At 41.0% G+C, this 243,793-nt stretch overlaps 11 protein-coding genes across 21 annotated transcripts; 6 read left to right on the plus strand and 5 right to left on the minus strand.

The window, feature by feature from the left end:
• The first annotated feature begins 43,109 nt into the window (after positions 1-43,109).
• rag2 (recombination activating gene 2) lies at positions 43,110-44,705 on the plus strand. Its single transcript, XM_054776924.1, has one exon. The coding sequence runs from the start codon at positions 43,110-43,112 to the stop codon at positions 44,703-44,705; it is 1,596 nt and encodes a 531-aa protein (XP_054632899.1).
• Positions 44,706-47,664: 2,959 nt separating this feature from the next.
• rag1 (recombination activating 1) lies at positions 47,665-53,498 on the minus strand. Its single transcript, XM_054776843.1, has 4 exons — positions 53,364-53,498; positions 52,069-52,426; positions 50,876-52,002; positions 47,665-50,127 (listed from the first exon to the last, which is right to left on the minus strand). Exons 2-4 carry the CDS (start codon positions 52,410-52,412, stop codon positions 48,380-48,382), a joined length of 3,219 nt encoding a protein of 1,072 aa, XP_054632818.1. The 5' UTR covers positions 52,413-52,426; positions 53,364-53,498; the 3' UTR covers positions 47,665-48,379.
• A 17,651-nt stretch (positions 53,499-71,149) lies between these two features.
• Positions 71,150-90,545, minus strand: accs (1-aminocyclopropane-1-carboxylate synthase homolog (Arabidopsis)(non-functional)). Of its 3 annotated transcripts, none has more exons than XM_054775360.1 (19): positions 90,482-90,545; positions 85,261-85,929; positions 84,228-84,967; positions 84,079-84,138; positions 83,917-83,987; positions 83,759-83,828; positions 83,282-83,348; positions 82,781-82,878; positions 82,349-82,420; positions 82,099-82,199; positions 80,662-80,751; positions 80,509-80,554; positions 80,224-80,365; positions 79,733-79,875; positions 79,423-79,576; positions 75,718-78,120; positions 75,447-75,644; positions 73,983-74,174; positions 71,150-72,340 (listed from the first exon to the last, which is right to left on the minus strand). In XM_054775360.1, exons 2-16 carry the CDS (start codon positions 85,901-85,903, stop codon positions 77,702-77,704), a joined length of 2,916 nt encoding a protein of 971 aa, XP_054631335.1. In that variant the 5' UTR covers positions 85,904-85,929; positions 90,482-90,545; the 3' UTR covers positions 71,150-72,340; positions 73,983-74,174; positions 75,447-75,644; positions 75,718-77,701. The 3 variants fall into 3 exon arrangements, with proteins under 3 accessions (XP_054631335.1, XP_054631336.1, XP_054631337.1); XM_054775361.1 differs by lacking the exon at positions 90,482-90,545 and adding an exon at positions 86,048-86,238; XM_054775362.1 differs by having other exon boundaries at positions 71,151-72,340; positions 75,798-78,120.
• On the plus strand, positions 88,537-181,406 carry furinb (furin (paired basic amino acid cleaving enzyme) b). Of its 3 annotated transcripts, none has more exons than XM_054775363.1 (16): positions 88,537-89,283; positions 103,044-103,315; positions 127,033-127,131; positions 134,412-134,507; positions 138,616-138,744; positions 138,867-138,943; positions 153,484-153,572; positions 157,347-157,519; positions 162,157-162,369; positions 163,903-164,003; positions 166,731-166,834; positions 168,787-168,904; positions 169,009-169,188; positions 169,865-169,992; positions 172,708-172,836; positions 173,392-181,406. In XM_054775363.1, the coding sequence occupies exons 2-16, from the start codon at positions 103,142-103,144 to the stop codon at positions 174,084-174,086; spliced, it is 2,505 nt and encodes an 834-aa protein (XP_054631338.1). In that variant the 5' UTR covers positions 88,537-89,283; positions 103,044-103,141; the 3' UTR covers positions 174,087-181,406. The 3 variants fall into 3 exon arrangements, with proteins under 3 accessions (XP_054631338.1, XP_054631340.1, XP_054631339.1); XM_054775364.1 differs by lacking the exon at positions 88,537-89,283 and adding an exon at positions 134,130-134,231 and having other exon boundaries at positions 103,267-103,315; XM_054775365.1 differs by lacking the exon at positions 103,044-103,315.
• An 804-nt stretch (positions 181,407-182,210) lies between these two features.
• On the minus strand, positions 182,211-202,837 carry man2a2 (mannosidase, alpha, class 2A, member 2). 7 transcript variants are annotated; one of them, XM_054775354.1, is made up of 24 exons: positions 202,696-202,837; positions 200,405-201,153; positions 199,965-200,222; positions 199,706-199,850; positions 198,923-199,094; positions 198,560-198,687; positions 198,151-198,324; positions 195,380-195,566; positions 193,427-193,604; positions 192,911-193,113; positions 192,294-192,476; positions 192,003-192,117; positions 191,656-191,726; positions 191,407-191,572; positions 188,457-188,693; positions 188,257-188,379; positions 188,042-188,156; positions 187,724-187,857; positions 187,482-187,623; positions 187,221-187,354; positions 185,161-185,238; positions 184,566-184,760; positions 183,036-183,149; positions 182,211-182,962 (listed from the first exon to the last, which is right to left on the minus strand). In XM_054775354.1, the coding sequence occupies exons 2-24, from the start codon at positions 200,534-200,536 to the stop codon at positions 182,810-182,812; spliced, it is 3,537 nt and encodes a 1,178-aa protein (XP_054631329.1). In that variant the 5' UTR covers positions 200,537-201,153; positions 202,696-202,837; the 3' UTR covers positions 182,211-182,809. The 7 variants fall into 7 exon arrangements, with proteins under 7 accessions (XP_054631329.1, XP_054631331.1, XP_054631330.1 ...); XM_054775356.1 differs by lacking the exon at positions 202,696-202,837 and adding an exon at positions 202,083-202,250 and having other exon boundaries at positions 199,965-200,201; XM_054775355.1 differs by lacking the exon at positions 202,696-202,837 and adding an exon at positions 202,083-202,250 and having other exon boundaries at positions 183,036-183,146.
• A 5,330-nt stretch (positions 202,838-208,167) lies between these two features.
• On the plus strand, positions 208,168-216,817 carry unc45a (unc-45 myosin chaperone A). Its single transcript, XM_054777150.1, has 19 exons — positions 208,168-208,316; positions 208,391-208,583; positions 209,223-209,398; positions 209,480-209,569; positions 209,642-209,809; positions 210,160-210,328; positions 210,703-210,873; positions 211,810-211,981; positions 212,094-212,394; positions 212,482-212,576; positions 212,687-212,828; positions 214,293-214,433; positions 214,695-214,822; positions 214,896-214,962; positions 215,027-215,140; positions 215,217-215,332; positions 215,645-215,762; positions 215,841-215,996; positions 216,083-216,817. Exons 1-19 carry the CDS (start codon positions 208,293-208,295, stop codon positions 216,347-216,349), a joined length of 2,808 nt encoding a protein of 935 aa, XP_054633125.1. The 5' UTR covers positions 208,168-208,292; the 3' UTR covers positions 216,350-216,817.
• Positions 216,818-216,877: 60 nt separating this feature from the next.
• On the plus strand, positions 216,878-220,920 carry LOC129181664 (RCC1 domain-containing protein 1-like). The gene is made up of 8 exons (XM_054777151.1): positions 216,878-217,119; positions 217,204-217,404; positions 217,841-218,006; positions 218,078-218,199; positions 218,269-218,376; positions 219,096-219,242; positions 220,335-220,364; positions 220,438-220,920. The coding sequence occupies exons 1-8, from the start codon at positions 216,924-216,926 to the stop codon at positions 220,596-220,598; spliced, it is 1,131 nt and encodes a 376-aa protein (XP_054633126.1). The 5' UTR covers positions 216,878-216,923; the 3' UTR covers positions 220,599-220,920.
• On the minus strand, positions 220,709-222,210 carry LOC129181665 (calcium and integrin-binding protein 1-like). The gene is made up of 7 exons (XM_054777152.1): positions 222,063-222,210; positions 221,822-221,856; positions 221,626-221,725; positions 221,358-221,511; positions 221,159-221,277; positions 220,991-221,079; positions 220,709-220,917 (listed from the first exon to the last, which is right to left on the minus strand). Exons 1-7 carry the CDS (start codon positions 222,111-222,113, stop codon positions 220,896-220,898), a joined length of 570 nt encoding a protein of 189 aa, XP_054633127.1. The 5' UTR covers positions 222,114-222,210; the 3' UTR covers positions 220,709-220,895.
• A 1,543-nt stretch (positions 222,211-223,753) lies between these two features.
• LOC129181662 (titin-like) lies at positions 223,754-229,782 on the minus strand. The gene is made up of 4 exons (XM_054777149.1): positions 229,671-229,782; positions 229,194-229,308; positions 225,557-229,020; positions 223,754-223,914 (listed from the first exon to the last, which is right to left on the minus strand). Exons 1-4 carry the CDS (start codon positions 229,689-229,691, stop codon positions 223,894-223,896), a joined length of 3,621 nt encoding a protein of 1,206 aa, XP_054633124.1. The 5' UTR covers positions 229,692-229,782; the 3' UTR covers positions 223,754-223,893.
• A 1,340-nt stretch (positions 229,783-231,122) lies between these two features.
• Positions 231,123-233,687, plus strand: gdpgp1 (GDP-D-glucose phosphorylase 1). The gene has a single exon (XM_054776726.1). The coding sequence runs from the start codon at positions 231,408-231,410 to the stop codon at positions 232,488-232,490; it is 1,083 nt and encodes a 360-aa protein (XP_054632701.1). The 5' UTR covers positions 231,123-231,407; the 3' UTR covers positions 232,491-233,687.
• A 103-nt stretch (positions 233,688-233,790) lies between these two features.
• rhcgb (Rh family, C glycoprotein b) lies at positions 233,791-243,486 on the plus strand. Its single transcript, XM_054777326.1, has 11 exons — positions 233,791-234,206; positions 237,352-237,544; positions 237,921-238,071; positions 238,183-238,330; positions 238,410-238,576; positions 238,680-238,817; positions 239,817-239,953; positions 240,035-240,159; positions 240,253-240,326; positions 240,727-240,794; positions 242,941-243,486. Exons 1-11 carry the CDS (start codon positions 233,984-233,986, stop codon positions 242,972-242,974), a joined length of 1,458 nt encoding a protein of 485 aa, XP_054633301.1. The 5' UTR covers positions 233,791-233,983; the 3' UTR covers positions 242,975-243,486.
• Positions 243,487-243,793: the final 307 nt, after the last annotated feature.

Consider the following 243,793-nt stretch of genomic DNA (forward strand, 5'->3'; position numbering starts at 1 on the left):
TGTACCATTTTGCAATGCAACTCAGTGAAGGAAAATGAAGTGGCAACAACACAATGATGAACACTGTTGAGCCGATGATGAGATCCTTTTTGCACGTATTTCTGCAGCCAATCAATTAACTGACAGCACGTTACTTAGCAGGCCTGCATGCCACTGTTTTGCAGGTTAGCGTATAGCTAGTGCTGCAGCAGAGTTGAGAGCTAAGTGCTGCTTGCTAACCCCGTATTATGGCGAAACATTCAGTGCAACATCCACTCACCAAGCCAAAGTAAAAAATTAAAAAAAACAGGTCTTTTAAGTTGGATTTGCTGTTAGAATATGTGCAAACAGGAGAACAAGAGGTGAAACTGGGTGAGATTTTGTCATTTTCAAATGAGAAAGGGCTGCTTTATAAAACATGCTGCAAAACCAAAGTAGCAAGCGAGTTTTCTGAGTAAAAAGTGTGGCGTGAATGTGTGTAACTGTGCATGTTTTACGGCCGTGCTTTTATTTTAAAAGCCAAACGTACTGGATACCTTAAGTGTCACGCCGAGTTTGTAAAAGTAAACATATACAACAAATATGGCATCAATTTCATGTAAATTTCATGTACATTTCATGTAAATCATTCAGCTTTAAAACAGAAAATGAAAGTCAAATCAGGAAATTAAAGTATACCTAACAATATAAATGGTAAACAAGAAAAGAAATGGGAAATAAAATTATAAACTAGGCGTTTTCTACAAGATAAAGATGGTTAATTGTATGAGACCATGGCTTGATTTGTCTGAGGTTGAGAATAAACATTCCTTACCGTCTGTTTGAAACAAGTTGTACACAAAATATGAAAGAATGGAAGTCCTCAGTTATCAGGTTTTGGACAGATGCGATCCTACAGTGTGCACATCTGATGCCGCTCTCCGAGGTAGAAGGAATGCTCAGGTTGTTTTTGTGTATGCTCAGATGCATGAAAAATGAGGGGGAACGTTGTTGATAAGTGAATTTCCATAAAGTAGGATTCCCTATTTATAAATTGAATGTTTTCGTAGTTAGTGCATAGGAACCCCGTTTACAACCTTCCCGATGCAGTTTTTAACATTAGTAACATAAGTAACACCCGCATAGTCATCTTTATGCTCGCATTGCTCAATACAGTCGACGTAATAAGAGTAAATAAACCATTTAAAACATGTAAATGTGACTCGTGCTTGTGTGTGTTGCTATAAACGTGTTCCCTAAGGGAGCTAAGTGAGGGGCAGACAGGAAGTGATGTCAGGGTTCAGAGCTGAGTTTCATCTTGGTGTGGGTTACGGTCGCAACAGTGGCTCGTGTTTTCAGTCAGGATTTTTATTAGGGATTATGGTGCCTGTTGCGAGATAATTCAAAGCCTGTTGTTCCTGCAGTCAAGTCCGGTGATTTTGCATTTCATCAAACATTACAGTAACATTACTGACACATAGTGACCAGTGTAGAATACTACATGGCATTGTCTTTGAATGCATCTTTTGAATGCCTTACAGTATATTTGTATTTTAGTCCATGTAGCCATTTTTATGCTTGAAAACGTGTAATTTAGGCAAAAAAAAATTACATTTGTTTAAATATCCATATGATTTGACAAATAGGTCATATTCAACCACAAAACAGCATGATTCATTTTGTAATACAGGATTGCGTAAATGTACCCTTTTAATGTCAACTTCCATCCATCCGTCTTCTATGCCGCTTATCCTCACTAGGGTCGCGGCTATGCTGGAGCCTATCCCAGCTGACTTCGGGCGAGAGGCAGGGTACACCCTGGACTGGCTGCCAGCCAATCACAAGGCACATATAGACAAACAACCATTCACTCTCCCATTCATCACATGGGTCATTTAGAGTCGGCAATTAACATAATCAAAGTCAACTTGATTTTCATTTTAAATTGTACCAGCTTTCAGTGTCTCTATTTTTTAAATTGGAGCTAGTTGGTTTGAGATTTGATACTTTGATCTGAATTGGCACCTTTCTCAAAACTGCTGACCGAGTTTGAATGTTTGGAATGGTTGGCATTAAACTTGGTTTATTGATGGATAACAGCAGATTCCAAAACTGGGCGTACCTGCTTTACCTCCACAAATAAACATACAGGAGAGTAAACTTATAAATCAAAAGGGAAAGGTATAATGAGAAGTCCAACCTTTCCATTGACGTCTTAAAGGTTAACAAGCAGCCAATAAAGCCTGGGACTAACTTGGTCTCATTAAGAGAGGAACAAACGAATGCAGTATGGATGGAGTCGACCTGCTTGTATTCGGTGAATCAGAGCAATCACTGGTCTGTCAGAAGTTTTCCATTGATTTCCTGGCGAAATCTACTATAACATCTGGTCCAAGCTAGCAAACCGAACCTTTTTCTATTTTTGGATTGTTCAACCCAAAAGAAGAAGTGCAGTTACTTTGTAATTGCCATGTGGTGTTGAGGCAGGTTATTGGTCAGTAGTTTGATTCTAAGGGTTATTTATGATGAGGGCTGTCCGACCTTGGGTTAAATATTTTGGGTGGTTCCCCAATGTTACCAGCAGCCTGGAGAGCAGTTAGCTTCTTAAGCCAGTAGGTGTGAATCATGTTGGGCCCTGGTGCTGTCCAGCTCTTCACTCTTGCTTGGATATCTGCAGTTGTGATGATTACCGAGTCCTGTTCTGGGTGGTTGCTGTGCTCTGCTTGTACTGTAAGTCTGACAGCGGTTGGGTGTTGGTGTTGTGTGACGCCTCCTTCTCCCAGATACTCTTTCAGTATTTCTCGGTCTCAGCTTTGGGTGGGTCTGTGGTGGTCTTGTTACCCTGCCAATGAGAGTATACCCTGGGTTGTTGGAGAACATCATGTTTATTCTCCTGGTCTCTACTTCGCTCTTGACCGTGGGGCAAAAGTGACATCCAAGTGGTCCTTTGGCAAGACCCTTCCCTCTACATGCTGCTACCTCAAATGAGAAATACAAATAATAATAGAGTCATAACGGCTTGGACGTCGCCCGGGTCAACAAGGTCTGTGTCAGGTGTTGGGGAACCAGGAGACTCTGGTGAGAAGTTGGCTACTGGAACATGAAAAAGACCAGCAGCATGGAGCAGAAAGGGTTTAAACCTTGAAATAATGGTTGATAAGGTTTATACAGCACATTTTGTGATGTTCATAAAGTTTGTTATATTGTTATTTTTATTTCATATGTATATTTGATACATTTTCTGCTTTTATAAAGGTTGTTACAGTGCTGGTTGTAAGCTGTTATTTATTGGAGTTGTTTATTGTTTGGCAATAAATGTCACTGTTTGTGAAAATGCCTTCCTTTTTTTCTGAGGTAGGCTAGATAATATTTAAATAATGTAGAAATGTATGCACCTTACTTTATGGTAGGAAACATTTATTTTCAACCTATTTGTCTCATCTGCCTACGTCACAGCCAGATAGTGGTGAAGGGTGATGACGTAATGGGAATCAAGCGGCGTCCCATTTCTTAGCGGGTTCTTCTCCTTGGCCCTCGGTTTTTAGTGGTAGGGGTAAGACAAGGGGTAGGGCTAAGGGGTGGAATTGGGATTCAGCCTTATTGTCTGAAGGCAACAAAATTAAATAGAAGGCCATGTCTGGAGTGTCTCACTTGACAAGATTTGTAAAGATTAGGAGCAAATAGAAGAGTAAATTCAACTAAATTTCATGTTACTCTGATAAGCTCTTGTCAACATAAAGAGATACATACATTGCTTGAAAATAGACACGTGATACTAATCGTTTAAGATGCCTGAGAACATACATTAGAGAATATATAATATAACGTCTAATGTAATCTAATACACAATATACTGTATACACTCTGTTGAAAAAAAGTCCAGAAGGTAAAAGGATAGAAAGTTGTGCAATTACTTTCATGTAATTTGACCCTTTGCCAGTTGTGAAAAATATAATAAAGTGATGAAATTAGACTGATTTTGCTTTTCCTCTCATAATAATAGAATGCATTTTCATAGCTCACAGTATGGTGTCAACCATTCCACCTATCTCGCATTCCACTGGTAATAAGACTGTCCAGAAAGTGAAATCAATTATCAAACCAATCCTGTTTTCCCCCATAGCTCTTGACCTTGTTGCTTTAGAGTATTTACCATGAATATGAAATTCATGATGCAGATTACTTTCCTGATTACAGAACTGCTGTCTTCCTCTAGCAATGTGAATAGCAGGTAGATGTAATCGGGGCCCTGTGGCAAAGGGGTCCTTATTTAGTTTGTGAGTGAAGATAGCAGCAGGGAAATGAAAAACCCAGTCTCATTTCCTGTCAGCTGCAGCCTCTATGAGCTATCAAAGCACAAAATGTTCTTCTAGTGATACAAATCGCTCAACCGCTGGAGTCCAACCATAAACCAAAGACAAAATTGCTTTTTTTTCCCACTTGCTGTGTGGACCACCATGAAAGTCTGTGTTGGTGGCGGCAAGCTATGCAAGGAGCCATGCATGGTACAATTTCCTTTTGTCAGCCCACTCAAAAGGCTAGGAAGACTTTTCACCACGGTCACACTGGTTGCCATGGTTGCAGGCGTAATTAGTCATCCCATGGTAGTAAAAATAACAGCATTGCTTACTGATTTACAGTAACGGTAATCTACTTGATTACCATTACAAACGTTACAAGGCCGTTACCTTTATAGTGAAATGTGGCGCATTATTATTCACCGATAGTTTACAGCTGTTATCTGCTCGCCCGTCGGCTCAGCCAGTGCACAGGACAGGAGCTGCAAATAAAAGTTGTTTTTTTTTCTGATTGTCCTTCTGTGAGGGGAGAGGGCTGACTGACACATAAGTCATGATGACTGGCTTAAGGTAGAGTACAATTTCGGTGTAAGCCAATCAGCGCCAGAGTTGAGGTGGGTGTCACTGTTACAAACCTCCACATTCTCCACAAGAGAACTTCAATGCAACAATGGCAAGTGTGAAGCGGTCTGCCATACAGGTGGTCCTCGGGTTACGTACGAGTTCTGTTCCTAGACTGTGATGTAAGTTTGTTTTTTGTTAGGGATGCTCCGATCAGGGTTTTATGCTGCCGATTCCAATCATCCAGGACTGAAATCGGACGATACTGATCACATGGATTAATTACACATTTTTCAATTTATTTATGATGAGTGCTATCGGCCAGGGGTGCCGTATAAAAGGCAAAAGTGAAGACAATTCCAAGGTCCCTTGACTGCCACTGGCCCAAAAAATACTAATTAACATTAGTTTTTTATGAGGGATAGAATTCCTAGCTTAAAAAATTACCTTCATTTAGACAAAAAAATATTTTACTTACTTTTTGAAGACAACTCATGAAACTTACAGAGGATGCGACACCTTCTTTAAGGAGACTTTGGCAAGCTTCCACCGCTGAGAAAGGCTGCCCTTGTCCGATGAAATCAATTATTAGCTTAGCCATCTGACCGCCAAACACAGACTGGTGAGTGTTACGCACATGACTTAGCTGTCGTTTGATGTGAGATGCCGTGAGCCTCCAAATCTCACCATACTCCGTTAAGTGTTGTTCCTCAAATGCGGTATTAAAGCTTTTTAACCTTCCCAAGATAGTTTTCGTGGCATGTGGAAGCAGCTAGGTACCACACGGAAGACATGATTGATTATTTTTTGAGGGAAGTAGGAGGACGACGCTGCCCAAGACGTTAGTTAGGGCAAGACACTACACTGCACGAAAGGGTCGCACCGGGATCGAATGGTGATCCGATCTTCATGATCGGGATTGGCTGCCGATCCGCTGTATTTGTGAAGGTTGGATAATATCGGCCTCCGTCACGAGATCGGCCCGATCCGGTTGCAGTATCACGATTGTAACTCTAAGCCACCCTCCGACATGGCAGGTGCTGTAATGCTTCTCAAAGCTGGTTGCCACTCGACTCGCGCCAGCCGCAAGAAGCAGAAAACACAACACCGCCATGCAGCTCCTGCCCTTCCAAAGTCACTCTTTGTCCACACTGTCTAAGGCAGGGGTCTCACACTCAATTTCACTGGGGGCCAATGGAGGTAGACTCTGGGTGAGGCTGGGCTGCATCAAGTATTGGGAGTAGGGCTGGGAATCTCAGGGTACATCACGATACGATTTGCGATACATGGCTCACGATAACGATAAAACCTTGATACGGTGATAATGTGACACAAAAAAAATAATTTAATAGTTTGTAGTTTGCTGCATTCAGCTGGGATAGGCTCCAGCTTACCCGTGACCCTAATGAGGACATGCTGCAAAAAGAATGAGACTGTTTTAGTGCAACATTATTCCCCATAGTAGTAGTTGCCCTGTGTGTGTTTACTGACCTGTTGCATGTTGTGCTGTCATTTTGTGTTAGCACTGCGATTGTAGGCAGTGTTCTGTCTAGTGACCTCCCCCCCCCCCCCCCCCCCCCCCCCCCCCAGCTGTGAGTTCAGTGCTGGTGTTTACGTGCCCCTGCAAGTAACACTGAACTTGCTGGGCTGCAATTACACTACCCGCCGCAAAGGTCCCGCGGGCCACAAGTTTGAGACCCCTGACGTAGACCTTGCAGGCCACATTTACAGTAGTCTTTCCTGTCAAGTCACGGGCCGCAAAATGTGACATGGCAGGTCGCAAATGGCCCGCGGGCATCGAGTTTGAGACCCCTGGTTGTAAGGCCTTCTCATAGTCTATGAAGCTGATGTAGAGGAGGAAGGTTCCACTCCAGTGACAGCTCCACTATGATCCATCGACTGGCAATCTGGTCAGTGCAGGATCTGTTCCTGCGGAAGCCGGCCTGCTGGTCATGGAGCTTGGGGTCATTTGCCTCGCTCATCCTCTCCACATCCGTTGTAACTCTTCTCTCATGAAACATTTGTCAGCTACTAAACTAAATCCAAATAATTTGACATATTTGAAGCTTTTTCAACAAAGTAATGCAACAATTACTTTCCCCGATAATTAATCATATTTATGATGGAATCATTCTGTTACTAATTTAGTTTTGGGGGAAAGTAAATAGTAAACATCAGTAATTACTTTTTTAAAGTCATTTGCCCAAAACTGGTCATCAGGAATTGCAATCCCATTTATTGAACAGATTTTATAGCCGGCACACAACTCAGACTTGAAATATTTAGACCACAGACAGTAAGTCAAAAATGAAAGGAATGGTTGACCTCAAAACACAGCATACTTATGTCTTGCATAATTCTTGAAGCTTCAGAAGCCTCGGCATCATGCCAAAGATACCTTGCTCCGTATTTTGCCTCAAAAAGTGTTGATTGATAAAAGCCTGCTAACCTCAACTCTTTTACAACATGTCAGGCATTACTTTGTATATACCTATACAAATAAGAAGGTGAATGTTGTCCCAATATTTTTGGATACTTGAATTACAGTGTTCCCTCGCTACAACGCGGTTCACTTTACATGGCCTCACTGTTACATAGGGGTTTTTTTGTGTGCAAGTTTTTGCAGTGTAGCATGTTTTGTTTTTTTTTACAGGGTATGAACGTGCATTGTGTTCTGCGTCCTGATTCGTCCTGATAATTGTTCTATCGCTTGCACTGTGGCTCTTGAGTGCTCTGTTTGCAAGTTTTCTCCCCGACAAAACTCCCAATGTCGACAATATGACTTTAATGCTTTAATGATGTGACTCCTGATGACATTAATGCCCTGACTGATGCCCACTCACAACCGCCGACTGATGAAGACTTGGCACAGATGACAAAGCCATCAAGCGAGGATGAGGGAGAAGAGGGAGAAGAGGACACAAGTGTTGATGAAGACGAGGAGGATGGACTAACACTTGATCGCTTGGCAACCATGGTGAGAAAGGCCAATTAACTTCAACGAGCTGCACAAGAATGGGAAGCTCGGATGTTTCGTTCATTACAGTTCTCAAATATAATCAAAGGGGGCATGTTTCTTCTGGCCCAGAAGAAAAAAAAGCGCCAACAACTATCTGTAACTATGTTCTTCAGGACGAAGCCAAAGACGCACGGTCAGAGGAACTGTAAAATACGCGTGAGTCACTATTAATAATTTCTTGTGTCCAACCTCGTAGATTGATCAAAATTTGTTGTTTCTAAAAGCTATCATATTTTTCTTTTTGTAGGAAAACGTGGATTAAGCAGAACGTGGAGGGACGTTTATATATTTATTTCTCAAATAAATGTTTTAGTCTAAAACAGGTTTTGATCTTTGGTATCATTCTATAACACAGCAGTGTACTTATTTATATGTGCATGTGCTTTTTTCAAATCTATGAAGGTTCGAACGTTGAGAGTGTTTAAACGAGAGAAATGTGAGAAATGTTAATGCCTGAGAAAAGTGTATAGAGAGTGTGTGTGAGGGGTTTTACAGCCTTAAAACAGATATAATAAAAGAAAACACATATCCTGTAAATGAAAAAAACATATATAATAAACAAAAAACATATCCTGTAGACGAAAAAACATATCCTGTAAATGAAATGTATAAAAAGGGGGAAAAAAATGTACTTCTACTGCACAGATTTCACTTAGCACAGGTATTTTTTGGAACCTAACCCCCGCGTTAAACGACGGAACACTGTACATGTAATAGTTTAGGGGTAACTTTGGTTTCAGGCTGTCCACAGCAGGTTTTTCATTGTCCTCACCCCATTTCCTCAGGTATTTCTCTTAGTCAAGCTGTGACACTTTGCAGCAGCGTCAAAATAAACGATGTCAGGCTCAGTGAAGTCATAGTCATATATAGACTGGTGTGTCACAGTCTACAGCATTTCATGGACTCTTGACAACACAAATCATTTTTTTTTTAAATACCATTGCTCAAAGTCAGTGAATAGCCAGGTCTTGTACCAAGGTCATTAGAAAACAAAGTCTACTGAATTTACTTTGAAAGAGCTGAGAGTAAGTTTGCACTTTTCTGGTCCTGATAAAAAAATAAAGTATGAGCAAACAACGTTCATTAGTTAGTCTCCTGCAGGATGGGAGACAGCAAGATAAACTTCCGATTTATTATATTTCTTTTTATTTATTTGTTCTTCTTTAAATAGAACTCTACAACAGCAATACAAATAGGTAGTGACTATTGATTTCCATTTTCTTTTTAAAAAGCAGTGCTGACTGTTCACCAAAGCCAATGGTCTAACCGACCGTATCTATTTCTATGCTTGAAGTTTATCATATATTTAGAAATTTGTGTTTATACAGTATAATTTTTTTTTTACAGTACCTGCCCCCAATGTAACGTGTCCTTGGAGTTCATGAAAAGGCATATTTCATTTTAAAAGGTAATTTTAAAAACAGGGTAATTGGCATTGGTCTTCTTCTTGATTACTAAGTTTCCAAATTTGTTTTCATCATTTCCACATCTTGAACTGATTCTTTGTTTCACATGATTTGATGTCATGCTCGCCTGGCTCAGCCGCCCAGCTCCCTCCTTTTCCTTACGTTTGAACCAGCTGTCTCTTGTTTTGTAATCAGTCTGTGTGTATGAAGACGCGTCTCACAGGCTGGATTTACATCACATTGTTTAAATGACGCAATTCAGATATTTTTCTTCCTGTGTGGCCCAGTTTGAATATGCGTCATAAAGACAAAAATAATAGAATCAGATATCCTCAGATCTAAATTAGGCCTCTTTTATATGTGCCTTGATGAATCCGATATTTGCCAGTGCAACTGCAGTGCAAATGTACAAATCATACAGTATATACCATGTCAGAACGAGCTTGATAGTGGTTCATGGCATATACACACCTCTACCCAAACAACAGGCCCAAGTAAACAGAAAAAAACAGTGGTAAGGACAGAACATAGACCATTAAATGAGGTATTTAATAAGTAGACAATACTGGAGTTGCACAGACCATTAAATAAGGAAAAGTGATTGCTGACAGCATCCAGTGTAACATTGCCTGCATTTATCCTCCTTAACCTCTGGTCTTTCCAGGCCAACTAAACAATATGTCATATCTGCTATTTTTATTTGGTAATGATGGCAGAGGTGAAAGTTCAACCTAGTAAACACTCCTTGTCAAAACTTTAGGAATAATAGTGTTACCAAAACTAACTTTGAATATCGTGTCCAAGACGCTGATGTCCAAGGTCATATGGGTGCCTATTGTGTGTTTCACACTATTACACGATGCCCCTCATTTACATGTGTCTGATGTTAATGTGTGTCTGACTCACAGAGCACATAATCAGTGCAAAAATATAAATATTGAAGAGGTCATGAACTGTTGTTGCCAAAATGCTGGATTGCAAACATGTCCCAATATGAATTTAACATTAAAAAAAAACATTTTAAAGTTTTCTAATAAGGCATTGAGTCTGAGCAACGCATTCATTGGGGAGCTGCAATGACGTCAGCTTCCCTTATTTTGCTTTGGGCTCTGGGTGCTATGGCTCCCTCTGGTCAACAGAAGCAGCATTGCAGCGTCAGTTTCGATTCTTCCTATGCTCTCCTCCAATGAAATGGTTTTCACAACTGAAATGCATTATGGGAACACTTTAAAATATTGTATTTTTTCATATAAAACTCATATTGAAACATGTATTTAAGGCCTAGGCTACCAGCACTTGTTAGTTCGCTGACGAAGCTCTTCGGATGAGGAGCGAAACATCCGACACCTTCTTCACAGAAGTACAGATGACGTCTCAAGAAGCCTTTCCCTCATGAGTCACACTGTTATATCGAGTAATGACCTCCTGCAATTTCCAATGCTGGTCCTGAGTTTAGCTCATGATTGGCTTCTGTATAAAGAGCTGACTGGTCCTCACAGACTTGTGTGCATCACAAAATATACCACTTCATGACAGTGGACATATAAGAACATATGTGGTTATTAATATAATATAAAGTATATATATAAAGTATATAAAGTATGTATATATATATATATATATATATATATATATATATATATATATATATACATACTTTATATTATTTTTTTTAAATGTATTTTAAAAGCAGCCCCCGTATCTTTTGATTTTTTTGTATGCGGCCCTTAGTGGAAATAGTTTGGACACCCCTGATTTAGTATAACCAGTTAACCCGGGATGTGGGAGAAAGCCGAAGTACCCAGAAAAAAACGACATCGGCACAAGAAAAACAGACAAACTCCACACACAGACGTTCGAACGGAGATTTAAACCTTCACATTTCCATGATGAATAAACAGCCAGGAGAGGAAACACTCCCATTAGCCTGTTGTTGTTTTTTTTAACATTGCACCTACACTACTGGTGAATGTAAATTAGCTGTGCACTTCTGCAGGGTGTCAGTTGTACCTTTATTAATGCTTGAGAGGTAATAGGAGGGAAGCGATTACAACAAGCCCAAACTTGTGTTGAGGGTCTGATTCAATTTAGTGTTGGGGGATGTCTACTATATTACCTTAGTGAATTACTGCTCTCACTCGTTTCCTCTAACATTCAATCTGGGTTTCTATAAATGTGTTATCTCGCCACGGCACAACAGCACAGAGCAGCGTTAGGCCTACTGGATACCGTAGGGATGTAACAACATGAACAAATTAGATTATGTTTGCCAAGTAGATGCAGATGTCATTCAAATTGAAAGGAGCAATGTTGTTTATTTTTTTCAGTATTCTTTACAATACTTTGCAAAAGTTGGAAAACTGTCCCTGTGAGCGGACAAAAGTTTCATCATACACTGTGACTTCTCGTGGTGTATAATATGAATGCAGCGATTATTTTCTCGTTAGGTTGTCTGAGCTCATACCCCGTTCTGGTATGGTGTAGCATGATTACTTCTGCTGCCTCTTCCTGCTAGCCTCACTGTTTCGTCCCAGCAGCCGCTTACTGTTTTCTGAGCTGAATTTCCTAATTTATGTTTTTTTTTTTTTTATGGGGCTCTGTTTACTCAATGTCGCTCTTTGTTTCTGATTTTTGTCCACTACATTTTTTCCTTCCTGTACACCTGAGATATTGATTCTCTGCATGTAACCACAATTAAAGACTCTTTCTTTGTTTATTGTCTTTATCTCTGCAGCTCGGGCAAAACCGATCACTCAACATCACACAAAACCTTTGGAAAGCCCATGTCCTTTAATAATTGGCCTGCAGTTTTTTGCATGACGTATGGCAAATGTGTGACAATTGCCAATTGCCAAATGGGTTCGATTCTCCCTTGGGCATTTCTGTGTGGATTTTACATGTTTTCTCCGGGTACGCCGGTTTCCTCCCACATTCCAAAAACATGCATGTTAGGTTAATTGGCGACTCTAAATTGTCCATAGGTATGAATGTGAGCGTGAATGGTTGTTTGTCTATATATGTGCCCTGCGATTGGCTGGCGACCAGTCCAGGGTGTACCCCGCCTGTTGCCCGAAGTCAGCTGCGGTAGGCTCCAGCATACCCCCGTGACCATAATGAGGAGAATAATGAGCATAGAAAATGGATGGATGGATGTTGAGGGGGTTCATATTTGTGCTCAGTGCCTGGTGCCCACCCCACACACTGCTCACTAGTGGATAAAACCAAAGCACAAGTTACAAGGTGACATCTGTGTCAATGTAAACAAGGAAGTGAGGACGTGGGTGCACGATGCAGGGACACATTTGAATTTATCACAAAATCCTGGAGGCAGTGGCGGTGGCTGGCATATGCATTATGTACAAGCACACACGGCGGCATTGATGAAGGGGCAGATTTAAGTGGTTTAGACTGGCAAAATATAATTGTGTGTGTGCGTGTGTGTGTGTGTGTGTGTGTGTCTTCAAGTTAAACATCATGGCAGTTTGTCTTCTACTTGGTGGGTTTATTAAGCTCTGGTCTTTCAGCATTCACACATAGCATCAGCATTTCAGAACAAGGATGAGATGAAAGAAGATAGGTAAAAATATACGGAAGTTAGACATAAGATTCACTCATAAGCACTTAACGACGAGTTGTTCAACAACAGTCAAATCAAGTGCGAAATCTTAACCCTTGACAGCAGTCACAGCAAATGATACTGCTGGAAGTTTGTCTTCATCCACAGCAATACTTGTTAAATAGTGGGGCGGGACCACCTCGGGGGCGCAGTGTTGTGTTCTGGGGGACGTGAGAGGCAGGGATTACTTTAAATGTTAGTGAAGACCTGCCAACGTGTACAAATTTATCTTACTCAAGATGCAATTTGACTCTTGAATACGCTTGTATTCTTCACAGGTCTCCATTTTGTGGCATTTTTCCTGGTTTCAGTTTCGAGTTCAGTCTGTACAGTACAGATAAGTAAATAGATATTTAGTTTCTCATTAGTATTTCAAATCGGGGAGGCGTGAAAACATTTCTGTCCCGTGATGGGGCATGACAGAAAATAATTTAGAACCACTGATCTACAGTGACACAGGCACTCGAGTTAGCATTCCATAGACTGAAGGAAGAAAACGTGGCAATCGTATTTTGGCTTTCAAAATGAAATTAGGCAGAATGATTTCAGTTGACTTTTGAAGATTTTTTCTGATAGTAGTGAGATTGGTAATGATTTTGGTCGCAATAATTGTGATAGCAAATTTTCAGATAAATTCATCTCTACTGTGTGGTGTGACGAAGAGATCACATTTTGTTTGTGGCATTACGCATCACTCCACTATTTGCAAACACACATGCAAATGCTGAGAAAAGAAAAAATATGATGTGGATGTTAGTCATCGCTGACTAACGTGGCCTTTTCAGAAATGTAAAGTAGGAGTGTGTTTGTCAAAGAAACCAAGACCAGTATGTGCTTTCCAATTTGTTTCTTTGGAAACAGTTTTTTAAAAAATCACAAAATGTATACAAAGACATAAACATGATTGTCCCTGCAGTTTTGTCTTTGACCGGCCTTAATAAATATTCCAGAGTCCCTGTTGTGTAAAACTGAGACAGAGCCAAGAGGGGAACAAGTCCACATTACAACATGAAAATAATAAGATATGTGGTTTTCATTTGTCTACTAATGTGAATGAATAACTGTGCTAACATATTAGGTCAGTGCTACATCAGGTGTTAAAATAAACAGTGTCTTATGATGTTAGTGTGTGGCAAAGTTTGTACAAACACTGCACACAACTCATTAACATGACTCCAGTGCTATCACAGCATGAGGTGTCTGGGCTGGTCTATTAATACTCGATATTGGGGGTGCCGAGTGTTCAAATCCAAATGTTGAAGGTCAAATTTCTCGATATTGCATGTTTAAATCTATACAATTATGAAGTTTATTCATATATCATGTATGTACCCCTATCCGTCTCGTGCGCAGTATACGGATGACACAGTTGACCAGACAAAGTGTAGACCAGCGGTCACCAACGTTTTTCCTTGTGAGAGCTACTTTTAGAGAGCTACTCATTTTTGTAACATTTATTTTCAGAGCTTATTTTAAACCCAAACAAAGCGAATATGCTTGTTTTACCAGAACATTAACAAAATGATGGTGTCTACAACTCACATTTTCTATTTCAGAATACATTTCTTTCTAGTGTTTTTTCATTATTAACTGAAAACCTGAATGAAAAGCAGGCTTGCGGGCGCCTCATGTGGTCGTGGGGGGCTACCTGGTGCCCGCGGGCACCACGTTGGTGACCCCACGTGTAGACTTTCATAAAGGACTCTGCAAGGGACTTTTATAGCGCCTGACTTTATCAGGTTTGAGCCAGGGGGATGTTTTCTGAAGAGTCAACTCAACGAACGACCACAACTCTCATTGACCATTAGATTGTTAGCTTTCTTTGTCGCGAGTGAACAATGGCTATTAAAGAGAAATGTGTGTGTTACAGCAGTCACATTTATTGCAAATATTCATCCGAAATCACATAAGGACTTTGCAAGCATGGGTTTAACGCCTTCTTAACGAGTCATATACACACAGGAAATAATATACTATGAGCTTTCATTTTTGCTATATTTTTTTGTGTTTATCACGATTAATTGGTTCCAGACCTGACCATGATAAGTGAATTTCCACAAAGTAGGATTCTTTGTTTATAAATGGAATATTTTCATAGTTAGAGCATAGAAGAAGGCCTGTTCACGACCTTGGACCTCATTCACGAACATCTTCTTAAAAGTCTTCTTAAGAACTGTACTTAAGAAGGTGCGGGTTGGAAACTACGCCACATTCACGACACGTTCTTAAGTAGGGATAATCGTTCGGACCGGTGTTCTTAGGTTGATGAATGCCAACTGCACATGCATGCCCATGCCCATGCATGTGAACCCTAATTTGCATAGGTCACCGCCTATTATTTCCTATATAAGGTAAAAAATGTGCCGTGCGCAACAGGCAGCTGGAGGCGGAGATGGCAACGCGCAAGGGCAAGACTGAGAAGCAGCTGGACAACAAACGAAAGAAAACTTCAATTCTACTGAAATAGAGGTGCTTTTACAAGGAGTGACCGAACACAAGACCACCTTATTTTCACGTGTATCCACCGGTCATCAGGCCATCCAAAAAGAGTCGGCATGGAGCACCATTGCAGGAAACATAAATGCCGTTTCCACAGAAAAACGCGCCACCGCAGAGGTTAAAAAGAACTGTTTTGACTTAGAATAGACTCAAAAAAAAGATTGGACTGCACCGGAGGGATCTGGAGGAAACGGGAGGTGGGCCATCAATCAGAAACCAAACCATTTCGGAAACTCTAGAAAATATTTACACAATCATGATGGAAAAATAAAGTCAAAATACATAGTTTGTGTGTGACAATTTATTTAGGTTAATTACATTTCATTGCGATGTTATTCTGATGATCCTGCACACCTGCAAAAACAGAGAGGGAAGCCTGAAGCCTGAAGCGGGACATCAAATATTCGTCGCTTTCAGCAAATAAATCTACATGCTCCCTAAACATTCTCTCTCTGCGCAGCGCACGTCCAGCCAGCTACTTTTTTTTTTTTGATGAATTGGGATTTGAATATATATTTATCGATGGAGTATATTTGAGTTGTTTTGATGATAAATAATTGTTGGGATATTTTATTTGCACTCCATTTTTTTGGGATCAGGTTGCAAAATCCATCATGAGGGCGATTGCACATTGAAAGTGCAAGCTTTGCTTGTGCGTAAGAGTCCTCCTGAGCGTTCGTAGAATTTGTTCTTAGATCTAAGAACTGTGAGTTAAGAACACGTTTCGTGAATGCCAAAAATCTTCGTAAGAAGGCTTTAAGAACACATTTGTATGAGGCCCCTTGTTTTTAAAATCATTAGAGCCCTCTAGACACAAACACCCCATAGTCACCTTTACACTTGTATTACCCAATACAGTCGACGTAATAAGAGTAAATAAGCCATTTAAGGCATAAATAGGACTCACGCTGACATGGGTGTATGTATATATATATGTATATATGTTCCCGAGGGCAGTGGTTCTCAACTGGTTTGTATTTATTTAATATATTACATGTATTTATTTAATATATTACATGTATTTATTTAAACTGTAAATGTAAAAAGACTGTTAGTTATGGGGTTCCCTAGAGGGCGCTAACTTTTGAATGTGTTGCAAGCATTAGATCTCGCCCTCTTCCTTCCTTTCCAAGCGTTGGCAGTGAAATTTTGAGCCAGTTGCAAACAGTCCCTTTAACGAAAAGACAAAGTGCAGTTTGAAGTTGACGTAGTGTAGAATATCGGTGTACCAGCACAAAACAGGTTGTTTTTATTCACATATTCAAAAATTATTTGAACAAAAACTGTCTGTAAAGGTTTTTAGTACATGTTATATTTGGGGAGTTGAATCAGAGCATTTGAATATGGACCTGGATAAGAAGTGAAACAAAAAGTTAAAACTCAAGCGAGTCCAGTTGCTCTTATTCGACACTCAGTAGGTAAGTTTAATAATAATAGGAGAACGATTTCTTCTTTGGACCACCCCTCCTATCTAGTCTAAGCGAATTTCCACAAAGTAGGATCCAATATTAATAAATTGAATATTTTCGTACTTATAGCATAGGAAACCTGTTTACGGCCTTCTAAAAACGGGTTTTAACATTATTTAAGCCCAGTAGACATTGAATAACTCCAATTTAATATTTCTAAGCTTAAGAATGGGTTTTAAAGTGAGTGTGGAAAAAAGACAAAGAAGCCAAAAACATACCATTTCCACACAGAATGGGAGGAGAACTTTTTTTTTCCACTCCGTCATGTCGGACTCTGCATCTATGGCTGCAAGTTAAGGTAATTAAGACATATCTCATCAATGTAACATTACTGATGCCTAGTGACCAGAATACCACATATGACTTCCAATAATTTTTGATTAATAATAAGTCATATTCAACCACAAAACAGCGATAATTTATGAGTGTGCAGAGTTTGCATGTTCTCCCCTTGCGTACGTAGGTTTTCTCCGGGTGTTCCAGTTTCCTCCCACATTCCAAAAACATGCATGTTAGGTTAATTGGAGACTCTAACTTGTCCATAGGTATGAATGTGAGTGTGAATGGTTGTTTGTCAAGATGTGCCCGGCCATTGGCTGGCGACCAGGCCAGGGTGTACCCCGCCTCTTGCCCAAAGTCGGCGGGGATAGGCGCCAGCGTACCCCGCGACCCTAATGAGGATTAAGTGCCATAGAAAATGAATTAATAAATATTTGAAAAACTGCAATGTCGCAACTATACCTGTAAACTTGCACCCCCAAAAAAATCATACTCATCAAAAACACTGATAATATGCTGAAAAGAATAAATATATTTAGTTTTCACCATCATACATGCAAGTATTTGTCCTACAAATTCCCACTGATCCACCACAAAATCCAGTCTGGTCCACAGGGGGATGATCTGAGGCCTGAGGCAAGCCCTCTGGTGCCATCCGAGATATAAGCAAGGTGACTTTCTCCCTTTTAAGGGAGCAGGGTAACTCCTACAAATAGTATCTAAAGTGCTGATCTCTATTTTTTCTGAGTAATTCTGCCTATCTTTCTGTACTCACGCTGCTTTGTAATCATGCATTATTAGCATTGTGTCATTACATTTCAGTATAAATCACATCCAACTGCTTCAACAATGAAATGTGCTGTGGGAATGAAATTATACAAAACCTGCTCATATGCAGATCAACAACAGCGAGGAGTGGTATCACCGCAGACTATTTATCTCCAGCTCTCACTAACATGGCAGACAAGAAAGGTCTTTTATGAGTAATGCAAATCTCACAACACAAGCAGGGCTTGGCTTCTATCTCCAGAGCTTTGAAATGTGCTTACTACCGAGGCTATTTTAGACCAATTGCTTGGTTGTCTTCCTCTATTTATCTAACAACGATAAGCAATAGTGAAGTTCTACCTTAACCCACTCCCATGTAACATATTTAGAGCTTTCGGCTTTCTGCCTCATTCCTCACTGCCAGGATGTGTGCTCACGCAGTGTGTGTGTGGCCTTGCCATGTGTCTTGTTGTGTGCATGAATGGTGTTTGAGAAATGTGGTGGTCTGTGTTCATCAGCCAGTGTGAGCCATTAGTGCAGTGGATGTCCTGAATGAGATTGTGTGAAGTAACAGTGACACCCACAGGAGAAGAAAAACACTCCCAACGTTCTCCCTGATCATCCCCTCCATGCATGATTGGGCAGAGAAAAAAGACTGAAAAATTAATGTCACATTATTTTTTTCCAATTTGAAATACTTTATGCCTGCACGAGAAATATTCTTTTACGATTTGACCGGTAGCTTCTTGGTACATAACAAAATGTGACAAAATGTATCTCACAGCCCGACGGAGCACAAAGTGAGTCAATTTATGTCTCTGAATCTGAATCTCAAAACCACAAGGTGGTGATTTATCGTCAATTAAAGTATTATTATTTATTATTAACACCTGATGAGATCCAGTAGCACGGGCAAGACCATGTCGTTGTCAGTAAACAGATGAAGGAAGGTACAGCTGTCTGTTTTTAACACAGGAGTCACCAACCTTTTTGAGCCCAAGATCCCTCAGGGCCTGTACTGCGAAAGCGGCTCAACAAGCGCAGGCTTTGTGCTCATGCAGCTCAACGAAACCTAAATTCCCCAAACAGAGTTAAATGGTACCGCGACAGTGGTTATCAACGTACTTTGTCACGTCCCATTCTTGGCTTCGTACTCAGTGTGCGTTCACATAAAAGTGGCCGTTTGACGTCATATTATTCTACTTTTGTGCAAAATTGGTTCGATCCCGGCCATTGTATTTTATTTTACACAAAATGAGCTGGTCACTATTACGGAGCGTAATAGCGTAATGGTGTCGCCGCCAGTAGAGTGAGGGTGGACAACAACTGTCTTTTTTCATTTTTGAATGATGTTTATATTGTTTACATATTTTACTGATCTTAATTATAGAATAATGTGTGTGTGTTTCTTGTTATTGAATGTGAGGCTGAGTGTGCGTCGGCTATAAATATGAGGGTTTAAATTTACTGTGTTGGGATGAACAAGCATATCTCTGTACAATGACAGTATGGCAATAAAGACTTTTTTTGACAGTGAAAAAAGCTCCAGCAGGTAGGTTTTGTGTTTGGGTCTACACTGCCCTTTAGGTAAAACACTTCCCAGTTTATTTATTCAAGTGAAATAATTACTTTTACGCATTATCTGTACCACGTGGTGACCACTAGGTGACAGTGTTGACATGTTTTGTGGCTAGTTTTTTCTTTTAGTTGGGCTAAAGTGTTCTGTTCCAGTTGATTGATGCCTCAGAGTGCTTATTCCTCCAGAAAATATAAGATGTAAGTAATATAAGAAAACCAGCGGGCTGAGTACTCACACAAGGACTGCTGCGACATTTATATCTGCCAACATTAGCCAAATTAATATTTCATATTGCATTCTATTCCTGACGCTCGGTTCAAAAAGTGAGCAAATGTAGCGTATTCCCTTGTCTGAAAATCTCTATGGCTTATAGATCATTTCAACAGGGAATGTTAGCGGATCAGTGTGATTTTGAATAATCCACTCTCGTGGTAGTCCTGCTCAAATTATTCTTGTTCCCAGGTTCACCGGCGTCCCAACAAATGGTGACACCATCTCAGAATGGGTTACACATTGAAACAGCAGTGCTTTCATAGTCAATTTTAAGCTGAAAGCCTGGACATAACCAGGCCGGGACCAGGTTAGCCAAGTTACCATGGTGATATAGCTGCTTTAGAAGAAAGCCACCTTCGTAGTACAGGCAAGCTTGGCTTTAGACTCAACAGACCTGGCTAACCCACTAAACTCGCTTTGCAGTACACCCCTCTGGTCTCTGCTTGAACCTAGGCAAGATCTACACCCCCACCCTCTGATTATATTACATTTTTTCAAATGTTTAACATATGTATAACATTGTTTTTATTATAAATATCACAAGACAGCTGGACGGCTCTGACGTGAAAGACTAGGAAGATTAGACAAAAACATGAGCTGGCATTGTTCAACTACAAGCTGGAACCATTAATGCCAGCATTTGACACAGTACGAATTTGCCTGTGAGAAAATACAAGTCACAAATGGCAATTCCGCAACTTTACACAGTGAAAGACAACATATACGGTTCATTTGGTCTCCAAAAATGTTGACAATAACATTGTTCAGCATCAATTTGTGAGACAATAAACATTTCGAAATGCAGTTGCATTGTTTTGTGACATGGTTAAATAAACAACCGTGTCCAGTCATATTTTTCCGTTGTACTTTTGTTAAAATTTATGTTAAATTTTGTCTCACCTCGTTCTCGTGGACCCAATCTCGTGCATTGTCTCGTCTCATGAGTTGGGTGCCTCGTGGCTCCCCTAGAAAATTTAAGACAAAATGAGCTGAATGCGCTGTCTGTGCTCCATCGGGATATTTGGGTGGATCACTGGCACTGGTGCACATGCACTGGAGGTTTGTGCAAGGCCATCGTTCTTTAAATCAATTGTAGAAGCTTTGACACCTGAGATGCTTAAATAGCACAATATAAAAATAACTATTCAATCCGGCAAGTTTGACATCATGTCACAAAAGTTGCCAATCATGTCTTTTTACTTTATGCATATGTTCTTCAGCCTTTCATCTGATGACAAATACCAGAGGACTGGACTACTACGTGTGAATGCATGTTGCCACCTTTTGTGAGGTTGGAGAGGTTGTTTTAAACAGGGGACGTTTATTTGGATATTATTTTGTGTTCGAATTACCCAGGTCAGCGTCAGCTGTTGCTTGTTGGCCCAACTCTGTTTCTCATTCAAGATATCTTTTAATGTTGGAAAATGATTGTTATTCTTCTGTATCATTGAACACAATAAAACAACCATAATGCAGAACATAAAGACACAAACAGAAGATTGAAAAAAACCCGTTAACTATGAAAATCTCATTTTATAAAATATAGCGGGAGTATTTGCCTTTGATGGTATGTTATAAAATCAGGCTTCCTTTGAAATACTTACATTAAATAACGGATTTTGTCATATAAAAATTTGCATATCTTTGAAACGCAAAAGGAATGTTTTATTTATGGTTAAAATGATGATACTGAGTGCAGTAAAGGACTTGATTTATGTTTGCCATCAACATGTCTTTGCAGCTACCGTGTACAACATGGAAGATATGGAAGAGAGACAAATAATAGCAAAGGGAAGCTGGAGTAAAGTGAATCATCTGTCACTCTGGTTTCCATCTGCCCGTGCTATGGACAAATGACTGCCCTCCACCAAGGCCTCAAATAACCTCAGTTAAGTAACAAACAGTCAACCCTCTTGTTGGAGGGTACACATTTAGGTTCTGCTTGTAAAAAAACAGTTCTTAATTATTACTGTGCTTGTCATCAATTACCCATCTGGCAAGTGTGAACGATATTTTGTTCCTCATGTCATCTGAATGCCAAATGTTGATTTTACAATTTTCAAGTGTTTGTACTCCAGCTGCTGTCTACTTGGCGGACTAAGTGGCCACGTTGTTTGTTGAATCAGGGTGATAAATATAGGATTGTGACAAGCCATGGCCCAGTGTTTCTCAGTGGTACACACTGTAGATGCTTTGCTTTCCATAATGGAAATGGAGCTGATTACATCCAAAGCTGTTTACATAGAAGAGGAAATGACACGTGTACAGCGTTGTTTATGCTTTAACACTGCAACTGTAGACTTTTCCGTTTTCTCCTTTCACGGACTTTTTTTTTTTTTTACAGCGTATCAACGTGCTTTGTATTTTGCGTCGTAATTTGCTAAGGGAGAACCCACGCATTGTGTTCTGGGTCATGATTGGCTGAGGGACTGTAGACCATTGTCAATCAATCTCCTCCGCACCTTCCTGAGCAGTACAGAATGGCTTTGGCTTGCCAAATTTACATAAATGTTCGCTCGCGAGCAGTGTGACTCTGAAGTGCTGTATGTTTGCAACTTTTATCCCCGACAACACTCACAATGTCAACGAAACGTTCTGCACCGTCAAAGGCACTTGCGGTCGCACCCAAAAGGCAGAGGGGGATGCTAACCATCGCACAAAAAGTTGAACTTCTGGACATGCTGAACGAAGGTAGAAGTTGCACCACAGTACAGTGGAACAGCGCCAGGACGAAAAGGCACGGTCGGAGGAGTAAAATACGCATGAGTCACTGAATAATTTCTTGTGTCCAACCAGTAGGTCGATCATTAAAATTCAAATTAAGGTTTGAACTTTTTTGAGTGTTTAAACAAGACAGAAATGTGAGAAAATGTTAATGCCTGTCCGAGAAAAGTGTTTAAAGTGTATGGTTTTGCAGCCATAAAACATTTATAATAATTGTGTAAAAAAAAAAAAAAAAAAAAAAAAAAGTTGGTTACGTCGCGGATTTCACTTATTGCGGGCTATTTTGGGAACTTATCCCGCTCGAGGGAACACCGTATTTAAAATTTGGCCTTTAAACATTTAAATCGTGTATGTGTGGTAACTAGCATAGGAACAGCATGTTTGAAATGGGCCCCTCGGGCATTAGGCCATAGTACCACAGGAATACTCCCACCCAATCGGTACACACGATGTAAACACGTTGAATATTGATGATACACTGTATAACATTTAAATCCATGCAAGGTATAGACTAAGCAAAAACCCATTCAACAATGACAGATTAATTCAAGTGAGAGTATGGCTCTCAGTCTTGTAATTCCATATACCCTGTAAACACAATAAGCATGTACTGTTTCTTAAAGTGGCTCGTATTGGTCCACTGTTTGTCTTCTTCAGTCAAGCCAGTACATACTGATATGCTTAAGGTTTTTCATCTTGCACAAGCTTACAGATGTTTTAAATGTACTTTCTCTGTGAGATCGCACTTTATCAGGGTGCTCCCTGGTTGATGTTTGCTTTGTGCATAATATTAGCTGTTTGAAATGTACCAGATTGGTCAATATCAATATTTGGGATTTTACGAATGGAGGTTTTGTGTGTTCTCTATAACCAGCATTATGTATTGTTCTAAATGCTTTTTTAAGTGAATGAATTGCACTTTTGTAGTTATTTACACCAAAAGAAGCACTCAGGATGAAGAAACCGGCTCATATGATGCCTAATCAGCCAAATATGATCGTTTCTCTGCAATGTGACACCATTTTGATATGGAGTCTAAGCATGAAGTCCATGCCAAGTAAACGTGTGCTCATGTTTATTTTGATGTCATGATGAGCCTAGAAAACTCATGTCACGTTTTTCTCAGACTTTTGACTAATTAAGTATGAAGTGGGATAGTGTGGACTGGGGCAAAATGTAAAAAGTAGGAAAATGGCAACTCGTACGGCCCTGTGTACAGTGGAATGTCAGCTAGCATACGCTTCGGTGAGTGTGTTCTTCTGTGTTCTGTGTTGTGTTTGCATACGTTTCCTGGTTCAGCTGTGTTTGTTTTATAAAACTTGCCTGTTAGCATGCTCACAACTCCCACCAGCTCTGTCTTTGTTCACTACGCTAACACCGGAAACCTACGTCACTTCCTCCTTTGGAAATGTTTACGACAGCGCTGTGGTAGTTGTTATTTTTGAAATATATGAACTTAAATGGTCAATAACCATACTTCATCCATCTAATATATTGGGGGGGGGGGGGGGGGGGTTATTTTATTAGTGACTCTTATTAAAAGACTTTGTTAGCATGCAGATGTTTCTATCATCTTTATTCACCAAGAGTAAAAACTTTCGTCATATCCGGTCACGTGTAATATACACGAACAATACAAATACAATAAACTATACAAAACAAAACAAAATACTGTGATATTTGAATGTAAACAACCATAAGCAAAGTACAAGGGGTTCGGCTAGAGAATTCAGCTAATTTTTTTTCGAAACATATCTTGCTAGCAAATGCTTTCATTTGAAAACATTAAAATAATTTATGGAACCAAGAAAAGAGGTCTTATAATTTATCCGCCTGGACCATGGATATAAGAAAAAAAAAGATCAATTATTCTGTAACTTCTCCAGTCTTAAATGGGACCTATTATACAAATTTTCGGGCCTTTGTATTGAGTTGTGGACTCCTATAGAGCAGCTACACACGATAACCCGCACAGAAAGCTTTCTAGATCTCTGAACCTCTTCCTGCAGTGTGTCCTGTCTCCCGCCCAAATGGTCTGTGTAATTTACTCCACCCCTGGACCTCCTCCAGGTACACCTCCCGCCGAGAACCACTCCACTGGGAATAGTCACACTCCCAAGTGCCCCCGAGGACTTCCGGACAGCTGCCGAACCCCTTTTGTCCGATAACTCACACAAAATCAACACAGTTCGGACACTGATAAATTGTTGCTTACAGCTCGCTCTTCTGACTCTTGAACGTGACCAAGTAACGTTGCAAAGGCGTCGGACTTCAGCAACAGTTTGTTGCACATGCACAGTAGAAATCTTGTTACGTGATGTTTACGCTGTGTGACTGGCGTGTCTGCAAAATAACCCACCATGGGGCCAAATGAAGTTGCAAGTGCCAGCAAGGTGAGAAACACAACTGAATTCAAGAAATAACACACGACAAAGTACGACGGTGCCGTCCGTGTGACGATCTCCTTCCTCTCTGGTCCTTGCCAACAAGAGTCTTCAATCAATGTATGAGTGATATGAAATGTTTATTTATGCATTTCATTTGTCATTTATATGTATTTTGTGTTGTTTTCTGCATGTAAAACTATAATTGTTCTATATTAGAAATGTTTTATGTTAACATTCTTGGATGTCTGGAATGGATTAATTGGAATTACATTATTTTTTATGGGAAAAATTGTTTAGATGTTTGTACGATTCAGTTTTTGGACGGACACCTTGGAAAGGATTGATAACGAAAACAGAGGTACCACTGTATTAAAAAACAAAACTGATTACTTTGATTGATTGCTGATCAATCTGAGTAAATGGTGTTAGTACCAGAAAGGCCAGGGGCAAAGCAGAGGCTCACCTGTCATGATAAAAAATACAGAAACAAATAACAAAACAATGTGTATTTGTCCTATGAACTGTATTGTAAATGTATTTTCTGTAGGTTTTTAACATTTTCTCAAGTAAAAATTGCTGAATTTGAACGTTTCCTGATCAAATACAGGGGAGAAACCTAAGGGGAGGCCACCGTGAGTGTGGCTTCTCGGCTTTATGCGCAAGCCCCACCTATCGTCTGAGTGCACACTGAGTTGACTAATGGCGCCTGCCAGTTTCTCTTTGTCAGCATGTCGCCAATAATATAATGTTGCAGGGACATTTATTATACACCATGGCTTTCTACAGCTGTGTAATGTCTTTAATGTAAGTGTGACGTCATTATTCTTGCTAATCAGACAATTAAATACATACATACATGCACTTATCACTGCATCCTGGGCAATCCTGAAGCGTGAATTTGACTGGATTATATACCCAAACGCACCAGGTGCGGGAAACGCAAACATTCAAAAATAGCATTTCATTTTCACTTTTGTAAAATCATAGTCATTCATATAGCTTGGTCACTTGGGGGTTAACCAGACAACGGAGCTAATTTTTCTAAATGTTCTTTGTAATGTATGTGATGAGTTGCCTCTCAAGGCTTATGAATGCACATGCCCCTCTGGATTTTTTATTACCCACATGTCAAAAACGTTTGAAATATTGATGGAATTTAAACTGTGAGGACGAAACGGTGCTGTGAACAGCCGAGCCAGATGGAGGTCTTACATCTTCTCCTTTGTATCACCTGGTTGCTACTGTTGGTGCCCCACTGACAGCACACCTGCAGACAACACAGGAGGCAAGCTGAGGCTTATGGTGGCGCTTTTATCTCAAAGCCCATCTCTCCCTTTAGGGTTGATCTAACTGAAATGCGTGGTTATGGCCCCTGCGTCTTTGCCACAACAGGCAGAGGCACCACCTGGGGGGCGGGGGGATGAGTCTGCGCTTTAGTGCTGCAGGACCCCCACTATGCTCGGTGGACTCACTTTTCACCCACAAACACAAGGAACAGCACAAAAAACACTGGACTGATTAAATGGATACATTTTTTAAAAATATTTCTCTACAAAATTAGCTTTTTCTCTTTAAGTGTTTGCTTCCATATCAGTTTAAACAAAAACTACATGGCCATGATATTTTGTGGTGAAGATTAGGGATGGCCCTACTACTTGTAATAACATCTTAAACTATACATTGATGATGGATTCTGTCTATTGTGTGGAAGTGATTAATTTCAGCGCACAACTAGATTGCAACCTTTAGAGACGCTGTTAATTTAGCTTCTAATAGTTTGCAGTCTTGAGGAGTGTGATGTGCAATAGGAAGGTTAACCAAAGCCAACAGCTGCATTATTCTGCTCCATTCTGAGACTAGCATAGAAGCAGGAGTGCAGAACAGTCAGTAACTACACCCCCTTTTCCTTTAAAAATAGTATTTTAGAAATAACTACAAAAGTACGGAGAGCGCAGACCTCCGCCAAGCGACACAGTTCCCCCCATATTGTGATTTACACCATAAATATATCTATATATTAGTCCGACATTTATTTTATCTACATATTTAGATTCCTTGAGCGTGAAAACATACAATTAGCAATTGGACTGATAATGATATCAATATTCAGTTCAGTAGTTATTCTGTAGAACCTGTTGGAAAATTGTCCTATATTTTTTTCCCAAGTGCGCTGACCATTTTTTGTGGATTTATATGCACAAATGCCAAAAATGGTCCTATCTCAAAATGTTGAAGAATCTTTTAAAACCAATTCCTGGATCCAGACGATGATCCGGATCACCCCCAAAATGTACTCAGTTCTTCCATATCCCATTTCCGATAAGTCCTGAAAATTTCATCCAAAATCATTCAGAACTTTTCACGTTACTTTGAACACAAACAGACAAACATCGACAACAACATAACCTCCTTGGCGGAGGTAACAACACCCACGGCTAGGGTAGCGCCACCGGATTTCACTTTTCTTGTAATTTTGAGAACACTTTCATTAATTTTTCAGTGAAATATAAAATTAAGTGTATAAAATGTAGGTACATGAACGGGTGGGTTTCTATGGGAGTGTACAGTGCATGACTGTATGTTCTGCAGAGTGTTGTGATAGTTCACAGATGAGTCGTACGCTGACAATATTTTCACATTTTGCATTTTGCCAAGAAAATCTGTGTCACATAGCTGTAAGATGTTTTTACTTTGAGCAACTACAAGAAAAAGCTTGGCACATTTCTGAAAAGGTCTTGTCCTTTTGGACTTGCTCTGCTTTGCCACCTACCAATTAAATGAACGGTGACTGAGGGCAAGCATTAAATATGCACCAGTGTGCACATGTTAACATATTCCTCTTAATGTTTTAAAAGGAAATGAACCATTATGCATGCTGGCAAATGTAATTAGATTTTCGTGCAGTTTGTCTTTTCAGTATAAAGATTGCTACTTCCAACACGTACACCAAAAACAATACAACAAAAGTACATTATTGAAGAATTTCCAACTTCATTTGCTGGGTCCCTGTGTTACACTTTGTTTATGAACCTTGTTTATGAGTTGATGTTTGGGTAGATTACTGCCACAACAGTAGCCTGGGTTGTTGTTGTTGTTATTATTATTATTATTGTGCCTGGAGATCAAGTCTGGTGCTTGTCTCACCAAACAATTACTGACACTTAGTGACCAATGTAGAATACTACATTCACAATCGGAATGCGTCTTCTTAATTATAGTTCGGACTTTACGGTACACATTTATTATGCATGGCATGTGTGGAATAGCATCAATCGGCATGAGTTGGATACATACGCCACCTCGGCTGCATTCAGACTGAAAGCTGTTTAAGGCGAATTCACAACAATCGCCAATCAAGGACAAGAAAAAACTGCATTTTACACCATCTTGTCGTTCCATGTTGCTATGAGTGTCTCGTGGCGGTGAGGGTCCTTTGCAGCAGTGAGAGGTGACGCAGTTGAATCGGATCGTCATTCTTCTTTTCTCAAAGGCCAGAGAGGACAAGGTTTCCTGTTTTGTTGCTTCACATTGCACTGGCATGCATTAGAAAGTATACACTCTCACCCCAGGTCACTTAGAGCACATCAACATATTAATGAACGCTGCCACCAGCAGACACTTAATTCAGACAGGCACATGATTAAATGCAATAGACCAAACCATTAAGTCCTTTTCAAGGTTTTCCCATCTTCTCGTTGGCCGCTTCGCTGGTTCTGCCTGATTTGGAATGACTGCTTCTCTTACTTGCATGGTAACTCTGCGCAAACTCTTTAGATCGCAATATGTGGAGAAACACACTCCAAATGATTGTCTCATTGACTGCGTTATGTGTGATCATCAAACACAATTCTGGGGTGTGACAATCACATCAGTGGAAATGAAAGCTGACTTACTATTCAATTAGAATCAGGCTTCAGTTGTTTCTGAGTGGGTTGCTTGTAATATAGTGTTATTGAATTGCGTCGCCAGGAAATCATGCACCAATACACTCAACGGACACTTCATTAGCTGCACAATTTAATGAGAGCCAATACGAGAGCGGCATCAAAAATGTTGCCTTTATAAAGTTACATAAAAAGAAGAGTCAACGGGAACCCAAATTATGAACCTACTCGTGTATGTCATATGTATGCTGGGCATGCTTCTGGTGCGACAAGGATTTCCTCCCAGACCTGGGTCACGGCATCAGTCAGCTATTATATTGTCTGTGGTATGATGTGGCGGAGGTGGATGTAACAACATATGATGTCGCAAAAGGTGCTTGAGTGGATTCAGCTCTGTCGAACTGGCGGGTCAATCAACAGCATCAATATTTTTGTCATTCAGAGGATGCTGAGACAGTCGTTGTCATGCGTGGCATGCTTCAGATGTAACCAGTGTAGCCGACTGCACCGGGATACAAGGATCTCATCCTGGTACCAAACAGCAGTAATCTGTGTACATGACTTGTGGCTAGCACATGTTGGTATGCTGGAGCTTATCCCAGCTGACTTACGTGCCAGAGGCAGGGTACACCCTGGACTGGTTGCCTGTCAATGCCAGGGCACACAAACAACCATTCACACTCACATTCATACCTATGGACAATATAGAGTCTCCAATTTACATAATATGCGTATTTTTGGAATTTGGGAGAAAACTGGAGCACCTGGAGAAAACCCATGGGGAGAACATACAAACTCCACACAGAGATGCCCAAACGGAGATTCTGACGCAGATCTTCCCGATCTCCAACATGCTAACCACTCAGCCACCGTGATGCGCATATATATATATCTATATACAGCATATATATATATATTTATATATATATAATTGTAATTGTTAGACAAGCCAGCTACTGTTTGACGCCCCTGCACAACCTAAGTTGTTCCACTGAAAGAAAAAGCAACCCATATCATAATGGAGCCCCCTCCACTGTGCTGTGTGGAAAACATCTCAGGTGGGATCTCCTTGTCATGCTAGTAACGTTGGGAGCCATCAGGACCGTCAAGGTTACATTTTTTTATCATCAAAGAATAAAACTTTGTTCCACCTTTCATTTTTTCCATGTTTGGTGCTCTCATGCAAATTCCAAACGGGCAGTTTTGGCGTTGAAGGAGACAAGGGCTTTGAAGACTTTTTTTGGTTATTGGACTGCACTCAGCACCTGTAACAATCTTCATTTGGGCCGAGAATCATCCCGCGCCATGACCGGACTCGCGTCCGGTGACATTTTTGTTCCATAAGCCTCAAGATCTTTGAAGAAGTTGAAAATAACTGTTACTGCATCCAACCTCAGCAGCAATGGCGTGGTGCAAGAGGTCTTGCTTATGTAGCTCAACAATTCGACCACGTTCAAAAAGCTTTTTTGCCTTAGCTATCAAGACATCGTGATAGTGTGAATGCCTGACAAAAAATGACATTGAGTCCACATTTTTGGCTTTTAAAACTGTGGTCTTAAACTTTTGATCAGACGATGAACATTCTATTTCACTTGAATGATGTTTGCAATGAATTGCTTACTCAAATTGCTTTTCGTCTCATTCCCATTTCTTCTCATTTTGAAGCTCTACTTAGTACCTCCTTAAGATTCAACAGTGCAAAATGTACATTTTATCAACTGATTTATCAACTGGTCTTCAAATTTTGATCATGAGTATATGTCCTAATACACAATTCAGCAAATATGTGCTGATGCATAATATGGATGCTAAGCTAGAGTTACCCAAAGCATGACCCCGCAACAGTTTTCAGCCCAATTTTACCGTTCTTTGTGCAACTTTAGGTGCTGAACAAAGTTTGAAGTAATTGGTGCTTCTCCATCTGTTATTCTCGTGCTGCAAGGTTTGCACACAGCAATTCTTTTTTGTTTATGAGCTCGTAATTTGCAAAGGCAAATGAATTATCCTCGGCAGCATGTCGACACGTCCCGCTGTTAATCACTGTCACTCTCCGGCAGACTGGCGCTCCCAGAAATGGAGGCCACACCCTTATTGTTTGTTCTGAAACCTGATTGGACGTTAAAAGATGCATTCAATGAGGCAGAATATTTTTTTGTCTTGCTGGAAATTACATAATGGTCATGTTCGATGAATACTTTGAATGGGGACATACTTTACTCAACACACTCACTGAAAATGTCAAGTATTTTCAAGTCATCAGACTAAAGTTCAAGTCACGTCCCAAGGCAATGATGTCAAAGTCCAAGTCGAGTTACAAGTCTTTGATGAAATTGTCCCGTCCAGAGTCATTGAAATTGTGACTTGAGCCTCACCCCAGTCCAAGTCGCGTGACTTGAGTCCACACCTCTGTTATCAAGTACGAGAAAACCTCTGAGGAGAGTTCTAAAATTCGGTTAAGAACTTGTACGTTGCCAAACGTACAATAATGATCATATTTGTAGGATAATTTCATCCTCTTTACGATCAGTAATTAAAAAAAAAACATAATGTACGATAATACCCCTTAAATACATGGCTATTGGTAAATACATACAGGATACATCTTGCACCGTGGCTGGTGTTGTGTGCATTGTCTCATGTGCCTCTTTACAGTCATGTGGGGGCGCTGTTCTACCCATGGCAGCTTTTTTTCCAACAGTGCTTTTAGTTTATTGAAAGGTAAAAAAAAAGATATACTATACATGGCCTGCGGTAATGCTTTACTGTCGCAGATGGTCCTGAGCAATGTCAAATTAGGTATGTACAATATTTTTCCTCAGAATACGATTATTTTAAATAGTGCTGCCAAGAGATTAAAAAAAAGAATTATGATCTGTAATTAAGATAATTATAATATTTTATATAAATTATATAATTATAGGGCCGCACGGTGGTCTAGTGGTTAGCACGTTAGCCAATACAGGAACAGCCTGGAGATCGGGAAGACCTGGGTTCGATTCTGTGGAGTTTGCATGTTCTCCCTGTGTGCGCGTGGGTTTTCTCCGGGTACTCCGGCTTCCTCCCACATTCCCAAAAACATGCAGGTGAGGTTAATTGGCGACTCTAAATTGTCCATAGGTATGAATGTGAGTGTGAATGGTTGTTTGTCTATATGTGCCCTGCGATTGGCTGGCGACCAGTCCAGGGTGACCCCGCCTGTCGCCCGAAGTCAGCTGGGATAGGCTCCAGCATGCCCCCGCGACCCTAATGAGGATGAAGCGGTATAGAAAATGGATGGATGGATGGATATAATTATAATATAACAAAGAAAATGGCTTTATAGTCTTTTTTTTTTTAAAGACTTGAACAGATGCAGTCCTAGCCATTTACATTCCGCTGTTTTTGGTCATCCTTTAGATGCGACCCCCAGGAGGGATATTGTTGTGTTCTTTAGTCAATTTCCAAATAATGAGGTCCATATTAAGCGCTGAAGTTGACACATGAAAACAGTAAGGACAGTTTTCTGAGCCATACTGTACTGAACACTGAAGCAGCTGAGGTCCAGTGATCTCCGCTTGTAGCAACACAGTCGGGTGAATCCTCCACCAAAATCTTACATTAGTTTTTCTTTTCCACCTGTATGGCTTGCTGATTTTGGTCGTCACTTTAGTCCTGCACAGTGGCTTGTATGATGGATCATTGAACGCAGTTTGCGACACCTCGTCTTCCACCATGCGTATCAGCCTGTAGTTCATCGCTATCCACTTAGAAAGGACATTTGTCAGCCTGACGGTCTCATACACGAGGTGTTTTCTTGGAGTTTAGTTTGACGAAGAGCTTTGCTGTGGCTGGCTAAAGTGCTAACATCTTTGCTGCTAACGTTAGCTGTGGCTGCACTCGCGACTGAGTGCTTTGCGTTTATGTGGTAGGCTTAATTCGGACTGCTTTGGTGGTAAGCAAACTCCTCCTAACAAAGAAGGCATATCACTCTACCTATACCTACCTGTATATCAATGGTGCCGCCAGGGCATTTTTGAAATGTAAATGTCCCATTAATTGGACCAACAACTCTGACATGTTCCTCCTTTTTCACATCTCCTCTCCGCTGCCGAATGTTTCTCACCTTGCCCTCCCAATACAATGGGAGCCTATCAGCTATGTTAAACACGCCTGAACACAATGACAGCCAATCACCGTCCACTTCAGGGTGTGACTGACCAGTTTCCCAACCCCAACAACTCAAGCACACTAGCCCAAGTACTACTTTTAGTGCAAGAAAACTCTGGTTTTGGCCCACAAGAATGAAGTGAAAGAGTATGAAAATGAAAGATCGGAGTAAAATGCCAATCCGCACTGTGGGAGAGCACAGACAATAGATATGGCAATGCAGGAACATAGAACAATCACATCAACAAGTCTGGGGAAAAAGGCCCCAGACAATTACCAGAGGGACTGTTGTTGTGCAGGCTGGCAGATGAAAGGCGTCACAGATGATGGCTAATCTGTATTAAAAGACCTGTGCTGACTGTAATCACCTCTCTGTCACTGTACTAATGGAATCCAAAGGCCAATAACAGTCACAAGAGACAAGCAGGGTCAAAAAAGCAGAATAATAGCAGGCAGACAAAAACATCGCAACAATTGGTCCAGACGGGGTAGACTGAAAGGGGGAGAATAAAAGCTGACCATCAAAGACAGGGTGTATACAATTATATACTCTCCTGTGTGCATAAAAGGGAATTTCAAGCCAATTGAAGGAGCCAAAGCTATTAAATATTGAGTCCCCACGCCACCCTGCTAATCTTTCCTCCTCCCTGGATTGGCAATCGCAAGCATGATATTGCTTAGAACTAAACACCGAGCGCCTCGTTCTTGTTTGTGTCATAAGGTCACATTGTCGTTACGCATGTGCTTGCTTGCTGACAATGCGACAGCATGTTTGTAATTACCGGTAGTCAATTCAGTAGGTTAGAGAAATAGCAATTCCTCATGATGCAACGTTTCCATCAGCAAAGGGCACCCATAAAAACAAAAGTGTGAGAACGTTTCCTTTTTACTGTTGGAGAGAGGTTGTTTTCTCATTTTTACAGGTACTTGAGTTGTAAAATGGCTCACCGTAGTCAGCACAGGATATTAAACTAGTTCCACTTGTGAAGTCATTAAATAATTGGCAAGTTCGCTGAGTCAAGGAAAGAAAGTACAGCAGTGACCAATTAACACCAGCACACAGACGCCGATATGAACTCATCTTTCACTGATAAACACCACAACTAACCACTGACAGGACCATTTAAAAGCTCCTCTGCATCTTCCACTTTATTTACTGTACTCGCCGTGCCATCTATACTACACTTCAGTGATTAGAAGCTGTATGATTTAGCTTTATATAGAAATAATTCGAGTAGAACAGATTACAAAATGTTCAGCCAAGTTCAAATTTGGCCTGATTCTCCAAATCCACACAGATTAATTCATGCTCACTCCAAATGTTCAGCCATCATTTGTTTTGTGAAATAGTTTGCTACAGAATGGTTGGTTGCCACTCAAAGCCAGAAAGACACTTTCCAAGACACCTTCTTTCACTCTCATTTTATCCGTGCAGCAGTATATTCATAATTAACCCTGTTCGTTATAATGGGAGCTCACAGCGGACTCTTCTATTACAGTATGTCAGCATCACTGAGTGGCAATAGAGGCTACTGCCAAGTACGTTCTGTGCAAAACTGGCAGATATGGCCTCAACCATGCCGCGTTTCTTCTCAACATCAAATCACACACGTGCATTTGATGGAACACATCTACACGTCACACAACATGCATGAGCCTAACGTTTATGCTGCTTTGTTTTTAAGTGAGCTGTCAATGTTGAACGTTATTCATCAAAGATATGCGGTGCGGAGTAATCTTTCTGTATCTTTAAACAGAATCACTGTTAAGCATGGCACTTTGATTATCCAGAAAAATGGCAATGGGGCAGACTTAAAGGAAATTACTTCCTTAATCACACACACAATGTGCATTTAATATTATTTAAAACCCACCAAATTAAAACAGGACATTAAATTGTCACAAGGTTACAGAAAAAGGCACTGCTCAAATAAATCAACATTTCCTGTTTGATTTAGCAAAAATTATTTCTCAAACGCAGTGAATCCAATTTGCATTTGATTAGAAAATAGATTATCTTTGGCCAACAAGGAATTCCCACTGTTTTGTGGAAATAAGCCTTTCCTGCAGAAAGTCACACCAAAACAAGCACAGATTAAAGACAACTACAGACTAAAGAACGCAGACGGAGGCACCTTATGCTATCTAAGAATAATTCTGAGAGGTGAGCTTCAACGCCGTTTAGTACACCAGTGGGGGCTGCTGGTCTTTGAAACAGGGGAAGCTCACTGGGGTCTGACATACATTTCATATGATTTTAGAAATGCTGTCAGCTGCCATCGTGGCTGGGCTAACTAGCAAGCTACTTCTCCCACAACGGTGATAAGACCGAATGAACCAACAAAGCTCAATAACACTGGGATTATGTAGTTTACTTACAGTACAATGTAGTATGCACAAAGTGAGAAAACAGCTGTAGAACTACATCGCTGTGAAAGAATTCATTCCGGAAAGGAGCTCTGACCGCTCCCCTTGAATCTGCGTGACTACTTCATGGGTATAGGGAGGAAAAAAAACTCTCAGTCAAAATCAAGGACCACGCTTCTCCATAGACCCCCAGTGAAGCTCAGCTTCTTATCCAATCAGGGTCTTACTTTCTCGCTGTGAGCTTCCATGAGCTGAAGCGAGAGCTTCGGTGAAGATTTACCATACCACCGTGCTGCCGCCAAGGGAAGAGAGCTCGCGTCAGAGAGAAAACTCCGTCACCAGCAGATGAATGCTCAACATACTCACGAAATTAGGCACATTCAAGAGCACCTTTAAGGCAGTTTTAAGTTAAATCTAAACGGGAAGTTCAGCTTCGCTCCTAGTCAATGAACAATCGCCACTGTTGCATACTGTACATACCAACAACATGGTTACCTGTACCCCAGCCAAGCTTGCTTCCACATGTTAAAATGAAAGTAATAACTATCATGAATCCTTTCTAATGTTCAGCGTTTAAGTACCTTTAAGTGCATTTTTGCGGGGGCTGGCCATACCTCAAGTAGTAAATATTTTATGAAGACTTTATGGAGCACAGGGATTAAGGCATTAATGGCATAATGAGGTGTCATTGAAAGTGATATATCAATAATTGCATGCATCATGCATTCACTGTACCCCTGCACTGTAGTCCATGCAGAGGCAATTTGTTTCATTCAGGTTTGTGCCACTGCAAGACATAAAGTGTACACTTTTGCCATGTTCTTGGCTGTGTCGTGGGGGTGTGCTGGAGCCTATCCCAGCGGATTTCGGGCGAGAGACGGGGTACACCCTGCACTGGTCACCAGTCAATGGCAGGGCACGTATAGACAAACAGCCATTCACACTCACATTCATACCTATGGACAATTTAGAGTATCCAATTGACCTAACATGCATGTTTTTGGAATGTGGGAGGAAACCGGAGTAACCTGTGGCCATTATAATTAACTTTAATAGATTTCATTAAAACAATGGAGGTATATGCATATATGTGTTTTCCCAGCATTTATTGAGTGAGTTGTCGCGGTTTTTCAAAAGTTAATCAATTAATAAATGATTGGTGTTTCATGATTGACTATGGCCTATTATTAGTCAAAAATATGGAAAGACAAGTCATATGTAGTATTCTGGTCACTATAGGCATCAGTAACGTTACATTGATAAGATGTTACATGGAGTCAGCTATGGCATGTCTGACATGATAGAGCGAAAAAAAAATCTCCTATTGCGTGTGGAAGTGGTATGTATGTGTTTTTCCTTCAGTGATGCTGTAGCCTGTGCATTAGTGACTGTAGGGGTTTCCTTTCATGTCTACAGGGCTCTAATAATGGTCAAAAACCTATCTATGCTCTAACTATGAAAATATTCAGCTTATTAATATCGAATCCCACTTTGCGGACATTCACTGATCGTGGTCGGGTCACAAATCAATCAACCGTGATAAAGATAAGAGGGACGACTGTACTTTACATTAGAAAAATCTCACAACACACAACAAAACAAAAATGTCACAGAAAGTATGGGCTTATACCTGAATACAGAAATAATGACCCTGATAATGTACCCTATGCCATCTAATGGAAATGCATTTATTTGTTCTGCCCGTCACATTGCATTGCTGGCATAGCTAGATAACGAATATACACTATTCATCGTAAATAAATAATACTTTTCAGACTATTTAAGTGAAATTCCCACAGCCCACCTGGTGAGCCCTCATAGCACACCAATGTGCGGCACGGTGGTTAGCGTCTTAGTTCATGTGCTGTGACTGTGTTATATTGACCGGTTGTTCTGAAGGCGTGTTTTGATGGGATGTGTTCAGATCTGCTTCCCGTTTCACCCAACAGGGAACGCCATGAGAAGGCATATGAATGTGTCCCTGCAACTTAACTTGGTCCCATTGAAGATGGGGTTGGGGAGTGATCAAACGAGGGAAGAAGAACTGAGCAGTCAGCGTGGATGGGGAGGGAGATGTGACAACACCATGGTAGATTTATCTTGCCTGTAAAGCAGTGAGAACACTTTTATTCTTCAGCGTAGAAGAAACATCCGACAAAGGGAAACATTCTTATGTTCTCTCCTCTTCACCTACAATATCTCTACATGGTTCTGGTTCATACTGTGTTTCTCCTCGAGTGTCTTCGAAGAGGTACATATTCCGGAGACTCTTGGTTTGTTAAGGCAACTGTTTGAACACGGGAGAGTGAACTTCAGATATGTACACTCAGGCATGAACAGGACTTGAGCCTATGCCAGCTATTGATTTTGCCATGATTCTGATTAGAAGGCTCCTTGTTGCAATCAATACAAGAGATCAGCAGACTGCACAATAAGACTGATGATCCCCAAAAAGATCCAATATTTGGCTTCCAATTAATAGCATTCTTGATTACATTTAAAATGAGAAGAGTCTCTTAGCATAGGTACAGTTCAGCATGAATAGATCTCAAGTGTCCAGCCACATCAGACACTGGATATAAAAATGACAATCAATAAATAACTCTTGATCATTGGAATTACTTTCCACAGGGTAAGAGGCACTATAACTGACCCAGTAACATTATGAGGTAAGACACTGGTCAGCTTATTAGTGTGTTTTATCGACCGATTACATGTTAGAGCGACAGCATGTGAGATCAGCATGTGAGCTTTTGTGAGATCATTACCTTTACTATACAGTAGTAATTCGTAATTTACTTGTACTTTTCACCTGCTTACAGGACTACGTAAACATATCCAAGTTTAGAACTGATAAACTACATTTTGTGTATGAAAAAGAGGTAACACAATACATTCCAGTACCTGAAGGTTGTTCCATAAAAGCAAGAAGCCTGGAGAATGCGTTAAATTATGCAGTGGATCCCAGCAATTTGTCTTTTCAGCTTTTCCAGCCCTCCAAATTTGTGGATTTTTGTTTAAAAAAAAAAATCTAATTCACCCAAAGTAATACATTACAAATACAGGATAATAAAACATTAAATGTAATGAATAAAATGTTTTGGGGGGGGGTTCTTCCGGCATACATACAGTAACGACGTGACACAAGATGGTGGCGCCCTGTGTGAAACTTATGTGTGTGTGAGCACAGACACACACACGTTTCGAGGTTCCTGCCTCTACAAGGTTAATGCAACAGGTGTTCCCCAGGTTAAAAAAAGAGTTCCATTCCTCCGACTGCGATATAAGTCAAGTTTTAGTTTAAGTCGGAACTTATACCGAAATTACTACCGTAGTCACTCACACTGTATACAGAACACACGGAGGACATATAAAATACAGCAATAAGTCAGTGAAATCAGTGAAAACAGTGATAAAAAAAGAAAACTCCAGATTACTTTCACCCCTCTTGCACACTGGAAGCTGAAGGTTTTGACCGTCTTGGTGATGGTCGTGACATCTGAGCAGCCAATGTTGATGTCTCTACTTTTTGAGCATTTTAGTACCGTATATCTAATTCACCTCATGCTTCACTTTCACTTTCCTTCTTTTAAACGCTGCCACCAGAAGACACCGCCTCACACGAGGGAGGCATTGTGGAGGTTAAATTAGGATGTTAACTAAAAAGAAAAAAAGCGATGTTGTCTTCCTCAGTGTAGCAAAGCACGAGTACGTGTTACTCTGCAGACACATTCTCCCTCAGCATGCACATAACTAGACTTCTACTGTTTTGTGTACAGTATTAATAATTCAGGAGTGCGTTCGTAAACCACGAAACGTAAGACAATGAATGAACTTTATGGCCTTCATTTTGTCACATTTACAGACTTACGTGCACATACTGTGAAGACAACAGTTTTTACATTCTTCCTTGGCCGCACGGTGGCACGGTGGTTACCACATCACGTACTGCAGCTTCCTCCCACATCTCAGAAACATGCATGTTCAGTTATTGGAGACTCTAAATTGTCTATAGATGGGAATGTGAGTGTGAATGGTTGTTTGTCTCTATGTGCACAGTCCAGGGTGTACCCAACCTCTCCCCCAAAGTCAGCTAATGAGAACAAGCAAAACAGAACATGGATGAATGAATGAACATTCTTCCTTTGTTTCTGATTCGCAATATATAGAAGAATGGATGTTTCATCTGTCAAGGGTAACAACAGCAAAGTAGTGATGCATTACAAGGGACAGGAACAGGTGCCAGTGTAGCTTCTAATGACTTTCTTCCATTAATTATGTACAAATCCACGCACTGCCTAAGGTATGCCCCGCATTGCTCACTCTGCACACTCCACAAAAACCCATCTGTGGCTACACAGCAGGCTTCCACGGCGCTTTGAGTGGATGCCTTTAGGTGGCCTGAAAGGTTGATTTTTCTTTCCAACGCTACAGATGGAACAATTCTTAGAGAAAAAAAAAAAACAGTCACCACAGCTCTCTGACATCACGTAACTCCTGTAGTAACAAGTGGGAAGTCTTCTCCCCCATACTTGCCCCTGTAAACATGAGCTTTGGCACACAGGTGCTGCATACTTTTCAAGCCCTAACGTTTTTCCAGGCACTTGTGGTTTCTGCCTTTTGTTTTTCACACTCCTCGAGTGTGCTCCTAGCCGCTCAGTGCACAAAAACATTATGTTAATGAATGGGTAGACATCTGCTTCCAGTTCAGTTTTTCTCTGCATGTTTAAACACGGGTTACTTGTTTTCTATCCTCTGCTGGTTGAATAGATGAGAGGAGAGACATCTCTTTCATCTCGTGAGCGTCACATTAGGATAATGGGTTGGTGCGATGCTCCTTGCGATTCCATGACCCACACAAAGCTTGCAATGAGCAGGTATAAGAAAATATGTCTTAATTAGGGCTGTTATATGTCAGTTTATCAGATTAATCACAAGGACAATGTGGATGAATTTAGTTTAATCGCAGTTCATTCCCATTCATTAGTAATCGTGTTTTCAAAACTCATGACACGGTGACATAGCGGAACCTTGGTTGGCGTACGTCAGCATGTTTTTTGGTTAACGTCGGAAAGTTTGCGTATGTTCTCCGGTTAGCGTACAATGTGGCACGCGTCTTGTCATGTTGCTAATCCAGTGCATGTGTCCAACTGTGTTCATAATGACTTTTTAATCACAAAATGTCCTTGTTAGCACCCTATTAGCTTGCTACTGTATCGAACAGGAAACGCAAGTCAGCTATGTAGCTTGTCTATGATGTCATCAGTGGGTGACTCTTAAAAGGTTAAAGCTTCACTTTGGGTTCTTGAGGTGAGAAACACTATTGACTTCAACTTTAAATGTTCCTTTATCCCTTTCAGTCGTCCTTTATATGTATTTATATGTACAGTATTTCAAATTGTTTTTGCATATAAATCTATAAAAACATGTTTTGCATTTTTTTGGCTTTCTGGACCAGATTCATTGGATTTACAAAAATGTATTCGGTTAGCATCTGTTTCAGTTAGAGTCAGACCTTCTGAAACTGATTGATGACGCTAAAAAAGGTAAAGTAAGCATCCGGGACTTGACTTTGCTTTGGTGAAATAAACACTCCTTTCTGTAAACTACTTTATGTGGGTCCATTGCTCCATCTTGGGTTTTTTGTACTCAAACTTCCAATTGAGAGGGCCTTGATGTTGTTTGGAGTCGTCCATCTTGATCGAGTTGGTTCTCTTTTTCCGCAGCTGCGAGATAATATAGACCTGACTTTCTTTTCTGCAATGAGAGCTTTTTCTCTGGAGTTCAACATCTTGTAGATCCCTTGAAAAAAAAGGACTCAAAAATGTTTCACGGATGTGGGAAGTGGTGGTGACAATGCACACCCATGCGGGAACAATGCGCGTAAACAGTACTTGACTTAGGTGTAAAAAAGTCATTTTGTGTCAATGGGCACCATTTTTGCTCACGAATTGTGTGCCAAGTGCGCGTCAACGAGTCTTCAACCTTTTCAGACGTGCCATCTAAATGACACGCATTGCCACAGCGAATTGCGGGACAATGCAGAGGCAAAATGCGTGCAAGTGCGAACACTACATAAGTGTGCAAAGAAAGGTAGGACTGCAAGTGCTAACTTTGTTAGGATGCATATACAGTAGGTCTGTCTGGCAGTCTGACAATTAATTTTGATGAGTAATAAGCTGAACCTTGAGGTACAGGCAGAAGGAGAACAAAGGGGCTTTGAGTGAGGGTAAACACAAGTAAATACGTGCAAATGGGGAACGTGCTTAAAGCCAACAGAATGTAGGCTGTAAAACAATATATACTGCATACTCAAAAATAAGCTTGGGAAATCCATCAGCTGAATTGTCTCAAAATAGCTGGAGATCGCTGTTTACCATTAAGGTAACAAAAATAATGAAGATGACATTGTGGTACAAAATAAAAAATGCTTCTAGTAAAATAAAGTCAGAGGCTTAACATTGTTTTTTTTTTAATTTTATTTGTGTGTTCTTCTGGTCTCCCAGACAAAAACAAACGAACAAAACGTACACTCATATCAAAACTGTTTCGTTATGGTGTTGAGAACAAGCAGTCCTAAATATGTCTGCCCTCTTGAAAGAGGAGTGGACTAATTCAAATAACTGTCAACATCCATTGGCTGCGTAATGTAGGTCATTTTTTTTCACTGTATTGTGTTTTCATGCTGGTTGTGATTTGGACCTCTGTTGTGATAATCAGCGTATATTAATTATGAATCTGTTTCCTAATTTGAGAATTCTTTATATGACACACTTAATTTGTGTATCCCCTTGTGGAAACCAAGCAAAAGAATAATAAGCTGACCCCTTTTTCTTTTAGATATGTCATTAAAGACTTCATCACAAACATATTTCAACAGACTGAAACATCTGAAGGAAATAATCGGGCCCCACAAAGTCTTCCACTGCTTTCCTTGCCTTTTTAGGTGTGTTTGATGTGTGGCTATACCACAGAAGTGACTCGCTAAATGCAGTCAAGGAGCGCTGCCAATGAGCAGCAGTCACAGACAGTTAACCTCAAGATCTGGAAGTGTTTGTGAGTCAACGAAGCTTCACAAACTCCCTGCCAGTGTCTGCTTTTGTCAAAGTTAGGCTGTATAAAGAGTGATTAGGTTTAGCTTAGTGATCTTAAAATTCACAGTCAAGTGAGCTCAAGCACTAAATCCCGGCTGCTGGCTGCAAGGTAAGCACATTAAATTGATGTGAAGTAAATGGGAGAAGCTGGATTTATGCATTGTTATTTTTTGCTTAACTTTTTGCATATCGCTTTAAACCTTCTGTTACAGATAATTGAAACGGCATCATAGTTTGCAAAAAGTAACTGACTAAATGAAGTGTAATTTCTTGACATTGTGCATGACGTTGCTTATATTATAGGATGTTATTTGGTCCAATAGCTGTATTTCTGTATTGATCCTTCCTATAAGCAAAAAAGAGCAGCAGAATATGTTGAAAAAAACATAAATAATCAGCCTGAACGTGTGACACAAGATAAGAATGATGTGATAAATTCACTCAACTGATGTCCAGTTATGGATTATGGTCACCATCATTTCCATTTTAGTTTGTCAGCAGCATCGGTAAAAACAATTAATTCCACTTTATTCGGTCCATTTTATTTTTTATACGATTTTACTGTGAAGTCTTTCACTTGGGACACAAAAATCAGAATGACTTGCGTGTAAGTTTTAAAAGTAATTACATGCATTCTCGTCTTTATTATGTTGTTGAAGTACAGCAGGGCGTCAACAGCAACATCATTTGTTGATGATGATGATAAACAGGAAGTGATTTTAAAAAATTCTCACAAATAACATCTGTTCCTGTGTTGTTTTGTAGCAGCACCTGCACGCAAAATGAGTCTGCAACCATTAAATCCAGTGAACTGTGAAGGCCTTCTGCAACCTGGTTGTTCACTGCTGCAGCTGGATGGCGAAGTTCTCCTGTTCGGCCAGAAAGGCTGGCCCAAGCGCTCTTGTCCAACAGGAGTATTTGCTGTCCGCTTTAAACATGGAGAGCTCAGGTTGAGAGCCATCTCTTTCTCCAATGATTCCAATTATCTTCCTCCTCTGCGTTGCCCAGCTGTTTGCCGCCTCGATCCTCATGACGGGCTTCCAGAGAGTTATCTCATCCACGGTGGCCGCACCCCTAATAATGAAATGTCACCAAGCCTTTATGTTCTTAGCGTGGATAGCCGTGGTTGCAATCGCAAACTGACCCTACGGTGTAAAGAGGAAGAACTGGTAGGAGAAGTACCCAATGCTAGATACGGCCACACAATCAGTGTCGTTCAAAGCAGAGGGAAGACGGCCTATGTGGTATTCGGTGGACGGTCTTACATGCCCGCAAAAGAGCGGACCTCGGAGAACTGGAATAGTGTCACTGATTGTCCTCCTCAGGTGTTCTTGTTCGACCTCGAGTTTAGTTGCTGTTCTGCTCACACTTTTCCAGAGCTCAGTGAGGGACAGTCTTTCCATGTGGCCCTCGCTAGGGAGGACCGTGTCTACTTCCTTGGCGGTCACTCTTTGAAATCTGACAGCCGCCCTCCTCAGCTCTTTTGCTTGCATGTCGAGCTCCTGCAAGGTAGTCCATTATTGTCCTGTGACAACCTTGACTTGGGTCTATCCATCTCAAGTGCCATAATTGCCCGCACAGGACCTTCTCACAAATACATTATATTGGGAGGGTATCAGTCAAACTCTCAGAAAAGAATGGAATGCAACACCGTCATTCTGGATGAGAAAGGAATTAACATTGAACCTCTCGACGCACCAAAATGGACCCCGGATATTGTTCATAGTCGAACTTGGTATGGTGGCGCTGCAGGGGAACGAAGCATGTTGCTAGCTGTACCGACTGAGGGGAGGTCATGCCAAACAGACATGCATTACTTCTATCTAGTGAACTTTCAGAAAGAGGTAGAAGGTGAAGATGAACAGCAGGCCTGCAGTCAAGAGCTGACAGATTATGACAACTCCACTCCTCTTGAAGATTCAGAAGAGCTCTACTTTGGCCGTGAGCCTCATGAGCTGGAGGACGATAGTGAGGGAGAAGGTGATAAATACAATGAGAAAGATGAGGAGGATGAGTCACAATCAGGCTACTGGATCAAATGCTGCCGTGGTTGTCAGCTGGACCCCAATACATGGGAGCCATATTATTCCACTGAGCTCCACCGGCCAGCCATGATCTTCTGCTCTAAGGGAAAGGCAGGACATTGGGTCCACGCCCAGTGCATGGAGCTGTCTGAGACGCTGCTGCTCAAGCTCTCTCAGGGCAATAAAAAATACTTCTGCCTTGAACATGGTGGTCTTCCTCACCAGGAGATGACCCCACCTCGAAAGGTCATGCCCCTGCAGCGCACCCCACTTAAAGTTAAACACAGGAAATCTCATACAGGACGCAAGATTCCGCATCTCAAAAAAAGTGTTTTCAGAACACTTTTTGACTAACCGGTTTTAGTTTGTGAAGTGACGATCAAAGACGACCTGTGTTGTTTTCATGTAGAGAATGAATGATGAAGTAAATAATAAATAGCAAGGAAACCAAAATCGATGCCAAAACACAACAACACCGGGCCTTAAGCTGATAAATTGTACATTTCCCTGTGATGTTCACTTTTATTAGTTTTACTTCATGGAAGTCAGTTTGCTTTCTTTCAGTTGTTTGTTTTCTCATCAATATGAGAGAAAAATGTATAGTTTCTTTTTACAAATGAACTATTTTCTGAGCATAGATTTTTTTTTTTGTTGTTGTGTGTTTGTGATCAAATAAAACACAAATATTAAAACGACTCTGTCTGACTCTTGATGTCCCCCAGATATTAAAAAAAAAAGAATCACAATACATTAAATAACCCTACATGAGAATTACTAATGAACAGGGCCACAATTAAAAAAAAGGCCCCAAGGGGCGGACATTGTTCTGTCCCGTTATGCTTTGAGTCATACATGAGTAACCACATTTTGAATGTTTTTATTTTATATGATTGTGGTGTTCAAGTAAGTTTAACTTGCATCACAGTAGTATTTCAAGTCAAAATAAAAGTGTATGAAATAAATGACCTAGTTTTTAAATTGGTCATTACATCCCACCTTGTTTACAGCGGCCAGCATGCAGCCCTCATTCTAGTCCCATCCTGGTCCTATCATCTCTGTTCCGGCTTTGCTCGTAGTTGTCTTTCAGAGTGTTTAATTTCTGTGTGTGTGTGTGTGTGTGTGTGTGTGTGTGTGTGTGTGTGTGTGTGTGTGTGTGTGTGTGTATCCAAACTGAGCGGGTCGATTGCGTCAACGTTTTGATGTTTCGCCTAGAAAGTGAAAGGTTATATTATTTCAAACTAGCATTTACTTCCTTACAAAGTAGACACATCGGCTCCCCACTGCATTTTCGGTGAAGAAGTCTAATATTCAGTGTCTACTTTTCTTTAAGAGCCATATTTGTTGAAATGGAAGCCAAGTCGTCTTCTTCTCGTCAATCTACTGCTGCTTCATCGTGATGCCTATGCCTCGCTGTTGCCTCCTGCAGAGCAGAGAAAGCAATGCATGAACGAGCATCTCTAGCTCGACTGAATGGTTTACATCCTAGGTTCCCCAAGTGGGGTACGCCAATTGTAATCGGGGGTACAAGAATAACAATTAAAAACAATTAGCACCTAACACTCTCAATTACGAGTGCGCCTGATTGCCACACGGTGCAATGGAGAACGGAGCAGAAAGCAGGAAGGAGACAGCACACGATGTTGTTCATTGCTCTGTGTGCATCATATGAACAAATAAGTACGCCTGATGATTATTTTGTGCATTAATAGTGTTTAATCTCAAAGATTTGATTTATATTGGTTTTCCAACACCCACACAGTGCAGCGGTGAAAACCTGTCACTGTGAGTGGGGCTTTATCGTTGGTTGTATGTGTTTTTGTACTTCAGATACTGCTTTATCGTGATTGTTAAACTTTCCCCTTCGATTTGGTCATAAATTATTCTGCAGATTTAAACCATAGCCATCGTCAGTGGACAAAAAAAGTGATGCTCAAATTCAAGCCACTCAAACGGAAGAATGCCAACATCAGGCTGGAGTAAAAGATATGTAGGATGATTACTTATCTATTTATCAGTGCTTATGTGAAACGTTATATCAAAATGTGACCATGTAAAATACACAGTTTGACCCAGAATTATTTTTAAATGAATTAACCAACTAACTATGTTCAATATTTGTAAAAGATATGTTGCATGGTTACTTATGTATTTATTTGTGCTCATGTGAAATGTTATCCAAAATGTGACCATGCAAAATACAGAATTTTTACGAGGAAATTTTACTATAAATTATACTATAGACTATACATTTTACTATAAATTACTATAAAATTAATGACAATTAACTATGTTCAATATTTCATGTTAATTACTATCAAAATGTGTGTTTTTAAAGTGTGCAGGAGTAGGGGGTACATGGCTTCAGGTCAAATGCCTGAAGGGGTACGCCACACCACACGTGTGGGAACCACTGGTTTACATTATTTGGTTGATGTTTGGCGTGCAAAATGCCAAGCTTTGGTGGGTCGGATGTGGCCCATGGGCCGCCTATTGTGGTCCTTGGACCGGCGTACCTTTTATAAAAGGCAAAAATTGTCTTCAGATACAGACCGCTGTATAGTTTTGGCACAGCTGTTCTTCTTTGTCTGTTTTACTTAATGAAAACGAACATACTAGAATATGATGTCAAATGTCCTGCATGTTTTGATTTAGTAAAACAAAGCTACACAATATTGCACTGTGACAGTTTTCAGTTTTAGTTGAAAAATAATGCAGAAGAATACAAAATGGTGTAACTGTGACTGTTTAAAGTGGGTTTTTTTTAAAGACATTCTGTGAAACCTGGTGTGCAAAATAATATCTGTAATTTAGTGTTGATGGAAAATACAAAATGAGAAGGCTGAGATGGAAATGTTTGTGAATCATCCATCACCCATTGCTTTGGGAATGCAATTTATTTTGACAAAACACAAATATGAGACTAGCTGCGACATGATGCATTCTAAAACATGATGTCTGTAGAGGCCTGTGACAACCATACGATGAATTGGTAATATTTCACTGCTGGTGTATGGTTGCACTTATGACAGTAAAATAGAATCAGACATTCAATCAAATAAGAAAACCAAATTGCTTGTCACATCTTCAAATGTTGAGGGCAGGGAAAGACAATGCAATCAGTCAAACAAATAAAGTTGCGAAGAAACTTGGTTTCAATGACATCCTTCTTTCCCTCCTCCATCTTCAACCACTGCGAAGAAGAGATGCCAGCAGAGGAAAACTGCTCAGTTTATACCAAGCTAAAGAAACGTCCTCACTCGGGAATCTGTCGAATGCTTGGCTTCATGTGGGACAAACAGCATTTTCACGACATATGAAAAAGGCCAGTATATGCTTTGTTTTATGTGAAAATGTCTAATAAGTATGATCTATCATCTAATGTCCACAAAATAAAATTAAAAAAACAGTTCAAAGTGACCTGGCATATATTCTGTCCCGTGGGTGCCGGAATAAAGCAATAAATTCATCTTTCTCAAAGGGCACCTGTGAAGCAAAGAACATTAAAGTCTCTGTGATTGCATTTTTCTCCAGTAAAAATGATATCAAAATGTAGTGGCCACAAATATGGTCATCTTAACACATTTTCCCAACTATGATTCATCTGCTTCCATAAATACCCGCTCGATAAATTCACAAGTATGTCACATCCTCACAATACAATAAAATGAGCCATATATCATGGCATAGAAAGTAAAATAAGAACTTTTTTTTGCCCTCAGCAAATGAAAGTCTGTGTGTGGCACTGTCCATAGGTTATGGGTCAGACACACAATTAATAAAGCATAGCGGTCTTAAAACACTGGTCAGTCAGGCTCAACATATTAAGTTAAAACTTAATGACGATGCAGTTTTGAATTGGCAAAGTCTATATGTGTTTTGAATTACAGTATAATATAAAAGTTTTAGAAGAACAGCACTACATAAAATAAATGAATTATTAAATCACGAGTGCACAATGTGTGGACATCAGTCTTGCCGGTGTAAAATCAATAAAATCTTCAAGCTTAATTTCACATAGAAAAAAAAAATCAACTCTCAATGACCTCCTGGTGCAATATTTCACTGTCCTGGATCTCTGCCGGGTCAATGGTTGCTAGCAGGGATTTTGCAGAGTCCTTATGGGCCTCCATAAACTTCTGCAAGTACTTTGAGGTGTAGAGCCAGTGATGTTTCAAGACGTCCTCAAGTTCGAAGGCCTTTGACTGACGTGCATTCATCTTACGGAAACGCCTGAACAGTTTATTTGCTGACTCGTTCCCCTCACTTGCCCAGGCACCAATAGATCCGTCTCTTTCTATTATCTCTGGAACATGGGCCAGTGTCTTGTGCAAGTAATTGGTTATCTTGCCATTGTACCTGTATTTGAAGGTAGAGGAGATGAGGTTAGCAAAGCTCTGGGAGTTAAAGGTGTAGCGGCAGAGCTGGTCAGGGCACTCTTTGGCTGGGCAGGTGGAGCGCCACACAGGCTTCATCTCGAGGTACAGCCTCATCAGCTCCCTCAGGGCTTCCCTTCTATCCTCTGAGGGCACCAGCTGACACACCACTTCCACAGCCTCGAGGGTCATTAGCTTGCGGGCATAGTTGCCATTCATCCTCATCACTGGTTTGAGCTTCAGCTTCTGCCTCAGTTCTTTATCTACAGCTGCCCGCCAGCTGCGCCTTTCTTCCTTGCTGGGGTTTTCCTTTCGGTACAGCTCTCCTACTTCATCCTGGAAAATTTTGTAGAACTCAGTGGCGTTGCCAATGTCACAGTGTAACGCATCCAGTGTGGACTGCGTCTCCATGAAGGGCTTGGCAGAGACCCCTTTGACTCTGCCCCGCAATTCCTCCACAGACTCAGAAAAAGGGTTGGTTCTCCAGATTTCATAACGTGCCAGGTTCTCATCATGGCTGCGCGTGATGGAGTGCAGTAGCATATTTTTAGAAGCCTCCGCTCGATTGGAGTCACACAGCGTGCAAATATAGGTGGATCCTGAGGCTTCCAGGCCCTCAAATTCACGTACAATCTTTTCATCATACCCCGTGCCTCTGAAGTGGAAGCGGAAAGATCGAGGCAGGCCAGCTATGGACAGGATAAGCCTGCTGTCCTTCATTGCATTACGCTCTGCAACAATAGGCCCCAAGAGAGCTGTGAGTGTCTCGTGGTCTGATTCATCCACAAACATCAGACCGAGGGGCTTACAGGACAGTTCGGAGTTTGGCTTTGGCTCAGTGAAGATGGTAACCTCTTCACTGTCTTCACCTAGCATAACTGAAATAGACATAATGGTGAAAGAGAAACGCACAGCTTTCTCGGGAACAACTGGTCCCCCTCCATGCTTTTCACTGACATCTCCCATGCCGTCACAAGATTCTTTGATCATAACACTGAAGCCAAGGGTACAGGCACTGTCTTCCATACCTGTCATTCTCAGCCCTTCCACAATGTCCTCCTCAAGATCCTTTATCGCTGACACCAAAGCCACATCATAGCGAAATCTTCGAGTGATGGTGTCAGCTGGTGAGTCATCCAAAGAGGAAGTCCATCCAGAGAGCCCATTAATGATGCCAACATTGCAAGATGTAGACACATTCTTAAGAGCTGGCTGCCATTCAAACTGGTGAAAGCCAGGGAGAAGCTCTTTCTCTGCAGCTCGGAGAGTGTGCAAGGGCTGAAAGATCTGGCGGCCACTTGTGGCTTTAACAGTCCGGTACATTTTGTGATATTGGCTGCAGCTCAGGAAAGTGTTGACCCGGATGGCCAAGCACACAGCGGGATGCAACGCAAAGCCTCTGCCTGCAGAACAAGACAAATTAAAGAATTTCGGTCAAACACTGATGGAGGCAAAATAAAACAGAAAAGCATAAGGACGTTAAGAGAATCATTCACCATGAAACTGTGGAAGCACAAACTTTAACAACAGCTGCAGAGACATTTGTTTGTTTGCTAAATATCGTTTCAGACTTTAAATGTACCACTGTCCAGAGCACACAACCCCATAAGTACACAATATATGATTTCCTAATTTTAAAATGTTATAATGGGCTAGAGGGTGAATCAGTGAAGCTGGCAAAAATGATGTATTGGCTGCAGATGAAAACAGACACCAGCTGGCGTCAATTCCCAAACGGGGAAGCTGGTGCTGTCTGTGTCACTTGCAGATACAAGAGCTGCTGATGTTGTTCGGATTCTAACAGCCCCTTCACAAAAGTTGTTGTTCTATATCAAAGGGAGTGTGAAAATGAAAGACTGACAGTCGGGCAGAAAGAGTGTCAGGGCTGGAGAAAATCAGGAAGAGCCAACAATGGTGGTGTAATAGACAGGGATGGAAAAGCATGAAACGCTTTTCAATCAAAAGCACAGAAAAAGTCATCTCTTCTGAACAGTGATCTTTTAAACTCTTTGTTAATTAAGAGATGAGTGCAGCCCTCAGATTATGCCACAAATTAATGTGAACTAATTCATTTATTTGTGTACTGTATGTTTTTTGGAGCTACGGGGCATACACAGCGATTGAACAAAGGCCTCATTAATAGCCTCTTACCTTGCATCATGACCTCCAGCTCATCTGCCTTCCGGTGTTCATTCTCAGATCTCAGCGCCAGCAGATATAGCGTCAGACACACAGACTTCAGGTCGCCACCTTCCTCTTTATCTGCAAACGCCCTCACCTGATTCTTCAGTTCCCTCAGCCGATGCTTCTGGGCACGACGTGTGAGCGATAGCAAGTGCTGCCGGGGTCTTCCTCCTTTATTGGTTATCAGGTAGTTGTCAAGCTCTGGTGATTGCTGTCTTGCTGCATCCCGCTCTTGCAAATCATGGTCCATACAATGAGCTTTAAATGAGTCTAGCCTTACTTTGCGGCCACAGCCATCTCTTGGGCAGAGCAAAAGAAGAGAATGCAGGGCTAACAAAAAAGTTTTGGCAGGGAGAATGAGGTCATTGCTGGCACAGGGCAAGTTGCAGGCAGGGCATTGAGGTCCTATAATGTGGTTGTATTTTATAATACAGTTGCTGCAGAAGAGGTGCCCGCAGGGGGCTTGAACTGGGTCAGACAGCAGATGGTCACACACCATGCAAGTGAAAGAACAGAGGAAGTCGACAGGGAGATTCTCAGACATAAGCTTGTTACTCAGGTGCTCTTTCTGACAATGTGTGATGGTCCTCACCCAGTGCTCCCTTTGGACACTGGGACTTCTCCATGTTTCAAGCATAGGATCATGAAGATGGCCTCCAAATGGTGGACTCTCACTACTGACCGTGCTGTGGCTATGGTCCAGCCTTATTCTTTTCACTAAGCCGTGGGTTTTGGAAGTGGCTTTGCTCCTTTTTCTTCCGGTCCTCAGGTATAAATGTTTCTTGGTTGAGCAAAGGCGGCAGATGGCACAATGAGGTTTCCACTCTGGGACTTTTGTTCCGGAGAAATTGCAAACACCCCCTCCCCGCATGGCAGTCGTCCAGCAGCGATGGCAGAAAGAAAGAGGATGGACTGATTCTGTATCCTCTGTCACATTCACTTTGAACACTTTGAGGATGACCTCTGGCCAGTTTTTTGACCGGCAGCCCATTTTACGAAGGGAATTCTTGCTTTCGTCATCCAGAGCTGCATGAACGTTATGGACTGGACCTTTGACTTTTGTTAAAGTGGTTCCACAAAGACGGCACAAACACCTAAAAAGAAAACAATTTGTCATTTTTTAAAAAAGATCAAGAAAAAGGTTTGTGTCAGTTAATCACCTGAGACGGTTGATGTGGTTGTCTATTTCTTCTAGCTTCAAATCCATTCTTTGGCAAGGTCCTTTAACGTGTTCCTTGCTTTTTGCACTGAGGGAAACTGTCATAACAGTACCTGGGCTCACACCATTACCTAACTCTGTATTTGGAATTCCACATGGGGTAGGGTTAGAGATGCCTGACATGTCTTGCTTCTCCGTCTGCGTCTCACTGGACACAGGGGCCTTCTCAATGGACTTCACTCTAAACAGTTTAAACTTCCACTGAGAGTACTTAGAATGAGGATGGTGGAGCTCAGCCGGCATGGATGATCTGGGGCCATCTGTCTCCAAGCTTTCCTCTGCCATGATTGGACTTAGGCCTAGGAGAGGCGAAAGAAAGGAGAAAGAGAGTGGTATGTGAATGGCTGACTAATATTCACAGACAAAAACAGCATGGAAAAAGTCCCCATGAGTGGCACATTTGAGGATGCAGAAAAAATACAATTTTTTATGATAAATTCCTTATCTCATCCCCAGATCTAGTTATCTTAGAGCCTGAAAAGCTTCACTTACATCCCTGGATACAAACATACTACCCCAAACTCCAATGAAGAAAGTCATGAGCCCTGAACTGCAGCGTCACGTTACACATGAAGATGTAATAAATCCATCAGTACAGCACCAAAATCTTATTTTCTCTCATCTCCAATCACCTGTTTTTCAGGGAGCCATTGAGATTTTATCTCTCTGACATAAAGAACTTGCTAAATGGCAGTGTGGTCCCTGCAAGACTGTCAATCATTTATATTTGTCATTCTCTAAGCTGGGGAGAGGACCAGGGTCCCCGGAGCAATAAACTATATCTGTGAAGGCAGAGGAAAATTGAAGACACTAAAGTTATTCCACAATACATTTATATTGACTGGACAGGGAAAGAGAAAGGGAAAACAAGAAGCCATCACTGAACAGAGAGCATAACGAATTATTTCAAATACAACATTGTTCAGTGTAACAATCCATAATTCAATAGACATGGGTACAAACAAGCTCAGTGATACTACCAACCTAACAGAAAGTCTAATTCCAGCAAGTTACCATTACCTAAAATAAGCAGGTCAAATATTCTAATTAAGTATTTCTATATATTATATCTCGTTAAATCTTACCATTGCATACTTATGGCAGACTTGCTGTAGTAGCTCTTGTCTATGAACCTAAGCCCCTTCATCTCTGAGGCCTTTATTTACTTCTCATGCTGAACTTTCTTGTGAGACCCACAGCTGAGCCTGAGTGCATGAGTGTCAGCTGGGCTCCTACCTTGTTTTTCAGTCTCAGCTGGCGTCAGTCCCCTGGGGGTCTTCTCTGCATGGGGGCGCAAGGGAAACCCTGGAGCTACAGGCCCAAACACACTGCTGTATGTGTTTGTCTTTCACAGCTTCAGGCATCTGTTGCCAGAAGGCTAACCTCCATATTCTGGAACTGATGTTGTCTTGACTTTTGTGGCTTGTATTTATACCCTTTCTATGCCAGGATCCCAACAGTCAACTCTCGACACCTGATGCAGGCAGCTGATTCTGACCCCAAAAAATGAGGTCACACATGTTCAAAGTTTGGGTTCTACACAAACAACTTTCTACCTCTTATGTATACACAGTTGTCCCTCACTACTCGGCAATTCAAATTGTGTGGCTGGCTTTATGGTCTTTCTTTTCTGTCATGGTTTTTCAAAAATATATGAATTAATATCATGCTCTTTCGTCGTTTAATACCGCCTATTATTAAGCATTTTTAAGCAAATTTTACGTGTTTTTTGCTTAATTAAGCATTTCCATACATAAAAACGGCTAAATGAACTGAAATAAGGCATTCAGAAGACAAGTGAGTGAGTGAGGATTGGTAGACACCAACATAAAGTGCATTGCAATGGCTTCACTTTTGAAAGTTGCCTTCTTCTATACTTTGGTGTGTCACGTGGTTCCGTCTGTGTGTCTGTTTTAGGTGTGCTTTGTGTATTATATCGTTTTCACCCAGTGATCCGTTCCTGTCTGGAATGCATTATTTACTAATCCGGCAAGCTAATTATTTTCCACCAAAATTCCACCAGGGTCATTATGCACTCAGACAGTAGGCAGGGTTTCAGACCTGTATTTCATCTGTAAATATGCAAATTCATTGAGTTTTACTTCAGAAAATTTAAAAAACGATTGGTATCATACAGAAAATACATTTAAGATTCTGTTCAATGAACAAATATTAATATTTAATTTATGTTCTAATTCTTTTTCTTATTTTTCATGAAACACCCCTGACTGCACTTCACTGATATTTAGGGAGGTTTATTAGAACTTTTATAGTGGAACACCACTGAAGTGTAAAATTCAGAGGAAAAATATGCAGCACTGGGTTGAGGAGGAGGTTGAATCAGCGTGCAATAGACAAGTCAAGCTTTCCAACAAAGAGCATGTTTTTACTGTGTGTAAAATTATATTCCATTTTTTTCTGCTTATCCGGGTCTGGGTCTTGGGGGCAGCAGTCTCAGTTGGGAAGTTCAGACTTCACGGTCCCTGGCCTTCTCCCAGCTGGGCATGCCCAGAACACCTCACCAGGGAGGCATTCGGGAGACATCCGGACTAGATGGCCGAACCACCTCAACTAGGTTCTCTCGATGTGAAGGAGCAGCGGCTCTACTCTGAGCTCTTCCGGGATGACCGAGCTCCTCACCCTATCTCTTAGGTTGAGTCCAGCCACCCTATGAAGGAAACTCATTTCAGCCGCTTGTATCCACGACCTTGTTCTTTCGGTCACGACCCAGAGCTCATGACCATGACCAGGAACATAGATCAACAGGTAAATCGAGAGCTTTGCCTTCCGGCTCGGCTCTCTCTTCACCACAACGGTCCGGTACAGCGACCGCTTTACTGCAGACGCTGTGCCGATCCGCCTGTCGACCTCACGGCCCAACCTTCCCTCACTCATGAACAATACCCCGAGATACTTGAACTCCTCCATATGGGGCAAACCACCCCAGTAAACGCTGAAGGTCACAGCCTGATGAGGCCATCAGAACCATATCATCTGCGAATAGCAGAGAAGAGATCCTAATGTCCCCCGAACTGGACCCTGCGGCTAGAAATTCTGTCCATGAAAGTTATGAACAGAATCGGTGTCAAAGGGCAACCTTGGCGGAGGCCAACATTCGCCGGAAACTGGCTTGACTTACTTCTGGTAATGCAAACCAGGCTCCTGTGTGTAAAATGTGATTTGCTTTGTTTTTTTCACCACTATGTTGAATATACAATTTTTTAATCAGGACATACTGACGAATTATGTTCTTATGCTGCGTGCCAATAGACAGACACATGATGATTAATTTGTGGTTTGTATTTAACACCAATCGGAGACAGGATCACTGTGCCAACACCTTCATATTCCCTCTTCATCATCAAAGAGTGTTTAGTTTAATTTCATTGGAGTTTTGTTTTGTATGAAGGTGATCAGCTTTTTGTTAGACTTTCAATACCTGCCTACAGCGTTAAAGACAATTTTATGAGGGACTCATTAATTATGTGTTATAGTTAACAGAATGGATTGTGCTTGACTTGAAGGTTCCATTGTAGTGGGAACGGTGATTATGTGCATTTTCTGTTTTTGTTTGAGAAATTGTAATGTCTATATGTGTATTGAACAGGCTGAAAAGAGAATGGTGTAAGAGATGACATAGAGGGAGGATATAGCAGTGATCTTGCATAAAAAGAGTTGCAAAGGATAACAGGCTTAGCTCAGTGTGAAGAACACGTAAGGGCTTTAGGTTGATTGCACGCTGTGACAAGGAAAGGGGTGAGGAGATCAAGTCTTCCAAGCACAACTGTTAGAGCTAGAGGTTTAAAAAGACCCCTTGACAGCTTAAGTCACAGTGCAGCTTACAGAAAAATGTCAATAAACAGATATTGACAATGAATGAATATCAATGATGCGCCCAAATCTTTCTCATAGTGAATCAAATGTCAAAATTGGGTATCTATATTTGAATAGAGGATTCAAAATTGATGCATGATTTTTCTAAATGTCATGAAGTATGTACAAATCTCTATGGTTATAGAAGAAGGGCATTTCACTCTTGTATTCCCACTGAGTGTTATGCAATATATTGATGCAAATTTTTAATTGCACTTTCATGCCGGGTTCAACAGCTTTAGCCTCTCTCTGCCAATTCTCAGTGGGCTGCCTTCAGGATCCACCTCATCTATTCTATTCATGATGCATGATTAGGTAGATTAGTACTTTGAGGAGGTGGACTTGAATGCAAAGAAATTCTTCAAAGCTACCTGTCAGAACAAACCCTTCACGTCACTGTTCAAATCCAACTCATATATCATCTCCTATTGTCATTCCCGCTCGGAGTTGTTTCCCTCATCTTGCCTCTTCTTCTCGCCCTCACCTCAGGTTTTGTTTGTGGTCAATTGTGTGGTTATTCCAGTAAGGTGATTAATTACTGTCCACCCCTTCCATCCTTTTCCGCATGTTAGTGGGTCTATAATCACACCAGGGGACATCTGAGTTGAGTGATGTTGTCTCGGGGCCTTGCGTGACTTTGTTGTTGTGCTCATCATGACTGATGGAGCTTTAAAGGAGTGCTGAGATGCAAAACAATGTCACAGCCTCAAGGAAAAAAACACCCACTCACAAGCCTAACCTCCATGACATCACAATATCATCCACGTCCAGCTTTCCAAATATAGATTATATTGGCGAGTCTTTGGCCAATTCCTTTTTTTTTTTTTTTTTTTTTTTTTTTTTTTTTTTTTTTTTCCCCTGTCCTGTCCAGCCTTTAAAGCAGATAGAATTGTATACCTAAATGCCGTCAAGTGCTCAACAGATTTACTCTGCCAGAGAGAAGTGTGATATACACTTCCCCTGTCATACAAAATTTATTCGACCTTGATGCTTGTTATAAAGCAAATTTGGAGCGCCCGGACCGGAGCAGGAGGGGACAGAGAAGAAGAGAAAAGGAAACGGGGGGGGGGGGGGGGGGACAAAAACAAAAAAAAGAGAGACAAGAGACAAGGACAACAGCAGCAACAACAACAATTGTGACAGAACAACAGAAACATACCGAACGACATCAGCAAATAAATGTCCGTGACAACTATAAAGACGAACAAGGATAAAGGACAAATCAATATCAACAACCACAATGACAAAGCTGTCAATGACAATCAGACATAATAGCAGTCATGAAATGATGACCTATGACAGTGATCACAATGACAATACTGCATTGAAACAGTCGCACACAATAGCAGTCATGAAATGATGAATTATGATAGTGATCACCATGATAATACCGCATTGAAACAGGCACACATAACTGTAGTAATGAAATGATTATCCATGATAGTGAATAGAATCAAAGTTACTGTAATGCACATCATTGTAAAAAAAAAAAAAAATACATATACACACATATATACATACATACACATACATAAATACATATATACATATATATATATATATATATATATATATATATATATACACATATATACCGCACATACACACATATATATATATAGTCATACTGCTGAAATCACCGTCGCTGTAATAAAACCAACAACATAATAACACCCTGGATAACTCAGTGAGTAATGTGGGGAAGTACGTATGTACTGTGAGTGTGCATATGTACAGGTATCTCTGTATGTAAGGAAGACTTCATATATATATAAAGGTGCAGGAATGTGTGGGCGTGTGATTGTCACTGAGAGTGCATGAAAGGAAAGGGGCCGCCTTCCACCTCCCAGAGAGCCCCGCCCCAAATAGCAAGGCCGGGCCCCGGCCGCCAGAAGGCCACCAGGCCCATAGGGGCAGGCAGCACAAAGAACAGTGCCCCAAGAGCCAGCCCAGAGAGCCCCCCCCCCCCGGGAAGACCAGTAAGGGGCCGAAGAGAGGTAATCCCAGCCAAGGACAGGGCGCCAGCGGGCCGGAGGACCGCCAACCCCCGAGACCAGCGAGAGATCACACCCCACAAAGGCAGACGGGTACCGGGGGCCACAAACCGGCAGGCCCAGAGACGCCTCCACAGCCGGAAAGAAGCCCGCCCGCGCCGGAAGCGCCAATTCTCCCCCACCGCCACCCCCACCCCCAGGGAGCGGAGCCCGGCCCGCCCCGGGCCAACCCCCGCCCGACCCCCGACACAGGGCCGCCCCGCCAAGGGATGCAGGAGGCACACCCTCCACCCACCCGGCGGAGGCACGGGCGGCAGAGATGTATCGCCCAGCACCTGACCCCACGGAGCAAACCCCTGTATGCCCCCCCCAAATAAATAACTAAAATAAATAAATAAATAAAAATACACACACGCACGCACATACACACTCCTACGCACCCACACACACGCACATAAACGCTCCTACGCACAAACACACCCCTATGCGCACGCTCATACACACTCTTACTTACTCAAGCGCGCACACACACACACACACACACACACACACACACACACACACACACACACACACACACAGTGGTCGACTGCCCGACACCCGGAAGCCCCACCCTATCCCCCGTTGGTAACCCAAGGAGCAGCGGAGCCGGGGACCCCGGGGTCCCAGACATACGATTCAGAACCCAGGGGCGGAGAGCGCAGACTGCCGGGGAGCAGGAAGACACCCGGCCACACCCCCCCAGCGGTAGGACGCCGCCAGCGAGGCAGACAGGGGAGTCAGCGAGGAGGAGAGCGGGAAACCGAGCAGGCAGGCGGGAAAACGGGCGAGCAGCCAGGCGAACCACCACACAGCGCCAACCGAGACCCGCGGGCCAGCAAACCCCGAAGAGAGAGCGGGAGCACCACACCCCAAGCCGCAGGGAGGCCAAGCACCAGCGCCGAGAAGGCGAGACCAGCAGCCGACCAGCCGACGGCCCCCACATACCACCAGAAGCCAGACCAGCCACATGCCACCAGAGCCGACAGCGCACCACCCGCGCACCGGAGCCCCACCCCCGACAAGCCCACAGACAGACCGGGGGAGGCGAGGACACAGACAGCGGCCCGGCAGCGCACAAAGCGCAACGGCGACAGACGCCCAAGCGCCCGGCAGAGCACGACCCCCCCCAGCGAGCCCGGCCCCAGGGCACCCGCCCCCCCACCCCCACCCCGCCACCCAGGCCCACAGTACCCGCAAGCATGACCAAGCCCCAACCCACCAGCTGGCCCGGCGCCCCAGCAGCCGCCACAGCGCAGCAACCACCGGCCGCCGCGACAGCACACGGGCCACCCGAAGCACCAGCACCGCCCCCCGGAGACCGCCGAACCCGCCCCAAGAGCGCAGAGGCGCCCGCGGCACGTGTCAGTCCAGGGGGGGCACCGCAAGCCGCCCCCCCCGGCGCAAGCCCCGGCATCAACAGGCCCCAGAGGGCCACCCCAGGGAAGGGCAGGCGAACCAGACAAGGGCACCCCACAGGCCAGGCCGCCCCGGGCGAGCCACCGCGACGGCCAGGCCCCCGGCCACACCGCCGACCCTGGCGGGCAGACGCCGAGGTGCACGAGGCACCCCAATCCAGCCCGCCCCACCCGTGTATGTGATAAGGTGTGATAGTGTCTATGATGCAATTAAAAAAAATAAATAAATAAATAAAATAAAATAAAAGAGGATGGTGTATCTGTGTGCATGTATATGGAGTGTATGTGGATGATAGCTAATGATGCAATTAAAATCGGGGGACAGCTGCCGCTCGGAGGGCCCCTCACCTGGCCAGCCCCCCCAAACCCTAAGTGTCTACTCTGCGATTAAAATTGGGGGGCAACAGGTCAGTGGCACAGCAGGAGCAAAGGAGCCCCGCAAGGCAGCTCCCCTCCCCAATCACGCCCGACCGTAGGCCACCCCCCAATGTCCTATATATATGTGAGGTGGTGCAGTGGCACAGGAAGGACGGGGGCCCCACAAGGACTTTGGCCAATTCCAATTCTTCTCAATGTATTTTAACCCTTAGACTGGTTCCATTCATCTCCTCTGCTCTGGGGTGTTAGACCAAACTCTCAAACCTTTTGGGACCATAGACCACTGAGAGGAGAGAATGCTTATTTTTTTTAAAAATGCCATTTGTGCTTTATGCCATAGGAATAATTTTGCTACCCTATTAAAATAATGGCCTAAGTCGTTTTTTGTCAAAAATTAGTTTTTGGCCTAAATTATCTCTTGATAATCAAAATAATAAATAATAAAATTGCCTAAATCCTTAGTTGAAAGGATCATGTTCTTTATGCCCGAAAGAAGTCCAGTACAAGCTATCCTTCTCTGAGAACTCTGAGTCGTTTTTTGTGTTTTCCAAAAACTTGAAAATATGACTTGGGCCATTATTTTGATAGGGTGACAAGATTTTAAACCTTTCGTAATGGTAATGGTTTCATTTTATTTTGAGCATGCATACAGATACATCACATACGGTATTACAATTCACAGTTCCATCTATCCAAAAAGGAGTAGGAAGAAGCAAAGCTTATTTAACTTTACCCCCTTTCTGTTTCACATCAATTGTTAATACTTTTCTTTGTGCACTTCCTGTATTCAAGATAGATGGATAGACTTTATTCATCTCCAAGAGAAATTCACATCCAGCAGCTCTGCAAAAATGTCATAATAAACTTAAACACTTAAAAAAATCAAACAAAGCAAGATAGGAGACAAATAAAGAACAGATCACTTCAAATTCAAGTGCAAAATAATACATAATAAGGTAATAAGTCCAGTCTTGTGTGTGTTTTCCTCTGTTGTGTTGAAAGCCGCGAGGCGTGGGTGAGGAATGATCTGCTCAGTGCAGGACAGTGATAGTAATCTGCCATTGAAACTGCTCTTCTGTCGGGAGATGATGCTATGCATTGGATGATGCTGGTTGTCCATGGTGGAAAGGAGCCTCTTCGGTGTCCTTGGCTCTGCCACAGATCTCAGGCTCTCCAGCTCAGTGCCAATGACAGCGCCTGCATTCCTTTACCAGTTTGTCCAGGTGGGTGGCGTCCTTCTTCTTGAGGCTGCTCCCCCAGGACACTACTGCATACAGGAGGGTACTATCCACCACAGTCTGGTAGAAGATCTGTAGCAGCTTCTTAGTGCCATCAAAGTTGAAATGTTAGCTCTGTATCCATATTGGCTGTCCATTCATTCACTTCATTCTTATTTATAAATTTGTCTTGGCTGTTATTGAAGAGATTTTCAATGAATTTGGAAAACTATGGCAATAAAGAAACTGGTCGGTAATTAATAAATTGATGTTTTTCTCCAGTTTTGAAGATTGGTATGACTTTAGCTTTATCGTTTCCATCTCATTTGCATAACCATCAGTTGATGTTTTGGCTTACATTCGTTGACAGTATCAATCATTGTCTTTTGTCACGTCAGTGAGGAACATGGAGTTGGGATTCCTGTCTATACTTTCATTCCCTTCCTCCACTGACAAGGAATATGGGATCTTCTCTTTCAGACTTAGTCCAATATTTACAAAGTAGTTAATTAACCTTTCAGCTACCTCGTTCATATGATCATTTTTAACATTTCCATCTACTGTATAAAATATTGACAGTAATCTGCTTTCTTAGATTTCAACCTACATAGTCGATTCCTGCTATTTGCATGTTACGTTGCCAAACCACAAGTAATTGAGACGCCTATAAAAATCTATTTTTACACTCAGATAAATTTTTACTCTGATACAAACCAACAAGGGGTTATCAAACCAAACACCTCCCACACCACAAAAATAAAACAAGTAATATGCGGGAATTGAAATAACGTGATATATATGCAAAACAATACTATATTACATCAATTTATAACCCACAAGGCATGCTGGGTAACTTCCTGTTGGGGAAGTGTGTGTGTGTGTGTGTGTGTGTTTGTGGCCGTTTTAAATTCACTAAACCTAATGTACCACAAGTGAGTTATGTGCTCAGAATGTTGTTGTTGTTGTTGTTTTTATTAGTCGAGTGTTTCATACTCATAGTGATGCACTTTTGAACAATATGCCATAACTAAATAATTTTTTTGCAAAGACAAATTGCAAATCCCCAAACTATGACTTGTGCACCCTCGTTTGAGGACCCCTGCACATTAATTTACTGGAATTTAAAAATGATCTTACCATAGCAATATAGCGCATGCAGATGTAAATAACTTTACATAAATATAAGCTAATGTACTGTGTGATTGTGTTTAGACCTCCCAAAAGCAAGGTCTGCATCTGGGGAGGCAATCCAGATGGACCGTGATCCACTTTTAGTCAACCAAATGAAATTAAACTCTAAGCCAGATTCAAGATCACTAGAGAAGTGTGGGGAATCAAGACCAGTGTCTTTAATCAAAATAGCAATGCGCTTTAATTCTATGTTAATTAAATGGAGATGCCCCTGATTGGAGAACAGTCCTCATGTTGCCAGGGGACTTCCAGCCGAGAAAGAAGCCACTATACCGGATTTGGCTTGTGTTTACCTAAGAATTCCTCCTCTACTGCAAACAGTCTGGTGCAGGTTTACATAGCAGGTCTGTCAGATGAGGAATACCAGCTTGGAAACAACCACTTACTATTTCAAATGTTCAATATCCTTGATGGGAGGATGAGCTTCCACTTAAATATGTGGCTTTCAGCTGTACAATTCTTACACGAAATTGAATGCTAAACAGTTTGTGTGTCTCAATTGGTCAGTCTTGCCTTCTCAGGCATCCCCACTTCCTCTGCGTACTGAGTAAATCATGCCCACAAGGAGCAAATATAGGAAAAAAAAGTGTTATGTGTCAAAGAGTGTGAAATTCCCCTGGATTTAAAGTCCCACCTCACACAATGAGTTAATCTTTGCATGTAGATCTGATTATTATTTCCTTGTCTTTGAACTAAAAACTCATTATAAGAAATGCCAAGACAGCTGTGCCCTTTTCTGCGCTGGTGCTGCCAGAGCTCAGACAAAGTAACAATGCACACAGTAGCTCACTCCGATGCCTTGCTGATTGAGAGTGACTGCTCTAAAACCCAACTTACAGGCTAAGGTAATTATTGCAGGTGAAGGCAGAGGCAGTGAAGGACCCTTTGGTTAATTAGAGGATGAAGGGTTGGAAGGTTGTTTTTATTTGGCAGGCAGTACAGCTTGAGAAAGATATGAGAACTGGAGCCAAAGCTTAGGTGATAGAGTATTTATCCGCGTCATTCCAATGACAATATAAGGCAATATTGCCATAGACCAGCCTCTCGGAGCAACCTGCCGATGGCAAAGATGATGGTAAAGGTGGCGTTTACAAGCACATACAGTGGATACCCACATATTCACGAGTCAGCATTTGCATTCCAATGTTCGTACCCCAAAAATACCATACCAACTTCATTTATAGAGCCGTTTAAGCACAACCACAGTTGGAAACAAAGGGCTATACATCAAAATAAGTCAAATACACCAAAAACATAAGAGAGAAACAGAAAAACAAACAGTAAAATATACAGTAATTAAGAAGTAAAGGCACATGGCATTGCACACTTGTAAGATATATAAAATATAATAAAACAAGAGTCATCGAATAAAAATAAAAATGAGTTTAAGTCTCATGCTGGGTTAAAAGCCAAAGAATAAAAGTAGTTTTTAAGATGGGCCTGAAGGGGCCTGTGTCAGGTGACAGGGGAGATAGTTCCACATTTTTGAAGCAGCAGTGGAAAAGGCTCTCTCCGCTCTGAGTTTGCGCAGCAAACAATTTTAAAGTGGAATCAGCCAGTGGAGTGGGGTTAAAACAGAAGTGATATGTTCTCTCTTTTTTGGTACCAGTTAAAAGTCGTGCAGCTGCAATAAATTAATTACATTAGCATAAATGTACGACATAAAAAAGAGACGTCAGGGCAAGATGGCCGCACACTAGCTTCAACAATCAACAAACTTGCAGTGAGGTGAGCACAAGTGATCACAATTCGTTACTGGAATTAGGCGGCGCCACAGCAGACGCTAACTTGACGATCAGGCTAAAGGCTAGACCGTGGATCCGATTCCATTTGTTCTATCGATCATCTGTCATTATCATTCATAAGTGGTGAGTACCTGTACATTTTATGATTTTAAAATGTGTTTAATAAGCGTGTGAGGCATATTTAGGCCTCAAACCTGGATTCTGCTCCTATGTATTGAGGTCAGGGATGCTCCTATCAGGGTTTTACGCTGCAATATCAATCATCCAGGGCTGAAATTGGCCAATACCGATACCGATCACATGGATGAATTATACATTTTTAAATTTATTTATGACAAGTGCTATTGGCCAGGGGTGCCGTATAAAAAGAAAAAGCCAGGACAATTCCAAGGACTGCCAGGGGGACCAAAAATAGGTAATTACTAATAAAATTAGTAATTAATTAATGGGGGGGGGGCTGTCGTGATTTTTTTCATAGGACCCAGAATTCATGGCTGTACATCGCTACTGGCTATATGATATAAAAAAAGACACCATAAAATCACCTTGATTTACACAAAAACATATTTTACCTACTTTTTGAAGACAACATATATCAGTCTGAAGCTCCCAGAGGATGAGTGGCCTTGTTTAAGGAGACTTTGGCCATGTCTTCCACCGCTGAGAAAGACTGCTCATCTCGTCTGATGAATTCAATTCTTTTTCGGGTTATTAGCTTAGCGGTCTGACTGTCACACACGTACGGGTGAGTATTAGCCACATGGCTGTGTTAGCGGTCGTAACCGTGAGCCTCCAAAACTCACCATACTCCGTCAAGTGTTGTTCTTCAAATGCCGTATTAAAGCTTTTTACCATGCTACCCCCACCAGGTATTTTTCGTGACATGTGTTAGTTAGCTTCCACACGGCAGACATGATTGTTTTTTAAAGAAATGGGAGGACTACACTGCCAAAGATGCTAGTTAGGTCACTGCACGAAAGGGTCGCTGCAAGCTGCCATAGTGCTAGCCACAGGTGATTGGCTTTTATGATCTGCATTGTCTACGGTTTATCGGCTTATACGTGATTTTTTTTACAGAAATCGTCCGATACTGATCTGTGGCCGATCAATCGGAGGATCCCTAATTTAGGTTATTAACGTTAGAACAATAAGAACTGAAGAGCAATATAGTGAGGGTTCTGGAGCTGAGTCTAATCTAATAATTACAACAGACCCTTTTAATGCTTTTGTTGATCTAAAATCGGAGGAGAGCATTCACGTCACGCTAGCAGGAAGGTTTAGAGGGGGAGGAGCGAGCCGGCAGCATCATGATCCAGGCTTCACTAGAATGCATAAAACAGACATTTATATGGGTGTCTCAAGCTCTCACGAGTGGTCTCGGAAAGTAAGAGCGAGGATGATTGTACAGTGATTGTTTGGTCTCTTTGTTTCCTAAAACCCTGAAATTGACTGGTGCTAGTTTTAGCTCCGACTACCCCATCAGCCTGAGCAGGATGAGGAAAAGAAAATGGACGTATGGATGTGTGAGAGGGGTAATTGAACAAAGATTGCAATTAAACTGAAAAGGGCCATGTGATGTTTGCACACATGCTGTATGCAGACATTTTATCACGAAGCGTTTGCACTGGTGTTTTTTTATTTTTATTTCCAATCTTGAAGTGACAATTATTTACTGACCAATCAACAGATAGCGGTGTGTTTAGCTCCACCCCACAATGCTTCCCCAAGAAAAAAGTTGTCATGTTTTGGAAACCTTTTATAATGGAAAAACACATAAAGGTACAGTATATGTTGCGGAGGTCTTGGATTTGTGTCTGTTGGGCTGACCTTGACACCAGCCAACACAGTAGCCGGGTCACACAACCATGTGCCCCTAACGTATCAAACTGAACAGAACCGTACTGTTTGGTGGAAACAAACATGTGCAAACATGAGGCACCGGAAGTTTGACGGACTAAGTTGCTCAGAATTCCTAATGATGACAAATAAACACACTGTGCACTAGTCTACTTTGGGGCCTTACCTTCAGAGGTAGATCTGTTTATGCAGGCAAGTGTAACAGGGTCTGCATAGGTAAATACAGTCTTAGCTGAATAGGAAATAAGGCAAGGAGGCAGTCGGGGTGTGTCATAATAACCACTATTCTTCCATTCGCACTCACTCTAGCTTTACCAGCTTGCTCCCGCATGATTCTGATATGCACCGATTCTCATCCTTTCCCTTTTAGCAAAAGACCTGCAGGAGCAATAGAGCATGGAAAGGGATGAGAGACGGGGATTGTTTATTCAGTCAGATGGTCTATCGTGTGCAGAATTGATTTGAGCTGAAGAGAAAACCATCTACAAAGAGCACTTGGCATGGAGAGGAAGTGAAGGATGCTTTGTCCAAATTCACTCCCTATCTGTCTTATGCAAAATGAATGGGAATTATGAAAGTACCTGGATTTTTTTGTCGGGAGGATTCATTTAGAAAGCACTCATGTATTCCCTTTAAAATAGATGATTAACATGCCGCTCTTGGTGTGGTGTGTCTCGATGGTTTTTGGCATCAAGTTTTGGCCGGGGACGCACTGTGCTTGAAAATCACCAGTTAAAATACGCTGTAAAGTCTTCTTAATTCCCCAAGATGGCTGCAGCGTGTTTCCCCGGCTTTCTTCTATTCATCCCACCTCCTCATGCCATTTGCTGTCATTATGAAAAGTTACGTGTGACTATATTCTTGCAGAGCCAAGCCTATTATTGTAAATAAGCCAATAAGTAACCTCACAGCACGTGTCTCCAAAGCAAGCACACTCTATATGCAAAGCAGAGGCACGTTGTTAAAGAAACTGGAGGCAAGTGATTATATTTGTAATTTAATTTCCTTGGTCACACAGAGATAAGAAAATGGAATGGCTACATTTAGCCAAGGATGAATAGAGCGAGGCCAGAATGGGACTACGGCTTCATTGTCTGTGCTGAGATTCCAGAGACGACACCACTTATACAAGCAACGGATCCAGTGGGAAATGATGCTATATGTGATGATTCTATATTAAGTCAAGGACACAAAAACAACGTTAACACTCAAAGCAGCATAAAGAGTTGAGCAATGCAAAAACATGTGCTGTTAACTCAAATCCTGGTGCAGAATAATAAAGAATTCCCTTCCCTTCTGTCTGTCTCCTTTCAAAGTCGGTTCAAGTGAGCAAATGTAATCAGCAGGGTGGTCTGGGTGGCGTGTCCATCACGAAGAGCAATAGCTCATTGAGGATTCTATACAGGCGAGATGAAGTGAAGTCCCTACAAGAAGCATGACTGAAGGACACAGTATACTCTGCTGCTGCCTCTCTCCCTCCGTCTGCTTTTTCAAAGATTGCAGATCCGCTCACATCAAAATTCCATACTTCCCCGAGAGTGTCCACTTCATGCAGCGAAGGACACAATATTGCTACGGCCATGTTCTTATTTTCACTTCATCTGATGTTTCGGGGCTAAAGAGCGACAGTGACAAGGGAGACGGAGAGAGAGCGAGGTAGAAGGTTCATCAAAATGTGACACCTTACAATGCTGGTAGAGATATCAGGGACAGTACGAAACTCTTCTATGATGTCTAAAATGCTCTCTCCATCCCTTTGTTCTCTGCTCTCTCCTCCCCTCATCTTTTGTCTCCTACTCCCCTGCTGTCTTGTCATTCTGCAGTTTTCCACTGTGTTTTCACTTTGAACCCAACAGTATTAGAAAAAAAAAAGTCAGAAAAAAAGTTGCAAATGTTCAAACTGAATTATATCAACTACAAAGACATAAAACCGAGCTAAAAACATGGAATTCTTGCTTTATTTTATAATTTACTATGCTTTCAAAATGTGCATCTCACCTCTCCTTTCCAGAAAAAAAAAGGGAAGCCACCTGCCAATTTACAATATATACTTTGCTTCTATATATTTATCACATTTTGTCCACCTCACAAACCAAAAACATAAATGCATGTTTACCTGCAGTGATTTTTTTAGGCTGTGTTTCTCATCAGCTAAGAGCTCATCTGCTTAACCAGATGGCTGCGTGAGATACCAATGGATGCTACACTAGCACCACCAACAGGTAAAAAGGGAAAGTGTTCTTTCTCTGTGTCCCTTCGTTTTCCTTTCCTGCAAAACACAAACATGCCGTACCTGTATGTCTGAAATCTGAATACTGTTTTCTAGGTGTATTTATTCGACTCACTGATTGCTGCTGCAGACTGGCGAGCACACACTTTAGCCTTGATACTATGGGGGATGGCAAAGGGGTGGCGGAACATAATTAGTAGGACATGGCTGTATAATGGGTCTCTAATTGATATGAAGAGCAGTGGAAGAGCCCAGGTTGTGTTCTACACATGCTGCCAGCTGCTTATAGCACGTGCCAGTGGCCTTTAAGCTCGGAGTCGTCCTCTGATTGATGTCTCTGTAGCAAATGCCCTTCAACAATCAGCATCCACAATCTCATATCTTTGTGTAACATCTCCCAGCATTCAACTGTCATTGCTTCCTTTGTGCTTAAACGTCTGACTGTCTTTCTTTTTCATTCTAGGTTGATTCAGACTTTTTAAAAGGCATTTTAAACAATGGCCACAACAGTGCCCCGAAAGTTAAAAGGTTTATCATTGGATGCTGAGATTTTTTTTTCAAGGCAGCGTACTCTCAAGAGGTCATACGGCACATCCCGAAGAGAACAGGAGCTCAAACGAAAAGGAATCAATTTGAAAAGTGCTGCTATGTATGAAGGAAAGTCGTTTTCCAGTCATCTAATTAGATTTGAAGAGGTTTCTTTTAGAGATAAGTGGGCGGTCCTGAAACAACAGCAAGTGCTGGGAGGCACAGCTGGACACAAGAGTTCTCGCCACAGTGAATTGGATAGTTTCAAGACGTACTGTGCTGGAGTTGGCCGTGATTTCCCCATCCTTCTCCTGGTTGCCACTGGCCTGTCCTGACTGCGCATTCGTGCCGTGGCCTTGTTTGCTTTTACCAACACTTCTATTCTGCTGTTTTACAGCATTTTCTCTGATATGTGGACAATTTCCAGTCTTATTTGGAGTCTTTCTGATTATTTATTTCAAGCTTTCCGTCATTAACTACTTGCAGGAGGCAAAACAGCATCACTTAGATGGCACGTTCCATTCTGCTGTATTACTGCAATTTCTAAGACTTCAGGGAAAAATCCAGTCTTACTAGGAGTTATTGTAATTAGATATTTTGTGCAAGGTCGCAAATGTCATTCATTTTTAGAAGAGTATCACTTGCTTTAATTACATTTTATAATTTTATTATTTTATTACTTTATTACGCACATGAATGTAGTTGCGGGTGAGACCTTTTAAATCATTTTGAGCCTTTGTACTTATGTTTTCTAAATATTGATTCTTATTATTTTATCCATCCATCCATCAATCAGTCGTATAGGGAGCGAACCGCCTGAATTAGGTGGTCCGGTACGGCATACTCCCAAAGTACTCCCTACAGGATTCCTCAAGGAACACGGTTGAATGCCTTCTCCAAGTCCACAAAGCACATGTGGACTGGTTGCGCAAATTCCCATGCACCCTCGAGGACGCTGCCAAGAGTTTAGAGTTGGTCCACCGTTCCACAACCAGGACGAAAACCACACTGCTCCTCCTAAATCCGAGATACTATTCGGTGGAAGTATTCCTCCCACCGGTCCACAACATCTCGAGTCGAGGTCAGCAGCACACCATCCCCACCATACACGGTGTTGACAGTGTACTTCTTTTCCCCTCCTGAAGTGGCAGATGGTGGTCCAGAATCTTCTCAAAGCCGTTCAGAAGTCGTGGCTTCCATGGCTCCACCGCACCTCTCCCACGAGTTTTTGCCTCGGCGACCGCCAGAGCTACAAACCACTCGGTGCAGGTACCTGCCATCCCCACCAGAGATGTGACATTCCACGTACCGAGAGCTAGCTTCTGCAACCGAGGGTCAGACCGCCAAGGTCCCCGCTTTCGGCTGCCACCCAGCTCGCTCTGCACCCGACTCCTTTGGCCCCTCCTATGAGTGGTGACAAAGGGCAGTGGTGAGCTCAGTGGAGGCGGGGACCCATGTTGCCTCTTCGGGCTGCACCTGGCCGGGCCCCATGGTGGCAGGCCCAGCCGCCAGACGCTCGCCATCGTGCCTCACCTCAAGCCCTGACTCCAGAGGGGGACCCCAGTGACCCACGTCTGGGCCAGGGAACTCAAGGTCCAATGTTCTTGCTCTTCACAGGGGCCTGTTGAGCCACTCTTTTATTATTCTATTCTTGTTCTTTTATTTATTTTTATTATTACTTGTGTTGATTATCATCAAGAATCTGGAAGTGGAAGTCTGAGTCTTGTCTTCAATGACTGCGTGCATTTGAAAATAAGGGACATTTCCCGGAAAAGGGAAAATGAGAAAATATAAGGGAATTCTGGAATTCCAGAATTTTCAACAGCAACACCCCACCCCACCCCACCCCGACGCCAGAAACATTTTTCAGCCTCAGGGGTGCTGGTGGAAAGACCTGATTGTGGTGCAACCGTGTTAGTTTACTAGTGTACTTTTATTATGAAAGTCTGACTTTACCGGCTACAGGGTGTGTTATGATGATGTTGTCCGAGTGTTGCAGAGCGGACCAGAGGCTGTGCTGCTCTGGCAGTAACCTGCAGTAAGCTATTTTTAAAAAAAAAGTTAAAAGACAAGAAACTATTATAACTCCAAGGCGGTAAAGTACAGCAAAATAGGGTACTTTCCCGAGGATTACGGGAGAGTTGACAAGAATGCTGGGCCCGATCATGCCAAAAAAGTGGAAGCGTGCAGCACCCGGGCACGATTCAGTGCGCTCCTAATTGCTAAACCTATCGTGCTTTAGGTGGTAAGCGAGCCCAGGCAGCGGGCCTGGTGTGAGTACACCCTAAGTTCAGGTGAGATTCCATTTGTGGTTTGAGTGCTGATGCAGGTCAATCCTCAAGGACGTTCGTGTCATTTACACAGCAATTAAGCACTACCCTGTTGCTAAATTTGAAAGAGCCAAAATTCCTCTGTGGATTTAATAACAAACTCATTAGCAGGGTCCAACAGGGCGAAACTGCCTTTTAATCAGAGCATCACCTGATTAACGCACAATTAGCAAAGCTCGAGCCACTTATTTTCCCCCACTTTGGCACAATGAGAACGCGAGCATAAGCAGCTGAGAACCCCTGCTTGGTCTCCTTGTGGGAATGTGCGAGACGACGTTAAATAATATCTTTGGAGTCAGTCTGTCGTCTGGTGGTCCTAATGCTTGGCAGCTGCAACTTTATGCTGGCAACACATTTACAACTCATGATGGGATGATGTAACGAGATATTGTTATGCCAGATACAACAAGCAGATGGATGAAAACCTGAAAAACAACATGCTGCTTATTTAGCTGAGAAGAATGGGTTTTTGTTTTTGTTTTTTATTTGTAATAGTTGATGTGCTTCAGGTCAAAACACAGTACACTACATGCATTTGTGCAGCTGAGGTTATGTTTTGGATTTGTGTTTGTTTATATGCCTTTGTATACTCCAATACTGAAAAAAATAGACTGAGGTTGGTGCAGAATTGCTAAACATGGGGGATACAAGTCTGCTCCAAGTTCTGTGACGAAACCTCCAGCATTTATAATAAATCTTTATTTTTACCATGTAAAAAAAAATATATTGCTATATAAATCTGAAAAGAGTCGGCAAGAAAAATCAAAAGTCTAAGGCCACTTTTAGTTGTCTTATTTTAGCAGTGCTATAATGACCATACCCGGAGGCCATTTTTGGTTTTGATCTAAATTGAGTGTAATTGTGTGATGTATTGCTCGGTTGACTGTTTTTACAAACTGAGGATACTTATTGTTGAACAGTATCTGAATCAATATATGATACAGCTGCACAAACCTCTCACAACAAAATGTGTTTTCTTTCGTTTGTACAATCACAGTCATTCACGGCATTTGTCCATTCCACAGAAATCCAATAGTAAACAGTGCTTTCCCTTCGAGTCTGCGTGTGTTCATGTGACGTTTTCATATTCCCATTGTCTGTCGTATTCGGGTGCGGACATGTAGCGCTTTGAAGGGAGTTTACTGTTACTGTAAGCAGGCTGACAACAGCCATCACTGAAGCTGCGGCTCGGCTGAGAGGTGACCCGCCATGACTCCACTGCTTTCTCCAGGTCTTCGAGAATGTCAGGTACAATAGCTTGCTCGGCTAGAAAGACTATCGTTTCCACAACTAACAGCAGGGTCCAGCCCAAAGCCCCGAGCCAATAGGAGGAACCCAAGCAGTAGAAGTCCTGGCTGATTTCTTCCCAATGCTCATAGTTGAAAAGTGACCAGCTGAGAAGGAAAAAGAAACCTGTGGATGGAGGAGAAAAGGTGTTAAAAAACAAGCGTCACAAAAAGAAAAAGGTCTTGAAGGCCTATTATTGGATGCTTAGAGCGTTACAAAAGGGTTTTTATGATAATGAACAAGGAAAGTAAAAAAGTCTATTTAAAAACATGCTGCCCTTGAGGGTATGTAAATGAGCAACACATTAAAGACTACTTGTATTTGTAAAAGTTGTTTGAATTTAACCAAAGCCAACACAACAAAGACCGTCTGGAGGTTAACAGAAAACTCTGCTATTTTTAGGACTCGCGTGCTATATTTGAAAGTAACAAAACAAGACAACAACACTGTGGGACTGATCCAGCAGCAGATGGATCAGCCTTTCTTTCAGTCTCTCCTTACATTACAATAGATCCCCACATATTTACTAATTTATTTTTTGTATGGTAACTTAAATAGGAAGTGATTTGATGGCTCTATCTGCGGGGTGAATTCAGCAGGGGCGCTGTCTCACAAATCAGTTCACTCAAACTTTTCCAGCATGGGAACATACTGATGTTGTGTACTGCACATTTTGTAAGTACGCACAATATCACTGTTTCCCATACGTTCATTTATTTGTGAACTTGGCGCTATTTGTTCACCCTGTTCGCCCTTGCAAACACATTATAATGGGACTGTCAGTGAATGTAGCTTGTTGTTCCAACTCCGCACAGTAGATGGCATCGTAAGTCTGCCTCTTAACACACCTCATATGTACCTGGTCTGCCAGAGAATAAGATGACGTTGCCAAATTAGCAACTCGCTATATTTAGAGAGTATCCAGACCCCTCTAGATTCTGTTTTTCAAAAAAGCGACTTTTAGAACACTTTGGAGACATGCGTCAGCATCCATTAAATTTTGTAATAATTTAGCGGACGGCAGCACGGTGGCAGTGCGGTTTGCACATGTGCCAGCCAGGAGGTTCTGAGTTTGAATCTGGCTCGAACCTCTCTTGGTGGAGTTTGCATGTTCCCCCCGTGTTTGTGTGGGTTCCCTCCGGTTACGCTGACTTCCTCCCACATCCCAAAGACTTGCATGTTAGGTTAATTGGACAAGCAACTGGGAAGAGGAACCACATTCAAAGTAAGAAAAAAGTTTAAAAAAAAAAAAAAAAACCTTTAAGACTGTGGCAGCTGTGCACTTATTTGTGGGAGATAAAAAGAAACCGTAGGTATTGTGTGCTGGCAACGGACCATTATGTGTCAAAGCCCCCCCTCTACTGTTAACAGTTGATGATGCCTTTAACATCACGCTCCTGTGTTGTCACCCAGCTGCCGCCCCCTTTGCTTTCCCTTTCCGCAGTGCAACTGTAGCTACAGCCCACACTAACAAAATGACTTAAATGTAATGTGTATTGTATCCAAGCAATTGAAGAAAGTGTTGAAAAATTGCCTATTTTTATTGTCTGTTTTGAGGATTGCACTGTTGCTAGAGTTTTGAAGGCTGAGTAAAAACTTCTGAGGTTAGCGTCAAAGCGATAATAAATATGACACGTGACATTTGTAGTTCAGTCATTACTATAAGGTGCATAAGGGTGTAGAGTGTAGACTGTATTTTAAGGGATAAAAACTGAACACTACTGTATCCTACAACTACAGTGTCTTATGAGGTGTGTGGTGCTGTTACCTGTCGAGAACATGGTGAGGAGGAGCAAGGTGGTGGGGTAGAGTGCCTGGCCTGCCATGAGGAGGGAGCGAGTGTTGGAGTACGAGTGCACCGTCTTAGATGTCCAACAGAGGGCGAAAACCAGCGAGAGAGCGCCCGTGCTCAAGGCCAACAGGAAGGACAGAACCCCAAATACTCTTTCTGCTTCCAGGGCTGCGTCACAATGATGGTGTCCCCACAGACACCAAAATAAAGACTGGTAAATATGAAGGAGCTCAGAAAGGAAATTAGCTGTTTGGGCTTGTAGATGGTGTTATGTTTAGTGCATTTTTTTCACCCCACCTCGTTTTTTGTTTTTTTTTTATGAACTAGAGGACATTGTGTGTATAAACCTACCTAGTGACATTATAAAACATACAGTGTTTGTCAATCAACATCATTTTGAATTGTCTTAAAACATGCATTTAGACCAGGGGTGTCCAAACCTCTTCAACTGAGGGCTACATAATGAAAAATGAAAAGATGCAATGGCCTCTTTGATTTTGTAAACCAACACGTTTGACATGCCAAGAGCAACTGTATCTCAGCTTTCATATTGGTGAAAAAGCGTGTTATTAGTATGAACTTTGGTCTGTGCTCTTTCCCCCCCCGGCCCCCATTTTTGCTGTTTTTTTCCCCCCAAATATTTCAGCTTTCCTCTTAAATAGTCTTTGTATACGTTCTTGTCATAATATAACTTTATTCCCATAATATTTACACTTTATTCCCATGATATGATAACTTTTTCCCTAACCAGATTTTCCAAACATGACAACTTTGTTTTGTTTGTTTGTTTTCATAGTATTACAACTTTTTAAAAATTTGTTTTTTTCTATATTTCAATTTCGCAATTAACATTTTTTTCTCATAATATTATGACGTTATTCTCATAAAATTACAGCTTTTTCTCCTTTGATTTCTCATAATATTTTTACTTTATTATTTTAAAATTACAGATTTTCCCATTTTTGCTGTGGTTTTCTTGTTAAAGCATGTTTTTAAAATGTGCCGTGGGCCGCAAATGGCCCCCAGGCTACACTTTAGACACGTCTCAGTTTGCAACATGAATCATGATGGGACAATAGAGAACGATTAGTAAATACTGTATATCCTATAAATCTCAGTGACAGGAAAATCAAGAATAACAGTACTTCTTTTGGTCAGGGTCAATTCAGGTAAACATAAACCTGAATTATTCTGTTGTGAATGTGTGCTACATAAAATAACAGCTGGCTAAGTCTGTGTCTCATTTCCACCAATGTGAGCTATTCAGCGGGTGAAAGAATGCATCTCACAGCACAGCAGCAAGCTCAAACTTGTTTACCAAAACACAGTTCTTCAAACATGCAGTAAAACTCCCTCAGTCTTACTTGTGGCAGAATTGGTATTTTACAGACTGTTACACGAGTGAAAGCCATCAAACGATATTTGTGACTTGATACTCACCACTGAAGGTCCCAGCATCACTGCCCTGGTCATCCTTTGTGTTATTCCACTCAGCCCAGAGTCCCCTTTCATTTAACCAGAATGGTGTCCAGACGGCATAGGAGACGCACAGGCAACCACAGAGACCCACACAGGACTGTGTAAATCTGAAGCGACTTATTTTGTCTTTTAACTCTGGCAGCTTCATGTTTGCAAACCCTGAGATGGAAGACACAGAGGTGAAAATGACAGGTGAAGCATACATTGTTCACACAATCCTATAATGTCTTACCTTGGTTCAAGCTATTAGAAATTTAATTAAATCAGAGCCAAAGCCAAAGGAAAGCGTCAAACATTTCTTGGTTCACTCACACTCTTTCACACTATTCCCCCAGACCACCCCGCCTCCTGTGTTACTCCTCCTCCACTGCAATGGAAACTCCCCCAGCTGTTGGATAGTCCCGTGACATCTCTGTGGCCCACCATCTCATGTTCTGTGAAAGTGAAAGTTCCAGCAACAGCCATGTAGCGTTTGAGGAAGCAGTTGTGTGTTACTTTATTAACTGGGAAGCGTAACCACTTTCAAAGTAAGTTAAAAAAAAAAACAACAACTTTAAGACTGTGGCAGCTGTGAACTTATTTGTGGGAGATAAAAGAAACTGTAGGTATTGGGTGGCGGCAATGGAACATTTCGTGTGGAAAGCCCACCCTCGACTGGTAACTATGACAATGCCTTTCAACATCACACTCCTGCCTTTGCTTTCCCTTTCCGCAGTGCAACTGTAGCTACGGCCCACACTAAGTTTAAAAGTTAAAGAGAAAAGGCACAGAGGCATCACTTCATGAAAACATACACTTAGTTTATTAAAATTCTTGTCCATAATCATGTTTAAACTGAATTTTGAAATGAAATGGATGAGAAAATGTGTTGAGAGTCACCACTTGATTAATCAATCTAGGGATGGCTTATTAGAGCCCCCTAGAACAGGTTTTCATTCTACCAAGTCCTTTTGGACAATTCTATGCTTCCAAATTGGTGGGAAGGCCCTTTTCAACTGCAGCATTACTCTGCCTCAGTGCACAAAGCATGGTCTATGAAGGAATGGCTGGATGAGTTTGGTACAAGAACTTGAGAGCCTTGATTTCAACCCCATCAAGGTCTAACTAGAACAGAGTGTGTTGCAAGGCCCTTCCAACATGAAGAAAAAATCTTACACAAACACTCTCAAACATCTTGAGAACAACTCACTATTTCCAGGGGTCATCAATGTGGTGCCCGCAGGCACCAGGTAGCCCCCCACGACCACATGAGGTGGTCTCTCAACTCTCAAACATCTTGAGAACAACTCACTATTCCAGGGGTCACCAACGTGGTGCCCGCAGGCACCAGGTAGCCCCCCACGACCACATGAGGTGTCCGCAAGCCTGCTTTTCTTTCAGGTTTTCAGTTAATAATGAAAGAACAGCAGAAAGAAATGCATTCTGAAATACAAAATGTGAGTTGTGGACACCAGCGTTTTGTTAATGTTCTGGTAAAACAAGCATATTTGCTTTGTTTGGGTTTAAAATAAGCTCTGAAAATAAATGTTACAAAAATGAGTAGCTCTTTGCCATTTTCATTTTGTAAAAGTAGCTCTCAAAAGGAAAAACGTTGGTGACCCCTGCTCTATTCCCTCCTGTTAAAATGCTACGTCTCAGTACAGAACAGAATACATGTTAAAATCAATTCATTTTAAAATAATGTAAAACACATTTGATATGATAAAGTGCTTATAAGTTGTTGTTTTTTTTTGTCTTTCAGCTTTTCCCCATTAGGGGTCACCACAGCGAGTCAATCACATGATTTGATTAGGCTTAGTTTTTACGCCAGACGCCCTTCCTGTCGCAACCCTTCCATTAATCCAGGCTTGGGACAGGCAATGGACATCCCTAAAGGCTGGGTGTTGGGACCCTGCCCAGGAATCAAACCTGCATTGTCTGCAGCATGTAGCGTCACACCACTGTGGCAGAATATAAAGATTAAAATAAAGAATATATATTTATGCAGATACATTTGGCATTTAATTATGCATGTAAAGATCACTTGATTATCTCCATTCAACACTAAACTTTAAGGCATATAAAGCAATCTCAAAGTTGCCTTGTGTTTCCTCTGTCCTTCTCTGAGCTATGATTTTGCCAAAAAAAACAAAACAAAACAAAATAAAGTTGGGAGAAATTCTTCAGTGCGGACCAGTGTAATATGGCAGCCACAACTCCACTTGTTAGTCCAAACCTTATTTTCGGGCACGTTCCAGCAGTGCCTTAAACACATCAAAAATCTCTGGGTCTTCTCCTGCAGACTGCTGTGGAGTATTTTTTTCCAGCCAATCAGAGGAGCGGATTTGCTGCTTCAGAGCACCAATCAGAAGGTCCAGGCTCTCTGCAGGCTTAGAGGCTTGGCAGTCCTGCAACACAAACTCATCAGGGCCAAGGAAGCCTGTGACAGGAACAGGGCTCGCGTTCTCCTTCAGCTGGTCTGATGACTTGCTCTCGGGGGATGATGTTGAATTTTCAATCACGGCATTGTCTGAATGTGCACTGTCCTCTTTCACTGATCTCTTGCTCTCCTCTCTTGCTTCTTTGGTAACGAATGACTCCCTGTTGGCATTTCTTTCTTGCATTTCGTTTAAGACTTCTCTAATTCTCTTCAGGCCTAACACAAAATGAACACAAAACAAGTCTGTAAGTGTTAATCATCCAGTAAGAGCGTAACTGTTCACCCATTCTTCTTGCAGTTGACAAATGATAGAGTGCAAGTTTTGGAGCAACGTCCTGACAAAAAATACAGTATTTTGCCATACTGAAGCTGTAGACCTGATGCTATAAACTTGACTTACCGGGGAAAAAAATTGAATATTTACCTTCTCTCTCTTTTTTTTTTTATAGGCATGTACACTGTAATGCGCCCTAATGGCAGACAGAATATTCAGACAGTATTCAGATAGAGTACTTGGATTGTCCCCCAAAAAAGTCTGTAGCACATTGTGCATCAGCATTTGGAGTGAAATTGATACATTTGTATTAAGATACATAAGTGTTACTTTGTAACTAGTACTGGTTACATTTGTGGACAAAAAAACACTGTCATACACATTATAGCTTGTACAGTAATCCCACATTTATTGCGGTCAATTGGTTCCAGACCCGACTGTAATAAGTGAGTTTCCGCGAAGTAGGATTCCTTAGTTATAAATTGAATACTTTCATAGTTAGAGCATAAAAAACCTGTTTAGAACATTCTAAATACGGTTTTTAACATGATTAGAGCTCTCTAGGCATGAAATAACACCCTGATAGTCAACTTTACACTTGTATTACCTAATACGGTAGACACCATATGAGAAAATAAGCCATTTAAGTCATAAATGAGAGCATAGAAAACCTCTTTACGACATTCTAAATATGTTTTTTTTTGATAGGCATGAAATGAGACTTGTGCTCATGTGTGCTATAAATGTGTTCCGGCACTAGAGGAGCAGAGTGACTCGCGGATAGGAAGTGACGCAACAGCAGCCCATGTTAGGGATTATTGTGCCTGTTGGGAGATCATTAAAATCTGTAATAAAAGCCTGTTGTTTTGGCGATCAAGTCTGGTGCTTGTGTGTCTCACCGAACATTACAGTAACATTAATGATGCGTCATGACCAGTGTAGAGTACTACTGTACATACAGTTTAATCACAGCGTCTTGTGATGTGTCTTCTGAATGCCTTATATTTGTATTTTAGTTCAATAAGCCATTTTTTCTGGCTGGAAAACACTTAATTTAGGCAAAACATACATAGTAAACATATTTCTTAAATACGCATATTTGTTGACTAATAATAGGCCGTATTCAAACATGACAGAGCATGATTTATTCATTCATATATTTCTGAAAAACCCGTGATAGAGTGAAATTCAAAGCGCAAAGCGGCGAAGGATGACTGTATATTACTGTATAGATAATGACTGACCAAGTTGAAGGTGCTGCTGCTTGTCGGCAAAGACGATGCGAAACCACCCGGGCGTAGAGCAATGGAAGGCCTGGCCGCAGCTCAATACCACTTTGTGTTTGAGGAAGCAGCGCCACATAAACAACTCTTCCTCAAATGACGGGGCTCTGAGGAACTGACAAACCAGACAAGGAAGCAACATCAAGCCTCCACAATACAAGGGTTTTAATGACAATGACTTTCCACCCTCAACTCAATTACCTCTGCACAAATTAGCATTTGATTATCAACTCCAGCATCCAGCATCACAATGTGACCTTGGTAAGGTTACCTTTCTGAAGTCAGCCCAGATATACAAAGCAGTGGGCCTGTCCAGGTAGCGGATGTCCATTGTCTGCAACTCATCTGTCACGTAGCGGTGAGCAGCTTTCAATCTGGATCTGTTCTCGGGCAGAAACTCCTTGTTGATCCATTCTACAGCATGACAGTGTCAAGTGTCAATTAGTCACATGCTGCACAGGTAAAGAAGATAAAGCTAAAGCTACAAGCTAGAGTATATAACCTTAAGCCTCAAGCCAGGCACCACCAGAAAAAAAATACATAAGGTTATTCTCGTTTGCATAATTAAGTGCATTTCAAAATGAAAACAATGCTTTGTAAAAGAGGATTTACAGTCCAATACACTTTTTTGTCTTGGTCAACAACACAAAAATGTAAATTGGCAGGTCTGACAAAATAACCATGTGTGCCGTGCAATAAAGGATCATTTTGTTGTATGCTGCAAGTAAAATGTGTGTATAAAAGACATAAATATCATGGTACCTCTGTCTTGAAGAAGTTGTGTGACCTGGTGCTGTGTGGTCCCAGAGACACCATGGAAAGAGCCCAGCTTGGCCAAAGCCCTAACAAGGTCTTCGTTCTCAGTATACAGTGTGCCTACTCTGGTTCCAGCCATTGCAAAGTCCTGGAAAGGACAAGGTGAAGTCAACAAGTAAAATAGCAGTGACAGCGTGCCTTCAGTGAGGAAAAGCAGAGAATTAACAGTATTGTCAGCAGTGATAAAAAAAAAAAAGTCCTCTACATAGTGCAGTGCAGCACGACACGTACCTTGCTCAGCCCCCACATTATATGTGTCCTCTGTGGGTCGGGCAAACTGAAATAAGGGCACATCATTAGCAGTTAAGAGGCGATCGTCAGCCATAATTGTCATGATGAAGGGTCTACAAGAGTAATCATGCAGAGGATAGGTTAACGCTGTACCTTTCCAGACCGAGGACACTGTGAAATGTAACTGATTCATCAAACACCGTCAGCATGTACACCTCATCTATGATGGCGTGGAGCTCATTTCTAAAGCAGGAGACAATTATATTTATTGCAACGTACAATATATAGTAAATCATCTATGGGAATTGTTCAAGTCAAAGAAAATATGAGATAAATGCATAATAGCTACTTCAGTGAAGTACAGTGCGTCTATGAAAAAGAAATTTGGTTTATCTTTATGGCAGCTCTGTGCCTGTGAAGGTCTACAATGGCTATAAAGATGGCAAGATCATTTAGAAAACAACTGATAATGCATGGCACGCCTGAATACGTGGCTGCACTGGGGAATATGTTGATGCTTAAGGAGAGTGATAAAGAGAGTGAGACAGTGGCTTTGCGCAAAATGACAAAGTTGTAAGCGGTGTCCCAGCAAGATGTTCAAATCAGCCGCAGAACTGCAGGCCAGGAGGATTCCATGTTATGGTAGACCACAGCATGCGTTAACAGTAGGGCTGGGCATCGTTTGAATTCCGTTCCGATTCCTCGTTTAACTTCCGGTTCCTAACAATTCTTGATTTGCGTGCTTTAAATGAGGGTGCTAACCAGAGCTCTTTTTGGATGAAATTTCGAACTTCCCCATGATTTTTAATAATATGAACTTTTTAAAATCAACTTTACTATGCGTTTCTCAGTGCTATTTTCAACCAGTACATGCTGTAAATATAAAACCATTCAACTTGAATATAAATGTTAGGAAGTTTCTTTTTACAGGAGTACACTTTCACAAAAGATGTTTACTTCTGAAAAGTATTATACTTGGTTTGCTGCCTCAATGTTGGTGTAAGCTATTTTTTATGGCACCCTTATTTTGTTACCACAAGTAAACAAGGTGTACCCCAAAGTGCTCTTATTTTGAAGGCCAGAAGTGTGTTGTGGGGGTTGAAAAGGTCCCTTGACTGTTGCCAATAGAAACGTACTGTGCACATGAAGAAACTTGCCTAGCCGTAGCCGTAGCTCCCGTCCTTTATTTACACCAAACTTCCATGACATCAGCGAGTATCCTGGAACCCTCGGTTACGTTGGCATGAGACAGACGTTATTTATTGCTGGACTTCCCTGATTGTGACTACCTGGAAGTCCGACGTAGCGCATGAAAAAGTGGGGCACTCATGTTATTTCTGCACTATGAATCCAGTCGTGTTTAATCATGTTGGGCGTACCCCCTCCTTTGCAAAGTACCATTGTGTTGCAAATGCTGACTGAGCTGACTGCTCTTTCTTATGTACTGTAGTTAAGCCAAACGTTTGCCCGCTATTTCTTCCGGTCGGCGAAATGGGCATCGAAACTAGGAATCGAAAAATTTGAACAATCACGGGAGGTAATGCTCGAGACTCGTTGCCCAACCCTAGTTAACAGATAAGCAAAACACACCTTTTGGCAAACTCTAAGAAGGCCAGCATTTCCTTTGGGGTGTAGATCTCAGCAAGAGGGTTATGGGGGTTCATCAGTATTAGAGCCCGGATATTTACCCCCTATATGGATAGCAACAGTCGTTCTTTAGTAACTTTGGAACACAGTGTGACAATAAAACATCATTTGGTGTACTTTTCTAAAATGCTTCCAGTATTTAGAAGGGTTTTTCTTTAAATATAATCTGAGAACAAATGCATGAATGGATTACCTCTTGCTTAGCTCTTTGTAGACCTTCTTCCAGTTTGCTGACTGTGAGGTGGAAAATTCGACCACCTTCATTCTACCAATGTTTTTAGGAGAAAAAAAAAGAAGGTTGGCATCATGAACAGAAACCAGCAGTGTAACATCACCTGGTGCTGCTTAAACTGAAGTGCAACATGACAGATCAGCAATCAGCAGTTTACATCCAGACCAGTAATAGGCACAAATGCCAAACTGCACCCAAATCTTCTAGTGTGTTTTTTTTTTAATCATTAAAAACACAGAAAAGCAATGCTTAAAATAATTAAAAGGCCAAAATTAAGATGACATTGATGCCAATTTTGAGTGTAATGTATATAAACTTCTGATTGCAAATGTAATCAAGGAAGCACAATATTAAGCCATATAATCACAATGCATACAAGATGTCTGTTCCTACCTCACAGGCCAGAGGAACATGGAACAACTTGACATCACTATATAACTGCAGGTCCTCAGTAATTACACCATAAAAGGGACTAGGAATGAGAATGGCATCTACAAAAATGATAAAAACACACAATGATTGGATAGATAATGCAACATAAACTCAATAATAACCAGACAACCAACTTTCACAGATAATTTCAAAATAAATGATCTAACACAAAATGTGAAATGTGATTACTGTTTAAATTAGAAATAATGTACTTTTTATTTATTCTAAATGTAAGCCACTGTAGTATACAGTATATATCAGTGTTATTTCTATGGCAAAGTGACTGCAAGTATTATTTTAAAAAGGGACAAACAATGAATTACAAAACCATACGGTATGACTAATCATGTCATAAATTACCCAAATTAACTTGTTACTCACGCTTTTCCCACTCTCTCTTATAGAACATGGACTGTAACATAAAAAACAAACAATGTATATTATGTATATTTGTGTACTCACCTTTTGGGTCACAAATAACTGCTGCAATGCAGGAGTAAATGGAACTACATCCATTTATCACCACAACCTGAATAAATACACACATGTACAGTATATTTCAGAGCCTGAAATAGTCTCATTGGTGGAGGTAATAAAGGGACACAGGGAGGCCTGATGATGCATAAATCCATCAAGTTACTAAAATTTAATTGGCTGCTCAAACAACATAGTACTACATACAGTAGTTAATAAGCTGATTGAAGACCAGCTGCTTACTAAATGCTTAAGACCCAAAAATAAATCAATTGAATGGAGACTGGCTGCAGAGGGGGTGCACATTTAGCCATAATGATGATACAGTTATTTAAACAGTGCATACTGACAAAGTATGAATACAACATGTCCACAAAAGCACAAGATGTGTGATTACGTTGCACGCCAACAGCCATACACCTCTTTTTAATTCAAGCAATACCGATAAAACGCCACTTGACTCACATTGTCAGCTTTCAGTGGGTTTGGAGAACGGCAGTAGTCAGTCAGGAACTTTGCAACCTCTTCTCTCATGCTGAAAGAACAAGATGGAAAAATAAGCGGCATTAAAAGTGGCAAAAGTGTTGTTGTTTTTTAATTCTAAATGAAGGCAAATCTCTCACAATGCATGTCCCCTCCAGTCGCCATACTGCAAGAGCGCTGGGTCAACATGTAGCATATCAGGTTGGGTCAACTGTAATTGAAATTATTTTGACAATGAAGATATTCAAAATATATGCCATTACTGGTGATACTTCAGATGGAACGCATTTAACATATCTCACCCTTTTATGAAGAAGATCATAGCACAGCTTGTTTTCACTTGTGCCCATGTTGATGACACCCTAGAGGGTAGAGATGTCACACAAGAAAGAAGGACTTTATGAACAAAGTATGTCATTACCTCTATATACTAGTTTAAAAAAAGACTCACATTAGGGTTGTCGGTGTCATGATATTGGTTCACTCCGTACTGAGCAAAGCCCTCCTGGAGAATGCCTTGATGTTGTTGGATACTGTTACCACGATTGGACAGGTACACACTAAGCTCAGGAGACTTCACTCCTCTCTCAGTTCCCAATCCACCCACAGACTTTGTGCAGAACTTGACAGAGGGGGGCTGACCTGACTTTATTGACCCCTTAGTGCAAACAGTGTGCGAAGTGGGAGCCTGAGGATGTTTTGGAGATGAGGATGGTGCAGTGGAGGCCGTTGGTGCGATCAATAAAGCTGACTGATGATCTAGCAGGGAGACAGAAGTGTTGGTGGATGCTGTTGCTGTCGTCGCAGCGCCCTGTCTGACCGCAACCAAAGCCCCAGTGAGCATGCTGAACAGGCGCAGCTCATGCTGGCGCTCTTGCTCCGCTCTCTTCTCTTCCTGTTGTCGTCTCCGCTCATCAGCCTGCAGCTCCTTCTCCAGCCGCGCCTCCTCCAGAGTGAGGAGGCGATCTTCAGCGCACCTCTGCCAGATGAGGAAGCTGGCCAGAGCTTTGTCGAGGGGCCCCTGGCTGCTACATTTACCACTCCCGTGGCGACATGTGGTTTTGCCTGCACGCCGACGCCTCCTCTGCCTTACAGCCGCCAAGGGACGGACCCCTTCTTTAAATGTGTCATGTGGCACAGGAACACTGCCAGACTGGGAGGCAGACCCAGCAAGGTTCAGGTCAGTTAAACCTGTTATGGACATGAGAAAAAACATGAATTGACAATTTTCACACAATTACCGTCACGTTATAAAAATGGCAAGCATTTTGCTATTGCACAGTCTAAGTATGACATGGTACTACTGTATTATTATTACATCTTCTGAGTGGGGAGCTAATTAATGGCATCTTGCTCCTAGCCACAGCCATGGGGAAACAAGAGGTGAGATATTTTGGTCAATTTATTTTCTGTTTGTTTTTTTTTTTTGGTTTGTTTTTGTTTGCAAATTAAATTTACAAACTTTGCAATTTACAATGAGTTACCTGGAGGTGAAATCCTTGCATGAGCAGAATGTTCTCCTTGACCCAATGTGTCCTCCGTTCCTAGTAAAGATTGTTCATCTGTTTCCTGTTCATCTCCTGATCGGTAGTACATTTCCGGGGGTGCAACATCTGTGTTCAACAGGCTTTCCTCAACATCCTCACATTTTACATCCAGGGGGTCTCCAACTTTAGGGGGCTGGCCAAACAGAAACCCTCCTGAAGAAGCTGGACCGAAAGAGCCTGCTGAAGAGTTCCCTTGCAAGTACGAGTCACCTCCACATGGGCTCTGAAACACCTGCTGAGCTACCACTGTTCCACCCAGAGTAGAGTATGTGATAGCCGGTCGATTAGCTAAAACCCGGTCCATCACATCGTAAAATTTCCAGGATCTCAGCTTGTGGTTGTCTTTAATGCGACGGTACTCCAGTTTCATCTTTTTGATCTTCTCCCTGCACTGGTCACCCGTGCGGTAGATGCCCTTTTCGCGCAGGACGAGTGCTATGCGGTCAAACACGCGCTGGTTGCGCAACGAGCTCTCCAGTTCTATCTGGACGGATTCGTCGGACCACAGCTGGAGCAGCTCCACGATCTCCGGGTCGGTCCAGTTGCTGCCTCGCTCATGCCTCCGGCCGCGAGGGTCCATCCTCTGGCGCCGCTACGAGTTGGTATCTGTAACGACGTGAACACACAAGCTAGGCGTTGTAATGGCAACTTGGACACTTGGTTGTGTTGCATTAAAAAGCAGTCAGGGGATGGTGATTTATGTGCGGTTTGTGCTTCTTCCCACCGTAAACCAAAAGTGCAGCTCTACGAAATAGATGCACTTCCTCTTCTCCTTGAGGTGACCAACATGACGCGGCGTGTAACTGAAATGGCCTTTGGAACAGCTTGAATCTCGTATTCCGTGTTTACTGTCTGGATTTGGTAAAACACTCAGAAAAAAACTGCATCCGGGTTGGCTGCACATGCGTGCTGCCTTATTCCGGGATAACTTTGGCCCGTGTTAAGGGAACAGGGTTGACGCGCGCGCATGCGAGCCAAAGTAAGGTTGCATTATAGCGCCCTCTATGGGGTGTCAGTGATTTAATTCAAATGCAATTACACTAAGAATCCAGATGATGGCACTCTCACACTGCAGTAGACACAAGCGTCTATCCACATGACGTTTTACGTGAATTTGTCATTTATTTTTAATAGGAACGCCCTATTGGATGCAATAACTCTCTTGCCATGAACCATAAATATTTTTAAATAGAATTACGGACACACACATGAACATAAAAACAACCCATCTTGCCATTTTTTTTATACCACTTGTCCTCATTAGGGTCACTGGGGAGCTAGGGCAGATCACAGCCGGCGACACTCTCGACTCGTCACCAGTCAATCAGAAGGCAAATATAGACAAACAACCATTCACACGTATGGACAATTTAGTCCCCAATATGCAAATTCTACCCAGAGATGCTCTTAAAAGAGACTTTAACCACAATGCGGCAGGAAGACAATTATTATTCGAATTATTATTATTTTGTTTGCACACATCTTATCACTTTGAATGTTATATTATGCCAGCCTCTATTATGTTTGTGTTACATTTCAATGAGCGAATATAATACAACATACAACAATAACAAAAATAATATAGATATAGATATAGAATATGACAGTAGCCCCCCCCCCCCCCCCCCCCCCCCCCCCCTCCTATTTGTGGGGTTAGGCTCCTAGACTGCCAGGTGAATCGCAAAAAAACGTGAATAGTTGACGCTACAGAAGTTTTAGAGAAACACGCAGTGGCTGCTTTCAAACTTGACATTATTCCTCAAATGCAGACAACAGGATGAAACAGCAAGCACTGCCTGCTAATCGCGCCTACTCGGTGAGATGCATGCCCCTTAGCGTTCGCCAAAACGTGGCAGCAATAATGCAGGCATTCCTCCAGTGCCGCATCTACAAAATCCATACTGCCTGCCAGCTGTAATTCCAGTAACGACTTAAGATCATATATTAATTTGTGTTCATTTCCCTGCAAGTTTTGAGGCCGGATTGCAACAACGTTAATCCTTTCATTCATTTATTTTCTATGCCGCTTATCCTCACTAGTGTCGCGGGGGTATGCTGGAGCCTATCCCAGCTGACTTTGGGCGAGAGGCGGGGTACACCCTGAACTGAGTGTTGACATTCACACTAACATTCATAGCTATGGATAATTTAGAGTCGCCAGCTGACCGAACATGCCTGTTTTTAAACATGTGGGAGGAAACTGTAAGAAACATGCATGTACGGGGAGAGAACATGCAAATGCCACACAGAGATGCCCAACGGAGATTTGATCTTCCAGAGCTCTTGACTGTGTGGCCAACATGTTAACCACTTGGCGGCCCTGCAACAAAGCTGACTGTCAAAAGCTAGTGCTGCTAGAGCCCCAAATAGTTCCACCATCTTACATTACATACATCAATGGCGTATGCTGTACATTTTATGCTTTATTATCACGTATTTATAAATTACTACTGACTTAGAGTGGATGAGATGGGGGTTTTTTGGAAAAAAAACAGTTTATTTTCAGAGAGAAAAAGCACGAGTAGGGGGTTTTCTCACAAATTAATAAGAAATCTGAGGATATGCAGGCTGCGATTGCTGAATCGTGAATAGCTCTTGTGATTGTCTATAGCAGGGGTCACCAACGTTTTTTTCTTGCGAGAGCTACTTTTAGAAAATGAAAATGGCCAGGAGCTACTCATTTTTGTAGAAATGATTTTCATACCTTATTTCAACCCAAACAAATCAGATATGCTTGTTTTACCAAAACATTCACAAAATGTTGGTATCCACAAGTCACATTTTATGTTTCAGAATACTTTTCTTTCTAGTGTTCTCGCATTATTAACTGAAAACCTGAATGAAAAGCAGGCCTGCGGGCGCCTCATGTGGTCGTGGGGGGGCTACCTGGTGCCCGCGGGCACTGTGTTGGTGACCCCTGGTCTATCGTGTAGTCCACCTGTCTCCAGTGTTAGTTAGCTGGGATAGGCTGTAGCTCCCCGTTGCCATGAACAGGATAAGCATTGGAAAATGGATGGATGTAATACTTATATTAATAATAACAATAACATTATGATTTGCATTGATTTTGTGTATTTTTTACTCGACAAATTTTAATCCCTGGATGATAAATGTGGTTATACTTTAGCCAAAGTTAAAATTCCAACAATGAAAATGTATACAAATTTTGAATTTCAAAGGCTAAGAGCTGTTCATAGTAGCATGGAAGGGTGAGTAATTACGGCGACATCAATCAAGCATGCACTATCGTCTAGTACGCTCCAAGTGTGACGTATTTCCTGGACAAAGGAGCTGTTTTGTTGTCATTCATCCAGTCGTCAACCGCCACACTGCATGCACGGGCATCCTTCTCTCATACAGCTTCTTCTTCCCCTTATTGTCGCTCTTTATCTACGCTGTGCACGCACGAAGAGTATACTCGTTAGCAAGCAGTCGTGACTCTTACATGAGAAGAACGTCGTTTAATCCTAAAAAAGAATTGGTTTGGAAGGGTGAAGTTAACCGGCAAATAGAATCATAGAATCATCCACGGAAGTTGGCCGTGGATGACAAGCTAGCATCTAGATGTCGTGTTTTTGAACCGTTAAGATAGATGTAAAGTTAAATGGCAAGTGCCTAGAAAAAGAGAGAAGGGGACATGGAGGCATGAGGTCTCGTTTTTTCCTCCTTTCTACAAACTACTAGTAAACATTGTGCCCAGCAGGGATGGCAGCTATGGAGAAGTGGGTGGTAGCAGCCGAAGCGTTAGCAGAAACCTCAATTCTATTTTAGCCTCAAGTCCCAGTCAACGCTGCCGACAAGCCTCTCACTAGTCTATCCAGTCAGGTGAAACCGTTCCCAGTGTGCCTCCGAGGCGATGTGATCCACTGCAGGTAGAGCTCTTTCTTCCAGGGGACTTGACTGAGCCCCATAATGAAGCGGCTCCGATCCGCCTTGCCTCCTCTCTGAACTTTGTCGAAGGTAAGACTCATTTGCTTGTTTTTATGATGGTAATTTTATGATTTATGATTTGCTTTGCGATTCCTTCTCCTTAGCTGCGCTCACACAATGCGTGCATGCATTGTTCATAGTTATCCACGCCGTAATCACGCTACCACGCTCATCAAATACATGTGTCAGTGTAAAGTAGTAAATTCAGGGTGGGTCTGATTTATGGAAAAGCAGGCTTGTGTCTATAAATAAGCAGGTTGGTAAGTCTCTTATAAAAAAAAAAAAGTGACGTCCGGGTAAACCAACAAACAAAGGCTAGTGATCAAACTTAAGATCTAATTTCATTTGGCTGTCACTGCAATTTTACAGCTCTTCTGTAACAACCACTATGATTTATCTGTGAGTGGGGATGTTATCGTGGGCTCAAGGTCACCAAACAGAGAAAAATAGAAAAGATCCAACCTAGTGCCATTTGTGTCATTTTTTAGTTTCATTGCACCTTACTATTAACTCTTTAAAATCACAGTGATGGTGCTGTTATTATACATTGTTATTTATTTATACATTGCATACATACAGTGGGTGAAATAGTTTTTGAGCTTCTGCTGATTTTGTAAGATTAGACATCTTTGAGTAGGTTTATTTTAACAGAGAGAGAAAGAATAAAAAATGTAACAGGCCTCTGCCCCATAGTCAGATTTTGTGGTCCTGTAAAAGGACACAGATTTGATAAGGCGAGCAGCACGATGTGTTGTCTTCTCTCGCTTCTGTCTGATTTTATTGTCACAATTTATTTTCATTCACTTTACATGCATGGTATTCATATGCAGTAAAGGAACAGTTATCACTTCAAAGGGCCAATGTAGTGCAAGGGAATAACAATTCCAAAGAAAATGATAGTTGGCGAGTGTTTTCCACATATTCAAAAGTCCTAAACACTGCAAACATATTGCAAACATATTATACATAAGTCGTTCATAATGTGCAGGGAGCCAAAAATACATCTTAAGTTTGTGCCTTGCAAACAAAACACATTACCTTTTACCAAGTTCACGAGATAAAGTATAGCAGTTAGGCTAGCTCTTGTCATGTGAATCACGGCACATTTAAGGACCTTTAAAGTGCACCAGACAAACGTCGTCCAATAAACATTTCACTAAAACTCACTTAAATATTATACAACCACATTATCAGTATCAATTATGTGTATATTGGACACAATACTGACCTGTAAAAGGACACAGAAATGATAAGGCGAGCAGCACGATGTGTTGTCTTCTCTTGCTTCTGTCTGATAGAAGCCGGAAGGAGAATGCCTGCCGTACCATAGGCTCACTGAGGCGGAAATGCCTCCTAGTGATTAAACGAATGGAGATAGAACTTCCAACATGAATGCTCATACAATGACACAAAGCTCTTGAATCCTCAAATATACACATAAGAATAATAAATACATCACTTAATGTGACCACATTACTGTATGTCACATAATCCCCTGCAAAAGGAATGGCCACTGACATTTACAACATCATAACGTTTTTGTTGTCTAACAACACAAAACCAAAAATTCACAAACCTTTAATACAATAATGGCACATTATATGAGTGTAAGGTGTGTATGGTGGAAGATGAAAAGGAGCCCATGAAGGTATCAAGGTGGCGTAAGTGTGGCAACTGTATTAACAGTGGAATGAGGTTGCAATGAGGGTTCCCGTAGTGTCTTGTATGTAAACATTTGCTAAGGCTTCCTTTCCCTGCCTGAACTCCTGACCCTGTCAGTGGTGTCCCCCGTTTGCGCGGGACTCTCTCTTCTCTCTGGATTAAAGGGTCCCCCAGTTCACTACCTGTCTCAGATGGTACATTCAGGTACTCTGACATGTCTGTGTACTTCTACAGGCGCTGTTCGTGTTTGGGGAGCAGCAGGTAGGTGCAGGTTAATGGTTTCTTTGCCTCGTTCTTTTTCTTTCACAGGAGCTTTCAGCTATTATCTTACAGTTCTGTCCTCAGAATCTGATCCACTTGTGTCACTTTTGAGTTGTCTGACATATTTGTCACTTGTTCGGCGCAGACTTGGCTTGACTTGTTTTGGTACCCATGTGTTTGCCTGGGATGGCACTTCTATGGGAAGGTTGCTAACTAGTAAGAGCAGGTAACGGTGCTGAACTCTGGTCTTCTGTCTCCTGTCTCCAGGTGGACAACATAAACAGGGCTCTCTGCTACCTGTTCCTTCACAGCTTAAATGTCCATCCATCCATCTTCTTCTGCTTATCCAAGGTCAGGTCGCCGGAGCAGCAGCCTAAAGTGTTGGACGAGAGTTGTACGTGTCCAATCCTTGCTCTTTCACGGAGGGTCCTGAAGAGCTCATTCTCAAGCTCACGTCCCTGGTCATGGTGCAATCTACCTGGGTAACCAAAGCGTGGGATGAAATCTTCAAAATGCGCTCAGCTGCTGTTCGTTCAGATTTATTTTTAGTCCGGCACACTTGAGCAAACATTGTGAAATGATCCACTGGGACCTGGATGTAGTCATATCCACTCCATTTGTTTCAAGGTGTAGAAAGTCGATGCACACAAAGTCTAATGGTTAGCTTGAAGTGATGGAAGGGCATGTGCAACAGGTTTCTTCTGCTTCACACATGGGCAATTTCTCATGACATATTCCTCCAGTTCCTTTCTCATAAAATGGCTCCCTTGACACTTCCCCCATGTCGTCGTGGAGGTGTTTCAGCCCTATGGGCCAGTATTTAGTGGGTAGGACTCGTTGTTGTCTTTCTTTGGATTGTCTGTACAAAAGTCCATCACTGATGTACAGTTTGTTCCATTCAGTGTATTTTTTTGCTGAAAGTTTGTTGCATGTCACATACTGCGTTTGTGTCTTTCAATCTTGAGTCTCACCTACTGCTTGATCTTCCCTTTGAGCTCTGGCCAACTCTGCGTTGCTAATGTTTGTTAAGAACGTCAGGGTATCTTGATTGGCATTTGTGGCGAGAGTGAGGGAAGCCACTTTGTGTTCTTGCTCTGTTTTTGGTTCCTGACCAGGAGCCCTGAACGACTTCCTGCGACAATGCCTGTTTTCATTCCTCCACACACGTTTCAATGTTTAGAGGCATGCAAGACAATGTGTAGGTGACTATGTTCGCCTTCCTGGGACTGTACTTTATGTCAAACCTGAAATCAGACAACGCTCCCACCCACCGTACTCATCATGTGGGTTAAAGGGTTATTGTTGGTGTAAATGGTGAAATTTATGCATAATAAAAGAAGTCTTGAAATTTTTCATACACTGCCAATTTGAGTGCGAAGAATTAAAATTTTCCACTGTGGAGTCGATAGTTCCTCTCAGTTGGGGTCAGTTTTCTAGAGCCATAGCCAATTACTCTCAACTTGCCATTCTGAAGCTGATATAGTACAGCGCTAAGGCTCAGAAGCATCTGTATGTAGCTGGAATGAGAGGCTGACGTCAGGATAATCAAGGACAGGTGGGTTACTGAGCCAGTTGATCAGCTGGTCTAGTGCTCCCTGAGGCTCACCAGTCCATTCCACAGGAGTTCTAGAGGACAGCTGGAGACCTTTGGCATTCACATTTTGGGACTGCACATTTGATGTGCTTGGTTTGACTTTTAAGAGGCCATACTGTGGCTTTGCAATGCGTGAAAAGTCCTAAACGTAGCTGTGGTAGTAGCTGAGAAATCCTAGAAGTAATTTCACACCACAGTGTCCTATAGGTCAATGTTCCCACCTTCAGAAGAGCCCAGGCTTGTTATTTTCTGTTATGGGTTGGAGCCCAGGTGCAACGTCGGGAAGCTGGTGTTAGTTTAAGTCTTTCAATAAAACAAAGTAGCAACACAGGAAATGAGAATAAACAAACCAAGGATGATGGTGCAGGGAAAAAAACACAGTACAAATTAAGACAGCACAAAGCAGAGGGCTTGGCTGGAAAGCAGGAGGATCAACTGGGAAAATAAGTAAGGGAGACCGTTACCATAAACAGTCCATAGTTTAAAGAAGCAAATTTGCAAAAGCACAAAAAGACTAAGCTAGCAACAAGCAATCCACAAACCATGAGGAATAGTCTATGCATGAATGTCAAGCAGGAGTCTCCTAGGTGCATGCTGTCAGCCAAAGTAGAGCAGCAGGTGCGCCCAGTTGTCCCACCTCCGGTCAGCCAGGCTTAAAAAAAACAGGTGAGGAGAAGGCAGGGACAACAACATAGGAGAGACACGTGGACCTTGTCGTCCAGACAATGGATGCAGCATTTGTCTCTTGAGTGAGGCCAGCATCTCTTCCATGCTGCTCTGAAAGGCTGCATTGGAGAGGCCAAAGGGTCTCAACCCGCTCATACAACCCCCAAGGAGTATCGAATGCTGTGAAGCGCCTTGAGCCTTCTACTATGAAGCCTTGATGGTATGCTGACCAAGAAGGCTGAACCATGAGTGTCCCCCAAGTGTGTCAGTCAGGTCTTGGATCCGACGTAGTGGATGTCTGTCAGGGGTGGTTTTCTTGTTCAGTAATTGCTACACAAGCGTAGTGAACCATTTTCTTTTCTGACACTATAGGAGCTGCATACGTAGATTTTGATTTGATGATCCAGCTCCTTAGCAATGAGATCTTGAACACACCCTTTAACTAGCCACTAATGGTTTTGGGATGGAGGAATAAGCTTTTTGCACTCAGATGTCATCTTTGGTGTATGTCCACATTTGCAAACTTGCAATACAGCCAATATCGTTGTCACTTCTTGCAAAAGCAGATGACTCCTCTACAACATCCAGTGATATGGTGTGTGGTTGGATGCTGCTGATAGCTGGATACATTGTACCATCACATTCCATTTGTCAACTTAACCAGTCTCAACAATTGTTTCTGATTTGTTGAATGCTACCAGTGAGGGATTTTTTCGGCAAAATAATGTCATGTTTATTGTGATTTCCTTAATGGTACATCTACGCAAGGGTGTTTTTTGTTGTGAATATATAACAAGCCGTCACCAACGTCTAACTGCTGTAGCTACTGTACACTCAGCTGTCATTTGGTTCAAACAACACCAGTGTGTCAGATACGGCAAGCTCTTGCGGGACTACATTTCACCCAGACCACGCCACCAGGAGGGATTACTCTGTATTTCTGTCCTACTCTTAACACATTCCTGCAGTGCAAAAGTTGGCTTAGTTTGGACAACATGGGCGATCGTCTCAGCCGTGTCGTTAGATATAGACATGGCTCCACTAAGCAGCTGTGTGAGTGGGTGAATCAACCTTTCATGCTTTTCCAGCTACTTTTCCTGGATCACCACTACATTAAACCATCTTCTGGGGTAAAGGGCTTACAAGAAAGGGTCTTCATTTCCCATAACTTAACAGTAATGATAGCCCCATTCACAACATCCATCAATTTTCTGTGCCGCTTATCCTCACTAGGGTCGCGGGTATGCTGGAGCCTATCTCAGCTGACTTCAGGCGAGAGGTGGGGTACACCCTGGACTGGTCCCCAGCCAATCGCAGGGCACATATAGACACCATTCACACTCAAGTCGCCAATTAACCTAACATGCATGTTGGGAGGAAACCGGAGTACGCGGAGAACACCCACACATGCACTCCACACAGAGATGCCCAACGGAGATTCAAACCCGGACCTTCCAGATCTCCTGACTGTGTGGCCAACATGCTAACCACTTGTCCACCGTGCGGCCGATTCACAACATACACATCTAATTATGCGTGTGGGAGTTCTATGAGTTCAGTAAGTGGGCGAATGTCAAGTTTGAGTAAGTATTTATCTTTCCAGTCCCTATAAATTATGCTAACCTGAGCTCCAGTGTCTAGCTGTAACAGCTAGGCCATTAAGGATGCATTTTGGAAGGCCTTTTCAGTTTATCAATCTGATATTGTTGGAGGTTGGAACCATTTTGTGCAGCCATGGCAGCTGTAAATGGAGTTCTTCTGGACGGTTGCTGTAAGGGAGTTGACAAGTTTAGTGCTGTATATAGTCTGTTTTGTTTTTTCGTTGATCAATCTCTTTCTTTGCTTTTGGCCTCTTTATCTTTCCTGTTTCAACCTGTGCACTGTGGGCCGTGGTTGGTCTTGAGCACTGTGATGAGCCCAGCCTCCTGAGTTGTTCCCTTTCATCACTTGTTATTTTCATTACGTTTTTCAGAATGGTCTCATCTGTGACGTTGTGGTCTGCAAGCAAGGGTTTCTGTTCCGTACAGATGTTTTTACGTTTTTGTCCTATCTCTTGATACACAGTGTGCAAAAAGACGCCTTGGACAGTGGTTGGGTTGTGGTCGGTGTGTGAGTCGGTTATGCATCATCATCATTATCATTTGTGCTTCAGCTTGTTTGAATGAGAGCAGAATTCTTTGTCTGAGCACAATGACTGGGATTGCTGACGGGTCCATGGCAATATCTTCTCCAGCCAGTCACAGTAGGTTACTCTGCTCCAGTCCCAACAGCCAATCACTAGCTTTGCTTCTCAGTGGCAGGTAAGTAGAAGTTGGGTTCAGCTCTGTACCATTTGGAGTGGATCCCAGACAAGCCCCCAAGAATCTGTAACAGGCCTATGGCCCATCATCAGATTAAAGGGGGCCGTGAGAGGCAGGGAGTACTTTCAATGTTAGTGCAGATGTGCCAACACGTACAAATTTATCTCAACATGCAATTTCACTCTTGAATGTGCTTGTATGCTTCACAGCTCTCCATTTTGTTGCATTTTCCTGGTTTCAGGACATTTCTGTCCCCTGGGGGACATGACAGAAAATAATTGAGAACCACTGCAATAAAGCAACAGTTATCACTTCAAAGGGCTATGTTAAAACATCAACGCTTCAAACAGCAAAGCTTCAAGTAAATGCAGTTCTGTGTCTTAGTTTTAGCAATATTGTTAATAAAATGTAGTGAAAGGGACTGACAATTCCAAACAAAGTGACAGTTGGCAAATGTTTTATTACACATATTGAAAAGTTCTAAACACATGAAGGTATGCACAGTATAGCAATTAGGCTAGCTCCTGTGGCCGCATGTGAATCATTTAAGGGCCTTTAAAGTACACCAAACAGATGTCCGGCACCATAAACATTGCACTAATACTTAAATATTATACACAGCGTATCTATTAGACACCCTACTGTCCTGTAAAAAGACACAAAATGATAAGGCGAGCCTCTAGCTTCTGTCTAATGGAAGCCGAACGGAGAATGCCTGCCTTACCATTGGCTCACTGAGGCGGAAATGCTCCCTGGTGATTAAACAAGAGCTACCACTTCCAAAATGAATGCTTATATAATGACATAAACACTCTTGAATCCTCAAATATACACATTAGAAAAATATACATCACTTAAAGTGACCACACGGTGTGTCACAAAAATATCCAGACCAAAAAAATAAAGTTATAAATGTATTTGTATTTGATTGAGTGAAATACATCATTTTTTAATCAAAGTTTATTTGTATAGTACCTTACAACATCCCAATGGTGCCCAAGGTGCTTCACAAGAATAAAAACAATTTACAACAAATAAGAACAGTGTAAGGTCAAATAAGCTATAGTAAGTATTAACCAAGACTTCTGACCCCCACTGTGCACATGAAGATCTGTCCTGTCCCTGCAGCAAGAAGGTTAGTGAGAAAACACTCCTGTTTGTTTGTTAATTGAATAAATATATGATAAAAGTCAATCATCCTCGCTCTGGAGCTCTGGAGAAGAGCTCACCTTGTGGGGTTAGGATTATTCTGAGAAAGGTGAGGGAACAACCCAGAATTACACGAGAAAAGCTTTCTTAATGATCTCAAGGGAGCTGGGATTAGTGATGCACTGATTTCCTTTCTAATCCTATACTGAGTAAAATTCAGACAGTTAACGGCAATATCAATCCGATACTGATACTTTGTGCAACTACACTTGAGTGTATCTGGTACATTGTGAAAAGTAGTGTTTTTCAAATCATCGCATATTTCATAGCAAAAATAATACAAGACATCACAGTAATATATTTATAAATTTTAAACTTAAGTATATTAAGGAAGCAGCATGATTTACATTGTAGATAAGCTAATACACAACAACAGAAAAAACAAAAAGATAAAATGTGTGAAAATGGTGTGAAAAATCGGAGTTACTGATATTTCAGTATTGATCTTCACTGCATCACTAGCTGGGACCACAGTCGCTAAGAGAGACATTGCTTAAGAAGGCACATGTACAGTACAAGCCCGCTAAGGTTTGCCAGTGAACACCTGAACGATCCAGAAGGCTTGGGAGAATGTGATGTGGTCAAATGAGACTAAAATTTTGCTATTTGGTATCAACTTGACCTGTTTGAAAGCATAGAAATGCTAAATATAACCCAGAGAACACCATCCCTACTGTCAAACATGGAGGTGGAAACATTTCGAAATCTGGGACTGTTTCAGAAAGACTTCACCCCAGTGATTGGCCGATGAACGTTGCCATGTACAGTACGATTGGAGGCTCACACTCATGCATGAATCATAGAGTGACTGTAATGCTCCTCGCAAGTTCTTAATGATAACCATCACGTTTTATAACAGAAATAAAACGCAAAGACTCAAATATTTAAAACCACAGCATGCTCACTCACCCACAACTACATTTTTTTGCGTAATGAAAACGGGTAATTTAAATAATGATGATCACTCCTCTTGCAAGTAATTAATGACAGCCAAAATCTTGCTTGCACTAAGTAAATAATCAGAAAGAGTCAAAATAAGATCCGCAAAGTGTGGGAAATTGCAGTAATGCACCAGTATAAAAATGATGGCACAAGCCAACGGGCCGAAGTATGACTGCGAAGTGTGATCACACATCAGCGTGGTCCAGGGGAGAGAGGCGGAATCGTGCCCAAGTCTAGCACGATACAAATGGCCTAGTGTATGCCCTAAGCCACGTTTTGCTTGGGGATCAAATGCTTGCAGTATTTCACTCAATCAAAGGCAAATTAATTTAGAACCTTTAGCTAATGTTCTTTTTCTTGATTTCTTTTTTAATAAGGCGTTTTGTTTCTCTCTGTTAAAACAAACCTACCAAACAAATTCTGGACTGTTCATGTCTTTGTAGTTTATATGCATGTGATTGATGTATTTATAGAGGAAGTGGACACTTCTTCTGTTTACATGTATATGGTTTATTCACTCTTGACCTAACCTCTCATATCCTATGTGTTGAGTCATTCATGACTAACGTTTACCACTCCAGATCATTTTTAATCAATAATTTATTTGGGAATGTATATTATAGCAAACACAAACCAGAACGGTTTTGCCGAGAACAATGTAGGAAGATAAAGATGTTGTCAGGGTAAGTCGTAAATCACTAAGGGCAAGAGTGTGGATTTTGTTTGACACAGAATACAAGGCAAACGTTTAAAGCAGTTTTTAACATTTGGGTGAATCTTGCTGTGGGCTATTATGTGTTCATGGAACCATTGCTCCTTACCTAGACAGTCTTTTTTTTATCAGAGTTTCTTCAAAGCTCATAGACAGTAAGAGCAAAGATTAAACTTACTGTAGAGGTATTCATTTGCAGTTTTCTTGTACAATTTCCAGTGTATCTCAGGTAAAAAGTCTTTTTCTGCGGTGTGCCAGTGTCCCGACTGAGCACAAATGCAAGACCTGTTTTTTGTGTCACACTGAAAGCTCCATTCTCCCTCATGAGAGGATGCTCACCTGTCAGGGGTACTGCACAATAGCTGCAATACACTGCTGTGCCTGCTTTTAGAGGGCAGCCCAAAGCACATGGTGGGTGTTGATTTGACTCTGGGGCAGACTGAAATAGAACTAGAGTGCTGGTAATGTTGCGTTTGACTCTGCCTCAGCCAGGAAGTTATATTTTCCTAGCTATTTCTTTGCAAGTCTGATGGCAGGATTTTGAAAAAGTAATCATAAGGCATATACCTGTACATTAATATCATTGAGCATAGTGGATGAATATACCATGGCATAAAATTAGGTATGCACAATATTTTTTCTCTACCAATATCTACCAATAACTTCTTGCTTCTCAAGACCCATACAGATAACTTATTTAGATATATTATTTTTTAAATTGAGATTTAACTGTAGGTTGTGAATACCTGGAGGTAAATACGACTCAGACAAAGTTGAAATTGACAAAATTTCTGTGTAAATTTGTCCTAACCAAATATGATCAGTGCTATTAACAAAACATGATATAAATAGCAGGGGCTCAGAAGTATAAACCATGTCTTTGAGGGGTTTACAAGCTGACAAATGCCGGTATCTTCAGCGATGGTAAAGGGCGAGTCATTCAGTTACGCCATTTGCGGCATGTCACAGAAAAGGAGCGCTTGATTTGCTCAGCCTAACCCACCTACAGGACAGTAAGGGTAATCTCACCTCATTAGTTTTTGTTTTCTCAGTTATCGGAGCTATTTTTTAGTGTTATCAGATGTGTCTGTATGACTTTCTTCCTAATAAATAATTATCCTGCACCTGCTAGGATGGGAATATTTTTCCACTTTGTTCTGGATATTCTACTATTCTACACAGAGAGATAAAACAATTAAAGACTTTTCACTTCTCTTTTTTTTAATAAATCTCACACACATACTGTACATAGTTTTATTATGAATTATCCTTTCTGTTCCTGGCTGAGGTGCTCAGCCCCCTAGCCAAGGATTGGTTGCTCTCTGTGTGCAGCAGCAGCTGACGGTGCACTGACAGCTTGTTACTGCTTTGGTGTGGGGCTTTCCCCAAACACCAGAAAACTCTCCAAAGACGCCAGAAAAAGTCGCTAGATTTGTAGATAGTTGCTTTTGAGAAAATACGCCAAGATGTCGCCAAGGGGGTTTGGAATGTCGCCAGATTTAGCAACAAAGTTGCCAAATTGGCAACACCAGTATCAAATGCCAGCTCAAGATCAGGTGGATTTTATGTTTTGCATTTGTCCACCATTGATGGAAATACAGAAAACAGTGGATACTGTATATGGTTATAGTTTCCAAATACATTTAAAATTCACATTTTTGTTAAAAGATATGCCGATAAAAGCAGTGGCACAGGAGCAGTGGTGGATCAAGTGGTTTTCAGGTCATTTACATTTTACAGATGGGGAGTGTGGGAGTCAACTATCAGCTCTTAAATTCTCCATCTTTATCACCATTGGCGTTAGGTTCGTGTGGTGTCCTATATACTGGGTGTGATACAGTACATACTTATGACAATACAACAATCATACCCCAAGTCTCTGAAATGGTCAGTCAAAAATTGTAGAAGACAACAAACTTGTTTATATTGATTGACATTTGACTCAAAACCATTCAAAAGTCAACCAAATTCCTCAAGTTGCTTTTAAGTGCACTGACAGTAAAGTATGTGGGCCCAGAGGCGAATCCTTGTTGTGTTCAGTTCTGGAGATGAAAATTGGATATTCACTCATGCTTAAAATTGTTTTCTTTTTAACTGTTACATTAGTGATGGAGCCAGGTTTTATTGATAACATGAATCAGCATAATGTGTTTGATTCTGATTGTCTTAAATACGTTTGGTAATATCACTACAGTCTATTTTCATCATTTAGCTGAACTTCAGCAGACCTGTTACTGTAAGGTCAGGTATCAGAAAGGATTTAAATGCTCATCTTGTGTCATGCAGATTTTATTTGAACACTTGTATTTGCAGAGTGATGTTTTTTTTTAAATGATGTATACTTATCAGGTAAAGTCCTTTATGATAAGTTTGTAACACTGTTATTGTTCAGTATTTTATAGGCTGTCTTCACCAACCTATGTAGTTTCATGGAAATATCAGTACTTGGTCCATATTATTTCTGCGTTAACAGAATCACAGAATCGGCCAATAAAGATTTACTCTACTGTTAAACACAGAATCTCGCGGTTATTGACATACAGTACATAATGCAAATGAAATGCTGTCATTGTGACGAAAATTAATTTTTGTGGGGGTCATTTGTGGCGGCATATCCTCTCAAACAGTAACCTGCCACCCTCCCAAACTAAACAACATGTCAACGGCCACCCGAAAGACCGGCTAAGTCGGCAAAAAATGAGTGTGGCCAGGTTAGCTTAGTTTAGGAGAGCATGCTAGTGCGGCTGTTTGTGTGAGACTCAGGCTGTATAAGTGAGTTTTTTGTGTTTGTTAATAAAGTGATTGGAATTGCATCGGCAAGTACATTACATTATTACAGTTTATTGATGATTTTGTGGTATCGTGCAGAGACTGACATCCCATTCGAAAAGTTAGCGAAGCTTCATCCGTTTGGGAAATACGGTAATCCCTTGCTTATCACGGTTAGTTGGTTCCAGAGCCGACTGGAAATAAGCCATATAAGGCATAAATAAAACTTGTGCTAATGTGTGTCGCAGTAAATGTGTTTTGCCTGGAGGACAGGAAGTGATATCGGGGGTACAGAGTTGACTTTTAGCTTTTCATGGGTTATGGACGCAGCAGTAGCCCATGTTATTATTATGATTATTACTATATTACGATATTGTGAGACTATTTAAACCTTCAATACGAGCCTGTTGTTACGGCAATCAAATCTGGTGCTTGTCTCACTGAACAATTACTGACACCTCGTGAACAATGTACAAAAATACCAAATGCTTAATTTACGCAAAAAATGTGTACAATTTGCATAAATATGCATTTTTTAGAACGAATTATAGGCCGTATTCAAACATAAACAGCATGATTTTTTAAATTAATATCTATGTTATGAAAAACTGTGACAGAGTGAAGCCGCAAAATTCGAACCATGATGTGGCGGGGGACGACTGTACTGGGAAAAAGTTTCAGTTTCAGTATATTCTGTTTTTCAACCACCAGGCAGATTTAGGCAAGATGTTGGGCATGAATTACGGCCCTCAACTGTGATAATGACAGTGATTTTTGGAAAAATGTGACTCACTGGTCTTTATTGGCTTTGTTTTTATCTTGACACATTCAACCGCATTCAGTGTCTTCCTGTAGCCTGATGTAGTCAGTCCTACGTTTAAATATGTTCTTATCATACTGTAGTCACAGTACATTGTTTATTAATCACTGCATTTTCATAGGCTCTTTGGCCAAACTCAAAAACTCAGGCCCCTCACTGCATTAATCTTGAACACTCAATTTTCACTTTTCTGTTTATGGCTGTCTTTCATGCATTACTCTCTCAATTCTGCCATTGACCTACTTCTGGTTTTGTTTGTTGTAAGGCTCGGAATGACTGGTACAAAGACCTCAGAATCGTTCATCTGTCTATCTATTTGGCTGCCTACCATATATTAATTTTAATAATTTGTAATATTTTAATAATTGTGCTACTGTCACTGTCTGTCTGTGTGTGTGCAAATGTTGTGTTTGTGTGCAGTCTTTTTTATGTAAAAAACTGCCAAAAAAAAAACTATAATCAAACAGTGGTGAAGGTAATGTTGCCACAATAATAATTGAATTGTTTTGCACATAAATGTGAGGTAGTACAGATTCAGGAGAAATGAAGGTGACACTGTTATTGCAAGGCTTTAGGCATGGAAACTGTTAATAAACAGTAACTAATTGCTGTTTCTTTATAAGACATTGTGATCATCTGTGCAGGCAGAAGTTCCCTTCAGTTGACCATTTAAATCTCCCTATTTCTAACCTGCTGTTTTGGAGACATTTTTCTAGGAACTAGGAACCATGGCCTCATAAATATTGTGGTTATGCTGTCTAGTTGGGGTTTGTGCATTTGTGCACAACTCAGACCTAGAAGGGACACAAGACTGTGTTTGTCTTCATAGCTTGCTCTGTGTTCTGTCAACTTTAGGCTACTGTTCCACTTTTCCGCCACAAGGGAGTGAAGCTCCAATTTGCCCGGGACACTGTGATAGACGGACGGACGCACTGCCCCGTGTTCTACTTTTCATGGATGCCCAGGTGGCTCTGCTGCACTTATGGACAGTCCTTGTCCTGACAGCAGAACTGAATTGGATTGGTACCGCAGAGGTCTACACAAACGATTGGGCTGTCCATATTAATGGGGGCCCTGAGGAGGCTGACCGCATTGCAAAGGAACACGGGTTCATCAACCATGGCAATGTAAGTTGATCTTACAATGTATCTGAGTGTGCTTGAATTTGATTCCGTATGAACAGTGTTTAAGGACACATGCACAACATAACTTTGAACCCTGCGGCTTCTACAGTGACGTGGCTAATTTATGGCAAAAAATTATGCTTTCCAAAGATGCTTAAAGTGCAGCTTCAGGAAGTAGTGACGTGGATGAGTAAAGTGGAAGCTAATATCATATTTTGAAATCTTATGCGGCGATCTCTGACACATCTTAAGTACTGTAAGTTTGATCGAGAGTAAAATTACTGCAGCTTCTGTTTGGACTGTTCGGACCGACAACCGTCTCTATACGAAGTGGCTAATTCGTATAGAGACAAAAGTGACTACAAGATCAACAACGAAAGAGAGAGAAACTGACAAAGTGTGTGAGACAAAGGAATTAAGAGGCTGTTCAATTGTGTTGCTGGAGAAGATGACTTAAGTGGTTTTAGTTCCCTGAAGGAAGATGAGGACCGCGATTAATGACTTTTCTGGTAGGCTACTGTTTAACTAGCCATGTTAAACGCACTTTACAGCACTGTTTGCAAAAAAGTATTTATTTAATCAAAAGTTAAAAAATCTTTCGTTGTAACAGCTTTCTGTGTACTAACTAGCCTATATTACGACGTGGACACCTGCAGCTTATAAACCCGTGTGGCCTACAGTATATATGTACAAATCTTTTTTTCTCTTTAAATTTAATGGATACAGCTGACATACCAGTGCGCTCTATAGTCTGTAAAGTACGGTAACCAGTTTTGCTCGGTCATGAAAACTTTTCCAATAACACAATGTGCTACTGAATGCACTGTACATGTTTTGCCAACATATGAATGGGTCATGAACTACAATGAGCATAACAGACAGAAACATTGTCATGACTAGATATTAGGGCTGTCAATCGATTAAAATATTTTGTCCACAGTTAACTCATATTTAATCACAATTAATCGCACATAGACGTTTTTATCTATCTTTAGCTACAATAAGTAGGAATGTAAATCTCTTTGTGGTAAAGTATTCGATACGCATCTAGATACACAGGTTAAGATACGACTCTAAATGATATATTTTATAAACAGAAGGATTTGTTACAGCGTACAAACGATACGAATTGATTCAATCTGATTCAACGGTTACATTTGTTGATGTAGACATTAATCTTATATTATAAAATAAAGAAGCCAATTCAATAAAAGTGGCATTCTGACAGTATTTGCAAATGTGTAAAAGACCACATCATATCCACAAGTAAGGCATGCGTCCCCAACCACCGGGCCGCGGGAAACATACAGCCGTAATGATAAAAAGAAAAACACTTAAAAAAAAAAAATTGTAAACAACTACAGAAAATGTTATGTAAAGGGATATCAATTTTATGAACGTGCCATCCAACTTTTTCCCATGCTGCACAGATAGACTACTATACTGTATTTTTCCCCGTTTTCTTTCATCTCATATTTGGTCCCGAATGCTGATACTATGTGGGAATGCATAAAGGTAAGCTTTGATGACCTTATTGAATGCTAATGTGCACATTTGTACTGTGCACCTCTCTGAAAAACAAACACGTACTTGTTGGATGGTGGGTCTGTATTCATTGGGTCCTTTTAATGTGATGTTCTGTATTCATTTAGTCCTTTTAATTTGATGTTGTTCCTGTCATAGTTTTGCACCGTACATAATAAATAAGATAAATTACATCGCTACAGTGTACGTATGTTTTGCTGATGTGTTAAAAAAGTGACTCAGTCATATTGACACAAGCCCACAAATAGCTGTCCTCGACTATGCCTGCCAGTAACTAGCAGCTCGTAACCCAAATTTTAGCTCGCAGTTCAAAGCAAAGAAAATCAGCTGAGAGATGGCTCGCATTTTAAAAACACTCGTTATTTGGAACACTCGTATGCCAAAATACTACTGTATAAATGACAATTAAAAAATACCTGCAGTGCACCAGTAACTTCTCTCTTCTCCCTGGCATTTGAGAGGTGACGTACTTGGTGGCAACTCAACTGTCAGTGACAGTAGATGCGCTTAACTTTGGTCTTGTCGAGAGAGCCATCTGCCAGGGCTTTGGAGCTAAACTTACTATTCAAAATATCGTTTTTCCACTTCTGCTCAATATTTGGTCCCGCTTGTGTCAAACAGGACGTGCGCATGTTAACCGTGCGTCAAAAAATATAGTGCCCTTAAAAGAAATTTTCATTAACGTGCTTTGACAGCCCTAAAATTAATACAATTTCATGGAACAATATAAGAATTGAAGTTGTAAATGTTGGCCAGTGGTTCTCATAGTGTTTAGGCCTGCAGAGAAGGTCTTGCTGGCCCTGACTGCACACCACTAGCATAACTAATGTTCTGGATTGATGTATTGGAACACCTACACTTAATTATTCTGTTACTAGACAAATGATACCTCATTGTATGATCAGCTTGTTATCATACAATGACCTACAACATTGAGCCCTCCGGGACATGTTGTATATTCTGTATGTCTACAAAAACAAATGTATATAATCCTAAGGGGGAGGAAATGTGAGAAGCAGAAATTCCTATTGAGGTGATCAGTGAATATAACAAATACTGTATAGCAAAAGAACAGATGTGAGTGCAGAGACAACAAGCTAATTGGCATTTTCCCAAAAATTAGAATAGAGTTGTAATAAGATATGTGGTAGTAGTTAAATTGTCGTTATGTTGTGTAGAGTTCTTGGATAAAAAAAGGAATGAAGGTTAATGATGGTGCATTATATTACTGGGCAAAAGGCATATGTCTTTGATGGCTGATCACAGTATTATTTCCAATGTCGAGAATGAGATTTTTGGAGAGTGCCTCTTCAGTCATTGTTTCTGGGAGGCACACAAATAAGGATTATTATCTTAGTCTCTGGCCTCTGAGTCGGCGCTCGTGAGGATGATGTACAGGATATCTGATGCAGTGCAGTCATGGTACAGTGGGGGGTTATGCGAGGGAATGCAAGGCTTTGTAAAGCTGGAGGATTAGACTGCAAAGGTCTTAGTCATTTTTCTGTCATCCTTGGTGGTAGTTCTAGAGGGAAGCTGGAGGGAGCTGATGTATAATGGAAGGTAATGGGATTTTTATCACTAATGTGATTACGAGATCATCACAGAGCTGATTATTTGTTCACTGCCTTGCCCAGAAATGCCCAAATGGGTCTTTGTGTATTTGCAGATTTGCTTATTATAGTTCAGTTTAATTTTGTTTGGCTGGTCCGGAGGGAGAGAAAGTGTATGGGTCTTATGCTATATTGTGAATATTTTCAGCACCAGGAGTTTTAGTTACTTTTTGTTGTTGTGTATTTGTTTGTTGTACATTTTGATTACATTCAGAATTTTGTCAAAAGTCCCCTAATGTGTACTACCAGTTGATAATGATTACATGAGCACTAAGTTGACATCCAGAATAAATCCTAACTGGCGTCCTCCAGTTGTTTATAATACAGTTACTGCAAAGTTACCTTAAACATTGTTCAACAAAAGAATCAGTTTCCAACAAGGTCCACTCAAATGAACCCGTGTATTGAATGATTTTGACTCCGGGAAAGAAACATAAGAAAGATAATTCATTCATTTATTTATTTTTTATTATGCTTTTTCTGGGCATTCAAGGACACTGTACAAACAAGAAACAAGGTCCTATTAAACCAGTACAAAATAGATTAAAAGTGAAAGTAAGGTGAAAGTAAGGATAATTATTTTAAACAGAATGTGGTATTGGGTGGGTAGCCAGTGGAGGTGCTGCAAGACTGGGGTGATATACTGGAGGGAAGGGGTTCTGGTGATTATTCGGGCAGCAATGTTCAGTAGAAGTTGAAGTTTGTGGAGTGACTTATGGGGGAGAGCAAACAGGAGAGAGTTGCAGTAATCGGAGACGGGAAGGTGACAAGGCTATGTACCAGGATGTCAGCAGTCTAGGGGTGAGGGATGGATGAACGTGATTATCACATAGATGGAAGTAGGCAGACCGGTTAATGTTGGTTATGTGGACTCAAACAGAGAGTGTGTAGTTGAGAATGACACTCAAAAAATTCCAGTGGTGAGAGCTGAGTGAATTACTGTATATTAGTGATGAGGGGTGCCAGGGAGAATGGGAGATAGGCTTTAACCAAACCAAAGGGGAGGGGATCTAAATGGCAGGTAGATGGCTTGGAGTGACAGATGAGTTCAGTAATGTCCATGCGAGAAGGCAGTGAAAAACATAAAAATGAATGGGCTAAGGGGCGGGAGGGTATGTACTGTGGCTGGAGGAAGGAGGAAGTTGCTGGTGAATGTGTTTGATTTTTGAAGTGAAAAATGACCCCAGGTAGCAACAAAAAGCAGATGAGTCCATATAAGTGGGTGTGGTGGGCTTGTAATATTGTCAAGAAGAGAAACTAGTGCTTTTGAATTGCTACAGAATTACAACAGATCAGAGTTGTACGGCAGGAGGAATTTGCGGTATTTGTCATGTTACAGATGGTGACTGTACATGTAGTTTACGGATGAGGAATTTGCGGTCTTTGTAATGTTACTGTATTAGGCCCATCAGATTAACTCTACCGTTGATATTTATTCTGCTCACCTGCATCTATCATTACACCACAACCACAGCAACGTGGCTGCTGTATTCTTCTTTTCCCACCTGATTTATAGTACGTAGTTTGTTTCTCCACACTGTAGCTACAACACATGTGGATGAGGATGTGCATCAAATAGCTGAGCCTCCTCTTCCTCTCTACAGAAAACTAATCTTTAAAGGACTAGCTATACAGTAGTAAATACCTTACATCTGTGCTTTCATACAGCCACTGCAATAAAACTGCAACTGTACCAGCTGCCATGATTGCATTATACTGACAGAAACACAGTTATCGTGCTCTAAAATTTGCTGTCTCAGAATCAAACTATTCAGTCTTAAATTCATCAGTCAACTTTAAAATCTAGCAAACACGTTCTTATTCTATGCTGGGTAGCTGTTTTGGCAAGGTTACAAGACCATTGACTACTTCTCTCGATGTGGTCCTCTGCCAACAGTTTGATCCACTGCCCTGCTGGTCAATCTCTCATCTTCTTTCCAATTCACTTCAAATGAACTACATTGGCTTGTAAAAAAAAAAAACGCAAACACAAATCACACTGTGTGGTCTTCAGATGTGTCAGATAATCAGTCTCTGCCTATGTGGGTTGAGTTCATATGTTATTGCTCAGAAATAATGCTGACCGCTGCGATGCTAACTCCCTCGCGTTGCAGTGGTTTTCATCCACACATGTAAAAACTGGAACACATACACAACAACGGACAAGCGGCAGTGCGTAGTGATACGAACAGAGAGAAAATAACGCCAAGCGATTGAGAGGTCTGACTTTTTTGTGGGCAACTGTTTTGTGATGCAAATACTCTTTTGAACACATATTGTTTTGAGAAGCAAAACGCTTCACCTGAGAAACCCCAGCAACTAGCCGGAACTACTTTCCTCCACAACGAAACCCGGCTCATGTGACAAAGTTGGGGAGAAGTCACTGTAGATGCACTACACTGCTCATGGGGATGTCATACAACTGCATGTCAAACAATCCAAACTATTCCTTAAGTCCCTGATGTAGGGCCCCTTTAGGTATGCCATAAGGGCAACTGGAAAGCTTTTTGTGTGCTTGTAAATTGTTGTTTATTTGCTCAGCTACCTCATGATTTATTAAAAAGAACATCAAAGTATCTCTCCCTCTCTCTTCCTCCTCTGATACCCCATACAGTATGTGTCCCTGAATCTTGTTTTGTCTCTTGTGTGTTCCTATTCAGACATGTTCATATCCTAGTTTTACCTATAAACTAATACTCGGTGGTATTATGCAGCTGAAAAATGTGTGCCTTCTATTCCCACAATACTTTGAGAGGAAAATGAGTTCTGAAGTCTTGTATTTAGCACACAAATCTCCATAGAGGTCGTGACAAAATAGTTAATGTCCACCACAGAGTCCATTGTCCTACCAATACAACTGGAGATTGGTGTAATATCAGCTCCTGTGATCAACTGATGGAAAGTGTTTCGCAGGTTCGTCCAATAGTAAAAGAAATTGTCACACAAGCTTTCTCATTTGCTCTCAGTCGGCATCAAATAAGGAACAGTAAGTAAAAGAAATTGTCACAAAAGATTTCCCATTTGCTCTCAGTTGGCGACAAATAAGGAACAGTAAGTGGAACTTTTTGCAATTTTTTTGCTCTTTTGCTACCAGCTTCCTTTCCTCACCAACTTCACCAAGCTGCAAGAAATGCTTGAAAACCTGTTTTATCTATCTTGTCTCTAGTACTTTGCTTTATAATTTTTAAGAAAGTACGCTTGCTTATCCCACAGGTGCATCTTGTTGAAATGTATTATTGTTTTAAACAGAGTGTCTCCTAGAAAGGGTACAGGCTATGCAAGAGGTCCACAAAAATGATTTAGACATCACTCTATGTTTTATAGGAATAAAAATTAGAGATCCAATTTCAAATAATATTGCAGTCAAAATGTGCTTGTAAAGAAAGAAACAAGAGTGTTTGCTTGAGGTGAAAGGCCGACTGAATGAGTCAGACAGCAGACCGAATAGAGTGTGTGTAGAAAGAATAGAAGTTAATCAAACTGATCTGTGTTCCTCTGAGACTGTATGTCGTCATTCTTGCCTTCACATTGTCTGCTTTTGTTCATGTGCCTCCTCTTCAAGGGCATTTTTAAAGTCTTGTCACGAGGTACTTCTGCCTCTACGTTATTTCGCTCACACTATATGAAGAAACTAATGTAAATTGTCGTTCATTGCCTTGAAATTGGTGCTTATTTGTAATTACATTTTTATATCATATCCTTGATAATGTATTTGAATAAATATCACTTACAAAGACACCAATATCAAGTACAAACTTTAATTAAAGCTTATGGCCTATTACCATGAGTTCTGAGATCAAACAAATAGGTTGGCATTGAAGATATCCTGAATCGGTAGAACCAAAACCCTTTGAATGATTGAATGTGCTGAACACTGGAAACTTTTCACCAGGGGCGGTGCTGCTGCCACTTATTCCGGCTTTGGATTTTCATAATAAAATGACCCAGCCGCAATAGATTTAGTGCCCCCTGTCCCAGTACCTGTGATTTTACAAAAGCCTTTATTGTCATGATATAGGTCATAAAACTGATGACAAATAATAAATAAATAATAAAAATGATACTTATGTAGCTTAGAACTCTATCCTGAATTCAGTCATTTTATATCCGGGGCGAGGATGAAAAGTTCTGGCAGTTCAGATGTGGCCCACGGGCCACCAGTTGACCTACCCAGGTATATGTGATCTGTCATCTAGTGTACCCTACCCTACCCTGCGTCTCGCTAGTCATCTGGGTTAGGCTTTTCTTCTGCCATGGTTTATAAATTTCTATTACGTTACGCTGTCTGCAAGTATGTTTGCAGGATTGAGAAATATATTACTTTTGGTTTGCTCTCTTTTAAATTATTAACACCTCTTCTATGCCTCCATTATAAATCGCTGCAATTTACTCCATTGATCTGCATATGTAAATACTCAAATTGAATTGATGTAGCGTCAACAACAATCAAGCAATACATATATTCAAATTAAATTAGTTGCCCCTTTTGCAAGAAATAGAGCCTTTGTTTTATTGTTACACAAAAGGCTACAACAATGAGCCAATAGCGACTTTTAAACTGGCTCTTGCTGGAGGCACAGTCTGCTTGAATCAATAAGACAGCCGGTGATAATATGAAGTATGTTAAGTTGAATTTAGGAATTTCTGGATCTGTTTAACTTTTGACCATAAAATATTCCTAAGTGTGTTCTTTGAGTAAAAAAATAATGCAAAATGGAGTTTTTAATATTTTACCTCTGGCAATGTTCACGACATGTACTGTAGACATTCTGGTACAGAGCACTGTTCTAGTAGTAGAAAAGCAATATACTGTACTGTACATTTTGTTCCCCTCTTCTGTGCTTCCTGCCTGCTTTGATTTAAACCTATGAGCAATTTAGTGTCTTAAGTTAACCTAACTTGCATCTGCTGGAATGTTATTGACTATGGAGCTCCAGGAGCCCCTGACGTCCAGTCGGTTTCAACAGTCCTTCTCTCTGTGAAGTGGCAAGAATGAAAATGTTACTGGAACTGTAATGTGCAGTTATCTCCAAGGACCAAGGAAAATAGGACAGTAAGAATAATACAAATCTAAATAGCACAGACACACAGTATTCTGGTTAAAGCTAGGCTAAAGAACATATCCTTTTCACTACAATATGAAGCCGCAAAATGTAGAGTCAGTATAATGTGTAAGCAATGCAAGTTGTTACCAGGGTATTCATATTTTCTGTTGTCTATCATAGTATATTTAATATTCTAAAGCTCGGTGTTATTTTTAATCTGATATTTTCATATTTAATATTTCGATGTCCATTTACGTACTTGATTTTCCCTTGCCCGAAGGTGGGTCAACGGGGCCCCCTCTGGAGCCAGGCCTGGAGGTGTGGTACGATGGCAAGCATCTGGTGGTGGCCTGTATGTATGGGGCCCGGCTGGGCACAGCCCCATCGGCTCAAAGGGTTTGGATGCAGAGTCAGCTGCGTGGCAGCTAAAAACGGAGACCTTGGCGTTCCCATGCTCAGCTGCAGAAGCCAGCTCTCTGTAGGTGGAATGTCACCTCTCTGGTGTGGAAGGAGCCTGAACTGGTGTGCGAGGTGGAGAAGTTCCGGCTAGATATAGTCGGACTCACCTGGACATATGGCAAGGGCTCTGGAAACAATGCTTTTGAGAGGGGCTAGACTCTTCCACTCTGGCCTTGCCACCAGTGAGATGAGACAGGCAGGGGTGGAAATTCTTGATGCCCCCCAGCTCAGGGCCAGTAGGTTGGGAGATTAACCCGGTGAACGAGGGTAGTTTCCCTCCAAACAGCAGTTCACAATACCCCCTCCTCTTGCAGTCACTAGTGGGAGTACTGGGACTTTCCAGTACTCCAAGGAAATCCCAACCTAGAGGGATTCCCTAGGAACGGAAAACGGTCCCCCTGATCTGAACCCGAGTGGTGCTTTGCTATCGGACTTCTGTGCTCGTCACAGATTGTCCATTTTCGATGATCGACTTTGTGGTCGTGTAGTTGGACTTGCGGACAAATCTTGTGGACACTCTGTTGAAGAGGAGGTTGGAGCTGTCAACAAATTAGCACCCGGTGGTGAGTTCGGTGTGTTCCAACTATTTTCACACTCCTCAGCCTTTCTGGTAAGGTCTATTCAGGGGTTATGGAGAGGAGGATGTGCCGGATAGTTGAATCTCGGATGCAGGAGTAGCAGTGTGGTTTTCGTCCTAGTCGTGCAACTGTGGACCAACTCTACACTCTTTGCAGGGTCCTTGAGGGGGCATGGGAGTTTGCTCAACCAGTCCACATGTGTTTTGTGGACTTGGAGAAGGCATCCGACCGTGTTCCTCAAGGAATCCGGTGGGGAGTAGTACAGGAGTATGGAGTACCGGACCACCTAATTCAGGCAGTTCACCCTCTGTATGACCAGTATCAGAGTTTGGTCCGCATTGTCAGCAATATGTCAGACAGTGAGGGTTGGACTCCGCCAGGGCTGCAGGATTGGGTCTCTGCTTTTTGCAGATGATGTGGTCCTGCAAGCCGTGATCTTCAAGTCTCGCTGAATTGATTTGCAGCCGAGTGTAAAGCAGCTGGGATGAGAATCAGCACCTCCAAGTCCAAGTCCATGGTTCTCGCCAGGAAAAGGTTGGAGTGTTTCTCATTAAGAGAACAGCTGTCTCGCAGGAACAGAGCAGCCAGAAGGCTAGAGGCTACACTCTCATGCATAATGTGTATATGCTAGCGGCCCCGCCTTCACGCAAAGAGACAACGAGACTGTATGACTGACAAGAGGGCTGACTCCGTTCATGATGTTGTTTTATGGGCCGCTCCATGGTGCTGAAACCAATGCACAAAGTGAACCCTCTTCCTGCCTGTTTGGAGATGAGAGACGAGGAAAACGGACACGCATGCACGTGGCAGTTTGAGGCCGGCAAAATTACTGACTTCATTTTCATTTATGATGTCACATATTTTTTAACCTCCCAGGCTTAGTGTCCACGAGGCAAAGTCTTTTTCTGAACAAGAAATCCTGTTCCGTTTTAATCTTGCGAGATCTCGTAACACGAGATCTTGTGACTGCCCCACTAGGTGACATATAGTCAAAAACCGCTCAAAAAAAATGATTAATGATAAATTTGCTGCGTTTATATATGGTAGGTCCATCTATAGTACCTTCACTGGGTTTGGCTCATTCACTTATGTTGTTGGTGTATGTTGCCATTGAAGGAAAGCAACTGTGTTACCAATACTCCTTTTCATAGTTTTCAGAAAGACGCCAGCCTCGTGGAAAGAATGTTGCTCAGGGTCGGAGATGAATGGAGGATACTTTTATTTGTTCCAGTTTCAATCCCCGTCGGAATGTTTTGTGCACAGGTGCTGCATGAGCTGCTTTTTCTAAAATGTAAATGAATGAGGATATCTTTGAATTGCGTTCTTTGAAACTACATGGTGGAACAAAAAGACTGAAGAGAACAGTACCAAGGTCTACTGCTCTGAAGTCTTCACATTCAAGAAAACTGAGTAGATTCTTGATGAACACTGACTGATTGAATGAAAAGTATGTAAAGTAAAATATGGCACTTTGTTTTTTGTTGTTTATCTTACAGGTACCTATGAAAATGTTTTACTAACATAAAGCTGCATCACTGATATTGTGGTACTGTGTTTTTTGGCGTATATTGTGTCTATTGTTTATTACTGTATTGTTTGTGACTTCCATGTGCTGGCGGACACATGAATTTCCCCTGCTGGGGATTAATAAAGTATCCATCTACCTAGCTATTTAGCTACCTTGATAGAAGGTGTAGGATGATTTATATTTTTTGTCTATGAGGAGACGAAACAGTTAAATATATGTAATGAATTCATTATGTTAATATTGTTATGTTTTGCAGAAAATACTTAACAGTATGCTCCCATTCGGATTATGATGGAGGTCCTTGGGGCCCTTCTCATATAATGCGGTGTTCAGCAATTTATCATTGTTATGAAGGCTATCATGGGATGTTGCAAATAGGTCCTTCATAAGTGCTGTGGTCTGTCTTGTTTTCAGTTTGGTCACAGAGAAATATATACCAAGGATAGCAAATGGCACAAGAGTCTACACCAGGGGTATCAAACTCAAGGCCATTTGCGGCCCGCCGGGTCATATTTTGCAGTCCGCGACTTGACATGGAAGAATAGTGTAAATGCGGCCCGCGACGTCTCAGCATTGTCATCTTCCTCATCAAAACGGTTGGTTCTGCAGAATTAGCTAGCTGACTATTTGAGCAAAGGAGGGAAGTTTACTTCTTGACCTCTCAATAACTCAGGTAGGGTACCGCATTATTCAGTAATAATCTGGTTTTGAAAATATTGGAAGGAGAGCTGACATTGGCTTTGCCCACCTGCTTTGCGGTTGAAAATGGATGATGGATTAAAATGCATAAGAGAGTTTTATGTTTTGAAGGTTATTTTTCACACTGTTGTTTTCCTTTAAAATGTCAGCGAAAAAAATTTCAATACATTTTATTGTGTTAAGAAATGTCTGAGAGCCTGATGCAGTCATCAAAAGAGCCACACCTGGCTCTTGAGCCATGGGTTCCCTACCGCTGGTGTACTGTATTATGCAAATCTCTTTACTTTGTAAGTTCAGAAGCTCTGATTTAAAGATGACAATTTATTCCTGGTAAAGATGTTTTTTATTTTTATTTTATTTATGCATCTGACGTTCTAGAACAGGCCTTCTTATCATCAGAACTCAATATTGTTATTCCCTCTTGCTATTTGGGGCGGGCATACACTAAGCCCTAAGCCCTCTGTGCAGCCAAGGCTCTGGTGGTTTCTGTGTGAGTCCATTGTCAGTATTTGAAAAGCATTTTTTTCATTGCTGGATTCCTCGGCCAGACAAGCAACAATAGCTGATCTTTAACCAACGTAGCACCCCTTGTTCTAGTAAGAACCCCTTACTCTAATTTTGTATACTTACTGTATAAAATACTAACAATTGACATCTTGATGAATACAGCTCCTAAGTTTGGGTTGTGGGCTTCAATGCAGAAGATTCTTGTGTCCTAATTAGTTTTCTTGAGCCCAGTTTACACTCAAGCTTTTTATTTTGAAGAGTAGTATGTGGTGGTTCATAAAGTATGTACAGTATGTGGTTGAAATACAATACTTTGTAACAGATAGCGATTTAATATTAAGAAGTGTGCAAATGAATTCCACTTTTGATAATCCTCCACATCTATCGCTACATTTTTTGATGGACATTCTGTTTGGCGGTGCAAAAAATGTTTGGATATTTGCATAATTGGAAGGTGAAAATTCAGCATGTGCAGACTAACGTTAAGTCTGCTCTGACTCTTATTTGCGACAAAGAACAAGTCATGTTGAAATAGACGTAACAGGCAGGTATTTTCTTAACACTTCCACCACATCATTATGCGGTTCAGGTTCAGCATGCAGCCCATACTGTTTTTAGAGCCAGGGTTGAACCGAAAAAGCTCAGCTCCATTTCAGCACCCCTGTGGTGCTTTTGACAATCGAAAAAAAAGCTCTGAAAATCTACTCCAAACCAGCCTTGAAACAGCGACACTGGAAAAGAGGTAAATGATATATACCCAATACCCAACCCCTCATTTAGATACAGTGTTGACCCAAATGTATGATGGTATTTTTTTTTCCATTTAAAAAAATGTTGAAAAACACTGTTCATCTTCAATTCGAGGTCTAGGGATGTATACATGCAAACCAGCAGGTCATTCCCAACAACTTCTCACCACGCAAAAGCTTTTCTTACTGACACACACACAAATAAATTGATTGAAAAGCTGTGCTCCTCTGGAAAAAAACTTTAAAGGTGGGCAAGTTAGTAAATGACAGGACTTTTGATATACTGTACAATACTTTTTACTGTTACAATTACTGAAACAGTAGACACTGACAAAGCAAGCGCAAAGCTGAAGATACTGTATGTTCCTACTGGCAGACAGCTATTATTTCAGATATAATTTCTTATGATATACATTATATATTACATCACTAGGTGAGTAATGTTTGCCCTTATAGTTGATATTGTTTTTAAGACGGTTAAGGAAAACCATAGTTTTTAAAAGAGAACAATTTGGAAGTCATCCAGTTAGACAGAACACACTGTTTGTGGAATGAATCGCTTAACGGTTATTAGAAAGTCTTGGGCATACGTTGTATTCTTGTTATAAAATAAAGTGGGGCTACAAACAGCACCCATAATCAGATAAATACCAACACAGGGGTATATGGAATCCAGACAGTAAAGATAAGTGAATAAGTGCTCACTGAAGATGTGAATGCAGTGCAGTTCTTCAGTTTTCAAATTGGTCAGCTTGACCAACCTTCACAGAGGCCTCCGTGGCATACTTAATTTAGCACAGGTGATTTGGAAAGAGCAGTATAATTAGTTGCACTAATAATATACTGGTGTCAAAAGATCCACACATTGTTCAAAAGGCCACCATCTGAGGAAAGAGCAGAAGAGTATGGCATTGTCATTGTATTGCATTTATTCCATCATATAAAAGGATTTGTATGTGTGGTCCAAATGCTGCTTTTCTCTCCTAGCGGGCTTTCTTTTTTTGTCATGTGTTTGAAAGTGCTGACAACTTCAATATTTCTGAGCTGAGCCCTTGAAGTGAAGGTCAGAATACAGAGATGAGCATGTTTCACATATTTCCTTTGTCTTTTTTTTTTTTACACCCACAGCTACTTTTTTTAGCTTTCCTGCCTCGTTTAAAATTTTTATGACTTGACAATCAAGGCTACATCAACACCCAGGCTGCATTTGTACAGCAGACGTTTCAACACTGCAAATGATCATTCTTTCAGAAAACTGTCATCAGGTTCTTTTAACCGTCAATTCTTAATATTAATTTTTTATGTTTTGTGGTCTTAATTTACATAATTCTATGCTTCATTGCGTATTCTCTTTGTCAGATGGACTCAGTGCAATGGCATGTTTGTTTCCATAGTTTATGTAGATCCAAACATCAGTTCATCTCAGTTTTATCTACTGTGTTCCACAAACTTCTAAATAAACTCTTTTCAGTTGTATCCTTTGATTTTCTGTTAATTTGCCTTGAGGTCCCTGAAATGTTTGTTTTTGTTTTGAAGAATAGTTAGACTAAGTTTTACCTTTGTTTCTTTTCATCTTTGGTTTCTCCTGTTACACTCTGTTGCCTTCAGACGATAGGTTTATTCAATTTCATGCTGTTTAATTTCATTCCATTAACTCCACTGTAGATTAACTGTACCGATTCTGTGTTGTACTAAAGCATGCATAGATCAGGTGTGCCGATGGACTCCAAACAGCTAATTCAACTCTTTGGCTAAATTAATAATAAAGAGTGTTGGAGTATAGTGAGTGTTAACTAATTAGAGAAGCATATTTCTCCAAACAAGAAAAGTATCAGGTCCAGTGGGATAGATCTCAAATTAAAAAAGCATGAAGTGATCTGAAATATTTACTATTTCTCTCTCCCACTTATCCTTACACACTATGCCTTTTATTCTGTCTCTGTCTCCTTAGCTCAAAATCTGTGCTTACTCGGGTGTACCAAGATTTGGAGTGATGATGTTACTTTTCTCTATGTGAATTTAGTTTTTGATAAGCTATTTCTCCCTCTTCTCTCCCTTTCTGTTTCTCTGAAAAGTGAAAGCAAACAGATAAGCTACATTGGGAGGAACGCCACATTTTTCTGCAGAAAATTCATAACTGAAGCATAGACATTCACTGCTACTTATTGGTTGACTAAGCAATGCAATAGGACACACCTGGGAAAGAAAACATACCTGTCAGTCACATGTTCGAGCACTTTTGCTCACCTGCAAAATGGGTGGGTTCAAACAGAAGGTACTATCTTCCAAGTTGTGCACCCGAGCCAGATGTAAATGCCTGGAAATAAAAGCTGAATTGTAGCTCTGCAGTCTTGTATTCGTCTTTTGATGTCAAATCCAAATGCTTTCAGTCTACAGCAGAAATAATAATATTGACCTCACTATTCTAATCCTTTTGGAGGGCACTGTATACAATATCTCACCTAAGTGCAGTCAAGTACACCTCTCACATTTCATTATTATATCTTCTCAAGGGACAGTACTATAGAAATGAAACCATATAACGTGTGTCAGCGTACAGTTTTGAAGTCAGTATAGATTTACAGTTTTCTGGCCATGTGTTGAGTTATTGCTGTCTGAATACAGTTGGTTCTTGTTTTACAATGTTGCGTGTTACAACATCGCCTGGTTACAACGCACTCCCATAAATTATTAATGCTGCACAAAAAGATAACTTATGTGCGCACTATGGAAGAAGATGTACAGTGGTGTGGAAGTGTGTGCCCCCTTCCTGATTTTGTATGTTTTGGCATGTTTGTGACACTTAAATGTTTCAAATCATCAAACTAATTTAAATATTAGTCAATGACAACACAACTGATCAACAAAAGAACACAAAATGCAGTTTTTAAATGACATTTTTTATTATTAGGGGAGAAAAAAATCCAAACCTACATAGCCCTGTTTGAAGTGCTTGATGAATTCTGCTGTCTACCAATAAATGCTGAAGGAGAATGTCTAGCCATCTGTTCGTTACCTCGAGCTGAAATGAACTTAGGTTTTGCAGCAGGACGATGACCCAAAACACACCAGCAAGTCCACCTCTGAATGGCTGAAGAAAAACAAAAAGAAGACTTGACCTAGTCAAAGTCGTGACCTGAATCATATTGACATGTTGTAGCTTGACCTTAAAAAGGGGGTTCATGCTTGAAAACCCTCCAATGTGGCTGAATGACAACAATTCTGCAAAGATGAGTGGGCCAACATTCCTCCACAGCGCTGTAAGAGACTTGTTGCAAGTTATCGCAAACTCTTGATTGCGTTTGTTGCTGCTAAGGGTGGCCCAACCAGTTATTAGGTTTGGGGGCAATCACGTTTTCACACAGGGCCATGTAGGTTTGTTTTTTCTCTTAATAATAAAAAGTTTCATTTAAAAACTTAATTTTGTGGTGTCAGTTCAGTTGTGTTGTCATTGACTAAATATGTAAATTTGTTTGATGATCTGAAACATTTAAGTGTGACAAACATAAAAAAAAATAAACATGTTTAAAGTGTGTCCAAAGTGTGAATATTTGGTGTGAGCACCATTGTTGTCTAGCTGTGCCTTCCGCCTGAGGGTGCCACACAGTTGATCAATTGGGTTCAGGCCACTTGGCCACTCCATCACCTTCAGTTTCCTCATCAAAGCAGTTGTACTCTTGGAGTGCTGTGTTTGCCCAATTTTAACAGTTTTTTTGGGGGGGGTCTCTGTAAAGTGATGTGAAATTTTCATTTATTTCATTTGACATTTATAATTATTTTTGCATTATTCAGCATGCAAAACTATAATTATTCTCAATGAAATTTATTTGTGTTAATATTTTGTTGTCTGGAATGGATTAATTGGATTTACATTATTTCCATCCATCCATCCATTTTCTATGCCGCTTGTCCTCACTAGGGTTTGTGGGAAAAAAAGGCTTCAGTTTTTGTAGATTTCAGTTTTCGTCTGACCTTTTGGAACAAATTAATAACGAAAACAGGGGTACCACTGGATACTGTACTAAAAATAGTCACTGAAATGTGAGGAGTGTAATCACTTTCATGAGATACTGTACATTTAGACCAATGATAAAGAAACATACATTAATTAATTTGTTAAAACTAGGCCTTTGCCAAGATTGTGCCTGTTTTGACAGCCAATAAAATATCTTACAGCATTTTAATTTTACTTGGTGATGGAATAAAAATGGACCTGGGACCCAATGGCCCAGCTAATCTAGAAGCTCTATAGCTTTTCTATCCGTGTGATAAGTTTTCTCTTAAATCTTGGCAATTCGCCCACATAATTTGTGTGATATACCGTAAGTTTTTTCATGGCTCAGCTTTGCCAAGACAAGTCCCCTGATTTATGAAGCTGAGGTGGGAAGTCTGCAGTTAGAGCTGAGATGTAAACAAATAATTACCCTTCATTGGAAAACACCCAATTAGCCTTGATTTCAGAGCATTATAATGAAATTCTTACACAAAGTGCAATGCAGGAGTTTTAGCTGTAGGCCTACTTTGTCTAAAGATTGCAACCTGGTGGCTCAGTGGATTGCAGCATGCCACATGTTTATGTGTATATTAACTGGAAGCATGAAAGGAGCATCCATTTCTGAATTAATGAGGTTGAATTGAATGTATGAATGCTTTGCGTGAACATCCTATCCATGGCATCATATTAAAGGACATTGAGAAGATTGTAGTTGGCTCTGAGGCAATTGGTAAGGTTTACGGTGTCTCAGATACGGTATTTACTAGCGGTGCGGTAGTGGTACAGGTAACCCACGGTGCGGTCCATACCTTGGTATTTGGGCTATGGTTTTGGTACGGTTTTGGTATGGTTTCTGTGAGTAAAGAGAACACCTTTTTCTCCCAAAATTCTCTATTTAATTATGGCTTAATATTAAAGAGTATTTAAAATGAAGCATGAAAATGAAAAATCTACTGGCAGGTAATTCTCTAATAAATAAAATTCGCAAATAAAAAACAAATTTTGATATAGCATACAGACAAATTTAAGGATTTGGGGCCACTTTGATGCTTTGGTACATTAAAGATGCTAAAACTAATCCAATGTAGGTCGGTATATTGTAGAATAAGATATATAAGCTTTGTGTAGTTTATGTGACCAAGAAAATTAAAGTAATATGCTAGGTCCCCAACAACGAACACCCGACTAGCGAACACTCGCGGATACGAACACAAGCCGACTGGTCTATATTTTATTTTATTTTGCCTTGTAGTCGCTCAATCAGTATTTATACTGCTACTGTACATGCTTGACCAGTAGAGGGCACTGTGACACTGCTAATGCAGCCTTAGAGCTAATGAGCCCAACAGAGGAAGAGTTAGACGCTGGGGAGATACAGTGTAAAACTAAATGGAAAGCTAAATTGTACAACCCGGACAAAGCGTGTGATTAAAGTTTATGAAGTCTATGTTAATAGGCCTGCTTAATTCAACACCACCTATAGAACACTACCTCTTTTAGAAGAGTCTAACGACGACGACTTGTCCTTTTTTTCAATATCTCCTCCTCCAAAACGACGTATGCTCGGCGGCTCCTCTTCAAAGGTAAATAACATTTATCATTACGTATTATTATATCATTTTTATTATTGTTTTTTTTTCATTAATTATACTCGTTTAATATTACTACTGCATCCAAACTCATATTTACATACATACACATATACTGTATATGTATACACGTACATGTAGTACCTATATCATTGGTAATATTACCTTTTCCCCTACTTAAGAACGATTCAACATAAGAACGGTCGTCTGGAACCAATTGTGTTCGTTAGTTGGGGACTTAGTGTATTGAGCAATATATCTAATTAGAAAGAAAAAATAACATGTTTCCGTCTGAAAAAGGCCCCTGAGCCACATTTTGGACACCCCTAGTTTACAGCGTTTCCTTTCAGGATGGTGCGAGTTCAACAGTAAGAGTTTGAACAGTGTGATGATTATTTTATTTTTACAAGAGCAGTTTCAGTGCAGATTACTATCACTGTCCTGCTCCACTGATAGAATGAGAAGATCATTCTCTTGAAGATAAAGAAAGTAGCCACCTATCTTACCTGAAGTGCAGAGTTAATAGTTGCAGCGTGCCGAACCATCCTCATCTCTACTGAACAATGGCAGCACACTGCTTTCATCTTATGCACTCATCTTTATCCGTTTACGAAAGTGAAGTGTTCAAAAACACCGCACCTCGACGTTGGGGCGAGGAGGCGGGGGGGACCGGTGGACATGTAGCTGAGAAGATCCGCCGGTGCCGAGCTGGCTCCGTGTATTGCCGAAACAAATGGGCAGGGCCACGCCACTTTGTCGCCTATAATCCCAGATATATACTCAAATGCTTCACCTTTACATCCACTTTTAGGCAGACTGTTCCTCACTCGAAATATGTGCAGTGTGAGAAATGGGACATTGCATGGCAGGGAGGGCTTTTCGCCAGGCTGGACAGGGGCATGTGCGTGCACACACACGATGCAAAATGTACCGCAAAACCACCTGTCCATAATTTGGATTGTCCCAGCAAACAGTACAGTTTTTGTGAACATTTATTGAGTTACTCCTGTGTTTGTAAGCAACTTGATGTAATTGTTGTTTCTTAATGGCTGACCTTAATGATTGACTCAACCACCAAAATAGCCAACCTGTGCGCTGTTTTTATCAGCTTAGGAGAAGTTACTAAGTCTGTCATTACTGCCCTGGTGAAGATGAGCTGTATCTAGAAGAGTATGTTTAAATAATTGATTCACTGATATGTTTTTTTGCCAAAAGTTGATCAAGGAAATTTATTCATGACCATTCCAACTCTTGTGATATCTAATTCAAACAAAGTCTGTCTCGCAATGGTACATTTCCAAACGCATGTGTTCCAAATTCTTGTGTAAACATTTACAGCAGATAAATTAATTCTTAAAGCAGGTTAACTACATTTTAACTCAAGTTATTTCCTAATATTCATTTGAACATGACAATGTGCACACAGTGCAATCAAAAGCAGTGAAACCTGTGTGTAAAATGTGGTTTGCATATCAACACAAGTTGGTAGAGGTACCGCATAGCCTCTACATCGACCACACACAAGCACTGAACAGCAATGTTTGAAATTGTGAAAAAGGTTAAAAATAAAAATTGCATCTATTCTTCTCCTCTCCAAAATGTAATAATGATTCATCTCCCCTTGCTTTAAGCATCCCCACAATGTACGGTGGATCTCATGTGCTGGATAAGTGTGGTAAAGAATGAATAAAGCCATCATTTGCATTCCAAACTTGGTGGTCAGTGGTTACCTGGAGAGCAAATGTCATCAGGATAAAGTAAATTTCTCTGTCCATATTTTTATTCAGTGTACATCAGAATACCCTCTTGCTTTGCTCATGTGCCACTGATCCATAAAAATGACCTGAAAATCAGTGTTGCAGTTTTGCGGAATCCTGCCAGCTAGCTAATATCCAAACCAACCAAATAAACAATACCTCTATCTTGCCTTTGAGGTTCTTCACTTTGTGGAGCTTATTACCTTTTGTTACCTTTTTTAAAACAGTGCGTGGAAAATGTGATTCACAACTGCAGCAGGGTGTGTGTAGAAACCAAGACAACCATCAATAAAGGGTAGGCAAAGGCAATAACAATATACGTCACTGGAAACAAACCTTGACATTTTCTGTGTCGCCTTTATAGCTAATGGAGTATATAGTCCCTCGGAGTTCACTGCAGTGAAGGACAGAATCCATGTAACAATAAAAGACACTTTGGTATTTGCATTGGTATTTGTCCATTTTTTGTTTTTATGGTGTTAAAAAATAGCTAATTGAATAATACAACATAGAAATTTGCCTTTGTGTTAGCTGAATAGGTGCAGTGTCTTTATTTGTAGGTTTCAGTCTGGAGGAGTCTGAAAGTCATCAGTAGAGTGGGACCTCGGTTATTGCTATTAATTCGTTCCAAAAGGTCAGACGAAAACCGAAACCTATGAAAACCAAAGCAATTTTTCCGAAAGGAAATAATATAAATTCAGTTAATCCATTCCAGACACTCAAAAATACAAACAAAAAATACATTTTATACAGAACAATTATAGTTTTACATGCAGAAAACAATGTGAAATAATAATAAATGACGAATGAATGGAAGTTGTTGTTGATGCAAACCTCTTGTTGCAAACTTCTTTAATCCTGGGAGATGGAATTCAGTAGTGTTTCTCATCTTCTTTAGCAAAGTGTACTCGTAACATATTTTGTCATCTCCATTGTGTTTTTACTTATTAACCTCCGCCGCTTTACTACTACAGCAATACAATAATAACTTCTGAAACTGTTGCGTGAAGAGTGTTAAGTGTAGAATACTGGCAGACTAAGGACCAGCCTGAAATAAAAAAAAAATTCTGTGAACAAACTTGAACTCATAAACTACAGTAAATGTGTATTTCATCTTGAGATTTTGTTTTGCACATGCCCAATCTGAATCTTTCCTTTTAGAAAAGATTGAATTGCATGCGTCTTCCACACAAATTTGTGTGCAAATAGAAAATGATTATTTGTTACAGACCTGATCAAAATCTTAAGATCATTTTCTGTCAGGCATTCATACTGTCATGCCCTCCTGATGGCTCTTTTTGAACGTGGTCGGATTGTCGAGCTGCATAAGCAAGGCCTCTGGCAGCATGCCATTGCTGCTGAGGTTGGGCGCAGTCAGACAGTCATTCTAAAATTTTTTGAAAGCTCCTGAGCATTATGGAACAAAAAAGTTAAGTGGTAAACCCAAAAAAATCACGCTGAGCCGGAGGATCCAATTGGCTGTCCATAAAGATACAGGGCGGTCTTCTACCCAAATTAAGGCCCTTACTGGTGCCGACTGCAGCGAAATAACCATCAGACGGCATCTACGGAAAAAGCGTTTAAAAAACAAAAAAATAATTCAAAGACTTCGTCTCCTTCAACGCCACAAAACTGCCCGTTTAGACTTTGCCAAGGAGCATCAAACATGGGACATTGAAAGGTGGAAAAAAGTTTTATTGTCTGATGAGAAAAAATGTAACCGTCACGGTCCAGATGGCTTCCAACGTTACTAGCATGACAAGGAGATCCCACCTGAAATGAGTCACAGTGGAGGGGGGTACATCAGGATCTGGGGTGCTTTTTCATTCAGTGGAACACTGGAGCTGCAGGTGGTGCAGGGTTGTCAAACAGCGGATGCTTACGTGCAGATGTTGCAGCGGGTATCCCTCATGACTGAGGGCCCTCGTCTGTGTGGTAACAGCTGGGTTTTTCAACAGGACAACGCTGCAGTTCACAGTGCTCGCTTGATGAAGGACTTCCTCAGGGAGAACAACATCACTCATTTAAATCCCATAGAGAACATTCGGGGATGGATGGCAAGGGAAGTTTATAAAAATGGCCATCAGTTCCAGACAGTTGATGCCCTTCATGAAGCCATCTCCACCTAGTGGAGCAATGTTCCCACTAGCCTCCTGGAAACACGCATCAAGCATGCCCTAATGAATTTTTGAAGTGATTAACAAGGACGGTGGAGCTACTCATTACTGAGTTATTTTTTGAGCGATGGTCTTAAACTTTTGATCAGCTGATAAACAGCCTATTTCAGTTTAATTGTTGTTTTTAATAAATTACTTTTTCAAAGTGCTTTTTGTCTCACTCCCCCTTCTTGCTTTTGCATACTGTAGGTCTACTTAAAACCTCATTAAGATCCAAATGTGCAAAATGCAAATTCTAGAAATTTTTCAACTAGTTTTAAGATTTTGATCAGGAGTGTACATTACAGAAAAAATAGGTTAGGTTACTCTAATAGTATGTGATCAAGTATAGTCGTAATTATAATTCAAGTCAAATTGGACAGCTGGCAAATTTCTCACAGTGCTTCCATGGCTGCAGTGTGGTCAGCCAGCCTGCAGAATCACCCTGCAGCCCTAGGAGAACCTCCCATCCTGCTGTGTCTACTCTTCTTTCCCCTCACACACGTTCATCCTGCCTGGTGTGCTTGTCAAATCTTGCATTTCACTCCCCTCTTCCCTCCCTCTTCCCTCCCTCCGTCATTCCCCTCTGCCTCTGCTCTTCCGCTCCACTGGGCAGGTGAAGGTGAGTCAGTCCCCTGTGGCACCACTGTACAGATTACAATGTTTCCTCATTTAATAGAATCTGGTCTCTTGCGAATCCCCATATAACGGCTGCTTCCTTTACTCTTTACTTTTGCCTCAATATTATGATTGCAATATTATGATTGATGTAATTATGATTGATGTAATGCAGGTCTTTATCCTCTTTTTTTGCTTTCAAATCATGACCAGCAGCGATGCGGGAGGCTCCAGGAGCCATATTGAACAACTACAATACTCTCTAAGGTGTTCGGGCACTTGGGTGACAGCTGTCATCGACTGCCATGTCTGAAGCTCTGTTAGATGAGCAGCAAATGAAAGGAAAGTAGGCAGCTAGTTTGAAAAATATTTGTATGCCATTTCATCTGTAAATGGACGCATATGATTAATCATGAGGATTTGTTCACGATGTTTATTTCCCTTGTGTGTTTTATTTGGTCAGCAAAATTATTTTACTGGGTGGTTTCTGTTGCATTGCTGAATATACAGTTTGATTTCAAATGATTGAGGGTATTACTCTTAAGGATTACTCATCCTATAACATTCTTTTCAACTGGAAAGGAGTGCTTCCAAAGAAGCTGTGGTGTTAATGATAGAACTTGACTCGTTAAACTGCAGTTATAAATGATTAGTAATAATGCCTGTAAATAGTGGAATATTTCCAGTTTTGCTTTGAGTTTCTGTCTGTTTCCCCCTCAACAATATTTATTGAATTTAGTTGCTATAGTAAAATACCATATACTATAGTGGGAGTTGAGTTTGGTACCAATGTGCAAGGCACAATTGCCGCATGCTGCACATTTGTGTTATCTGGTACCCGACTGCGGCAGGGGAACTTATTACCTCTCTTTCTGCATTTGTGTAGGTTTTTGGAGATTATTATCACTTCAGACATCATGCGGTGGAGAAGAGAGCATTGTCTGGGCACAAGGGGATGCACCTGAGACTACACCAAGAAGCACAAGTAAGACATGTCGGGGCTCTCACAGCTCATTACATTACAAAAACAGCCATACTTAAATGACCAAATTATTTTAAAATGAGACAACTTTTCTTATTTCTGCCGACGGGGTAAGCAAAATTTGCTTGGCTAGAAGAATATTCTTGTGACTTTTAAGAATACAATTAGTCCTAAATTGAGAAATCAGGTCCAAGATTAAGCAAGTTGTTCCTAATTGCATAGCTAGATTTAAGTAAATTGTTCTAATTACAAGGTAAGAATTAAGCCAGATACTCTCATATGTACACAAATTGAGATAAAATTTGCTTTTATGAGGCTAGATTCAAGTAAAATGTTATGTATTCTATGTAGGAATATTGTTCTTTAACAGAGGTATTCCCATTGACAAACAAACATTCACACTTATGCACAAGACGAGACAATGCACGACATTGGAAGCAAGACGAGATTTTATCGTTAATTTTCAGCACAATTTTAGTTTTTTTTACAAGTTAGTTCCTCACGCTAGACCAGGGGTCTCAAACTCAATTTCACTGGGGGCCAGTGGAGGTAGAGTCTGGGTGAGGCTGGGCCGCATCAAGCATTGGGAGGAGGCATGGGAATCTCAGGGCACCTCACAATACGATACAATTCACAATACCTCCATGTGATAACACCACTGTTAGTTCAGTGTTGGTGATTACTTGCCCCTGTAAGTATGTAAATAACACTGAGCTTGCCCGGATGTTGCGGGCTGCAGTTACACTACTCTTTGATGTCCAGTCGTGGGGCACAAGATACGATTTGGTGGGCCGCAAATGGCCCGCGGGCCGCAAGTTTGGGGCCCCTGCGCTAGACCAATGATCTCCAACGATTTTGTTTACACAAAAAATGGAAATGGCCAAGAGCTACTCATTTTTGTAACATTTATTTTCATAGCTTATATCAACCCAAACAAACTGAATATGCTTGTTTTACCAGAACATTAACAAAATGCTCGTATCCACAAATCACATTGTATTTCAGACTGCATTTCTTTCTAGAGTTCATCACATTATTAACTTAAAACCTGAATGAAATGCAGGCTAGCGGGCGCCTCATGTGGTTGTGGGGGGGGATACCTGGTGCCCGCGGGCACCGCGTTGGTGACCCCTGCGCTAGACTGTATACAAGTTGGTGGTGTCAGTAAACAGATCTAAAATTACAGTCGAGCTCTGTGGGCAAGAAACGTTTCATAATAGTTCAAAACTTTTGAGATTGGTGCAGAGCTTCTTTCTGTTCATCCATACAGGAAGTCACAAAAAAATATGCTCATTGTTAATATTCCCACATGGGGGCTGTGGCGTTTGGCTTTGCAAGCATCTTTTTTGTTCAGGTTGCGTTGTCCTTTGTCGTGTTATTAATACACTGCATGACTCCAACTGTATTCTTAATGTAATTTTTTTTTAGAAAACGTCCTTTCTTGATAGCATCCTATTAGCTTGTGAACAAAATGGCAACGGAAGTCAGCTACGCCCATCTATGATGTAATCAGTTATTGAATCTCAAAAATGTGAACACAAAACACGATTTTATAGCTTTACAATTATAGTTTGACATGCAGAAAACAAGAATGCATATAAATACATCTGTAAATGGCGAATGAAAGGAATAAATGAACGTTTAAAATTTTACCTTCATTGAAGACGTGACTGTTCCCAAAGACAACATGTGGCAGCCAGACACCACACGGACGTCATTTGCCTGTTTTGTCATGAATTATTTATTGAATTAAATGGTGTTTCTCACCTTTTTTATCAAAACACCGGCACTTGCAACTTTCTTTGGCTCCATGTTGGGTTATTCAGGTGGAAAACACTTTTGAATTCAAGAAACAACTCATGGGAGGTGGTGTCCATATGGTGTGTCACTGCTACATTGCTTCTTTGGAAATAGTCACGTGAAGGATCACGATTTCAATGAAGGTAAAAGGTAACCTTAAATGTTCATTAATCTTTTTCATTTATCAAAAGTACAAGGTAGAATTTTAAGTTGGATTCTTCAAGCCATTTAGGTTACAATCTGGTTGGCCCTTGTCCACCAATTCATGTCTGGCATACTCCCAGTAGGCATCACGAGTATAGCATGCCTGGCAGTTGCTTGAAAATAAAATAAAAAAAGGTCTGGCAGTGCTCTCCACCACCATTTTGCTGCACCCGATAGAAGAGAACAAAATTAAAGTTTATTTTCTCCAAGTTAGTGAAAGTTGCTGTGGAAGCCTGAGGAGAGTATAAAGAGCAACCAGCCACAAAAAACAATCTCAAGCTATTTCATGTGCTGAATTTAGATTTCATAGGCCAAAGTTTATGCTGTCAATCATTTTTCCAATTTTGTTTTTAAAGATTTTTTAAACTACTTTCAGGAACACTTTTTCCAGTTAAATATTCCCAAAGACGCAGCACACCGAACAACTATTTTGAGGAAATATTTCTTGGTGAAGGAATTGGAAACAAGGTCGCATAAAGGTTAGCACTGTGGTCTTGAAATATCACAACCTACGTATATTAAAGGGATAGTTTGGATTTTTGACATGAAGTTGTATGACATCCCCATCAGCAGTGGGCTATATCAACAGTGACTTACGCCCCCATTTGGTCCGAAGAGTCCAGTTCTGGTCAGATTTCCGTGGTGTGGGACGTAGTTCTGCTTAGTTGCTGAAGATGCTCGCATCTTTATCACATACACACAAATGTGATGAACGGAGCGCTGCGGCCATCTTGTTTACGTGTGTGATCCTCAGCGGAAGAAGATGTGAGCGTCTTCATCACATACACACGAATGTAGAGGCGACAGTGGGCAGGCACACGGCAGGAGAAATATAACGCAGAGCGATTTGTGAGGTCTGATCTTTTTGAGGAGGCATTTTTATATGTATTACACTTTTTGAAAGCATATTGTTTTGAGAAGCCAAACTCTTTACTCAAATGACCCAGCAACTAATCAGAAATATGTCCCTTGTCACCGAAATTCGACCAGAACTGGACTGGCGGGACCAAATGGGGGCGTAAGTCACTGTTGATATAGTCCACCGTTGATGGGGATGTCACACAACTTCATGTCAGAAAATCCAAACTATCCCTTTAATTTTGCCACTTTTGCCCGCAGTTATAGAGTTAAAGAAGAACATTACACAGATCTAAATATGCAAAAATTACACGCAATGCTGAATAGAGATATCAATGACAGATATCTGATATATCTCACTGGGACTGTGTATTTTTTTTTTTAAATCAAAACAGCACGTGAAAGGATGACATTTTTGGGGGGGTTGTTTTTAAAATTTTAATGAAGTAGGAGAACATTCACATGTTTCATGAATATTTTGCAACTCTGTTGTAAGGAAGATTTGTCTCAGATCAAGGGCAAGATTTCACATAATTGAGATAAAGATGGAATGCAACACAACTTGACCACGTTTCCAAAAACTAGCAAAAGAAAAATGTGTGTTATTTGTCGGTGTCCGTAGAGTTAATTCTCTTTTGCGACGTTGTTGCTGTGTTTGACTGTCAAGACCATCATGCACCTTAAAATTTTGGATATTAATATGTTATCTAACAACTAAGCCTGTACAAATTTTAATTACTAAATTGAAGCTATACTCCCTTTCAATGCCTCCTGAGTCAACGACATCCCACATTTCCAACCATGTAGGTTGTAACGTAAAAGAAGATGGCTGCCGTTGCAAAGGACAATGACATTTAGCTGTGACATTGAGCTCAAATCTAACAGGCCACATGCAAACATAAATAGTAATAAATGATAGAGTCCAAAGAGATCTTGGATGTTAACAAGTCTCTGAGAACAAACTGACAGAGGTACTCTGAGAGGCTTAGCAAATACAAAAGCACTTCCAGTGGCTCTAAGGATGGCCTTGGCTAACAACCAGTCCAAACAGGGATAGGCTACAGCATACCCCTGCAACCCTAATAGAGATTAAGTGGCATTGAAAATGAATGAATGAATGAATGAACTGCTTCAGATGATGTTGTAGTGTAGCTGTTTGGAGTTGTCTGAAACTTTAATCACCGAGCCGTTTTATTTATACTCGCACATCTGGCTGAACGCCAACTTTACAAGCACCGGCGTGCTGCCAATCACCTGTGGAAATTATTTGCTGACTCGTCCAAGAAGTAATGTAAGTCAGGTGTATTGGTGACTATGTATCCGAAGATAAGGGGACTTACATTTTTATCGATAGAGTGTCGTTATCGTGGCAATCTTACGGCGGTCCCGGCTAGCTTACTTAATGTGTTCCCCTCACTGTAAACGCATGTATGGCACATCGCTAACAACACTATCGGCCTACATGGGCGACCCCGGTTTGAAAACCCAGTATGGCACATACTACGGCATGGCATATACGCTATGCCCAGATGGCGAGCTGTAAAACTATAGAGCTTGCCGTGTTGTTGGCGTCTTGTAACTTGGTCCAAATTTAGCGCTAGAGCTTCTGGGCTGTACCCTGTACTGATGCCCATGAGGAAAAATCCCTTGTGGTGGTCCGCTGTGCCAAAGCGGCCTAGAAAAGAGAAGAGCACACAAGAAGATAGTATTCGGCTTATATTTACACAAAACCATATTGGTTCAGTGTAAACGATAGTTTCAGCTCCATCCATCCAGGGTCACAGGCATATGCTGGAGCCTATCCCAGCTGTCTTCGAGCGAGAGACGAGGTACGCACAGGACTGGTCGCCAGCCAATTGCGGGGCACGTGTAGACAAACAACATCCTGGCCAATACCAGCTCTCAAAATGTAATTTGTAGAGACTGCACTGGAGGATCATGGAAAACTGAGTCCCAGTGTTGCATTTTGACATGGTACAATCTGAACTGATACAATGCAAAGTCGGATGCAAAATCTATTTTAATTACCATCATGAAGTAACCTTGGCATACATGTGAAAGGTTTATCCAGTACATGGGCCATATGATTTCTGCTTTAAGAAGTCCTTGGATGCCCATTGCTCACAGAGTTAGTACCAGACTAGCCTGCAAGTAAAAAAAGAAAAAGCACCATATTAGTGGGTGGTTTGTTGTTGGTGTGCATATTTATGTGCATGTGGTCCATGACCTGGTCCTAAAATAAATGTTATAAAAGACTGTTTGAGTTGGATTAGAGAGTGCTCAGATTTGAGTTTAGAAAGTGCTAAGATTTGAGTTTGTTTGGTGTATTTCTTCTTATAGTCACCAATCTGCTCTCTTTTAGATTAGCTCCATTGTGTCTGTTATTCAGCTGTGTGATGCTGACATGCAGCTTTTCACCATGCGTACTGTATAATCAGACAGTGGAAAAAAGACAATTGCATAAGCTTTAACCATGAGTCTTGCTTAGCTCTGACATATATTTGAAAACATAATTGTATTTGGAATTCTATTTGGAGCAAATCAAAGTAGAAGGATTTTTTTTCACATGATGTGCTTTATAGAGTGTTGTATTTTTTCTCTCATTGTTTGGCCATATGTGTACTGCCTGATGATAGCCACCTCGTCCTGGCAGTTTTTCACTAAGAATTCACATAATTGGGATTCACCTATTCCACCTATGAAGCGCTCTGAAAACATCCAAAAACCACCAAGAAAGCTTAATTTAGTTGCTATGACCTGAATATTAACCAAGCTATAGCGGCATCGTTATTGTAGGAGCTAACACAGAGGAATTACTTGGCTTGCGTAGGGACATGTCTAGATTGACTATGAATATAACTGTGATATGAAGCACAGTATGTGCTCCATATATCAGAATCAATATCATTGTGACTTACTCGAGAGACAGTTGTCTGTCTGGTCCAGCTGGCCTGGGGCATCTTTTCAGTACAAGTCTTTTCTGTGTACAACTCAGAGCAGCAGAAACACTTGACTTCTGTTGGCATGGCTTGGCAAGCTCCACATTTACACCACCAAGCCATGCTGGCCTTGACTCTCTCGGCCGCGGTTTGCTCTGACATTTCACCCTCTCTTCTTGCCAGTTCAGCTTCTAAAACCTGTAGGTCATCCTCAGTATATTCAGACTCAGAAAGATAAGGTTCTGGATCCTTTTATTTTTTTACCTGTCTTGTTCAACAGCTTAGTCATGCAGTATCGGTGAACTGTATGATTGTTTTACCAGAACAGTTTTGCTTTACAACAGGTGAGTACTCCTTCTGTTCCAGTTGCATTGCAAATTTATTGTTAAAACCACCGAACAGAACATGTTTAGAGGGACAACAGACAAAGAAGAAAGACAGAGAAAAGAGAAAAGACAGCGTTAGGTCACATCATTGATTGTAATTGGAGTCTGAGTAGGGGACTGTGTCTTTAATTGCAACTAAAATGAGAGTAGTACTATTTTCTGTACAACTCAAGATAGTAATGATGTTACTGATTTCATCAACAAATTATTAAAATAAATTAAAAAGATTGGCAGAAGTTGCATTGTTATATTGCAATGTTGTTTTCTGACAATGTTAAGTTAAGGTGTGTGAAGAAGGCTAAAATTGTTTGTGTTTTTACTGAAATTCCGGTGTAAAATGTATGTGTAAAGCTCACACCCTGAGCACAGCAGTGGATTGCTTGGACAGCGCGTGCTCTGTGGTCACTGATGCAGTGAGGTCAGTTCTGTGTAGATACAATGAAATTAAAACATTCATTGGTTACTGGAACAAAGTTGATGGCCTCATTCTTTTACAGTAGCCAATGTTTCCTTTGAGGTTTATCACCACTGGGAAGTTGCATCAAAGATACTTTCATTCAGACTGCACACTCGGCAAGACAACATTACCATGAAACACAGAGCTCAAGAAGCATTGTACTTTGACAGCGGCATGAAATAAATCAATAAAGAAAGCTTTTGGAAAAAAAATGTCTTTTGCTTTCAGAATCAAGCATTTAAAGAACATTTACACAGACATTACATTTTATGTAGGTTGTTTTTTCTTAATAATAGCAAGATTGTGTGCTTATATAACAAAAACTTTTTTAAAATGCACTGTCACCCACTCTACCAGGTGACACCTACCAAGTGGCACCTATCCCAGAGTCTTCAGGACTTCAAGGGTCCTGTTCTGTAAAACTGCATGAATCCCACCTTCCTGACACACCTCAGGAAAGTAATTAATAAGACTTCCCCACCATGCCTGTCTGTATAGTTTTACATATTATATTTTGGACGCTGCTGTAAGTGTGTATTTTCACATTTACGATCAGTTGGATATTGAAGAAACTACCCACATGAGAAACTAATAACGTCTCAGTGATAACTGTGTGTGTGCGTGTGTTGTACGCCTCAGGTTCTATGGGCAGAGCAGCAAGTGGTAAAGAGGAGGAAAAGGAGGGATGTCTTTGAAGACCCAACAGACCCGGATTTCCCCAAGCAGTGGTACCTGGTGTGTGAAACTTTTTGACATACATGTTCTGAAATGTGTTGATATTCCTAAATCATTGCCAATTGACTTGATGTATTGGTCAAGTGTTTTTATTTAGAATTCAATTTTATATGGCTGAATAGTGCCTTGGCTCCATATCCAAGCGAGCTGCCTTATTGTTGTAGCTCGTACTGCATCATAGCCTTGGCTTCTACTGTACTGTATGTTCTGTGGTAATTTTTTTTTTTTTACCTTTCTTTTATGCTGCGATTGGTGAATATGTTTCTCCATTTGTCCATGATGGCCTTACTCCTACAAAATCTATTTAATCAGTTTATAAAAGATTTTAAGCAGCATAGAAAATGGATGGATGGGTAAAAGGTTTTAATCTACTAGGATATTGTTCAGATGGACCACCATTATCACATTAATGGCCACACGTTTTTTTTACGTTTTTTTTTTCATTCTTTGTTTTCTTTTTGATGCTTCAGTTGGCCCCCGTCTCCTCTTTTCAGCTTTTTGTTGGCACACTTTTGCTACTGCAAAGGACAAGTAACATGGTTATGGGCTGATTTAAAGCAGCCATGAATAGGAGATGAAACAACACATCTACAGTTGCACACAAGGGCTTTGTATTTTACACTGCTTTGACGTGACAAGTAAATAGAAGTAGAGGATAGGGCAGTTACATCTGTGTAATGATGCTTTCTCTTGGCTGTATTTTATCTTGTGGTTTAATAGATGTGTGGCTGGAGTCCAACATTTCTCGTCGTAACCCTGAGCAGCATGTTGTCCATCTATTTCCCCTGTAGCACTCCCTTGATACTTTGTATGTTAATTATAAATATCACACTTTCACCAGTTGATAATACCATATTTGTCTCCATCCTCCTCCACTTTTTCAGGCTTCTACATAATTTCAAATCCAATACAGTTCCATTTCAGTTTAAATTCCTGAACATACCAGCTATAGTAGGACACTTAACCGTTATAGCTCATCCTTAGGAGCAGACGTACAAGTATAGGGATGATGACATAAAATGGGGGAATTCAGTGTTTACAAGCCACCTATGATCTTCTTTAACTCTATAAGGTAAACACATTCATCACCAAGTGGCGGGCCTCGGACCCAGTGATGGCCCTTTACGGACCGCGACCAATTAAAGAGAATGGGAACTATAACGACTTATAATCATGCTCACGGACCGATCACAGTGGCAATTTGCGGGCATAATAATTTCAGTTATTACGGTTACGTGACAGGAAACGCGAGGACATCAATCAAAATGAACCAATGAAATAGTTTGTTTACTTGCTGAGAAGTGAGTGAGCCATTGCTTGCTCAAAAGTAAGAAAAAGGAAAAGGGAAACATTTAAAGTGAGTGGACAGCCCAATATATGTTCATTCTTTCAGAAGCCAGTGCCAAACCGCTGTGTCTCATATGCTCTGAATTTGTAGCGCTGGTCGAAAGTGCAAACGTGATGCGACATTGCCTGACAAAACACATCACTGGATGGGAAGTATCCACCCAAGTCTGATTTCAGAGCGTGGAAAATAACGTCGCTTAGAGCCCAGTATGAAACGTCTACGAGAGTTATAACACATTAATTTACAGCACAGCAACGTGCAAATGAGTGAGTGAGTCACTAAGGATCGTATGAACAATGGAGAAAAAACTTGCACTGACGGGAGAGTTGTGCAGGAGTGCTTCTGCTGCAGGGACCTTACTCAAAGGTAAACAAAAAGACGAATTGTGTGACAACTTCTGGCAAATCCCAATGTCAGCTACAACGATAACAAGAATATCTGAAACTTTAAGAGGCTGTACTGTTTCTTTTAAAGAGACACTGATTGTTATTATTTAGAATTTTTTTCTGCGAAACCGGTGCAGTTCTATTTCATTTAAAAATAAGCCTCTTGTGTTCTTTCCCTGTTTGCACGGTCAAACCTTTTATTATTTATTCGGAATTTGGTTCGATTTTCTTTTAAATGCAGTTTAGGTGCCAAGATAATTGTGTTGTATTGAAACAACAGGGTAATGTGCAGGGTTTCATTTCATTTCATATTCATATAAGCTATAGTGCATTTCATTGATGCAATTTAAGGCAAAAATAAGATTCGGACCTTCGCTGTGAAAAAAATTGCATAAACGGACCTTACTAAATTTTAATTGAAGACCCCTGCTCTATAAAGTAAACCCAGATTTTAACTGGTTCCTGACCCGAAAGTTAATTTCTGCGAAGTCGGATTCCTTTCTTATAAATGCTGTATTTTCGTAGTTATGGCATAGATGCGTTTTTTTCTAAATGCGTTTTTTTTAACATTATTAGAGCATGTAGACATGAATTAACACCCATATAATTACCTTTACATTAATATTACCCAACATAGTCGAAATAATCAGAGAAAATAAGTCAAACTAAATGTGTTCCGGTGCGCGTAGGGGGAGCAGAATGGATGGCAGACAGGAAGTGACGTCGGGGGTTCAGAGTTTAGTTTTAGCCTGTCGTGGGTTATGGCTGCAACTGTGGCCTGTGTTATTATAATAATTATTATTATTATTATTTAGGGATGTCCGATATTGGCTTTTTTGCCAATATCTGATATGCCAATATTGTCCAACTCTCAATTTTCAATTCCAATATCAACCGATACTGATAGCGATATGTGTAACGTCACATATCTCCTGTCATGGAATTAACACGTCTGTTGTGAAACTAATGGATACAGCATCAGCAATTAGCTTCTCGACATGGCTGTAAACAACATCTCGCGTCAGCAAACTACCGCCTCTGCCCATTCCTGCTACCCCATAGACATATGAATGAATGAATTGTGCGCAGGAATACAGTGTTTTCCACATCGTCTGCAAATTATGCTCTCAATTATGCTCATGTTATAATAGCCAAATCATGCAGTCTATGTAGCAATGTTACAAAATATCTAAAGAAGTATGTAAAGAAAGCAGTCAGTTCAGGACAACCAACTTGTATGTACCGTTTAATATTTTTGTTATTCGTTGATATTGCTATGTTTGTCTACCCAGTGTTAAAAAACATTTCGCTTAGAATCTTAGAGTAAGTACAGTGGTACCTCGGTTAACATCCACCCCGATTAACACATTTTGCAATTAACATCCAAAGTTTTTGCAAAAATTTTGCCGTGGCTTGCGTTCATCCGTTCTTTAGCGTCCAAAATACCATCCAGTTTGTTTACGCCACCATCTTGGATCACATGCTAAAGACAAAATTTTGTAATACTTGCAGGTGATCACGCAATGCATTGTGGGCCACTGGCACCATTTCAGGACAACAGCGTTTGTTCATATTAGAGTTGTGGGAGATACAGGACATAACAAACACATGGACCACACAAAAGAGAAAACCGATGGACCGTACCAAGACAAGGGTACCTAGGGACAAGACCTCCGAATTTTACAGCTTAATGAGAAGACCATCGTCATTTCAGAGGTTTGAAAATGTGACGGCAGTGGCTTTGTCATCGGCCGCGATGCATACACATCTACTCCGGTTCCCATGTGACAGTCTACCAACTCGGCCGCACATTGAGGGTGACACATTTTACATCCATAACACTAATTTCTGGTTCCAACAACAAAACATAAGCATCCCAAGTCAAACATAGCACACGTCCATGATGTCACTGCCGCCAGTGGTTGTTTTTTTTTTTCCTTTTGTATATTAAAGGTAGATATTTGTTGGTTCTAGCACATTGATATTTAGTTTGATATATTTTTTTTATATTTTTGCAAATTGTGGTTGCAGCACAATTATTGGTTTATTTTGTGTCATTTTTTTAATTGATGGTTTTGTGGGTTTTCCCGAACAAAACTAGGTAAAAGTGATATTAAATGTTCAGTTATCCATTCATTTGTCATTTGTAATTATTTTTGCATCATTTTCTGCATGTAAAACTATAATTGTTGTCTATGAAATGTGTTTTGTGTTAATATTTTTGGGTGTCTGGAACGTATGAATTTGATTTACTTTGTTTTCTATGGGAACATTTGCTTTGGTTAGAGTCCGTTTTGATTTGAGTCAGACCTTCTGGAATGGATTAACCAGGTACCAATGTACCATCTCTATAATGGTCTTTTGTCTCCTCCAGTCCACCCCGACTCATCAGGACTTGAATACCAAAGTAGCCTGGGCTCAGGGTTACACTGGAAAAGGTATTGTGGTGACTATCCTGGATGATGGCATTGAAAAAGACCACCCTGATCTCATCAGCAATTATGTAAGTTTTAAAAAAAATGGAGTAGCGACACCATTAAGAAACCTGAACCTGAATTCATTAAGTTAGAACCTAAAGAACACTGACATCATGAGTGTTCTAAACCTTTGTTCTTTGTCTCTTAGGATCCAGAGGCCAGTTATGATGTTAATGATGGAGATGCTGACCCTCAACCAAGATACACCCAGCGTAATGAGAACAGGTATTACTCACTTAACATAACATTTTGGCAATAAATCGGTTTTAACTGGTAGGCAATTAAGTACATTCATAAAATGCAAATTAATAAACAGGGCAGGAATTTTGTTATTATTTTGTTATTACTCAGAATTAAGCCAGATAACATGGGTCTGGATACATTGATCTGTCCAATGATTTTGCCTAACGTTATTTCTAACTTTGTGCTGTTCGTGCTCGAACGTGTACAAAAATGGGTCACTTCTACTTCATCCTCATGTAGCATCAAGTTCCAGCCCATACAGACTTGCAGCCATTTTGGCACTGATTTGTTACAAACACAGGCCTTTTTCACTTGCCTTCAGTGATTCTTGCATGCCACCCCTCAAGTCTTTGGTGATTGCATTAAAACATGTTTACTGGACTTCAATCATAGAACCGTAAAGCCCCAGCATGGAACACAATTTAAATCTCCCTCTTGCTGTTTTTCTGTGTATTGCTGCTGCCTGGAGTAAATGAGAGGCAGCAAGGATCTTCATAAATGCACAGCAAGAATTGTTGTCTTGTCTCTGTCCTCGAAACACTGCCACTTTCGCTGTTGCCCTTATTTTTCTTAATGTCAGTTTCAGAGAGCACATCTACATGGTGCGGGTGGGAGTAAAGTGTATCAATCTTTGTGCAATTGCAGATGCTGTGAGATAAAAATGTAATTGTCTCTGCTCAGCACTTCTTGTTGCAGCTTTTTTCTGTGACGCAATTGTGTGGTACATGTTGCATTGTTGCATTTGGCCTTTTGAAATATAAGTGCTTTTTTTGTCATAAAAGCATCTGCAATTTTTATCAGAAGTCTTGTTTCTTGTCGATGCCCTGAGGTTGAGTAGTCAGGCAGAGAGAAGTCATGCAGAGAAGACCCATCCCATTCTGTCAGTATAGAGTACATAGAGCTCACATTGTCCCACTAACAGAACAAAGCACCACCGGAGGGGATTAGTCACTGTCTCTGATTTAGCTTCCCTATGGAGCCAAATATTCACCTTGAAAAGGCGCACAAGACATTATTTTAAATCACAGAGGACTGAAATTTGAATTTGCATGCAATCTATTAGACCAGCCAGTTAAGTTATGTGTGAGTGTTGTGTTGGTGCTTAGAAGACCATTTGACATCCAGTGATTTAAAGTGATACTGAAAGCGCCTGAGAAATAGCAATAACTCCTTTGCAATCAGATTAAAATCGATAATTGCTGGTAAAAAAATAAATTGTACAGACGTAAGGTGGATGTTTTCCACAACAATGGCAGCCAGTTTGATTAAATAATGGCATAAAATGAAAATGTTACAATTTTTTAAAATGAAGATGTGAGGCTGTGTGTCACGTTCCGCTTGACATGTTGGACTTCAGGTCTGGTTTTCCCATGGCAGCTGTGATTCCCTGTTTGTGACTCTTATTTTGTCATTTCATTTTCTCTTCGGCACCACTGGCAGCACCTTTACTCTCTGTTTAGAGCACTGTTTGGAGTTGAAATTAGTATGTTATTTAAGTTCAGCTGTTTGCTCTGCTAGTTGGCAAATCGTTTTTTATGCTGCACTTGACATTTCATGTCCTCGAGATATAGACTATCTTCGGTTCCAAGAATTATGCTCTCCCATAAGGAATATTCTTCATTCTTTTATTTTGACGCTAGCCCTAGCCTTGAAGCCTATTCCTCATTCTTGTTTTGTTACGTTGTATTGTCGATGTGTGAGCTCCTCTTTGGTTGAATACCCCATTGTATCATCACAAGAGACTAAGATTTTAACATTTTAACATTATTTTTAAACAGACTTTTTAATTTAACTGAGTCACAAAACATTGAAGGTGCATTTTTAAATGTTTATTCTCCCCAAAATTATTACATCAACAATATTATTGTCTACATTATTTTGAGACCAAATTAACCGCTAATTAACCACAGGCAATTCGTACTGTCTGTCAAACTAATGTATTAAAGGTCTTTTGTGATGTAGCAAAGTACATTTTCTGTGATTGCACACAATTTTGCGCTGTTCCATTTGTATTTGCTTTGTCTTGGTTCACCTTGTTTGAGAGAAGAGAAAAACAGACACACATGCACACATGCATCATTTACCATGTGATTAAAATATTTATTATGCAAGACTGTTTTTTTCTGAACAAGAAATCTCGTTGCGGTTTAATGTTGGGAGATTTCGTGTGACACCCCTTACTACATGTTTTTCCAGACAGGGCTATATTAGCCTGACGTTGGGCCTGACCTCCGATACTCAAGTCTTTGAGGAGTCTTGATGTTGACTTGCCAACAAAACCTCTGCAACCAACTTTAACTGGGACAACTGTGGCTTTCCAGGCCCGTTGTTCTGCATTAATCCTTCAATACAGCATACTTAAGCCTTTTGCTCTCATGGGCCTTGCCCACAGAATACCCCCAAAGCACTGTGAGGCACAATGATGTACACGCTTTGTATTGAAGGGACCAGAGCACAAGGTCAGAGCTGAGGTTGGTAGTGACAAGGTCAGCGAACAGCCTCCAGTCTCATGCTGCAGCCAGCTACCCGGCCTCAGATGATACCGTGCAGGTCTTAGGTAGCTTCTCACTTTCGCAAACAAATTGTCTTGTGGAAGAGGAGTTGGAGGACAGCGGAGGAAGGGCACTGATGACCATCTGTCTACTCTCCAGCATAGCAGCCAGTCACTTAAGCACTTGAGTGTTCCACCAACCTTGTGTCAGGCTGGTCTTACATCCTACTAAGATGTGCTTCAGGTTAGCTGGAGAGGGCAAAGGAGGCACGTGAGGTCTTCTCTTTCTTCCCATTGCCAGGGTGGGGGATGTTTTTGCTCTGTATGGGTAGCAGGAATCTGCCAGTATCATCCCCAGTCGTACTTTGGTGGTCTTGTACACGTCTGTGAGACTGGCCAGGGGAAGCTCCAGGATCACTTTCCCATGTTGCTGAGACATCTGAAAAGACGTACTCATTTCCTGCCATCATCAAACACTCAAGCTTGTCTACTTTTGAGATTGGTACCTTAAGTTGTAGCCTGCTTCTTGACAATTTGACAAATGTTTACACTGATTCCTATGTGAAGTAATGATAACACAAGAGTGGGAAACCTGCAAGAAGACAATCATACAGTTTATAGATTGTTGTTTACAAAGCTACAAAGCCTGAATCATATAATCCTCCAACACTAATCTTGTTTGCTCTACTTGTAATGGCTTGTTTATTTTCAGACAACCAGGCAGACTTGGGGAGATGTTTGTTTATTATGTGTACTTTCCTAATTTATTTACAAGGGCAATGATGTTGAAAGTCATTGATTTCTAAGTGTTTTTGGTGGGCTACACTGGTTAAAACTGGCAGATAAACGATTATTTGAATCAGATACGATTGAATACAATGCTGTACAATGTACAAATTTGTGAGGGAATGCTATTCATTGTTCAGATTTGTTTTCTTTGTACTTACACTATACAAAATTTGATATGCAAACATCTACATTATTTTCATATTTATGCTCTAAGTGCAAGTGCAGTATCAGTCATTTTAAGTACAGACCCCATCAAAATGCTTTGTTTTGTCTCCTACCTCAGTGCTGCTTAGGACTTTGTGATAAACCATTTTATTCCAAGAGTATAACATCTGTCATTGTTTTATCACAGGCAGTAACTGTTTCACTTGTGTCCCTATACTGATATCAAACCTGAGGTTCTTTGGTCCTGAGCTGATAAGCAGGTCCTGATGATAAGCAGGTGACTTTGTTTTCTTGTCCACTGCTTGCAGCAGTCCTTGAATATACAATAAAACGCAATACAATTTTTTTTATATAGCACTTTTAAACAAACATAGCTGTTTCAAAAGAAGCACACACACACATTAATACAAGTTAAGAAGGCAAACAACCACTCTTGAATGTCAGTGAGGCAGCTGAGAAGTGGACCGTAACGCCGCATTTCAAAAGAAGAACATCCGTAAACAGTAAATATGGTGGTGGTAGTGTGATGGTCTGAGTCTGTTTTGCTGCTTCAGGACCTGGAAGACTTGCTGTGAGAAATGCAACCATGAATTCTGCTGTCTACTAAAAAATCCCGAAGGAGAATGGCTATCTGTTCGTGAGCTCAATCTGAAACCAACTTCAATTTAAAGAAATAAAAAATGTTATTAACGCGAAAAGAAATAATACACTATATATGACTGGAATTAATCAGTTGCAATTAATGCTTTAATTTGACACCCTTATAAAAAAAATAGTTAATCACCACAACTTTGAATAAATTAATCTGTGTAGTTTCCTCAAACGTAAACAACAAGGCTTTGAATTTGAAGCAAATTTGATTGTCTTTTATAACCATAGGGGGGACAGCAACTTTGTGGTTGGCCACACATATTGGAGCTCCAATATAATCCTTTGAACGGACCCACAGCTAAGCAGAAAACAGCCTAAACCATTGGGTTGCACAGTTGAATAGGCACTATTCAGGCCTTGTAGAAACAGACTGAAATCAAGAGCAATGCCAAGCGACAGATCCCTACAATGAATCCAAGCATGGCTAAGCTACCAGCCACACTCGGTCATGCTTTTATGCTTTCTACTTGCACGCTACGCAACCCAAAACAAACAAGCATACTGTATGCCTGTGGTTGTGCTCATCTACCGTTTTTAAATGTGTTGTTACTTACTTGGAAATGCTGTATTTGAAGTATCACTCACTTGCAAATCACAAAAGCCAGCAAGTCACAGAATTTTCTTTTTAAATGTTAAAAACGTACATTAGGGAAAATGTACAACCCCTTTGAACAAAATATGTTTGTGTTATTTTCTACTTTGGGTTTCATGTGCAAAACATTCAAGTATGCAGTTGTTAAAATTGTGAAGTAAATGTAGTGTAATATAAACTGAGTGACCGGAAAATAATTTAAGTACATTCCATCATTTAATTGTAATTGTGCCTGTTTAAATCTTCCATATCTTCATAGGAAAAGCAATACTGAAATACTGTAGAGTCCTGATGAAATTGTTTTGTGTCTCTAGATTAGTCCTATATGGTATCCTTTATAGCGGCTATAAGCACCGTGTTTGATCTTTATACGCCCCATTGTATTTTTTTTCTTTACTGTGTGATTGAGAAATAACATGACAATAGCTCCAGTAAGTGGTTTTCAGAAACACATTTAGCAAAGCATCTGCTGCATACCTACCTCCCCTGCTCTTCATCACAGTGAATGAAAGAATGAGCCACATTTTAATAAGCTTGATCCATCCAGCTGGATGCAGAGTCATACACAGATGTGGATGCACAAAATAGTTCTTTAATTAGTACAGCCAAAAACACAGGGGTGCAGATCACAAAAAGGTTGCATTAGCCGAAGGTAACAAAAAAAAACAAAAAAACAATTTCAGAGAAAAAACAGGTGGGCAAAAAACATTAAAACAAAGCCACTAAGGAGGCAAAAAGCCATAACAGAACTGATTGCCGGGGAATGGCACCACGAGACGTTTAGGCAGTAATAGAATAGTTAACAAGAAATACTTAAGGACGTCCACAAGCAGGAAGAGCCAGAATCGTAGTAGAGTATCAGTGAAAGTCAGCAAACAACAATGCTGCGGTATTTTACGGGTGAATGAAATGGGAAACGGGTGCGTCCCGTGGTACCGGAACACAACCGGAACTGATCTACAAAAAGGAAACAAACAGAAGTGAGTAACAAAATAAAAGATAGGGCCAAAACACAGCACATTACAGATAACAATGTCACTACTTGGAAATAGATTCATTTTTCGTAAAAATGAAAGAGGTACAAATTCCACCAACCTAGTCAACCACAGTTGAGGAATAGCATCATAGGAAATTCGTGAAAAAATTAGGACACCCCTGTAAATCATGTAAACTGTAAATTTTGTTTGTGGAGCCGCCAATGGGCTGTGGTCAAAATGCTTTGGAAGATGTGGTATCATACATGTAATACCAGTATCCTCAAAGTTGTATACTCATTAGACAAATGGAGAATGACTTATGGGCAATTAGATGCTAAGTTCTGCCAGTGTCCCTACAAAGTTGTTTTGGATTATGGTGGCCTTTTTTTTTCCCAACCAATCTTGTTAAAATTTTCAGTCCCTTTAACGTGTGTATCACATTTTCACAGTTTTGATTCAGGAGTTGAAGAGTTTTTTTTCAATAAATGCTAAGATAATGTATGGATGTTAATTTTTAGATTTACTTCATCTTGCTAGTGCTTTAATCGTTTTAGGTTTGTAGGTCAAACAAAATAAATTGGATATACTGTATGTCTTTATATGCTTGTAAAACAAATTCTTTAAAAGCATAGTATGGAGTAATTTATTATCAAAGTCAAATGAAATATCTGTCAAAGGTCTGTTTGATGTTACGATTGCTGAAAAGGATATCATGTTCTGATGTAGTGTTCAATGTTTTTGTATTGGACTCTCACTCAGCTCTTCAAAATATTTTTGTTCATGAGTCCTGTTACCTGCTACTGGCTGGTCTTGGAGAAAAGCGGCACAAACATTGCTGCGCCTGTCTATCTTCCGGAGCTTGCCGGGCTGGGGGCGACTTGAAAAGCATCAAACACACAGGCTAAACAATCCTACCCCCGCCAGAGAATTGATTCTCCACCCAGGATTTGCCCCAAAAATAACACATTCCACAAAAAAAACAGGTCCCCCTTGGAATAACTGGTAACAATGAAGCTTGACACCCCCTGCACCAGCCCTAACCAATGTGCTACAAACAAGTTTCTACCTTTTTCTATTATTTAGTAATCAGCAGTAGAACATATGGGTAAGTTTCAGGAAAATATCACTTGCCAACGAGAAAAGGGAGAAAAGGAGCTTTTTGTGAAAAGATACATTTCAAGCATAACTTTCATCCATCCATCCACTTTCTATGCCGCTTTTGCTCACCAGGGTCACGGGTATACTGGAGCGTATGGGCGAGAGGCGGGGCACACCCCGGACTGGTTGCGAGCCAATCGCAGGGCATAACTTTCACGTTGACACAAATATTTTTCTTCAGCTCAAATATCTAAACAACTACTATATGTTTTTTTTTTCCATCAAAATAACAATTTCTTTACAGATATAACACCATGAATTATTGGCAATTTTCACATTTGAAACTGAACTGAGTGAGTTGAAAGCTGCCACTATGCAAGGGCTTCTCCTTCCTGTCGTGTGTTTCTCCTGCCTCTCATGATGCACTTCTGCCACCTAGTGGCTGTTTTTATGGCATTAAAATTGCTCTCAATGCTAATCCGTTAGTGAGGAGTTGCATCTTCACCTCTAAAAAACGTAAAAGACCTATAAATACATTGTTGGGATCGGGCGTTCGGGTTTATAAAAACGTATGACTATGTTTTTGGTATTGAATGAGTTAATAATTATATTAAATATGGTTTATGGTAATGGTGTAATTTATTTCGAAAATGCATACAGGTTACATTGAAATGCTTCATTTTACAATTCACAATTCCACATGTCCAAAAAGGAGTAAGGAAGAAGCAGTGCTTATTTAATACTACCCCCTCTTCATTTCACAACATCAATTGTATTAAACATGCACGATTTACCTTATTCTTCCATATAATAAAAGCAGTTGTTTGTTGAAAAAAAGTCCTTTTACTCTGTCATTATCCAGAGCTATACAATTCTCACAACCAATCATTTGTAGTCTTTATAGCTAAAGGTTTCCACTTCCATGTCTTCCTGACCTGCCATCTTTTGTGTTGTACTGTGAGTGTCATTGAATGTAGATACAGTACATGGGTTACTAATTCCAGTACTTTTTGTTGAGCAGTCCCTTGGAAAGTGGTAGTGATGTCAAATGTTTTTGAATGTCGTCTTCCAACCGCATTGCTCTTTGTTTGGTTGTATCTTCTATTTTCCTTGTTGTCACGGTGATGTGATTTTTAATATTATCGAGATCCTTGATATCTTTGACAACAAGCACTCTTGCCTCTTCTGGCCCTGCACTTAGCATGATGTACATTTTGCAGCGCTCCAAGTACGTTGTATCTTTCCCTGCTTGTTCAAGGCTCATGCTTTCTTGGCGATGCCAGCGTTGCGTTTTGTCAGATGCTCATTGATGTGGACATTTGTACCTTTCAGCGTCTTTCTACATTTCAGCAGTGCGGTTTTGAATTCCCTGTTGGTTGCACTTAATGATGATGACCTGTGTGGCGTTGTTTCTGCCAAGCAATGGGATGCAAGTATTGATGGTGTGGATATTTCCATCCACCTCTTTTGATTAGGAAATTGGCAATTTGTTGCTTTGTGAAGGAACATCCATTTAATCTGGTTCTGTGTTCTGGAGTGCCCTGGATTTTGTCGTGGGTATAATTCAGAGCCTCGTGAGGATCACATTGTTCATTTGTGCATTGTGATCCATCTCATCAGCTATATTTTTCATTTGTTCAATGATTTTTTTCTTTTGCTTCTTTCTCTTCCTCAAGAGTGGCACGCAAGGCAGCATTGCCATGCAGTAATACCTTGATATCATCTTGTAGTACCTTGATGTCATTGCATAGCGCTCTATTTTCCTCCTTAGGGTTTTTAACCTACTTAAGGGCGTTGTACAAGGCAGCATTATGATCTTGTAGTACCTTGATATCGTCCCGTGGTGCCTTGGTGTCCTTGCACAGTGCTCTATCTATCTATCTATCTATCTATCTATCTATCTATCTATCTATCTATCTATCTATCTATCTATCTATCTATCTATCTATCTATCTATCTATCTATCTATCTATCTAACTATCTATCTATCTATCGCTATCTCCGAGAAGCTCTTCTTGAAGCTTTTGTTTTGTGTTTGTAGGCCTCTGAGATCTTGCCTTTTTTGTGCTACAGTTTCCTGCTGTTGCTCTTTCATCTCCTCCTTCAGGGCGCGAAGTAACATCGAAACTTTCTGTACCGCTGCATCTAAATGTGAATCCAGATTTACATTCTTTGGGGCGCCATATAATGTCAATCCTCATCATTCAACTCCCAGAATGGCCCTGTTTCTGATTGTGGACCCGAAATTACATTCTTTGAGGCGCCATATAATATAAAATCGACATCGTTCACCATGCTGGATCAGTTGTTGATCACTGAGGAAGAGAGAGAGAGACACAACAAAACAAGACAACAGCTCGAGGGCCGTAATAATTCAGATGAATTGACTGGTGTACATGAGTTAAGCTAATTTTCTAATGCTTAATGGACTGATACGGTGTTTGACGCTAAAATAACATAATTGTCTCACGTTGCTGGGGGAAAAAATGCCTTCTTGTCTAATGAGTCCCAATTTAATCCTCAATTACGTATATCATTCATGAGGGGGCCGTCAAGTCACCATTAACTGCTACAAACCAGTTAGCAGTAAAACCTCTGGACAGCAGTAGTAGCATTTAATTGCACAAGTGATGTATTGCATCCTGCAATATGTTGTGTCATGACGCTGGTGTAAGGAAGGCATATCAGTCTCACCATGATAAATAAGCTCTGTCACGCCATTGGATTGCGAGTTTAATGATGACTTCTACGTACCTATCTGCTGGCAGGCTGATGTGTAATAAATGTGATGAATGATTTATCAGGAAGCAGCATAATTTGTCTAGTCTTTTTGTTTTGTTATTTGACATTGTAAATCCTATATGTATCCGTGTTGGAAATATGAAATGTGAAAGAGTGAGAATTGGCAAGTGGGTGATGCATCATAGCATCTCTGAGCTTAATCAAGAGCTCAGCTGGAGGCGTAGCTGTGCTTTGACCCTGTGAAGTGACTTTGTCCTCTTCCTCGTCATCAGGGGCTCGAGGATCAAAAAGGAGGGTGTTTTTTCTTTTGCTCTTCCAGAGCCGCATGTGGCTGTAATTAGCTTGGTCCTGGTGCTGTTCATACAGTACGTATCTGATGGATGTGAAGCTGCATTTTACTCAATTACCTATCAGGAGGCCGATGTATTGTAATTTATTTTCATCATTTTCTGTTGAATTGTGGTAATTATTCCGGATTTCAACATGTGTTTATTCCACAGCTGAATTTGTAAAGAAATTGGAAAGCTAGGTAGTGATGTACAGACCCAAGGCCACATCTACCGGTACATGATTATTTGACATGCGTCTTAACGGGCAGGCTGCCGAGGTCTTCCCATTGTATCTTAAAAAATGGATTTGCAACGTGTTTTTAACAGTTGGGGAGAGTATATATTTTATGCTTATGTGTATTTGACATCACATACAGTATAATACTCACAAGGGAACTTCCTCAAAAGTTCAACACCATGTATTCATGAGAGATTTAGTGAATAATTCATCTCCATCGATCTGATGTCAGTGAATTCACTGTCAAGTGGCTGCCAAGTTTGGTTTAGACAGGTCAGTGTACAGTGCCTTCGTCTTTGTCCTCAGACATGTTTGATCGGGAAACCTTGTATTCTGTAACCTTGTTTCATCCATCCATTTTCTGTACCGCTTGTCCTCATCAGGGTCTCAGATGAGCCGGAGCCTATCCCACTTGACTGTGGGCAAGAGGTGGGGTATACTCTGGACTGGTCGCCAGGCAACCACATGGCACATACAGTATACACAAGCAACCATTCACACTCACATTTACACCCACATTCACACCTATGGGTTCCATTATGCCGAACATGCATGTTTTCGGTATGTGGGAGGAACACCCAAGCACAGAGAGAACATGCAAACTCCACACTACGGCTCTCTTCAACTAAGGATTTTTATAGTCTAATCTGATTCGTTACATTTTTACGACATAGTCGACTCATATTCAATTGTTTTTTTTCTTGAGAGCAGAGCCAATGGCGATCCCAACAAATAAGCAGATCTCATTTGTGAACGAGGGAAAGGCTTCTTGAGACGTCATCTGTACTTCTGTGAAGAAGGTGTCGGATGATTCGCTCCCCATCCGAAGAGCTTCGTCAGCGAACTAACAAGTGCTGGTAGCCTAGGCCTTAAATACAGTAAGAATGGGCGGAATTGGTGTGCCAATGCCCTCCTCCTATTGGTTCCTTACACTAAGACTGGGAGGAGTTGTGGTCTATGGCAGGAGAGGATTAGACTGGCAGGAGAGGATTTGACTTTGCTGACGAAGCTCTTCGGATGAGGAGCGAAACGTCCGACACCTTCTTCACAGAAGTACAGATGACATCTCAAGAAGCCTTTCCCTCGTTGGACAGCTCCTGTACGACTGAGAGCCTACACAGACGCATCTCATTTGTGACTTTTTCCACCTCAAAGAAACACGTTAAAACACTCAGATAAAGAAATAAACATGGTAGGTGTGCAACATCATGACACTGATAGCAAGACAAACAAAACTGGAGCACAGTCGCTGTCGGCACACATTAGAAAAGTGCACTGTGGCACTACTCAGTTCCAGGCAGAAGTCAGAATTGAGTGCGCAGATGGTGTTTATTGTATCAGTCCAAAGCATAGAAACAGCCCACATAGGTGCAAAAACAATTTACAAAAAATAGAAAATAAAGGAGAAATGTCCAAAGTACATTCACACTGAAATAAACACAATAAAGGGGTCAGCCTCTGACTTCTACTTTAACTCGCTGGTCCTTTAAAGTCAATTCAATGGGATCACAAGAAGAGCCACAGACCATGTTACCTGCATTGTAACTGGTAGACCGCCAGCCTGCCTGAAAAGGCTCTCCTTATAAATACCAAGCCCCCTCCCAATGGGCTTCAATAGTCGGCCTAAGTTATTCAACAAAAAAATAGATAATCCATCATATAACCAGACATAATGATATAATTATCTCCACACATAACATTTTCTTTTTTTTTTAGTGCATTAATTACCTTCCTTTGGATTGTGCCACTGAAATTGGTGATTTTATTAATGTGCGGTAAGTATAGGTCTTCTGTTAAACACATGTCATTTTCAATCCTTTATTAGCACAAATTAGGCTGTTTTTATATCAAAATAAGCTATTTATAACAAAAACATAGTCATGCTATGTAAAAATGTGTGCTCACCAGCAGCCGTGGGCACTCCCCATGTAGTCAGAATGGTACAACTTTGATCACATGACATTTTCATATGACTCAACAACGAGATTGATCGTCGAATAGTAAACTATTGTAAGAGACCCCTGCTCCACACACATCAACCCGAATCTGTGCTGTGAACCTGATTGTGAGGCAGACAGGCTAAGCACTACACCACTGGCCTACCTTGTTTTCTATATGGGGTAGAAATTATTTCATTTGGAGCATCGGCCTGAATAGTACATGATGTTCACCCTTGTCTTTTGGCCCCATTTTGTCCATCCATGGTTATAAGATGTCGTTGAAGAAGCTGACAGACATAAATCAATACTAAAGTAGTTGGATTTTACAACTTTGTTGTAAAACTTGTCACAGCCTTACATTTTGGGCCAAAGGGAAAAAAAAAACATCTTTGTGATCTCTTCAGAGTTATAAGTTACAATCTTTAAAATTTCATCCCTGCTTGGTTTGATCAGTGGTGATAACTGCGAGTGTGGTTTGAGGACACAGGTGTCACAATTCATGGAGCGGTTAAATGTCAGCCAATAATTGGCCTATTTTATTCACAACTGTCTTTGAGCGACTGATCTGATTTAATGCCGCACATGACATGAGTGCACATCAGCCGAGCACAGTGAAAAAGGTTTGTGTGCAGCCTGTCACCTACAGTTGTTTGCTTACTGTGAGAGCTTTTTCTGTTCCATTACTCCCTGCAAGAGTTCGAACTGATCAACTCTTAAAAGGCACCCAAACAAACCTTGTACCCAGCCTAATTAGCAATATAGCTTTTTTCCACAAATCTCACTTTGAGTTGCAAAAACTTTGAACATGCAGTAATCTCACTCACTCATTGCTGTTATCTCATTTGGTGACAGTTACTTAATTTACAGAATTTAATTAAATAGAAATATTTTCTTTTAGTGACCAACCTCACTATTTCTATCACACTGACAATGCTTTTAGTCTGCAAAGTAACACAAGACCATTGTGGGCATATGATTGATTAGGAACACCTGGCAGAAATAATGGAGTTTTTATTAAATGCAGTGGAACCTCGGTTAGTATCAACCCTGGTTAGCTTTTTTTTTCGGTTAACGTCGAAAATTTACGCCATAATTTTGCCTCGGTTTGCGTACATTCTCTGGTTAGTGTATAATATGCCGTACGTGTTGTCGTGTTGTTAATACACTGCATTGAGTCAAACTGTGTTCTTTATATTTTTTAATGACAAAACATCTTTGTTAGCATCTGGTTAGCTTACAATATGCCGTACGTGTTGTCATGTTGTTAATACACTGCCTTGAGTCAAACTGTGTTCTTAATATTTTTTAATGACAAAACGTCTTTGTTAGCATCCTATGAGCGTGCCACTCCATGGAAACAGGAACCAGAAGTCAACTGTGTATAATAGACTGTCTATAATGTCAGCAGTTAACTCTCAAAAATGTTTTTATAGTTTTAAAATGATAGTTTTACATGCATAAAACAATTCTAAATGCATATAAATGATGAATGAAATGGATAAATGAGCATTTACATTCACTGTTTCCAAAGACACAATCTGACAGCGAGATCAACACGGACACCACCCTCCTGTTTTGCCAAGAGTTATTTCTTGAATTGAATCGTGTTTCTTACTACAGTAACCCAAAATAGAGCCAAAGAAAGTTACAAGTACCAGCATTTTGATAAAGAAGCTGAGAAAAACTTTTGAATTCAAGAAATAAATCATGACAAAACAGGAAGATGGTGTCTGTGTTGATCTGGCTGCCACATCGTCTCTTTGGGAACAGTCACGTCAAAAATCATGTCTTCAATGAAGGTAAAAGTAACCTTAAATGTTTATTTCATTGTTTTATGCACGTAAAACTTTCATTTAAAAACTATAAAAACCTGTTTTGTGTTAACATTTTTGGCATTCTGGAACGGATTAATTGGATTTGCATTCCTATCGGAAAAACAGATTTAGTTTAAGTACATTTTGGTTAGAGTCACACCTGCTGGAACCGATTAATGAGGCTAGCCAAGGTTCCACGGTAAATCAAAATTGTTATTTAATTTCTCCTTTGATTTACATATTTGTACAGAAATTGTTAATTGATTTAGTTCGCAGCACATTCAAACATACAGTAAATGAGTAAGGACTGAATGCCTGTATTCCATTTTCCCTTGAATGTAGCTCGCCCTCTAAAACCCATTACAGTGTGATGGCGCATACAACATAGTGCTGAAGGTTTTCTGCCTGAATTTGCTCATTAAGAACCTCTTGAATGTGTCCTCTTAATTGCAAATGCTTTAATGCAAAGGATGCTGTACTCTGGATGATACGTCTTGTAATTACTGACATAAAAAAAACGCTATAAATTACATTTATTTCAGGCCTTCTGGGAATTTAGTTAACCTTCAAGAAAACAGATGGGTAACAAAAAGGTGTTAGATTCATTCGGCGGTTCCAGATATAATTGCTCAGTATTCAATCGCAACCAGTTTCTGTTGAATCTTTTCATAAACTTCATTTTTGCTCTCTTCTCAGACATGGGACTCGATGTGCTGGAGAGGTTGCAGCTGCAGTTAACAATGGCGTTTGTGGAGTGGGTGTGGCCTATAATGCTAAAATTGGAGGTGAGCGCATTGTAATATATTTTCTCTCTCTCTCTCTCTCTCTCTCCCTCTCTCTCTATATATATATGTATATATACAGGATGTGTGTGTGTGTGTGTGTGTATACATACATACGTACATACACACATACATACATACATACATACAGTATATAAACTTACTAGGGCTGGTTGATATGACCTCAAATCAATATCGCGATAAATGCACGATAAATCCCCGACCACTACAGAGTATAGATCTTTGCCATCTGAAAATAATTGCAGGAAATGCAAATTAACTGCCTTTCGTTGATTTATTGACCAACTGGCACACATTACTTTCAATGAAATATAATGCACGTAATGGGACGCACCTATTCCGCCTATAAAGCCTTCTGAAAAAAACTCCAAAAAGCGCCAACAACGCTCCATTTACATAATGTGCTTTGGGTGGTTACGACAGTTTTCATGCTGACTTTGCATTTCGTGTTCTTTTGCTCAACATCATCTTTGTGGAACCCAAAATAAATCTCCCTGGGACTGCTGTCCACAAATTTGAATGTATCGTACATACCCTGTACTAAGCTACACATACAGCCACATAAGATGACTGACATCACGTCTCATGCAATTACTAATGACCACTTATCACGCTGCACAAAAAGAACGGTGTTGATATCAACCCAAACTACCAGAACCATGGCAAATAATATGTTCCAATAATAATAATACCACTTATAAATAAGGTGATTTTTTCATTTTTCTAACAATTCTATTCAATTCCAGACATTCCATTGTCATGTTATTTGCCTATACAGTATGTGTGTGCCATGTTGGCTTTAGAAACTGGATAGATAACCACCATCAAAATGATCATTTACACAATGAAAAGAGAATTTCACATGTTCTTGTAGCCATGTGACCATCTATTAGTGACATCACATAAAGCATGGAATCCTTAAAAACTGCTCCCAACAGCAAACTAACAACAGTAAACTATGGTGGTGGTAGTGTGGTGTATGCTGAAGGAGAATGGCATTTGTTCTTCACCTCAAGATGAAACCAACCTGGGTTCTACAGCAGGACAAAGCACCAAAACACACCAGGAAATCCACCTCTGAATGGCTGAAGAAAAACAAAATGATGACTTTGGAGGGGCCTAGTCGAAGTCCTGGCCTGAATCCTATTGAGATGCTGTGGCATGACATTAAAAGGTTGCATGCTTCAGAACCCTCCAATGTGACTGAATTACAACAATTCTGCAAAGATGAGTGGGCCAAAATTTCTCCACAGCGCTGAAAGAGACTCATTGCAAGTTATTGCCAACATTTGATTGCAGTTGTTGCTGCTAAGGTGGCCCAACTAGTTATTAGGTTTAGGGGACAATCACACAGGGCCATGTAGCGAGATAACTAGTTAGCGTCCAATTTATATACTCTAAACTTAAGAAAGGGTTTCAAACAGAGTGGGGAAGAAGGACAAAGAAAGAACCTTAAAGTCACACCTTATCCATTTTAACTCACCAGGTATTTTGGAACTTTGGCCCCGAGTGTTTATTACATTGTGAGTTGATGCTGAATGAAGCAGCCTCAATAAGCCTGATGCTGACTTCAAGAAAATGGCCTAGGGTACCTAATCAGAGTGGAAATACAGGAGCAAGCTGCTATTCAAATAAAATCCTAAAACCATCAACATGTCAGAATTGACATTTATTAGTTAAACAAACAAAATGGTTAATTATTTTTATGATAGTCTCCTGAAAGTCTCCTCTACTTCATTTCAAGGAGATTTGTACTAAGTTTTGACATCAAATGATTTGTTAATAGCATGATGATGGAAGCCGTCAGGAGACAGCATGCAGCCCCTGTGGAACTTTAGTTAGCCCCATCCAGGTGTTCATCGTAACTCTCCTTCTTTGTCTTCATTACCATTCATCTCCCATTGGAGCAGCATATTGGCCCTGCTTGTCAAGAATGAATCCTCAGTGAATCTTTTCACGTCATAGGAGATTGCTAATGAGCAGCTGTCGATTGCTTCTGTATGCTAAAAGCATGTTCACAAGTACAAGAGGGGACATTTAAAATGGGTGTACCCTTACTGAGCAATGATAGGTGATTATTGTTTAAACACTGCAGTTGACCTTACGCGTCTTAATTAATGTTTCATCCCCCTTCTCTTTTCCCTATGTCGGCACACAGACACACACACACACTCATCTGCTGCGTCCTTTGATGCTCTTGGGCAATCACAGCAGTGTTTGTGTCACTGAGCTGCAGGACAATAAAAAGAACTGTAAAAATAGTGATTATAATTACAACTGCAGCAGATCCTACATAGTACTATATAGCACCAAGTAAACTTTTTTGCTGTGTGTCACATTTTAGGCTACTGGATAATCAAGCCAGGTCTCCGCCTGTAGCGAGACTAAAGCTTTGTGTGCATCCACCCCCCCTGTTGGCAGGTGTGTGAATGCCTGCAGGGCCTGGCAGGTTGTCTGGAATAGATTATTGAAGTCTTAATGCGGACGTCAGTGTTGCCGCTGAGGTCCAGGGATCTAGTCCCAGTAATAGACCTCATTTGAAGGTGGTTCATTTCACACCTTTCGACGGCCATTAATGTTCACAGGGCTGATCTAAGGCTGCTCACATCAAACGCCCAGGCAGCGGCGTGTTTAGTTCTGATTAAAGGTGTCATTTTGGTTCTACCCTGTGGACACACAAGTCTGTTGCAGGCTCTGTAAACTCTCAGCTCATTTTTCTGTTAGTCCCTCCTGCATGTGTGTGGGTTTTTTTTTATTAACTATTTGGATGTCCATCGGGGTAGAATGTGTGAGAAAGTTTTGCCCTCATTAAAGCTAGAAATCTTTATGTTTGCAGCTAACACGTTTTACTTTTTGCTCCAGGCAGTAAAATTGGTGTTTGGGATTCAACTGATGAGAAGCTTCTTCTGCTTGTCACCTCACACAGACTTTTTCCCCCAATTCCTCAGATTTGGACATGCCTTCCATATAAATTTCATGGAGATGCTCGTTATTGGCTTTCATGCCGTATCATCCAGCACTTCATACCGATATTAAATTAATGTTGTGTAATGAACACATTGTGCGTCTTGTTACTGTGATGCCACAGGATGCCTTTCAGAAATAAACGCTGTTTGTGCAAAATAAGACAAATACTGTAATATGCAAAACAAGTTATAGAAAGTGCCAAAACGGTGTGTATGACTGTGAGTGATTCTTCCTGAGGTGTGATATTAGTTTAGAAGTATTCAAGGAAGACACTCTTTTCCCCCTTCATAAAACCAGCCCTTAATGTTCTGCTGCACATGACAGGTTGGTTTTTGTTTTCTGTAGTTTTCACGTCATTTCCTGTATTTTGATTTTCTTTTTTCTGTTTAGCGAAATATGCAGCTGCGTTGTGGGCGCTGGAAAGCGTGTGCAGCAGTACTTTTCGTAGTAATCAGTGCTACTATTCAAGTGGAGTCACATTGCGCACAAAGAGCAACACTTTACAGTCATTGTAAATTGCTTGTTCATAATCAAAGATGATACTTGGAAATAATTCCAGACCGCGGACATACTGAGCTAGCAAGCATGTGGAGCACGTTACCACTTGTGTTGTGATGTCATTATCAGCAAAAAAACAATGCCTATATGATCCAATGTGTCACTTTTATGCCAATATCGGTCGGACGATATTTTCGGACATCGCTGAATATTTATGCTGCCATTTTCCCTCACCTCTCATATCTTTAGACCGCTCACCAAATTTGAGCTGCTTTTATGTGTGTTTAACAGGAGTCCGTATGTTGGATGGGGAGGTGACAGATGTGGTAGAGGCCCACTCTCTTAGCCTCAACCCACAACACATCCACATTTACAGTGCCAGCTGGGGCCCAGAAGATGACGGAAAATCGCTGGACGGCCCTGCTAAGCTGGCCAAGGAGGCTTTCCAGCAGGGAATCACCAAGGTCGGTCATGCGTTTAAAGCTTGGACTTTTGGCATTTTCAGTCAGTGCTAATAATAATAACTGGAAGTAAGTAAGTGACATGATGCTGTCTGCCTTTTGCAACACAGCGACTCTGACCAAATGAAACCAGTATTTCACTAACAGTTAAGGTTAGAGATTGAAACACCCTATGTGGATTGCATTTTGACTCTGGTATGATTTGGCTTGGTATGTAAGTAGAGCTGCCAAAGTTAATAATGCATTGGCAAATTCTGTTTAAGGCCACTAATTTACACTTACAGTATGTGTCCTGTAGTTTGGAGAAACAGGAAGCACTGCAACTGGAAGCTGTGTGAGCTATTGAAACACGCTCCCATGTTTGGACAGACATGACTATAAAATATGATCATATGAATGGCAAGTTTAGCTTTAAAGTCCTGCCAGATGGTCCTAATGACAAAAAAAACCTTACTATGGGCCTGCCAGCGGGTCCGGCCCATCCTATTATTCATCACACTTATTATTTTTCTTATATTTAATTTTGCTACAACTAATGCAGGACAAACCGTGCGAAGAACTTCCATAAATGTTATAGCACTAGATTGGTCGCACTGGGGAGGAAAAGCCTATATATGTTTGGTGACATTCTGAGTAATCATGGCCACTTAACTGACGAACAAAGTTGAAAACAAAATGTTTATTTGGACCTCACCCTTTAGGCTATACAATGCATATAAAACGCTAGCATACATGACATACATGAAAAACATACATGACAGCATGGAGGAAATGGAAGAACGTGGAGTGTAGCGTGCAGAAGGTTACGCATTGTAGGGAAATTAACGCATGCACACGCACACACGCGCGCACACGTGCACAAACGCAGTGCATTTCCAAATGTGAAAATTGTAAATAGTTCATGGTGTTATATTTGTAAATATATTGTTAGTTTGATGTAAAACAACCCTATATGTGTATATATGTATACTATATAATAGTATATGATATTTGAACTGTCACAAAAGCAAAAGATGTGAAAGGTGAAAGTTATGCTTGAAAACTATCTTTTCACAAAACGTTTTCTCTCTTTTTATTCGAGAACTGGTCTATATGTGCCCTGCGATTGGCTGGCGACCAGTCCAGGGTGTACCCCGCCTGTCGCCCAAAGTCAGCTGGGATAGGCTCCAGCATGCCCCCGCGACCCTAATGAGGATGAAGCGGTATAGAAAATGGATGGATGGATGGATATTCGAGAACTGATATTTTCCTGAAACCAACTTATGTTCTACTGCTGATTACTAAAGAAAGGAAATATTCTGTGCGCCTAGAAAGATCAGTCAAAATCATCTAAAATAGCCGGTAGTGAACAGGTTGTCTTCTGAAAAATGGCTGGTATTGAACGTGTTTGTTTTCAGGTGAAAAAAAAACTTGTTTTTAAGGTGTGGCAGCTTTTATTTTGTGGTGGCGCTGTGCCACTATCAATTACGTATAGTGGAAACCCTGCAGAATAAAGAGCGTCAGACTGTGTGTGACTTTGTGGGGACCCTACACTGTGCCTCATTTTGCCGTCATAAAAGAGAGGTGTGGCTTGCAATGATGCACATGCGTTAATTACATAAAAAATATTAACATAATAAAATAATTTAGTTACTGCCGTTATTTTTGACAGCCCTACTTTTAATTTAAGCAGATCATCAAAAAGCATGCGATCACTTGAGTGATTAAGTAAACTAATCGATTCATCGATTAATCATGATTTAAAATTCAAATCCAGTGAGAGCCCTCGTAAATATTGTGACACTTTTCCAGTGGCATACAGTGTAACCCACCAATGATTTAACAAGGAATAGGAAACAAGAGGAGTTGCGCAATGGTGGCGTCTTTGTGGATGTAGCCCAAAGCTGAAGTCATGTTCTTTAGGCCACAAACTAGGTGAGACTAAATCAGTAATGCCACAATTGTAATGGTGCAGTCCATTTTGTCCGAACATCTTAAAGACTAAATGAGTCAAATAAATTCCACACATGGAAATAATTCTCACAATTAACGAGTAATCAGTTGTCTCCATTCTATGGTCATGCATTGGTTACTCAAAAAGAGGATGCCACGAGCGGCACCGTACATCTCAATTATTTGGGCACTCAATTTGTCACAGTGAAAACATGTTCTGAACTGAATGGATCTGCGCTGCTTTAGAAAATGTAGCAGTGGTTGACTGTCCTTTGTCCCTTTGTCCTCTTCGTCCTCAAAGGTTACAAAGGTAATGTTGTCCAGGGCTAATTATTTCTCATGGAGAAGATTTGAAGGATGCAGAAAATTCATTCATGTGAAATGAGGCAAAACACAGCAGCAGCCATCGATGCAGAACAATAGATGGGACCGACCACTGCAGTAATTGGTGTATAAATAAATGAGACTGTACTGGGGGGAAGAGAAAATAATCATGTATCACGTCCTCGATGTGGACTGCTCAACGAATCTTGTTTTGTCACTGAGGAAAAATCTCCAGACAGCCAAACAACAGGACCTGTCTGGTTCAGCGTGTGTTCTCCTGTCAGAGAGATAACCTCTGGCACTCATCTGTCCTCATCTAGCACCCGTTACCTGCGGCAAAGGGCATTGTCGGCTCATAAATTGAGCTGCAAGCTTTAGCAGCATAACCTGCAGCTTTAAATGATGCGATAAAGCACATATCTGACAGTCCAGAAAGATCAAAGCTTCAGGGTTCTATTAATTAGACAAATAATAATTCATTTAAAACACATTCTGGTATAAACAAGTTTTTTTTTATTTCATGGGCCAAAATGTGGAAATTTGTTGTTGAAAATGACATTTTCAGAGGCGATTTGCCACTCACTGTTTCAGCAGCAGTGAAAAGAAATCTTTTTGGTCTGTCACAGGTTAGACAGCTCATCCAGATGATATACCAAAAGCAAAGCTTTCCAACATCAGGCAGACCAACAAAACAGAACAAACAACAGAAAAAAAAGAAATCGTTTTGTATTTTCCATCTATATTCTTGCCTGAAAAGGAGGAGGGTTTTGAGCGTTCTGTGTAGTTTCGTGTATCAGAGTCTTAATGTGTGAAGAGAAAAGGATACACTGTTTTTGGCTTCATTCCTTGCTTGACATATACAGTGGTGTGAAAAAGTGTTTGTCCCCTTCCTGATTTCTTTTTTTTTTGCATTTTTGTCACACTTAAATGTTTGAGATCATTAAAGAAATTTAAATATTAGTCAATGACAACACACTGTGTTGTTCCTCCACTTGGGAGGAATTTTGGCCCACTCATCTTTGCAGAATTGTTGTAATTCTGCCACATTGTATGGTTTTTGAGCATGAACTGCCTTTTTAAGGTCATGCCACAGCATCTCAATAGGATTCAGGTCAGGACTTGGACTAGCCACTCCAAAGTCATCATTTTGTTATTCTTCAGCCACTCAGAGGTGGACTTGCTGGTGTATTTTCGATCATTGTCCTGCTGCAGAACCCAAGTTCATTTCAGCTTGAGGTCACAAACAGATGGCCAGACATTCTCCTTCAGGATTTTTTGGCAGACAGAAGAATTCATGGTTCTATTTATCACAGCAAGTCTTCCAGGTCCTGAAACAGCGAAACAGTTCCAGACCATCACACTACCACCACCATGTTGTTGTGGGGTCTTTTGTGACCTCTTGGATGAGTCGTCGCTGCACTTTTGGGGTAATTTTGGTTAATTAGGACACTAATTATGTCTAGCTTGGAGATTGAAGCTCTTTGAGAATGTAGTTATTTTGTCAGCCACTGACTAAATACACATGTATGATTTTCAGTCTATTTTAAATGTTTTGGTGTTAAAATAGGGCTGTTTGATACCTTTCTACACACCTGGATGCATCCAGGCGTCATGTTACATCTTAAAAATGTCAGTTTTTTCACAAATATTGTGATGGATTAAGTTGTTACTGTGAATTTTATTTTAAATGGCCGTTATATATCAGAGATGAGTAGAAACGGTCTCAAAAAGGGAATTTTATTTTAGAAAGGCAAGCTGTGCATTCCTGACAGCAGATGGCCCTGTGCTCGCTGTCTTACTCCATTGTGGCCAAAAGGGACAGAACGGATCTGCAGAACTGCAGTTGTATGAGCCACACATGGAGAGAAAGGTCATCTATGTGGGGAAAGGCTTTAACAAAATTGGGACTTCTATATAGAAAATCTATTCTAAAGGCAACAATCAAGAAGGCTCAGAGTAACTTTGATTATGTTGTACAAGAGTCACAGTAATACGATAATAACAAGCTATGTTTTTGTTTTTCAACATCCAAATTAATGTGTTACAATTTTAATCATAAGATTGTTTGCAGTTATGGGAGCTGGAGAAGGAACAAAACATTTTCATTGGCAGTTATTAGGTTGGCATTTTTTGGGGTGCTAAATATCACACTACTGCATTTTGTAATTACATTTCTTCGTTGTTATCTTTGTTGGGAAATGTTGCCTGACATTAGAAGGTAATAAGGGCCATGTACAGCTGCTCTCTTTCTGAAAGACACCACGTACCTCACAAAGCATTAGACAGGAGGACTAACTCTGCTGTCTCTCTGTGCGTATCTCTGCAATACAGTTGTGCAGTCATTTGCAATAATGTTTTTTGGTTTGTTTATTTTTTTACCTCAGGGCCGTGGCGGACTAGGGTCCATTTTCATTTGGGCCTCGGGAAACGGTGGCAGAGAGCAGGACAACTGCAACTGTGATGGCTACACCAACAGCATTTACACATTATCCATCAGCAGCACCACGCAGTCTGGTAATGTGCCGTGGTACAGCGAGCCCTGCGCCTCCACCCTTGCGTCCACCTTCAGCTCTGGAAACCCGGGGGAGAAACAAATAGTATGTGCACACACACACACACCTTGAAAAGCTATTGTTGTGTGTTGGAATGAAAGAACACAAGCACGTTTTCCACAAGTACATACTTACACATTTCAAATCAATACTTTTTGAGTGCAAACATACTTTAATGGCATCTCTCTGTTGTCAGAATAAGAGCAACTGATATGTAACACTCAGGAAGCCAAGCTTACAAGTACTGAGAAACCGCCACATGCTTCTTTCGATCTGCTTGTCAAGAAACACTTGCCTCAGGGACAAAGAACAGATAACCATTAAATGTAACATGCCCTTCAAAGAGAGGCAGGCTGCGGGCCACCAAAACAAATATACCTCTGTGGTTGTTTGTTATGGTGCTTTAGCAGTCATAAGGATCAGGTTTTATCTTTTTGAAACAACCCACCCAAAGTTTCATTTCTGATATCAGATATTTTGATTTAAAGGTCTGCCTTTTGAAGTGGTCCTTGTCCCCCAGGGCTCAATGACTTAATGACTTACTAGACTCCACTGTTCTATGGATCCATTTCTCAGTGGTTCCTCTGTTCCTTGGTTCCATTGCTCCTTGGTTTCATTCCAAGTCTTATGACTACAATGCTCAATGGTCTCTAACCTCTATGGTTCCGAGGTAGTATGGCTTCATTGCGCCATTGTTCTTAGGCTGCATGTCTCCATTGTTCCATGATTCTTAGTGCTTTTGCTTCATCGTCCCTATGGTTCCTACAGTGCTTCATAGGTGGTATTGTTTATATACAGTACATCTCAGCTCAATGGTCTATAGGTTCCTTGGTTCCATTGCCCCGTGGCTTTCATTGCTTCAAGGTTCCAAGGCCTTATGGCTTCAATACTCAAAAGTTTGTAGGCTGTACGGCTCTATCTACTGCTTCATGGCCTTAGAACCATGAGAAGCAACCATTATTCGATCTTCCTAGTCTTGATGGCCACATTGCTATGCGGTCCTTAGGGAACAAAGCTCCATGTCTCTGTGATTCCGGGGTTCTATGGTTCCATTGGTCTATGATTCTATTGTTCACTTGTTTCTCAGGTCTATGTTGTTAAAAAGAGGCAGCATGGCTCAGGTGGTTGAGTTGTCTGCGAAGCTGAATGTTGCTGGTTCAGTCCTTACTCCCCTTGTGACAAAGTCAAAGTATCCTTGGGTAAGATACTGAACCCCCAGTTGCTCACGATGCTGATCAGTAGGTGAATGAGATAACACTTTAAAATTGCTTTGAGTCTCTAGAAGGTCAAAAATCTCTATATAAGTGAAAGTCCGCTTCTGCACAAAAGCTTCTGGGCTTTTATGGTTCCATTGTCCTGTATTGCTCCATAGAAACACAAGACTGAACCTACAGCACCTGCTGAGTCTGCCCTCTTATTTACTATTACTAGTTACTAAAGAAAGGATGTCCTTTCTTTAGTTCCTGGGACCCCACCTTTCTAACACCAATCGTTCACTGTGAAACTCCATCACAGCAAAGTGGAATACTGAATGTGTCAAATTAAATGTGTCTCTCCATCTCCAATCCCATTTCCAAGGTGACAACAGACCTCAGGCAAAAGTGCACAGACACTCACACTGGAACATCAGCTTCAGCACCACTGGCTGCTGGGATTATTGCTCTGGCACTGGAGGCCAAGTGAGTTGAATCATTCTCTTTTTACAGCCATGGAAGAGGCCTTGTGGCCATTCTAATAGTGTTATATTTTATCTATAACCTCATTTAGAATGCAGCACTGTACGGTCTGAGGTAAATGTGAAAAAGTCTGCGAACTCTGAGAGACGGCACTGGCCTAAATCCCAGCACAGAAGTTCTTCCCTCAGCAAACTGATCTCATCTTATAATCAGTTAATTTTCCAGACAAAGTAGAAGCTTTAGCCTGCACACACAGAATATCTTACAGTTGAAGGTGATATCTCAAACCAGAGAATGCTTCTCATTAAACCTCACCAACTCACAACTCCCATAGAACATATTACTCAGCATTTCCATTATGGGATTATCTTTTGTCATATCTCATGCATATTAAGTTTCTTTATCTACACAATGCTCATACTTCCCATAGAAGCAATTAATTTACAGGATTTTGTCTTACATCTCTTATAATCTGACACTGTTTTAGTGCATGCATACAGGCTCACTTTATCTCAGCAAGCAGAGCGATGAACTAAGTGTTAACTGTCTGATATGTGCTGCACAGCTATCTTATCAGCACTCAACAGGCCAAAATACAAAATAGATCTTCTCACATAAAAGTTGAGTTGGGCTAACTGTGATCGTGTTAATTGATCCAGTGATAGTTAGATTAGCAGGTATGCGGTTCTTATCTAAAAGCCACGTATTCTTTTTTTTTATAAAACATTTTGTGTTTAAGCAAGTAAATGATAATAGGTGTCTGACATAATAAGGCACGTGTGGCTGAGTTCAAAGATCATCAATGCATCTTTTCAGCGGTCTACGAGTCTTTGATGTTATTCACACATAAAGGTATTGTTTTGTGTTAGACAACTAAACGTATATATTGTAAATAGAGCTGTCAAAAATAGCACATTAAAGGCAGTAACTAATTTATTTCATTAGTTACGTTAACATTTTTAGTGTAATAAACGCATGCTCATCATGGCAAGGCACACCTCTATGTTACAATGGTAGACGGAGCATTAGTGTTGCATAGTCTGACACTCTTTTATGACTTTATTCTGACCTGACCACATCAACAGCGGTGCAATTTCAACACCATATTTGTATCTCCAACTCTCTCCTGTTCTGTCATTTATTTTCTGTTTACAAAATACGGTAAAAATAGGCATGTTTCACCCATAGTTGCAAATGGTGATTAATCATGATTAATTTACTTGAAAAATATGATTAATTTGATTGAAACATTTTAATAATCTGACAGCCCTGATTTTAAATGACATCTGACTTGTGTTTTGGATGTTGTTCTATCCTAACTAAGAAACAAACGGGTCAGATAACATACAGAGTGCATAGCGATCTGCACCCAGAGTGGCTTTCTGACCGAAACTCATCACAAGCAAATGAATTACATCACAAAAAAAGCCACCTTCCACCAGGTGGCGGTGTGTCTTGGGAGAGGAGTTACATCAAAAGAATATACTTCAGACGCTTGGGTTCCAACATTGTTTTCAGGACCCCTACTGGTTCTTGCTAGGGGACAGCATCTAAAGAGGAAGCCTGCTCAAACAATGATACTTTGCTGGCACTTCCCACATCTATGGTACAACCTCCTGCTTGGAAGTTAATTAAGTTACATGTAAAACACAATGTGTTGAGATGTAAGAATTAAAAACTTACAAAAGAATGCATATAACTTATACGATAACATGTGAGCTAAGTTATACCAGTAAAGAACTTTTTTTTTCCATCACAACGTCAAAGGTCACATGGGATGACACATGTTCCTTGTCGTGATTGTTTCTTTATGTCCAAGCAGGGGCCAAGTAATGCCCAAAGTACACATACTGTATGGAAGCTTTAGCTGAACATCATGTCTGTGATTTGTTTTTGTCAGTACATTTCCAGGAAGACATTTTTCAAACTCTGATCTCTTGGCTAGGACTTCACACTGTCATCTGTGACAGTTCACTAGTTCATCACTGTGTAATCTATGTCATCTATAAAGTTGCACTACATGACAGATGGATTCGTTTAAGAGCAAGTGTCTTTTGGCTTCCTTCTGTTCCATTACTTTATCATTTTCCTTTTCACTACTCACTGAGGTGACATTGAAATGATGGGGAATCTTGTCCATTAAAAACAGAGGGTATGAGATGAGAAAGCTGATGTGGCACAGTCAATTCTGTTTTTTTTTTCAGATTTTACTCACAAACGTTTTATATCTGTCAGGCCTTTTCACAATTCTTTATGTTTTCAAAAAAACAAACATTAAATAGGGTTTCAACAATGTGGAAGATGACCTTATCTGACCACCCAGCACCTTAGTAACAACAGTCATTACAGAGAGGTCTAGACACATTCCTCCTTGGTATCAAATGCTTTACTGTGGTCGCTGAACTTTAATGCCAGTGTTTTACACCTGTGTTAAAACCATAAAGTGAAACTGGAGCTTTGTCACAGTTAACTGACGTAGTCCTCAGGGCCTTTGCTATACCTTGCTATAATATTTTAGAAATGTACTTCTCTCATGGATCATATTTCAATGATGGTCACAGACTTCTGACCTTTTTCATATCCCACAGGTCCTTACATTTTTTTTATTGTGTAGTCAGAGGTCAGTGCAACCTGACAGCTCTCATAATGTGCGCAATGTGGACTGAGTTACACCATCTACTGCTAGGTGGCACAAAGACGGATTAGTCTGCTCTGTTTCCTTCTTGCCAGTATGAACCTCACCTGGAGGGACATGCAGCACTTGGTGGTGAGAACGGCCCGGCCCAGAAATCTCAGCGCTGGGGACTGGAGGACCAACGGTGTGGGACGCAGAGGTAAAGCAATTGGCTTTGAATTGATCATATCATGCTGTTTTTGCAAATATAAAATAATCTAAAGGTTGGCAGTGTATCCGAGGCAGTACAGTGGTTAGGTGGTTCGCACTGTTCTCATCTCAGCTGGAGTTTTGTTTTTGTTCTACCTGTGTTTTGTGGGTTCTCTCCAGGTACTCCAGCTTCCTCCCACAGTCCAAAAGTATTTTAGGTTCAAATTAGCTGTACGGTTGTTGTGAATATGACTGTGGTTGTCTCTTGACAGCAGTAGTTCTCAACTGGTTTGGCTGCGGGACCCATCGTCACCCCTCAGTGGCAAGCGGTGACCCAAATTGCAGAAATGTTTCAACTAAAACTTCTTAAATATCTTATATTTAAAGAGCCTGTTATTATTATTATATTATTATATTATTATTTGAACAAAAAGCGTGTGTAAAATTTTCAGTACATGGAGTATGTGAGGAGTTGAATGACAGCACCTGGACTTGGGCCTGCAAGAGAGGTGAGACATCTTGAAGAAAATCAAGCTTGTCAAGTTGCTCTGATTCAACTCCTCAGATAAACAAAACAACAAACAAACAAAATAAAAGTACAATTCAAAATATACAAATTTAACTTTTTTTTCTGATAAACTCAGCAGGTAAGCTTAATGATAATAGGAGGTCAATTACCACACCTCTGCTTGGGACAGATGGAACTGGGCATGAAACTGTGCCTGTGAGTCTTCATTGTGGGTGGAATTCCCCTACGCAACAAAACGTGAGCTGGAGCGGTAAAACACTTATCTCTTTATAGCGTACTCTTCTCCAGCATATATAAAGTCGATCGAGTAGGAGGTCGAACAGACGGCATGTTAAGTTCATACTCGATGTCCTTCCCCTCCTGCTCAAGCTTGTCTCCCATAAACATGGCACACCCCTTGTGGTGGCGTAGCAACCTAATAGCACAGACGCAAGGTATGTTCAGGAACATCCGGTCATTACGCAATTTTTTACATTTTTTCTTATGCTTGTGTGTGTTGCTATAAATGTGTTCCCTAGGGGAGAGGAGTGAGTGGCGGACAGCAAGTGATGTCGGGGGTTCAGTGTTGAGTTTCAGCTTGCCGTGGTTGCTGCAACAATAGACTGTGCTTTTATTTGTTGTCAGATATTGTCAGATATAATTCAAACTTCCAGTACAGGCCTGTTGCTCCGCCGATCAAGTCTGGCGCATGTGTGCCTCACCGAACATTAGAGTATCTTTACAGACCATTACAGAATACTACGTCAGCGTCTTTGAAGGCGTCTTTTGAATGCCTTATATTTGTACTTTAGATCATTTAGCCGTTTTTATGTTTGAAAATGCTTAATTTAGGCAAAAATACGTTACATGTGCTAAAATATGCATAAGTTTTGACAAATACTAGGGAGTATTCAACCACAAGGTTTGAAGATTTTAAGAGAGTGAAGCCGCAAAATAGACGACTATACATGGATACACAAAATTTGACCTTTGAATTAAACACAGTGTGGTGAGCGCCGCAAGCACACGCACACATCATTAATGACAGAATGGTGCCCTGGACATCTTTGCAACGCCTACAAACCAATTATGGGCATTGTTTCACCCTAAACCCTCACCTGCCATTGCCGTTGTCGGCGAGGAGAATTGAACCTTGGATCCTTAAATCAATCATTGGCTTATCATGTACATTTCTTGTATATAGGTCAAACGTTGTAGGTGATGGTTGAATAAACAATAGATGATTGCTTTTACATCACCGTTTGCATAAAAACAAGTATTGTGTCTATCTTCCTCCGGTATTGCACTGTTGTTGTGTTTTACGTGCTCAGTCAGTATTCCTCAATGAGGTCTACTCTCTAGTCTCTGTAAGTCAATGGCCTGGAATGAATGGCCCTTTCTGATTTCTGAAAAGGGATGTCAAATAGACAAAGCACATTGTTCTCTTCCCACAGTGAGCCATTCCTATGGTTATGGCCTGCTGGATGCTGGCGCAATGGTGGCTTTAGCACAGAACTGGACCAGAGTGGGGCTGCAGCACCAGTGTGTTCACACCATGCTCACAGAACCAAGGTGAGTGGTGAGACCATCAGCCACCATCATGTCCCCTCCCTAAAGAGTGGCACATGTTTGTTTGCTTAAACACACAACATTAAACGCTCTCCTCAAATCTGCAGAGACATCGGCAGCAAGCTGGTGTTCAGTAAGAGCATTGATGCCTGCTGGGGACGGCCGGACTACGTCAGCTCTCTGGAGCACGTTCAGGCTCGTCTCACTCTCCTCCACAACCAGAGAGGCAAGCTGGCCATTCATCTCATCAGTCCACTGGGCACACGCTCCACCCTCTTGTTTCCCAGGTACACAATCAAACACGAAACTTTGCACACCACCAGCCTAGCTATTTTTTACTCTGAATTACACACATGCAGTGAAATAAACTCACAAGAGCTTGGCAAATTGCAATGTTGCATGATAAAGATCAGAAAAGTATGTGAAATTGTGACTCTCTGGTGCTTGAAACAAATAGACTACCTAACGGAATAGTTTGTTTTTACAATCCAGAATTTATGTGCATAAACCTGTCAGTGTTTCTCTTCCTGCTGCTATTCCAAAACAAAATATGGTTTGTTTATAGCATGATCCAATATGTTTTTTATGTGATGTGTCTCAATTAACCACTTTCAGCAAGTACACATCATAGCTGTAAAGTGCTGCTTTAAAATTAATGTTGAAAGTGCAAAATTTAGTTCTGCGTCGTTGCTATTTGTTTGTAATGAGTTGCTTCTCGACTGTAATGTTTTTATGCAGCGGATGCTCGTGTTGTCATACTTTTTTATGATGTCGTACTCAAAAGTTCATATGTAATTAGGGTTGCAAAAGCAAAGAACATTTCCAGTAAATTTTCTTTCTTTTCCCAATATTATGTGTGACATACGTGTGAGGGTGCACAAATACATCCACCCTCTTTATCACTCTCCAAAACGTGTTTTGCATTCCAATACAGAGAAAATGATACAATCCCTATTCTTGCAGACCAAATGACTTCTCCACAGAGGGATTCAATGACTGGGCCTTTATGACCACCCACTCGTGGGATGAGGACCCTCAAGGGGAATGGACCTTGGAAATAGAAAATGTTGCACCAAATGGCCGTGACTATGGTAACCCATCCATCCATTTTGTTATTTGATTTAGACTAGTTACTAATGCGAGTGATGTGGGAATTCTTAATATGCTCTTATGCACTTAATACATTACAATACTTTGCCTGTTATTATCCCACTCTGACTTGGACAAAAGAGCAAGGCAGAAGAAATGCTAAATCAACTATGTGAGAAGCGTAGAAACATCCGATGTTCCTATCAGAAAGTTGTTTTTGTATTAGTGTGCATTTGGATTTATTTAATATTTAATTAGTGTAGATAAAGCATGCACTCACTTTGTACAGCATCATAACTAGGGGTGTCTAACTACTGTTTCTGTGTGCGAGTTGCTTTTTTTTATAAAATCCTTTTTTAATGCATTGGGATTCTTGTGCTTGAGTTGTTGATGGTGCAAAACAATGGTCAGTCAAAAAGAGAGGGGGGGGTTCAGACATTTCATCCAAAAAGAACTCTGGTTGGCACCCTCATTTAAACCATGCAAACTTTTGTGACCTCGCCTCTTAAAAGCATCAGAATCAAGAATCGTTAGGAATCAGAATCGAAACAAGGAACCGGAATCGGAACCTGAATAGTTCAAATTCATATGATGCCCAACCCTATTCATTGATTCATTTTCTACACCACTTGTCCTCACAAGTGGGGTATGCTGGAGTCTATCCCACCTCAGGCGAAAGGCAGGGTACACCCTGGACTCGTTCCCAGCCAATCACAGATTAGTAGTAATAACAAAAATAAAATCATCCCATCCCACAGCATCCCACGGGCCACCACAATTTTAATCTCTTGACAGCACTATTCATAACATTAGCAGGGGATCAAATATATCTTGTAATTGTGTTGAGCTATTTTTTTTGTGGTTATTTCTCTGCTAGGTTACTGCAAACTGCTGCTACGTTTCAAACTTTCCAATTTACAATGGGTTTGATTGATTCTGAGTGCAGCTATAACTAACAAAAAGCAACTCAACGAGTGGCAATTAACAACAATAGCTACGACCTTGCGCTTTTGTGCTGGTCTGCGGCAATAAAAACTGTCTTTGTAATGCATCGGGCTGTCACATGAGGATAGAACAAGATGTAACATGGAGGAAAACATTTGAAAGATAAGGTAAGGGTGTCTCCGTTGGGACTGTTTTTGTCTGTATTGATAGCTTTGAACACACCCGCTGACTGACCTTTGCTGGCTCATAAGATGGAAGGTATATCATTTTCTTCCCGTACCCATCCTGTCCTTTTTTTGTGTGTCGGGACACAAATCAATCTGAAGTAGAAAAACTGTTTTGATTGTAAATACATATTGTCTTTCTAGCTAGGAAATGGTCTACCAGAGGGCAGATATGGCTTATTATCCACACCAGCATTTTCCAACCATTTTCATTGCCCTTCAACCCTCAAAAACCTTTAATATCTTAATTTCATGACAAAATAAATATAAAAATTGTCCAATCCAGGTTTCTCACCCATGAAATGTTAAAACTTTATCAGCCTTGGTTGAAAACCCATGAAGCGATACAAGAGCTGTCTCCAAAAATCGATTTTGCTTAGTTTATTATTGTGGTTGTAGTTTGCAGTGGTGGAGAACTGCATCGTGTCATACCAGAGGCCATTTCTAATATTTATAGTAGAATAGAATAAGCCTTTATTACCCCCACAAATGGAAAAATCCAGTTTTACAGCATGAGTGTACAGTATAGCACATGAGAATATTGAAACAAATGAAAAACACAAGGCAACACAAAGAGCAGCAGAGGTTTATGTGATAACCACATGAATAATACATGCTGTATACTGTATTTTAATTTAGAATGTAACACAGTGCATAAAAAATAAATATTTATTCAGCTACAAATAGGGTTAAATATTACAAACACAGAACATGCCCCTCTTTACACGCAGACCACTCTCTGTGCGTAAGGCCCCACGATCCGTGGGGTGCCCATTATGAGCAAAGAATGCATATAGCTGCAGTGAGATATTGAGCACAAAGGCAGCCCCAGGCAGGAGAAAAAAGAAAGAAACCAGTAATCTGACACGACCCTTGTTGCCGCAATGATTGACAGCATGCAGGACAACAGAGACTTCAATGGCAGAATTCACCTTTCCTTGTGCGAGTCCCTGGTGGTGTAATGGTACAGCTGCTGCTTTATAGGCAGTGGGTATGGGTTCAAGCCCATTTTTTTTTGCTGTCTTTGGGTGAGAGGCAGGGTACACCCTAGACTGGTCACCAGAGCAACTCCTAGCAAGCTATTGATGAATACGTCTCTGCTGGTGTCAGTCAAAACAAACTTTTCAATTCAGTTCTTGTTTAGAATCTCATAAGATTGCGCAGGTGTGACTCGTGTTTTGGGAAACGAGTGTATGTCACATCTAAGTGCTCACACATTTCTCAGTTTATACCATCCAAAAATGGTACTGATTTAAAAGTAAGCCCATCAGCATGCTGCCTGCCCTGTTTGTTTACCCAGAAACCATCAACAGTGGCAATACTCCATCCTAGCGTGTGAAATTATGCTGTGTCGTGGCGCGTGATGTGTGTCAATCGTTTAAAATGAGCTGATTTACACGGACATCCACTTGGCAGCCTCGAGCTGCCTCTGTGCGGTTGACTCAGAGTGGCGAGGTGCAACGGCAAATGACATGTTTCTGGCTCCCTGTCCCCGCTCTGAGAAGTGATAAACGTCTCATCATGGTCTTACGTGTCTGTCTCTTTCAGGTGTGTTGAGTCAGTTCAATCTCATCCTGTGGGGGACAGGGCCCAGCGTGATCAGCCCCTTGTCGTCTGACTTTCCTCGGCCCTCCAACAACAGCTGCAAGACGTTTGATGCCCAGCAAATCTGCATAGGTGAGATGTTTAAGACACAGACCATTGTTTTTTTTCTTAGGGGCACCTTCCACTCTCTTACGCTCTCTTACTCTATGATGTGCTCTAACTTCTATTCCTACAGCAGTGTTACAATTCATATACTGTATACAACAAAAACATTTGTGAATCATTATAAAACTACCGAAAATATTCTCAACGATCAAATGCAGCAGCATCGATTAACAGAATCACTCAGATTCTTTTTCCTGACCACTTCCCACTTGTTTCTCGGTATAGGGCTCAATTATACAATGCAACATTGGTTTTTGTCATTAGTCTGTTTCAAAGGGTCTGAAAAAAAACGAAACATACAAAAACTAAAGCAATACGAAATAATGCCAGTCCAACCAGTTCTTAATTGGATTTCTTTTCTGGAATTCAATCTTAATTCAGTCTTAATTGCTGCATTTAAATATGCTTGAAGATCCCAGAGAAGACACTCAAAGCATGTGAATTCAACTTCAAACCACGTGGTGTCTTGGAATTGCTCATCATAACACGTTCAAGTGTGGTCTTGTCTGCATCAATGTACAGAATGCAGCCGTGGATTCTCCCTCTTCCTCCAAGGCTGCGTGAAGTTTTGTCCTCCCGGTTTCACATCAGGGCCTCAGCTCCTCAACCTCTCTCTGGAGAACTGGGTGGACTTGTCCTCCGTCCAAGCTTGCCTGCCCTGCCACCCCACCTGTCTGACCTGCTCTGCCATGGGTCCCACAGACTGCCTTTCCTGTCCCCCTCACAGCCGTCTGGTCCTCACCTCCTGCCTCCACCAGAACCAGGTCCAGCGCAAATCCCCTTTAGCTGGAGGAGAGCCCGGAGGACATGTTCCAGCAGCAGATGAGAATAAAAGCAGAGGAGGCGATGAACCGCCTGACCTCAGCGCGTCTCCGCCCACTCATCTTCCTGCCGTTGTGGCGGTGCTCATCTGTGCCTTCATCCTGGCGGCCTTTGTGGGAGTTTTTCTCTTCTTGCAGCTACGCTCAGGTGGCGCTTCCTCTTCTAGCTGGAGGACCAAACTGCCCTCTGTGTACTCCCACATGAGAGGGGTGCGAGTGGGGTTCGATTTCGGCTCGGGCCGAGGTCCGAAGTCAAAGGCTCGCATTTGCTACAGGGGGATCCCCACCGTGTGGGGGGACGAGGACATGACCGCCTACGAGTCTGAATCAGACAGCGAGGAAGTGGACGGTCGCAGTGAAAGGACAGCTTTCATCAAAACGCAGAGCGCCATCTAGCCGACGCCTGCTGTCTGGTACCAGGATGTCCAACAAACTCTTTCAGACATGACTCTACAGAGCTAGCGCATGACGAGATGTCTTTCATAGCTCGGGGAAAAAAGGCCTTATTGTTCCATCAACTTTTTGTTTTTTACTGTGTATTTATTCAAAGGTGTTAATTTATTTGTTATTTAATGATCACCTATTTAAGTCAGGATCCAGCAGGTACAATGGCAGCTTACTAATGTTGACAGCACACAAGAGGATTCCGCAATAAAACATGTGTTCCGTTAAGTCCCAAATTCATTCATTTATTCATTTTCTATGGGGTTGCGGGGGTATGCTGGAGCCTATCCCAGCTGACTTCCGGCGAGAAGTGGGGTACACCCCAGACCGGTCGGCAGTCAATCACGTGACACATACGGAAAAACAACCATTCGCGCTCGCATTCATACTTACGGACAATTTAGAGTTGCCATGCATGTTTTTAGGATGTGGGAGGAAACCGGAGTACCCAGAGGAAACCCACGCGCACACGGGGAGAACATGCAAACCCCACACAGAGATGTCCAACAGAGATTCGAACCCAGATCTCCTGACTGTGTGGCCAACACGCTAACCGCTATCAACTAACCATTACTCTCATCGAAGTTTGAGTTGTTGAACAGGCGTCTTTTAGCTGGCAGCGACACAAAGTGATGTTCATGGAAATATTCACCAACATCCCTGACACGACCCTCCCTTTGAAGCGAACTTGGGATCAGCACTGGAGAGCTCCAGTGGATGGGTTTTGGGACACTGGCCGGGAATTGAACGTGCGTTGTCTGCACAAAAAGGCAGCAGGCGTGTAGCACTACACCACCTGTGCACCGAACCGTTTCAAAAATAAATTGCATAATCGTACAAAATATTTTATCCATGTGACACACATGTTTAGTTCATGAGAGAGTATGAATCATTTTGCCAAAATGGAAATATTTTTCCACTTTTGTGTCCTTTCCAGCTAAAAGACATCCATTCTCCAAATAAAAATATGCTTCAATTCCAAACATGTCCCGTGTATGAAAAGCTTGCTGCTGATGAAGTTAGTTATGATCGATATACGATATGTTGGCTTTATCTTGCAGCCTGAGATCATATTGATTTGTTCTCAGACATCCTGTATCTCGAAGCCGAAGCTCCCTCCAGCAAACTGCACATGGTTTTTAACCTTTTGGTGTGAAAAGGTTGCCCTGATATTTAAAAATATGCCAAAATGTTGCATTTTGTTGAACTTTTTTTTCTACAGTTGCAGTTGTTCTTACTGCGGAGTTTCATGCCAGAATAAAAAGGCTTTGTTGTTTGCATAGATAGTCTTTGACACAAACACACAGCATCCTTCCTAATGCAGCCTCTCCAACACAAATGCTCTCCAAGCAAGCAGATGGTTCTTAACTTGTCCGTGGCCATGTTCCACCACTAATTCCACCGCAGACGTGGAGCTGAATCACAAAGTGGCAGCACTTCTGTCATCTGCTCACGATTTACCTGCTGTGATCTCGCTTTTTCTAACACAGCATTTCCTTCTCAGATGTCATGATGGTGAAGGTTTGGTTAGAATCAGCAGCGCTCAGCTGCACAGTTGGTGGGTCGAGATCCAGCGAGTCATTATGAAAGGCACAGGAAGAACGCTGTGCATCCGGAGTGTCCGAAGTGCAGCCTCTGGGGCCTTTTGCAGCCTGCTGCACTTTCTAAAAATGCAATAAAAAATGGCAAACGTGGGAAAAATGAGCAGTAATTTCATGGAACTGAAACTGTAATTTTACGAGATCCAAGTCAATATTAAGAGAAAAGTTGTATGAGGAAAAAAAAGTTGATAATGTAAAAAAAAAAAAAAAAAAAAAAATTTGGAAGCATGAAGTTCAAATTTAAAAGTTATTCTAAAAAACAAAAAAGTTGCAATTTTTTGGGAAAATTGGGTTCAAAAAAAAGTTCTAACACCACAAGAATAAATGAAACATGTTATGGGAATAAAGCCATAATAATACAAGAAGAAAGTTGAAATATTTGGATTTGTTTTTTTTTCAACAGTAAAAATTGGAAAAAAAAAAAAGAGCAAAACAGTGTAATGTAAAGAGAATAAAGTCCCAATATTAGGAGGAAAAAGTTGTAATATTATGAGAAAATAATTAAATGTAAAAAAAATGACAATACCAATAATTACATTTAAAAAATAATAAATATACAACAATAAAGTTGTTATATTTTGAGGGGGAGAAATTTATTTGAGAAAAAAGGTAAATGCTAGAAGAATAGTCATAATGTTAAAAGAAAAAAGTTGTCATTTTATGAGAAAAAAGTCACAAATTTGCAAGAATAAAGTTAAAAAATAATTTTAGAAGCATGAAATTTAAATATTAACAATTTTTTTTATTTTAGAAAACGTGGCAATTTTGGGGGAAAATTGGGTGGGAAAAATATTATAAGAATAAAGTCAATATATTACATAAACATATTATTATGAGAAATACAAACATAATATGATGAGGAAAAGAGCAAAAACGTGTAATGTCAAGAGAATAAAGACAAAATATTAAGAAATGTTATGAGAATTTTTTTTGGGATATAATATAATTCCAATATAATTTTTGGAAAATTATATTGGAAAAAAGTTATATTACGAGAATAAAGTATAAATATTAAGAGAATAAAGTCATAATATTACAAGAACAAAGTCCAAATAATGTGGAAATGTGGAGAAAAAGCTGAAATGTTTGAAAAATACATTTAAAAACAGCGAAAATGGAAAAGGCTCTTACTACAAACAAAATTGTAAAATACTAAGTGACACGCTTTGTCCCCAATCAACCAAAGCAGAGATGCAGGCTGTTTTTTAATATATAAAACTTCTTCAAATATTATGTGTTGTGTTGTGTTATGTGTTGCTTTAAAAAATGGAAAATATGAAAGTGATATCATGGCGTGCAGCCCTCGATGGAAAACGCTGGAATACTGCTGATCTCCGCACATCTAGTTCCTCATGGGAAGCCTCCATTGCATATCAGAAATGTAAATGTGTGCCTCAAGTCTCTCATGGGTTCACAAGAGCCTGAAATGTTTTCATCTCCATATTCATATTTCCATCTGTCTAAGCCTGGCTAAAGAAATATTACGATTTCTCCAAAGCAACATGGAGCATGCATATCATTGCAGTGAGTTGAATGAGAAATGAAGGCAGTTGTTGAAGACAGCTGGTGGCAGCAGCAGCCTGAGGAGAGACACAAAGTCTTCACAAGCATCCTCCACCCTGGAGCTCCCATCACAGATTACTCACAAAGCTTCAGGCATCCCTCCACCACCACACCCCAACACGGTCTTCTTGTTACGAGAACAAAAGCTCCTTCTTTTCAAGCCAGGATACACTCGCTTAGTTCCGAATCATGAAAATGTTGCATTTTACATCCTATTATATCCTGTTTAGTGTCTCCCCACGGATACCGCGGGTTAGAATCGGTATTGGATCGATGGAAGCGTGATGGATGCATTTTTTTTTGTGTTTATTTACTACGGCCGAGTATTAGGGCCACATTGAAAAAAAAAATCGACGTTTTTTTCTCGTAAATTTACAAGAAAAAAACGTTGTAAATTTACAAGTATAAAGTCATAAATTTATGAGAAAAAAGAGTCGTAAATTTATGAGAAAATACGTACATTTACGAAAAAAAGTCGCAAATTTACAAATAATAAATACATTTCTGAGAATAAAGTCATACATTTTACGAGAATAAAGTCATACATTTCTGAGAATAAAGTCATAAATTTTACGAGAAAAAAAGTCGTAATGTACGAGAATGAAGTCATAAATTTACGAGAATAAAGTCATACATTTACAAGAAAAAACGTCGTAAATTTACAAGAATAAAGTCATACATTTATGAGAAAAAAGTCATAAATTCACAAGAAAAAACGTAGATTTACGAGAAAAAAGTCGCAAATTTACAAAGAATAAAGTCATACATTTATGAGAATAAAGTCATACATTTTACGAGAAAAAAAGTCGTAATGTACAAGAATGAAGTCATAAATTGAAGAGAATAAAGTCATACATTTACAAGAAAAAACATCGTAAATTTACAAGAATAAAGTCATACATTTATGAGAAAAAAGTCGTAAATTCACGACAAAAAAACGTACATTTCCGAGAAAAAAAGTCGCAAATTTACAAAGAATAAAGTCATACATTTCTGAGAATAAAGTCATAAATTTTACAAGGAAAAAAGTCGTAATGTATGAGAATTAAGTCATAAATTCACGAGAAAAAAACATACATTTACGAGAAAAAAGTCGCAAATTTAACAAGAATAAAGTCATACATTTCTGAGAATAAAGTCATACATTTTACGAGAAAAGAAGTCGTAATGTACGAGAATGAAGTCATAAATTTAAGAGAATAAAGTCATACATTTACAAGAAAAAACATCGTAAATTTACAAGAATAAAGTCATACATTTATGAGAAAAAAGTCGTAAATTCACAAGAAAAAAGTCGTAATGTACGAGAATTAAGTCATAAATTCACAAGAAAAAAACATACAATTACGAGAAAAAAGTCGTACATTTTACAAGAAAAAAGTCGTAATGTACAAGAATGAAGTCATAAATTGAAGAGAATAAAGTCATACATTTACAAGAAAAAACAATGCCTGTTACGATGGAGTATTAAAATAATCTCAGATTTCGAGAATAAAGTCGCAAATTTACGAGAAAAAACTTGGAACTTTGTTACAGGCATTGCCTGAGACAGCTATGAAAAGGGGGGGACTTACAGTATGTGACCTTGAGCATGTGTAGCGGGCGAGGTAAGGAAGGCGGAAGTGAGAAGGGCTAGACATGCTAATCTGTTTGTGCACAACTGTTCTGTTTTGCTGTCATGTTACAAATAAAAATTTGTCTGAAGCAAGAGGAAAGTGTCCTCCCGTCCTGAGGAGCTATGCTCTATTTTCACGCAATATTAAGACTTTATTCTCGTAATATTAAGACTTTTTCTGTCGTAAATTTACTACTTTTTTCTCGTAAATTTATGACCTTTTTTTTCTGAATTTACGACTTTTACGACTTTATCCCCATGAATTTCTCATAAATTAATGCCTTAATGCTTGTAAATGTATGACCTTTTATCTCGTATATTTACGACTTTATTCTCGTAAATTCACTTTAGTCTCGTAACATTCCAACTTTTTTTCTCGTAAATTTACGACTTTATTCTCGTGAATTTCCGACCTTTTTTCTCGTAAATTTACGACTTCATTCGCATAAATTTGCAACTTTATTCTCGTAATATTACAACTTTTTTCTGTCGTAAATTTCCGACTTAATGCTTGTAAATGTAGGACCTTTTTTCTTGTGAACTTATGACTTCATTCCCATGAATTTAATGTACGACCTTTTGTCTCATATATTGACTACTTTATTCTCTTAAAATTACAACATTTTCTCTCATAAATTTACTTTATTCTAATATTAAACATTTTTACGACTTTATTCCCGTAAATGTATTCTCACACATTTATAACTTTTTTCTCATAAATTTCCAACTTTATTCTTCAAATTTTTTTTTTTTTCCAATTGTTTTATTTCAAAATGATTGTGGTGTATGATGATGATGATGATGATACTTCAGGACCCACCTACTGTACGTATTAACCACCAATGATGAGTGACTTCATCTTTATTCTCTTCCTGTGCGTTTTTACAAACAATACAGAAGACAGCTTGCCTCCATTTATTACCTCTGGACACACAGCGCTACAGCAATTTTTGTTTTTTTTTCGGACAGATATACACAGAAATGAGACGCACAGCGAACGAGGTGATGGAAATGGTGGGACAGAAGCACGGGAAGTGCAAGCGAATGTGGTCTCATTGAAATGTTAATGGAAGCCAGAGCAGAACATTTTGATATGTGACAGGACCTCCTGAGGGAAATGAGCAATTTTACCAGTTAAGTAATGCACACAGTGACAAAAAAAAAAAAAAAAAAAAAGCGTGACAGTGTCCACAGCGCCATTGAAGGCATCCACGCAGTGTGCAGCACCAGCCTCGGGACAAGCGGTCGCTCTGTGGAGATGCAATTTTGTTGTGTGAGAAACCCAGTTGGGTTGTCAGTTGTTTTTTTTTAAAGGAGTCATTCCACTCACATTAGCCAGTTATGCTTGCATTACTACTCTACTACTCGAGCCACCAGTTATGACTTGAGGCTACTATGTGCCGAGAACGTCCCCTGCAATTACAAATCACATTCAAATCAAACAAAGCATCCATTTTCAACAAATGCTGCTTCCTTAGAAAAAGAGCATTCCTGGACGCGGCTTCTTGCCCACATTTTAGTGCATAAAAACGTTCCTCCATGACATAGAAATTTGCTGGAATGACACTGATGTAACACTGGAATGAAATCTCTGTGGGACGACTTGATCGGTGATCACACAGGAACCCCAGGCAAGCTCAGTTGCAACTAGGGTGTTTTTGCTTGTGTGTGTTTCGCACACCCCCAATGCTAACCTGCAGTCCACTTGCCAGCATCATGAATGCTCCCTGACATACTCGATGCAAATATACACTACTCACAGAAGGCTTGGGATACTCTTCTGGGTGAAATTTCAGGATGAACCTAAAATACACGAGAACCTTTACACCAGAGCTGCAACAATGAAGCGATTAATCGATTCATTACGTTTGATTAATCATGTTTTGATTGAAAAACGGAAATACTCCCCCCGGTTTCAGCCTCTCAAATATGAATGTTTTTGTTTCCTGAGTCATCCATGAAAGCAGACCTGCAGAATGTGCATTTTAGGCAAAACAAGATATTCACTCCGGAAAACAAGCGATTGACGTTTTTGCGTTTTCTGATATGTGGCAGACCCAAACCGATCTGTTTGGTTCATATTCCGTCAAGTGCCTTACCCAGGAGTGGCCCAACTTTCCCCATCAAGGGCCACACTCAAAAAAAAAAAAAAACAGAATCACAAGGATGCAGGATAGACTTTTTTTTTTTTTTTTAAACCAATCCATGTAGATGTTTTTTTTTTTTTACAGAAAAACAGCCTGCATCTCAGCTTTGCATCATCGTTGACATTTTTGCTCATTTTTACTTTTTTTTACAAATACTTGTTCTATATTTTGATTTGTTTCGTATATCACTATTTCTTTTTTTGTTTTCATGTTTCAACTCCGTGCTATTTTTATCTTCCTAATATGTCATCTTAATTCTCAAAAATGAGTTTTTTTTTTTTTTTTTTTTACATTTTCTGGTTTAATGGTATGTTTGAATGCACTGACGGCCAATATTTTTTTTTTTTAACAAATACTTCAACCTTTTTTCTAGTTTTTGATTTGTTCCTTATATTACTATTTCTTTAATGTTAATATTTCTGTTTTTTTTTTAACATTTTCTGGTTTAATTGAGGGCCAATACATTTTTTATTTATTTTTTTTTAACAGCCGCGGGAGGTAAATGGCCCCCGCGCTGCACTTTGTAGAAAAAGAAAGTATTGGTTAGTTGCAGCCCTACTTTACAGTTTACAACTCAATTTGACATTTTTGTGACTTTTGCGCTTTACTTGTTAGATGAGTAAAAAAAAGCGCTGAAACATTGAAACAGGTGGATTAGAGAAGGTCAAATCAAGTTCAAATAAGTTTCCAAGGTGCTCGAGCATTTTAGATTCATCCTGAAATTTCACTCGAAAGACAAAACGCTCTCACGAAACGTTTTGGGAGTAGTAGTTTTGGTTTTGTGCAAAAGCCTGAAGGCACGATTACATTTGTTGTTTTAGAAAGGACTGTGACATGACCAAATATTTCTAGACCCCCAACAAGGTTAGCAAAACTTCCCTTTTAGACGACTCCTGCTTTATGGAGGACGGTGATCTTTAAAAATCTTTCTTAGCACAAACAATCACATCTACAGAGTTTAGGAAACTGGTTGTGTATTCTACTACATCTAAATGGCTGCTGTGAAAAGGCTCATTAAAACAACAAAGCTAGCGGTGGCCTCAGACTTTTGCACATCTACGCGGAACACAGCGCCGGCCGTGCTCACGATGTGGTCAACACGGCAAAATAAGCAGCCTCTCACGGCGGCGACGTGCCAGCACGAGAATGAAGATAAATGTTCTTCCGTGAAGAGGAAGCTCCAGAGGCTGATGATGACAGAGTGAAGGACCCAAACAGTGACGGTGACTACGGAGCTCTCGAACGAGTCATGATCACATTGTCGCGGCAGTGAGATGAGACCAAATGTCCATGTCACACATTCTCTTTGCTGCGTTGAGCCCAAATAAAAAGAAAGGTGACATTAAATTGAAATGATATCAAAAGAAAACTGATTGTGCATATAGAAAAATTAAAAAGTAAACATAAAAAGTCCATAAAAGAAATAAAGCTTTGTCAATTGCACTGCGATGTGCTCCCGCTGCCACCCTTCCAGCCACACATCATTGGGATATTTACATTCAGTAGTTCAGTTCCAGGATAGAAAACATTCTTGCGCAGCAACACCCAGTCACATGTTCTGTTTCCTGACGGCCTAAACAGCAATCAGCTCCCACGCTGCAGTTGATAAGGGTCATCCGACTTGTCTGTGGTTCAACATGTGTTTGACAAAGCCAAGTATCCCAGGCCCCCTTCTATGGCCGGTCCACAGCCGGCCGAGGCTCAGTTCTCGGTCCGAAGGGTCCGAGCCCGTTGGGTGTAGGGTGGCTCCTAGTGCAGCTTGAGCTTAAAGGCGGAGATCTCCATTGGATCGAGACTGACTGCGGAGTGGTTGGCCAGTGGTGGACTAGAATACATTAAGGTCAAAGATGTAGGCTGGAGCAGCTGCACGTCCACGTTTTTAAAGAGGCTGGAAATGTTGAGCTGCATGGAGGACAACAAAGTGGGAAAGCATGAGATCAGGCAGAAAGTGGTAAAAAGAAACATCTTTCCTCACCTGTCCTTGGGTGGTGGTGCAGTTAAAGCCCAGGTTGGGAGCGTCCAAACTACAGTCAAGGCCGAAACGGTGAAGAATTAAAGCTGTGTACGGTGACGGAGCGTTGGGGTCCTGCTGTTTTAGTACACACAAACAGACAGCAGGCAATGCAGTGTTAACGTTAACATGCCATGAAAGCTGTGCGACGTGGAAACAGACCACACGTTTGGGGAAATGCCTCGAAGGATGCCCAAACACTTAACTGTCATCATGAGGACCAACTTCACGTGCTTTTCTTTGTTTTTGTGCGATGTCAACACAGCAGGACAGCAGCGACGGCAACCAACAAAAAATGGGATCATAACCGTAGAACCAGATCTGAGGTTATTGCAACCTCGCCATAGCGCAGCAACAAAAGTGGCACACACATCTCTGCTGCTGCTCGTCACTAAAGCAACAATGAGTGGACGTTAATGTAACACGAGAAACGGAACGTACGTCGGTGCGAGTACAGTCGCTCCTCACCACATCGTGCTTCAAATTTCACAGTTTCACCCTCACGTTTTTCAAGAATATGTATTAATAATTTCTAAACCATGCTGTTACATGGTTGACTATGGCCTATTAGTCAAAAACTATGCTCCTTTAAGCAAAATTGACTAAAACTAAAATGCATTCAGAAAACGCATTGAAAGATGCAGTACGTTGTGTGTTGTAGTAGTCTCCACTAGTAATGTTACATTATGGTACTTTTAAGAGACAATACCCACCACAGGAAACAACAAGGAGCTCTCCCAATGCTAACATGTGAGAGTCTATATTGGGTAGTATGATTGTAAAGGTGACTATAGGGGTGTTGTTTCATGTCTAGAGGGCTCTAATAATGTTAAAAACCACTAAAAGGTCGTCAGCAGGTTTTCTATGCTCCAACTCCATTCCATTTATAAGTAACGAGTCTTACTTTGCGGAAATCCACTCATCACAGTCGGATCTGGAACCAATCAACCACGGTAAACGAGGGATGACAGTATCATATGTTTTATACTGAGCTTATATTCTAAAAATGTCTATTCTTTGAGACAGCTGTGAGTAACAGTCAATCAATGCCAGTCGCTGTGGAACACACGAAAACGAGATGTCGCCGAAGAAGATGCGAGCGCCTTCGTCACATGCACAAGTACGGAGAGGCGACAGAGCGCAGGGATACCGGCGAGAGACAAATATAACGCCGAGCGATTTGTGAGATCTGTTTTTTTTTTCCCCGAAGAGGCATATGTATTACTCTTTTGTACGCACATTGTTTTGAGAAACCAAACTCCTCACTTGTGTAACCCCAGCGACTACCTGGAACTATATGCTCTTCATCATCGAAATCCTCACCAGAACCGGACCTCTCTGTTGATTTACTACACTGCTGATGGGGGTGTCACAAAACCCCAACTATCTCTTCCACTGTCATACCACTATAAAAGAGCAAAATTAAAACAAGTGCAACGTTTGAAACTGATTATTTCAGCTGGCAACATTTCGTTTCAAAAGCGTCTTCTTTACTTGGCTTTGGATGCTGCGCAGGTTGAGCAGGTGGAAGTCGCAGGGAAGGGTGGACTTGAGCGGCGCGAAGGTTTGCAGAGGAGGGATGCCACGCCTTTTGGGCAAGACGGGCAGTGCCAGAACGTTGTGATTCAGAATGCCGTTGGTCATGTGACTGAGCACGGAGGGGAAGCTCGTTGTGTGGCTGTCTGTCATCTGGGGGAGGGTACAGATGAGGATGGCAATTAGTGTGGTAGACAGTCGCGTCTAGCTTGTACATGTCACGACGACTGCACTTACAACACAGAACTATCAATACAAACTGGGTTTGGTCTACATTTTAATGACAAAGTACAATATTAAACCGCTCCAAACGCCATGTTTTAGTCCAACAAAGGATCTTGGCAGACACTTTATCCAAAACAATCATGAGCAGTTCTGGAGCACTACACACTGAAACAGCAATCAATGTCCTCCATTCTCATTTGTTTGATCAATTCTACCATTTGTTACTTTTGGCTCAGCGGGACTACAGTGTATGTGACAACGAACAAAAACTGAGCTACAGCACAGGCTACTGGTATGAGCATCATCACTGTTGCCATGACAACGTTACCTCTTGAACTCTGTCACTCAACATTTTGGAGAGGAGAGAGTGAAACAAGGAGAAGAATTTGGCTAAGAAGCCATCAGGCTGAAGGCAACAGAAGGGGAGAGATGAAAAACAAACACTTGAAATGAGGAAGGATGAAAAGATATGATGAGGTGTTTATGAACAGCGTAATGAAGGAAGCAGCTTGCGCAAATACACTATATGGACAGAAGCACACCCCTAATCATTTAACTAGGAATGCATGGTCGCAGATGCCCACGCTGCATCACACCGGGTATCCGATTGTTACGATACAGTGAAAGTTATATGTACCACACTGACAAGCGGTTTACTTTCTTCTTACATACTGTATATACTGACTGGTGACACCTTTATGAAGATCTGTACAATGTAGTGCTACAGTCATGGGAAAAAAATGATTAGAGCACCCTTGTTTGTTCAGTTTCTTGTTCATTTTAAGGCCTGATGCAACTCAAGGTGGCTTTGTTTGGACAAATACAACAATGACAACAAAAATAGCTCATAAGAGTTACATTTCTTGGCAGTACAATGCTATAGCTGTTCATGTAAGAACTTAAGTGATTTTGATTATCAAGAAAACCATGGAAGTTGCTAGATATCAGCTCTTAAATTCAACTCTTATGAGCTATATTTATCATCATCATTATATTTGTGCAAACAAAATGTACCTTTAGTTGTACCAGGCATTAAAATGGGTCAATGAGCTAAAGAAACAAGTGTGGTCTAATAGTTCTTTCCACGACTGTATGTACCCAAACAGGCCCGTCTCTGCCACCTGCTGGTCATAACTCAAATTTAAGAGGAAAGGGAATCATCTACTGCAAATTTGAGCCATGTTGAGCCATCATGCAGTTTTCCAAGCACACTCATTTGAATAGGAGCATAACAAAACCACCCTGTTTGGGTAAAACTGACTCATTTGAAAACTCGCTGTTAAATGTAAACACCACATGACAGCACTGATGCAATGAACTTCATAATCCTGATACTAATTTCACATGTCTGATATCTATGTGACATGATGCGAAGCAGGTAGTTGTGCATTTAATAGAAAACGGACGACGCTCCTGAAATGATTGTGACTACAGAGATGATCAGAGATACCAAAGGTATGTAATGACTTGCTGGTTGTAAGATATACTGTTAGGTGGAAATATTGTAATTAACAAAGTTCATTTGATGCTATTCCTCTTTGATTTAAGATTGTCAACCTAGCTTGACAGGCTCCTGTAAACAGTTGAGGTGTGAAAATCTACTGGAGTTAAGTTGATAAAGCGTCCTCGATCAGCTTCTCAGCCTTTCAAGTTCAGACAGGCCCTGAGGAGATACAATTAATCAGTAAGTTTGGAATGGCCCTTAGGACTCATTCATTCATTTTCTATGCCACTTGTCCTCACTAAGGTGGCAGGGGTACGCTGGAGCCTATCCTAGCTGACTGTGGGCGAGAGGCGGGGTACACCCTGGACTAGTCGTCAGCCAACGCAGCTCACAAACAGACAAACAACCATTCACACTCACATTCATACCTATGGACAATTTAGAGTCGCCAATTAACCTAACATGCATGTTTTTGGAATGTGGGAGGAAGCTGGAGTACCCAGAGAAAACCCACACACGCACGGGGAGAACATGCATACTCCACACAGAGATGTCCAACGGAGATTCAAACTCAGATCTTCCAGATGCCCAACATGCTCACCACTAGGCCACCGTGCAGCCGGCCTTAGGACTCCCTGAACGTTGAGTCATCTAAGATATTTTTAACTATTCTATGCTTCAAATGTTGTGGGAATTGTTTGGGGGAGGCCTTTACTGTTCCAGGTCCATACACGCATGGTTAGAAGAATACAAGAGCCATGGCCTCAAGCCCCACCTTTGGAAAGAGAAAAGAACTCCAACATTGTTATAAAATTAATGGCAATGATTTTCTAGCTGTACCCATTTTCCCCTTGGCCAGGTGTACCAGTACTTTTGTCCATATAGTGTACATGCAGTAAAGAGGAAGTAATTTCACAGCTTGCGTTTGCAGTCGGCTAACCGACCTTGTTGCCTGTGGACCTTCTCTCCAGGAGCAGTCGAAAGCGGTTGACTGTCCTTTTGTTGTCCTTGAGACCTTGACCCAGTCCACGATTATCATCCTGCATCAGTCGGCGGTCCAAAATCACTTCGAGTTGGCCTGGAAGTGATCATTAAAATTGAAAATGTACACATCCTAACCACAAGGAGAAGCATGACATTGTGAGAGTGTGAGCTGTGTGCAACCAAAAAAAAAATAATAATATGAAGCAAAATAAAAGGCAGACCATTCTCCAGGCTGGTGACACCCAGGGACTGAGCTGTGTGTAGTGTCAGTCTGTGATTGCTGTCCTGGATGTACGCTTGGCTGGGCATTGGGTAGAAGTTAGCTTGTAAGGGAAGCTTCAGGTGTCGGCGACGAAGCTGCATCTGCAAGAGGTGTTAAGTGTCAGCTTATCAACCAGCACATCTTGAAATTGCTTTATTGTAATATCACCATTCCACCTCTGATCCGTAGCTTGGGACTGACCTGGAAGCCATTGAGGTCTGTGTAGAAGACATCTCCATTCTGTATGTCTGTGACCAGTCGCATGGCCAACTCTGTATTAGTCTGATCTCTGATGTCCACGGAGGTGGTGATGTCCAAAGACAGGCCATCCATACCTTAACACACAAGAAGGAAGTAAAATCAAAAACAACAAACTCTGGCAAGCATGGAATATGTCTTTTTAATGAGGTATAAAGTACACATTAATTGGACCCATTGGCCCTTGCGGTGCCATAAAATAAACACAAGACAGCTGCTGCTTTTGCTATTTGAACAGATTCCACAGCACGCTTTAGTTACCTGGCACGTTGTTGATGCGAACGGCCTGCTGAAAATGTTGGTAGTATGCCACCACTTCAGAGAAGAGAGGTCCCTCGACGACGCGCACTGCAGGCAGTTCTTTGTGGTCGTACGGCTGAAAGAGTCAAATCACAATAGTGGGATATAAATGCACCAAGTGCAGCAGTAGCATGGCGTGTCAGAACACACAGAAAAAAAACATTGTGAGTCAGTACCGTTGCTTTCCCATCAGGGAGGAAAAGATAAGCACCACTTTTGTCCTTGGAGATGCGAGTCCCATACACCATGAAATGCATCTGGACCTTCACTTCCTGAGGATCATCTTTCCGTTTGATACTCTGTAGCACAAGACACAATTCAATAGTCAGTTTTATTATGTTCATGTGGAATAAAGATTAGCAGATTGAACTCTAACCTCCAGCAGGCCCGTAGTGCCGGAGAAGCCCAGCGTCAAAAACTGGCTGGTAACATAAAAGGTCTGAGGGTCAGCATGCTGAGACCGAACAGGAAGTGGGTCCGAGGCACGGGCAGGCAGTGAATTTCCCGGCAGTCGGAGGACTGTGTCTGAGCGCAGCGTCATGGGCGAGCTTGGAGAATCATAAAGATGGAAGATGGCGAGACCCAGCGGTGGCAGGCGCACCATGAATGTGGCCTGCGAAGAGAACGGCAGAAGAGACCCACAATTAATGAGCTTTTACACGTTTGGCTTCATTTCCATTATGTTGAAAGCCGCACAAAGAGTTCACCCCAAGGCATTTAATAAAAGTTCAAATCTTTTGCACCAGTGATTCTCAAATGGTGGGTTGGGTAGCGCAGCAGTTTTCAGTGGGTCACGGGGTCTTTGCCAAGAAAAATAATGTAATGACCTGATGTCCCTGAATGCACCTCTCATCAGTGCTGTTCACTTGCTACACCACCATGGGGTGCATGCTATGTTTATGGGAGACTTGGTCAAGCTTGAGCGGGAGGGGAAGGACATAGAGTGTGGACTTAAGGCGGCATCTATCTGACACACAGCTAGATAGCTACGTATTTGCTGGAGAACAGTGGAGCAATTAAGCGAAAGCTCACATTGTGCTGCATGGGGGAACTCAACCCACAAAGAAGACTAGCAGGTACAGTATTACGGTACTGGGACGTTGTTTGATGCCCAAATCATCTGACCCAGACAGAGGGGTGGTCTACAGAAGAAATGGTCCTCTTATTATTAAACTTACCTACTGACTAAGCAACTGGACTTGCTTGAATTTTAACTTCTTGTTTCGCTTCTCATCAAGGTCATCCATGTGAAAATGCTCTGATTCAACACCCCAGAAGATATAACATGTACACAAAACCTTTAGACACTTTTTGCTGAACTTACTGTTTGTGAAATGATGGTCAAACTTGTTTTGTGCTGACACACTTATTTTGCACTGCCTCAAATTCAATTTGCACTGTAGTCTTTTCATTAAAGGGACTGTTTGCAACCAGCTCATAATGACGCCGCCAGCGCTTAGCAAAGGCTCCTTCGCATGTGTTTGTTACCTGAGGTTAGGGCTTGCTTACATGCTTGGAGCAGGAAGAGGGTGGGATATAACACTTGCAACACATTCAGAAGTTGGCACACTCTAGACAGCCGCATAACCGCTACAATACCTTTCAATTTTAAATATATAAATGTGATTTATTAAATAAGTAGTATATTTAAGAAGTTTGCGTTAATGATGTCCGCAATTTGGGTCTCCGCTTGTCACTGAAAGGTGATGGTGGGTCCAGCAGCCAAACTAGTTGAGAACCAATTTACACAACAAAGGCAATGTTCTATAACAAGCCTAGATGAAAAATGATATTGAGAATGCATATCTCACTCTGTAAATTATTTCCCAGCCGTAAATGGATGCACATTCCACATGATTAATAACAATGCATCCAAAGAGTGTGGATAATGGGCATGCGTTTTGACTATAGGCCCACAATGACTAATGTTGTGCAGGAGTGTCTGGTGAGACTAAAGAAAAATGTGTGGTATCTTGCAGATACACATCAAAAATGGTACGCTCTGGAACAATCTTTATATTTCATCTTTCAATGCTACATTTGTGGAGTAAGCACTTCAGTGTCAAGCGTGGAAAAGAGGAACCAAGGGTATACATCTTCAACGCAAGTAATAATTAGTAACAATAATATTATATTATTATTATTATTATTAATAGAGATCATTTTGTCCCATGTTGAGATCTCAAGTACTATTATCCAAAATTTGTATGTGATGCAAAGAAAACTGACCTGTGTTGTATACACAAAAACTTTTGTGTATGCAAGCCATTTTCACCACAGCGCTATCCATCTGATCACTTCCGAAACAATATTGTCGCTGTGTGCCAGCAAAGATTAACCACGCACAAGGTTTCTACATGTAAAAAAAAAACATTTTGGGCTTGAAGTCCTCCTACTGAGACCCTATGAATGTAGGCCAGTCTATACAGTGCATAAGAAAGTCTCAAATAATACAATTAAAATAAATATTTGACACAGAGTTGCTCATTACTCACAAAATCAAAGTCAACTTCATGATTGATTCATGTGTGTGTCAGCTTTTAAGCTTCTTCAAATGTACTGCTCCCATTGAGGGATAGCCTCAGGAGAAACATGCCTGTCCCATTTGCAACGTTGGGATGTGATTTCACATTCCACTCATTTCATTTTATACACAGCAGGCAGCCGTGCTGCAAGCCAATGGGTCACAGTTAGCACTCAGGGGGAATGTATCAAGAAGGAGGCGGTCTAAAACATACATGATATAACCCTCTGGTTTTGTGCTATATTTACGAGACGTATTGCAATATATTTCTTCATACAGTATGTATTATGCATAATGCAGTATTTTGCATTTTTCTGTGCAAATTCATATTGTGCTGGATTTGAGTATTTCAGACACGAGCCATTTGTATTGTCAAGGTTTATTTAAAAATATGCATTACAAATAAATGGTGTCGGGCCAAATGTTCCAAGCAACCTTCAATTAGTGAAAGGTAGAGAACATTTATTTTACATGTGCAAGCAGAGGGTATTTGCAGCTGATGTCCTGAGGGCATTAATGTTTACATGTAGAGCACAATATGCTTTACACTGGCAAAACCGTAACACTGGCTGTTTATCCTGTTTAAACCACACCTAACTGTGGAATTTAGTGTATTATTACATCATTAGATTAGTGAAGCAGTGCTGATTGAGTACATATCAGAGTTCTGACAGAACTGCAGTGCTGCAAAGACATGATAGAGCACCGATTTTGCAGAGTTGACAGTAAAAAGAGTGTGGAAAGACTGATCAGTGAGATCTTAAAAAATAAAAATTATTTTTTTTAAAAAGTGATCGCTCACCTCAAACACCTCTGAACTCATTTGAGTCGCCGAGCTCCACTGAGCGTTTAACTGCACAGGGAGAGTCTGTCCATCTTCCGTGAGCACCCTCACCTTGACGGTGTTGACCAACACGGTCACTGCACACAGCCGCTCCTGCTCGAGTGGATTGAACAGCACCAGGCACCTAACAGACACGAAACAGTAATCAGAGTCTTGGGATGGAGGAGCTGAGGGAAAGGTGTGACGGGGGCATGATGTAGGTCCTACCTCGGCCCGGCTGGGTCCAGCTCAATTAAAGTGCGTTCAGGTAAAGAGTCTTGAGTTGCACGTCTATCATCCTAAAAAAAACAAAAAAAAAAAAAACAACTTTAACTGACCTGGACTGATCACCAGTTATCCTCATGATTGATCAATACAGACAGATAATCATTCACATTCACACGTTTATAGTCTGAATCTAACATGCATGTGTTTGGACTGTTGGAGGAAGCTGGAATACCCAGAAATAAAAACTCAGAATAGGTACAGGATGAACATGCAAACTCCACACAGCAAGACGCAAACAACGACCAGTAATATGCAAAAGGTTTCTAGCAGTGTCAGCGGTTCCTTACAGTCTCCAAGAAAGGCTCCGTCTGGTAGAAGCGATAAAACTCTTTGTTCTTCATTACCAGGAAATGAGCGGCATTGATGATTACTCTCTTCAGGCCGATGAGTGAACGCAGCAATCTATGGAGGACAGGAGAATCAATGGCTCGGCCGGGAGTCACAGCAGATTGCCTGTTATTTTACTCCACAAAAACCGGCAAGTTTCTGCCACATAGACAGGAGATGGAATTATCCTTTTGGATAAAGAACTTAATCGATCAAAGTCATTTTCATTTCTTACTCACACACATCCTTACCTGGTTCCATAGTCAATGACAACATTCTCCTTCGCAGTACCGGTGATGGCATCATGATGCTGGAAGAGCCCCACAGAACGTCTGGCATCCACCAACAGAGCATAATCCGAGACTGGGTAGCGTCCCTCCATGCTCATGTGTCGAGCATTGGCAACCGCCAAGCTATAAAGGATCTCTGCACCCCTAAAACATAAATATTACTCATGAGTCGCTCTCAAAAACATCACAATATTACTTTCTTCAAGTTGGCTTCTCCATGTCATGTGATTTGCATGTTTAAACCACATACAATGACAATCAAATTGCCCAAGGACTACAGCAACTAAGTACATAGAAAAGCTCTATATAGTAGTATAGTGCTATTGTACGGGAAAGGTGCATCACTGACAGCAACTACTTAACTGATTCCTTCAACACTTGAATCAGGTCTAAGTATATAGGTATGTGTAGGTATGGTATGCATGTCTAACTAGCCAAAGAAACATGCGTGCCACGCCTACACGTTGTTTGCAGTGCACATAAAGAAAGCGAAAGGTTTCTGTTGGATCGCTACCTCCCACACACAGCGCACGTTTTGAGTAACAGTCATGAGTGAAGTGTGAATGAAGCTGCCCCACCTGAGGTGTGACTCAATCACACGGTCCAAGCTCTTATAAAAAGGGCGGGATGTAAAATAGCCAGTCCAGTAATGGTCTTCGCGGTCGGCATAGGCAAAGAAATCTCCACTGAGCACTGGAAAGTCTGGAGGTCGTGATCCATGGGCCACTGAATAGGATTTGTAGAGAGCACTGAAGTAGTCTGTCAGAGTTCCAAACTGAACCTGGAGGAAACAGTAGGCACAAATGAGTGGAAAGTTAAAGCAAAAGACAATACATTCAATGTATGCAAAACACAGCAAAGCTCATTAATATGCATGACTTCTCCTCACAGAGGACAGAACCAAACACTAAGCTGTGATAGATTCTTGCTCCCTCAGTGAACTTAAATCCTCCTGTATAATTCATTACCATCAAAAAAAGATTGCCAAGTCAAATATTCAGCTCACCACAGGCTGGGAAGCACGGAAAACAAAAAAATATATAGATATATATTTTTTAAATGTGTCGGAGATAGTTGACCAATTAACTTCTCACCTTGACATGCATCTCAGGGTGAGAATTCATATAGTCAAAGAGCTTTTGGTAGTTGATGTACTGCTGGTCCCACTCCAAGGCCTTGTCGTAGCGGAAGTCATCCCCTAGAGGGATGAGCAGAACCTTGCTACGATAGAGTTTGGACTTCTTTCGGTATTGATCGAGGATCAACTGTGCCCTGCATTAGGAGAAAACAAATTGAAGCAGATTTTTGCAAAGTTTATCTTCTAATTGTGACAAATAAAGACATTTACTTGTTCAGCGTCTTCTTTTCAAATGATTGGTAATGTATACAAGCAGGTGGTGGTCTGAAGAATGTTTTGGTTGAAAAAAGTACTTTGCCGAAGAGGTAAAGCACCTTTACTATTACTAATAATTAGGGCTGTCAAAAATAACACGCTAACTTTAACGCATGCGCACCAGAGCATGCACGCCTCTTATGACAGGTGACGGGTCCATCCTCATAAGCACAGTGGAGCATCCTCATACAGAGCTCATATGTTTCTCCTAAAAGGCGGTGCATGTAGCACAGGTGGTCAAAACACCGCTATGGTGTGGGGAGGGGGTTGCAGGAATGTAAAAAAAAAAAAAAACGGAAATAGGGACAGTCGCGTCGGAGTGTGTGGCAAGAAATACACTTCTAATAGCAGAGAAGGGAGCAGTGGTGTTCAATGATGATGATGATGGCTGTGTTTCCGTGAGAGATGAGGAAGAGTATCACATGTGGATCAGACATTTTGATGAGCTTGTTGGTTATCGTGGAGACAGGCATCTGACCATTTCTGTCTGGTGACGTCATAATATGCAAATCAGATGAGTGAATTTACTCCCATCACAAACTTTGGGTGTAATGATGATTTTTTTTTCTCATTTACAGTATACCTTTATCGCTAACCATTTTCAAGCTACAACCGTTTGAAATATTAATATCAAAACTGAATATTTTCTTCAAAAAAAACTCCAAAAGGGTTCGTTCAGATGTACAATTTGTTACATATAAGTATGCTGGAAATTACACTGAAAATATGTAATTTACCTTAAATTACATGATGTCTTTGAACACAACCCCTCATTGCTCATAATAACACGGTTTAAACTGTGATTCAAATGTATTGCTATTAAAAGAGCCTAGTTCGACAAATAGATTTTTAGACTTGTGTGGTATGTTTTAGCTTGATCGACATATTCAGTTCATTTGGAGCTGTTAATACAAATATATATAAGACTGTCCTGTCATTGAACTTTCTCTTCATTAAATACAGTAAAAATGGGATTATTTCACACATAGTTGCTAACAGTGTTTAATCATGTTTTGTTTTTGTTTTTACTTATTAATCTGATTAAACATTTTTAGAATTTGACAGCCCTACTAATAAGGTTTGTGTTTATAGTTTACAGCTAATAAAACCCCCGAATTTTTTATCTTGCACAATTTCAAAATTGTCACAAAGTTCAATATTGCAAAGTACTGGTTCCCTCTCTCACTGCTCACTGTACTTACTGTCCCGAGCCTTGAACTGACCTGTCTTTCAGTTGCTGCTCTCCATTTGAATTTCTAGAGCTGCATCTGTGTACTCTGAAAGTAACTTAAAGCTGGTAAAATCTGCTTCCTGTCAATCTGTATTCCTGCCTACATGCCGTTTTTCTGCCTGGTGTCCTTGTGCAAGTTGAAGTCCCTTTAGAAAATATGCATATGTTAATACTGCCTGCAACAGACAAGTACAGTGTATTAAATCCAGGTTTCCCTGAAATGAAGCAAATCTTTTGGGAAGCACCTCACATTTAATTTAGATATTGACGGATCAAAGATTAGAGTTGCAACACACTGACTAAAATATATATTACATATATTATTCTTGTGTTAAAATACGTTACTAAACATGGTAAATATTATAAATATATTTAGTTCCTTGTTCATTAATCCACCATGGTTTTTCAGGAGCCAAAGCTTACCTCTCCGCTACATTTGCCTCCACCACAGTCTTGGGTGGAATTTTCCAAGGACAGTTGATCCGTCCTCCTGGTAGCCTTTTGAAGTCAAACTGGCAGCAGATCTTTGGGTCGGGCCCGCAGGTGTGAGGTACGTCATAGCTGTAGAAGGGCATCATGTGGCAGAAGATGTCTGAACTGGATCCTTTGTCTATAAAACATAGTACACGTTAAAATATCAGCTGGGCAGAAGTGCACGGTACATCCCAAGTCAGAGGAAAAGACACTAACTGTAAAAGAATAAAACGCCACAGACTTTCTTACGCTCAACAGTTTAACAGGATTTAAGAAAACTTTATTAGGGTAAATAATGATGGCAATTCAAACTCCTGGGGCTATAGTTTAGCGCTTGTCCTTCCAAAATATTCCTGAATGTCAAAAGCACGGACAATGGGAGGAACGGTATGGTATGGTATGTTCATTTGTTTCAGACATGTGTAACAAGTTACATGGATGAACATCACATGGTTACGTTTGCATAATTCAACATGTCTGAAAAGGAGTAGGAAGATGCAGAGCTTATATTTAATCCTGCCCCCTGATCAGGAGAGCGAGCTCTGTCCTGGACTGTCCTCTGGACTCCGTGGAGGAAGTGGGGGACAGAAGGATGTTGGCTAAGCTGACATCCATCATGGACAACACCTCTCACCCCCTACATGACACTGTAGGTTCCCTCAGCAGCTCCTTCAGCAGCAGACTGTTACACTCACGGTGTAAGAAGGAGAGGTTCCGCAGGTCCTTCATACCGACCCCTGTCAGGCTCTACAACACCTGAATCATGTTGTAGTCACTATGTCACTTTACCCCCTCCGTAACTGTACTTATAGTATTGGTTACTTACATTGTATTATTTTATCTCTATATAATTTATTTCATTACAGTTTAATGTTTACATTACAGTACTGTTTACAACAGGGTCACTTTTACAGTACTATATTTTTATTTCATGTGAAATAACTACTTTTCTATAGCTTTTATAGCTATATTTTATCTTATCTTATTTTTGTATTCTTTACTTGTGTATCTTGCTTGCTGCTATAACAAGTGAATTTCCCCGCTGTGGGAGTAATAAACTACAATCCAATCCAGTCTCTGTCTATTACTGATCATTCATTCACATCAAATCAACTTCTGGTGTTTGGTCTATTCGCACATTCTCATTCCACTCCTTCCGAACCTGGATCTGGTCCTGTAGTTCTGTTAGTATATTGGTGTATTCAAGTGCTACAATAACTTACTTGTTGACACAATATTTCACTTTCCGAAATGTGTAATTTACATATGTTTTCACACTTTCCTGTATGAAAGGAACAATCAAGTAGTAAATAGACGTTAAAATAAAGATACTATAAACCTTGTATTAAGGGAATAAATACAATTTTTTAAATGATAAATTGGAAATAAATTGTCGTTAAGAGTTGACGTCAACTCTAACAACAATTTACATAATAGAATAGAATTAGAAGCTACGTTCTGTAGAATTACACAATACATGCACCAGGGTTTCCCCTAGGATTTTCTGAAGCTGTGGTGGTGGGCTGCATCGGATTGCCACCGTTGTGTCGTTCCGTTGCTGCGTCAGAATTTTTTTTTTTTTTTTTTTTTTTTTTTAAATGACAAATGGCTTATTTAAGTTATTTAATGTTTTTCAACAACCAGCAGAACATGAACCGAGAACTTCGCAAAACTGTTAATTTAATTTAAGTTGCTGAGAGCACTTAAAGTGAGAGTTTAAACTTCCCTATTTATAATTAGTTTAAACTTACCTATTTATACTTAGTTTAAACTTACTGACCTATTTAGTCCAATAGTACTACATGACTATCCAGCTGTTATTTTCTATGCCGCTTATCCTTATTAGGGTGACTGTTAGTACAAAAGTACAACATTTTGTACTATTTGACACAAAACTCAATTTAATTTGATGCCTGTTTTAGAGTAAAACCTGTATAAAGAATATAAATTGAGAGTCCAGGGTTATGATAGCACAGGGGGGAAAAAAAGAAAAGGATAGGTTAGCTCTTTTATGTGACTTGCCAACATTTCATTGTCGTTTATTTACGAAGTACTTCTCTACTCAATGTGCTCATTTGTCATTAAATACAGGCGTCATGTTTGAATAGAACACTTATAAAAAAAAATACTAAGGAGTTGAAGCAAATATTCTTTGGTGAACTACTCAACATCAGCTGGTGAGCTACGGCCAGCATAAGAGCTACCTGTTGGAGACAGCATCACTGTCTAAAGCTGGACCCCCTACTTGTTAGTTGAACAACTCAGACACACATCTAGTGTGTTGAAGACAAGCCATTAGTAACACAAGCTATAAGTATCATAATAAGAGAGGAAGACTTGAATGACAATTTAAAAAAGTAAGTTAGCATGAACATCATAGCCACTTCTAGCTCGCCTGTGGTCTAGGTAGATACCGCTGGACAGGCAGTGCAAATGGGTAAAACACACCAGAAAGTCAATTGAAAACGTGAGTAATCACACACGCTGGCATAGATGGGCTTCGCATGTGACAAGCTGTCATCAGGTGACTACACATTTTACGGACAATTTTTCCTTTTGCACGATAATAAGGAACACATAGAACGTGACAAGACGGTAGTGCAGCTTTTACTTTGTAGTTGCGGGCCGCCACGATCAATTACATGTAGTATACAAGCTAAAAAAAACAAAAACAGGTACATAACCACTTGCAACAGATGAGCTAACTGTGCTTCACTTACCCCAGTCCTGCCGCCACATAAACTCCAGATTTCGAGTGGCAGCAAAATGCTTTTTGACCGAGTAGTGGACCCTCTGGATTAGCATGCTGGTCAGGTTGGCCTTCTTCAGCAAATAGGCCATAGTCGAGCTGTGACCAAAAGGATCTATTGCCCACCCACTCCGTGGCGCTATACCTGTGATAGAAAGGGGTAAAGTATTTTAGGATCATAATACTGTTCTTGTCAGTTAAGAAGCGGTGAAGACCTAAACTATGAATGTGGCCTTACAACTCCTGAAAGTGAATAAGTGATTGAATGAATTAGGGTCATGAAATGTAAGTCTTGCTAGTTAGTGACACAGCAGACGTATATATTCCCAGAAATCTCTATTGAAAGCATCACCAAGTATCATTCCTAATCTATTGGGTACCTATGTTTCTTTCAAGCCACTGGTGTCCTTCAATCAGCTGGTCAATCATGGCGAAGTAGTGAACATTAGCTTCATCAGTCATCACCCAGCCTCCTGTCACAATCTCAAGCTGTCCTCCAAGGATCAGTCTGTTGTCAGAGAGGATTAAGAAAGGAAGGTAAGAATAATCCCGCCCTAAAGTGCAAGAATGACATTATCCAGAGATAACGCGCTATTTTCAGCACGTCCGCAATCTGCCAGCAAGTATGAGCCATAGTGTAAAACACTGCACAAAAGTCACAAAGCAGCACAACCATATTGGCTACTTCTCAGATTTGGCTGACAGGATTGAAAAATTGTGCGCTCCACTGAACTGTGACTTACTTGCGTGCAGCCTCCTGCTTTTGAGCGTCCGCGCTCTCCCACCACTTTGAGAAGAAGGAAATCTCAGACCAGATAAACTTCCTGCGAGGATCCTCTGCCAGCTTTACCACCATGTTGTTTAAAATCTGCTGCGTCTGGTCTGTGAAGTACTTGTCGAACGTCTTAATCCAACCTAAATAGAAAAGTTGGTGTCAGATGTTGCAATCGCTTTACTAACAACACAAAAAAAAGCAGTTGTGAGGCTTGACACTAAGGGGGAAAAAATGCAGCAAATGATGAAAAATAAGGCTCATGTGTTATTTAAGCAGAAGGTTATTTGGCAGGGTCAGGCTTTCCCTGTGTTCGGAATTCAAGAGATTGCATAGATGCACACAGTCTTTGAATATCCTGTTTTACATTTTTAGTTATAAAGAAATGACTTTTCGAAACGCTGTAGCTAACTTAACATGGGCTGTTTAAAACTGGTGAATTCCTCACACGTCAAAATGACTGAGATAATGTCATTCAAAAAACAAAGCCGGAGGAGGCCTAACATTTTTACACAGTACTGTATATAAAGTACTGTAAAGAAATGCAATCTCTGCATGTGCGCCATTTACAAGTTACTTTGGTTGCAATAAGTCTGTGGTCGAAGAATGAGGTCACCTTAAATTCTAAATCCTCAGGTTGTGGCATCATGTTGGAAAAATGATATACCAAATTAAGCAAACTCTAAAAATGTCTACTGCCTGCAGCTGTGATGACACCATTACAAACACTGGGTTACATTTTAACATGTGTCACCTGGATCATTGTGTGAGTGTGGGACCACAAACACTTGCAGGGGATCTTTGTCCCACTCGTCCGCATCATAGGTGATGTCAAAGCCCTGTTTCCAAACACCACCATCTGGGTTGTCAAACTTCAGGAGGGAGTATACATCCAACATCTGAAGAGAGGGGAAAAAAAAAAAAAATACACAAAAAATTTATCTTGCATTTCACACAAAGTGAACATAGACAAGCATTTGTCCACCCAAGCGCCAAAAACGCTGAAGACTCACCTGAACGTCTGCCTGACTGTGACTGCCCGCAGCAAACTGGCAGTCCTGGGGCTTCACAGCAAGAAAAGTGGGGTGGCCATCAAAGGGAAGCACCCAGGAGCCATTGACGCTCCTGAAGGGCAGGTGGCCGCTGGGAGACACTGCTCCTGTGTCTGTGAGCTCCATGACAGAGTCTTTTATGTGGCTGATGATTTGGTGGTTTTCCTCCAGGAGCTGTTCCAGCTGCTCTATCCGATTCTGCAGGACGGAAATTTGGCTCTATAACGCATACAAAGAACAAGGTACAGTAACAAACAGCACTGCAACGCAAATAATAAAATAACGTTTTGGTTTAATATTAGAATATAATTTCAAAAGTTAATTATTCATTGGGATCTAAAAAGATGTGTAAAGGATGTAAAAAAATAAATTTACAATATGACCTTACATAGTTATCTTACCCGTGGAAAGTTTCCACCATTTTGTCGCCTTCCAGGGTCATGCTGGACACGGTCCAACATGAGATAGAGTGAGAATACAGCGACACAGAAGATGGCCCCACCACACACAGTCACCTGCTTTCTTAGCTTCATCCTTCTCTCCAGATTGTAAAGTAACTCCAGTCTCTTATTTCCCCAACAAAGAAAAATATGGCTTAAGATAGGGAACAACGCCGCTGCGGGCAAAAAAAAATCAGGAACACAATCAGCATCAATTCCACGGGTTCAGTTCCTCACGGTTGTGTCCTCCAGGCGCCATTCATGGCAGTGGCACCAAATGACGTGAATTAAGAGACCTGGCAAGAAGTCCGTCGGCTCAAGCCAGGCCACAGCCACCGGTGGGCTCCTTCAAAGTGGCCCTTGTGCTCAATCATCCAAAACGATGAGATAGCAGGAAAAGAGGAAAAGAAGCACTACACAGACAGGAAGCTTGGTGTTCCAGCAGCACGAGGTAACTCTGTGTGCCTGTGCTTTTTGGTCAAGACCCCACTCCCTCAACAGCAAATAATTTTTCAATGTTCTCGTTTCTTTCTTCCAGTTTTGCAATTGTCACAAAAGAAACAAGTAGACTCCCAAAAGCCCATCCAGGAAATCGGAATGAGACAAAAATTATTCCTCCCACAGTGGCATCATGACAACTCCAGAATGGACAGATCTTTTAGCTTCACCGCAGCTGCCACGATGAAATCGCATCCGAGGGTCTTCTTTAGCTGTTAAAATATTGAAAGATTAATGAAGCAAGCAACAACTTGCTATCAATTTATTCACATGATGAACGTGTGACAGGGACAGTGTGGTGAAAAAAAAATACATTGAGAAAGAGAAAGCAGTCAGGAAGCATGGGGGTTGGGTACTTCCTCTAAGCTCAAACGGGTGTTCATGTTTTCCCACTGTGAGCAAATCCAACACAAGCATAAGCCGCTCACAACTATTTAAGCAGAACCACAGAGGTGACATAGCAAGCTCATATTATGATTTGACTATAGACGGATGTGACTTACATTTGCCTAAAAACAAACATTTACTCTCCAAGCTGGAGTAACAATGACATGACCTTATGCCGTACTGTGGCAAAACGCAGACTAACAATTGATCCAAAACACTTACATACAAAGGTACAATGTCTTGGGTCGGTGTATGCAATGTTGCCAATCGTTTGTGCAAACAATGACAACCCATGAACATCTCTGTTGGCTTTATTGACAGAGGGCTGTACTTCTGATAAGGTTTAACTTGGATGACGGGAGATACTTTAGACCGCAGTGCCTCAATTTTGTAACAAATGCACATATTTGAACCCGAATTTGACCAAATCTGCGCACGCCACAGCCGAATGAGCATCAAGTACAGACGAGAATATGCCCCATCAATCCAGAATTCACCAATATATCGCAGTCTTAACAAGCTAGCGCTGGTGACCTGCAGAAATCACATCAATTCGCTGGATTACAAGCTAGATTGTAAAAGCACAATTCATTTATATTTAACACTAGGTCAACCTTTAAGACAACATTTAAGTGTTGTCTTCTTAACAATAACCTAATGTGACAAATAGCCCAGGCTAATGTTTCAGACTTCTACCAGTGCAGACGCTGCTGTGTGACATTTTTTTGGACAAAATTAACAATTCTGACGTTACCTGTCAATTGGGGCAGTGATCCGTAAGCGAGCAGCCCTCTGCGCCTGTGAATGTGTGCCTCAGGATGCGTTCAGCAAGCTGCCATCTAACTGGCTGTAGCAGCCAACTAGCATAGCAGCTAGCATTACAGCTACTTAGCATCTTCGAGCTGCCGCAAAGCCTTGTGGGAGGAGCTTACGCTGATTGGTCAAGAGCTTCAGCTGCATTTAACAACCCCTTTTTGGACTATTGAATGTCTTAAAGCCACGTACGCTTTTGGTCTACTAATCATTAAATGAGTTTAAAGTTTAATGCCGGCCTGAAATTATCAACATGTATACAGCTCTTGCATCTGAAGACCTTTCTTTGCATGACACTCCTTTGTACCTTTTCGAGGTTGCCCATATTTTGATTCCAAATTCCGAACGCGACACCAACCTGAGGTCAAATGCTTGCTAAATTCTGGAACGTGACCAATATTTTCGGGGGGGGAAATGTGCCCTTTAAAGGCGCAAGAACTTGGGAACTTGTACTGCCATTGATGACATATGGTCTGAAAGAGACAGTTCAGATTTTTTTAAATCAAGTTGTATGACATCCCCATCAGCAGTTTAGTGCAGCAACAGCGACTCACCCCCACTTAGTCCAGTTCTGGTCGGATTTCGGTGATGAAGAACGTAGTTCCAGGTAGTGATGGGTCCAGGAACACCGACGCGTCGGCGCATGTGTCGAACTCTAAGAGCGAAACCCTGTGCCGTTGCGCGTATCTCTTTAAGAAAGAGTCACGTCATAGATAAAGTTGCTGTTTCGCCTTTCTGTGAGGCGCTAAAGTGTGTTTAGGAAGCGAATCTGACTTCAGTCATCGGGTTGCAACGTCTCGGCAATAAGAACAAGTCTTTTGATGCACAATTCTTCAGTTGAATCCAGTGTGACATGGAGAGTAAAAAGAAACATTTTCGCTTTGTGGGACCATTTTGATCTAATATCGGCAAATAAGCCATTTGGTTTATTTTCTTATTTCATCCCGTTTTTCGGAAACAGTTCATCTCCTCTTAAACTGAAATAATTTCTGCATTTCATTGACTCCTAGTTGAAAATATTAATTTTATTTTCTGCAGGTTAAATTTATTTTTATTAACTGAATTTTCCTACTAAAGAAAAGCAGCACATCGATACACAGATACAGTATATAAACATTTTACTACTTCCTCAGAAGTAGTTGATAATAAATCAATTTAATACTTCAATTTACAGTGTTGATTTACTTTTACAGTATTGATTTACTTTTGATTTTTACTTGGTTTGAATGCCAAGACCCTGGAAAAACCTTTTTTTAAATACAAATGTATTTAAAAAATCCTGTACTTAAGCAACATCACATTCACAACTTTCACTTTGATTTCCACGTTATGGCACACGTTCACGTTCATTATTTATTGACTGTCAGAGTAGCATCAGAAACAGTAAATGTGGTATTGTTGTCTGTGTATGTGTCACGGTAGCGATGCGCACCCTTTAAGATCCAACAGGTGTCAGTATTGAGCAACACTGAGACATATTACCACAGTGTCGCTACAGTTTGGTTAATGCATCGTAACGCTTCACGAGGCCTCATCTACCCATCACTAGTTCCAGGTAGTCGCTGGGGTTTCACAAGTAAGGAGTTTGGCTTCTCAGAACAATATGTGATCAAAAGAGTAATACTTCTGCATCACAAAAATGCTTACCGGTACTTAAAAATCAGACCTCACAAATCGCTCTGCGTTATATTTGTCTCCCGCCGTATCCCTGCGCAGTCGCCTTTCCATTCTTGTGTATGTGACAAAGATGCTAGCATCTTCTTCCACGACGGAGGGCCACGGCCACCTCGTTTACGTGGGTGTTCCACAGCGGAAAAAAACGTGGGCGTCTTTGTCTTTGAATGCCCCTCGTTCCGGAAGAAGTTCACACCACACTCCAATGCTTTCTCCATTGTTCTGGTCCAGTTCTGGATCAATTTCTGTTATGTATTGTTTATATTATGCCCGTTCATTGTGTCTAAGGCTTTTGTTGGAACACTGGAGTAGACGGAGTAAGCTTGTTCACATTTCCAAACGACGTCATTCGCCGCATCAGATGCTTCGGCATTTCGTCAAACAGATGTTTTGATACTGACCCCGCAGATGGAAATAAGTCAAAAACCAACAAGACGTTTGAAATCCACATTTTTCTACTAATATTCTTGATAGTAGCCAGCCTACTGCTAAGCTGGACTAAGTACTGATTCGTAAATGGCTTTGTTATGACAAGTTCTTTTGTGCGAAAGCCATTTGGGTTTTCTGTTACGATGTGTGCAGTGGACCACAGAATGCAGAGGCAGAGGGAGCAACTTAACAGTTCTTTTAATGTCTCCAGAGACACGTGAAAAATGAATAAAGGCGCTGGCAGCAGCAGCTGGCTTCACACCAGGGTAGGTACTGACGATGTAAAAAGTCCTCTGGCTCAGGGGACAGCTAGATTCTACCCAGATGGAGGGAAGACGCGGCTCCAGAGGTGCAGGAGGACGATGAGATAACCAGAATGTGGCATGGGTCAGCTTTCGGTGCGAGAGAAGAACCAGCGCCTCCCAGCTTGTGGAACTGCTGCTCTTCATTCATGCTAGCAGTCACGCTAGCACAGCCAAGCAACGGCAGCAATGGTATGATGAGCACATCTTTGAGCTACAAAGTATTTACATCTAGCAGAACGTTTAAGGGATTATTAGGACTTTCTATCAGGGATACCTACTTTGGCACAACACCGGACTTCGAAGTCCTGAAGATGTCTTCTTGTCTTTTATTGGTGGTTGGCAAGCAAAGAAGCAGGACTATTTGCTCATGTGTAGCAACACGTCTGCAATGCTCTGACAGGAGAACTTTCACACGCATGCAACCAATTTAAAAAATACTGTAGTAATTTATCAGTAACATACTGTTTAAGACCTGTGTGCTACTGCTTCACGTTGAACAACCCACAATGCATTGCAAACTACAGTATAAAACCATATGACTTTAATACAGTATATTACTGTTGGAAAATGGCAGTAAATTTCAGCAATTGTTTACAGTGCAGCCCAGTTCCCTTTCATGGTTATTTGCCATAATTTTTTTTGTGCATCACTCCCATTTCTTCTTTTTGCATTTTGAAGCAAGATTTTCATTAAGATCCAACAGTGCGACATGTTAATTCATTCCACCTTCTTTTTGTCTTTAGGAGAAGAACAATGGTATAAATACTGTATGTAGTTTTCTTTTTTTTTTTGCATCATATATGCGGTACTTGTTTCATCAGGTTGGTTGAAGGCATTAACAAAAACTTATTAAACATTCGAAATGAACACAATGCTAAGTATGGAAAAACGGGAACAGTAACTTAGCTGACACGTCAGTATTAGGCTACGTGTTACTTAGAGGCTAAGTCATTTTAAGTGGCGTGTAAACGCTTTTATCATTTGAAGATAAAAGCTTTGGTTCCAGAGAATCTGCCAGAAACAGCACAAGTCTGGCTGCTCTAAACAAGGTTTTGATAAAAGCTAATGCTTACACAGCTGCTTGACATTCTGACTGAAGTGAGCAGCTTTCCCAAGTATGTGGTGCTGCAACTCACCCGATGAGGCGTCAAGGCATGCCTTGCCCCCGGGAGACTGTTCATCTTGGAGAACAATATCACAAAGAAGTTGTTGTCATGAGAGAGTCTAAACAGGTATACGTGAGCACAAAGCCCAAAGGCAGCCACCACGTCACGACGGCAACGACTCTCAACAATGGTGCATGGCTGTCCAGATAAATTTATCTTCACGACACTAATCTGGAAACTATCACACTCAGCAAACTGTTCTGTCCTTTGGGGGGGAAATGCATCATTTAATAGCATGAGCAAGTGTGTTTTTGATTTGTTATAATCAGAATGTGAAACATAAATTATCAACTTGTGTTCTGGAAACTATCATACTCAGCAAACTGTCTTGTCCTTTGGGGGGTAAATGCATCATTTAATAGCAAGAGCAAGGGGGTGGCTTTGGTCGGGGGCTTGGGAGTGGGGCTGGCGGGGGGCTGGTGGAGCGGTCCCTGCTACTTGCTGGTGTCTGGCTGGTCTCCCTCCCTCCAGGGTTTCTCCCTTGGCATGTTGGTGGATGGGCGGGGGGTGGGGTGGTGGCCGGTCTGCGGCGTGGCGGGGCGGGCGGGGGCGTTTGCTTGGGCACCGGGCGGGGGCTCACTCCTCTCGCAGGCCCTGTCGTGCGGTGCGGTGTGGTCGCCGTAGTGTTGCTCCCTTGCCGGCCGTGGTGGTATGCGTGGGGCACGTAGGCACGGTTCCCGCTGTTTTGGTGGCGGTCGGATCTGCCTTGGGGCGTGTGGCTAGTCCGTGGTGTTTGGCGGTGTTTGGACGCTACCTCCGGTGGGGCTCCGGTGTTGGGGGGCACTGGGGGTATTGCCTCTTGGGGGTTGGGTGGGCCGGACTGGGTATCCTGGCGGGCCGGGTAGGGCCTGTGGTGTGTCCTGCGGCCTGTGGCTCGCCCGAGCCTGGGTTGTGGTGGGTGGCCGGTCGGTCATGTGTCCTGGGGCGGGCCGGGCTCCGTTCCCTGGGGGTGGGAGTGGCCGTGGGCGGGGTATTGGCGCTCCCGCCGTGGGCGTGCTTCTTTCCGGTTGTGGGGAGCGTCTCTGGGCCTGCCGGTGTGTGGCCCCCGTTACTCGTCTGCCTTTGTGAGGTGTGATCTCTCGCTGGTCTCAGGGGTTGGCTGTCTTTGGCTGGGATTACCTTTCTGCGGCCCCTTGCTGGTCTTCCCGGGGGGGAGGGCTGGCTCTTGGGGCGCTGATCTTTGTTCTGCCTGCCCCTGGTGGCCTTCTGGCGGCGGGGGCTTGGCCTGGCTATTTGGGGCGGGGCTCTCTGGGAGGTAGAGGGCGGCCTCTTTTCTTTCATGCATTCTCAGTGACAATTACACACCCACACATTCTTGCACCTTTATATATATGAAGACCTCCCCACATACAGAGATACCTGTACATATGCACACTCACAGTACATACGTACTTCCCCACATTACTCACTGAGTTAACCAGGGTGTTATTATGTTGTTGGTTTTATTACAGCGACGGTGATTTCAGCATTATGATTATAGTTTTTTTTTTAATGATGTGCATTACAGTTATTGTCATTCTGTTCACTATCATAGATAATCATTTTCATTACTACAATTATGTGTGACTGTTTCAATGCAGTATTGTCATTGTAATCACTATCATAGTTCATCCTTTCATGACTACTATTATGTGTGACTGTTTCAATGCAGCATTGTCATTGTGGTTGTTGATATTATTTTGTCCTTTCCGTCAGGGTATTTATAGTCGTCACAGACATTTATTTGCTGATGTCGTTCTGTATGTTTCTGTTGTTCTGTTCTTGTTGTCACAATTGTTGTTGCTGCTGTTGTCCTTGTCTCTCTTTTTTTTTGTCCCCCTCTTATCTAGAGTCCCTCCATATAGAGAGTTGCGACATGACGAGTCGAAAAAATACGGTCACTTGACTCGTGGAGCCATCTTGGGGCTAAATTCGCGTTTGCGTTCGCCTTTTCTTTACAGTATTCTTGGCCGTATTCTTGTTTATTCCCCAAAAACGCAACCGGCGCGCTTGAATTGGCCCCAACATGGCGGCGTAACCTCAGTTGTCGTAACTCTCTATATGAAGGGACTCTACTCTTACCCCCCCCCCCCCCCCCCGTTTTCTTTTCTCTTCAACTCTGTCCCCTCCTACTCCGGTCGCTCCAAATTTGCTTAATAACAAGCATCTAAGTCAAATAAATTCTGTATAACAGGGGAAGTGTATATCACACTTCTCCCTGGCAGAGTAAATCTGTTGAGCACTTCATGGCATTTAGATCTACAATTCTATCTGCCTTAAAGGTTGGACGGGACAGGGGTAAAAAAATAAATAAATAAATAAAAAAATAGCAAAAGCAAGAGCTCACATTTGCTTAAGGTAATAAATAGTTAAGCAAAGAAAAACACTGGAGTGTGTCGCGTTCTCCTGCTTTCCTTTTATGGTGATGTAGCGTGTAAGGGGCGTGGTTGGTACCACAACGTCATCATTGTGCGCTGTTCACACGGAAGTACAGTGCATTGGAAAATGTTAGATATAAATTACTGGCGTTTGTGAGTGCTTTTTGCGGATACCCTCGGATTATAAAAAAACTATACCTAACTGTTGAACAACGTGAAGATGAGTGAGACACAAAAAGAGCAGGTACAAATGTTGTTTTAATCATATGTGTGGCAGTGAGCTCGAGTTTAATTCTTTTGATCATTCCTTCCTTCTAGGGCCCTGTAGCTTTGAGAGAAGAGGGGAATAGTCTCTTCAAAGCCGGAGATCTGCAGGGTGCTGTGTGTTGTTACACCAAAGCACTAAAACTTAGTGACGACCGTCAAGAAAGTGCGGTTCTTTATCGCAATCGCTCTGCATGCTACTTGAAACTGGAGGAGTACAGCAAGGCAGAGGGTGATGCTTCCAAATGTAATATAAGTATAATCCTTCCTTTTTTAATGTATTGTTGATAAATACTGTATGCTGTATGCTGTAATTGCTGTCAAATATTCTGCCTCAACCGCAAAACATATTTAAAAATGTGTATGTACTGTATGTATATATATATATATAGATAGATAGATATACATACAGTATATATAATATTAGAAATATATATTGCACAGTTCTAAGCCGGTGCACTCTATTAGTACATGTGATGCAATAAGCACAATAGCTCACAATGTTCCATACCCCACTAGTTAATAGTTATTTAACAAGGCAGCATGGTGGTTCACGTGGTTAGCGGGTCCAACTCTGTCCTCGATGGAGTTTGCATGTTCTCATGCTTGCGTGAACGTTGTCCAGCTACTCCGGTTTCCTCCCACAGTCCAAAAATCATCCATCTAGATTAATTGGAAACTTTGGGCCATATGTGTCTTTGTGTGTCCTGTTATTGATTGACGTTGTGATTGGTGTAGCCCATGATTTAGTCAATCTCGTATCTCGTCCCAAATCAGATGGAATAGAATCTGGCTCGCATGTGACTCTAAATAAGATAAGCATGAGAAAATGAAGGAATTAATGTTCTTACCACAGTAAGTAATGCATCTGATTTTTTTCTCCCAGCTCTTGATAGTGACCCAAGTGATGTGAAGGCCAGGTTCAGGAGGGCCCAGGCTTTCCAGAAACTTGGACGTCTTGACCAAGCTGTTCTGGATGCTCGGAGGTGTGCGCAGCTAGAACCCAAAAACAAAGCATTCCAGGATCTGCTCAGACAGCTGGCAGCACAGATCCATCAGAAGGTGATGTAATGCCCTTGTTAATATTATATGACTTTTAAAAAAATCTCTAAAATTATGCCTCTTCCTCTTTAAAACTTGTAGTCAGAAGAACTGAACTCCACAGATGCTCGTGTGCAACAAATGTTCTCAATTCTCTTAGACACATCTGGAAAAGATTCTGACCGACAAAAGGTAGAGTTACTCTCCTGGAAATAACATACGGATAACACAGATACAAATAATGTTGTCATTAACGGATTTCAGGCTGCCCAGAATCTAGTTGTGTTATCTCGGGAAGATGCAGGAGCTGAGCAGATCTTCCGTAATGATGGCGTGAAGCTGATTCACAGACTTCTTCAGTCAAAGCAAGAGGATGTTGTTCTTTCTGCTCTGAGGACTCTGGTTGGCTTGTGTACAGAGCATCAGTCCAGGGTAAATGCAGCAATTATTGTATATTTGATTACATTTATTGCAATAGTTGCCCACACCTTTTCATTTGTGTTCACATAGATTATGTTGTCGCCTTCCTCAATTTTGATACATTTGATTTTTGTAAATGAATGGTTGTGGAACTGCAATTTACCCACTTCCCCACTAGGTGGAGCAACTATGCTGTAATTGGAATTTTAAAAAACCTGCAGTGGGGATTAATTTGTTTACCATGCATTTCTAATTTGTTGAGTTATGACAGTGGATCTCTACTCAGAAGCCGTATCAACCTTGAATATTGTACAGGAATTGCTTTTCCATTCTTAATCTGTAATTTATGGTTTTATTCCTAGACTATGGCTATAGTAAATGAGCTGGGAATGGAGCAACTGTGTGCAGTAATGGGATCAGGAGCTTCATCTGTTTCTCTGGCCACATGCCACCTGCTGCAGGTGATGTTTGAGGCTCTCACTGAAGGCATGAAGAAGGAGATCAGGGGAAAGGAAGAAGCCATACTTCCTGGTGAGTTTGGACAGTCAGGCTCATGTTTCATGTCATTAAATAAGGTAGGCTATTTTGAGAGCATGAACACTACGGAAATATGCGGATTATATCAAAATATTTAGAAAAAGGTCAAACTCGAACAAGAATCCAGATGATGTGACTTTAAACAGTGCCAGTGCACTATTTCAATGGTAATAGTTTTATAATGGCATAAGTTCCATATAGTAGTTAGATTTCCACAACTTCTGATGTGGGAAGTTAAATCAGAAGTCAAGGTCAAACCGTCTCCATTTTGTCCGACTTTGGAGGGTTCACTGTAAATAAAACATTTTAGTGATTGTTGACTGTGTCTTGTGTTGTCAGTGTTGTTTTATTGTATAAATTTAACACAGAACCATCCAAGGAGCTTCGCTCTATGTTGCGTCACCTATTGGAGATGATGCCAGCATCAAATGTGTCAGGACCTGGCAGAGACAGTGCCATCAACCTTCTAGTCAAACAAGTACCCCGCAAATCCTTCAAGAATCCAGACAACTCTCTCACATTGTGGGTGATAGACCAGGGTATGTCACTACTCAGCACAACAGACACCTTTGTCTCTCTATAGCAGTGGTCACCAACCTTTTTGACAGCAAGATCTTTTTCTCATTGTGCCTTTTGCTGTATTGTTATCATTTTTGCTGTTTTTTAAATTTTATTTTGTTTCTGCAGTGAAGCAATGACAAATAAGTCGCAGGACCCACATGGCTTTTGTGGCTCTTGGTCGGGGTTGGGTTTGTGACGTCGGCTTCAAGAGCAAACCACTACTCTTATTTGGCTCGTTGGCTCAGTGTAGTGGGCGAGCGATGCAGATTGAGGAGAGAGGGGCTGGTCAAAACGCTACAACAGTCAGCCCTTAACGAGCATCCTTGTCGCGGCTCAAAAGATTTTTTTGGAGGTGCACGTCTATGGAGTTATATTTGTGCCTTAACTATGAGGTAGATTTTGAGCCCTATTTGCATGCAATAATTACTGTTGTGTTCGCAGGCACACCGCTGCATGCGTTCTGTCACTCCCTCCCTCTCTCGCTCGACCTTTTTGCTTGCGCGGGGGGGCGAGTCGGTGTACTAGTGTACCTCCGGCCGGGTTTTGGGGACTGGGCTCCTTGCTGGGGCTTGAGGGTTACTGCCTGGATAGCGGCGAGGCATACTACCGTGTTCAGTGGACAAAATGCGTGCCTGTTGGTTGCTCTCCAGGAGGTGAGGGCACTGATGTGATAATATATTTTTTTCAAATGTTCTCACGATCGACCGGCAAACTCCCAATGATTGTTTGGTAGCTCACAATCGACGGGTTGGCAACCCCTGCTCTATAGCATTTTCATTTTATGATTTAAGTTACTTTAGCAAGAGAGATGTGTTTTTGCTCACCAAGGAATATACAAACACAACACAATTTTAGAGATGTACTTACTGTTTGGTAGTGACATATCTTTACAGCTCAATGAAATCATCCTGCAGGGCTAAAGAAAATCTTGGAGGTGGCTGCAACAGTGCCTGAGTTCTCAGACGGGCCTCCACTAACTGACAATTCCCACATGAGCTGCTCTGTCTTGCTAAACAAGCTCTATGACGATCTCAAGAGTGACAAAGAGAGGGAGAACTTCAGCAAGCTATGTGAAGATTATGTTCAGTGAGTTGGTCATGCAGGTTTCTCAGAATATTATTATGTTTGTTTATTTATATATATATTAAATGTATATTGTAACTGCTTACAAATGTATTTGTATTCATATCTGCTGCAGGCAACACTTTAGCCGATTGGGCCTCGATGCCAAGCTGCGAGCCATCCAGACCGTATCTGTGCTTCTCCAAGGACCGAGTGATGTTGGCAATCGAACACTGGAGATGTCAGGAATGATGGATGCAGTGATTTCCCTGTGCGCCTCCGACGATGTAACGCACCAGCAGGTAGCAGTGGAGACTCTTATTCATGCAGCAGGCAAAGCTAAGAGAGCCTCCTTCATCACAGCCAACGGCGTGGCACTTCTCAAGGACCTCTACAAGAAGAGTGAGAATGATAGGATACGCGTGAGAGCTCTGGTGGTAAATCAAGTGCCAAAGCACACAGTTGGTGATGTGAACTTGTATAAATATAGACAAAACTAACAATGTTCTCTGGCTTTTGCTTAGGGTTTGTGCAAGCTTGGATCGGCAGGAGGGACCGATTTCAGCATGAAGCAGTTTGCCGAAGGATCGACTCTAAAGCTGTCCAAACAGTGCAGGAAGTATGTGTGACTGCTGAATTTTGAAATTGAGTATAGTTTATGTAAGTGCAAAAAACCCCAACAAAAACGACTTAACTGGTGGTGTCTTGGAAACTTCTTTATTACTGTAGGTGGCTTTGTAATGAGTCTCTGCCCGCGACATCCCGCCGGTGGTCCGTGGAAGGTCTCGCCTACCTCACTTTTGACGCAGATGTGAAAGAGGACTTAGTAGAAGACAAGAATGCTCTCCAGGCCATGTTTGAACTTGCAAAGGTTGGATTTGTTATATGTTTTGTTGCATGAATACATAAGTACATTTCATAATAATTGACATGTAAAACTACCATGAGTAGTCACATATGGATTAGTGAAGGGGAAGATTTGCCGGTTCGCATCGAGCCACGGACATGCACGCGTGTAATGTGGATGTATTGCCAGAGCAACATAAAATCTCTGCGATTTTGGGGGGGGAAATTCAAGGTGTTTCGGATTTTACCGCGTTGTATTGATTGGATTCAATTGGGTTTTGATGTATTTTAACAAAACATAAATAATTACCCAAATTGCATTTTATAACTTCCATTTAGTCAACGCAAAGGATTGTGTGTAGGACCGTGTATGTAACAACATACAACAACAAGGCAAGCATCGCTACAGCCACTGCATTCACCTCCACACTTCAAATCCAGGGTTTGGAAACACTTTGGGTTTTACAAGAAAAGGGAACAGATTTATAAAACAAACGCGATTTGCAAAATGTGCCAGACAACTGGCTATTAACTCGACTCACATCTAATGATAATGGTAATGGTTTCATTTATTTGAACATGCATACAAGTTACAATGGAATACATCACATATTAAAATTCACAGTTCCACATGTCCAAAAGGACGAGGAAGAAGCAATGCTTATTTAATCCTACCACCCCATCTGTTTTACATCAATTACAATACATTTGTTCACTTCCTGTATTCCAAATACACTCTCTTCTAGTTGAATACATCAAAAATTGTTGAGATAATGTAAGAATGTGATAAATAGTAGAAAAAATAGTAGGCAAGTTTCAAATTTAGTCAAATTTCTTGTCACCGTAATTATTTGATTTGACAATCCTAATAAATAATATGAAATAGACTTAAGAAAACATAGTTTGATAATAGGTGAGTAATGACAATGAACTCGTAAAAAAGGAAGAGTAAGTAATAAGTGTGGTAGTGATTAGACACAGCATTGGCAAATGAAATAGAACAGAACATAGTTGGATAATGGGTGAGTACTGTCCTACCTGAAAAACAGTTAATACTGTTAGGCGTTCAAATACTGCCCTAATGGCACCGAATTGGTTTTATTGCACACTAGCACTTAAATGGTATAATTGTTTACAATTTTATACTTCTCACCACATTGGAAGGCCTCTTGAGGAAAGGTCCAATTATTTCTGTGTGAAGCCAAATATATATATACCGGTACAGTATATAATAGCTTTTTGTTCATAATCACATTCAAATTACAACTTTGAATTGCTTAATTTATTTTTAATCAATGCAAAGCAAAATCTACAAAAAAATGCATTTTTAAGCTAGGCATATTTGATTCGTGATGCATCATGATCAGGAGGTAAATCGTATCAAATCGAATCGCCGATCAATGAAGATATATCTCAAATGCATCAGATTGTTGCTAGCGAATCCAGAGATTCCTCTCCCTAACGTGGATATTGTTACTGCTTCTTGTAGTCTGAGGACAAAACAGTGCTCTTTGCTGTTGGCTCCACCCTGGTGAACTGTACCAACAGCTATGAGGTGGAGAAGCCTGACCCTCAGATGGTTGAGCTGGCCAAGTATGCAAAGCAGCATGTGCCGGAGGAGCACCCTAAGGTAATGCTCCCTTTTTTTGTTTTTTTTAAGTGGCCAACTGACAATGTTCCTCATATACCTTACAGGGGAACTAAATCATAATGCAGTGGTTTCTGTCATGAACAGACATGGGGACAGAAATGTTTGAGGCGTATTTAAAGTGCTCCCTTTCTCTCATGCCCCCCCCAGAAAATGGATGGATGGATGTGTTAAAGTATATCATGTTTTTTTCTGTTAAACAAAGCAATAGTTATTGTGAAACTGTTTTGTTTGATATATCAGGATGCACCTTCGTATGTGGAGAAGAGGCTGATAAAGTTGCTGGAGGCTGGAGTGGTTTCTGCATTAGTGTGTATGGTCAAACATGAGAGTCCTGCTCTCACAGATGCTTGTCGAGAGTGTATTGCCAGGTAAGAAGCTACTAGGAAGTTTTTTTTTTTCCCTTGTACAACCTAATCTCTACTTTTTCATCTTTTATGGTAGGGTGTTTTTGGCTTTAGTGGAGCGACAGGAGGACAGAGGCACAGTAGTGGCACAGGGTGGAGGAAAGGTAGATCTCCTGTTTTGGCCCACATTGTAATATTTCAGCCTGTATTGATTGTTTTCCTTTACAGGCTCTCATTCCTCTGGCATCTGATAACACTGATGTTGGAAAAGTTAAAGCAGCACAAGCTCTGTCCAAAATTACTATCACCTCCAATCCAGAGATCGCCTTCCCAGGAGAAAGGGTGACCACACACATTTATAATATTATAATCCAATATAATTCCTTGGTTTAACGTCATCTTGTGTTGTTATTTTCAGATTTATGAGGTGGTGCGCCCCCTTGTCAGTCTTTTAAATCTTCATTGCACCCTGCTGCAGAACTTTGAGGCACTGATGGCTTTGACCAACCTGGCTGGAATCAGTGAAAGACTCAGGTTGGCCACTAGGGGGTAGTCTCTCCAAAGAAAGTGACATGAAACGTTTTCAATCGGTCTGAAATAGTATCTTGCCAGTTAGCAGGTTTGAGTAGCTCACTAAAGGGCCAAAGAATATTTCAGCCTATGCCAGCTGACTTTTGGTGAGAGACAGGGTACTTCACACCTCTTGGCTGTTTTCATTTTGTAAAAGATGCTTGTTTGGAAGCCTCTTTATTAAATAACACCTTTTTTATTGTAAGAATCTTGTAAGAATAGTATACTTCATACAAACTCGTATTAGTAGTTTAAAGTTAACGTTTTGTTTCACAGACAGAAGATCATAAAGGAGAAAGCTGTACCAAAAATTGAAGGCTACATGTTTGAGGATCACGACCTGGTCAGAGCGTCTGCCACTGAGTGCATGTGTAACCTTATTCTGAGCACAGAGGTTAGGCATACTATAGCAGTAATTCTGTAACCGCAATGTTGTGTAAAGTTGAATTGTTTGCACTTGATGTGTTATTAGGTGCAGAAGCTGTACCTCGCCACTGGCAATGATCGTCTCAAACTGCTTGTGCTTTACTGCGGCGAAGAAGACGAAAGGCTGAGAAAAGCCGCTGCAGGAACACTGGCCATGCTGACTGCTGAGCAGCCTAGTGTTTGTTCCCGCATCCCTGAAATGGTGAGCTGATCACCATTCCTCAGCGCTTTCATTATGTTGCACACAACTTTGTTACAGACAATTCACATGATCCCTCTTTTTCACAGACGACACACTGGTTGGAGATCCTGCAGGCACTCCTACTCAGTGAAATATCTGACTTGCAACATCGTGCAGTTGTCATTGTTCATAACATGATGCAGGCGGAGAAGGGTCTCGCTGACACACTCATTGAGAGTGAAGTCCTGGAAATTCTTTCAGTCTTGGCAAAGCGGGGAGAGGGCACACCACAGCCGGTCTCAAAGATCGCTCAGAACTGCTTGAATAAGGCGATGGAGTACGGCATCATTATGAGTAGAGACGGAAAGGAATAGCGAGGAGGAATGAAATCATGAAACACATCCAGTGTGTGAATGTGTGCTATCATGGCAGTATACCTGAACACTGAAGACATTTCAACTTTTTTTTGTCTGGATTTCATCTTGAAATTGAAAGGACCAAAAGCTGCGGAAATTTTAAAAATGAATAAAGACAGTGATTAGATGATAAACAAAACTGAAAATTGTTAAATGAATGTATTTATCCCAATAATGTATGACTGTGTGTAATGTATATAAATGCACAAGTAAACATATTCCATATTTTCTACTTTGAAATACTGTACTGTGCTCTGCTTTTACTGGACACATGCTTTAGTTGATTTATTTAGTTTGGTCCCAAATATTTTATATAAATGCTGTACTAGGTGATTACTCTTTGATTGCTTTGCTACATTCCCACTTTCTGTGTTTTTGGTACACAATGAAAAATAAAGTGCGGTGAAGCAAACGTGATGAAACCACCTCGAGTGTTTGCTATCTCAATGCGACCACATGGTCTTACGCATGCGCAATACGATTTCACTTCGCATTTCAAATTTGCGGGTAACTGCGTTGCCGTGCCAATGCCATGCGCTGGTTCGGTTTCGGCTTTAACGCTTTTGGACAGCTACATGTGTGTGAGAGTGTCACTAACAGCGAAGTTGGGAAGGTAGTCAAAGTGATCAATCCAACAGAGCTGAAATGTCATCTGAACGGAAGCTGCTGCAGACAAACAAGTGGAGTCCGAGCAAGCTGGAGTAGGCGGGCGTCCCTGCACTCGAATGGTGAGTCAACAGATAAATGTGTCACGTGTAAATATACCGACTGTAATGTCGGAAAGTCACGGATTAACGTTGGTTTTGGGCTAGGTGGTGGAAGTTTGTGTCTTGCAGGTTTCAACGGTGGGAATGACACCTTATTGGTGGAGAGCCGCGGCTGCAAGGACGCTGCCATCGGAGAGTCTTTCTTAATACTCGCTTTTGCTGACAGACTGGAGTCATGGGACTTGAACAACAACCAGAAGACGCCATCGTGGAGCATGGACGTAAAAACGTCACCTGTGGGCGATGGTAACTTTACAAAACGGTTCTAGCGACTATGGCAATGTTGTGATGAAATTTGAATTTCAATTTATTTAGGATAGCTCCTTGCGATGCGGCATCTCGTTTTCGATGGGGTTCCTGTGGGTCGATGTGGCTATACACTCGATGATAGCGAACGCTAGCAGCTAAACTTGACCAAATAGCTATTGTTAGCAGACAATAAAGTAACTTATTGTGCGTGCGTTATGCGAGGCGCAGTTTACATAATGGGGGTGGGGAGTTGTTTATTTGCATGTACAGGTAGTAACGTTAATAAGGGTTGTAGACAGTTTAATACAGTATTAAAAAAAATAAAAGCAATCAAATTCAGTAAGTTACATCTGCACTGTGATTATAATATGATCATGTAAAATAAATAAACAAGCAGCACCATTATCTTCTGGATCACTTTCCTCATTTCCAGGTATGCCCCTGAAGCTGCCATTGATCTCTGATGGTTACATTGCCACCAACCCTCCTTTCTACCACCCTTTATCACCACATCTGAAAGCCACCAGGTTGGCACTGGGTGCAGAGCACTCCATCCTCCTCAGTGCCACTGGAGCTGTGTACACCTGGGGCCTAGGCAGGTAGATCTCACACACATTACCAGTAATCTAGAGAAGATCGGAATCATCTTTTTTTGTGTACTACTTAACAGTCATGGCCAGCTTGGTCATGGGGGCCTCTCATCTGAAGAAGAGCCCAGGGTAGTGGAGGCCCTTTGGGGCATGACTATGGCCTGTGTGGCTACAGGAGGCTGGCACACTGTCTGCATCAGTGGTAAGGGATACACTCAGGAATGTCAGCTCAGTGTAAATGCTGACAAATAAAAATAAATGTGTTTAACAGATGGGGGTGACTTGTATGTGTGGGGCTGGAATGAGAGTGGCCAGCTTGGACTTCCCTCCCAAGCTGTGAGGAGGACGCAGCAGTGTCAAAATAGTCAACAAGCAGCAGGTTGGTCTTTTTCAAAACCAAAAAAAACAGGATTCTTGCTATGGTATGTAGTCATACTTATTTTATTTTAGGTTTTGAGATCTCCTCAAAAACATCACAATATGCCAATAGTGCCTGTACATATTATATTGACAATCATACACACGTGCACACTTCTGTCTACCAACTGAGACTGAATCAACAGCGTCTCTGCTGGTTGTAGTCAAGTAGTGCACTTGATGTTGCCTTTTGTTATAAATGACACACTGGCTGTGTTCCACATGTGCATTTAGTATTTTGAGTGCATAAGTGCGTTCACACTGAGAATTACGGCATAATGCAGTGTGCCATCGGTGCCCACGTGTTGCACTCAACATGCCGCAAGTGGTGAGTGTGCAGCAATGGAACCTAACCACTCCTGATTTTGCGATGATTTGTTTTTTTTTGTGTGTTTACAATCTCAGTCAATGAAAATATATGTAATGTATATTGTAATGCAAACTTACATGGTTTGGACGGCACACTAGTACAGTATACGTAGAAGAATACAGTAGTAGCTAAATGTAAACATGTTATAGTTACACTAAATGCAACATGAAAAGTATCACCGGGCATTACAAGCTTGTTATTAATATTTGTGGATTACTGTAAGACACTGATTACATTGGTTTAACATTTTAACCAAAATGTCCAAATGGTGTTGACATGAATCTGTTTTTTTTGTTGTTTTTAACTTACAGGTATGTCTTCCTGTAAAGCAACACCAGATGAAGAGAAGGAAGAAGTCTTTATATCCATCCAGGCATTCCCAGCACTTTTGGACATTACTGCATCATGTGAGGTGAAGTCGGCTGACTGTGGCTCTCGGCACACGGCAGCAGTAACATGTAAGATATCAACACTTGTGCTAATTAAAATTGGATTCTTCTTCATAGACTGTCCACAATTTCTGTTTTTAGCTGCAGATATTCTCGATGTATGTTTTTTCACACCGGTAAAAGTCTACTTCAAATGACTCGACACAAACCAAAGCAGCAGTGAGCATAGGGATCTGCCAAGGTTTAAAAATGTGCAATTGTCTACTCACCGTTTCTTTTACTTTTCTTTTCCAAAGTTCCATAAAAGACATGGATTTACTTTTTGCTACATATTACACTCTAATCTGATTTGACAGATATACCATTAGTACAGGGGTGGGCAAAGTACAGCCCGGGGGCCACATTTGGCCTGGGCATCCTTTATTCATGTACATTCCAGTTGTCTTATTCAGTGAAGAAACTGTAAAATTCAATTTCGTTTTTTGATGTGGTCTGAAATTTAAAGTGCTCCTGAAAAAAAGGGACACAAGCACATACAGCAGACTGTATAACACTTTTTACAGATAAGCCAAATAATTCCAGGTGGATTGTTTTAGAATTATAAGCGTAAAATTGGGTGTATCAAATATATAGTCTGGCCCCACCGGGCCAATTTTTCTTTTTTTTTTTTAACTCGATGCGGCCCACAAGTGAGTTTGCCCACCTCTGCTGTAGTAAGTATCGAAACATATGTTAAATGGGATTTCTTGTTAGATTATAAGTTGCTGGCAAAGCGCTATGGAGATCACATCCAGATGAAACCTAGCTTTACCTTACAGCTTCTGGCAACAATTGTACAACAGCTATAGTTTTTTGTTTTGTTTAGCCTGCTATAAATGTTAGGATTTTTGAAAGTTCTCATTATCTTTTCAATACCATCATCACTACGAATTGCAAAAATGTAATGGGAATTTCCTAAGAAGAATACAGAGTCTTAAAAAATGATCTGCAGACAAATACACCATCAAATAAACCATTTTTTTTCCTGCTACATCATCTTGGATCCCCAGATTAACAATAAGAATGGTCCTTCTGATGTAAAAGTTTCTTTGGTCAACATTTAACTTCTATTTGCTTTGTTTTTAATGTAATTTTCTTATGCTTTTTTTTTTTTTTTTTTAGCCACTGGTGACCTCTACACTTGGGGATGGGGTGAGTTTGACTGACTCTGGACAGAGTGACAGAAATATAAGCTTTAATCAAAGCACAACTTTGTCTTTCTTAGGTGAATATGGTCAGCTGGGGTATGAGACGTCTTGTTCAGATGAGCCGCAGCGTGTGGAGTACTTCAGCAAACAAAAGATGCGTGTTGTCGATGTGACGTGTGGAGCGTGGAACACTTTCGCTGCCGTAGTCAAGGAGGAAGCAGCTGACTCATACAGTTAATAAACATGGACTTCACTCCGTATGCTTGGAGCTGATGGTTTTACAACTTTAGCACTTAAATTGAGTATTTAGCAATATACTCTGTACAAAAAAACTGCAGGGGAATAATGTAGTTTGTCCACCTTTTTGTGGAAATACAAAGGATTTAATACAAGAATTTAAAAAAATCACAGGTCTGTTCATTTACATATAACAGCAGATAAGTCAGTAAAATACATATATAATTTAAGGCAAATAATTTAGCTTATAAGATGAACACAACATGTGGGTGATCCATTTGTTGTCGACTGAAGGTCTTTACAGCACAATTTTGAAGGAACTGTAGACAAATAGGTTGAAATAAGTCCCTAAAACGGTTTACAAAACACACTTTTGATCAGATTAATGCTCACCTGATAAAATCTGGTGACCTTGAAATAACATGCTGAAACTCTGAAAGGTTCACCGTTCCATCCTTGTCAATGTCTGACTCATCAAGAATCTAAAAGACATGCAAAACAAAGAACGGTATTCATTTATTTTGCTTTTTGTAGCTGCATTGTTGTGCAATGCTCACTCACGTTGGTGATGAGCTGTCTCATCTCCTCAGGGGTTAGTCTTGTGTCATCCGTCTCTCCTGTCAGGCAGTTGACCAGTTTCTCCAGATCACCACAGTCAAGAGTTCCATCATCATCAAAGTCTAAATGGGAACATTGCATAAATGATTTATTTTTTCTTTTGAATAGATATGTATGCTTGTTTTATTGTTAATATGTTTACCAAATATACGAAATGCGTAGTGGGACTTGATTTCCAGCGTAGCAGAGTCGCTGAAGGCACTCAAAAGGTCGAGAAAGTCCTCGAAAGTGAGGCTTCCATCTTTCAGTTCAGATGTGGAGAAGACATGGCAGATTCGCGTTCTGAAAGGGTTCGACTGGGACAGGAATAAGTACAACGGTCAGTGCAGTTTAGCGATACCTCGGCCACTTCCTTTGAGCACATGAAACGTGACATTTCTTTCTATCTGGAGGAGATTTTATCTGTTCACCTTGAGTTCTGGAAGGGTGAGAATTTTCTCCATGGGTACCCTGGCGTTTGGAAGGTCTTGCTCATCTTTCTTGAGCAGCTCAGTGAACCGTTTATGTGCCCTGCAGAAAAGCCACAACATCTTGTGTAACATAGACACACACATATTAAGTTAGCCATTTAAACCGCAATTGTGTAGCATACAAATGCTCACTTACAGAAGAATTTCTTGCTTTGTTAGAAATGTCAGCTCCTAGAAGCAGCAGGATAATTGTTAATGGTCATAATGGCATACTGCTGATACTGGCAAACCATTACTCAGTGTTACAACGTTTGATGACAATGCTAACTCTCGCTTTACCAGCTAAGCTAACATAGCACACATAGTACCTAGCATTTTATGGGCGGAACAAGTAGTGTTAGCCAGGAAATCATATTTATTTATATGTGGTCACTTACTTGGTATTCTGATAACAAATCTTTCCCAAGTTGACTTGCCGTTGTTCCCATCTTGTCGTTTCTGACGATAAACCTTTCTCTTAATTTTACACCGTACTTATCAGAACGAGTCAAGGAGTGCCTCACTTCCGGTATCCAGTTAACCCTTTCAAATTGCATAATGGCCTATCTTAACTTTGCAATATCGACACTCTCGGCCTGTATGCAGCCCTGGGCTCTGGCTGTGTCTTTGAGCTGATTCTGTTTTTATGTCATGAGTTCAAATTACAAATCCCCAAAAATTAAGTACTGTACTTGTCGTCTTTGTATTATTGCTTTATTGTTTACCCACGCACTCGGTGCTTTTTACAAAAAAAGCCCACTTGATTAAAACAATCCATAGGTTGTCTATTAGGCATGCTATAAAACATATTGCATAACTACAACAAAAGAATGTGTGAAATCAAACAACGTTGAATTTTTTATTAGTGCCACAATCTATTCATCAAGTAGAATGTCCTGCAGGCAAAAGAATGAAGAGCTGAACTCTGGAGAAGAGACAAACTATGCGCCAGGATTTGTTCCCCAGTCTGTTGCATCTAAAACAGACAAAAATATGCTCACATGGTTTAAACACAGTATGTAATTGTTCTGTCATATCATTGCTTTAAACTGATTCCCACTAAACACAATTTAATGTGTTTACTGCGCGTTGTACCTGTTGTTATCGTTGCTTCCCTCGTCTCAGCCGGGACACCGATGCCAAACTCATTTTCGCCAGTGACTCTGAAGTAGTAGATCCCGCCCTCCGTCAGGTCAGACACTTTGTAGGACAATCTGTGGCATCTGTCAGTGAGTCTCGTCCAGCCTTTTCTGCTGATGTCCAGTATGTCAACAACATAATTCTTCACAGAGGCTCCTCCCTCATTGTCAGGAATGTCCCAGGTAATAGTGGCAGAGTTCTTGGTCACGTCTTTAACCGCTAAATGTGTTGGGGGCCCAGGGGAATCCAGAACCCTCACACTTAGAGTCAAAGAGGTGTTGCCTAAAGCATTTTGCAGTTTGACTACGTATTTACCAGAGTCATCGCGAGTCACTTTTTCCAGGGTGATGGATGTGACAGAGCTCGTAGTGTTTATCATTCCTCTGATTCTTAAATCCACATCTGCTTTTTCCCATGTCACACTGGGAGCAGGTTTGCCAGTGAAAGGCACATTGAAAGTGAAAGAGCTGCCCTCTTTAACAAGGAGGGTCTTCTTCATCTCGGTGCAAATGTCGAACCTGGGTTCCTCTTCTCTGTCCATAGCCACTTGGGGATCTGTTTCAGGACTTGGCTCACTGATGCCTACCTTATTTATAGATTTAACAACAAATACATATTCTGTACCTGAGGTGAGCCCAGCTACTTTAAACTCTGTCTTTTCTGTGTTTTGGACACCAACAGCCCAGGCTTCTTCTCCGGATTTTCTGAATTCAACTTTGTAGCCAGTGACTGGTGCGCCACCGTCAAACAGTGGCTTGTTCCACGACAAGGTGATTGAGGACTTGGAAGAATCAGTGACTGTAGGTTTTGCAGGAGGGGAAGGCAGAAACTTTGGATCTTCTGCCATAGTGAGTGGACATGGTAGACTGGGATCACTTATCCCTGCAGCATTCTCTGCAAAAACCCTAAATTCATATTCACATCCTTCGTGTAGGCCAGAGGCTTTGACACGTAAGTCATAGACAGTTTTCTTGTTGACACGTAGCCAACGAACGCCCTGCTTCTCCCGCTTCTCCACGACGTACCCGCCGATTCGACTGCCGCCATCGGATATGGGTCTCTTCCAGCAGATTGTCATAGTTTCACTCGTCACGCTTGTGACCTCAACATCTGTTGGGGCAGACGGGACAGTGAAGGGATCAGCTGCCTTAATCGGATCACTTTCCAAAGTCTCCCCTTCTCCGTATTTGTTCACTGCCCTCACCCGGAACAGGTATTCATTGCCTTTGAGTAGCTTGGTTATCTTGCAGGTAGTTGCCATTAAGTCGCCATATACTCGTGTCCAGGCTACACGGCTGGTTTCACACTTCTCAACAATGTAATACAATATATCTGCACCACCAGTCTCCTGAGGGGGTCCCCATGACAAAGTGCATTTCTCTGCTGAAAGTCCAGACACTTCTAAGGGTCCAGCTGGAGGGCCTGGCCTGTCTAAGACCTTGCATGTAATAGTAATAGATGTTGTACCACAAGTATTCAGTAGCGTCAGAAGGTACTGTCCAGAGTCTTTCCTTACACTTTCCCTGATAATTAGAGTAGTATGGGCCTTGGTTGCAGTAATCTCAATCCTACCCTTTGTACCAATAGTTAGACCATTCTTTGACCACAACACCGTAGGGTTGGGCCGGCCAGAGATGTCAGCATCTATTCTTAGAAGGTCACCCACTTTGACAACCAAACCCTGTCTAAATTTGTCCTCTAAGATAATTTTAGGTGGCTCCACATCATGCTGCACAGTGACAGGTCCTGTGGTTTCAGAGGGTGCACTGAAGAGCTCTGCTGCGTTTTTTGCAATGACCCGAAAGTCGTACTGTTCACCCTCTGTGAGGCCAGTCACCTCCAAAAAGGTATCAAGCAAGTTGGTGAAATTACACTTCAGCCAGCAATTTTCAGGAAGCTCTTTGCGCTCAACGATGTAACTGGTTATTTTAGCCCCACCGTCATATTGCGGTTTGTCCCATGAGAGGGAAACTGAAGTGTTGGTTATATTTGTGACTGTGAGATTGCGTGGGGGATCACACTGGTCTCTCGCTGCTACAGGCTCAGATGTTTTACTGCAGGTTCCAACGCCTGCAATATTCTCTGCATAAACCCGAAACTCATATATGAGGCCTTCTTCGATACTTGTAACCTTGAATCTGCTCTCAGTCACTGGACCCCTGTTTAGCTTAGTCCACAGAATGCTACTTTGATCCTTGCATTCGATATGATAGCCAATAATTGGGCTGCCACCATCACTGCTTGGTGGGCCCCATGTAACAAGCATGGTCGACTTTGAGGCACTCACAACAGCGATATCAAGTGGTGGACTAGGGACTTTGAATGGGTATTGGGCGACAACAGGTTCAGATTCAACAAAGGAGCTCTTGCCATAGCGATTCTCTGCAGCGACACGAAACTGATACTCCATGCCTTGTGTCAGACGGGTTATTTTGATAGAAGTCCTGGCAACTGTGGCTGACACAGTCTGCCATAACGTGCTGCTTGTGTCTCTCTTCTCAACAGCATAATTAGAAATTTGACACCCCCCACTATAATGCGGTGGTTGCCATATCAAAGACACATAGTCAGCGGTCACTTCTTCCACACTGATGTCACATGGTGGTCCAGGTCTTTCAAAAACATTAACATGCATTTCAGCTGATGCAGTCCCTGCGGAATTGGTCATGGTTAGCTCGTACAAGCCGACGTCTAGCTTAGTTGCATCTTTGATTATGATTTGAGATGATGTATCCAGTGTACTAACATTTACCCTGCTTGTCTCCTTGAGCATGTTGCCATCTTTCTTCCAGGTTGCTGTTGGCTGTGGTACACCCTTGAATGGCACGTCAATCTTTAAATCATTCCCTGCCTTCACACTGAATGTGTTGGAGATCATATCAATAACAGGCTCAGCACTTGTGTCTTTTACAGCAACAGGTGTTAATAAGAGCTTTGGTTCACTTTTTCCTTTTTCATTTACTGCACAAACTCTAAATAAATACTCCATTCCTTTTGTCAGTCCATTAATGACTGCTTCCACCGCTTTACTCTCAGAACAGACTGTCCATGCGTCATCTCCCTTAGCCTGCATCTCTACAACATAACAGGTAATTTTGCTTCCTCCATCATGATCTGGCTTTTCCCATGAGAGTTTGACACTGTCACGGGTGACATCCCTCAGTGTGATTTTCCCAGGAGGAAGAGGAGCTTCAGACACTTTAACAGGCTCATTTGTTTCCACAGGTAGTCCAGTTCCATACTCGTTCACAGCCAAGACACGGAAGTAATAAAAACATCCCTCCTGTAGGTTGTCAATCTTGAACGAGTTCCTTGTACAGTTGCTACAGACACTTGTGAATGCCTTTCTGGCTTCCTCTCTCTTTTCCACAATGTAGTGTAAGATCTTTGCTCCTCCGTCGATGAGTGGAGCCTCCCAGGAGATGGACACGGAATCTTTGTGTACATCTTTCACTTGCAGGTTTGTTGGCGCACAGGGAGTGTCCAACACTCTGACGTTGATAAATGCTGATTTGGAGCCCTTGCAGTTTGTAGCAGTCAGTTCATACTTTCCAGTGTCGTTTCGATTTACGTTTTCAATCAGCAACACTGTGTAGGAGCCTGTTACTTCTATTTGAGCACGCTCACTGAGAGCACCACCTTCCTTTGACCATTTGACCTCAGGTTCTGGCCTTCCTCTGATGGTGACATTGAGACGTAATGTTGAACAGGCTCGAACACTAACTATCTTTCGCAAAGCTGCATCCAACTCAATTTCCGGTAGCTCCAGTTTCTCAGTTGCTACAACAGACCCAGGTAAGTCCACAGGCACTCCAACTCCATTGGCATTTATTGCACGTACTCGGAAGTTATACTCAGCATTTTGCCTCAGCCCTTTTATGGTGTCCTTTGTATCTTTGGTGTTTGGTGTGCATGTGATCCACTCATCATCTGCTGCTTCTTTCATCTCAACAGCAAATCCAGTAATGGCAGCGCCGCCATCGTAGATGGGCTTGGACCAGGATAGAGACACAGTACTGCAGGAGTGGTCTGTCACTTTGAGGTTGTTAGGGGGACCAGGTGGGTATGACGCTTCACACACTTTAATATAATCACTTGGCTCACTGGGTGAACCAACACCAGCAGCATTTTCTGCCGACACTCTGAACTGATAATAATGTCCCTCAGTGAGGCCTGTGCATCGGAAGCGCAAGTCATTCAGTCTTCTTCTGTTGCACTTAGTCCACCTGACACCCTCTTTATCACGTTTCTCCAGGATGTAGCCATCAATCTCAGAGCCCCCATCTGCCTCAGGCCTTTCCCATGTCAACAGTGCAGAGTCTCCGGTCACAGCGCTGGCTGTAGGAGTAGAAGGTGCACTGGGTGTTTTAAAAGGATTTTCTGCCATGAAAGGGTCTGATTCCAGAAATTCTCCAACACCAAATTTATTCACAGCACAAACTCTAAATATGTATTCTCTTCCTGGTGTTAACTTTGTGACTTTGTAACTGACAGCTTCCACGTGGGGATCCACCCCCGTCCAGGTGACACGGCTTGTCTCTCTTTTTTCGACAATATAATGGGAAACAATGGCACCTCCATCATTTGAAGGGGGGTTCCAATAAAGATTGCATTTTTCAGCACTGACAGCTTTCATCCTCAAAGGTCCCTCCGGAGGACTTGGTCTATCCAGTACCTTCACATTAACTTGGATAGATTTTGTTCCATCAATGTTCGTGAGACTTAAGATAAAATGTCCTCCATCTGCTCGTATGCAGTCCCGGACTGTCAATGTGGTATGGGTGAGGGTGTTTTTCACATCTATTCTTGGCGTAGCTTTGTCAATTTCCTCACCATCCTTCAGCCACCTTACATCAGGGAGGGGCTTCCCAAAGTAATCAGCTTCAATTGTGAATGTTTCTCCAGCCTGAACAACAGTCGTGCTCTTGAACTTGGAGTCCATGAATACTGAGGGTCCTTCAATAACATCCTCAGCAAAGATAATTATACTGTCCGAGGGTTTGCTCCAAACACCTGCACCATTCTTGGCAGTTACTCTGAACTCATAACTTTGTCCTCCTGTCAGGCCTGTGATTGTGAACTGATTTTCAATAACATTTGTGAAGTTTGCTTTCATCCATCGGCCATCTGGAAGCTCTTTCTTTTCAACAACATAACCTGTAATGGCGCTCCCGCCATCATACTCTGGTTTGGCCCACTGGAGGGTGATATTCTCTTTTGTAATAACAACAGCTTCAGGTTTACCAGGTGCCTCACAGGCATCTCTTGCCACATAGCAGTCAGATATCTTGCTAGATGGACTGAGTCCAGCAATGTTCTCAGCAAAGACTCTGAATTCATATTCAATACCTTCCTCCAGGCCGGTTGTTTTGAAGCGGGGGTCAAGGATGGCAAGTTTGTTCATCTTGGTCCATAAAATGCTGTTTCTCTCCTTGCGTTCCAGGTGATAGCCAGTGACAGGGCTACCTCCATCTTTGACTGGATGTGTCCATTCAACCAACATGCTGTACTTTGTCACGATGGACACAAAAGGTGTTCCAGGAGCCATAGGTGCACTAAATGGATACTGTGCAAGTACAATTGGAGATGTGATTGCTGTACTCTTGCCATATCTATTTTCAGCAAACACTCTGAATTGATATTCACTTCCTGTCTTTAGCTTGGTGACTTTGATTGTGGTTCGTACTGTTGTGGCTGATACAGTTTGCCACTCCATGCTAGTAATTTCACGTTTCTCCACAATGTAATTGTCAAGCTGACAGCCTCCAGTGTACTCTGGGGGATCCCAGGAGATAGACACATAGTCAGAACTGACCTCATCAATCCGTACAGGTCCTGTGGGTGGGTCGGGCTTTTCAAGAACTACCACTGTGATTTGTCCTGCATCATTTCCAGCATTGTTACTTGCTGTGATAGAGTATTGACCAGCGTGCTCCCTAGCAGCGTGTCGGATATGAAGAACTGTCATTGATGATGTGGTTGAGATCTCCAGCCTGGAAGTCTCTTTGACTGCCTGTCCATCTCTTTTCCATTCTATCTTGAGGGCTGGATACCCAAGCACTGGTATCTCTACTTTCAACTCTTCACCATTTTTAACAGTGAATGTGGTAAAAGTTAGCTGAAGTTTTGGTTTTAAAGCCCCTTCCTTTGATGGCTCAGCGCTCGACTGGTCTTTAGCTTTTTGTTTGCTCTTTTCAACAGACCCGGTGGGCTGTGCTGTAGAAACACAACATCAAAGAAATATAACATTGCAGAGACTTAGGTTGATCATATTGAATTTCACATTGTGATATAAAGATATCTTGAGCTTGTTATTACATTTGTAAAACACTTATTTTTATATATTTATTGTAATGACTCCACAATGACTAGACAAATGCTTTGCATACCTTTATCCACAGAAGAAGTGGCTGATTGGATATCACTTAATGAGAGCTCAGCACCAGTATCTGCTGTCAGATTCACATTTAACGGCTGAGAGGAATCTTTTGTTTCATTTCCTGCCTACAAAACAGATAGAGTTGTCTTTGTCAGTGAAATGTATTAAAAGCAGGAAAGTAAAATACGAAACATGATCAAAGCATTACAAAAATCCATGATTGCATGATTTTATATATACTATATATGACTCACTGCATCTTAATCTAGTGAGTGCAATGGACTGCTGATTTTAAAACTCGATATAGACATGCTGCTCAATGCTGCCAATTGTTTCCTTCTGAACAACAACAACACAAAATAAAACTTTTCAATGTCCGAGATCCACAGAATTCATATTTTACAAAGTAAATATAACATAGTCCAAACTAAAATAAATACATTTTCTACTTAATATACCATTATTGCGCTACTTAAAAAATACTTACTTCTTTGTCACTTGCTTCCATCGTCTATGCGTTATTATTCCAGGCAAAAGTTAAATTTAACTGAATGAAATTTAAGATATGACAAGATGAAGCTGTGCTCCTCGGTAGCCAGACACACACAAGCAGTCCAGCCTGCTTTATCTCTAAAAGCATGCAGCTACTAAAATAACCACATGACTGATTGGCCAGCTGCTGCATCTTCTAAAGTTAGTTGAGCCTGCATGTGTTTCACAACAGTAGTAAAACGGTCCAGACACTGACAACACGAAGCGATTTAGAATCACACGCATCACAAAACAATTCCCTTGGTATTTGTGTGCATTCACGCTTTTTCAGAATTAATTTTCTTTCTTCAATGTTTGAAAAACCCAGTCCACACAGACGAGGGCCTTCTGTTGTGAGGGATGCCCCCCTGCAACATCTCCACATAGCCATTTGCCATTTGACACCCCTGCACAACCTGAAGCTCCATTGTTCCATTGAAGTAAAAAAAACACCACAGATTATGATGGCACTTGAAAACATGGTCTTTCCTTGCCATGCCAGTAACGTTGGAAGCCATCAGGACCGTCAAGGTTCCACTTTTTTCTCATCAGCGCCTTTGCCATCAAGAGATCATCACTGTGTGAATAACTGAAGGAAAATGACATTGAATCCACATCTTTGGCCAGATCTTTCCTTTTAAAGGCTGTAGTCTAAACTTTTGGTCAGCTGACAAACAGCCTATTTCACTTGAATGGATGTTAGCAATAAATTACTTACTTATTTTTTTTTCTCACTCCCATTTCTTCTTTTTACATTTTGAAGCTCTACTTCCTTTCCTTTTAAGATCCAACAGCGCAGTGTCAATTCTTGCAATTTTCAACAATTTTCAACTTAAAATTTTGATCAGGTGTAAAAATGTTTTTAAATGTATGAAACCTGTTTTTAGAAGAGAATAGAACAGAATTGTCTAGCATTGCAATTAAGACAAAGTCTAAATAGAGTAGATATTTGAAATAAATAGCTACTCCAAAAATGGTATACAAATATTTTAAAAAGAGGAAATAATTTAAAAAGGACACAAGAATACAGAATGTAGGTACAGTATCAGAAAATGTAATTTCTTTTATTTTCTCAGTTTACAGCTTAGATAACAAATTAATATACAGCAAACCCTTGTTAAATATTGTAGTATTAGTTATCATTATCCATTATCATTATCCATTTATGCACTTTTGATGATTCAGGAAGTAACGCTTAACACTAAAACAGTAGCAAAATGGCTTAACTATACGTATATGTAGATTATAAAATGTAATTTATTTATTTAGTCTGTTTGCACCTTTGGTAACAAAGTAACATACACAATTGTTATTAAAACCTTGTACCAAACTTAATCTTACCTAACAATATTAATGACGTAGAGATTGTGTTTTATTTTGGAATCTCCAACCGGAAATACGAGTACCAACGAAGAAGAACTGGCTTTGGGAGTAACTCGTACTTGTAAAACTAGTAAATTGCTCAATTACACTCTACGGTGTAAATACACCTGTAATATGGTATGTCATTTTTACCCTCGTTACATTTTTTTTGGTCTTAAACCTGTTGTCCACATGTTTTATCACGACGACAAGAAGTAACTAGAAGAGACCCGACCACGAGTGTAACGATGACGCTAGCTGCTGTATTTACGTAAATGGCGTAAGATGATATGCCTCTTGTTTTTCAACGTTTACTGCCATAAAAGCAACCATGCCAGTCCAGTTTGTGTATGGAAACCAGGACTTTATTAAAGGTGTGTATTACGATTTTGGTAACACATCTCGGATGATATCAGCATCAAGGTTTGATGCAGCCATCCAAGCCGGCTGGACAGACAGAATGGAAAGAGGGCTGTTCCGCTACAATCTCGGGGACTTGCAAACACGTGTCTTGCCTGGTCCTTGTGGTTTTGTGGCCCAGTTGAATATCAAGAGAGGGACGGAGAGAAGAAAGCCACAGGAGATACTCAGTATTAAGCAGGACTTCAACGCCGAACAGTTTAATTTCAATTTAATCAATCCAGATGAGATCATATTTGAGATGATGATGGACACGGAAGAAGGACATGAAAGTAATCATCAACCATGCAAGATAGTTGTGTTGGTCAATGTCAGTCCTTTGGAGTTTGGACATTGTCTTTTTGTTCCGGATCCATCACGCTGCTTTCCTCAGGTGCTCACAAAGTTTGCCATCCAAGTTGGTATACAGTCTGTGTTGCTGAGCTCGGACCCAGCCTTTCGTGTGGGCTTCAACAGTCTAGGAGCTTTTGCGTCTGTCAATCATTTACACCTTCATGGATATTACCTGAAACACAAGCTCAATATTGAATATATGCCAGTCAGACCACTTCTTCCCGAAAAGGGATTTTACACTTTGGTGGGATTTCCTGCAGGTTTTTTGTTCTACACTGAATCAGACAGTGTGGATGAAGTTGCAACAGACATCTGTCGTGTCACTGACTTCCTCGTGGAGGCCAATGTCGCTCACAACCTGTTCATGACCAGGGGGTGTTCACCCTGTGGTTGCACTCGGAGCGAAAGGGATGACAGCTTATCGAGGAATGGTGTGCGGATTGCTGTGTGGCCCAGACTAGCTTGCTTCGGTACCAAAGAGGAGTCTGCTTTGAATGTTGCTCTCTGTGAGCTTGCTGGACATCTACCATTTAAGAACAAGACGGACTATGAGCGATCTACTGAGTCATGTGTAATAGAAACCATTCAGCAATATCTTCTGCCAAATGAGGATATGCTTGAATTGGAAAAGCAGCTAACTCAGCATTTAAGTGCACTGTAGTGTTTGGACAAAGCCATGTTAAGTGATGGGCTTGTAATATAAATTAATGAGACAAATTTACACATTCCTACAGGTGATTATTACTAAATTCCTAAAATATGTGCAGTTGTTTTTCTGAATTGGGCAACAACTTTTAAGGAGATGTATTATGTGTTACCTCAACAATAACACTCTGGTCAAATAGATGACTCTGAAATTTGACAGAGTAGTGCCATACAAAAAGCAGAACAACACAAAAAAGCTCCCCGTTAATTATATAGAGCAGTTTTAAGCAAAATTCAGCATAGTCACTGAAGAGCTCATCATGTGCCAGAATGGCGTTACCAAGGTAGCGATGCTCAGGCAAAGGATGAGCATGTGTGCTTGTTCACTCATTATAATGACATTTCACATTGTTGAGTGCACAACCAGTGCAGTGATGTGTGCTTTCATCAGCTGACGTGTTTATTTGACCTCAGCATCAATGTGCTGCACTGACAAAAACGTTCTCAATTGGACACCAAAACATGCGAGTAAAAAATTAAGAATTGTAGTGTTTCGGCTGGTATCTGGTTCATATTTTGTATTCTTTTCTTTCATAACTGCATACAACCTATTCTTACAAACATTGTTTTCTGAATGAATGAAATCAGAATTCACATTATCAGATACCATATGTTTGTACATTGTACGTTTGGCTCATATACATTGACGTCCTTGCTCAATCCTTTCCATAAGTTAACTCCACACACTTGTATGCTCAAGGTTTTTAACGTTGTGCAAGCACATAGCTGTTTATATGATAGCTTTTATCTAATTGTTGATTGGGGGACGACTCTTCGCTCACACAAAGCTTTAGCGGACACGATGTGTTCACCTTGAGCCCTGCGCAGTGATGGTTGACTGAGCCAAACCTGTTAAGCACCTTTGTAATGCCTTGTGGGAAACGTTATTTACAGTGAATGCTTCTGAGGGTCTGACTCGTGCAGAAGTCATGAGAACCCCCCGCCCGCCCGTGCAACCTTCAGCAGCACACAGCGAGGAGAGGAGAGGTTTCCGAGTCTATTTCCTCATAGTGTGTCTCCTTTCCGTGTCGCTATACGTATGTTTCTATATTGTATGTTTGTTTTTGTGGAACCTATGATGCATTTTTAAAGATTCTTCATCATTCTGTATAGATTTTGCTAAACCTCCTGTTATGTCATTATTCAGCATCATTTGTACATCATATATATATATATATATATATATATATATATATATATATATATACCACAATTCATCCTCAATTTGTTATATATTTATATATATAACAAATTGAGGATGAATTGTGGTCAATTTGTGTTTTGTGTTCCATTCACATGTGTGTTTTCCATGCTCTACAGTGGAGGGAGTGACTGTGGGAGTGTCCTCTTCTTGTTTCCTTCACTTGAGCTGATGATGCTCGTGCCTTTCACCTGGTCAGGTACTTTTACAAAGGACATCAAGTATCACCGCAAAGCTAAACCTCTAAAATGGGCTGCGTTCAAAGCTTCAGAGAGTTTTGCGACCGCCCCAAAAATACAAATATTCGTTTAAGTCTTCCAGCAGTGTGTATAGTGTGGCAAACAGCCATGATCATCTTGTTTGGAGTTTTTATTCGCTACAATGAGGAGGCTGACCCGCACTGGATAGAGCACAGGAAAGTCCATAATGTATCGAGTGACATTGAGAATGACTTCTACTTCAGATATCCAAGTAAGTGGTGACTCTAGTCTGAAGTCAGTGTCAGGTTGGATTTTTTTGTGTCATTCTAGTTTATATTCTTGAAGTAGCAATGTACTGTCTGTGCATTTAGAACAATTTCAGGATGAGGTGGACTGGAACTATCTGTGTATGTATATTAGGGTGGTCCTCATTTTTCAACTTTTGGAATTGTCCTAACTTTCCCCCTCATACTTCACCCCTATGAGAACTCTATATTCAAAATTTACAATGTTTATTTGCTGATCTCATCAGCTGTTGAGAGCAATTTTCATAGCAACTTCTGTGTTGTGATTTGAAGTTGTGATTAGAAGAGACTGAAATAACTGAAACAAAGTTACCCTCCAAGAAGCCATTTTTACAGTATGTGTATTGTTATGTCACCACTAAACACTTAAACTGTTAACGAAAGTGCAACAGCAGTGATCAAAGTCGTCTTGGTATTCTGGCTAGAATTCCTGTTTGCCCCCAACATAGTGCCATAAAACAGTGCGGTCAACTGTCGGGGCGGGGGGAGGCAGGGAGGACTTTCAATATTAGCGCAGACCTGCCAACATGTATGAATTTGTTGTACTCGGCATGTAATTTGACTCTTGAATACGCTTGTATGCTTCACTGCTCTGCATTTTGTTGCATTTAGCTGGCTTCAGTTTCGAGGTGAGTCTGTACAGTACAGATAAATAAAGAGATATCAGTTTCGCAATAGTATTTCAAATCGGGGGGGCATGAAAACAATTTTGTGCCCCAGAAAATAGTTGAGAACCACTGCCATAAACAACTGGAAACGCTCCACTACAAATGGCAAGAGCTGACGAAAAATGCCAAGAGAACTTTCAAAACTCATGTAGAGGCCTTTGCAGACCTTTTTGAGATCACACATCAGCACTCATTCATCTCGAGAATCCAGAAGATCGCGACTTTTGATAATAAACTTACCGCAACAGAAACTAGAAAAAGACAAAGACAATATGAAGCACAGTGAAAGAAGACATTGATGGGTGAAAGGGTAGCATTGACTGCTACTGAATATAGTAGTGAGGAGGATATTAGTGATGTGTCTTCTATTTCCAACATTACAAAAGACCTTGAAAAGGCATTGTTTGCCCTGAACTGGCAGCTACAATAGACAGAATAAAGCCTTCTGGCCGAAGCCTCAGAAATGACGTTCAGGAAAACTTTGCTGTATGGTGACATTTGGGGCGTGAGGGTTGAATATTCCAAGCAAAAAAATGTAACCCCATATGAGGACAAGCCCAATGTAGATCACATGATAGTTTGTCACCTACATTGCTGACATCCACTGGTGTTTGTCACAATGACATCTGATGTTTCACAGTGAAAACATGTTGTACCAGCGGGATGGTGTTTGGTCATGTTTTGTAAATGACGCTGACTGGGTTATGCTGGTATCCACATAGTTTTGAGAAAATGCTCATATCGTCAACAACTCTACAGTAAATATACAAGCTTTACACACACATCCTACCTGTTTGTAGAAGCAGAATTTTCAATCGGGCTCCTTGATATTTGTTTTTTACTTTGCAGCTTTGCCACATTTACAGTACAGTACATACTGTATGTACTGTAGTTGATCAGCTTTGTAAACACGTCTTTCCAGAGGCTATGGTGGACATTGAAGTAATTGCTTCTAGAGCCACTGCAGGAACCATACATCATTTCTTCTCTTTCACAAAAATGTTGGTTTAGTTCTGAACTATATCACTTTAGGGGCATCAGTTTGAAGATTAATTGCATTTGGTTTGACTCCCATTAAATCTTTGTCTTTATTGTGATAATTACCCTAGATTTGGATGAGTGAAATGTGTCCAACTCTTAACCACTGGTGCACGTTTGACTATTAATAGCTATAGTAAGGCCGCACGGCGGTCTAGTGGTTAGCATGTTGGCCACACAGTCACAGCCTGGAGATCGGGAAGACGTGGATTTGATTCTCCCTCGTCTCCCGTCCGTCGTAACATGCATGTTAGGTCAATTGGCGACTCTAAAGTGTCCATAGGTATGAATGTGAGTGTGAATGGTTGTTTGTCTATATGTGCCCTGCTATTGGCTGGCGACCAGTCCAGGGTGTACCCCGCCTGTCGCCCGAAGTCAGCTGGGATAGGCTCCAGCATGCCCCCGCGACTCTAATGAGGAGAAGCGGCATAGAAAATGGATGGATGTAATAGCACAGATAGCACAGGCCCAAATACAGTACGTATAAGACTATTTTTTTCCCGAGAATAAAGCCTGAAAAAACTGGTTGTCCTTATTCAAGGTCTAGAGAGTTATCCCTACAAACCACAAGATGGCGCCATACAACTCTCTAGAGCTTTGCTTTCTGTCACACACACAGCTGTGACTTGCAGGGATTCAGCAATGACACTCAGTAGTGTTTTAAAAGTCATGTTTAGGGTGACCGTATTTTCATTTCCGAAATCCAGAACACTCACTCGCAAATGAGATGATGATATCATATGATTATTGGAACGATACTGGAAGTTTACTCAAAGACGCCTTTTAATTTCAATACATTTAAAGTATGGCTCCTCTGTATGGATAGAAAGTTGTGATAAATGAACATTTAAGTATACCTTCACTGAAGATGTGGTTCTTGACGTGACCGAAGACACGATGTAGCAGCGAGGCACCTCACGGACACCACCTTCCTGTTTTGCCATGAGTTATTTTTTTTCATTCAATAGTGTTGGAACCAAAGAAACTTGCAGGTGGTTGCAGTGTTTCGGTAAAGAAGGTGAGAAACACGTTTTGTGTTAACATTTTTGCGAGTCAACCGCTAAAGACATCATAGACATCACAGCAAAACCGCACATGTCCTGGGAAAACTGTGCAAGTCAGCAAATGCCAGAAGAGGAGTGATGATGCACATTTTAAGATAATGCTGAATAATAAAGCAGAGTAATCAAAAAACTGTTGAGAAAGTGAGAACAATTCTATTCTTTTTTTTTTTTTGCAATGTACCAATAATTGAAAACACCATTTTGATTTTGTCTTGAAAGAGAGGGGGATTGTTATATTCAGGTTAATACAGTTCTTTGCTCTTTCTAAGTAACCCACTCTAATTGAGCTTTTTCTACCATTCTCTCTGTCCCAACAACCACGTTCATCATCTCCGGTTAAGGTTTCCAGGATGTCCATGTGATGATCTTTGTAGGCTTTGGCTTTCTGATGACTTTTCTCAAGCGCTACAGCTTTGGTGCCGTGGGTTTCAACTTCCTCATCGCAGCGTTCGGCATCCAGTGGGCACTGCTCATGCAAGGCTGGTTCCACTCCCTGGACTGGACTGATGGAAAGATCAAAATAGGGGTCGAAAAGTATGTGTCAATCAGACTTCCTCCTTAAGCTATTTGCAAACACACAGTGTAATGGAAACTTTACTGTCTTACACTTACCAGTATTTGTTTGTGTTATCACAGTGAAACCTGTTTGATGGGATATGTTTGGAGAAACCATTCAACATTCCCATAGGGATAGACTAGCTAGCTCACTGGTTGAGAACGTAAACAAAAATGTCACACTTCCGAAAAATTACGAGACTATTGAAACCGAGCCTGTATGTGCTATTATGTAACCTCACTTTTTCAGTGGTATTACTGTAACTCTTAACTGTATTCTTTCAAATAGAATAGGATTTGCTCAGCCAGTGCATTTCAAATATACAATGGTGAACTTTGTCTTTTTTTCTTAAAGCTTAATTAATGCAGATTTCTGCGTCGCGGGCTGCTTGATCGCTTATGGAGCTGTGCTGGGTAAAGTCAGTCCAGTTCAGCTGATGGTTTTGACTCTGTTTGGCGTCACATTGTTTGCTGTCGATGAATATATCATCCTCAGTGTCATACATGTAAGTTGTACTCATATATAGTGTTGTATGGATATATCATGAGTACATTTTTCAAATACCAAAGTATTATGTGGATATGCATATTGCTCAGTAAATAGCACTTGTCGATAGGCTCGAGATGCAGGAGGCTCGATGGTGATCCACATATTTGGAGCTTATTACGGCCTTTCCATCTCGTGGATGCTCTATCGACCAAACCTGGACCAGAGCAGCCGTCTGCAGGGCTCGGTCTACCACTCGGATGTCTTTGCTATGATCGGTAGGCATGAAAGCTGCACACTGTTTTTGATTCTCTGGCGGTATTTTCTGACTTTTCTCTCTGCTGCTTTTATGGGTAGGCACACTTTTTCTGTGGATGTTCTGGCCCAGTTTCAACTCAGCCAAAACCGACCACGGGGATGGGCAGCACCGAGCCGCCATCAACACCTACCTGGCCTTGGCGTCAACAGTGCTCACTACTGTGGCCATCTCAAGCCTCTTCCAGAAGCATGGCAAACTAGACATGGTAACATCCCCTGAGGAAGAAAATCAGTGGGATTCATCATTTGTTGTAGTTAATCAAATTTAGTGGATAGTTTGTGCACCAAGTGTCTTCTTGTGCTTCGCAGGTTCACATTCAAAACTCCACTCTGGCAGGAGGTGTTGCAGTCGGAACGGCAGCAGAGTTCATGCTGATGCCTTACGGGTCTCTAATAGTTGGGTTCTGCTGCGGTGTCATCTCCACAATGGGTTATATCTTCCTCACGGTATTCTTCACTTTTAGCTCTGATCAAAAGTATTAGGACGCATGGCTAAATCATGGATTGTGGGATTATTTGTTGTTTTTGTCAATTTGGGGTTGCTCCTGGTGTCAGACGAGTCATTATGATCTTGTATGTACGGTCGTCCCTCGCCACTTTGCACTTCGAATTTTGCGGCTTCACTTTATCACAGTTCAGTGAGACTTGATCGCCCGAACAACAGGCTTTTCTTGCAGGTTTGACCTATCTCACTACAGGGACAATAATCTAATAATAAAAAATCCCTATTAAAAACATGGACTATTGTTGCGACCGTAACCCACTCCAAGCTAAAGTTCAACTCTGAACCCCTGATGTCACTTCCTGTCCACCTACCACTCTGCCCCCCATAGCGCCAGAATACATGTACAGTAACACAGATGTGCATGAGTCTTATTTTCTCTTATTATGTCTACTATATTGGGTAATACGAGTGTAAAGGTGAGTATAGGGGTATTATTTCATGTCTGGAGGGCTCTAATAATGTTAAAAACAACATATTTAGAAGGTCGTAAACAGGTTTTCTATGCTGTAACTATGAAAATATTCCATTTATAAAAAATTAACCATGATAAATGAGGGATTGCTGTATACATTTAATCATATAGGTGTAAACTGTGAATAGTGCATACAGAGATACATTTGTGTACATTTAACAAGTGCAATAACATCTGCACACATTTGTGTGTAAGAAATATGTCAAAACATGTAATAACACCAGCAGGCTTTGATACTATAGCACTTTAGCACTCTAGTACCTTTATGTCCATCCAAATTCATGGTTTTGTGAAGTAGACATGGTTTTATGCGTATGGTTTTGCTGTTCTCTTTTGTGTCAAATGGAACTCGATTGTTTGCTGTTATATTTGTTTATCTTTTGTTTTTTTGGAATCATTTGTATTTATTTTACTCCTAACTGTGTTCAGTATTTGGTAGTCCAGTCCTGATGGAATGCTTCTCTCACAGCCATTTATGGAGAAGCACCTGAAGATCCAGGACACGTGTGGAATCCACAACCTCCATGCCATGCCTGGTCTCATAGGCGGCATTGTGGGAGCCATTACTGCTGCTGCTGCATCCGAGTCCGTTTATGGTAAAGAAGGGTAAGTGAAGAGGATCACACAGGATCATGGGGTTTTACATTTAAGTAGTAAAGTGTGTTCCCTTGTGTTTTTTCATTGTAGACTGAGTAACACCTTTGACTTCGACGGTGATTTTAAAAACATGATACCCACAAGGCAGGGAGGTCACCAAGCTGCGGGCGTCTGTGTGGCCGTCTGCTTTGGTGTAGGTGGAGGCATCATGGTTGGTACGTGAACACTGACCACTCACCAGACATTCACCACGCGCAGTGCTTAAATAGTTTTTGTGCACATTTGGGATGTCTTTGCATTTGTTGCAGGTTTTATTTTAAGGTTACCCATCTGGGGGGATCCAGCTGACGACAACTGCTTTGACGATGAAGTCTACTGGGAGGTTAGCGGCTACACAAGTCTCACTTACACATGTCTTACTTTCCTCCATGATACAGTCACAAATTCTCACTACATCTTGTCCATTGTCACTGAAAATCCTCTTTTAGAATTATTTGTATTTTTCTGCAGCAGGAGTCGTGCAATAAGAGCAATTGTACCTGCAGCTGAGGTGTAATCAGATGGGAGTGGTAGCAGTTGTGGTTATGTATTATTGTCAAAACATTTTGCTGTGTCCTCATGGGATCTCTGCATCATTCAAGCTAATGTACTGTTCGTGACCTAAACTTACCCCGAATTCCATTATGGTCCATCTCTACTCATCTTCTGTTTTTTTTACTTTGCGAGCACAAATAGCATTTGATCATCATCTCCTTAAATGATATTGTTTAAATTGTTTACAGGTGCCAGATGATGAGGAAAGTATTCCACCAGTGCTGCAGTACAACAACCACATGCTGAACAAAGATGTGTAAGTGTTGACTTTGCGTGACAACAGGTTATGCTGTCCAGTTAGGTCCAGAAGTAGAAGAACTTGTTTTTTCCCTAACACTTCACATTAAGCTCCATTTGCTCCATTTGCCAATCCAATACCTGATATCAGCTCCAGACTTTTTATTTGCTTTATTTATCTTAAAGGGTGTGTTCAACACTTGTCATCTTTGCTTCAGTTAAACCAAAGTCTGTTTTCTTTGCTTGGTCAAGTGTGAACGCAATCAAGTGTGCAGCTTCTTTCCCAGCGGCTTCCCATTTTAATAGTTTTTTGTATTTTAACTTCCATTAAAAAAAAATCCCCTCCAATTCTCCCTGAACAGAGCAGCTTCTGGTCCATTTCATAACACTTTGGCAACATCAGTGTAACACATCCTGTAGACTACGGGTTTCACAGTCAAGGCCCGTGGGCCAAATGGTCTCACATAAGGGTTGTGGATGATGGGCAATTTTTTTTTTAAAAGTGCAGGTTTCCTTTAAGTGGCCACAGTACTATATATAGCATTATTACCATTGTTATTACCAATGTTGCTAAAGCTGCCAGATGTGGACTCAAAGTAACAATAGTTTAACTGCACACGACTGAAAACACCAATTTAAAACTATTACACTCTGTCTGTCCAAAATAACACCTTAAAGAGGCATAAGACAGTAAAAAAATGATCATTTTAACTAAAACAAAGCATGCTGGGAAACACGTCATCCGCCAATTCCATAGCTGAAACGCGGATTGTGGTGTTTTTGTGTTGGATAAATAATAACACTACAAAGCTGTCGGGGGAGGGTTGTCTTGTTCAGCCCGCGACCTGAAGTCGTCTTTGAGTTTTGGCCCACTGAGCAATTGAGTGTGACACCCCTGCTGTAGACTGTAAAGTTAGGCTTTCAAAATAAAAGACGCACAGCAGAAAAATAACACAGTTGCACCACAGAAGGCAGTTGGGTCTTTACACCAGCCCCCTTCTTAGGGAAGATCAGAATTTCCCTTATTTTCTGGAACATTTCCCTTATTTTATAATGCAAATGTAGACAGGTATGCTTTGGTGTACACCAAAAAAGCAGCAAACATGCAGAAGTGACAAACATGCAAGAGAAAATAGTGCTCTCTCTCTCTCTCTGCTCTGCTCTCTCCCTGTCAGTGTGTGACAACAGTGCTCTTAAAAAGGATATTTGTTGTGAAATTTTGTGCTGGTAAATTTAGCAGAATTAAAAAATTAACCAATGTATTGAACCCAACAGACGACATTTAGTCGTGGGCTATTTGAGTTACAGTACATTATGTAATAAGCCACAAAAGCTGCCCAATCATGTCCTTTCTGTATGTATGGTTTTACTGTGCAGCCATTGGTTTTAGGACAAAACTACCCTCTTTTTAAAATTTGCCGACCAGAATAACTACAAGTGTGAACGCAGCCTAAATCACACAGGAATGGGCTGCACATGGCCGATTAACCCTTTCATTTAGCTCCTGAAAATGTAGTTACGGGAATGTTGTTATGCTATATTTTTGTGAAACGTCTTAAAGCTACAATGTAACACTCCTCCCACATTCCAAAAACATGCATGTTAGGTTAATTGGCGACTCTAAATCGTCCATAGGTATGAATGTGAGCGTGAATGGTTGTTTGTCTATTTGTGCCCTGCCATTGGCTGGCGACCAGTCCAGGGTGTACCCCGCCTCTCGCCCGAAGTCAGCTGGGATAGGCTCCGGCATAGAAATTGGCTTAAAAAATGGATGGATGGATAGTATGTTGTGTCAAGGCAAAATGTGACCGTGTTATTGTTGTTTCATTTATTGTCCTCTTGGTGGCAGCACTGGTTCAATAAAACGCATGCATTTTAATATTAAAAATTCAAAAGGATCACATGATGAGGCTATAAATAGTTACTGCTTGATGTTTGTTTTTGTTTTTTTGCCCACACACAAATGCGGTAGGGGCTGCACAATGTCACGTTAACTTACATGTGCTTTGTGCTTAACATGCTGACAAGTCACCTCGGCCCCTGAAGATGACAAGTCATTTTTGCATGACCTAAAAATCAAGTATTTTTAAATATTTTGTTGTGAATGTTTGTTAAGTTGCTTGTTTATTCAGCGTCATTTTATGATTAAATGCTTTTGATTACAGAACAGAGTCAAATTTCACATTGGAGCAGAACTGACCCGGCATCTGGATCCCGGAGGGTTCCTTTCCTCTGCTGGTATCTTTTTTAATGTCATTCTAGATATTTTCAGTGCCCCACCTCAGAAAATATTTGTTGTCGAGCCAATGAGTTCCTCTTTGTACAACTCATGATACAAATATGTGTAATTGTCACCAAGTCGAACAGAATATTCACGATTCAAGCCAGAACTGCGGAGGCTAATGTAAATTATTTGCTCAGTCATGTTTGATTTCTTGTGATTTGGGGATCGTGTGTGTTTGTGTTGAAAAAGAAAAGGTAAAACGTTCATGCAAAAGCAAAATAGGCTACTCAAACTCTTGATGCATCCTTCTTTTTATCTCATGTCAATGTTGGACGCATGATAACAGGACTAAAAATGTTTTGTGTGCTGTTACGGGGATTTTTTTTTTTCCATTTGAATAAGAATCATTTATGAAAATATTTATGTGTGGCAAGATTGTATGTTAACAGTATGTAAATTGTAAATAAAATATTTGTAAGGTATAAAATGTTATAATACGCATGATGCGCTCATTGGCCACATCCTTAGATCAGATCAGATTTAATGAAGAGTGAGCGTTATTATCTCGATAGAGGTGTCCAGTGAGTGGAAATGGCATCGAACTAAACGCCCTTATTAAATTGATTGATTATATACAAAAATAAGCATATTTCCCTCATTGAAAAGCCCCCAGCAAGCTTTTTCGGCAGGGGTCAGACAGAGAATGGTCACACCCCCATTGATCCCAGGAGACATAGTAGTGGCCAAACACACACTGGTCTCGTCATTGTGCCCCCAGGTCAAAAGACCAGTGG

Source organism: Dunckerocampus dactyliophorus, chromosome 5, assembly GCF_027744805.1.
Source record: "Dunckerocampus dactyliophorus isolate RoL2022-P2 chromosome 5, RoL_Ddac_1.1, whole genome shotgun sequence".
In the NCBI taxonomy this organism is placed as follows: domain Eukaryota; kingdom Metazoa; phylum Chordata; class Actinopteri; order Syngnathiformes; family Syngnathidae; genus Dunckerocampus; species Dunckerocampus dactyliophorus.

Coding starts and splice junctions, on each gene's coding strand:
- rhcgb (XM_054777326.1), top strand. CDS start 233,984: ATGGGCTGCGTTCAAAGCTTCAGAGAGTTTTGCGACCGCCCCAAAAAT. Junction 234,207..237,351: donor CTTCTACTTCAGATATCCAA/GTAAGTGGTGAC, acceptor TCTCCGGTTAAG/GTTTCCAGGATGTCCATGTG. Junction 240,327..240,726: donor ACGATGAAGTCTACTGGGAG/GTTAGCGGCTAC, acceptor AATTGTTTACAG/GTGCCAGATGATGAGGAAAG.
- gdpgp1 (XM_054776726.1), top strand. CDS start 231,408: ATGCCAGTCCAGTTTGTGTATGGAAACCAGGACTTTATTAAAGGTGTG.
- LOC129181662 (XM_054777149.1), bottom strand. CDS start 229,691: ATGGAAGCAAGTGACAAAGAA. Junction 229,021..229,193: donor CACTTCTTCTGTGGATAAAG/GTATGCAAAGCA, acceptor GTGTTTCTACAG/CACAGCCCACCGGGTCTGTT. Junction 223,915..225,556: donor TGCTCAAGGAGACAAGCAGG/GTAAATGTTAGT, acceptor CTGCCCCAACAG/ATGTTGAGGTCACAAGCGTG.
- unc45a (XM_054777150.1), top strand. CDS start 208,293: ATGAGTGAGACACAAAAAGAGCAG. Junction 209,399..209,479: donor CAGCACAGATCCATCAGAAG/GTGATGTAATGC, acceptor TAAAACTTGTAG/TCAGAAGAACTGAACTCCAC. Junction 215,333..215,644: donor GGAATCAGTGAAAGACTCAG/GTTGGCCACTAG, acceptor TTTGTTTCACAG/ACAGAAGATCATAAAGGAGA.
- rag1 (XM_054776843.1), bottom strand. CDS start 52,412: ATGGCAGAGGAAAGCTTGGAGACAGATGGCCCCAGATCATCCATGCCG. Junction 52,003..52,068: donor AACCACATCAACCGTCTCAG/GTGATTAACTGA, acceptor TTTTCTTTTTAG/GTGTTTGTGCCGTCTTTGTG. Junction 50,128..50,875: donor GCTGGAGGTCATGATGCAAG/GTAAGAGGCTAT, acceptor CTTGTTCTGCAG/GCAGAGGCTTTGCGTTGCAT.
- furinb (XM_054775363.1), top strand. CDS start 103,142: ATGGATGCCCAGGTGGCTCTGCTGCACTTATGGACAGTCCTTGTCCTG. Junction 134,508..138,615: donor TCCCCAAGCAGTGGTACCTG/GTGTGTGAAACT, acceptor TGTCTCCTCCAG/TCCACCCCGACTCATCAGGA. Junction 138,944..153,483: donor ACCCAGCGTAATGAGAACAG/GTATTACTCACT, acceptor CTCTCTTCTCAG/ACATGGGACTCGATGTGCTG.
- accs (XM_054775360.1), bottom strand. CDS start 85,903: ATGGACCCTCGCGGCCGGAGGCATGAGCGAGGCAGCAACTGGACCGAC. Junction 82,200..82,348: donor TACAAAGAGCTAAGCAAGAG/GTAATCCATTCA, acceptor CTATCCATATAG/GGGGTAAATATCCGGGCTCT. Junction 79,876..80,223: donor ACAACTTCTTCAAGACAGAG/GTACCATGATAT, acceptor GTCATGCTGTAG/AATGGATCAACAAGGAGTTT.
- rag2 (XM_054776924.1), top strand. CDS start 43,110: ATGAGTCTGCAACCATTAAATCCAGTGAACTGTGAAGGCCTTCTGCAA.
- LOC129181664 (XM_054777151.1), top strand. CDS start 216,924: ATGCGCTGGTTCGGTTTCGGCTTTAACGCTTTTGGACAGCTACATGTG. Junction 218,007..218,077: donor TACACCTGGGGCCTAGGCAG/GTAGATCTCACA, acceptor ACTACTTAACAG/TCATGGCCAGCTTGGTCATG. Junction 218,377..219,095: donor AAATAGTCAACAAGCAGCAG/GTTGGTCTTTTT, acceptor TTTAACTTACAG/GTATGTCTTCCTGTAAAGCA.
- man2a2 (XM_054775354.1), bottom strand. CDS start 200,536: ATGAAGCTAAGAAAGCAGGTGACTGTGTGTGGTGGGGCCATCTTCTGT. Junction 188,380..188,456: donor GCACTACGGGCCTGCTGGAG/GTTAGAGTTCAA, acceptor CTTGTGCTACAG/AGTATCAAACGGAAAGATGA. Junction 184,761..185,160: donor TGAGTGACAGAGTTCAAGAG/GTAACGTTGTCA, acceptor ACCCTCCCCCAG/ATGACAGACAGCCACACAAC.
- LOC129181665 (XM_054777152.1), bottom strand. CDS start 222,113: ATGGGAACAACGGCAAGTCAACTTGGGAAAGATTTGTTATCAGAATAC. Junction 221,857..222,062: donor ATTTGTTATCAGAATACCAA/GTAAGTGACCAC, acceptor TGCTGCTTCTAG/GAGCTGACATTTCTAACAAA. Junction 221,278..221,357: donor CTACGCATTTCGTATATTTG/GTAAACATATTA, acceptor GTTCCCATTTAG/ACTTTGATGATGATGGAACT.